This window comes from Acanthaster planci, linkage group LG01 (genome assembly GCF_054643075.1).
Source record: "Acanthaster planci isolate LZ-2023a linkage group LG01, COTS_SCS, whole genome shotgun sequence".
NCBI classification, from domain to species: Eukaryota; Metazoa; Echinodermata; class Asteroidea; order Valvatida; family Acanthasteridae; genus Acanthaster; species Acanthaster planci.
The window spans coordinates 39,164,057-39,452,414 of NC_141777.1; the positions used below are offsets into that span (position 1 = coordinate 39,164,057).

Sequence of the window (288,358 nt, forward strand, 5' to 3'; positions counted from 1 at the left end):
GCACAGTTTCAATTAATCTTTCTGCTCATCAAGTCACAAATAGATGCATTAGTAAGAATATTTCGTGAAACAGTTCCAAAAAATTCAAGCCTATAAAATGATTGTTTTAAGATATCCTTTTTACAAGAGTACAAGCTACCACGGCGAAAGAAATGAATATGACCGGTTAATACGGGATCTAAGACTGAAATCCTGATTTTGATACAGTTCACTGACAGTCATAGTTCCACGTACGTAGAAGGGATTTCAAACCTTTTTGATAAGCTTCTAAATTTAATTATTTTAAATGTATTTAAAATGTTCAGTGCAACATCAAAAAGATGACTTGATTTGGAAGATTTAATAAAGTGGGAACTGATCAGTATCCTACTGGTACTTCATCCATAGTGCATGGGGTGAGTGCAGAAGACACATTGCTAGTTTTGTTATTCAGTCCCATGATGCAGTGCGAACGACGACAAGGTCTATCGCGTGAATAAGAAGACATTGCTTTGTCATTATGTGCGGGCATTTGTCAGTATGCAGAGAAGGCTGGTTTTGACGTCTAATTTGAACCCCAGAGTTACAACTGATTGAGAATCGTTATTTCACTCTTAGATGCAGAAAATAGCATTTAATTAAACCTCCGGAATATCTTTGTAGTTCCCGCACGAAATGAGGATGTAACCAGAGAATCATTAATCAGCTCTATATCGACCAACTGCATTCCACGGAGAACTTTGCCCGCAAAAGAGAGAGAGAAGAAAAAGAAAGTCAAAGATGAGGTCACTTTGGTCTGTTTGATTTCTGCAATCGTATTGACCAGGAGATTGAAGGAAGGAAGTAACGGGCTTGGACAGACCGACATTTGCATTTTGTGTCGTGTCTTTTCGGGCGTCCGAGTCCTTTGATCGTTGGAAAAGTGAACCATGAATATCTCGCCAGGTAATTTTAGACTGGCCATAAAATCAGGCCCGTGGATGATATCAAAAGCTCATTTAGCGTAATCTTTTCCATGTTTCTTCCATCATCATGACCGCTGTGCTTTGTCGCAATGTCAACATTTTCCATTTATTTAAATTTACTCATATGGCGTATGTTAACATTATCAGTATATCAAACTAGAAAGTACACTTCCCCGGTATGTTTGAAGGAAAATCCCCAGTGAAATCATCGCAATGTTATGGGATTCAGAACTCAGTAATGAGATGAAGGAGAATGATCATGATGATGTCATCTGGTTTTCCAAAACCACAGCAGCAGAAAAATGTCGAAAAAGCACAGAAGGGGTGGACTGGGTTTGCCCTGTTTGTCATATTTGCGTTTTAGTTAATCATCCTAATTACTATTTGCATAATTGAACACATTGTTACAATGTATCTGTTTACAGTTCCCAGTGTCATTAATTTACAAGGAATTTTACTGGGATTCACATTTAGAGGGGTACCTGCAATGCAAGTTTTAAAAAACAGAAACCCTCAAAATGAACTTTTGTGTCTCACTCGTCCTTATTTTTCAATTTTTGTTTCACTCTTTTAAAGAGTATTTAATGCCTTCTTGGTTTCATGCTAGGGAGAATATCCATATTCATGAGCAAGGACTGTGATGTCAATCCCGGGAAGAGAATCTCAGTGTCGCTCTAATTTGTGCCCATCAATACTGCTGATTTTTTAAAGATTTTGCTAGCTTCAATTTTCTTTTCTTCGGTGATTCATTGTTGTATTAGTCTATAGCAATAAGCAAGCATGCAACCCTTTTTCAAAATTATTTCTGTCAGTGATTTAATTTGGAGTTCACAATTTTAACAGAAAAATCTTCTCTGGATGACTTCACAGCAACAGCGCCCTTAGTTGTTTAGGAAAGCGAGGACAATGCATTTAATCGAAAAGGGATGTTAAATAATTATCATACATAGACGGTACAGAAAAATTGGGTCCAAGAAAAATTCATTTCTGATACACTTTACGAATTGTCTGTCCCTCGATCCCCAGTGTACTCTTGTAGATATTTTCTCGGTTTGCCAAAAGGGTGGTGGTGATGGGGGTGGGGTAATCCGGTGGCACATGGCCACCTTCCAATGATGAACAATGAGTGGGGGGAGACATGCATACACCCTCGGGATCTACGCCCTCGCTTGGGAAGCTCCAGGAGAACCCCTCATAAAACGGTTTTTATGATTGCCTAAAGAAATAGCTTGAATTGGAATTGCTTAGTTTTATCCATTTGCTCTTCTGACACATGTTCTCAAACCAGGAAATATTGATCTGCTGTATAGTCCAGTATAGTACATCTGCTGGATGGAAGGTGCATGACTTTATCTTTTGTTTAGAGCTCTTTATTTATGGTTTACTCAAAGAGCTTACCTATATATTGCTCATCACATCAACTGTCATATTATTTTTTTCCTCTCTTTTCATTTAGAACACTCCACTGGATGACATTTCTCGCATTCTTGCTAGCGCACAACTTCACGGGTAACGCAGCTCCTCGCCGCATTAATTGTGGGACGCCCTCAGAGGCTCGAACGAAGGTGGAATAATTATTACATTAATCGTCCGCGGCGCTGGATCCGAATTTCGTTACTGCACAAGTTGCCGTGCACGATATAGGGCCGATGGGTACCCCCCCCCCACACACACACACACGTACACACACTTTTGCAGGGCCTATAATCCGCCTCGAGCAGAAGCACCCCCTCATCTCTTGAATAGAGCTTTATTGGTCGGGATTGTTCATTTTGTTGGTAGCGTTGCGACCAGAAAGTGTGCGTGTCATAGTTGTTCGTGAACTAGCGAAGTTCAGTTCTGACAAAAAAAAGACTCAGTTGCAAAGAAATTTGCGCCCTCTCTTGGTCCAGCTCGAGGTTCATAGGGTGGCTTAATGGATCAACCTGTTAGGCCGAGTTCGGGCGGCCTGTTCTTGACACGGGTTTCGCGTTCTCACGCTCAAACGGCGGGAACATGACCCAAGAACACTGTTCTCGGAACAGGTTCACACACCACCTCCTCGTCAGGGTTTTACACGAACACACAGGAAAAATCGTGAGATTTGATTTTTGAAAAGCTGCAAAATTATCGAGATGGCTTACAAAACTGGGGACAATGGAAAGTTTTGAACAATTAACATTAATAATTTTCCATGACAGATATGGTTTTTTTAATGGAAAAGAAGTTAGCTCAAACATTAACGCTCTAAGAATGTACAAGGACGCCGCCATGTTGCATGTTGCTTGCATGCTACAAGTAAATAGTAGCGATAACCGGTTGTATGTTCCTAGCGTTCGAGCAGCCAACCCACAAACAACAATTCAAGCTGTTCCTGAACATACGAGAACAAGCCGCCCGAACTCAGCATAAATGTTTGATGCCTAATGGTCTCACAACTGCTGCCCTTCCCCCTTTGACAAACATTCCACTGACGTTGGCCAAAACGACAGAGGTTTGCCAATAGAAGAGCAGTAATGAATTTGCTGCTTTGCTGAACGAATGCAGAAATGACATTTGACCCTGAGCGTCAAGGATTGGGCGAAGTCATTGGAAATAACGGGAAGTGCGTGAGAAGAACTCCCACGTGTGAAACCATGTTACTAATCACCGAGACTTGAACACTTATTTTAAAAAAATTAATAAATAGCAGGTAATATTGATATGCTCGATGAGTGGCTTGCAGATACTGCTTTTAAGAGAGGCAGGACGATAGCTTGACGAAAATGATCTATATCACTGCCCTTTTTGAATACTGGAAAAATATTTGTGTTAATTGCGCCTGTCACGTGGTAAGACTGCAGTGGAAGAAGACTTCTGAAAGATCTTCCGGATCTCTTTCAAAATTCTAGCAGGCAATACTGTCGAAAATTGTCCTTGCCAAAATTTGCCCGTGTGGACCGAATGACGATTTACATTCTGCCATATTCTCTGTTTAAAGAGCATCTCGAAGAACACAGACTGGTTAGTTTACAAAAGGAATGATGCAAGCTACCAGCAGGACTGCTGCATTGCATGTCTGATTGTATCGGACAAAACAAGGTTTTCCACATTGCTCTACTTTTCAGAGGAAGACAGCATAAATGTTCAAAACAGTGATGGGCTTCAGGATTGTTTTCAGGGGATAATTATCCATCTCTGGAGAGAAACATCTTCAAAGTCATTGGTTATGCCACTAAAACTACAAGGAAAATGAAAGATCAGGAAATGAGCTTTTAACTGATTTGTCTTTGAATTCCTGAGATACCTTAAGTATTACGCATTTTTTATTTTTATGAAGTGGTGTATTTACCACTGTTATTTAGGGCAACAAAAGATGTTGCAGTTTTGTAGAAAAATTCTGCAACAGCTATACAAAACGTTTGTTTAGTGAAGTGTTCATTTTTTATGAGTGACCCTCGTCCAACGCCGACAGACAGTAATTCTCAATTTCATTCCACAAGAGGGCGCTATGTTTCTCTTGTAAACGTTGCATGCTTAGTAACAGACTCAGCGGACGAGTACGGTTCGGCAGTGGTACGGCAGGTGTATTCTCAGCCAAGACTGGAGGTCAGTGATCTTCTAGTTGTTCAGTAATATAAAATACGTGTAAGTAAGCGTTAAGCACCATTTCAAAGGAAATGTAGAATTAAAACATTTTCGTGGTAGGCTTACCTGGCTTGTTGGTTTGTGCATTTGATACCTCCATGGCCATGGTACTGGTATTTTGGTAGGCCTAGAACTATGCCAACTCGGATCGAACTCAATGAAGCGTAATGCACTGCATCTGCTTACGTTGCCTGTCGTGGAAGTACGTTGTTTTAACGTGAGTCGTTGATGTAAATGGCCTAAGGATAAGGAGGCCGGCACTTCATTTTTTTTTTTTTTTGACCTCCACTTGGAAAGAGAATCTCGAAAGAAATTGAAAGAAGTTTAAGTCATCTGAGGTCAAATTCAAAACAACCTCCTTTAAAAAACAAACAAACGAGGGGGCACTTTTCATGTCTGAACTTAACTGGGTAGACATCTGATCACTTGAAGTAGTACTGCTCCCCTACTTGAAGGCTGTATCATGTATGGTGATGGGAGTCTGTTATTGATAGGCCTCCTGATTTTTGTCTTCAACTTGTAATGTACCTGCAGAAGAAGATTTTTTAATCAGCACAGAGAGGGGACTAATTACTAAGGACTTCATGAGCTTCATACCAGGAAATAAGTTAACGTGAATTTCCTAGAGCTGTTTGTTAGTTCTCCCAGGTAATTAAGTCATTAGTATTGCATGGGCATTGTCAGACCATTTCAAATTGGGTAGGGGAGGGCCAGGGGTATGTCCTCACTAGCAGCGGAAGCATGGAAGGGCAGGGGCTAGTGTTCCCCACTTTTTCGAGGGGGGGGGGAGGACTTGGCCTCCCCAGTTTTAGCAGGACCTATAATGAATGGGGCTCAGTGGATCATCTGTTAATGGCAGACACCAGATGGCCATACAACTGCCCCCCCCACTGTGAAATTTGTTTCCAGTGTGGTTGTTACTGACGACAAGACATCTGTCTTTTCAGTGTGAGTATATTGTGACAGTTTAATTGCTGCCCTCATCTTTTACTGTGTAATGTCCCTCCAGAATCCAAGGCAGTGGAAATTTGACCAGGAATTGGTCTTTGGTTATTTTTCCATATGCGCAGTTAATGTTTTTTGTGGGACTGAGACATTCTGAGACAGAAAAATCCATCATACATGTTAGATTGCATCATGTCCATGCTTACTCTGCCATTGAGAAATGGTATTCACAAGATGAAATTTAGATATTTGTCAGACCTACGAGAAATGCAGTCTGGAGACCTTTATTATCCCTAAAAATTCTCCAAAGCCACAATCTGGGCTCTTTTTTACAAGGGTTGCAGGGCCTGGCTGAAATACTCAGGCGTCAATAGATTTTATGTGTCAGGGCTAGAGTGGACACCAGACCATTTGAAGCAAGATCCAGGACTTGGACAACCTCCCCCGTTGTGTTGGTCATTGTTTTGATCGGGAATCTCAGGAATTCTTTACAGACTTCTTGGGGGATGTGTTAGGTAACAATAGTGTAGAGTGTGTATAGGGATTGGACATATCTTGCCTGGTATACACCAGACAGTCCTTCATGTGTTTGTAAGTGTCCCAGTACATGTAATTGAAGATATGAATTTGTAAAGAATTTTGAACACATCAACATTGATAACTGCCCCGGCAGGAAGTGGTTAAAACTTACCTGTTCCATTAATTGGTTTTAATTGTTGTTTATTGTGAAGCGCATCGAGACTTTGGTGTGATGTGCTATACATACCTATAAAAGGGTTCTCTTCAAGCTTAACTTTCCTGATCTTGTTGGATTCATGTCTCCATAAAGTGAGCTTCCTTTCCTAAAAGCACTCAATGTTTCAAGGCTTCTTGGTACTTAAAAAGATGAAAATTTTCCCTTTTTGGGTCATCCATGCTTGGGTTTTTTTCTTCAAGGGAAGTAAAGTCTGAGAATCAATTCCCAAAGGCTTAAAGGCACACCATTGAAAACTTTCAAAACGGGGACTGTCAAATTACAGTATCTTAAATATTTTATTGAATTGAATATTTGAATTCAGTGTCATACAATCTGTGAAATCTTCCCACCCGGAATGATGGTCATTTTTGAGCAAAGAGAAAATTTACACTTTTTCCAACAATCATCCGGATAGACGACTGCGGGGAAATGCAACTGTGTTTAAATACCGCCAACCTTTGACAGGTGCAACAATTGATGTGTGTGATGCGTTTAGATGTTGGGAGGAGTCTACACAGTATATTACAGGAGTATATTAACAGATAAAAATAGAAGCGACCTCGGTTCTAATGTTCCTTCTGTACATCTAAACACATTATCAAGTGATAAAATAGAAAGCATAAAAAGGGAAGCATCACAGAGGATCCCGACTTGAGTCAAGTCTACTATATGTGCTCCTTTCCGGGCTCCATGACAACAGCCTGTTTTGTAAAAACCAAATCTGCAATTTTAGGACATTTAAGCTCCCATTTTCTAATCTCAATAACTTTCTTGCCTAAAATGCAAGTGTATAGGAAGTTACCCTCTTCATGTTTATGATGTGCATTAGTGTTTGGAAGGGGTTTTAACCGATGTACAGGTGATGAACCCTGGACTGAGCACTTGATCATGATGGGTATCTCTGGTCGCGCTGTTAATGTGATGACTGCAATTACTTGACTGCGTGATCGATGAAGTGTTGTTAATTTGACAAATTCTCAGTGTTGCATTAAAATTGTTGAAGGAAGAGACAAAAACTTGAATGTAAATTTGCTGAAGCTGTGGGAATTAAAGCACTTTTGGAGGGCCATAATGATCTATACTGCAGATAGCAATCTCTCCCGTGCAATATCCAGGCACCCCAATAGGGAATACCCTGTACCCTTGGACTTTTGCAACATTTAAGTCACATGAGCTGCACTTGGAGTGTTAAAAATAAATAGCGCTTTTCTTGCTTTTTCTCAAGGCAATGAACTCAAAAATGAAATTAGTCCATGGAATATGATACACAAAGTAACAACTCCTCATCAGCCAATTTTGAGAAAAATTGCAGTACATGCAAATCTTGTACGCTACCTTTAAATGTATAAATTGTTGTTACTACTAGTGGTTCATTTATCATTGACTATTTCATGTTTGTGCTGCTTGCACACAGTGTTTGGAAGCTACATGTATCAGGTTTTATTACCCACGTCCACAGAGAACTTGTCTCCTGCCCCCATGTTAGTTTTCTATTGATCTTTGCCCAAGATGTCCTCATCAATCGTAATTGCTCTTGGCCTACATCCATGTGGGACTGTCACACAATGCTTTTGTGTTAGCACTTGTTTGGAGCATGTTTGGAAATGATGTGACAAAGGGTGCTGGGCACCTCACATGAAAGACAACTTCCTGTCTTGGCAGTTAGAACTCCATTAATAATGGTGTGTATTTATTTTTTGGCTGATGGCAATTCCAACTTGTGTCTTTTATTTTCATTGCCAGGCGAGATGATTGAGGCGGCACTGCAGAAAATTTACTTGAGTGCCTCATCAATCAGATGAATTAGACACTCATCTAATTCAGGGCAAATTGCAAAGTTTGAAAGATAACGATAACCATTGTTCATTTTCCTCTCTTTTTTTCATTGAAATTAATATTTGGACTTGGTTTGGTTTTCTGTGTTAATGGATGTGGGTTGTTTACCCCAAGAATTGCCTTGCTGGTCGACAGGATTTGAATCATTAACAGAGACTTCTGATGGATCAATTTTGCTTTCAACTGTCCAGGAACCAAAAATGTAGGTTACAATTTTTATTGAGTTGTTCATAAACTAAATTACAACCCTCATGTTGCATTTGTATAAAGTCTGCCCTGTTAAACATGAGAGATTCTTTTTTCCAGTTTTTGGAGGGGTAGGGTCAGAATAAGAGTTTCATGTACATTGTGTCAGCATCATACACGTAATGTCTGTAAATGTTATGTTTCAAGAACAGGACTTGTTTCCAGGAGAAACGTGCCTCTGAAATACATCTAATAATCTAATAATAAAGTTATGTTATGATATTGACTACAGATAATACTTTGCCTATTTTTAATTATCCAGTTGGTTTTAATGTGTTTTTATTTGTGTTTAATGACGGTGTTTTTTTTGTGAAGCTCTTTGACCAATCTGCAATTAAGTTTGCACTGCATACATGTACATGTAAATGTGGTAATATTATTTGTTGTTCTCCAAGTTCTAAATTTCAAACCTGTTGGGGATCCTTCCTAATACAAACAATGCGCTGTCATCCTGCCATGCTAAACTAACAATGTCCGCTATCCAACCAGTACCACAGAGTTCATCATTCCCAGAGAGAGAAATTGTGATAGGACCATGGCCATTTTCTTCAGGAAGAACAAGACAGATGGCATGCTACCTATGACAGCCTCTAACCTTGACAAACAGCAAATTGAGTTTGCTGTGAGTTTGCATGGTTTCCATAGTTTCACCCATGACACATCCCAATGGTCTGGTCAAAGATAATGCACATGTGAGCCTGAGATCTGGTACATGTACATGTACCTTGCTCCAGCGTCACGTCCATCAGATGCTGAAGCTAAGGACATGAGTTTAGTTCTACTTCATTAGGCCAGTTGGTTGTACATGTACCCGGTATTATTCTCATGGGTCATTATGGTGTAAAGCCAAACCTGTGTGTACACATAACTGCCATTTGTCAATCCCCTGCTTCTGTCTGGATTCATTCATGCGGAACTGTAGAGTATATGCTTTGTGCACTCATTTGGAACTGTTCAAGATGTTTTGTCAGCCAGGAGGCCTTACTGTTTGTATTTGCAGTGAAACCGAAAACAATTTCCTGAAGATGATCATTCTATGTATACATTTATTATGGGCAGAAATGCTTTTTAGTCAATTCCAAAAATCCCAGACTCAAGATTGTTCAAGTAGATGTACATGTATGGACATAATGATTTTGAAAGTGCACGCATTTACGTTATAAAGTTCATATTTTTCTTCATCCAAATACATTTATTAGATGGTCATAAGATGAAAGGTCTGTGGTTTTTCCAGTCGACAGATTCAAATCTCAGTAGTGCTGTGAGAATGTGAAGATTTAACTATCTCACTGGTCAGTTAATATCCAACCACAGAACTGGATGAAACCAAATTAGACCCCCTCCCCCAAAACAAACATTGGCCAAACATTTCTTTCTGAATGAAACATCCCCACAGTCTTTACCCAAAACCAATTGGGGATACTAAAGTACTTGTCCCTGTTGCTGTAACATTTTCCTTTGTCATTATACAGGGGAGGAGAAATCTGGAGTAGTGAGTTAGTCAATTACAATGTATTTTCGGTACATGTAGTTGAAACTTGCATTGAAAACAAAAGAAGAAAAACCTCTGAAATATTGTTGGGAAGTGACATCTGTGATTATCTGTGTTTCCTGTAGATCCACCGACAGGAAGCTATTGAGACTGAGTCAGTTTTCAACAAGCAAACAAGTGCTGCCTGAAGTCAATTACACATACATACATGTACATGTAGCGGTACACACTCACTCGTGTACATGTACACAATGAGTGTGTAGCGGTACTGTAGTTGTGAGTGTTCTTGACCCTTGTAAGGTTTTCTGTACAAGTTTACTTCTTAACGAGCAATCTTCTGCCTTGGTCCTGTGCATTTTAAAGTACACGTTATCATCAGTGTTATAGTGGAGAATATGATGGTGAGGGTTGACGAGACTCAACGGAGTCATTATCTTACCAGGAGAAACATCATTTCATCATTAACCTAATAATTGTATTTGAAGACTGCCAGTTATTCAAGACTGACAGTAGATCAATAACAGTAAAGATGCTGGTAGCACAGCCATTAAATTTCTTTGGAGTGACCCTGTCATTAGAGTGTCTTTTCTTGATGGGTTCTGCATGTGGTACCAAGTTTTCATTATCTTGTACATACACACTGTGGTACATGTACATGTACTGACGAGCAATTTCTAGTAAGAAGTTTCCAATTTCATATGATTTCCCAAGTGTCAGTTTTGATTACTTGCTGTCAAGATACCGTACGTTGTACTACGTCCCAAACTTGTGAGAGTTGAATGAAATAGGGGTAAATTAATTTGGGAAAGGCTTTTGGTATACATGTAAAATGTGAAAGAAATCCTTGCAATCAGTGGCACAAGCACTGTTCTCCTACTCTGTCGATTCTCACTTGTTTTTGACATCACAATATAACTGAAATGTTCCTGTACATGTCAATCTGTACTATTACTGTGTGTAGATGTAAGGATGAATACCTGGAGGCATTTGATGTACTGCACTCCCCTCCCCCCCCCCCCCCCGACAGCAGATGTCCACTTTATTATCCATTCATCTACATGTACATGTAGGTGACTAAGAAATGTCATATCTAACGAGGCTTTTGTTACAGAAAGGATTGTGGGCACAGCTGCAGGCAGCGACAAATTGGTTAAAACGGAGCAAGAGAAAAAAGGATTTCTAACTGAAAACACGTGACTGTTTTTTCTAGTCACACTTACGGGAGTTCTGAGCATGCCTCAAAACAGCAGTGTCAAAGACACAGAGAGACAGGAGGGGTATTTTGCATTGAACTGTCCAGTCACTGCTCTGTCAACACAGTAATTCCATCCACTTAGCAGTGAGTGAACCTGCCAAGGGCTGACACTAGTTACATGTATCAGGAACAGATCGTTGGCACAGGCGACCACATGTGTGTCTGTATACATGCAGCTCACAGTTTCCTGAGCAGGACTACACAGGCTGTACATTCTCCAGTGACCTTTTGCTGCGTACTCAACTGAGTTAAGATGTGCAAGTTGTCAAAGTTTGTGATTTTGTCTGGAATACCGTCGGTATGTTGTGCTGTATCAACTTCAGAGTGGATTAATTCAGCAACTGTATCCATGCATAGCAAACAAATCCGTTTATGGGTGCCACTTTGTAGAACCATTTCCTTCTTCCTTGGTTAAACCTGTACTATGCAGGAGTGCTGTTGACTCTGTGTTCCAAACCAGATTACAATAACTTATGGCGAAGAACTTTGGATCTATGAATGAAAGATTAGCGGTGCATTAGTATGTGTACATTGTATTAATTAGATTTGATCTCTTTAAGAAAAACTTGAAATATTGATTCAACCCACTCTTATCTCCTAACCCAGGTTGAAGAGAAGAGAAGGCTAGCTACAGTCAGTATGCATGACATCAGTGAGAGCTTGTGAATACACCCACCAGGTGACCAGACTGTTCCTGATGTTATCTGATGCTAAAAGTATGAACACTGGGTGCAGGTTTTAAGCCTTCATTTACCTACTTAAGGATTGGCCAGATTTGCACAGCCATAATACTTGTTCATGTAAGGGGTTCCATATAAACGATACACAGGGTACATGCATGCAAGCTATTGCTGGTTTGAGTTGTGAATGACAAAGCACACTGACTAATTTTCAGAGAGTATTTTTGAATACTCAGTGACTTTGATAAAAGACACTCGTGTCATTCCCAAGATGAACTGGAAAAGTCTTTTCATCCTGGTCGCTGCCTTCATCTTGTACCTGGTGATTGGAGCGTTAGTCTTCTCAGCCTTAGAATCTACTCAAGAGGAGGAGACGAAGATTGACCTGAGGGCCTACAAGGAGGCCATCCTGTCTAATTTCTCGTGCATTTCAGAGGAAAGCTTAGAGCAATTGGTGGAACGGATCATGAATGCCGTGGAGAGTGGCGTCAATCCACTCTCGAATGTGTCCAGTAAGTCCAACTGGGACTTTAGTAGCTCCTTCTTCTTCTCTGGCACCGTGGTCACCACCATAGGTGAGTCTTCACAAAATTCTTTTTGTTTGACAAGTGTCATTGTAAAGTTCTAGGTTGTCAAATAAATTCACTGTTTGATGTGTGTCTTGTTTTGTGATCTTTCTAAGTTGTTTCTGTGTGCTCTAAATCAGGACTGTAGGTAAATTTCATTTTGTTTCATTGGATTTTTTATTTGTCTCAAATTGTGGCCCATAGCCCCATGGGCCAAATTTCGAAACTGATACCGTTAAAACAGTGGATGGGAGTATCAAAACACATTTACATCAACTAAAAATACTATGAAGTACTTTTAGACAGTAGTGATTCAAAAAATTTTCTTTTACAAAAGCCTATACATGTATAACTAAGGAAAAGGTAGCACAACAAGTGGAAAAAATGTGGATGGACAGAATACAAGATTAGAAACAGCAATATCTTGCATTAAATGAGGGATAAAACTTTGAAGAATAACTTGAAATGTTCATTTTACATGTATACATGTAAGTCTATCTACATGTTTACAGATGTTCATCAGATGGAGTGGGCATTGATTGACATCTACTGGTATACCAAATGATCAATATATGAAAAAAGGGTGAGGTCTCATTTCATGGTATCGGCAGTTTTTAAAAATATGCATTAAGTGTGCCTTGATTACAGGTACCGACACGTGTGTGTGGTACCGACACATGTGCGTAGATGTCCGTATTCTGTGGATTGTACTGTAAGCCCTATTGGTTGTGATGTTGTCATGTAAACCTTTTAAGTCAAAATACGCACGCCGATGCATGTTGCTGCTTAGCGTACACAGATCATACAAGTGTACCGGTAAGTTCGCGCAGTTTTATACAATTTACACACATGTAATGACATACTGCATGCTCACAGTTGTATTGCTGTTCTCCGGCAGGATCAATCTATGGTTAGCAAAGAAATCCAAGTGTAGTACCAGTACATGTTTAATATTGTATTGTTTATTTAAAAAATTCAAACTTCGCCTCTCAGAGTCCGAATTACATTTGAATTTACAAAATAAAAATTAAATAAAAACATACATCAATGTAATTTTATAATCACAACATTACTATAATTACCTCAAATATTTCATTACATTAATTACAATATTGTTTCATTTAATTGTACAATTACAAAAGAAAACATTTAAAAATGGGTAAAAATACATTTATTTATTTATTGGTGGACTCTGCATGATGTTTACAATGAACACAAAAAATACAAAGATATTCAAGGACAAATCACAAAGAATGATGTACCAGCCACACTGTGATTTGAAAAGGTCAATATTAGTAAGGGATTGGGCTGTTTTTGAACCGGTCTGTTGTAGTCCTAATGGTAGTGATATTTTTACTGTTTCCAAATCCCTACCATCGCTTTCAAGCCTAGAAGGGAGAAACAATGCCTTAGTTCGGGGATTGGACTGGATCTTTTTTGCAAAACTATGGCAATGGTTGTACATCTCCAATGGCCTGCACATCATCCAGATGACATTAAAAGGAAATGTGTTGTAAGGTAGAAACCACTGTAACTTGTATGGCGGACATGTACCTGTACCTACAGTATGTACATGTAGTACACATACATACCGGGTACACATACATGTACATGTATACAATGTACTCTAGTATCCCAAGGCAGATTTCTGTACAATTTCAACTTCAGAAAAACGCAGTGTACGCTTGTCAAAGTCTCCTTTAGGAATCTCAATTTACTCCTTTACATGACAGCTATCATCAGTGTTGTACATGTACATTTATGCCTCTGTAAATTGTTCCATGGTTGTACAATGTACTCGTACATGTAACATAGTCAGTGTACACATCAGTAAAATACATAATCACTTTGAAGACAAAAGTTTCCAATAGTTTCAATTTTCAGACTGAGTGCAGTCAACCAACATGCATTAGACTAATGAAGTCATTGGCTCTGTGTAAATTTGAAATGTATTAATTAACTTGAGTGGCGTACATGTACATGTGCCGGTACTGTGTGTATGCAAATCATTTGTCAAGTGTAGAAGTATAAAATTTGTGTGGAAGCGATACACATGAATACCTCTGAAGATGAATAATTACATTGACCTCCAGATACAGGTGGGTATCTGTATTGCATGCAGAAAAGTGATGTCATGGCCCAGTGAACGTACAGGGTGACTACTAATAACAGCTGCATGCAGATCAATTCATAACAAGGTGCTGATTTTACAGTGGTTCTGTATGACATACCGGTATATTTTGTGGGTTTTTCTGTTTTCCAAGTTGTTCCTTTTTCAAAGTGTGCATTATTCTCTGTTGCCAAGGTTGAGACCAAAGAAAGTGTTATGGGATATGGTGCATACATGTACCAGGCTGTGTGTGCGTACCTGGTAGGGGCCGCGTTTGTATAGGGGCCGCGTCTGTATGGGTAATTTGCTCCTTGTGCACTCAGTGCCAGCCAAGCCCAAGAGCTGCACTGCATTTGTGCTGTCCCACTGTGCGCTTGTACATAGTGCCTTGTGGGGTACCGGAACAATGGAAAGTACCCCACAAGGCCAGTTTTGATCCTTGTGGGCTACTAAAGTGGTACTCCACAAGAATTTCACGAAATAGATATTTCAAATTTACTCAAAAAGGAGGAATTTTCAAGTGTCATTCATTGTCGCAAATTGAAGTGTTTTATATAAGGGACATACGGTTGAAATTTCAACCCAGGAAACTGAATTTGGTTGAAATGGCAATGATTTGAAATTTTGTCTGTGTTGTGTGGGAGTTTTGTACACAAGAACAAAGGAAATACCCTTCCTTCACAGCATGCAGGGGACAGTTGGCTCACAAAGTCAGGATCAAGTTGTAGAGACTATGAAAGAATGTTTGGGTCCTACAGCTCATGCATGTACATACCAGTACATGCCATGGATCATTTACACATGTGCTGTCCATCAATTATTTGTGGGTAGGCCTTCATCAGGTTCAGGGAACCGTTACAGTTTCTTTTGTTAGGCCAGTTAGAACCGAGTTGTGGGGAATTTTCTCTGTTCCCATAACATTTTCAGTCCCCCAAAATACCGGTAGGTGAAATATTGTATGTTTGTCCCACAAGTACAGAACAAGTACAACATACATGTACGGGTACATGGATGTGTGCCCATCTGTGTGTCTGTAAACAGTTTTCACACTGTAACTTGAGAAATACTGCTGGTATTTAACATATCAACTTTGTATGGGTCTGTTGGTTGGTCTTCCCATACAGTACATGTATATGTCAAAGGTCAAAGTCATTTTGGTTATTTAGCAATTTGAACTGGTTTTCTTGAGAAAGACTTGGCGTATGAACTTCCAAGTTGGTACAAGTACATTGGTCTTGATGTTGTCTGGAAGCTTTTAAGTTTTGACTTTATCCACCCTGAGTTGAAGTGCACCCTTGCCGGCAAAAGAAAGAAGGATTGCACAAAGTTTTCCAACCAGGTTGTTGCAGGTGCATTCCAGAATAGATTCGTTGCCCATACTTGCCTCAAACGCGCATAAACTTGCACGCTGATGTAGTGAGTTCGTACCAAAGAATTGTCACATTTAAAAACACTTGGAGCAGATGTATTGTAGGTCATAGTAGTAATGGTTCTTGTCGGAAGACCGGAAATAGAGACTGTTTATGTGATCAATTTATTGGTGCCCACTCCCCCAGAATGTATTGAAACCGACATCTTATATGCTTGTTGAGGCAATGCAGATTTGTATATTTTGAACTAGCAAAAATGTGCCTGTCCAAAACTGATTTTGCCTGTCATCGGGACAGGTGGATAGGTGACTTCATGTACATGTACCAATAGATGAGACACTGCTTGGAAGCATGATTGTTTGGACAACTGCAACGATTTCTTTTTACTATTGTTGAATATCAGAAAAAGTGGGCTATGACCTTGAAGCTAAGGCTTTCTACATGTATAATGTATGGCAATCAATTAACCTGTCAACCCCTAAGTGGTCTCCTTAGTGCATAATGGGTTACTGGGGGGATTCCCTTTATGGCAAGGCCTTTCATCCTCTTCCTGCCTTCGGATCTGCAGCTGCTAAAGAGCTTAATAGCTAAATAGCTTGGATGCAATTGATCCTGTGAGTTAGTGTCATGCATGTGCATTCCCAGAGTTCGGAGCTCCTTTTGTAAATAAAAAGTACTCTCTTACTGTTCACCATAGAGGCTTGGGTGATGTGCGGTGATGTCAGTGTGAAGTGTCTGAAGGCCTGATGGGTACAGGCACATGTACCTTGCCTTCTGTGGATATAGGCATGCATGCAAACAAGAGTGTGTATCTTTGTAGGCCCAGTGGGATATATTATCACCTTTACAGTAGTTAACAAATGGCCCTCTACATTCATGCAAAGAATCCAACAGGGATCTGCATCTTGATTCTGCTGCTAACAGAATGTCTCCAGATATCAGGCAATGGTTATTCGGAGACTGAGAATGCTAACTGATAAATCCATCTGGTTTCAGACGTGTTTCTTTATGTTGAATGTTAATGTGTGTACTTTGATCTGCATGCTGTACTGTACCTACGATGTACGTTGCACATCCTTCTTACTGACATGTTGTTTTCTGTCTTTCCCTTTTCTCTTGTCCTTTGATCAAATCAATCGCTCCTCATCAGGCTACGGTCGACGTGCACCCACTACCCAAGGCGGGAGGGACTTCTGTATCCTCTATGCCATCTTTGGCATACCGTTTACAGGATGGTTGCTGTCTATCGTGGGCCAATTCTATCGGGAGTCATTTTGGGGCCTGACAGAGCGCCTAGATTGCATGCTCTGTGATTACTGCTCTGTGACCAAACGGAAACTGCGTCGTTTCATTGTGTGGTTGGTGGTGGCGTCTTTCACTTACGGCCTTCTAGTGCTTGCCCCTGCCGGAATCTTCACCATATTGGAAAATTGGAGTTACAGGATTGCCCATTATTACTGCTTTATCACCCTGACAACCATTGGATTTGGGGATTTTGTTGCCACGGTAGACCCCAAACAACAAGCTCCTGAAGTGCTGGAGATTGTCTATGACCTTGCTGTTGTCGTCTGGTACATTTTCGGTCTGTCTTTCATTGCGATAGTGATCAGCGCCATTGGGACAAGGGAGCGCAAAACTGCCAAGAAACTTGTGTCAACTCTCAAGAATCAACAGAATAGTTCACCAGGGGAGACATCTCCCAATAAGCGTGCTTCCTATTCCTTGCAAAATGCAATTCGGTTAACCCTACAAGATGGGATTGTCGGGCCAGTGTCTTACCATAAGGGACAATCTTCCAATGACCCACAAACTGAAGTACATGTACCTTCAGAGGCTGCATCAAATAAACAAAATAACATGCTGCCATCAACATCACAGGAAACTCAGTCAGGCGTGAATCCACATTATTCAGCCAATAACAACAACGGCAATGCATTTAATAGCCAATCAGGGCTAGAGGCTGGTTATGAGATTCAGGAATGTGACAGCGTGAACATAAAGCTAAATGTACTCAACACTGCTCTACCTCAGAATGACAACATGCAAAAAAAGAAAAAACCCCTGGGAAAGAAAGTCTCCTTTGACAGCAGTTGCAATCCCAACGATGGAACCAGTAAAATTCGACGTAAGGCTACAGGCAAACGAAAGGGCTCTACGAGGAAATCCAAATTGGAAGTAGCTGGGGAGGAAGATGAAAGTGGCGAGAATATACAAGTAGTATCATCAAGCACCATTTCCATGGCAACTGGAAATCCTTGTTGCCAATGTAATTGCCACACCAATTACAGCGATGCAAGTCAGCATGTCTTACCTTGAGTTCAGTCCATTTGATTCAAAGAAGACTCAAAGCTTTGCATGAATTATGCTGAATGTACATGTAACTTTAAAGTTGTCAGATTCTCATTTCTGACGGACGGAGAGTGCGCAATTGTTACAAACTACCAGTGGATAAAAGTTAATTGCTTGATGCCGCACCTTGTTCAAGGGACTACCATATAGGCATGTTGGGAGTTCCTTCTACATGTACGTGTATGTACATGTGTAGATGAACCCAGAGTGTATACCTGTACCAAAGCATTTACTCAGAACATTGGACACGTACATACATTTAACCCAGACCACTGAACTGAAAACACTGTAATACACTATGACTCAAAGATACCGAACATGTACGCATACATGTACATTGAAGCCCAAACTAAACTGAGTGTCCATGATGCACACATACATGTACACTGTATTTACCAACGTACCTTGGACATGTTTGTGCAGCATGCATTTTCACTGTAAATACTTGCATCGTGATACCCAACCACTGTAAAATGTCTACATATTGAAAATTTAATGACATTTGTTATGAAATTGAGATTGAGAGGTCGTTGACTTACAATAAAAACACACTGCATGAATTGATAGAGCTGTAAAGTGAGGCTAATTCCCTGTGCACTTTGGACTTGTCAAAATGGTGCAGACATTATCACCATGCAGCTTGTTGTTGTACCGGTAGATTAACCACTTGCTGCCGGGTGTAATTTAACGTTGCATGATGTAAAACTGGGGAATTTCAAGATTTTCTGTTTTCAAAATTCTTCAAAAATCATATTTGCTGGACGCTTTTGTCGTAATCCGCTTGCATTGAATGTCACAAACAGTGGTATAATCTTTCCAAACAATGACAGATCTCCTCTGCTATTGACAACTGAAAAAATGTTGGCAATTCCCAACAGCTCGGTCTTTTGTTCCAAGTATGGTCTTTTGTTATAAGGCCCACATTTCAAAGGGGTTTACATTAAAATATGACATACATGTTGCAGGCTTCAAAGTTTCTAAAATGGGGAGAACAAAATGATTATCCTTGCTCACTATAAAGCATTGCCCTCAACTGGTTGGTGCAAAAAGATTTTTTCCTCGATTTACACACATGTACACCAAAGATTACAATCACACTCAGCATTGCACAGTCTCCCAAATACACACAGTAAATTTGTATTCAACTTGCATTGTGGCTTGGAATGCTACAATGTATCTCTTCGCATGTAGAAATTTGTCCATGGTACAAAGGTATTTGCTTTTAATACTGCAGTGATATTCTGTGAGATTTAAGTATTACCTTTAAGCATTGGCAGTTTATTGTTAATTTTTACACTAAAGCCAACACTGACATTTATGAATTAAGTTCCTCTTTTTGTTTGAGGTTCTCATCGCCAACTGAGTACCTTAAATTTGGCCCTTGACTCAAAAATCCTGTTTTTATTCCACCCACACTGTCCAGAACATCTGACCAAATTAAGAATCAAAGAAATGAAAGAAGACGATACCCTCATTTTGTGGGAACAAAGCAGGTAAAATACATTTTCATGTCCCGTATTGCCAGCAGATTACTACTTGTGCATTTGCAACTTTATCTGCAAAACTTATACAAAAGTTCAATAAGAGTGATTTACTTTAAAACTCATGTAAATAAATTAATTCAAAACAAGACAATCACATATTGAACTCTTTGCATCATTTTATATAGCCTTTTTTTTTCAATTTTTTTCTTCTGAGAATTTGAATTTTTTACCAATCAACCCTCTGAGGCCAAAGAAGAAAGAGATAACCATAGAGCTTAAAAGGGACACCTTGATATAAAACAATACACTACTGTTACATGTATACATGTGACATGTTTGTAAATTTGTTTGTCCTTGTATCATTTGCCAATTGATACATAATACAAATGTGGACATTTCAGTATTTGGTTTTTTTTGTTGTGTTTTTATGCAAATTGAAGGTACAATATAAATTTTTTGTTTTCAATTTGTACATCACAGTGTGCCCTCTCAGAAAATGAGGGCCCCTGAGCGCCCTAATCAAAATGTACCCAAATGCCATTAGTGGCTCAGGATTTTAATGCATAGCTCATCATACATGCATGATGTGATTAAGAATGTAATGTGGACAGTTATTAAGAAAAAAATCGCTTTGCAAATAATGTGAAAAACATTCATTTAATTGGAATGCATGATATATGCATGCATACATACATGCACTTAAGTATTCTTGATGTGAAATAATTACACAGCATACATGTACATGTATAATTGAATTGACAGTACATGTCGGATAGTGCAATATCCTTATATTAAAAAAATAAAGTGCTGTGAATATTTGAAAAAACTTGCCTTACACAAAATAGACTTTTGTAAAGCTTGCCTTAGATTTGAAAAGCATACATGTGTACATGTGCCTATATCACAATGCCATTATATAGTGATAAAGTACACGTATGACTGTGTATGCACATATTATAGTACATGTTCAATATAAGCATGAGTAAGTCCCTTACATGTATTTCGACTGTGTTAAGAGTTTATGGATCCTACAATAGATCTAATCTAGATTTTATATACATGTAATTATAAAAAAATATTCTATATTTGTTCCCAAAAAAATCAGGTTTTACCAATCAGTGTATTTACAGTATAATGGGTTTAGAGTTGCCCAGTCAACAGAAAGCTTAAATTCCACTATGATGGAAGTTAGAACACAGAGTGTGTACCAGTAGGTTCAAATCACAAAGTGTATTTTTCTCACAAGCTCTCAGAAATCCAAAACATTTAAATTTCCATTTCCCTAAGTGTGCAGTGGTTGAAGCATTCATTATTGAGGAGCCATAAGCTACTGATTGAAATTACTCTCTGTGGGTTCATTTTGGATTGATTCTCCTAAGGGTATACTCAGCCAGCATGTACCGGTACATGTACATGTATGCTATGATGTGTATGTGATGTGCACGGACAAGCATTGGCGTACTGTGCACAGGAAGCAGGGCCATTTCTTCTAATACCGGTACATGTGTAGTTTCTATCAGCTCATCTTTTCTGCCGGGCAGTATTGACGACCACTCTCTTTCGTGTAGAAATGGCTTGTCATACAAATTGATTCTGTCAAGTGCAGTTTACATGTACTGGTACCTCTGAACGTTTGTCAAGTTGGTGTTCAGGGACAAGGAGAAGCAAATATGGTATTTCAGTGATCAAATGGTGTACTGTAACATTAGATTGAACAGAGCTCAGGTCAGGGTAAGACCAACAGGTATGTTTTCATCAATAACAAATGTAAGTGGATTGTCTTTTAGTTTGAATGGTAACTCAGTTAAGCTTTTCAGTCTGGAAAACTGGCTTCTTTAATTGTGCAATAGGGAACTGCATGTAATCTGTTGTTCACTGTCAAAAACTCAGGGTGTTTATAAAAGTGGAATGCACAAGTCTTGCCATATCTGTGACATAATCAAGCTTGAAAGAGGTCTGCTTTGGTCATTTGCTAGTAATTACCAGCATTTTGTACATGTACGGGGTAACATGTACATGTATGTGCTCAAACGAGCAGCCTGTATTCCTCAATTATACAATATGAAGATGATCTGCCTAACAAAATGTTGCAACTAGAACTACTTGTCCTCAGTTGTATAGCTGTTTTTATGTCAATTCTTTTTCACTCGCTTGTAATTAAGGTTAATCGTAATCTTGACATTTTGCCATCTTGTTGAGATGTTTATATTTTATGTGCTGGTACCAGATTTGTATACTGATGGATGACAGAGAATTTCAAATGTCACTTTTTTAATAACTGGGTGCAATTAAACAATTCAACAATGTAGATTCCAAATTTATTCTCAGCCCATAATACTGTCGTTGCATCATCGGCACTCAAAACTTTAGTCACAAAATGGCAAAAGTATGATAAAGTTGCTCTCCAACAACAAAGGGTTGGGGTGTGGATATTATGCACACAGCAATGGCATCATACGTGTGTGCTTTCTGAAACTTGAAGTACATGTACATAGTAGGCCTACTGGTACATACTTGTATGTATCCATTGACAATGTGTGCATTTTGGCAAGTCACCACACCCTATTGAGCTAAGAGGTTCAGGACAGATACATGTAATGTACATATGTACCCAGTGTTCTCCAACTTTGAAAAGTAAAGGTTGGTGCTGGGTTTGTGACCAATGCGAGCTCATTTTCCCTAGGCTTTTTTGAGCTAAAGATTTTAAGAAGACTTCAATTTATTTAGCACAGAATTACTAAAAAGAAATTCAGTTAAAAGATCAGTACCAGTGAGTACATGTATCCGCATTCCACAGTTTCATGTATTTTCAATTATTGATTTAGAAAGACATGTTCCAAGGGATCTGGGTTGTAAAAGTATTAAAATCGACTTTATCCCTCACTTGTTTGAAAAAGAAAGTGTTTCTTTTTTTGTTCATCCATTCAGACATCCATTCCTCAATTTTCTTCAATTCCAAATATTGTTGAAGACAGAACCTATTGTAAAAAGGATCCGGGTGGCTGAAATGTGTCAAAAGCAAGATGTTTCTCATGTTAGTTATTGTAAACCGACAAGTATTTAACAACTAATCCAAGTCCTAAATCAGTGAGGAGACGTGGAACGCAAACCGACGGCCCAGCCTTGCGCCACTGCTGTCCGGTGGGGGTAATTTAGAACATGAAATTACAGTAGGCCTGTATGATGAACCCTTACCTTTGTTAGATCGATGCTCTAACCACGAGTACTTTTGGCTCTATCACAAAATGAATCTCTGTGTTTGCGTCTTGTTTGGTCATCTCCTTGCTCTTTTGGCTCAGGAGGCACTGTTGGTCGTTGGGGGGTCCAGGGGGAACAAATCCAAAGGCAATTAGAGTATTTTGTTTTGCCATGATGCGTACAACATGCACACCGAAAACAGACCACGAACATGTACAGTGTATGTACTCAACAAGTCTGCAAGCACGAGCTCTGAACACTGAGAAGCAGGCGTATTAAATTTGCAAGTGTTTCTTTTTGTTTCAAGTAAGCCTGGTTATTCTGGGATATTGAATCATCAGTAATCAGGCCACCCAGACAGACACCGTTGTGGCCAGCAAAGGAAAGTTCACTAGTGTGCTGCTTACCGACGTATTTTAAAAATAACGTTTTTCATTTCAGTGGAAAACATACCATGAGCAAGTCTTGTCCAGGGTAGAAGAATGCTAAATAATGTCATCAGCAAAAATAACTTGAACAAAAGCTCTTATTAGTAAGCCTTGAGACTGGATGTTGAGGGTTTTATCAAAGGTTTAATCATACATAATGAAAAGAACCTGACTGTGAAACACAATGAAACACAATCTTCATCTTCATCTCTATCATGACTAGTATTAGTGTGACTTGGCTTTGTGGTGAACAAAGATCAGGAAGGATGACCCTGTGGACTGTAGGCCTGCTCATGCGTAGCTGACGCTCACTACTATATCATGATTCTGCCACAGCACATCAAACATAATACACACATACACATATGTACACACGTAGCCTACACACGCCAACATTGCACGGATCAAGTGTACATCTGGTTACCAGGCAATCACACTAATACAACTATATAATCAAATTACCAGGCCAGACTAAATTTGTTGCCATGTGGGGTGATGTACATGTACATGTGTGGCGATTTAAGCATGGGGTTGCCTTGTGTTGCAAACTTGAGGACAGGTAGGCCAAAAATTATTGGGGAGTCTTGAGGTTAGAATCGCAAGAAAAGTGGTCATTATTAATCATATTGTATACGTACATGTATACTGTAGAGTCAAAAAGTGTATTCTAAGCATGGCGCACACCGCAGCAAGCATAGAGGGGTGCCAAGTCTTTCTTACATGTATGTGTTGGAGAACGCTACCATTCTTTCAAAAGAGATATATTTCTCAAAGTTGTTTGCTTTTTTTAAAAAATGTATGTATAGACCACACCTGTTCTTGTCCTGTACATGTACGTGTATGCCAATAAGTACCTGTACATTTAATGTACAATTAGTTTGCAGAGCAGCATTTAAAGTGTCTCAGAAACACAAGAATTTTTGAATGAATGGTACTGTGTATGTTGAAACCAGCAATTGTCCTGAGTATATGTAGGCCTTATGTAGGCAATCTTTTTTGAAAGGCATAATTTATATTAATGAAAGTGACAAACATTTAACCTACCTAATCACACATCGGTACCTGCTTGTGCAATATGATGAAGTGGATGAACAATGAACAAGTGTCATGTAAGCCAGAATGCTCAACGGTTCTGGGAAGTCAGAAATCTAAGTAAGTATCACTGTAACATATGAAATCAGTAATGGAGTAGGAGATATTGTAATGTATTTGAAAAGAGGGTGGTAGGACATTTGACTCTTTTGATGGAAATGGCATATTTTGGGGCTCAAATTTGCTTTCTCTTTATTTTGATTTATGTGTAGATGGGGGAGATGAACCCTTCCCCCAGGAAAGGTTAATATACATGTACTCTTGACTATTTAGCATTCATGAGAGACTAAAGTACACACAGCTTCCAAACAAAATAAATGTGGACGCTAGACTGTACTAGGAGAATGAGCCTACAGAAACTCATAAAATCTTTTATTTTATGGTGGTTTGCATGTATTTGACTGGTCCTGATACATCAAAATGTCATTGAACCAAGAATATTTCATTGTACATGTATGTTTGCAATATGTTGCACTTTTTTACTCCAAATTACCAGTCTTGGCATTACTCACTGCTTGTCCAATCTGTTGGCAGGTTGTTCATATGCATATATGTAAGTGGCTGTGTTGTAGCCATTGATTGCACTGGAATTGAATAGATTGATGCTTGTCTTCACTGTGGCCTAAACAATAAAACATCCAGGAAAATAAACCAGACAAAATTATTCCAATTCTGAGTCTGAATTGCCGTTGTTGTCTGTCAATTTGTCTGTGCACATTGCTTAGCTTGGCATTGATTTGTATTCTGTTATGGATGCCTAGGGCTAACGGTAGTCGTTGAAGGCTGTCAGACATGTTACATGTATTTGGGGACATTAGACATGTACATATCGTTCTAAGAGCAAAAAAACAATAACATAGATCTACATGGTCTGACCTAAATGGTTGTGTGTGAAAGATTTTTATTTATCTATTTATTTTAGCTAAAGTAAATAAAACAACAATATTAACAAAGATTGTTCCTGCGGCAGTTCTTAAACAATGTAATTGCATTGATATGCTCTGTCTTTTGTCTGCATTGATATCTTTTGATGTTGAAACCCTCAACTCTTGTGACCCTGATTTTCAGAGCCTTGAGATAAACAATTTTCTTTTGGTAATATTAAAAACACTCCTACTTCAGTCCTAAAAATTGCCTATTTAAGGCCTCCTACGAGTACATGTATTTGCTCTGGTCAGTTGTATTTTATCATTGTACCGAATATTGTTTCAAACGGAGAGGACCTGCTCTGTTATTGGTGGCCAAACACAGTTTCCCCTCGATTGCTGCGCATATAACATTGCTCTTTTTCTTAAACATGATGGAAATTGCTTTAGAAACATGTATGCAAGAGCATGGTTGTAAATGAAGCTCAACAACACTGTCATTTAGTGTCACTCATTCAACTAACACAACCCAAAAATGTAGACCATTTGCCTTGTGTGTGCCAATCACTTTGTTGTTGTGGGAGAGCTACTAGTACCTCTGAGCACTTGAGTTGCTCTCTCTCAACTCTCAACACTCAGGGGAGTAGCTGATAATGTATTGATTAAATATAGTGACAATATAGCACCACTTTCATTCTCTTGTCTATACATGTACATGTACATGTATATTACATGTACGAGTACATGTATATATGTGTCACTGAATCACCAAGTGATGTATTGCATCTGAGGAAAATAATGTGATGGGTTTCATCAGGAATGTGTAGCATCAATCAAAATAGTGATCAAAACCATTTTAGAAGTCTGTTTTAAAAGAAAATCTCATTTATTTCCATTTTTAATGACTGTACCAAGTGAGCACTTTTTAGCTATGGCAAATGCGAAGTTTTGTTCGTCATTTTTAACCTTAATCCTTCTAGATTATTAAGTTCACCAGTTAAGCTTTGGAAGGATTCGCAGCAGATTTGCACGGTTCATGCAGTCACTCTTACAGGCAATGTGATGATGTCCCTTGAAAGTATAAGTAGAGACTAGAGAGAATATAGTGTATGTGCCATTTTGAGCATTGCTGGGGCATACGAGCAAGACCATTAACTGGTTTGGGTTACTTGGGTTACCACTGCACAATCCATCTAATCCTAGTCTACTGTCCTTATAAAGTGAGAGAGTATGCAGAGAAGATCCAACTGATAATCCTGGTCGTGTCATGTTTTCAAGTGCCTCAGGGAATGCCTTTGAGAACGCTTGATGAGCACCACCTTGGACGTACTCACTGAATACTGTGGACAACTTAGAGCAAGTGTCATTAGCTGAGGTGATTTCAGTTTACTTTGGCTTTTGTGAAAGCATGCTCATCCCCACAAAGATAGTCAAAGAGTTCACCATCAAGAAGCCATGGATCTTTTCAGAATTCAACTTTACATGAGACCAAAAGACTATTTCCAACATAAACATGCAAGAAATGTAAAGAAGCTCAGAAAAACCTGAAACATAAAATAAAGGGAAAAAAATGATATGAAAATAAAATTGACAGCCTTTTTTTGATTGAATAATTGTAGAAGCGCTTAGCAAGGTACCTCTTGGTACATGCAGACCATTACAGGTATAAACCCAAGAAAAATTTTGTTCTGGCAGATGAAATAAGTAATGTACTGTTATGTAAACTCATTTATAACAAGTTTAATAAATTTGATTTCCATGCACAGCTGAAAATAATGTGTGAGTTTCATGTACTGGTATGTAACGTCCAAGAGGTCACAACACTACTGTTAATTCATGTGCGGCAATGGGACAAGATTTAATTGCCTCTGAGGCCCTCATAGCTGACCAATTAATGGTTCCCTTTAAACACTGTTCTAAGCATCCACTGATAGCAAGTCAGTGCCGGAATTGCGGAAAATAGTTGATAGCAGGTGCACTTCCAAAAGGAACATTTGAGGAAATGAGTGATTTATGCATAGTGGCCCATACTTCTGCCCCGCCCGACATGATTTCCGATATCGCTATCACCGCAATGCATTTTTTTTCAGGTGCTGAGCCTTTAGGATTTTTTAGAGTAACTCCTGCTGCCATTTTGACGCCAGTTTTGTGAAAGTCTTACATACTGTTCTCGTGCAGCGTGCATTTTTCCAAGACAGGTCAGCCAAAAATGTATTCTTTTTCCACTGTGATTCTCAATACATGAGCTGGCATGCAAGTAGCCTTGAATTTCAAATGAATGTAACTACAAAACTATATGTCTCATTGAGTTCAATTTCACATTTATAATGACAAGGAGTGTTGTTACATGCATGCCAAGTTTCAACAAAATTGAGTGTGGCACCACCAAGTTTGGGGCAGGGTGGATTCCACCCCCTTCTGGTGGTGACATAGACCAAAATAACCTGTCTCTTTGAGGGTTAACTCATCCAACTGCACATTCTGGTTTGAAAACTAAATAACTGGAATGTAAATCCGAAACTTGTTTCATGGGTTTGACTTATCAATTTTATAATCAACAGAAGGCAGCATGTTAGAGTGAACTCTGTCGTTTCTTCTGTAAAACACACTCATGCAGGTGCCCCCAGGGATGCTTTTCGTCACCTGTCTTTTGTAAACACTTTGTACACAAAACTATCCTCTGAAGCATCATACAGAAAAATTAACTATGTATGCCAATTACTCTGCACAGTAATCTGCAATCTATAGATTGTTTTAATGAGGACAATTTTAGAAAAAAAGAAGAATTTTCATCATATTTTTCATCTGTCAAAATTTTGTAGTGTTTGAGAAAAATTGCTAGTTTTCTCCTGAAGTAGTACTTTTAGTGAGCTAATTAAGAAGTGCATCTGGAACTATTTCTAGGTGTTTTACTTATATTTTTTAAGGTATTTTACACCTACTTTGCCCACTGTAAAAACAATTTCCAACCCTAGCCTAAGAAACCACTGCCATCCCTGGTAATTTTAGGACATAAATTTTTTACTCTGAAAATGATTTGAAAGACCATTGTTGAAGACTGTTTTACATGTATTATTTTCTGTTGATATAGATATTTAGTGTTTCATGCAGTTATCTTGTAAAAAACCTGCTACACAAAATTAGGCAATTGCTATACAAACAATGCTATACAAACAAATTATTTTATAGCAGTTTTTGTAATGCAGATATTTTAAGGAAATCGAACACTGAATGTGCCCCAATGTATGTGTATCAAATCGTTGTTGCAATTAAAAACCCTGTGCATTTTGCATCGCAGAAAGAGTGATTTATTTTCGAAAGTGCATAGCATTTAGTCAATATTGGGTTGCAAAATGCACTGTAATACAGGAGAAATCAAACACTGATTCTGCATGTACATGTACGTACATAGTTGCGACCCGATATGCATGCAGTGTGTAGTGTATAATGCAATTCACTGTGGTAACGCCCTTTTTGAGGTACTTGTACTGGTATACCAGCCGCTTCCTGTGATACAGATTTGTCTGGTGATGATTTGTATCGCAAAATTAGTCATGACACCAAGACTACATGTAGTTAGCCATCTGAAGAAGCACTGAGAAGAAGCCCTCCCCTGGTTTAAAATTTTGAACCTACATGTATGTACAAACCAGAGTTCATTTCTTGTCAATGTCGCCTCAAAAAAATGCACACTCCCCTGGATTCCTCCTCATAAATTTCACCCAATATGCCATGGTGGAGAAGCTTACCCTGACATCAAAATATACATGGTCCATATATGTATTTGTCACAATTTCTCAAGCTGTTAATAACGTAGCACAGTAAGAGATGAAGGATCGTCCATTACTGCCTGCCCTACTTTTGCCTGTCTAGGGATATTCAGATGCATGATTTCTAATAGGATTTCTCTGCAGTAATCTGTAAAGCTGGGGAAGACCATGGTTTAGAATGGTACATGTATCTACAGCTGCAAGACACTTCCTCTGCACAGACTGATGGATGACTGATAGACTAGTTACATCCCTGCTAAGGGCAGATCCTGAACCAAATTTTGGGGGCTTGTGGGGTTTATGGCGGTGGGGGATTTCTTTACGTAACCCTTTCATTGCCTCTCTGAGGGTGAGGCGGGGGGGGGATTTTACACAACTTTGGAAGGTAGGGAAATAACATACATGTAGTGGACAAAAATCACCTTTTCATTATTTTTCAAAACAAAAATTGGAACCTTATTGTCCCTTGACCCCCCATCTGCAACTGGTCAAGGTCCACTTGAATAGAGTTCAAAGGAATGTGTGGGTGCATATGTGTATGTACTCGTATCTTCTTGGATGCATCTATAGAATGGATGACATTGGGGATGTCATTAACACTGAAACTTCATGTGGTGGATGGATTTTCCCCAGGTTTGTAAAATTGATGTCAGATGAGATTGGTGTTCATCAGTTTTTTAATCTGAACTTTTCACTTTAAGACAGCCAGTATTGAAAGGTTGTGTTGCCATCAAAAGTATCCCTGAAAGTTGAAGAAAAATTGCACCTTGAGATCTCAAACTTTAAATGTACATGTATGATGCCCAAGGCCTGGGGATAGGGGCACATTGTACATGCCCTGTGTGGATGTACATGCACAGTTTTGGTAGTGTGGCAAATTTTCTGCTAGTAAACACTTGACATGGATGATTTCTCATTCAGACAGATTTCCATGACAACATAGTGCCTCCAAGGATAGCTTCGATTGTCGTGGTTTCAACCACTGTGTGTTGATCCTGATTTGATTTGATGTGACTATGGGGACTTTGGTCAAGTCTTCATGGAACATACAAGCAATGTGCATGTTAAGGAGGGCGGTTAAGTGTTGTCATGCCCCTGTGCTCGGGAATGTTTCTCATTCATGAAGTTACTACATCGCATAAATACTTTGCTCTTCTACCTGGCGAGAGAAGCATCCACTACCAGTTCCTGCTCTCAGCTCATGCCATTTGCTGTTCTTTTGAGTTTGTTTAATTGTTGCCATTTGTCCTTTTCCTTTTTAAAAGCTCCTTGCTATTTGTTCCGGTGTGTTTCAGTTTTACCTCTAATTCCATGTTTACATTACTTTGTGTGCTTTGACTTTATTCTGAATGTGTGTTTGTTGTCAATTAGTTCCTCAGTTCATATATGAATCTTGTTCATTCTTCTATCATGGTTGGTGTCCTTGTGTGCATTGTGCATTCTGTTTTTTAGTCGTTCCCTTATTACATATATATTGTGTACCAGTACGACAGTCGACTCTCATCATAACAAAGTTGCAGGGATCAGACAAATTACTTTGTAATAACCAGGACGTTGTTATAAAAGGAGTGTAAAAACAAAGAAACACGTAACAATTCAAGAAATTGGGGTGCCTGAAATCTGTTCTTTATAACAGTATTTTGTTATAACAGTGTTCTTTATAACGAGAGTCGACTGTACATGTGATTTGTGTCTACATTCTGTTTGGTGTCGTATGAATTTTTCTTGTTTTAGTTCCTCCAGTGTAATTTGTACATCTAGTGCCTGCAATCAATGCAAATTACCAATACGTATGCATTATTTCCAAGTCCATTACTCTATTCGCTAAATTCTTGATCACCCAGCAGTGTCCCCTCACTTGCTCGACTCCTGCAGAAGCGGCCTCCATGATCTTCAACTTTTTCTTGGCGCCATTACTCACAGATGGGGTTTTGTCCAGTTCTGATATTTTCAAGAGTTTTTCCTTTGCTATAAGCTTTATTTTGGTGTCATTTCTTGATCATCCCTTTATTCTTTCTACCATTAATTATTTTCGTGCTTCTCAACGGTAAGACTATTCCTTTATTGCTTTTGAAGCACGTTTTTCTTTCGTTTCAGTCTTGCGCAGGTTGGTAGACTACCCTTTGACCTTGCCTAGACCCAGTCGGGTCTTCCCTATCAGTAGGTTTCCTTCCACCTGTTGGCATTGTATATGATGTCTATATTCCATTTTCAGAATAAATTTGAAGAACATCGTCTTGTTATTCTATTATTTATTTTGGTTCCTTTTGTATATATATTCTGATTACCTTAATAATTCGCTGAACTCGCAGTAGTTTGAGCGTGCCAGTGGGGGGCTCAAGGATATACCATGCCCCTCCACTGCATGCCCATGGTTGGCCGGTCTGTGCCAACATTACCATTACCATTCGGTCTTGTAGCCCCACCTTTGCAGAAATATTCGAGCAGTTAGAGCGTGCCGGTCCTCTGTGGGGTTTAGAGATATACCGTACCACTCCACTGCTCACACATGGGTGAGCCTGCAGGCCTTGATACAGCTCACACAATTCACTGTTTGAGTATTGCCGCTGTTGTTGAGTATGCACCTCGCTACTGTCACAGTATGTGCTGGGAGATCTACCCCGCCCCCTCCGTGCAGTTTGTCACGAAGCCCTGTGTTGCTGCCAGTTTTCCACCGCTACAGTGACCGTATATAATAGGCAGGCCTCGATCCGAACTGACCAGATCTTACCTGCCTGGTACCAAGGGATGTTTCGGTGCTTTCTTGGCCGGCGTGAGGTTATGACTTCTCGCCCGGGCTCAGTGACCAGAAAATCAGCGGCCCTTGCCCACTCTCGTGCTGCTCGTGACACGATTCCAATCACGGCAGCCAGATCCCAGCATGGCCTCACCTGCCACCCCCATGTGCTCTGCCGGTGATTGGCGCTGGTGACTACTCTGCGTCTCCCTCGGCTGCCAATTATGAACCCATTGGCCTTCTAAATTTCACAGGGTTCTGGTGGAAATTACTTCGGACAGATGGGTTCTCACTTCTCTTTCTAAAGGTTACCGTCTAGAATTCAAGAGCCTCCTCTATCCATCTGGAATGATGTTCCGACCGACTCTGGTTCCACATGATCTTTCCAAACAATAGGCCCTGGAGTCGGAATTTTCAGATCTTCTTCAAAAGCAGGCCATCCTCCCGGTCCCACCACATCTCACCCATTTAGGCTTCATGTCCACTTTCTTTCTCACACCGAAGAAGGAATCCAGAAAGTGGAGACCAATCCTCAATATAAAACCGCCCAAAGAAATTCTGAATGGAGACCCTAAGCACTGTTCTACGGTCGACTTTCACTCCGGCTTGGGCATCTTCGATTGAAAGGATGCATAGCTCCACATTCCTATCCACCCCGATGATTGTCAGTTTTTACGCTTTTCATACTGGGGTCGAGTTTCGGACTCTCCCCTTCAGTCTTTCCACCACTCCCAGAATGGTTACCAGGGTGGTTGAAGCAGTGGAAGCCTATCTCCATCGGTCCGACATCCTCATCTTTCAATACCTCGATGTCTGGCTGATCACTGGCTGTACCAGAGTCGAGACTGTTGGCAACTGTGGCTGCGTACGCTCTCACAACTAGCCTCAGTTTCTTAGTAATCACAACAAATCCAGGCCAACCCCATTGCAAACACCTACTTTCCTTGGGGCTGTCCTCAATCTTCCATGTGGCATAGTTAGTCAGTCTAATCTAATACAGTGTGTTGCCCTGTTTCGGGGCTACCAAGGGTTGAGTGCTCGGGTGTGGCTACACCTCCCTGAACTGATGGCCAGCCTCATCAACCTCGTTCCTTGGTGCTGACTCCACATGTGGCCCATTCAGCTTCACCTCCTATTCCACTTCAGAGAGAGCATGGACTGCCTTGATCTCCAAGTTCTGATGTTGGCTTTCATGTGCGATCATCTGGTCTGGTGGTCTTTCGAAGCCAATCTCAATGAGGGCCTTCCCTGCATTCCTCCTCGTTACGACATAGTTGTCATGATGGATGCTTCAAACTTCAGCAGGGGAGCCAGCCGTACTCCATATCAGTGTGAACTTTCCCTCTGGGATTCTCACATCAATGTTCTTGAACTCCAAGCATCTTCGAATCTCTCGTTCATTTTCAGGTGATGTTAGTGTGCAAGATGGTTCTGGTCTGGTCGAACAACGCAACGGAGGTCGCTTACATCAACCTCCAAGGGGGCACGAGTGGATATTGGTAAAGCTGCATGTTGCAGATCCCCCTCAACATTCACCTCTGTTATCTCAGTGATATTTTGCAGAAGGACCGCTCTAAGGCATCACAGTATTCCACTGCTGGCAGTCCTCTACCCCTGTGGATAGATACACCCAATCAAGCAATGTGGTGAGTCTGGGTTACACCCATCCTCTTTTCTATTGTTGTTATGTTTCTGTTTTATTACAACACCCTGAGTGTGTCTTATTTGTGTCCCACTCACTTTGATTCCTTCCTTCCTTATCTTGCATCTGGTTGGGGCTAGGATGTTGACAGTATGTCCTCGCCTGCCCACCATCCTTTGGTGCGGTGCTACTCTGCATATGTATTGGTAATCTACGTAGGTTGCAGGCAGTAGACTCTCACCCACCTAGAGTGGGTTGAATCTTCTACTGCATTCCTACCAGATTACCAATCTCCCTCTCTCCTCGCCCACACGGCCTTGTACAACATGCATGTGCACAGCCCAGAGATACATAAACAAACAGGGTGTAAACGGTAACCACTGAAGATATGACACCATCAGATGATGGAGATTCAATTTAGGTGTTATGTATTAACTTGATTATAAAGTTGACAATTTAAAAACATGGAGAGCTATTATCTTTCTGTTATTTGTACTTTCGTTAAAAATGCCTTCATAAATGCTCTGGTTACAAGAACATGCATGTACATGTATGTATGTATTTTTCTTGACTGCTTGTATCATATTGAAAAATGTTTCTGATTGTGTACAGAGTCAGCAACCACAGTGCATCAATAGACTGTCTAGATAAGCACTTGACCGTCTTGCAAATAGAAACCCGTGTATTTTGCACTGATAAAAAACATGCATTAATCTTCAAAAGCACCAAAAGAAATTGGCCTGGCTGAAACATTGGTAAAGTCTATGTACCCTTGATGAATGAGTGATGGGTCATAATGAAGATACGTGTACATTGGCAGAGGCAATTCTGCCAAGTTTTTTTTACTTTTCCGTTGTTTACAGACCCTGTTTTTTTGGGGGGGGTAGTTGTTTAAGATAAATGGATAGATGCAGTGGTGGCAGAAGAATTTTGAAAGTAGGTAAGTTGTGAGGCAGTATCCCAGAGAAGATGTTTATTTTCTTGAATTTGATACACTGTATGGGGCTTAGAGCACACTTCATGTATTTGGGACTTGCCAAGGGGTGGCATTAGATCCGCCCAGCTTGAAGGGAGAGACAGACTTCACCATCCTTCGCCCTCACTAGTTTCACCACCAGTTGCTCATGTGCATAATGATTGAGAGAACACCACCTTCAAGCTCTAACTGTCTTGTAAGGTTTGTCCTGAGGACCATTTCAGATCACTGAGGTGTCACTTTGGTTGACTTTCCCTTCTGACACACAGTTGGTTACTAACTTTGTCTTTCCTCTTCATGGCCAGCGTGTGTATGTGTACCAGATCGAGACAAATTTGTCAGTTTTTATTCCCTATTTAATTTTTTGGGTTCCACAAAATATTCATGGGTTCTCTCTTTGGAATTTTGGAAAAGGGGACCTGATATATTGAAATGTGACAGTGTTTAAAATTCTTGAAATCTTACTTTTTGGGGATATCATATGGCAAACATCATATCAATTCTTAGTGATGTTTAAAATTAATTAAATAGTACAGGATTCTCTTTCCTGTCCTGCTTTCTTTTTATTGATTTGTTCCTTTTTTTCTGTTTGCTATGTATTCATTGTGTGTTTACATGTCAGTGCATTTGTTCAGATGTCATTTTGTTCTCTCATTTTTTATTTTGTCTTTTAATATGCAGGTTATGGCCACATATCTCCATCCACTAATGGTGGGCGTGGGTTTTGCGTTATCTATGCCTTGATTGGTATCCCTCTCTTTGGTATTCTCATGGCTGCAATCTCCGAGATATTGAAGCAGCGAGCCAGTATTCTAGAGAAGAGATTTGATGACCGCTGCTTGAGACACCCAAAGGTGAGCAGTCAAGGAGGAGAATAGTAAACAGATGAAAATTAGAAATAGATTTGTTGGAATGTAGAACTCTTACTGAGGACTTTTTCAGGGTTGTAGTTGATTGAGTCTATGTGTCCAGTCGGTCCTTTCATAAGTCCAGTCACAGATGACAGAATGCATGAACAGTGACAAAGGCTCACAGTTCATATGAATGACTTGTGACTGAATGTAGCTAGCGACGGGATATGCTTGCCAGGAATTATGATAGATTGGACTGTTGCCATGTTAATTGTACATTAATGAAAAGAGGCACTCCTACAAAACAGCAGTCCATCACCGTTAAGGTTTTTCTTGTTTTGAAAGTATGTGACCACAGTACATGGGATTCAGTGAGAGGATTTTAAGGGGTCTTCCCTTCAGTGCTTCTGTCCCTGGGGAGAAATATTGTAAGTCCTTTTTGAAAATATTTTTCTTGATTGTGAAATGCCAAACAAGTAAGATGGCTCTGATAGGACATAAAAGTAATAGATATTACAGTTGACGTTTAGTTCAGTGTCTATTGCTATGCTAACTCAAATGAACAAAAAGGTGAATTCATCCCTCGTAAACAACAGAATGCTTAAAGAAATGTTTTAAAGGGGGACAGAACTTATAATGGCCTTATACATCGACAGTAGTAGTGTATCCTCCCTGCAGATGAAGAAATAGCCTTTAAAAAGGTTTGAGGAACCCTCCGTATGTATGCCTGGTGTTATAATGTCAATACATGTAATTGTAAGTCCATTGTGACCATTTATGAGGCAGGCTGGCTAGAATTGCTTGGGTAGATCAGCTGTCCAGCTGCACAAAGATTTGGAACGTTATTGGGGGCTGTTGCATCATGTCTGTATGTCTACTGTGCCACAGGCAAATTTTAATCAGAAAAAGCTGAAAGAGCCTTACCTAAGTGCTCTGGATAATGCAATGATGGGGAGCTGCAATGCTCAGGTAGAGATGTGCATATGGTCTGCTATATTACAGACAGTGTGACACAGCAGTGTGTCCGTCCCTCAAGTTGGACAGAAATACGTGTAGTTACTAACTGCTTTCGTTCCCTGTTGATAAATCAATTGAAATTAACCAAACGTACATGTGTACATGTATATCAGTATTTTGGCAGTGTGGTTGTTTGCCGGGGCCTAACCTAAGTTTGAGGATCAAGTCTGAAACCGGTTGGGGTCTCAACTCCAGCCTAAACTCGGGTTCCTCCTGGGTCTAGAGATCACTCAAAGCAACCTAGAGGCTAAGGGAGGAGATCCGTTTTGGTGGAAATACATGTATACTGCCGATTATAATGACTGTGATGCTCTCTGCCAATTAGACAATACACAACAACAAGGACTCCTGACAATTAGATTGCCACTAACCTCAACAACAATGTGATTTATTCAGACATTCAACAAATAATTAATTGATTTAGTGATTAGGGCTAATTCGTATTGGGTAAGCTTTAATACAACCTCTATTGCTTTGTGTGGTCTTGAGGAGAGGCTATAAACAATACAGCTAATATCGTAAAACAGAACACTTTTAAATGAAATGAAGGGCTATTGGGTGATTTGTATTCTTTATGATAAAGTCATCCTAAGTTATATAGCTGGTAGTTTATTCCGAGCTATCCATTTGCTTTTCTTCATTATCACAAACAATAACATACAAACCATATACAGTTTTTGGGAGGCAGAGGCAATGTGTGCTTTTCAAATAATTACAAATCCTAGCTAGCTTCCCGCATTAGAGAGTTTGTACTTAAAAGAGACAAAGGGGTCAAAAGAGTCCTCAAATACGCTTGTGAAAATAATGAAAAATATTGATGGCATAGTACATAGGAACATCTTTGCACTTCAGGGTTTTCAGTGGTTCCTTGCCATGTTAAAGAAACCATTGCTGAGTACCAGCTGCAAGGGGTCTGTTAGTGAGTCAGTGATGGTATTAAGTAGTAGGTGTTTCAAGTGTGTATACAAATCTTTCCTCGCATACAAAATACAGGGAGATCCTTTAAATGGAGATAATGTGTGCATGTATGCCAATACCAATTCGTAAAATGAAAGTCGAAGGCTCTATCTTGTATGTACATGTACAATGTATAGCTGCTATCTGTCAACCCAACTAATTGGATGAGGAGTGCTGCAGGGCTTCAGCATTTGCCAAGACACTTGTCCATAAAAATTCAAATTAAGGTTTTTTTAAGAGAGAACACAGAAGAATGAGGGATGCATTTCTCCATAAAAATGCTGTTTTGGGAAGAGTTTATTGTCCTGGAAAACACTGTGCTGTCGGGTTTGATCCAAAGAATACCTTCAGGCTTTTACAAGAATTGAAAGTAAAACTATGTTCTGTGTAAGAGGTGGAAATTGCACATTCTCTGTCAAACATCGGATAAGGATTTTGTCAAAACATGAGGGTTTTGTCAAAACATGAGGGTTTTGTCAAAACATAAGGATTTTGTCAAAACATGAGGGTTTTGTCAAAACATGAGGATTTTGTCAAAACACGGCTGGGCCTAAAATCTCTTGCAGACCAGAAATCATGTATTTACAACAAACTAAATGGAGCAATAACTACAGCTAGTGCCTGTTTTTGTAATGTATTTTTAATTTCCCTAAATGCAAATTCTATAAATGCCTAAATTCTTGATCTAATTTGGTTGTATTTTGTCCAGATCAAGTCAGTCATCTATGCCGTTACCGTCCTGGCTTTGTCTTTGATATTCTTCATGATTATTCCAGCTGCTGTTTTTTCATCCATTGAGAAGTGGACTTTCTCGGAATCCTTCTACTATGCATTTGTCACCTTATCAACTATTGGCTTTGGTGACTTTGTTATAGGTAAATGCAAATTGCTGTTTTTTCTTGTCCCAAATTTGCCATTTATGAACTCCAGAAACCAAACAAACAGGGATCATATTCTATTTGTATTTTTGTTTTAAGTTGTGATTAAAATTCATTAAAATTATACAGCAAGTTGATAGTTGCTCTGTGTGCCAACACAGATCGTTTTATAGGCAGCCTTGCAGATTAATTAAAAAATGGTGCTGCAGTCTGGGTGGTCATTTTTTTTCCCAAGTTGACCTGACAGTTCTATCAAAGACAATTATTCATTAATTTTTTTAAATTAAATTTAATGAGGGTTAGGTATTTCAATGTATGAGGTGTCCTCTAGAAACTGCAACTCAAAGTCAGTTTGAATACTGTACTTAATGTGAATGAAAAGACAACCGAGTGCATTTCAAATTTCATCTTTTCCAAAGTATGTTGCTTGGTTTATGAAAATGTCTACAGAAAATTTGAACAATTCATGCCCAGCTGATATCACAATATGCATATGGAAGACCACAAGTATATGACACATTGCTGTGCTGTGTATGATGTACTGTCATGCGAGCAATTGTGTTTTCAACTAGTCTGTCTTCTTGCCCATTAATCAATAGAGTCTGGCTGTTTCTCCTCCCTTATTTGTTTTCACCTCATTTTTCTCTTTTTTCCCCTGAGTTTTGTCTCCCATTGAAGGTCAAATCGACATGGCTTTCCAGTTCAATTAACACCGTCTCTTGTCCTTTTTCCTTCAGGAACCAACCCAGATATTGATTATCACATTCTGTACAAGTGGTGTACCTACTGCTGGATCATCATTGGACTGGCTTTCCTCGCGTTGGTCATCGGTTTCATCTCGGATGCTTTCACCAGCACAGCCGACAAAATCCAACATAAACAAGAGGAGATGATGAAGAAAAGAGGGAAAGGGGCGTCATCCAAGGATGAAGAGGATGGGAAGGATGAAGGAAATAGGAAGCAGGAAGAAGATGGTAACAGTGACGAAGTAAGGGAGTTAAAAGATATGAGTGCAGCTGAAGTGTAAAATGACAACTTCCTCAGTTCAACTGAGCCCTTAGAATGTGCCTAGAGTAAAAAGAAAACAGGATTTGAGTTTCCACGCATGACATCAATACTTTGAAAGAACAAACACGTCAAATCATTTATCCTGCACAAATATGTGCTCATAACACCTTATCTACAAATTCTGTATCTTGATGGGCCCCGAGCTTGTCAAATGGTATCGGATCATTTTGCTATCTTGCTCTGCACAGCCAAAAGTACTATACCCATAGCAACCAAAGTAATATGTACATGACAATGGACACTGTGTGCAAATGCATACAGGTGTGCATTCCTAAGCCTTAGTGCAATGGGACTGTTTGTGAAGAGGCACAGGGGGTTCAGAAAAGAGCTGGCGAATTGTCATCAAATTTGTATTTAAATAGAAGTACATCTTAATTGGATTCAGATCAGTTATTGCCTGAATTAAGCATAATCTGTGGGACAGGTTTATCCCACGGTGTAGAAAAACTAGCCTGCCTTGGTGAACCACGGAGCATTCTCTGTTCCCTCCGTGTAACCATGGGAAAAGAAAAATGCTTCATGAATCCCCTCAGGAGGCCACGGAAGTTCTGGTACACCACTCAAAGCAGTCGTTATTGTATAATCTTCACTTAGCATGTGAAGAACGTCAAGATAATATGCCATTTGGTATGCTGGATTCCTCTTGGTGTTACCAAAGGAATTAACTGAATGCACATGATGTCATGTCTTATAAATTCTTTCACACAACTGATGAGGCTCAGAACATACAAGCCATTATGTGATCAATATATCTTCTCAAATGTGATTTTGTCATTTTTCAAAAGGACTTGATTTGATGATGGATGACTCAAATAATTGTGCACCATCTTCATGAATTCACCATACATTTTGTAGCTCACAAGTACTGTGAATTTAACTTTGTAAACTTTTATATCAACTGTGAAAAATTACAGTTGTCTTGAGGGTCAGTATACAGGGTCAAACCGTCCAGAGATCACAGGGTTCAGCTGTTTTATTTTCACAAGTTTTTAAAATTAAATACCCCCAAAACACCAATAAATTTTTCTGCTTATATTTTTCCAAGGATTTTTCTACTCCATAAATAAAGTACTATTTTTGAAAAGCAAAGTTTCATAACAGCTATTTTTTACTGCAATTCTGTAAAGTTTTTAAGCAATCTGAGGCATAGTTTTTATTCTTGGGTAACAATATGGGTTCTCCCCTGACCACTACCGACAAGGCAAATCAAGAACCAATGTTATAATTATTTTTTCCATGGTGGGGGAAAATTCACATTTTTAGCAGCCTCCAAATGGGAGTTTTTATGTGACCTTTTATGGCCTTTCTAAGGGATGAGTGCATATAAAATAGTCCAATTTGTGAACAAAATGTCCAAAACAAAATAATTTTTTCGGGGGGGGGATGACCCCAATCCTCCACCCAATTTATCAGTGGCCACCAGTCCTTACCAGAGCAAAATAGGAGATCAGTAAAGAAGCTGTCAAACAGCTGTCATCGATATTGATCCTTCTGATTAAATATACTTGAATATTCCTAAAACACGTTTCACATGTCATCTGTGGCCATAATTGCTCAGAGCTCATAGATTTTGTTTCTGCATGTTTAGTCTGGGGTCTTTCATGACCGTCTTGTTATGTCCACTCCACCTAAGTACTGCATACCCTCCATTTTTACATGTGATCAGAATTCAGTGCCTCTGCACTGAAATGATGCCTGTAGGGTTTAGGACAAATTTCTCAATGCTGCAGCCTTCAACAAGTTGTGTAGTACAACCTTGCAGCTGTGGAACAGCTCCATGGGCAGCTGAATTTATGAGATATATTCAGTCACAGAATGTCCGGATTCTGAATTCCTGTTTGCTTAAATTGAAGCCAAGCTTTTTCCACATTCAATTCATCATAATCATCTAGGTGTTCTAGTTATAACAGAATTAGGGTAAAGTTTCATGGGTATAGAAATGGCAGGCTTTCTTGAGTCAAGCACCAGGGCTCACTAGACAACCTGGAGCAGTTGTGTTCTGAAGTCAAACCAGCCTAATAGTTTTATCGCTAAGCACAGTTTTAAAAAACGGAAATTTTTCTATTACATTAGAAAATTCATCAAAGTACAAGTAATTATAACACTTTAAAAAAATTTAAATAATACAAAGAATCAATGTGATATATACTTCTCTTTTTTTTTTTAATTGTACTGTTAAATTGTGTGGAGGAAGGTAGGTAAAAGGTTTAAAAGTATAGAGCATTAGAGAAAGAGCCTAGGGACTATGTATTGCAACATAATTTATACGAATGATTTGGCATGTATCATTTAAATAATTAAATGTTTGATGATTTTTAGAAGACTCTTCTCAGAAGTTGGATAAATGATTGGAGTTTCTGTTAATACTGAGATCCTATTTGGTAGGTTTGGGTTATGATGATTTACATTCTTGTTCATTCTTCGCCGGTTGTTGAAGCATGACCAGTTTGCAATTAAAGTGTAACTGCAGCGAATTTTCTTAGACACAATTTTTCTGCAACTTTGTACTCTTCTTCAATGCATAGAAACTATTTGTTAACTACATGGTGAATGCTTAAAAAATCATTTGAATTATTCACAATTTCTTGGACAACTGAGGGCGCTGTTGCTGTGATGTCATCTAGGGAAGACAGGATTAGTGCATAGGTGTTTCTGTTCAAATTGTGAACCAAGAATATACTCATCGAAAATATTTCTAAGATACTTTAACTTGGTTGTTTTATTGATTTATGTTTACACAACAAATGAATTACCAAAGCAGAAAAATTCCAGCAGAATCTATTAAAAAGTGTATGAGATTTTATGCACAAACCAAAGGAACAATAGGGGGTTCATCCTGGATATCACTGTTTTGCTCATGAATATTATTATTATATATGAATATGGAAACACTTATTAACATAATGAATAGTGAAGCAGATATTGAAATGAGGTTTACTGAGGCACAGAGGAGCAGTTTGGAGGCTTGAATTTTAAAGAATACATTGCAGCCACCCTTTTCAATAATTGGACACTGAGTTCCCTGAATAAGTGGAGAATGGAAGTAGGCCTATCAGGAAACATTACACGTGAATAGATGGATGTTGATCTTTAGAAAGCAATGAAGATGACTTTTCCTTTTCCAGTACTAACCATTTACTGCCATGACTGGAAATCAGTTGTGTTAGTGTACATGTTGGTTTCTTGTCAGGTATGCCCGCAAATGAACGAGATTAAAAGTCAAAACGAAATATTTACATATGGGCCACATAGTCTGTTGCTTTCACTCCTGCTATTATCTCCTGTTGGAAGTCATCAAGGTAATTTATAGTGTCGTTATTAATGAGCTTATCACAGTTTATCATCTTCTCATCATCTTACAGTAATGTATATTGATAGGAATTGAGTATTCTATGGTGACTAAGAAATGACATCACAGTCTTGAATTGCTTTCATAAAAATTAAAACTTCACAAATATGTTTACAGTGTTGTAAAAATAACCTTGTTGAGAAAAACATTATTAGTGTAAAATTTATTTTGATATCTTTGAGCATTTGTTATGCCACCAAGAAATTTGAATATGTAGAAGAATTGTGTCAAGTATTGAAAGAGAAGCTTTTTAAGAATTCATTTTTTACGCTTAAATGTAAATATAGAATGTACCTTAATTACTTGTATTATTTACATGGTTCTATTAACATGTAAAGGTAGAATATATTTCATCATCAGAGAACTGGATGAATTTTAACCAACGAGAAATTGTTTGAACAGACAGATTTTCTAGTGACACTTTCGCAATTTCATTGAATGCATGTAAAACAGTATCATCCATAAAGATTTAGAGGGGGACAGACCTATCCCACACACACCTTCGCATACACAAACACCCCATGAAAAAAAAATACCTCAGTGGGTAATCTTAGGCTTTTCTTTTCTGCTTAAGTAGGAAGTGATGTCAACTTGATGGAATATTTTAATTAAAGAGAACAAAAATAGATAATATGTTTGCAGTTTTATTTTTTACATTTGAACTGGCTATCCGCTGGCATAGCCGGATTGTGAAGATAACTGCACTAGTAAACCAGAGGTTATGGGTTCACGTCCCACCGGAGCAAATTTGGTTCGTCAGTCGTCACAAGCTCTCGAAAACATAAAATGCTTCTCAGATGATATTGGATGGGCCAAGTCAAAACATTAAATCAAATACTTGTGCTAGTAGAAAATTGCTGTCAATGTGATCCACTGTGATTTTAAGGAAAACAGTTTGTGATAGAATTTCAGTTGCTCCTATTTGTTTTGACATTTTCACAAGTTTGGCATTTTTAGCATTTTTCTTGTCTGGAATTGTGTGTGATATAATGTTTAGTGAAGTAGTTACGGTCTAATAGTGATCAGTTGTTATTCATATCTAAAAATGTATTACCCTCCATTTGCTTTTAATTGAAATGTGTTATTAACCACTAAATCTGGTAAGAATACAGCAGCTGTTTTTGTTTCTAGGGATTGACTTTTATGGCATATACACTTAAACGAGGTTTGATATTCCAATTTGGGATGAAGAAATGATCCTGAAAAAAAGTATATCTGCTGGAAAAATCTCAAAGTTGAGAAAATTGAAGGATGAATATACTGTCGATCTGTTGACGGTTTATACGGCGGACTGTATAAATGCATTTGTTAATTGGTTTCCGTTGCGCGGTTAATTAAGCTCTTCATATTGTCAGAAAGCCCATTCATCTTAGTAATCAGTACGTCACTGTCACGTGCAGTCACGAAGGACGGGTGATCGGTATGTTGTCACAAAGACGCCTCGCTTATCTTGATTGGAAAGATTGATTGCAATAAAAGTCACGAATTAATGTGTGTGAATGGTGTACATGTATCTGCTTATGTGTCCAATCCACAGAAACCTGATCTTCATGTATAATGGACATTTTCAAATGACTCCTGTCTCCTTTGAAACAGGGGTAAACAGTGTGAATAATATATCACATGAAAGTTGTATGATTGAAGACATTTAATAAACCAGGAAAGTCAATTGACTTTTTCTCATTAGTTTGTGTAGGGAAAAAGCGCTTTATTAGCGCTGAAATAATGCTGTTATCAGTTGGTCTGATTGCAGGAGTTAAAAATGCGTTAAAGTGAAATGAAAGTTCAAATTTTATCATTTGATACAACCCTCATTTTAAGACCCCTTCATAATTTTTCAAATTTGAATCATCTTTTAGAAACCTGTGACAGTCATTTTTTGTCGTCACCAGTTTATTCTGTTTAGTGCGGTCTTTGATGTAATATTGTACTTCTTATTTGTTTTCTTAACATTCCTTTCCAGAAATGTTACAGGAGTGCACTTTGTTTAGTTTGTCATGTTTGTTCAAAAGGAAAAGAGGTTATAATTAAAGTTTAAAATGACACCAAATCGACCGTCACATGCTCTTATTGTGTGTACCTTGGATGTGGAAGGACAGTCGCGCAATCAACTTTGAAAAGGAAACATCAGCGGAGAGCAAATCAGGTGAATATCCAAGAAAATGACTCGAACATGATAACCTGTAAAGAAGAAAGGGTAACAACCATAAGGACCAATTAAATCAAGAACAAAATCTCAAGACAAAACAAAAAATATCGTCATCCATGATTATCAACCGACTATTGTACAAAATGATCAGGCTGATGTTTCCTGTCCGGAAAAACAACACAAAATCAACACAAATATCCACGGAATAATACATCTTCAGAACTGAAAAGACTTTAATAAAATCCCTTAATCTTTGGTCCGATTTTGGGGGATGCTTGGTTACTGGAAAGAGCAGCAACTACCAATACAAACCAAGAAAACCGGGCCAAGTCAGATTTCAAAAATTAGTAAAATGGGTATTAACCATCTGTTTTAAAAACAGTAAGCTGCAAATAATTAAGAATATTACATATCTTATTTAACGTTCACATCAGACATCTTATTAGTTCCATGTGAGTAGCAAAACTGCGATAAAGGACGTTTTTTTTTTGCATTTTGGCGGAGCGTTATCAGGAGAAATTCTTGTTATCAACACAGCGCAAAATACTAACTTGTAAAGGTTAACTGATGGAAAACGCAGGTGCAGAAACGCGCTAAGTGAATTTAATAGAATTTTATCATGTCCGGTCAAACAAATCGAGGTGAGTTACGCAAAGCTTCTTTCAGGTTGCATTATGACATTCGATTTATCGAGGTATGATATTTTCATCGTTCGGTAAGCTGACGGGCGTGGCTGTTCAACACCAAGGATCATCCAGTGAAATGTAATTATTTTCATTTTTCACAACCTCGACATTCGACGACTAGACTCACAATGCGAGGAGAGAAATGTTAGTGCAGACTGCTCACTTATCTAAGAGCCTTGCATTTAGATAAACAGTCACGATAACCGTAACCCCACAGGTAATATGGCCCTCATCATGTGTGTTAAGATATAAACTCTCCGCGGGCTCTATACACGATAGCATTACGAATTTAGTCCACACAACCGCCTGACTTACTCGTAGCATGTTCATTTTGATGGGGAAAAAAGAATGAAGATGGATAATAGCACTCATCATCCTTGCTGGAAGGTAGAAGGAGACTTTTTGTTTCATATGAAAAAGCAGAATGGCAACGGAAAAAAAAGAATTATAAAATGAAAACGAAAGCAAAACAGGACGTTTAAAATAGACGATGAAACAACACGGGAATGATGGTTGGTATGGAATGGTTTTGTTGTTACGATCAGTTCTAGTTCCAGACTACATGGTGGCCGTTTTCCAATATTCGACTGCGGCTCTGCGCAGGCGTCAACTGTTCTTTTACTACCCGACTTCGAAGTTGTAAGCGCAATAGAAAGTAGATAGTGATACAAAACATCAAGTAAAATGCAAAAGGGTAAAAAATTACAGTACTTCAATTTGATTTAAACGCCTCAGGCCCACAATCGGAGATTGGTTTCGTAGACAAAGCCTGAGACGGAAACGAAGTTGAGTATTGGAAAACGGCCCTCGCTGCTGGCCAGCCCACGCGCACTGACCACCGCAGTGGAAAAAGTGTACATTTTTGGGTGACCTGTCTCGGAAAAATACGCGCTGTGCAAGAACAATATCTTCGATTTTCACAAAATTGGTGTCAAAATGACCGCAAAGAGTTACCCCAAAACTCCTAAAGGCTTAACCCCTGAAAAAAATGCACTGCGGCTATATCGAAAGAAATGTCGAGGGGGCGGATTCCATCCTTCGGCTCCGGCTCTTTTATATGGTAAATGGATCGATGGCTGTTGGCCTGATAGACTCACAACCCCCCCCCCTTCAAAATCGTTTCGCCCCCGTTGCAAGCTACACATGCTTGGCTATCCCCATCCAAAGATCATTTTATCATATCTTTTGTTATTGCTGGTCAAAGACATCCAATGTGTTTTATTTATAGTGTATTTTGCCGGCCCGATTTTCCTTTCAAAATTCCACCTGTTGTAACATTCTTGCTCCCCTTGGCAATACCTCTCGCCAAGGAAATGGGTCTTTGATGTATACTAATCAATCATGCACGATGCGTGATACTTCATTTCACTGAAGCGAGAAGATCGATTTATAGCAAGGACTAAAATTAGACCAGATGCCAGCCAGGAAATCCTTACGGGCCGTTTCGGCGCCTTTTACAACGGAATCCTTTGCAAAGCGTGGCATTGGTTCTCATTCCTACCCAACAATTTTCAATATTTGCTTTCTTGCTGCGTAGCGGCTCCGACCAATATTCACCAGCGTGGAATCCCTGATACAAGTTCGGAGTGCCAGGGAGACGCAGATTACTTTCTCATTTTCAAATTGTCACTTCCAATTGATTTTCTTAAAAGACTGAACTCACAAACAGTGCATTCTGAATCTGGAACAAGATACGTTAACAGCTTACTTCTCATGGAGGACGAAAATACATTTCCCTTCAACGTTTTTAATGCATGGAATAATGCATTTTACCCCCCACTCATCCCCATGCGAAGAAAGATTCTCAAGAATCAAGTATGTATGCCTCCTAGGATCGACTGAAATGTCGGGCTCTAAAGCATTTTCGATTTGAATAATTTAGTTCAATGAAGCCAGGAAACATTTTCCAACAGTGTTTGTATTTTGTATTTCTTGAGTTATATTTACAATTATAAAGATTAAAAGAGTCCACATGAAAAATTAGACATACCTTTTATCTAACTTTACACTCTTTTTTTTCGGTGCAGAAACTATCTATTTGATATTTCTTTGGTATTAAGTACATTGAAAAGTGCGGGAAGATTCCGCTAATTCATGTTTTTCTGTTCCAACTGTGAACACAAAATGTTCTTAGGGGCCTATTGGACATATTTCTGAGACGAAGTTTACTCGTTGGCTTACTGCTGTGAACATATATTCCGTCAAGAAACGAACATTTATGACAGATCAAATCAATCCGATTCGTAAGTATGACATCACGTCAGTTTAAACCACGCCCACTGCACACGTGCACTGCACTGCACATAGTTACATGCATCGATTGCCGTTTACGTGGAACCATGGAACCGGAAGTTAACGCACAACTTCAGTGATCGTCCAATGGGAGCCTGCAAATCGTGGCATGCCTATCTTTGTGACAAAGTCACTTATTTATAGGGTTAATTTTGAATACACAGCCCTTTAAGACAAAATCTGTTCGAACTAAAGTTGAATTAAGAAAGTCAGTCCGGGGGTAAACAATCTCAATGTTGGCATTTTTATGATTCATTGCGTCCCATTCCACTCTAAAAATAGAACACAAAACGAGAAACAAGCACTCCGCCGGTGCACAAATTGCTCAGTGCGTAACTGCCTACACAGGCATTTCCGGTCAAAGTCTTGCTCAAACAATCCTGTAGGAGCCAGGCAATGATGGAATTTCATGCATCATTTAGCTCTCTACAACTTCCTGATAAAACATCTGACCTAACGGTCAGCCAGACGCCTTCGGCTTGTGTGGTATAGGTAGGCCCCGGGGCAGGAACGGCCACTTTATTAGCTAATTATAAGTTAGCCGCTCTACTTTCGTCTGTGCTTGGACTCACCAATTTAAAGTGACGTTTTGCCAATTTTGTTGTAATGCATGCAGTCGAAACAAACTTTGGCAATGTGTTGACCATGACTTTATTCGACAATGATTGAGAAGGATGCGACAGGACTGCAAAGTGAACCGGAGTAGGCCTATGTGATAAGTACCGTTATTACGTCTCTGAAGACGGAAAAATAACTTGATCTAACCCATAGGCGTCGCTAGGAGGGATGTCGGGGTGTCGACAAAATCGAGGTCTGTCGACAACAAAACACGAAGGAAAAAAATCGAAGAACAGAGGGTTGGGCTACGGAATCAGACTAGGGCCTACAGTACACTCGTTTTGCGTGACAGTCCGTCGGCAAATTTCATGTGGCACCCCCATTCTAAAAAAACACACCTTTCTCCATGATCTACAATCCTGGCCGAATCTCGTTGGGCCCAAACCCCGCGGGACCCCTTTCACTTTCAGTGTTGGGTCTCAGAGCGCCGCCTGCAGTCCAGCTCGAGATGTCAACATTAACCGAGAGATGGGGGACCTGGGGACCGGGAGGGTAATGTCTATTGATGCGTGTACCAACAATTTTGACCAGGATTGTAGAAAATATGGACTGCTGATCACTTCTCTGAGTACACTGCGCTCGGAAACTCATGCTGTGCTAATTGGAATTACCTAACTCTCCATGCAGTGATCTTCTCTTATACGTATTTCAAGCAGTGATTTTATATCGCTAGAACGAATAGGCTGGCACTGAGAATAGCTGCCTACTGTAGAGTTATGATCACTCTGTCTTTACAAATCAACATTCTGTGCAGTATAGGTTAAAGGTTTTGTTATTTGAACGGCAAAAAGCAGCATCTTCGAGATGGCCGACTGGGTGAACTCGCGGTTACTAGATCTTTAGGCGATGGGTTCGAACCCCAGCGGTGGTTTTTAATTTCCCAACGCTTGCTGTCAGTCAGTAGCTATAAGAAACTCTAATTCACCCCGTCAAGTACCAACAGTACCTTAGCCGACCGGGTACGCTCTTCTGCTGGGATGAAGTCCAGGTGAGCGCCGTAGTACTACAGGTTCGAGACATGTGGCGGACTCGGCGGCCAGGGTTTAGGGGGCGCATGGTCGCTCGGAACCCTTTTTGAGGGGTTAAGTAATGGGTAGGGTGAGGAAGTGCGGTGGGCTGAGACCCCAGAAGAGTCCTATATGGCAGCCGTTAACTGCGATTCCTTGCACCTGAATGCTTGGTCAACATCACATAACTTTTGGATATTTCCCTCACTATATATATTTTTTAATTTCCTGGGCACAGAACTCAGAAGGCAATTTTCTTGATTGAATAGTCCTACATGGAGCTAAAGGATTGATGCTGACTTTTTTTTTTCATTTATAGTCTTAATTTCTTAAATGTTCGACGATAACATCGATCCCAAGCCTGTTCGGGTCCATTTCTTCCCAGTGATCTTAATATAAAAGCAATGGCGTATTTAGTAAATGTTTATTATTGATGGTTTAATAGTAGAAATCCATGGGTGGCACAGTCTGGCAGCACTCGCCTCATTTTATTGATGGAAAATCATTTTCATTTGTCATATTAACAAATTTTCTGCAGAATTTTGATATTTTCAAAAAGTAATTCTCCAAAAAGATATGTCCCACTTGTATGTTGAATCAATCTTCTTGCATCACCCCCACTGGCTAGACAGGTCTGCCCCCAAAAAGACAAGCACAAAAAATTATGAAACAACTCAAAACAAACGAACAAACAATCCAATACACAAACACAAAAACAAACAAACCATCCTTAGTTGTTAGAATTTCAACAACAGAAAACGAGAATCCAATGGAAGTCAAATTAGTAAAGCTTTTGTTACCCCAATCTCGCAGCAAAAGCTGTATACCACCTGTTTTTTTTATCGCGGCGCACAGTCCATTCAGTCCCCCTCTTCCACGGGCTTATACATGCACAGTGGATCAAGTTGAAATAAGAAGACATTGGCAAATAAAATCTTGTCACTGAATGTTGGTTAGATTTTCAAAATATCGATGTTGATTGAGTTATATAACGCTTACAACAGAGATCTTTTTAATTTCTACTTTCATTCCCAAATGATGGCACGACCTACTACGCATGTGTGCTTTGCAAAGTCACACGCCTAGTAGGCAGAAACAATACACATTGAAGAAAGTGTTTACAAGAAATTTAGAATGAGTAATTCATTAAGAACTACCAATCAGGGTTAGTACCAGGAATAAAAAGTTATTTAAGATAGATTTATTATTCTGGAATGGTAATTAACTACACGTATAACTAAAAATTAATATACAAGTATAAATGAATAGGTAAACTGGTCGGCTACAAAACGCTACACAGCTTTTATAAAAAGCAAATTTAAAAAGTGTGTTCCTGGCAGAGATCAGCCACCGTAGTTTTGCCCGTCCAACAATAAAATAGATATTCTTATTGTTTCGTTGAAAATAAAATCGAATTGAGGCATACGCATTTTTTCTGCAGCAAGGTCATAAAAACTGCATGACAAGCAGTTTGAGACAAATGGCTGGCTTTTAGAGCTCTTGGCCTTCTGCCAACAGGACATATGACCAATCGATGACGCAGGTTGAATTGTCGGGGTTTTTTGGCCAAGTGTAGTGATATATGTTAATTCCTGCAATAAAATCAACGGAGTACACGTGGTACAAGGCTAAGCGTCAGACCATTTCGTAAGAGGAAGACCATGCAGGGTAATGAAAACTAAAGTAACTTCTTAAGTGCAGAAACGTCCGCTTAAAAGATTTCGTTGATCATCATTCAGACACTATACACATTCATTTTTGTCGCCGTCATAGATGAATATTACAGAAATTGTCCATTTTTATTTGTATTTCTATTTTTCTTGCTCACGATCAGAAGAAACAGGAACGACTTTTCCACTGAGAGCCCTTTCAACCCCCCCATTAAGGGTCTTTCGACTGTACTGCCTTTAACTCCAAATTTTCTTCTCGCCCCTACTTTTTGAGACGACATCATCAAAACTAGCAGTCACTACTGAGACATAAATACCCCATTCTCTGGACCCACGGGTTCCCCACATCACATGTTCACCGCAAGCTTGTTTGCCCGTCCCGGGCCTCATGATGATGAAACCTCGTGGCATCGTTCTTCATTTACAGTCACGTCAGATTTTACCACACTTCCTTAATTTGATTTTTCTGTTTTATTCAATTTTCTAGAAATACTTAGCTAGCTGGCTCTCGGCTTCAAGTCTTTCGCTCCCCAAGACTTGCCTCCTCCTCATAACCAGTCTCATATCACAACGTCCACACACTCTCCTTAATTGCACCCTAATAACTTGATTCCTGCTCATCCAACGTGTACCCCCTTGACCTCGGAGCGTGCTCACTCTAGTTTAAGACTAGTTACTGCTGCAGGTGGAGCAGCGAGAATAGGTCAACTTATGCGATATGAAATTAATAATAGCCTGTGGAGCATCTATCTGTTTCTGTTCCTGTTGCAAGTACCGACATTTCACCGCTGGTGTTGTATGGAATTTGGACTAGTACCTAAACATAGATCCATTGTTACAATGCGTGACTTGGTGTACAGATCAACGCCAACCATGAACAGGTTCGGGGGCTGAGAGTCTATGCGGAAAACAGTGATCAGACGTCCATGTGTCGAAATTTCATGTGACACCGGTTGAATAACTCCACCCCGGATTTCGCAGGACAAATATTTGCAAGCTTTATTGTGCCCGGATGAAATCCCATATTTTCAACCCTGACCCGAAATCTGGACATGCAACTAGAGTACAGTTTTCCATTAAGGGGAGGAAGTGGTGTTTTTTGAGACTGAAAATTGTTAAAGGATGACGAATTGATTTTGACTCTTTCGCTAATATTTTTCTACATAGGATAAGTTGTTTCAATATGCATGGTTAGTTATCCTGGCATTTTCTTACATTAGGTTTCTGATAAGAACTAAAAAGGTGACTAAACAGATGGTACCTGTAATTTATCTTGCATTATATACTTCGGTATAGCCCAATTTTTCCCTCATCTCATATCTAACCCAAACGATTCCTATCTTTTCCAACTACTTTTTCTCCGGAATGGCATCCTTTCTTTGAAGGCACTGAGTCTTGTCACAGAGTTATAAATCGTTTGCCAATACTGCATCCTGCCTCTCCAATTCAAATACCCCGATTACGAGAAATGCGGCAGACGCTTTGATTTGGATCTTCTCTTTCCATCGGGGTTGTCTCCGGATTGAACAAATTTGAGTTCTATGAATTTAAACCTCTCCAAGGAACGCAAAGCACTTACGTGTTGAAGAGGTCTGATGTTTGTTTAGAACTGACAACAGGAGAAGTATGACCTTAATGGTTAAGTCATGATAACAAGTATCTAAGAATGCACAGCCACGGGTGTCAAGAGATACTTGGGCTGCTGCTTGGCAACAGGGCAGTTTCAATTGCTGGTTCGACATTTATCTATGCAAGATTTTTGAAATCATTTGACACCATCAAAGATTGAAGAGAACTCGCATTTTGACGACATTAAGCTGGGAAGGCCTTTATTTTCTTGCAACAAACTTGGCATTGTAACACTAAATTTCAAGAGTCAACCGACGGTTGTAAGTTGCATTTATGATGGCGCAGTAGTCTCTCTACAGACAATCAATCAGCATAACCACATTAAACACTTGAGACCACGTCTCAAAATAAAAACTGTCAATGAAAACTTCAGTGACAACTGAAGTATCAAATCTTGAAATATTGATTGTAGCAGCTTGTTTTATGCACGGCTCAGTCAATTGACACCTTCTGGACGCTGCATGGAAAAAAAACTAACGTGATTGGCTCTAAAAACCTTCAGTGAATCTGGCCTTAACACCCCCGTTTTTTACTTTTCTGCAATGTTTAAGTGATCTAAAACTCAACGTGAGCAAGTCCCTTTAGACATTTAAACAGTAATTAAAAAGTTAACACCACTTGTCTTCGCAAGGGCACGGGATTTGCCAAATTAGAAGTGACTTAATTTTGTCCAATTTACTGTAGTTTTTATTCCAAGGATTAGGTAGAGTAGATGTGCATCTCTATAGTTACCAGCAAGAAATGAGACAAAGGGGTACCCCCCATCACTAATGTCCAATCACTATACACTCTCTGGACTATTGTTACCTAACACATCGCCCCTAGATGTCTGAAAAGAATTCTCTCCGTCTCATATCTTGCACCATGTGCTCTATAGAGTTGCACCTTGCAGGATGTTGTGACAAATACAAACTTCTGTACCCTGTTACCAATCATAAATCACATGTACAATGCGTATCAAAAGCACCATGTCATTCAGTCATGAATATTCACAATGGTTTCTACAGTAAACCACATGATCAATAACATTATTGCACTAATATGGGCCCTGTTCCAAAGTGCTACTTAACAAAATGCTATTTGCCATATGAGGAGAATATTTGCCTGACATATGCATGCTTAAGGGTTGTCCTTTGAATCATTTATACGTGTATAAAAGCCCACTAGTCTTTTTATTCTCCGCTATCATTCGTCAGTATCTTCATTGCATTGGTACGGATTACACAACACCTTTACTTGATTATCAGAGTGCAGATAATGAATGCATTGTTTCTACCATCTCAAAAAGTGACATGCATGAATGCACAGCATTAGTGCATGTATAATCAATGCACATGTTAACAGTATGTGCATCGGAGCAATGGTGTTGAGCTTACCCTCAATATCAGTACTCTTGGATACTTTCACAGATGAGTGATACTAGTGAACAGGTCAATATAAGTCATGTCATACATACATCCCTGATTCAACTTCTAATCATTAACTCCGCCCTAATAGGCATCCATAACATTCCAGGCAGGAGGAAGCAGCTATGGTTGTGCCTTGCCTCGGGATACATGATCCCTGGAAGAGATTCAAATCATGGTCTTAACGATTATGTAAATGAAGACAGCCTCCTGACTCTTAGAGCAAGTTTCTCTAACCAAGATGGCTTTATCCAAACAGCATTCTGTGAAAAGATGTAGCAGCAGAAAGAAACAGGGCTCCTAAAAATCTGATCAGACTCAGAGGACAATTGTTCAAAGGTAACTATGGATTTGGAAGTACATCTTACTTTAAAAATTATCAGTTTTGATACAAGGTTCCATATTCAATGCCTGCACCAAATCAAAATTACGAGGGTTACAAAAGGAACAAATTCATATCCACATTTATTCAAGAAGTCTCTTGATGTGGAATACATAATCTAGCTGATAGAGTAAACTTTTAAATCTTTTTCTATTTCAGGGTTCAAGGCTGACAAGCAGGATAACTAAAAGGAAATTCAAAGTCCTATTGGTTTACTTAAATCTTATTTTTTAATTAACTTATTTTAGAAATAAAATGTTTAACATTAATTTAAACTGAATTACTTCATTAAGAAATGGAATAAAATTGTAAGACGCTTTGATTGGGAAGCTTTGAAAAGGGTAGGTATCACACTGTAATGACATAAATTGACATCTTTAAGTAGCAACAAATAAGTTTTTGGTTCATAAAAACACATACACCTTTACCAACTGATAAGACGAGTATGTTCTATCTCTAAGAATTTCAAGTAAAAGTTTGGAGAGATTTGGTAAAAGTGGTGGTTTTAAGGTCCTTGAATTGGTCTGGAGCTGGGTCTGGTCTGGGGTGTGACTGGTGTCCCCTGTGAACCACAATAAAATTAACAGTCATTTCAATGGCTTACTTGCTGCGAGAAAACTGGTCACAAACACATCCCGATTAAAAAGTTAACAATGCAAGTAACACATAATATTCACATCAGTGTTGTAATCAAGCTCAGCACAAGTCCCCGTTAGTCCATCACAAGTCATTTGTCGATTCAAAAGCCTGTGGATGACTGGTCTAGTGAAGGGACTTGTGACTGGTCTTGAGAAGGGAATTGTAACTGGTCTTGCGAAAGGAGTTGTGACTGGTCTAGTGAAAGGAATTGTGACTTGTCTAGTGAAGGGAATCGTGACTGGTCATGAGAAGGGACGTGTTACCGGTCTAGTGCAGGGACTTGTGACTGGTCTAGTGAAGGGACTTGTGACTGGTCTAGTGAAGGGACTTGTGACTGGTCTAGTGAAGGGACTTGTGACTGGTCTAGTGAAGGGACTTGTGACTGGTCTAGTGAAGGGACTTGTGACTGGTCTAGTGAAGGGACTTGTGACTGGACTATAGAGTTGTGAAAGCACATGTGATGGACTCGACTACAGCACTGAATAACATGCTAATCTCCAGTTTGTATTCACAGTAGTCATATGAAAATCACCTGGCAATCACATGATGTTGAACGAATGAAGGCATGTTTCTGCATGGCATGTCTTTTATAATTTCTACAACATGCCATTATGAAGTGCAGATTCATGCATGTATGGTCCAGCCAACATTGCTAATTTTATTTTTAGCATATTGTCTTTACATTTGCTAATAAGAGCATATTTGACCATGTACTGACTGAAACTCTGGCCTGTTAACTATATTTTGCCTTTAGAGGAACTGTGAACAAGTTACTAAAAAAAGTCATCTTTGCAGTGACACAACCCACAAAAGGAAGGGTTCGATGTTCAACTCCAAAATAAAACAGATTACTTTGCTAATGAAAAGGATCAGGTTTACTCACATCTAATGGGGTTGATGTTCTTTGCGATCCTGTTGGAGTGCCAAATGAAGAACCACTCAGGGGAAAAGCCCCTGGAGGTGGGGCTCCGGCAGGGGGTGGGTAAGGACCACGACTGCCTGGTCTCATGCCTGAACAAGAACAGAATCCGATTGGGTGATGTGAAAGTGGTTAACATTGCAAACCGTTAGATGGAACAAAGACAATCGGTATTACATCAAAATAAACAGCCCATCTGGTCGTATTAAGGCAACCTCCCAAATACTGACAATTATTATTTAACTAATCACGTTGTGACTGCCATACATGTGCATACACCATTATAATACCTCTGTCTTGGATACTTTCTGTTCATTGGCCCAAAATGATCACGACAGGGCGATAAACATGTACCTGCATATCACACTCACCATGAGACATCTCTTTTTTTCAAGAAGCACTTTGTGTTGGGGAGAAGTTAATTTTTATTACGAGGTTTGCCCGTACCCAACATACATATGGTATTTAGAAACACTGTATGCAGCAAACACTTTGTACTAATTCCGGTGAAGTGAACTTACCTGGATTCCTAGGGCCCATAGGTGGTGGAGGTTCTCCTCTATCCATGGGAGGTGGCCCCATGTCATTTGGATAGGGCCCTGGACCATGCATCGGTCCAGGTGGTGGAGGGCCACGAGGGCCAAAGTCCATATCAGGCGGTGGAGGTCCGTATCCACCAAGGGGACCAAAGTCACGGTCATCCATGGGTGGAGGCCCAAAATCACGATCGTCTAATGGGGGTCCTCGGCGGTCAAAATCATCAGGATGAGGTGGGAAATCTCTGGGAGGGAAGGGGTGACGAAGAGGGGGTGGAGGTCCACTGAAAGGGGGAGGACCGAAATCCATGTCTGGAGGAGGTGGACCATGAGGGCCATATCCAAAGTCCGGAGGGGGGCTCAGGTCTCTCATATCACGAGGGTCATAGTCCATCTCTGACAAGGGAGGGCCTCGGGAGTGACGTCCATGTGGGGGCGCTCTACCCATTGATGGGTGGGGAGGGGGCGGACCATCATCCGGGAATAGTGGGGGTGGACCAGAGTCCCTGCCTGATCTAGATGAGCGTCGGTAGGGGCCCACATCACCATCCAATGGAGGCGACGGGGGAAGGTCACCTTGGTAGTTGGGTCTACGTGGTGACAAGGGTCTACCAGGATCTAGGTGAGGTGGTGATGGAGTGTCAGCTAGGAGACTGTTCCTACTGGGCACACCTGGAAAGAAATAAACATAGAAATGTGCAATCATGTCATTAAACCGCATACATATAATGGTTAAGGCAGTAAATAAGTCAATTACAAGCCATTACATGTCATCTGGTCTTAAGTCAGTCACAAGCCATTCAAATGATCTGTGACAGAAGTAATCCTCTGTCACTATGCATCAACAGTTAAAAGCAGCCAACTTTTTTTTATAATTATGTTCTTACTCACAGGCCAAATACTTTTTGTACGAAAATACGTATCCAAGAATTACAGAAAAAGACTAATGGTAATAGGAAATCAGATGGACAGATATAAGTAACAATATTCAGTACTAATCTGGGAGAAATATTGTTAGAAATATTTGATTAGTTTGAAGATCAAATGTTAAGCAGCATACCTTGCTTCACAGGCTGCGGACTCCCTTCACCTGTCATACCGAGAAAATTAGTGACAAATAAAGCACTCTCAGATAAAAGAACTCAAGCAGTAACAGTAAAAACAAAACAATTCTGATTTGATTTCTGCAAACTAAAATAGGATCAGATAGAGTGAAAATGTTGACAGGCATGATGACATGTTAGCATTCCAAATACTCAGAGGGGTACTTGTTTGGAGGTAGATTTCACCAAAAAACGAAGCAACGAAGCCAAGTTTTTGCAACATAAATGAAAAGGAAGACATTCTTCAACTTATTAACTCTAATCCACCTCATGTTTCATTCAGAGTTCGTCTAGAAGTATTGGGGGATTTTGCAGGATTGCAGAAAGTACAGGCAAGCACATGTTACTTTCCATGGAATTTCATTTCCCTTGACAGTTTTAGAAATATACTATTTTGCTCTCGCACAATTAAAAATTTGGAGGATTCAAGAAGATTCAGGAAAAAATGTTGATGAGTTAGGATTAATAGCCAATACTGAAACCAGCTTGATTGAACTGAAAACGTTAGCAAGAAGCAAGTGTCTGTTGGCCAGAAAGAGAGTTGCTATGTAGACACAAGCATTTCTTTCTAGGGAGAGAGCAAAAAGCTAGACTTACGTCCAGATGGAGATGGTTTATACAAGGGAGCTGTGTCAGTCTTAGCTCGTCGACCTTCCAGCTCCGTCAATCTATACCCCAGGGAAATCAAGAGCAAGATGATGTTGAAACTAACACAAGATTAAAGCTACGTTCACTTAACATAACAAAACAAGATGGTTGATTCAATACCTTCCAATATCACTTTTTTCTGTAGAGTCACCATCAAAAACCTAAAACCCTCTCTATGTCTTGTTCAAGTCACTCAGAGAAAATGTCACATTTTAACATGCAAATTTTAAGTACATGTATGTACTAGATGTTACTGCAAAAAGTTAGTTACTGAAGACTGCAGTGAACGAGTATCAATTTATGTCTTAGTTTACACTATCTGAACATTTTGGGATTACCACTGCATAACTTAGTGCTAAATACCGAATGATAAAACTGTTGAGTCAAGAGAACAAGAAACATCAAGAGACAAACCTGTGTCTCAGACTTGCGGCTTCTCTCTTAGCTTCCTGGAGTTCCCTCTCAGCTGCGCGAGCAGAGATCTGTCAACAGAAAGAATAAATAAAGATATCACTTCATTCAGCAGTTATTTGGTAGTGTTTCCTAAGCCACAAGGAAGCTCAAGAAACTAGAAACGATATGGTTTGGTTCTGTGTGGCAAACACCTCCTCACTGGTAACCAAGAAAGAGGCTGGGACAATACTGGACCACTGGTACCTTGCACCTAGCATCCTACATATTAGCAACATACATGAACGGGCACAAACAAACGTTGCCACCCAAGGGACATTGCTGCTTGATAAAAAAAGAATCCATGTAAAGGAAAAAAGAAACGCTCAATCAGAAATTCAAACTCGGGGATGTGTTTAGAGGAAATGAAATATTCTCAGTACAATCACCCAAGGTTTTAAGAACCCCCAAGGCAGTGAAAGATCTATGGTATACATTTGTGTTTGGTAGGCTCCCTTACACTGCCCACTTCTTGTGTTCTATGTCAACTTTTAGAAATAAAAACACCTTAATGGTAAACTTGGGTTTTAAAACAGATTTTTAAAAAATCCTATGATCAGGAAAATCCTGTTGAAAAAATTCGTAAAAATAGGAAGAAACCTGTCAGATCTGACCCTGCAATCTAGGTTTATAATTGGCAAGAGTTTATTTTTCAGTCTTACCCAGCTGTCATGTGCTTTCTTTTCATGAGCTGCAACCTAATAGGAAAAACAAATACACAATAAAATGTGTCCAGGTGAAACCAGATAAAGTCTCTAAAACATAAAAATAAGGGCTTTGAATGTTCAACTGTTTCAGTGGCAACAATTACATGTTAATGATAAGATTTAAATGTGACCTTCCTCACAGGCATGGTCCCTGCCTTTTCAATTTCGATGCATGTATGCATTTCATTGACAGAGAAAATAAACAACAATTACGACATTACAAAGGATCTTATATCACCTGAGATCTCTTCTCTTACTTGATTTCTGAAATTTCTTTCAGCTTTTTCCAACTCCTCTTTGAGATCTTTGATCTGAGTCCTGCATGTGAAAACAGAAAAACGAATAAAAGCTTAAACCTGAGGGCAAAATAAGTCAAAAGTGCAACTGATTTATGAACATTCTTTGAATTGAAACTTCCAAACATCATGATAGCCCATGAAGTTGAATACAGGAGTGTTTTATTCTCACAAAGTCCAGAATACAACATTCACTGGTACCCACCGGTAGTTGGTGATCTCAACTTCAGCTGATGCTGCTTTGCCATCAGCATTCTCTAGCTTAGAGTCACTCTGAAGTCTCAGAGCCTCTTCACGACCAAGTTTCCTGACCATACATAAGTAGAAGTAATCAGTCAAACTCTAACATTTGAATGAGTAAATACACACCTTCGTAAAACACAACACAGGTCTTTCACATTCGACCTTTGTCTAGCAGTGACATGCCAAGGGTACTCATCTAGACAGACATCTGGACAAACAGACGGACTCACCTCTGTAACTCCACCTCTTTGTTCTTGAAGTATTCTGTCATGACCTCCAGTTTGGTCTGTGCTTCAGCCAGGCTGTTCTTGGCCTGCTTGTAGTTGGATTGTGCCAGGTCAACCTCTTGTTGAAGGGACCCAATCTTGGCTGGAAATACAAGACCAAATTCCACATGTATTCAAGATATCGTAAGCTAGAAAACCTGTACAAGTGCTCCTAATGAAGAATCTGTAATCCACATGATGGTTTGTAAGACTTCACATCTAGTAGCCCTGATGTGCATCCCTTAGTCATTTTGCCTTGAACAGTGAGACTTCAGTCAATTTTTTAGATTCACAGCATCCAGGTATGCATCTCCATAACCGAGATCCATGGATTTCATTCAAGAAAATCTGGACTCTTAATCCCATAATCAGCACAGCGGCCATCTTACTGTGCCAAATACAAAGGTAATATAAAGGCTTGCTCACCATTGCTAACCAAATTCGTTTATGGCATCATTAGTTACAATGACAATTGAACTGACCATCGCCTTTGTACTTGGCACAGTAAAATGTCTGCCCGGTGGCTTCAGTCAGTGTGAAGGCATTGTGAGTCCAGATTTCTTTATAGACATCCGTGCCTCCATCCTCACAAGCTCCCCGTCCTCTCACTCACCTTCAAGTTCTCGTCTTCCTTTGACTTCTGTTTCATATTTGGCATCCAGTTCATTCTTTTCTCCTTCCACAAGAGACAACTTGGCACTCACCTAAAAGGAAAAACCCAAACTTTGTCGTAAATGAGAAAGTAGCAAAACTTTGAAAAGAATATTAAACATCCTTAGCATGTCACATGTGAAATTTAGAAATACACCAATAATTCTGATAAAAGACGGTTTAATTCTTGAACTTGTCCTGCAAATCAACCCAATTGATTGAATCCTGACCATGAAGTCATTTGATGTTGGTGTAGATTTCTTTTCTTCTGTTTACATCACTCCAATATGGAAGACTTCAAGGACTACTACTTACTCTTGTCACATCCATAAGCTGCTGGACTCGGGCTTCATTATCAACTTCTGTTGACAAAATGAAAATTGTTATGGACCATAAGGGATCCTAAGAGCTATACCCTATTCCTTGGAACATTTTCATTTTGATTTGAGACAGTCAGTTGTATCATTACAGCCAGACGTTCATTGACCTTTAACCTTTGTCCCCTCACCTGTGTCATCCTCCTCAGTGCTCTGTAGTCCTTTGAGCTGCACTAAACAGTCTTTTAATACCTAAAAACAATATCAAACGTGAGGATCACTTTAAACCAAATTCTTGACGATCATTTAAAAACAGTCTGCATCATTCACCAATCAACCAACAAGCTTTATAAGTTTTCATGTCCAAGAAATATACAATTTCTTCTTTATGAAAGTTTGTTTGTGAAGAGTTTAAAATCCACTGACTTGCCTCGAGAAAGGTAATTTAAGTCAAACTTATTCCTTCATCAAATGGGTGCAAATACTTTGTAATAATTCATTATGACAAAGTTTCAATGCAGTAGAGGGATATGAATATTCTAGATTGATTTACGCCATTCCATCTCCAGAGGGTGGTGATAAACACTGTTTTGGTTAGCCATACCAGCTGGGGATTCGTACTTCAATCTCATTGTCTTTGAAGGTCACTGATTCTTCTAGGTCTTTCTGGGAATTCGTACCTCAATCTCATTGTCTTTGAAGGTCACTGATTCTTCTAGGTCTTTCTGGGAATTCGTACCTCAATCTCATTGTCTTTGAAGGTCACTGATTCTTCTAGGTCTTTCTGGGGATTCATACCTCAATCTCATTGTCTTTGAAGGTCACTGATTCTTCTAGGTCTTTCTGGGGATTTGTACCTCAATCTCATTGTCTTTGAAGGTCACTGATTCTTCTAGGTCTTTCTGGGGATTCATACCTCAATCTCATTGTCTTTGAAGGTCACTGATTCTTCTAGGTCTTTCTGGGAATTCGTACCTCAATCTCATTGTCTTTGAAGGTCACTGATTCTTCTAGGTCTTTCTTCTCATTGTGAAGTAATTCCACTTGCTCGTTCATCTCAGAAACTCTGGGAAAGCCAAACAACAGACATAGTAAATATCATCGGAAGTTACATTCAAACTTTGCAGCTGCCCTATTTCTGCAGATGAGATAGCTGTATGGGTCTTCAAATTTTAGAAGCCTGGTTCCATTTCATTTGCAATGCTACTAATTTTTCTGAATCTTGGTCCCTCCTTGATTACTAATTACCCAGGTAAAGAAAGTGCCAGTCCTTGAAATGTCTGAAATTGCTTTGAGCAGAATTAAATCTTGGTGATTCTACCTTCCCTGTAATCTTGCTAAGTAAGTTCTCACGTGAGTGTGGGGACTACATGCAGGGTCAATTTGGGCATTTTAATGATATAAACCCTTTGTCAAAGGTCATGAGGTCAGTTGCATTCTGAATCAGTCTCTTACACTGCATATGAGTGAGGTAATTAGTAACAAGTGTTTGGACAAGTACTATTTTCCTGTATGTTGTACACACACTTAAAGGTAAGTTCCACACTGCGCAAAGTTGTCGCTTCAACACTAGAGATAGCAGCATGGAGGATATGGGTTAAATAAACGCTTGATGCTAGAAACATGAAAAAGCAACTTCACAAAATAAAATCACAGTTTGTAACAGTTGATAAGTAATGACAAAGTACCTCTCATTCCAGCCGGCAATTTCTTCAGTCAGCTGTTCCTTGGTAGATGTCAATAGGTGGTTCCGTTCAGTCAGTGACTGGACCTCATGTTGTAAGGCAGATACATTATTGTTGCTGAGCTGTAAGTTATTCTCAAGCTGCGGGAATGAATACAATTTTTGGTTCTATCAGAAGAACATATGAGTTGGGTTTTCAGTCCCTACCTGAGTATATGAGTTGGGTTTTCATTCCCTACCCGAGTATATGAGTTTTCAGTCCCTACCTGAGTGTATGAGTTTTCAGTCCCTACCTGAGTGTATGAGTTTTCAGTCCCTACCTGAGTGTGAGCTTTCAGTCCCTACCTGAGTAAATGAGTTTTCAAGAAATCTTATCAGGAATGTTTTCCCTCCTCTAACAAAACATTCCTTCATTGTCTTCTCTTTATGAGGTTTCTTAAGGCTTGCAAATTTAAAGAAGTAAATTTGGTTTCATTGCCAGAAATAAATACAAACCAAAAGCTACTACTTACATCTTTCACCTGTTGCTGTAAAGCAGCTATCGTCTGATTGGCTGTGCTTACTTGCTCTTCATAAAGATCAACCTGTCAGAAATAAAGCCATTTATTAAAGGGTGAGTTGAATAACAGTTTAATACAGAATGTGGTCAGAATTTTTCAAAAAATCTTGGTGATGTATAAATCCAATGCACCATTCTATCTTTTTAAAGATGCAAACAAATGTCTTCCATTTTGAAAAAAACAGACAGACGCACCTGAACAATAAACCTCCTACAAAAAAATAGAAAACAAAAAAGACATGGCCATCGCAGGATCCAAATGTACTCATTGGTAAAGTCTCAGGCCAGAACAGAATCCCAACTTTTGCAAGATTTCAGAAGATAAAGTCTGGCCTGGATTCCATTACATCAGGTTTGATGCCCCATGAAACTGGAAGTACAATGTGCCATTGGCTTCCTCCAAAGGAGGAAGATATTGGAGGAGTCACAAATGTTTCTGTCAAGAACGTCTAAGGAGTCAGAGTAAGGAGAAGTATACAGACCTGTTCTTGAGTGGATTTCAGCTGTGATTCTTGCTGTGCTAACAGTGACTTTGCTGTGCTCAATTCTTGTTGGACTGTATTCATGTTTGCTTTCAGGTCATCACAGGATTGCTGAAATTCAACAAGAGTCCTAAATGACTAAAGATGTCTCCTGACACTGACAAGAAATTTGAAAAGGAGAAATTTTGCAAACGACTCTACCTGGCCACTGTACATTTTCTTGTTGACACCTTATTACTTGTACAAATATCAGGACACACAAAGACCTTATGAATGGCATATTACATGGAAAGAAAGTAGAACTCACGATGCAAAATACAGAACTATTTCCTCCTCTATCTACTTTGAATAAATTTGAAACAAATGAGACCACCTTTGAATGGCACATTCCTACAACTGACTTACACTAGTGTGCTTTTGACCTTCATGTAGTACATGTCCCATGCTTTCATTCCTTGGTAAGCCTGTGGCCAAATTTCTTGGCTACAGCTTGAAATAATAGAAGATTCTATGGAAACTGGCTATGGCTACTATCATAGACTCATACAGAACTTGAAGCCACATCCAAGTCAGTTGGACATGGCCTACTGTAAGAACATGTATTTGACTCCAGCAACAAATCCCTCAATGAAACTAGACTTCCACCAGTCCAATGAAATGACTTAAAACATTGTATTTTACTGTGGTTGTCTGGTTTTACATTCAAAACTGAACTTCATTTACTCTGTCAAACTGTTAGATTTTAAAATTCAATTTAAAATGTTTCCAAATGAACCAATGCACCAATCATGTTACAAAACTAAGCATCACGTTGTACCAAGGTCATCTGTGCTGTAATATGAAAACAATACACAAACAAATCCCATCCATTCATCAATTGCATGGACAGGTCCCTTTGATGTTAGCACACAGATACAATAGCAATGAATGAATCAATAATCAGTAACAGGTGTAGCGACTGCTATAAACTCCAATGTCCATTCCACTTGTGGGATTCCAATTCCACACTTACCGACAAGTTGTCCCTTTCCTGCAGGGTCTTGTCAACATTCTGCTTCAGCTCATAGAACTGTTGATTTTGAGACTTAAACTACACAAAAAGTATATAGAACAAATCAATTCAAAATTTGACAATAATTAGTTGGTTGAAAAATAAACCTGATAATAAATGGACAGGGATGTTGAACTCTGACCTCTAGTACATGAGAGAGGTGACTGTAACGACTGAACCAAGAGGAATACCTGTAATTCACAACTGATTTCCCCACAAGGGGGTTGCCATGGTTACTGTAACGACTGAACCAAGAGGAATACCTGTAATTCACAACTGATTTCCCCACAAGGGGGTTGCCATGGTTACTGTAACGACCGAACCAAGAGGAATACCTGTAATTCACAACTGATTTCCCCACAAGGGGGTTGCCATGGTGAGGCCAATTTTGCAGTGCATTATATGAAAATGGTCAATAAACAGCATGCATTTGTAGGAGTTGGACTGCTCATTCATTTTTTTTTAAATCTGTGATTTACTGGTAGGTTGAAATTTTTGTGTGTGAATTATGACCAGAACAGTGACGAGGCTCCAACTTTATAAATTTGTGTGATATGACACACCAAAAATGAAGAGGAGATAAGTAACTGCAGGGTGATTTCGGAAGACTGCCAACCCGGACATTAACAAGAGGCCTTTGGGACTAACGTTTTGTGGCTCAGCATGCTACCAATTGCTCATTGTTTTCAACTTCCTAATGAACATGTTGGCAAAGACAATAAATAACTAAGATACGGCCAACACAGGACTCCATAGTTTACTTGACAAAGCACCAATGCTTCTAGACCACACTGTAAGACTTGACAAAGCACCAATGCTTCTAGACCACACTGTAAGACTTGACAAAGCACCAATGCTTCTAGACCACACTGTAAGACTTGACAAAGCACCAATGCTTCTAGACCACACTGTAAGCAATTGCTGCTCCCATGCTATTCTTACCACAAAATGATTTCTTTCTATCACACATGCATTTCATTTTAATTAGCTACATCGTATCTGGAGGACCATTTGTGATTCAATACATGGCAGACAAGTCAGTAGACATTAACAAAAACAAATGATGTCATTAGAAAACAAAGCAATGGATATGAAAGCAATGGATAGGAAAGTAAAGGACAGATGAATTCCACACCTGGCTTGTAGTCATATCTAAGGTGTCCAAGATGTCTTGTTTCTGTCCATGTAGAGCCTCAATCTCATCCAGCATCGATGCATTAAATGCTGCATTGACACAGGGTAGAAATAATGAACAGATGACATTGGACTCAAAGAGACTGGAGTTATTTAGAAAAAAATCATGTAACTTCCCAGATCTAGATGTACAAACTCACTCCCTGTGGTTCAAAACCTACCCAGTCAGACTGAAGTAGATTCAGTAACAGTATTTGGACTGTTACGAGAAACTCAGGGTTTCCTCAAAACCATGACTGGAAAGTTTCACGCTCTAATTTCTGCAGGTGGAGAAGTTTACACACCAAATAAAACAGTGCAAAAAGCATGTACTGCAATTTGAAAAAAAAGGTTGTTTCATTACCAACATGCACGTACAATAAAAAATGTCAAACACATGTTAGCTTAAATACAACGCAAGCTATTTGCACCTAAAAAAAAAGTATGCCTTCAATTTTTGAACAAACATTCCTACCAACTAACCTTTTGGATTTCGGCAGCTGCATATCTGTAAATTCAATCAGACCAACAGTGCATCAGACTAAAGACTTCAGCTCATTACGTGACAAAAAAATCACATGCTTTTTAAGATTAAATTGTTATGGTGTATTGTGTCTCCGATTATTTCTGAGATAACAAAGAGTCTGAAACACACAGTTCAAAAGACAGTTCCTGTCAAACAGTACTGTAAAACGATTGTACATGTATAATCTACAATTATAGCAGGGGCTGGTATGACCTCTGACCTCAAGTAACTACCCCCCTCCCCATAGGTGGTAAAGTCAAAGGTTGGACTGAAACCAGAATGTTACTCCCAGTGTGGGCCAAGTGTTCCCAATAAAGCCCATGTTTCCCTTTTCATTTTCACATAAAAATTGTTTGTGTGCATCCTTTGCCCCTGCGAGAGTAAAACATGAAGATTTTTTTATCAGTCCACTTGAAGTTTACATGATCAGTACAGGAGCACTACCACTATCCATTCTCTTGGACAATTTGATTTTCTTTTTGTGGTGAGTCTCTTTGAAAATGATGTATCCTACTCACACAAACACAGAGGAGGAATGAGAAGACAGCACAGCTGATGAGTTCGACGATGATGACAATAGGCCAAGGAATCCCCAAGAAATCTGTTCCATGGAGAGCCACTTGAACACTCTCAGGTAACTGAAACAAACAAAGAGATGCGCTTGTACTGCCTGGTTGAAGCAATGCATCACAGATGTACATACATCTATCACAACATGTGAATTATAGATGGCTCACTTTTACTTAAGCGACTCAAAAGAAAAAAAAACAGGAAGAAGTAATTGTCATGGCACCGCTGTTTTGATCGGTAACTACGGGTAGTTGGGGCTAAGCAATTATTCTGCGACCTATGATCTGCATTGTTACTTTTGAATAGTACTAGAACACCAAAGTTGGTTTGAAAGTTCCCCATTAACCACACCAGTGAAAAGTCTTGACTTCAGACCTTATTTATCTATGGATGAACAATTTTGATTAATCCAAATCCTGTCTGAATGAGAATAATAGGACATAACTGGGCACTGTAGGGTTTAAAGTTTGCAGCCAAAAGTTTGACACATCCAATGATGAGCATATACTTTGTTCAATGAATATATATTTTTGTCTTTATAGTGGGCATTGATTCAATTAAATATTAAAATATAAAAAACTGACAGAATGACTCGGGGCATTGTTGTGCCAATTTCAGAAACTCACTTGATTGTTACTGATTATGAATGGAACGTACCATTTCCATTAATGGTTGCAGGGAGGTATTGACAGCCAACAGTAACAGTTTCATCATGTTGAAGCCAGCGGTTGACCAGTCCTCCAACGTGCTATTCATGGTCGGTACTCCAGAGTCAGCCAGTGACTCCTCGTCTTCTAAACTCAATGGCACCTGCTAAGATCACAATATGAAACACACTGAAATGACTGCTACATTGAAGCATGTTCCCTATCTCCACCGCAATTTAATGTGGAATACAATTTGGTGCAATGCACATGTACAGGTATGTCAAAAAATGGAACACTAAGCTGATTATAAATGCTTGGCTCAAAATGTTCCATTCAACAGATATACTATGAAACAATCAGGAAATCAATAAGCTAAAAATAAATGTTAACCACAGGGCCCACTGATAGGGTCAAGCAACATGTAGAGTAATTGGGAGCAGTAAAGTATGAGACATCACACTAAAATCCTCCAAATATTAACAAAATAGAAGGTCTGCTTTCATTGCATACATGTAAATGTATCTGGAATATTCTCTAGGGTCTTTCAACTTAACCCAAATAGCAAGTGGAATAAGTTCTTGATTTATGCTACAGACTATTCATCTGACCTTTGAGTGTATTGTGTTAGTGTGTGATGTCTTGTAACCACAAAAACAAACAGACAAACAAAAATAGCTTGAACTTTGCCTAGTTAGAAGTATCAAAGTCTAGTACAACCAGGAATCAATCACATGGTTGTGGGAGAGGATAAGATTCAGTATTTGCTTATTTTGACGTTCCTTCTCTACACCATCTATCACACTAATGAGCAACAAACCAAATAAATTTCAAATAACACACAAATGCATGTACAGCTGCCAATATAATGCACCTGTTCAATGTCAGTACATATATGCGACATGCAAGCATTAGTACATAGATGTACATGTTCATGTATGTACGTGTACTAAATACCGGTATCAACTTACATGTACAGAAGTTTCCTCATTGAGAGTCAAAGTTATCACAATTGACCATGAATAGAAGCCTTTAAATAATTATTACAATAATAGAATAAAAAGAAATAATGGCTGCTCGAGATTATCACGATTAGAAGCCATCTGTACAAACTCCTACTTTAATTCCAAAAAACCCCACAGATCTCATGGCTCAATCTTCCAATTATTTCTTCATAATTTACAAATACCTGGACATGTACCTGGTCCATATCTTTGCATAGAGCTGATCTGTGTTGGATACAAACCACACTGGGTACGCAAAGATGATATGAATAAGACAGTTTGACTTGATGAATGAGGCCGGCAAACAGGAAGGCTGTTCCACATGTGATATCTTTAGTACTGGGCATTAGTATGCATACTACATGTGCATACTAGTGCTATCCATGCATCTGATCCTGTACATCACATCATGCCTTGAACGGGTGAATCCATTTCTATCAGGGGGGTGGTTTTTTACCCAACTGATTCTCCTCTCTTAGTTCCAGTTTGGTTTCTTACAGTTTTTATACAGTTTCTTTTGTGACTAAAACAAAGTGTTTAAAAAATTCATACAATTTTTGCTGCATATGGTTCGCTGATTATGGCAATGGTGTTTAAGAAATCTTAAATATATACTGGTACATATATTTCTGGGGGGAAGGGTGAGTGAAAACCTGGCACGTTTAATGTAACCTTAAATTTTTTGAATGACAGGATTTTGACAGGATATGGAATGAAAGTCATATTTCTACTGCTCCTAAATTACTGTACCAATCATAGCAGTGAACTCTACAGTAGCTGGCATGGGTCCGACTGATATTTCTACCACTCTACAAACCATATCTTGCACGGAGGATTTTCTGTAACCTTGAATTAATCACAGCGATTGGGCACAGATAAAAACCCAATATGCATACACGTACATGTAGTACTGTATGCAGCCCAGTACATATAGTAGCACTGCAGAGGCCAACCATGGTCCAAACCAGAGATCACAAGTCACCCAACAACAATGTAGACTTCTAGTCATGAGGTAACTGGCACAGGTGGTGGAACAGTTTTCAAATTGGAGGGGGGAGACAGTTGTTAGACCATCAGGCATCGTCCATTAATAGCTTGATCCATTGAGCTCCACCCACTTATAGGACCTGCATAAAGTGGAGGGTGGGAGCCCACTGGTCCCCCCTGCCTCAGCCACCAGTAACAGGCATCCATTGCACTATACACATTTCATGTATCAGTGCTGTGTAATTAGGACGCTCCAGTACTTTTAGATTCATGTTATTCTTTCCAAAAGGACTCTGTACACATAAGGGTACATGTATTTCTATTTGTTTGAGTGTTATCATTTACATGTACGTGCATGAAATTAGATTTGATATTTTGATCCAGAAGCTCTAGGGTAACAGTTCCCAGATACATGGATACAAACATATCCTGGATTTCACTAAAACATAAATAGTTTCCCGATTCTCCCATTGGGAATGGAGAAATTCAATCCAATTGGAGTTGGAGAAATGAAAATATGAAAAACAACTTTGCCACAACAAAAAACCTGGGCCACAACTTGCAGGGTTACATTTAATCTTAACATCCCCGGAGCCTTAGAAATTTGAATGAATTTGACTGATTGAGCTACTGGGCTCAGACAACTTTAAAATGTTTGATGTCCAATGAAGCACCGCTTTAATGCACACTGTTGAAATAATGAAGATTCAGGGAAATTCTCAGGGTTAACAGGAAGTAGATCACTTGATTTGGCACCTCGGTTCAAAACTAAGCTTCCATGAATTTATATAACTCTTGACATGATGACATGGTACATTATTTAAGACAATTAAATATGGGCAGAAGAAGTTTAGGAGGAACAAAGCAAATACAAAGTATATCTTACCCTTCGGTTGAACCTGTTGGGGACTTCTCTGACATCCTCACTCCCAGAAGACCCAACCTCAATCCCAGGATGCACATTAGAAGTACCACCTTGAAACGTCATCCCTTCATCAGTTGGTATATGACCCTGTTGATGATCATTACCAGAAGCACTAGGGTCTGCTAGATTGGATGCTGCAGGGGGTGATGGTAGGCTTTCCATGTTGTCCATCTCTTTGAGGTTTGGGATCATGGTGGCTGGTGGCTCTAGGATGTCATGGGATACATTTGGCACAGTGCTTGTCTCTTGAAGAATACTGTTAGGATCTAGATTACTGTTATGATCATTCCCACTACCATCAGGTATTGGATCAAAACCATTCAGCATTTCTTTGATCTCTGGGTCCAAATCTACTATCTCGGCTGGCTCTTGTAAGAAAAACTCACTGTTAAGGACAATTTGCCCAGTTTCTTGATTAAGTCCCTCCTGGTTATTTCCAGCATTCCTTGGTTCTACTTCATCCTTTTGCCCATCTTTTGTCTCCATTACAGGCGGACCTTCATGTCTGGTAACTACTCCTTGCATCTTGTCAAATTCATCTTGCATTTGACCAGCTTCACTTGTTTGTTTGCCAGGTCCAGGGATGTGCTCTTCTATTTGTGGTTCTTCCAATACCTCAAGTCCATCCTCATGTACTTGTGCTGGGAGATTTGACTCCTTGTTCTGATTTGTGCCAGGTGGTAATTCTTTTTCAGGCTGTGTTCTTTCATTACCAAGAGGTGTTTCTTCCCATCCATTTAAAGTTTGCTGGTTTGAAGGAACTGGTTCTGTATTTTGCTGTGTGTGGTCAACTCCTTGGTTTGGAGAAACTGGTTCTATATTTTGCTGTGTGTGGTCAACTCCTTGGTTTGGAGAAACCGGTTCTATATTTTGCTGTGTGTGATCAATTTCTTGGTTTGGAGGAGCCGGTTCTACATTTTGCTGTGCGTGATCAAGTTCTTGGTTTGGAGTAACTGGTTCTATATTTTGCTGTGTGTGATCAATTTCTTGGTTTGGAGGAGCCGGTTCTATATTTTGCTGAGCATGATCAACTTCTTGGTTTGGAGGAACTGGTTCTACATTTTGTTGTCCGTGATTAACTTCTTGCTTTGGAGGAACTAGTTCCTTAGTCTGTTGGTCCTGGTTCTTGGTTTCTGATGTAGCCTCTTCTTGGCTTGTATTCTGGGTTTTATCAATATCTTGTGCTCTTTTCTCTTGCTCTTGTCTTGCTTCCTCTCCTTGAATCTGTTGCCCTGGTGAATCTTGTACATTTTCATCACTTGGATTTCCACTTTGTTGAATGAGCTTGGCGGGATCATTTTCTCCAAGGTTTGCTACTGCTTCCTTGACCTCAGCTTCTTTCCTTCCATCCCGTTCTGAGTCTCCATCTACCGGGGGTGCACCTTGTGGCAGGAGCTTGGCAGGATCGTATTCATCATGACCAGGTGCATCTATTTTCAATGCAGGTTCTTCCTTAAAATTACCATCCAAGCCTAAGTCTGCTGGACCTTCCTCCATTAGAAGGAGCTTTGCCGGATCGCTTTCATCTTTCTTTGGTGTTTCTTTCATTACATGTTCCCAACTTGAACTATCTTTCAAGACTTCATCTGATGATGCTTCCTCTTTCACTGAGCGCTCTCCAGGTTTTGCATCTTGGGTGAGGGCTTCTGTATTTCTGTCTGCTTCGCCACCTTCTTGTTTTGTTCCTTCTGGTTGATCATCTGAGAGTGGTTGATTCTCAGCTTGCAGCAGCTGTTCCCGATACTTGAACTGGTACTCGTCTTTCATCAGACCTAGTCTCGTCTGTTGGGATTCCAGGTACTTCATAAGTTCAACCAAGGCTGCATCATGGTCACTAATGAATTGAGGAAGCTCCAACAGCCTATCCCAGTAATCCTGGACTTTTCTTGGGTCCAGATCCTGATCAGAAGGTAGTACAATCTCTTTCTTTGCTGGATTGTCATTTGTTGGTTGATTACCTGTTTGTGATTGCAATTCATCATCTTTATTAGCTACATGTGCACTTTGTGTTGCTGTTTTTGTCGCTTTGTTAATATTCATTGTTCCTTTTCTCATCAGTTTTTTGACGACACTATCCATTGATACACCGCCCTGGCCATTTTTTCTCAATTTCATGAAATCTGCCGCCTCGTCAATCAATTTTTGGTGTTGCTGTGCTATGTCATTATGATCCAAATTACTGCCTGGCCCACCAGGCACCAGTCGCCATTTCTCTGTAGCCTCTTCCGGATTTTGGTTGGGTTCAACTTGACCAGTAGACTTTGTTGGGTTTAAGCTCACACTGGGCATGTTACTTGTGGGATTCAGGGACTCTTCCTGTGGAGGAACAGGAGGGGGAGAGGTTGAAGTGGGTGTGATGGGCACAGCTGCATCTTGAGAGACTGGTGTAGGCTCAAGATCTGAAAGGTGAAGGGTTGTGCCATCAATGACGTGGACATTTGGCTTTAAATCAGCTCTATCATTTTGCTGGTTGGTCACTGATTGCTCTACATTATCAGTCTTTTTGTTGTTTCCATCTATCGATTCTGGGTTTTTGCTGTCGTCATGGTGATGCCTGTTGTCAGTTTGTTGATCACCATCTGGGAATTCAAAAATTTGGTCGCAAACTTTCATTCAGTAAAATGACAATTTGGCCAATTATAACACATCACATCTAATCATAAAAATCATTTCTTAATTTTTAAAAATGCTTTTGACACCAGTTTAACACAAATAAATATTTCTTTGCCTCAAAAGACATTGCATAAAAACACTCATAAATTTAAATGTCACTGGTAAAATGAGGAAGGTGCAGCGTCTGGATCAAAACCAACATTATTTTAGAGAAAAATTTTCCAACATTAATTTTTATGTAAATGTACCATACGGTGTGTTATGAATATGATATTGTAGCATGAATGAATCCAGACCTTGAAGCTGACATTTGACTTTACCTGACTTGGTGTCTACAGTGTCTACAGTACGTGGTGGCTGTTGCTTTGCAGGATCTATTGAAAACAAGAATTATAGAGAGACAAGTTTACTGAGACATCTTAGGAAATGATCAAGCAATGCACTTTACCTACGTCATGTAAACAGAGAGTGGCTCATAACTGTTCATGATTCTCAAATCTGTAATTCAAACTTCTGTCAGAGTTTGTTGCTAAAAAACTTCCAACTGAAAAATAAAACAGAACTCATGAGTAGTGGTATTGTAAAGTGCATGGTCATATGCACACCTTGTTTCATACTCTCTAGCACTTTTGTACAAGAAAATGTTATCAATCTTTGATTACAAATCATGCAAACATTATTTCATGCAAGGTATCAAGCTGTTGGAAGCACAGGAGATATCCTCAAAGTGTTTCATTCTCAGATTGCCACTGTAAAGCCGATGCCTATCTTGGGAAAGCTCATGCAGAAAAAATTCTCCTTGCAAAATCAGGCTACCAATCAAGAGATCACGAGATGTAAGTACGTTAACTGTGTGAGCCTGAACCCTGGCTAGTTCCTGCTCAGTGTTTGAATATGCTTTGACAGTTCCATGATATCAGAAACACTGCCTGAATACTCAAACCTATCCATGTGCACTTCAATGTAGCAAGTTGGAAAACACAAGGACCAGCCTCTGATGGGAACATGTACAATATACATGGAATTCACACATGGATCATGCGGGTATGTAACAGCTTGCATGTTGGTTCAGTGGCAAACTTGCAGACATACATTTGATTTGTGTTCATCTCATGAAACACTGAAGTACCCCAGGGTAAAGGGTTTTAAACCATCCAGATTAATGCAGCATGCAGGGTGAGTGTCCAAGCAAATATAGTATATTGTAACTGTATCATGCAACGTCTGGGAATTCCAATGCATATTCGTTATAAAGAATGAGATGGTTCGTGTATATTACAGACATGCTTTATTCATGCAATTAAAATGCAGCCTGAGTTGTATGATGGGCATATTGAAGTCAGTGAATTTCTGTCAGTTTTCATGCAGCTGCATTCAGACTTTCTACTTGAAGAAATTATATGTAAATTATGATGTGCTTAAAAGGAAATAAACTCATGGACCTTTTGGATATTTTGCAAACTGAACTCTGAATGAAAAACAACAGAAAACAGAAAAAAGAAAAATTGATCTTGTCGGGAAAAGCAAAGCTTGTCTCTGAAGACACATACACATGTACATGCATTGAAGAAAACAGAAAGTCTGCTGAAACTAGAATCCCCAATTCCCAAACATACACGACAACACTGTTGTGATTCTTTTTCCATCAAAACCAAACAAAAAATAACTGGTAAAAACAGGAAGGCATTTATCTAATTCAAGATTTATCTTTGATTCCTGATGATACACTGACAATGTGTTCAATGTGTACTCAAAGTGAAATTCCAGTTAAAGAAATACTGGTATGTATGTAGCCAAGAAAGAAATAGAAAGATAGCAACTGAAAACAGTTGTTGGTCTCTAAGCCGACTATTCAAACACCTGATGTATTTGCTGATTGTTAACGACAGAGTATTACTGAAGCTTACAGAATATCACCAACTGTGCCAAAAAAGTTCCAACCTCCACCATCTTTCTACTACACAGCTTACATGCCTTTAACTACACTGCTTACGGGATACAACATACAGCAATAAATCAAGCACAACCTTTATTGAAGTCAGTTCCAGATGTTCCAACATCCTTTGCAAGGCTCTGTGACACTGGGGTAAATACCTCACCCAGGGATTTGTGGGAAAGACCCAGGTCAATGGGAGGGTCACTATGAGGGCAAAGGTCATTAGGAAGATAGTCCAAGAGAGGGGCAGGTTTTGGATGAGGGCAGGTGACTGATTTAAGGGATACACGAGGGGAAGTTGGAGTTGTCTTAGATGGAACAGTGGGTATGGAGGTAGTTGATGTCTTTTGAGTAAATGCCTCAAAAGAAGAGCGTGACTTTGGTTGTTGTCTGTTCTGTTTAGGTCTACACATCTGCTCATGTGTAGTTGCACTCCTGTAAGGTCCAGTAAAATGAGCTGTTTCATGTTTCTGTTGATTCTTTTGGAATGCTGAAGCCATGGGGAGTTTAGAATCATTCTCTGCTGTGATGCTCATTGGGGTTAACAGGCTGAGACGAATGCTGTTGTCCAGTTTGTGACTAGTACAGATCTGTGTTTTGAAGGCAGTGCCATCAAGTATCATGGCAACAGGATGTCTCGTTATCTTCTCACCGATGTGAACATCTCCTGAACATACGGCAGAAAAAGAGACTGGAGTTTTCTCAGTCAAAGAGTCACGTGGCACTCCAGTTCGGTTTGATAATGCACTGCACGTTGGCAGCTTCTTGGGCAAAAACTGAAGGAATGGTGGAGTATTTCTTGAACTCCTTATTATGCAGACAGATGGATGCGAGTATTTGCTACTGGCCTCTTGTTGATAAGGAGTGCTCCCAAAGATACTGCTTGCATTTTCTGGAATCCACAGCTTGGTTCTACAAAACCTGTCGGTGGACTTGGTAGAATGCTGTTTGATCATCTGAATGAATGGGAGCCTTGAAAATCTATTTGGGTGTCCCGAATCACTGGTCTTGGTTGAAGTTGTCTCTGAGGCAAACATTTTTTTCTGGGTTTTTGCTGGACATATTTTTGGTTTGGGTACCTTCTCCACAAGCAGTAAAGGATACAGCCTTCCAATCCAGCAACTTCCTCCATCATCAATGAAAAGGGCTTTTCTGGATACTTTTGAGCTAAGCTTCTTCCTGATGTTGCAGGTCTTTAAATGTTTCACCTGAAACAAGAACCTTTCAGCTGCAAAACATTGTTTCTTCTGGCCAATTTTCTGGCCACCAGTTTGGGATTTTGAAGACAGAGAACACATTGATGACAAGGGCTTGGATGCAGGATGTGTATGCTTCAGGAAGGGATGAACTTGACGAAGCCAGGATTTAGAATGAGAATGATGTCTCGGTCTGGATAGAGTAGTCAGTTCTCTAAAGGTCTTGACTTGACATTTCCCACTCTTTGACTTGAGGAAGGTATATCTTTCATGCAGATCACATCTCAAATTTCCCCCCAAAATCGTTATTTGCTTCGGTGCATCATCTGAAACTAATGGTTTCTCAATGGAGGATGACAAATCAAGCTTGTCTTGTCTGCAGATGCTGTTTTGAACTTTCAAGAAGGAGTATCTGTCACTCAGTCTGCACTTGGAAGTCTTACTGTCCCTTCTCATTTCACTGGATTTCCTTCTGATGGGTAAGCCTTTGGCTTCAGAAATGTTTGCTGAATTTTTTTCTTTCATTCTACTTGAACAAGTCTTCACATTTAGGAAAGAGAATCCTCTATACAGTGGGCATTTTAAGACATTTGGCACGGTTATTTTAGTCTTGTTCCCTGATTTGTTAGAGACGTGCTTTCTAATTTTACAAGTCCACGCTCGTTGTATAAAAAAAGGATATCCCCTGGAAATCCAACATCTTGATGCTCCTGTCAATCTTTTGGATCTAAGCGACATCTGAGTGGCTTCAGTGAGCTGCCTTGCCTTACAACAGAGATCTTTGCTAAGGAAGGGACATGATTTCTGGCATTTGTTGCTTCTGTATCTGGACAGGTCCATTTCAGGGTTCAGGTTATCTGTACAGTGGTGTTTCCTCCTGGAACTTTCTATGACCCATTTCAGGAATGGGTAACGTCTATCCAGTCTGCATCTTGAAGCTCTGGCAATACCCTTGATTGCTGGAGACAATATCAGATCCAACATCCCCCATGCCCTGACTGGGCATGTGGGATGTTGTTGACTTTGCATGAATGGACCGACTTCAGCTGGACATCTAGAAGTTGACGGAATTGAGACTTTGGATTGATCAACTCTAGAAGACCTACCTTCAACTCTAGCTGTGCATGTAACTTCTCTCATAGTCATAAACAGAAAAGCACGATATGACCTGCATTTGTGTTTTACCTTCCTTATCTGTTGAGTTGTTGATGCCCTTCGATTCTTGCAAAATGAGTTTTCTTCTTTCCAAAGTTGGCTCCCAGGTGCTCGGCATTTAGCATTTGATTTCTGTAGACTATTGTTTTTTGCAGATGCAGAACCCTGGGTTGACACTTTGTAGGATGTCACTTTAGATACTTCTTTCTGGTAACCAATGAAGGAGAAATACTGAGAAAGTTTACACTGCTTAGGCCCTCTTAAGTCTTTCTTACTGTCTGTTGAATTTCCAGGAAGACCACCTTTTGCCACAATACACTCTGTTGAAATAAAGGACCCTCTGTAGCTTGAGAGCCAATTGTGGTAATCTCCTAATACACATTTCTTGCCTTGTTTCATTTTCAGTTTGGGAGTTGAAATTCTCTCCGGCAGGCACTGAGGTATCACGTTTCTGTTCATGTGCAATAGCCAAGGATGGTAATCATATTGCTTGCACTCCCCAATGTTGCCAGTTTTAGATGGTAAGTGGGAATTCTCTTTCACAGAACAGAACGGCTGAGATCTGCGTGGGCTTTTAAGCCATGCATGGTAGTCTTGAAGCAGACACATACTTCCTTTCTTCTTAGTTGACAGCATTATAGACTTCCTGAGTGAGCACATTAGAATGGACCTTCTGTTTGTGTGTGACAACCATAGATAATGGTCATGTAATTGGCACTTTCTATTAACTGTCCTTGCAGTTGGTGTATGAGAATATTTGTTGGCACTGAGACACTGCTGAACATTTCTCAGACTTTTCAGCCAAGTGTAGTGGTCTTGCAGTTCACATTTTCTACCCATCCTCATAGTTTGCTGTGCATGGAATTCTACCAGAAAACACTTCTGTAAGGGCTGTCTTTTTGTATAAGAGAGCCATCCATGGTAGTCATGTAGTTGGCACTTTCTTGTTCTCCTTGCGGTTGCTGTATGGGTATATTCTTTGGCATAACACTGCCGAACATTTCTCAAGTTCCTAAGCCAAGTGTAGTAGTCCTGCAATTTACATAGTCTGCCCTCCCTAACAGTTTGCTGCATGTAGAATTTTTCCAGCAAACACTTTGGTATAAGATGTCTTTTTGCATGATACAGCCATCTGTAATACTGATGTAGTTGGCACTTCCTCACTCTGCTTGTAGTTGGTGACTGAGGGCTGTCAATTGCACGATAACACCGCTGAGACTTGCTGAGGTTCTTCAGCCATGTGTAGTGATTTTGTAGCTGACATTTTCTCCTTCGTGGTTTAGGTGGTTTTCTGGTAGATTTCTTAGGCATATAGCTTGGCAAAGACTGCTTATGTGGGAGAAATAACCAATGGTGATATTCTGAAAGTCTACACTTTCTAACTCTTCCAACTTCAGAAGGACGGTGGGTGTATTCTTGGATAAAACACTGCTGGTAACCATCTGATCTATGTAGCCATGTGTGGTAATCTTTCAACAGACATCTCCTGCCTGTCTGCATGCCTGGTAGTCCATGGGTTTTGTTCAATGAACACTTGGGAAATTGACTCTCTGAGGGTGAGAGCCAATGATGGTACATGTAGCTGTATAGAGAGCATTGTCTTCTGCTTTTAGCTGCTGGTGGCTTCAGATACGTCACTGAAGAACTTTCCTGAAAATGTCTGGGGCAGGCTTTCCTGTCAATACTTGCAAAGAGCCAAGGATAATGGTTTCTGAGGTAACACTTTTGCCCTTCTGCATGGACAACCCTTCCTGGTTTACTGTGAGAACTTTCTGCCAACCCAGGCTTGTCCTTTTGATCTGATGCCACACACAAGTTTGGAGTCCCTTGCCTGACATAGAACCTCATCCAATTAAAGTAAGCCTGTGGCCGACACTTCTTGGTGGCCATCTTCAATCTGGTGTGTGCTGCATCGCAAATTGGCTTGGAATGTTTAAGCCATCTAGTTAGCCATGGGTAACGTTTACCGAGGTAGCATGTCCTATTTTTAGATTTGGTTAATCTTGACTCCTTTTTGTCTTCTGCATGTGACACTATGAATGCATCAATAGAATTTTGATACAGACTGAGAAACGGAAAGTAATCCCTCATTTTACAAACTCCCTTCATGTCAACATCCACCTGATACCTACCAGAGCTCCTACGTAATGCAGGGCATTCATACTGCTCCTTAATTAAGGAAAGAAAGGAGTAGTGATCCTTGAGAACACAGACTGACTTTAGACTCTGGTTTGTTAGTTTGGTGTTAACCACAGACACACGACTCACGCTGAACAACTTGAGAAATGAGTAGTAATCACTCACATGACACAGGCTACTTGAAATAACACATTTAACATGCAGAACAGGTTTCAACACGCATATGTTTAGACTGTGCACAAATCTTAGGAAACTGTAGTGGTCCACCAGTTTACATTGGCCTACGCTTGGGATAATGGGTACCGGTGTATGTTGGACTGGAGAATATTGCAGAGCCTTAGGAAAGCATTGTTTTGACACACCCACTGACAGATAGCGGTACGTAAATGGATTGACCGAGTAATGTGCTCTGCCTGTACGCCTTGATGCATGTTTTGCTCCATCTACATGGCTGTCATCTAGGCAACCTTTATCATTATCAAAGTCACCACAAATGTTTTTCACAACCTCATCTTCCTCCAAACACTGATGCAGCAAAGTTCTACATGCAAACAGCCCCTTTATTGATGGGTTTGCTGATTGTAAGGGTCCAACTGAAACTAATGCCTCATCAACTGGTGTGACCTCTTCATCTTTGACATTCTCCTCTTCACAACCTTTGACCCTGGCCTCAATATTCTCATTCCCAGCAATCTCTACATGGACATTCGTGTCATTGCCAACAGCATCGTTTAATTTGCAATGGCTGAAGTTTGTGCTAATAAGAAGCATGAAATCCATGCCAGGACTCTGAAACACTTGAGATCTTGTTGATGATGTCCCAGCCATCAGCTCATCTGAGTTGTCCTCATTGCTCCTAGAATGCTTTCCAATGTCATCCACATTATAATAATCATCCAAGTTGTTGAAAGTACACGTATCACTGGAGATATTCTTATCTTTGGAACACTGGTCAAGATGCGGCGATGCGTGTAACACTGACATACATGTATGTGCCATTTGTAGCCAACCTTCACTGAGGTGACTATCTTTGATAATTTCCTTCCCAACATCCACTTTGGACTCTTCTACTACTAGACATTGGGCAAAACCAGAATTTCTTCCCCAAGGCAACAAGAAAGGGCACCAGTCATTCTGCCAACCTTCAAACTGTGCTACGGTGATAGCTGGATCAACTTCATTCAGCAGTCCGGTGCCTTGCTGATCTTGCCATTCGGTTAGTACTGAGTGTGTTTGTGGTTCCACTCCACCATGCTCAAGTGATATTGCACCTGTTATGGTTTGTAGTTAATAAACATAAAACAAAATAAACATCTTGATCAGAATATCTGAAGGAAACAATCATCATGGACACAAATAGGTTCTGAAACTTTCACCTGGAATTTCTGGTATATGGGAACACGAACACTACAAGCCTGAAATCAGGCTATAGACTAATCCTGCTAGTAGGAACTATAACCGCAGGGGCACCACACGCACAACTGCATTTTAAGCTGGAAGCAAGTGTCCAATTGGCAACTGATGACACTTGATTGGTTGAAAATGTATTCAACCTGCACATTCCACCCCTTCACGAGCATTGTGTCACCACCCCTCAACGAGCATTGTGTCACCACCCCTCAACGAGCATTGTGTCACCACCCCTCAACGAGCATTGTGTCACCACCCCTCAACGAGCATTGTGTCACCACCCCTCAACGAGCATTGTGTCACCACCCCTCAACGAGCATTGTGTCACCACCCCTCAACGAGCATTGTGTCACCACCCCTCAACGAGCATTGTGTCACCACCCCTCAACGAGCATTGTGTCACCACCCCTCAACCAGCATTGTGTCACCACCCCTCAACGAGCATTGTGTCACCACCCCTCAACGAGCATTGTGTCACCACCCCTCAACGAGCACTGTGCAACCACCCCTTCACGAGCACTGTGCCACCACCCCTCAACGAGCATTGTGTCACCACCCCTCAACGAGCATTGTGTCACCACCCCTCAACGAGCATTGTGTCACCATAGTAATGGCTTCTAATTCTGGTAGGAGAATTACACTTCATGTACCATGGAAGGACTAACACAATCCTGCATCATCTTAAAATACCAAAACTTTTCTCATCTAACTACGGTATTTTGTAAAAAGTTTTCTTTCAAGTGAAACTCAGTGGCATCATGATGAGTCATTCCCGCCAAACAAGACACAAATGTGAAAAAGACCCCAGAATTGAAATTGTACATAAGGATCAAGTAGAAAGGATGAGGGTGGAAAACCCATTCATAGTAATAATGATCTGATGGTCCTGATGGATCATACCGCTGAGTGCTTCGAACCCCAAGATGACAAGAACTTTTTAACAACCTGTGACTCAACAGTTTGTGAACAGATGCTGAAATCATAAAAACCTCCTCTTCTGTACAAAATCAAATTATGAGTACTGAACAATTCCCTGTATCTTTTAAAATTGATATAGAACAGATTGACGAGTTAATGCCAGATATTTTAAAAGGGGAAAAGTTCATGTATTGTTTGGCTGGAATACTGCTGCCATTAATTATTAAACACCACAATTAAAAAGATGATTAAGCATTGAAGTCAAATGTCAGTTTTTAAATTGATTGTGTGATAGATGTATGACAAGAAAGTTCCACTATTTCATGTTGAAATGAAGGAACAGGACTTTGACTATTGCCGATGGTAGATTCAAGGGCTAAGAAAGTTGGGTTAATGATGCATTATTGCAAGATGACGATGCCATTCCTAAAGACATGCAAGGCCCCATCAAGATGTCTACAATACCTTGATCACTGGCACCACTGGAACTTTGCACCTTTTCTGAAACAATCTCTTTCAGCTGGGACTTTGTGGAAGTCCTACCAGCCACTCCAAACAGTTCTTCCTGGGAAAAGTCCTCTAAATCAAACCCTTGGCTCCAGTGATCCGTATTTGACCTTGGTAGACTGGCAGGATGAGAAGGCAGCTTTTTATTTGATTGGCTTTCATCTTCAGAATCAGTTCCAGGAACATCATCTTCCATCTCCTCGATGACATCATTGTCATCTTCACTTTTACCAGGACTCTTATAAATGGAAAGCACTGATGTCCCGTACTCTTGTCTGCTGGACTCTGTTCTCTCTCTCTCCTTGGTCTCACCTTCCAGACCTTCCCCTTCATCTTCGTCAATTTCTCCATGATCACCTCTCATCTGGTCATCATGTTCCCTGTCTTCTAACTCAATGGCAATACGCCTTTCTCGTCTCTTCCTTTGAAGGACCCTTTCCTTTTCTTCTTCTGGGATGGAATCTGTGATGCGCTTCCGCTCCATCACCATGGAATCAAGCTCTATCTTCCGTGGGCTGTAGTTCAATTCTCCGAGAGGTTGAACCTTCTCCGCTCTATCTAAGTCACTGCCTTCCTGATCTGTCTTGTCTCCCTTACGATGCATGACTTCTGCGTGCTTTTTGGATTTGTCGTCACATTTTTTTTCTTCTGTGGTGTCTTCTAAGTGTTCAATTTGATGTTCTCTGGCCCTTAAAACTCCCCCTAGGAAATCCTCCTCTTCATCCACGATGTGGTGGATCACACGTGGCCGTTTAGTCTTGGGAACAATCTTGTGTGCGAGGAGTGCTTTCATCTCATCTGAGAGATCAGCATCATCATCTTCCTGAGATTTTCTTTTCGGGAGAATATCCAATGGAATGTTAGTATCAGTTTTGCTATCGCTGCTAACAGCATTTAATTGAAGTTGCTTGGGGAACTCCTCAGGTTTACCAGATTCAGACAATTTGTCATCAGGTAAACTCTCTACTGTTTGCAGTTTAGGCTTGGTTGGGTCAGCATTAGGGTCCTCACTTGTTACTGAGGATTCTTCAATACCATCAGACTGCAAGACCTGTTTGTCCTTGGGTAAATCATGGATAAAAGGTGCTGTCTTGGGCTTGTCTTGGTGAATTTGTTCAAAAATTCCACCTGCTTTACCAGGGTTCAATTCATCACCTGGAACATCATTCTCACTTGGAGTTTCAGGAGTTGTACGATATTCTGTATCCAGCTTTGAATCTGCTGAAGGGAATTCTGGTGTAGGTTTTATTTTCGAGGTTTGCTGGTTTGGGGTCAAATTCTTGTCAGTGGCAGCTTTGTCAGGCCAAGCATCAGGGACCAATTCACCTGATTTTGGGGCTGTTGAATCTTGCACTTTACTTGTCTCTGCTTGTATTCCAGGTTTGATAGCATCTTTTGAGAGTTGCTTTGCCTCTAGAGCTTTGGCTGGGGGCTCTCCTGTAGAAACTGGCTCGTCCACTATCCCACTCCCTTCTCGTTCAGAACTACTAGACGGCTTTATTTCTAAATGCTGGACCCTTTTGTCCAACTCTGATGCTCTGTCATCTAGAATTCCGCTAACAGTTGTTGTTTCTGGTTTAATTTCAACTTCGACAGTGCTTTTTTCCTCGGTATCCTCTACTTTTACATCTAGGTCCTGTGGAGAGGCTTGTTTGGAATGTTCACCAACTTTATCAGTTCCTTCCGATTTGCTGTCCTGTATTATCCTCACAGTTGGAGTTTCACGAATTGTAAAGTCCTCTAAATGATCTTTTGGCTTAGGAACAGATGCACCTACAGATGCTACCATATTTGGAGATGGTGCTTTATCTAATATGTTACTGGCTGTTACTGTACCAGGGGGTTCAGAGGAGTCCAGATTGCTGGTGCTTGCATTCACAGCTACATGTACCCCTTGGCGGCTTGAGTGTCTGGTCGTTTCTAGTTGGGCAAACCTATCACTAGCATCAGTTTTATAAGAAGGGTCTGAATGAGTCTGTGAGTTCATTTCAGCGTAAATATTTGGCTCTGACAAGTCACTAATGTCATGGGTGTCTTCTGGATCCAGACTTGATTGCATTCGGGTGCCATCCTTCCCTGAATGGCTGCGGTCACTTTGTAAAGTGGCTTCTGTGCTGGGTGGTTTTATTTCACCAACCATATCTGACTTTTGTTTTACCTGAGACTCTGTGTGTGGTTTTGCACCACCATCAACCTCAGTGTATGTGTCTGTGTGTCTGTTTGTGTCTGTGATAGGCTCTGCAACTTGGTCAACACGTGGTTTTGCACCACTGTCTTTTATGGCATATGTGTCTGAGTGGCTGGCAGTGTTCGTCACTGTTTCTGCATGGAGACTTGCATGTTTGACGTTTGGCATGTTGTGTGTATCTGGGTCTTGATCAGTGACTGGCATTGATTTTGCTTGGAAGTCCATGTGTGTTGTTTTCCCGGTGTCTATCTTGTGATGTGTGTCTGGCCTGTTCATGTCTTTTATCACCTGGTCTGTCTGCTGTTTTATTTCATCATCTTCTCTGTGATGTGTGTCACGTTGTCCCTCAGCATCTCTTAGTGCTTGTATGTTTGCATTGATTTGTGGCTTTGCCCCGTGCTCTATGCCATGGTAGGTATCTGCACGTTTGCTGGCCTGTGTTGTAGTTCCATGTTCTAAGTGGGATTTCACCCCAGTTTCTCTGGAGTGTGTCTCTGGTTGTTGGCTGGCATCTGCTAGTACTTGCACATGAAGATCTGCATGGGGTTGTGTGTCAGGTTGTACGTCAGCACCTGTTATGACGTGTCCACGTGGATCAACACCTAGGTTTGCATGTTTGCTATGTTGGTGATGAGTTGCTCCGTGCTTGATATCTGTTACTGTTTTGATATGAGGGTGTGTATTTGACTGAGCTCCATCGTCTTCCTCTGTATGTATGTCACTGTGTTTGTTTTGGTTTGTTACTGTTTTGTGATCACCATCTTTCTGTGCCTCTGGTTCACCATCTAGTATATGATGTGTATCGGTATGTGTGCCTGCGTTGGTCTTGAGTTGGTTCTGTGTTTGTGTGTTAGTGTGCTTTCTGGATTGTGTGTTTTGCTTCTGGTCCATATTGGTATCATTGTTAGTTTCTGAATCACTGAGTGGCCTGTGGTGTGCCTCTGCAGATCCGATTGTGTCTGTTACTGGTTTCACGTGAGGGCTGGTAAGTGGTTCTGTGTCATCTCTGTGTTTGAATGAGTGATGCTTTGTTACTGGGTCTAAAACAGTATCTTTGACAGGTTCTGTTTGCGGGCCTTCAGCCACATATAAGGGTAATGTCTGTGACATACCTAAATTCTGTGGTTTGGGTTCAGGATTATGGAGTGACTCTTGACTGCCGACCTTGGATGTACCATCTTGTGACTCCTATGGAAGAAAATGAAACCACAAAAACACTGACTCTCATAGCTGGTAACTTGATGAAAACAGTAATTCTCATAGCTGGTAACTTGATGAAAACACTGACTCTCATAGCTGGTAACTTGATGAAAACAGTAATTCTCATAGCTGGTAACTTGATGAAAACACTGACTCTCATAGCTGGTAACTTGATGAAAACAGTAATTCTCATAGCTGGTAACTTGATGAAATCTTGTGTTTCTTTTGAAATTTTGCATACATTTTCTTTGACAGTCTAAAACCCTGATATCTCAAAGTTTCATACAAACCAAAACTCAGAGGTACCCGGTACACGTACCGTATTAGAGAAAATAACAGGAGTTTTAGAATAGGAATATGACAAGAGGAATGTCAATTATAACAAATACCTCAGAGTTCTTAACTAATGCGGTGATCAAATTCTTTCACAATTTCACATTGAATACATCCACTTTGTATTAAAAGGACTCCAACACAGGGAAAGGGTGCACATGGCATGTGAATGCACACCCACTAAAACTGAAATGAATATGGAGTTTATCTCTCATTCTCAAGCAGTGGTTGTTATGCATCGAACGGACTCTTTGTAGTGACCTACCCCCCCAGTACATGCATGTACATACATGTAACATACTAGTACATAAAAAGTCACAAATTTGGCCCAAACGGTTCAGTTGTACACACTAAGCGTTTACTGGGGTACCAGTACATTGTAACAGCTGTAATTTGTTATGAACACATTACCTCAATGTGGATCTGAACTTTGAACGTTGGATTGTTGTTGAAAACCACATGTTCTTTAACGACATCCTGGCTGAAGAAACCTCGCTTTTCTGGCTCATTGGGCTCCTGTTAAAATGAAATGGTACTTTACTATTGACACTGTAATTGATACACATGTACATGTAGATGGTGTGATTAAGCACAATTAGTTGAAAGTCAAAAACTTAGATTTCAAGATACCAGTCAAAATGTGCTTAATGGGGGGGAATCAAAGTTGACTCTTTCACAAAAACCACAAGCAGAATTACGTGTATTCTTAAATACTGCAAATCCTTTTATTTTTATCTCAGAGTGAAGATTGTGTTCAAACAAAATTTTGATCTTCGTCTAACTTTGACCATCACTAAAATTGCAAATTTCTTCCAACAAAAGTCTTCATCTATCAGTATTTTATGATTGGTTTCTATTAATCTGTTTCCACAGTCTAGTTTTTCTGATGAATTAACTCTACCGTAACTGCCTAGTATCCATCAAACTTCAACAGGAGGTTTGAGTACGTTTTGGTAGGTTTGGTACCGTACCCGTTTAACATCTTGTTGAAGTTTGTTGGACTTGATATCAAAGGCCCACGGTGATGGTGTTGGACTTTGTGTAAGTTGAGACACACAGGGGTCATTGTGTGCAGTGTCTGGCTTGCTCTACCAAGTGTTGAACTATGCTTGATTTTGTCAGGTTTGGTACTATTCAGTGCAAGTCATCCTATACTGCATAGACCCATGCATACCATATTACTCAAACTTCAACAGGCTCTTTCTGTTGGATTTGATCAGGTTTGGTACAGTGACCTGCATGTACAAGTACATAGACAAGTACCGGTACATGAACCTGTTGGAGTTTGTTGGTTCAGTATGTTTTCCAGTGTAGGAGCCTAAGGGGGTTAGGGTTAAAGACAAAAGTGACCGAACTTTCCAATTACGGCTATCTCACCATCATACTTGAAGTACAACCATTTTAAACCAGATATTTTCAGTGTTTTCAGCGTGGAAGCATTTAAAATGCTTTATGGAAGTCACAGTAGTCAGCTACATGGGGTTTCATCAACTTGAAGCTAAAAATACCCTTGACGTGAAAATATAATAAACTAAACAGTCATCAAGGTTGACTTCTGCAGACCAGCCAACCTCTTGGATAACAAATCTGTATTCTGAAAATTCAAAAGTTGTATTTTTCATTAACAAATCGTATTTTGCAAAAAATCAGCATATTCCTCCAGGTCATTGTTTTGCCACTTGTCTGGTTTGGGTCTAGTCCGATCGAGTAACTTGAACTGGATTGCATTAACACTTCATACATAAAAGAATCACACAAGAAATCTATTATTGAGGTTGAAGAGTGAAATGGCCCTATCCACACCTGATTTATCCATGTTTTCAAAATTTGAAATCTTGAAATGCACATCGCATGTCTGGGCTTTTCGAATTTCCCGGTGTGGGTTTTGTCGCTTAATAGCTGGCCGGCTGTAAAATGTCTCCATCCTTGTTTATTTCCACAGATTTTTAACTTGAGGATCGGTCTTGTCAAAGATTCCATCCAAATCAAACAATTCATACACTGGTGTTGTACTGACACGTTGATGAATCTATGTCCAACAACTGTTTGAAATCTCGTATTAGCGAAAGTGGAAAATATACTAACTTTATTTCAAGCCGCATATTTACGATGACCATGAAATGCGTGCTACATGTACATAAAATACAGGAGATTGTTTGCCACTACTTCCACTGACGCACAAGCGGCTTTAAAGAGTCCCAATAATGCGCACATGAAGGTATTTCACGGGCAGCCAATCACAACATAATGATTGGGTGGTTGCCGGATGCTGTTTACACATGAAGTTTGTACACATGTGTACACCCTGTACATACTGTACATTGTATTTGTACATGTGCAAACGCATACATGTACATGTAGATTCACAGCTTTTTTCTAGCAAAATGTACATGTACCCTCACAACGGTTGAACTACAATTTTTTTCAGGTGTGTCAAAATTCTAAAAACCAACATTAGTACCAACAAAAGTACGATCGTATTTTCAAGAATTTCCTGTGGGAAATATGGCTAAATCGTACTAGCTGGCAGGTCTGCTTCTGTGTCATTTATGCTGGATTATACCACATAACCAGGCGACGAATTTTTTTTAGTTTGCCCGATCGGGCAGGCCATGCCATAAATTTGCTAGCCCAAACTGGATCAACATTTACCAAAGATTTCTTGGATTCTACATGCACATTATGGTTATTTAACTTAGGCATCCCATAGGCCTACTGCATGCACGCAGTCTTTTATTAGGCAAAAAAATAACTGCACTTCCAATTACATGCCTTTCAAAAATAGGGTCAGTAGGTCTCAAATTTTTTGTGTTTTTCGGTCAAATTTTGTGCTGATTGAATGGTATGAAAAGGGACGACAGCTTCTAAAATTTTCTCAAAAACACCTGTCTTGATCTATGTAAAAATTGCTACAGTCAACAATTCACAATGGCAAACTAGCCAATAATGTCCATGTATCGCGTGGTAAGTGTGCATGATCATCCAGACAGACCTTTTGGAAATTTGAAAAAAGGAAATTTGTTGAAACCCGCTCACTTCAAGTATGAGCATAACAACCTCAAATTAAACTCACGAACACAGAAAATACATACATAAATAAGAGACCAAGTCATGTGAATTAACTTGCAAAAAAATCTCTTGAAACATTGATTTTTTTTCTACCTGCAGCTTTAGGGTTGCATGCGGGTAAGGCCGATGTAGAGCAATTGACCGGAATGTACAATACATGTATAGACTGATTCTGGTTGCTATATTTCCATTATGCATTCTTTTGCATGGGTGTGGTGTGGCAGGAACCAGTGCAGCTTCGTTTAATGCACTGAGCTTTGCGTACGTGCTTTCAACACTGCGACAGCGAAACGTGAATGGGAATTCGTGAAAACAATGGAAGTTTCTTTTCAAACATTGCAAATGTAGGTAGGAAAATATATATAAAATACATGTGCATGTAAGCATTTTAACGTCAGAAAAGGTTATTGAAAGATGCTTTGTGAAGACAGGAAAGACATCAACTTTTCTGGACTTGCCCAAACGGGCACAGCTAGTCAGAATTTTAATTACCCGAACGAAAATCTGATTGCCCCGAGCTATCAGACAGGCAACTTGTCCCAATGAGATACAAACAACATTCACCTCTTGGGGATTCAGTTAAATATGACGAAAATAAGCTTCTACCCTTATCCCATTCAAAATCTCCAACTTATAATGTTCCTTAGAGAGGATCATTGCCTCAATCCTTTGATATCCTGGAGGAGTATGGATGATTGTCCAGTTCAATCTACCAATAAATTCCAGCATGGAAAAGCACAAGCAACAGAAACGTCCAGCCCAAGACCTTGATAAAGTGCAACCTTTGGAATGATACACCCAAGTATATTTTTGGTATATAGCCTAAATCCCAAAAAAGTCATTCAGACAATTTTGGAGAATTGAGAATGCTTTAAGGATTGAGCAATGAACTATACATGTACATGTAGATCTTGATTTCTTGTAGCTCTCCTTTCTGTGGAATGTTGCTTTGTTGACTAAAAAATCTATATTTCAAATCTTCCATAACACTTACTTGAACCCCTCCATACCAAAGTCCTCCTGCTTCTTGTGTGTCTTCTTTGCCATAAATGGTAATCTGACTGCCTTTCTTGAAGGATATGAATGCCGGATTCTGGTGGTCAAAATCATTTACTGCTTGGACTTTTGATATTGGAGCTGCAAAGACACACATTAGTATAAGAAAGTTTTTCAACTTCAATGTTATTTTCTTTGAGAAACAATCATCAGCCAGCAATCTTCCTGCAGGATTTTAGTAGCAAAGAACCTGCACCCATCTCTCATCAGATCGCTCTCTCAGAGCTCCAGAATTCATGTATTGAGAGTCCTTCATGAAAGATGGAAAAAGTAAACTTGCATATGTAAAAAAGAAATTTGGTTCAGAAATTATTTTCCTGGATACTATAAGAAAGGTTCATATACAGTATAAAAATAAAAGAACTACTTTTCCTTGCAGGAAGAGAGGTATACAGGATTCAACCCAGAATTTGACATGTGAAGCACGCTGGGCATCAAGGGACGAAAATTGGAAAACAGATCCTGCACGTTTTCCAAAATAAACACAATGTACACACAAGCATGTTAACGTTTTTTATATTTGTAGCTGAGGCCCAAACGTAAAGACTGCAAATCTACTAGACATAGCTCCTTTTAAATTTACAAACAAAATCAAAGAAAATGTTGAATTTACCTATTGTCTCACAGTCCAAGTAACTACACAAAGGACTCTACACATTGCCTTTAACCATGTTAACATGTGGACATGATCAGGCCGGAGTAGAGTCTGAGGGAATGTGCATTATTGCTTATACCAATAATAAAATGCACATACTGTTCCACAGAAATCACCAGATTTCACCTTCCAAACCACCTCCAAACTACAGTACCAATGCTCAAAATACAAGTGGGATCCAAGATTAAATCAATGCACCTTACAAGGTCCAAGGAAAGGTGAATCCACCACTTTTTACCAATTATCCTGTCGTGTATCTGGAGCTGCTATTGTTATACTGTCAGCCTACATGTACTTGTATGCCACCTGGCAGTGTTGTAGTCAAGCCACCAATGTCGAGTCGCAGTCCTGAGTCTCAAGCCTCAAGTCTGAGTCACGAGTCACAAATCATGAATCAAGTTGTTCAGCAAATTATTCTAAGTGTATCAAACCATGGAGGAACATCCATAATCAAAGTTGTAAGTTCATTGTGTGTTATCTGTTTTGTTTAACACTTTTGTTCGTTGAAAGCGTTCATATTCGCGACTGGTTCTCAAGACTGTGAGGCTGAATATGTACATCAGAAGTCAAGGCACCCGAAAGGTGCCGTAGATGCATAATTCATATTGTAATAGTATTGCTTAGTAATATGTTGCCTGTGCACTTTGCTAGTGTACAGAAAGCCCACAGCACGTGTGTGGAGCATTGTACAGTGACATGCATATTAACCACTTGCCGCCGGGGACTCAAGGTTCGGGCACCGTGTGTTTATACCCGTGGCCGGGGTCTCCGAAATCGGACAATGGGAACTGGGCCTTGTAACAAAAGACCATACTTGGAACAAAAAACCAGGCTGCTGGGCATTATCGACATTTTTTCACTCTCAATAGTAGAGATATTCCTGCCTTGTTTTGAAACAGTATACCATGGTTTGGGGCATTTAGTGTGAGCAGATTACCACCGGGGACAAAAGCATTCCACCACCGCAGCAATGAGCCACACTGCACCGCTGCACGCTAATCTGGCCCCTATTGAAAAGACAGCAGTGCACTGTGCCAGGTTCATGAACAAAAGAAAGTTACATAACACCGCACAATCTTTTTGAAGAATTTTGAAAACTGAAAATCTTGAAAAAGTCCCGATGATGTGCACTGCATTTTTCAAACCACCCAGCAGCAAGTGGTTAATGTTATTCAAATTTAATTTCACAGGTTCCTTGTTCAACTCTCACGCAAGGTGATGGGGAACCAGTTTTGTATGGTACAACCTGCATGTATACCAGAGCGGCTGCCGGGTGCCTTGAAATCTGACGCACGAAGCACTGCTTTAGTTTTTTCAAAATGGTGCCGCCCATGGTCAGCCTATCACAGGCCGGGTTTTTCAAGGTGCCATTCATCGGAAAATACTGGTGGGGCCCTATACAGTTTTGGAAAGCTTTAGGATGCTCATATGTGAAAGTCCAAACTCTGAGGAAATGCCGGTGTAAGTAAACTTGTCAAGTCATTTCGGAAGTATTAGGATTCAAAGTTTGTGACAATCCTGGTATTCCTGCATAGGCCTAACTGCAGTTTGGATTTCAGGCATTTAAATTAAAGTTAGGCCCCCTTATGCCTTGAATTTTGATGGCGACAGAAAAGAGACAGATTGTAAAAGAGAGCCATCCACAGCCCTACATAGTACGTAGTACTTGTGGGGCTAGCTCGAAGTCACACTAGGTATGATGGAGTAGTGAGTTTGAGTTCTTACAGTAGGCCTAGGGGGCCTATAACATTATTCCTCCATGCACGGAGTTCACGTCCAGACGTAAGAACTTTCTATCCCAGTAAGCAGTATGTCATTAGCCTGCACAATGTTAACAACATACTCCATTAGAGTTCTGTAAGTAAGATTACCCAATAAGGAAAAAACCCGCAAGAAAGGAATAACTTACTGCTGCATCGATCATCTGCACATAATTTATACCGCGGAGTCATTTCTGAATTTGTTAAAAACACACTACAACATACTAAAAACAGGACGATGAAAATCTCCATGGCGGTCGCCATTTTGAACACGTCGGCATTGCCCTTCAAGATCTCGCGAGATATCCAATGTTTACCGTGGACATAAATATTCAACACAAGGTCAACTGTCTCTAGAGATTTTGAAAGATCTTTTCTGAAAAAACTCATCTGATGATACTCTAATTTCTCAGATACATTCTAAAATATTATTGAATATATTTTCAAGTTCATTTGTTCGAATGCCAAACAAAATACATGTTACGGGAAAAGAATAAATATAAATATTCATTCATCATGATAGGTCAAGTCTAGTCACTGCCTCATTGTACGTGCCTAGCTTGCCTTCACTACATGCGATAGAGCGACAGACGATTCACAAAACGATGAATGAATTCAACGAAAAACATTAACGTCAATAATTTTGCAGTTCTGTTTGCTGTTTCGAAGAAGTGGTTAATGAAATCGCCGTGTGAAGAAGGGTTGCGATACAGTAGCTCTCCATGAGTGAATCGTGCACAGACTTGGCGAAATCGGATTTTGTTTTCTCCAGAGGTGGTCCTTTTACAACGCAACAAATCGGATTAGATTTTCTGTTGCCTAACTCGGAACACACTACTTTCGTCACCGCACAACGGAGTGGCTAGCCACGGACCCTCTACTTAAGCTGACCACAACCAAGTACATGTACATGTACCAACAGCATGAACTAGGCCTACAAAATGTCAGTTACCCTACTCTTTGATGTGGTCACCAGTATCCGACTTGAATAGATCTTTATTTTCATGACTGATTAATCAAAATGATTGTTGCTGTCGCGGTTGAAAAAGGGAACAAAAGGCCTTTCCTGCTCATGTACTAGAGAACAAGATTACATCTTCGGAGGATATACATGTAGTCTCAACTTAACAACAAATTGGTTTAAACATGCCTTTGATGTAAGTATTTCCTCATCTTTAAGTTCTTCCTGGACATGCTGAAAGACAAACCTTAAACTGCAGTCATAGTGGTTGCATGTTTTATTAGGGGAAAGAGTTCCTCATATAAATGCCACTAATTTTGCCCTTGCAGTGAGTGGACTATCTGACTAGGCCTATCATCCGGGAGTCAGGTTGGCTTAGTGGTTCTTTCCTCGCCTTCCACCTCTGCGGCCCGGGTTGAAATCCCGGCCCGGTCCACATGTGGATTGGGTTTTCAGTCCCTACCTGATTCCATGGGTTTTACCCAGAATATTCCTTTGGGGCTTTTGATGAATCCTTGGTGTCATTACCAGAAATATATGTATAACAATATAAAGTCTATAAAATTTCCTAAGTAAAAGTCAAGTTTAGCAGTGAAAATAGTGAGGAATTCTGTCCAAGTAGTGATACATATACATGTTCTAATAGTCTACATATGTACAATTTGGCGTGAGATTTCCTTGATTTCCTGGATCTGTTTACTTTTTTTTACCATGACTGAGCATAATGTACCCACGTCTCACAGTTGCAGAAGTTGTGAATATATAATGTGAAGTAAATGTACATGTACTGTAAATATCCCTGTCTAATGGTTGCATTCAGTAAATAATGTTAAATATACATCCATGAACATATACCATCAAGAATCAAGAAAGCCAAGGATTTTAATATGTGTGTACTGTACTACAACGCATTCAAGATCTGATGTATAAGTACATGTAGTGCAAACCAGTAACAATGCACTACTGCAGTAAACTTGTGCAAACTTGTCTTCCAAGTTGCATGCAGTTGGACTGGATAGTGGATGGATCATGTAGTGTTGATGGACTGAGCAGGCTGGGCAGGCCTCAAAGACATTATTTTTTTCCTTTTGTTTTAATAAAAAAACATTCAGTCCATGCAGGCAGCAAACGTGACAGAGGTACATGTAGGGATGAGAAATTAATATTTTGAAGGTTCTCTGCAGCGTTTGTGCCACATTTCTGTGCTAGTGCTACATGCTCATCATTCTTTGATAGAGCCACTAAAGTGGGTCAGACAGGGTTACCGATAGGTCACATCTCAGTGAAAAAACTTCCATTTGCACTTTTCACTTGTTTTGTCCAGCATTCTGGTCTAAATCATTCCTTAAGGTGTGTGCAAAATCATATTAAAATTGGAGGATTCAGGAATGGTAGGGTTAAATGAAAATTAAATTCATTTAATTAAATGCATTTTAGACGTACGTGTACCGGTACCTGGATGCCATGTTGGTCTCTTTTCCCTTAACGACATGTACTAGTATACTTGTGCCCCCGAATGAGTCACAATTTCTGCATTTTTATACAAAAAAAATTATAACCGCCATACACGTAGACATGTACCGGCGACACTTTCCTGATCGCATACCCTACATGCAGTTTAGCAATTAGCATTTTGAATAGAAAGCTATGACCAAGTTCACACCAATATACTCACGTCATACATGTACATGTACACTGTACATATATGTGTGTAAAATGAAGTCAAACTGTGCCATACGTGTACATGTACAGTGCCTGTACCTCCATTCTGTTTTTCTTGCATATTGCTTGTACCACTACTACCAGTTTCACAGGGAAAGAAAGTTCCACTGATATGTGGTACTTGTGACATCCTTTTCATTCCAAAACTTTAGCCTTTATTTTGCAGAAAAAACAAAAAATTGTACCCCTCCCCCGGCCTTCATTTTTTTCCCCCAGAGTCTACAGAATTTAGTTAAGAAAAATGAAGTCAGTTACATGTACAATGTATAATGGTAATATGGCATGTTGGGCATGGTAATCAGCGGCCATTTGATGTGTGACAGATATTGTGTGCAAGGTGTGACTTTGAAGAGTGACTAATCAGACTGGCCATATTCAATCATAGGCCTATGCATGTATCGGTACAATGGAGGTGGATAATCACAAAGGGCTTCATGTTCTCTTAAGATCAACCAAGCAGGCTTTAATTAACGTAGCCATTGGTGGAACGCTGCCAGATCACATCATTAGCACGTGCCCCAAGATAATGAGCGTGACCAGACTTGAGCTCTTATTAATAAACGTGACTCTGGGTCTGATTGACAGCACCTGCCTTCGTCTTAGATGACCCTTAGGCCTTGACCCTGTAGATATCATCAGTAGTCCTTTGTCCAAGACTAATGGAGGCAAGATATTGCCTTTGGTTTGCTTGTTGCCTCATGTTACTGTTGGCTGTCTCTTGAGGGTAAATAAAAAAGATGAATCATTCCAGTCTCACTAACCTTTGTTAGAGTGTTTGGTTTAGCTGGCTTCCCAGTTTAACTATACTGGTAGAGAAAGGATGGTGTAACAGTAGCTGGAGACCATGCTATACGCTTATCACTCTTGGTGATGTACAAATACTGGTACACATGTATGCACTAGTAAGAGTATGCACAAAGAATTTGTCCTGGTAAAATTATGTGAGAGATTGGTACATGTAGGTGGTCACACATTCAAAAAAGAAGTGAAAATCCATGCATACTTTCTTATATGAAATTAATTGTACATGTAGTCATAGAATCACATAGTGCTGGCCAGAATTTGGGGAGACAGTTTGTTCCCAGTTGTATCCAAAAAGTCTGTTTCAAGTCAACACACAAGTGAACTGTGTACTGTGTACGTGTACTTGTGCAGTGTGTGAATTGCCTGTAGCAACATAAAGATACTCCTATTGACTTATTTACATTATCAGTGACAGAAGGTGGGAATAATTGGTTAATCGCACACCTATTACTAATCTTTTCAGCATTTTTTATTTAGATAGACCCAAACATGTCTTAACTTGAATTCTGTCAGTGAACCTTGCACTTCGTGTTACCAGAGTTGGCATGGTTGGTGCTAACAGGTGGACGTTAGTTGCTTGCGTTGTGGATGTACCTGTACATTATTACATTGCACTGAGTTACATACATACTTTTTACTCTAGGATACCCTTTTTGGGTTGCCGATTATTTTTCCTTTCAGTTGGATGTAGCAGAAATTAACAGCAAACCTGTGTCATGCTGAAATGTACGACATAATGAGATAATAAAATTATCTTAAAGAATACCACATGCACTGGCAGAGTGTCAGAAAAGATGTGAAAACGATACAGGTCTGTAAAAATGTTCTACATGTACATGTACGGTATGTACCCAGTACATACATGTACATGTAGTACATGTACATGTATGTAGGTCTACATGTACAGTATGTACATGTATTTACAAAGCATGTTCCTTTATTATTGTCATTCTATTATTCATGTTTTCCAGTGACTAAGCATGGAACAACGGGAAGACAAATGTTGAAGTTCAGAAAAATGAGAGAGTTTCATCAATTTGTACACATTTTCTAGGGTTTTTTTGGCCATTTCTTTGACAATCGGAAAACTGTCACTTTTGTGTCAGACTTTGTTTACAGTGCAGCAGATCTGGGCGTTTACATTGTGGACTACAAAATGCTGACATGTTTGGCTCCAGTGATTCCCTGCAAATTTCCCTTTCAGACAAAAGACAGGCTTTCCAGGTGTTGTGGCTGTGACCTTATTGATGAAATGAACTCCATGTAAGTTTAAATGTAAGGGACTGAAAGACTACTGGCAGCCACTACAAGCCATAAAAGAGGCCAGTCGGTGTACATACATACATGTACATGTACATGAATGCACTAACTTCTCTGGAGCACGTTGTTCTACTGCATATGTATGTTACACATAGGGCAAAGGAAGAGAGACGAAGACATTGCATTTCTGTCCCTTCTTACCACTGGAAACTACATTGTCATTTTCCAACATCAATTGAATGGGTCTTGAATACACACAGTGATGTACATTGGGATCCTGTCAATTTAAACATATGCTTATGGTATTAATTTTTGTGTACACATAATTTTGGTTAAAATCTTCCTTAGTTTTTGTAAAGTAATTGCTGGCTGTCTTAAAATGTTGCTTCTATATACATGTAAATGTACATGTACATGTACACCTGTACGTATACATGCACATGTGTACAATGTACACATGTACATGTACGTACACGTGTACATGTACATGCATACCGGTACATGTACGTTTGGATCCGAGCAGTAAAAACTCCATACATTGTACTTTACTTTAACAAAGTTTAATGTTCACGCACCGGGTTCACGTGCCAGAATCTTCTAAATCCTAATCGAATTTACATGCATTTATGAACATACTGTACATGTAGTTACTGTACAGTGTACATGTACTTTGATACTGTAATATTTTTCTCATGAAATAATTGAATCTACTTGTGTGTGATGTAGAATTTGTATTTCCATGCTCCATTGTACAGTGCATTGCATGTACAAGGGATTTACACGATACATTTGGCTGAGCTGTTCGCAGTACCTGTCACCTGTGGTAATTATAGATTGAATAGAACCAAAAGGAAGGATAAAAACTGTTTGTTATTCCGGATCGAGGTAAATAAAAAACAGGAGCAAATTTATGTAACCACCAACATGTTGTAACTTGCACAGAAATGAAGATCAACCATTTCCAAGTGTCATCTTCTACTTTGTTCTGTTGATACTGTAGTGGGCATATCTTATGTATGTATACAGGACAGTAGGTGTATTGTGCAGATAAAAAACTGAAAAGATTTTGTGCTGATACTTTGGTGCTGAACCTTGGTCAAGTGGACACCATGACGTTAATGGTCCTTGTCATTCACAACACCCTTCCCTTCCCTTCCCCTCGGCTCCCTACAACATCCAGTGTTACAGGTTGATTTGTAATGCTAGGAGTTACTTGACTGAAGTGTGCCATTGATCCTGGCCTGAATGAATGAGAGGTCAGTGAATTAACTACCGTACATATACTCGTGATTTTGCATATTTTTGTCCTGCTGTTGCTCTGTTAAGTTAGGCAAGTTTTTGGAAACATAATGGGCCTGTTTGTTTCCTATGGATCTGGATCTCAATTAATAATCTGTGGTTGGTTCACTAACACCAGAACCCATAATGGATGACTGGTAACTGATTGAGATCCGTGTGAGACAGTTTGTATGCACATGCATTTGGACGCCTGGCTCTCTATGCTGGAAACCTCATCAAATTCAAACCTGTTCTAATTTGTTGCATGCTGGGACTTTGTCAAGTTTACATTAGTGCTATAATTGATTGAGTAAATAGAGCTGCCCTGAGACATCCAAGCAAGGTTCTCAATTTGCAAGCAAAACTCAGTTCTTTCTCTAACTAACTTGTGCATAATTAATGTCAAGAACCCACACTAGTGTGAAGAAAAGATGGCAGTGCACAACATACATGTACATACATACACGTACATGTATATACATGTACATATACATAATGAAGTGTGTAGGCCAGGTTCACCAATGGTCCATGTACTTGTGTACAAACTAATGTACAGTACATGTGTGCTGGTCATGTACATGTACCGGTACATGTATGAGGAACAGAAACCAATGCTTTGGTTGTTCACTGTACCAGTACCTGGTATTGTATAGGTCATGTACAGTAAAGTACAGCAGAGTTCTCTGTGAATGAGAAGCTGTAACTTATAAGAGAGTCCCAGCACCTCTTGATGAATGTCCTTGTGTTCTTGATTACCCAGCAGGGAGGGTAAGATAGTGCATTCCTTGAGAGTGACCTTATTGTGGGGTCATAGACCAGGCTTGGCACATACCAAACTACAAAGTACTACCAGTCGCTGACTTGATCCTCTAGATTTTTATCAGTTCCCAGAGGAAGGATGTCAGGAGTTGATAAAAAAAACCACTGCTGGTTGTTTGGCTCCAGGTTGGGAATATATGGCGTGGTTTTTTCCCCAAGTGGATACATGTATGTTTTGGGTTACAGTACTGGGTACTGCAGATGTGTATCGGTACTGCACACGTACATATATATGTACACTGTACACGTACACTTTAATGTACATGTACATGTACAGTACATGGAAAGCAGGAAACCTGGACAGCATTATACATGTACATGTACATCTACTTGTTACATGTACATCTACTTGTTACATGTACATCTACTTGTTACATGTACATCTACTTGTTACATGTACATGTACTTGTTACATGTACATCTACTTGTTACATGTATGCACTTTATTGCAGTAACAGATTGTTGTTGCCTTTGTAAAGTCTTTGGTTCTTGTTTACAAAATGTACCCAAGTCACTTTGATCCATACACGTACCGGTAGAGTATAATTTAAATGAAGGTATACATACAGTGTACACGTACATGTACATGTATACATGTACAAATGTAGGTTGTAGAAGATGACCCAACACTAGGCAATTCAGTGACGTCACCAAACCCGTTGACCGGATGCCCGCACGTGCGCACGGGCACACACACACACAGAAAGTGACATGAAACCCATGCAAAAACAAAAACATGACAAAGTTTTAACACCCATATCTAACGTTCCCTACATCCATTTACCTTCAAATTTTAGGATGGCAGAAATAAATATCTCAACTATTGATCCCCGAAAAATAAGCGCAAAAAACCAAATACTTCGTGAGAAAAGTGAATAAATTCCTCGCGGAAGCACGCCCGGGGTGACCATTGGCCGCACAGTGGTCACAGCGTCGATCGTGCAAGCTCGCACGGCACGCGTGGTTGCACGTGGTTCGGTTTTGATCGGATCGACATTCGGGTTTTCGTTGCTAATCCGGAGCGTGTTTTGAAAGCTACCCGAACCCCTCCGGTCTTTTCCGAAAGAGGAAGGATTCATGTTCATTGTGTGTTTGTCACATCGAAATCGGCCCAGTGGTTGAGAAGCTACGTCACAACCAACATTTCAACGCCGTGTTTCTCCTTGAAGTTTACGATCTTATGTTTTGTGACATCGTGAGTATAAAATATATTTATATTAGTTGATGATTACGAGTTTTTAAGAATATTGGCCAAGTAACAGCGTCCGGAAATGTATTTGTTCCGGACCACGTTTGAGCAGTTTGCGCGGAGAAATCGTTCACGTTAAATCTAGACTGCGTACCACTCGACGGCGCCCCCACATATAATAATGGGAGTCTGGGTGCCCGACTAGTTCAAGAAATTCGTAAACGTGAATCATCACCGTCGTATATTTCGAGTCCTTTTATCATAAGCTCATCAAAATTAATCATTAATACCATTCTTAAAGAGTGAAAAGTGTCCCAATCTTTTGGTAATGGGTTTTTTAAGTTAAAAAATGACATCATTGTACGAATATGTGCTCCGTAAAATCATCTCATGTGGTGGTTTCTATTTCGTGATAAACTGTTCAGGTGTTCACGTCATGAAGTGAACTCCGCGTTAACGTGTCTTTGACATTGTTCAATGGGGTTTATTTATCAAAGTATGAGGAAAAAATATAATCAAAGAAAGCAAAGCCAATTTGTAAACTTAAAGATTTTGTTTGGACTTTCCGGTCGATACTTGTCACTCCAAAATAATGTTTGCTAGGCCTATCTCGAAAAATCTTCTCTTTAAAGTTACCCAATCATTTTGCAATTCTGAACAGAATTTTAGCAGAATGCAACTTTCTAAGTAACTTACTTCATGTTATTTATGGACACTTTCCTACTTTTAGGACTACTTTTGAAACATGCCTAGAACAATAGTGATCAGTATCATTGTAATACAGAATAACCTTTAAATTGTTGCCTGTTCTTTTCCTTTAATGATAAATCATACAAATAATCTATACTTTTGTTTAATGGCAGACGCTATATATTTGATCTTATTATTTTGTGTGTACTTTTTAGATATTGGGCCATATGCCAAGGAAACTGGTATCTACCGGAGGCACTTCGCTCAGGATGGACCAAGCTTCCCAGTGCAAACCCACGTCAAGAATGGATTCGTCCTTGAACTGCACAGCTACATCCAAACAGAACAATCATTGAATTTGTTAGTATACTAAAACTAAAATCACAGGTGTGATAGGAGTCAAAGCTCTGCGGTATGAAAGTGACAGTTGGCATTGCACCCAAAGGGCTGTAAAAATCCGCAACTCTCTTTACTTACTGCAAATATTTGCGAAATTCCTTAAGGTTGTCTTGCCAATTTTTTCTCAAATTAAAGGTAATTAATGCAATTGGTGCAAATCATTTTCACTTAATTGAACTTTCATCTGTAGTTACTGAGGAGTACAGGGTATGTCAAATACATTAGGAGTATACCGTACATGTACATGTGGCATTTATCCTCAAAAATCCCAATAATTGGTGCTGTACTTTTAAAAAACAAGAATAATTATTTATGCAAATTGATCAATTTTACGCATTGCATATATTGATTAATTAATTAGAAAATGGCTTTATTTAAGATAACACAAACAGTAATGTTTACCAGCATACGTGCAACCACCACATCAGAAATTTAGTCGAAGTCTACCGCTGCCAGGAGTCAGAACATCTCGTTTTATTGACATTTATATCAATTAAATATGCAAATCAGGTACACATTTGTATTTTAAATGTGGAAATTTGTAGTAGTGATGTGCAAATTTGTAAGAGTGCCAAGTTTGACAGAAATAAAATGTGTCCTTCCAATGTAACAGAAGAAAAACCTTGTTTAAGTGAGCTTTTCCTGGTGCCATTCACTTTATAAAAAAAACAAAGGATGACCTTTGACCTGGGAGTCAAAATTTGACAGTTTTTTGCGATATTCAAATGGATGTATCTTGAGAACCGCTTGGCCGTTTTGAATTATTTTTTCACTGTTAAACTCCTGAAGATATGCTCTTTCATATCTGCTATAAATTGACTGTGTAATGAAATAATTTGGAAATCATCTGAAATGCCTACCAACACTGGGAATTCTCGTACAAAAAACAGAATCAACTCAACTGCAAGGGAACTTGTACATATGCATGTACCGTACATGTATGTAGTGAGAGCATAGTGCAGAAACATGTAAAGTACATGTACATGTACATATGTGGTCCAGTGTAAGCAGTAGTGTACATGTACACATGTGGTCCAGTGTAAGCAGTAGTGTACATGTACACATGTGGTACAGTGTAAGCAGTAGTGTACATGTACAAAACCAATTTTCTGCCGAATTTCACTCAACAATCAAACAATTCAGTACTTCCTTTTGTCAAGTTTTGAGCTTGCCCTTGGGGGAAATTCTGGAAAGAAATGATATTGGATGGTGGGTCATTACCAGCTGTTCAAAACTGAATCTCGCTGGGGAGTCTGTGGTGGGTATTGAGCTGATTTAGTAAACAGAATCCTTGTGTATTTTAGCTTGGGGATTTGAATGGACCCCTTGCTATGCAAGCTTCAGCAGCCTTAGACCAAGAACATTGTGGAAACCATGAATTACTCTGCCACAGCAACATACATGTACATTTACACAAAAGAATGAAATTTAAGGAAACTCTCCCACCAAGCATTGACATGTATCAGATTGTAACCATTATCATTTTACCAGTAGATTTTTTTCCAGTTCATGCGGTGTACTGTATTCCATGGCATTGCTCCACTCCACCCAAATTTGTCAACAGTGTTCATTCTGAATCCTTTAATATCTTTTCTTTTCTTATGACCAGTATAAAAGGTAAGTCTTGAAGGTTTGCATGGTGAAGAGGTATAATAGAAAGTAGTTTTGCGGTAGCACCATGGACGTGTCTCTTTTGCGAGTAACATGTAATAAATCTTAAGTCCAAGTAAGTGCATTCCATACCACTGTACAGTGTACCAGTAAGTCATGTACCTGTAAAGGTTTCGTCATTGTTTCCACTTGTCTGCAAAAATTACATGTACATGTAGACATTATTTATAAAAAAAATTCTGTGGCCTGAACCCCCCCCCCATTTGCCCCAATACACTGTACAAGTACTGGTACTGTGTATTCATGTTCATGTTCTCCATCATCATCCCTATCTGCCACAGTTTACTAGAGGCTAGGAACCGTTGATATCGTATTTTGGCCGATACATACATGTACATGTATATATCGTTGTTTTTTTTTAATGGATCAATATTATTTATATATCAAATTTCATTCATTTGAATTTTTAAGGTACTGGTATTCTAGTATAACAGGCATGAATTGCATCCGTATTGCGTACATGTACGTTGCCTACATACCGGTACATGGGATGGGATACACGCTGCCGTGCATACCTGGTAGCAGTATCGTCAGCATGGGGTGCTGGTCTCCATACGTTTGATTAGCTAATAATTCTCTGTTTTGGAGGAGGCAAAGTGTACGCGAATTATTGAGTGCGAGACTGAGATAGGTGACTGAAATTATTCTTCAGATGTCATCATGTCACCGTATAAGCCGCCTGGAGTATAAGCTATAGGGACATTTTTAACTCAGCATTAGAACCAACATAAGCCGTAGCTTATCGAAAATTACGGTAATGTGACGATGCAGTTTGTATTTTTAATAAAGTTTGTTCCTCAGTAGCAATGTTTTTGATATATTTTTCAATGTTGATGTTTTTGAAGTTTCAATATTTTCAGTGTTCCTCCAAAATCCAATACATGTATTTTCAATGTATCAATATTACCAAATACTTAACATCGATGATATCGATATCGTACCTATATCAATAATATTGATATCGGTATATCGACGGTGCTTACTGTAGCACAAAAATTGAATGTTTATAAACAGACTGTTCTCATGTTATAGACAGTCATAAACTGTTCTGATGTTATCGACAGATAAATCTGCACTTTCATTGGCTTTGTGATGAAATCCTAGCCATTTCTTTGAAAAGCGTTCCTACAAGTATTAAATGCTGTACTTGTACTTCCATTTTTAGTCCTTTGTTGGCATTTTTTAGTAGTGTTTCCTTTAACTTGGTATCAGCCAATCCAAAAAGGCCCTCAGGGCATGTATCAGCCTGCCGAGTAAGACATGATGTGTATTTCAGCATAACTGCCAATTCAAAGGGAAATCCGTGTTTGGGATTTTTTTAAAAATGTATACTAATTCCCCAAAAGCTAAAACTCTTTATTTTAATGTCTAAAAAGTTCCGGATAAGGATGTCATTCTAACCACAAACCAATGAAAGGGAAAAGATTGCAAACAAGCATGGAGGATGAATGAAAGCCTACATACTGTATGTACATGTACATGTGGCAGGTTCCTCGACATACAATAGGGACCATTAGAAAGTGTTCAACTTTTGGGGTTCATTTTTCCTGAAGTGAACAGCAGTGAATTAATTTCCAATGTCTGATGAAATGGGGGACATCATGGCTGATAATGTACATGTAATGACTGTGCCCATCTCTCAACTTAATTGGAGTTGATTAATTAAAGTCTCAAACGTCAGCATTTTGACGGATGTGAACAACCTATTAAAATCCTAGCCAACTGAAGTTATTGGGAAGTAATAATTCCCATGGTTAGTTTACACAGACTTGTACATGTACGTGTATGTGGTGAAAGGTGATAATACAGTATTTACACATATTAACGCCATAATCATGATATAAAAAAGTATCTCTCACGAATAATTGGGTCCCAAAGTCGGCAGTTGCGAATGTCATTTGAGTCTGTCAAAAAATCAACTGCAAAAAAACAGCGAGTAAAATAAAAATTGTTGTACAATACAAACTGTCAAAAAAATGCAAACAAAGGGCCCAAACTATGGGTATCATCCTTTTATGACTGGAATGATTACATTTTCTTCGCGTGTGTTTCCAAAAACCACGGTCCAAAATACCGATCATGACAATTTTGCGACATCCGTCAATATCGCACAGTGGAATTGCAAAAACGTTTAGCTGCACCATGGGCTGTTTGACCATTGACATCTGCCCAGATAGTACGCGTCTTTTGATTCGATATGAGCCATTCCATGGAATGGTGACATTCTGGGATTTTTCTCTTTATACCAAGGTTTCTCTAAAGAAAATCTGTCAAACCAAATGACATTCGCAAAAATATGGTGTATGAGACATAAAATACGAGTCATGATGAAAGTCTAATATGCTCAGAGGTCATAATTTTGATTTAATTTTGAGTGGGGATATCTCCAAAATTAGGGACAAAATGAAAATTGAGCTCCGAATTTTCGAGCACTACATTGTACATGTGACAGCATTTTCGGCATTGTCAAACATCATTCATTTTCCATCAAAAGTCTTGAACGTCATCAAAATTCCATCAAAAACATGTTGTACTTGTTATACAGTACATTTTTTTTGCAGCCAAACTTAAAGATAATTTCAGTGGTTGAAAGGTATGAGACCTGGCAGATATGTTGGTATAGTGAGAGTGATTATAAACGGTAAAAGAATGAAGACAGCCAAACCTTTCTCATCACTTTCCGTCAATTTTGTGCTATTTTTTCCATGGCTCATATTTTTGTAAAGTTATTTCTTAGGGGCTTTAAAATACATGTACATCAGTTGAAAAATATACTGAATTCTCCTTGTTGAGAGTTTTGAAATCGAGTCACCTGGTGCAAACACTTTGACGTAAAACTTTAAGTGATTTTAACTCCATTCAATTTACACTGGTAGCAAATCAAATGTCTACCAAATGTACACAGTATGCCTAATTATCCCCAAATTATCATTTTTCTAATCTGAAGATGCTGATTTGTGTTCTAAGTGACCAAAGTCAGCCTTTTAGAAGTTTTGAAAAATGACATGTGGAGTTGCATGTTGGTCCATTTAATGAAGAACATGCTACTTTATGTACCGGCACTTGTAGGCCTCCTCAGCATTAACTTAGGGGCAATTTCTTTTATTAGGAAAATCCGGACCTTGTTGCGGGTATAAAATGAAACCCAATAAGATATTTGGTACCCATAACGTCAATATTTGAACATGTATTTTGTCTCTGTATCACAGAAACAAGCCAGCTGGTACTAGTACAAGTACCTGTCCTGGTATATGTGTGCTGGCCTGTGTGTGTGCAGCTTAAATGGTTCTCTTAATTTGGTAATTGTCCTACAGAGAAAAATAAACCAGTTTCAAAATGGTTCCATTTCCCCATACATCTACTTTGAGGTTTATATTCTCTAGCTTTTTAGCCAAAAGCTGAACTGTTAACATACTTGTAATTTAAAATATCTACATGTACTGTTCATTTTCCATAACACATTGACTGTACATGTATTGAAATGAAATAAGATTTACTAGCCATTACCCTCTAGTTGACCTGAGGATTCAACTGTAGATAGTCATACAAAATGCTAATAGAAGGCCAGGCTCTATGCACAGTGTTCTGGTTTGCAATACATTAATTACATGTATCGTCCACATTTTTTATGTTATTCTATCAGGAAATCCGAACCAGAAGACACCCTGGAGGTGTCGCCCAACCCCAAATCCTTGGTTCAGAGGGTGGAGATCCCAGCAAACTTCCAGGAAATTGACACAGATGCCAAAAATTCATCACTGGGATGCTCAACAGTTAAATACGGAGAACTAGTCATTCTTGGGTAAGTCTCTCTCGCTGACTTTTTCCAATAACCATGTGACCACAGAAAGTAACATGTCATCAGAAACCCAAGTGAATCTGAAAACAGATCCGATATGTCACACCGAACACAATCGGCAAAAAGATGAGATTTGCTACATGAAGATACACTTACAATTTAAGCAGTTGATTTTGATTTTATCTGTCAGTAGAAAGAAACCTTTCAGTAACAAAATACTACATGTAGTACATGTATCTCAATGTTGATTATTTTGTGTGCCAAACTACACCACGAGAATGAATAAAAGTGGGCAAATAACCCATGTTGCCACAGCAGAGCAAGTTAAGTTTGTTGTAATACACACATTTCATGTGCCCTGAGACTTCATGATTTGGGGACTCCCATTTAATTACTCAAAATTCAGACAACTTTTTAACATTTATTCTCTGACATTGACGAGTGTTTATTTATGGTAATCCAAGAATACAACTGTGCCATGCAGGCGCGGTTGCCGTGGGGAGCATGTGCTCACGATCGCGTGGCTCAGCTGAGGAAATCCCTACTAGACTACAACAGCACAGTCCACGTAGTGAGTTTACGTGTTGGCCCCGACCAGCCCCAAGCGCAGCATAGCCTGCGTAATGGACTTGCACTGCATAATAGTCGTGCGTGTGGGGCCAGTGTGGAACATTTCCCCTGCACCATGCTTCTTGTTTTTGCAAGTTTCCAGAACCTTGCGCACCGCTTTCCCAAAATTTTCACATTGTTTGCGCACACTGTTTTCTTCTCAATGTTTTTGCAAATGTTTCATGCCATGTTCACAAAAATTCGCACCATTTTCACACGATTTTTGCACTGTTTTCACACATCGTTTGCCCCTCTCGCATCCAATTCGCTGCGAATTCACTGCAAATTTGCGGGGGGGAGTTCACAACAGATTTTTTAATTTCCAAGAGTGATGAATTAGGGCAAAGTGTCTGCCAAACAAATAGTAATAGTTTGAAATCAATTCCGGTGATATTGCTGTGTCAAATAACAAAGGTCAGACGTACTGGTAACGGGGACACAAAAATGTCACACTTTTGGCCCCCTAATTTCTGGGAATTACACACATGTACTAGTACATTTAACATTGCCAAGTTCTGATTTTGACCTCAAGCATTCCAGTATATGTGACAGTACAGATACCCAGTAGACTGTACATGTACTGGTATGCACTGACAGACTGGGCCCAGGGACAGATGATGAACGAGCTCTGCAGTACCTCCTGAATATTACATGCCAGCATAGCTCAGGCCATTTGGTCAGGTGTGAGGACTAGCCACCCATCCAATGTGTCAGAATCAATTCTAGCAAGATACTGTAATTTGCATCCATAATGCACTCCCTAAGACCTGAGCTACTGCTCAGTGCTATGATAAATGAATGGAGAAGTGATCACCTGTAGTGAGGGCATCATGCTATCATTATGTAATCATTGTACTGTACATGTAATTGGCAATTAAATGTAAGATTAGCCATTTTAAAGTGAAATTGAAAGTGTTCACACTGAACTTAAGTCTTCAAGTTTCAGTTAGCCTACCATACCTCTATTTGAGGTACTGGTATGACGGACACAATGGGAGGGCGCTATTTGGTTTAGGTAAAAATTTGTATTTACAGTACTCCAAATTTACCCACTTCAAATAGCGTCCTCCTGCTGTGTCTGCCATGCTTCAAAAAGGTTAATTAGACATTGCCTTTACATGTATCACAATACATACATGTAGGCCTACATGTAGGCAATAATGTACCAGTGTTGTACATTTTCAAAACACTGCATCAAGGTACATGTAAGTTTTTGTAATGAATTATGTGCAGAATCTGAAGGAATGAATGAGTTCAATAACTCATCATCAGAACAACTAAATTGAATTTAGAATTGGACCATACATTTAACACGTTTGCTCTTACTGGTATTTTAAATTAATATGCAGTTGTACACATGTTCACAGACTGGTACACAATATGTCAAGGCCTAAAAGTGGATGAACCCACATATTGTATGATACATGTACCGTAATGAGGACTGCACGTTTGCTCTTTGGTTATTAAATTGCACATGATTCTAACGGTATATGATACCCGTTAAATCCAAATTTACATGGATTGTATCATAGCATTCCTGAATGTAAAAATAATGTATTTGGAAGATCAAAGTATTAAAATCCATTAACACTATACCAGTACATGTAGGTATTTTGGCACAAAAAATGTGTCATTATTTCAGGTGCATTTCATCAGAGGAAAGCAGTTAACATGTGCACATGTACATTGACTCCTGCCTACTTCACTTGCTTGCTTTGACCTCATTTAACAAGCTGGTACCTCGCCTCTCATTTGTGCTTAAAAATATCTTGCACCAAAAGCTCGCTACAAAAGGACCATGTTAATACCGGTACTTGTACTGAAACCTTGGTTTGAGCATTGTATTTTGAGCAAGGTGTACTGTAATAGTTTATTATATGGACAAATTTCCCAATTCCCAGGTACCGGTGTCAGAGCTACAGAGTGTGCAGAATGCTTGTGTTAGACTTGTGCGTAAATCTGCTAAATACTGCTACATTTTTCCCTTGCTGGTCAAATTACACTAGTTGCCTGTTCAACAAAGAATTGTATTTAAAATACTTTTGATTACATTTAAGGCTTTGCATGGCTTAGCACCAGGTTAAATCTCTGAATTACCGGCCACTAAATTCCAGCCACATACAGTCTTCCCAGTTCACATAACAGGTTGATCCTTAGCTATCCCAATAGAACTAAGACTACTCTTGGAGACCGTGAATTTGCTTTTGTAGCTCCTAAGCTCTGGAACAACCTGCCCTTTCATGTAAGAAATGCCAAATCTGTTGACGCACTCAAGTTTGCTCTAAAACTCATCTGTTTGAGGAGGCTTTTTCCAAGACCTAATTTACACCTGAGCTAGTGATGAGTATTGTCAGCGCAGTTGAGTATATTTGTATAGTAAGGTGTACGTGTATGTGTACCAGTAAATGTTTCCTTATTATTATTTTGTTATCTTTTTTTGTGGAAACTCACTGATGGGTGAGCCACTTTAACCTGTCAACTTCATTAACTGAAGTGGTCACATCATAACAAACCAAGGCTGATGGTAAAGTGCAGAGTGTCGTCAGTAATCCCCATCCCAATCCTGTGTTTGGTTTGAGAAGCGTCAGGAGATGGATGGTACATGTACATGTACCTCATCTTCATCTTGGATGTCTTGAGCCCCTTCTGTGCTGATGAAATGCCCCATGTCCATCAGCGCATCATTACCAAGTCCTCTCTCTCTCTCTCTCTCTCTCTCTCTCTCTCTCTCTCTCTCTCTCTCTCTCTCTCTCTTTCTCTCTCTCTCTCTCTCTCTCTCTCTCCTCTCTCTCTCTCTCTCTCTCTCTCTCTCTCTCTCTCTCTCTCTTTTTCTCTCTTTTTCCCTTGGAGAAGTCCTTGTCAAATTCTGCAAACAACATCAGCACCTGGGACTGGATGGGTGCCAGTCAATGTTTACATGTCCTTGTACCATGTAAATGTACTTTACATGTAAAAGCTAGAGGAGAGCTTTCTCTTTTCCTGGGTGTTCTTGAGGGCTGTATTTCTGTGGTCATCTTTAGGCTTTATTTCAAGCCCATTTTGTGCTTAATGTCCATGATCAATGACTCATTTTGTTCCTCAACAAGGGCATTATACATGTACATGCTTTATAAACCTTCACAAAACTGTGCACAAGAAGAATCATTTGAAATGTTTCTCTTATTTTCTGTCACATGTACATGTATGTTTGTGAAGTGTTTGTATTAATTCTTCATCTGCAAAATAATGTTGCAGAATAAGTGATACGCTGTACAGTAATACATGTACATGTTCCATACCGTAAAGTTCAAATGGTATTTTCTGAGCTGCATCGTGTATCCAGTTCATGTACCGGTACATATACATGCACACCCAAGTTACATGTATAACACATACGGTACATGTACATGTACATATAATATTCTGTACATACTGTACGATTGTACGTGTACAAGTACCATACATGTACTGTACCGTGCGTGTACATTTGTACACTACACATGTTTACTTGATCTGTTCCAGTATGTACTGATGTCATGTACATGTATACTGGTACATGTACATGTACATACAACTTGCACAGTGTGCAATGTACATGTGCATACAGTATACATGTACATGTATATGTACGTATAAGCACAGACACTCTACTTGAGTATTAGGTCCACCATCTACTTGAGTAGAAGGTCCACCGTCTACTTGAGTAGAAGGTCCACCTTCTACTTGAGTATTAGGTCCACCGTGTACTTGAGTAGAAGGTCCACCGTCTACTTGAGTATTAGGTCCACCGTCTACTTGAGTAGAAGGTCCACCGTCTACTTGAGTATTAGGTCCACCGTCTACTTGAGTAGAAGGTCCACCGTCTACTTGAGTATTAGGTCCACCGTCTACTTGAGTAGAAGGTCCACCGTCTACTTGAGTAGAAGGTCCACCGTCTACTTGAGTAGAAGGTCCACCGTCTACTTGAGTAGAAGGTCCACCGTCTACTTGAGTAGAAGGTCCACCGTCTACTTGAGTAGAAGGTCCACCGTCTACTTGAGTAGAAGGTCCACCGTCTACTTGAGTAGAAGGTCCACCGTCTACTTGAGTACATGTACATGTAGAGGGTCCGTGGTATAAGGTACTAGTGCATGTACAGGTGCAGTATAGTGCATGCTAACATACCGTACAGTACAGACTCACTCTAGAAGAGTTCTAAACCCTCCTGTGTAAAGACACATTCTTGACACAGTTGTCGGGTTGTCATATCAGTCAAAATCAGTCAAATTGTCCATACATGTACATGTATGTCTGTGTACTGGGGGAAATCAAGTGGAAGGAATTTTTGACTGTTTTGGGCACAACAGCAAGGAGGGTTAATTTAAATAATGGTGAAGTTACCGGTAGACCATTAGTGCAGAACCTTGGAAGGGGCATTTACACATGTAGCTGGTGATGACAAAACAAACTAATATTTGTCTCCTGGTAGTTCTGGGTTCAACTTCATGTAGTCAAGCATTGATGCGTTGCTTACCCAATGGGGTAAAACTGCATTAGGGGTACTGACCTAAACCCATTTGAATCTTTTATTGTGTAGTAAACAAATAGCATTTTCTTTCTGACCTACATGTAGTGTAATATAATGGAGACTGTTACATGTATTTACACATGTATGTACAATGTACTTACAGTACTGGTACATGTACCTCCCTCAGTCCTTTAAATTCTACTATTCAGTGTAGCATGCAGTGTTGAAGAACAGTGTTCATGCGCGTGGGAAGGCTTATTTTAAGATATAATCTGATGTACACATGTGGGTGACATCTGCAAACTTGGTTACCTGGTACCAGTTGCATTATCGACACGTACATGTATCACTTCTACATGTACCCGTATGTTGCCTTCATCTGTTCATTAAATTTTCTTTGAAATTTTGATGTCCCTACTCATTTCACCTAGCAAGGCCAAGCTGCACATTTCCATCTTTCGTCAACTTGTGTTCGCTGTTTTGCTCAAAAGACAAATATGAGTGATCAAAGTTATGGAACTTTTCAAATAATTACCACAGTCTACTGGTACTGGTACATGTGTACTGGTATATATGTACATGTGCACATGTACATACATGTACATGTGTGTCTACATGTACATGTATCATAGTAGGTTGATAAATCTATCTTATTGAATGAAATTGTTGACATACCGTACTGGTGAAGTACAGTAGTTATAGTCATTTACATGCTGTACAATTCTCAGGCTACCAGTTGCATACACAATGCTTGTTTTGTACCTTGTTTGTCCTTGTACAATGTACATGTATGTGTACCAATATACATGTATGTACCGGTACATGTACAGTGTACTTTGTGTGTAATATGGTATGTGTTGATTATTGTATGTACATGGTGTAATGTTATTTGTTTTGCCCTTAGTGTTAATAATTAATGAGTACAGTGGTACAAGTACATGTACCATGTTCAACTTCAAACTTCATCCTGGTCAGATAGCATACTCAATTGAGGTACTTACCTGTATTTATTTGCCAACACATGTACATGTATGAACTGTCCTGAACTGCATACAAGTAGGCTTACCATTAGAGATGAGTTTCTTTTCTTTACTGGTTATGTAGGGATGATTAGGGGGTAATTTTCAGAACTCGGCCATCGTCATCTTTGAATTAATTTGCCTTACAATCAGTTTTTCAGTACATTTTGTACTTGTGTATTTAAAGTAAGCTGTGTCAGCAGGCTATGGAACTGTTTGAAGTAAAATGTTCATCTACCGGGTTCAGTACATGTAAGAAATAAAGTTTGCGTTGAAGCAAGTTTCTTTAAACATACATGTACATGTACATGTAGTTACCGGTAGGTTGCATCATTAAAGCACTGATTTTTACATGACATGTACAACATGTACTGCATAAACATTTTATTTTGTTTTGCCTTAAACCACACGTACCGTATGACAATGCACATGTACCCATACCTGCACATGTATTAGTGTGCATGCCTCCAATGAAATGAAAAAAAAAAAGTTTCTTAAATTTAATCTTGAGTTATTAACATTTGTCCCTTTTAAAGTTCACGACAGATGTACATGTACGTGGATCAAGCCAAAGTTTGTGTACACTGGGACAGCCTTGTGACAGGACAAGGCACTGGGTAGGGCCCTTGTAGTCAAAACATTCCAGCACAGTGTGTGAAATGCCAAGGTGACATTTACACCAGTATGTTTTTTACACCTATCCGCAAGCCAAGGTACCAACTTGAGATTCCTTTTAGCAGATGCCATGCCTGTGAAATATTTCCCTCAGTGTGAAATTAAATTTATCACAGACCTTTAAGTACAGGTACAAGACCATGGATTATTTTCCTCTGTATTCTTGCATTTTTTGTTCTTTTATTATACCAGTGGATTTTTTCATCAAGGACAGTGAATACATACAGTCAAGTGCAATTTTACCTTTCAGAGAAAATATTTTTTTTTTGCACTTTTTGACTGAAAATAATTAATTACTAAATTGAACAAATAATATTTCCAGGTATGTACATGTACTACCGGTACAAGATTTTTTTACCATGGCTATGATGACTTACTGATCGGGAGGCATCAAGTAGTAATTAAGCATGTGGAAGAAATTAAAAACCAGATGGGCCTTTGACCTTTATATTTGAATAGTGCACTGAACTCATTACTTGATGACATTGTCTTAATGATCATCATTAACATGTACATTTGAATTACATGCATGTACATGTACAGTACATGTACAATACATAATGCTTACAAAATATTGAAATGTAATGAAAGCTTAATATGACAGCAGTGTACCGGTACACATACGTACATGTGTGTACACTGTACTTGTTCTAACAGTAGTGATTCGTTTTGGTCAAATTATGTACAGTGATTACAACTCTCGTTGAAAAAGTCATATGTTCTGCTATTACAGTTCGGTTTTTGTACATGTACATGTATGTACTAGTACATGCAGTGTTATGTACATGTACAATGTATGTGAGTACATTAAAGTGTACATTACAGTCCCTTAACATGGTACATGTACATGTACACCTTGACTTTCACTTGGACTTTTGTCATACAGTGTTGCTGAACCTCTTTTGATTTACTTCAAATTCATTTGGAATACTGGCAGTCTGGCACTTTTATCTCTATAATATACGGTATGCCGTCAAACCTTTGTAAACAATTTCAGTGTCATGAAATTTCATCAGAAAACAGTGTCAAGCAGAAATTGGGCAAGAATTCTGCCAAGTTTGCCTGACACATGAACATTTTAGGAGATCTTTAAAGTTGATAAAGTCTAGTACATTATTACATGTATCTCTACTTACATGTACAATAATCATGCAGCTGCTTAACCATTAGTTTGTTAGAAAATTATTCTTGTACATGTGTATTTGAGGGAGCATTAAAAAAATAATCAGAAAATTGGGCCAAAATAAAAATTCATTGAAACTTTGTAGTGGGTTAGTAAAATCAAGAGTTTTGAATCAGAATAAATTTCACTTAAAATCATGAAATTTGAGGTCAAAATGTTACCCCGGCAAGGCACTAGAGGCAAAAATTCAAAGTGCGCCATGTTGGTGTGCCACTTCGGGGTACATCAACAATACCAGTAGTACAGAATGTTGCCCAGTGCATTTTGCACTGTACTTGTACAGCTATTCAAGTTCTCTTGAAAAAAATGAAAAACTTCATAAAACATTTCTACTGGTAAATTACATTTTTTTTCATGTCCAACTTGTCTTCTGGGGTGCTGTAGTTACAGTACAGAAGGATAGATTCAGAACCCAGTATGTTTAATTGTAAAGAAAACCTGAAGAAATTCAGGGCTTTAGTGAAAAATTAGATGTGCCAAATTTTGATGTACCAGTAACAAAAAAGATACCTGTAATAGTTGGAGCTGCTGTGCTCATGTACTGTACATTGCTTACATTGTCACCGTTCTCACAAAGTGACGCTAATGTGGCTTTTGAGGAAACACAGGTTTTTGAACCTGTCAAAATAAGTAATTTGTGACAAATATTATGTAACAAAAATCCCTTAAATGATTTTTTGATGTATAAATGTTTATTTAACCCAAGTATTTAGTATGAAAACAGGTTAATTAGCCAAAATTAATTATCAAAGGTTAACGTCACTTTGTGAAAATGAAAATTACGTTTTTGTACATGAATGTCCCTCTGTTCAGTGTATAATAATCACAGGGAAGGTGGTCATGTCTTTACACGCGCACAACTGTGAATGTAACAAAGCTTGCGTCACTTTGTGAAAATGAAACTTGACCTACTTTCAGCCTTTCCATGCAATACGTTTTGTACATGTTCAAAGGACGTTAAGCATTGAGTCCCGTCGTGAAAATGCAAAATGCTGTGTTCAAGATTTTTGCCCTTGGCAACATTAATGTAACTACATGTATGATATTTTGTTTGTGGGAGCATGTAAAAATGATCAAGCACGATATTGTAAAACAGAATATTGAACAAAATGAAAATTGGCAAAATTCATTTTTGGACATTTGCAACATTCATTTTTGGACATTTGCAACACTTTGTGAAAACGGTGATGATACATGTACAGTGTGTATGTCGCAATGGATGAACCACTTTTTCTCAATTCTATTACCACTAGTACATTCATGCATCATGTCAACCAGTCCTAATTCAATAACTGATGTGCATTTTAATGATTAATTTTTACCTACTGTACCCTGCGCCACATTTTGTATACACCGCATAATGTAATTTGAAGCAAGTCACTCATACCATAGTGTGGTTTCCCCATCCGTATTGTGATGTATAACATCCTTTTCCGTCCTCCCTACTCCTATGATTAAGAAGTAAAATGCTACATGTTAATGAAATTACAATATGGGTACCGGTATCACTTGGAATGGTTCACATGGTCAACTACAGTTGTAGATACAGTGAAATACCAGCGGAATTGATTTCAAACTATGACTACTGATTTTTATTTGACAGGTAATTTGCATTAATTAATTCATCACTCTTGGAAATTAAAAAATGTGTTCCGAACTTACAAAACCATATGTCAGATGTGACAGGGACACCCCAAAAAACAAAAATGGACTCCTAATTTCGAAGTACCCATGCAGACCTACTGGTAGATGTACATGTAGGTACGTTAGATACATGTATGTTAGGTACGTGTACATGTACCACATGTGCATGTACTCAGTGAGTATTCATTGTACTGGTACCAATTATTGTAGCAGCAGGTTTTGGACTGGAATCTTGTCTTTTTTCTAATTTTACTGATTTACATGTATACTTCTGCAGATAACATGTATATACATGTACATTGTATACCAGGACAGTGGACAGTGTACATGTAACAGCTGTGATGATGCATGTACATGTAGCACTGTTACTGTACACGTGTACATGTACATGTATGTACATGTGCAGGTACATGTACGTCAGAAACTACATGTACTGTACATGTACACTGTACACGTACCCTTGAAAAGGCTTGCTGAGGGTTGAGCAAGCCAGCAATATTAACACCAAACTTTTGGGCAAAATCTTGCCTCTATTTAATCGATCAAATTCCTTCAAAGATGCATTCAGATAAGTTTGAATTAATCCTGAGAGGTATTGGTACAATATTGTGTACAGGTAATGGTACATTTATGGTACACTCTGATGAGAGCAATCTCTGTTTTGTTTGGAAGAAGTGTTGGCTCTGAGAGGAGCATGTGATGAGAAAAAGTCATGTCCACAATTACATGACATAATTGTAGGATATCTAGCACTGTACGGTGCGACCAAAACAGTCGCATTTGTGCCTAAAAAATGATGATATACGACCAAATGTTTAATACTTATTGCCAACCATGATTTATGCCTGTTAGTTGCCCACCTTGTCAGCCATATTTCATGAACGATCGCTGCCCGGTTTTCTTCTACGTGCACCAAGCAATGTGTCTCTATGATCACAGGGTTTTTTTTCTAGCTGTCTTACTACATGTAGTGTGCATGTACATGTACTACCAGTACATACCGCTACATGCATGTACAGGTATGGCACTGGGTACCCAAGTCGGCTGGTTTGTGGTCCCACACTGTATACATTGTAGAGTGTATGGGGAGCTGAGCTGTTTCATTATTTGTAATGCACTAGCAATCTACTGGGATATGTATGCCACGATTCCAGTGAAATAAACTTGTTTCAGTCCCAAATGTACTTGAAGTTTGAAACCAAAGCTTCTTTTAGCTCGGTTTTGTCCCAGGTGTACACGAAATACTCAAACGTAAGAGAACAAACATGCCTTGTCTTTTCATTCAGCTTTTTTTTTGTATAATTGTTTGCCATTTTTTATTTATTCCACAAGCACAAAATCCAAAGCCTGTCCTGTGGATAATTGACATGATAATGTTTCTGTGGTTTTTTTTTGTCGGATTTTGTACATGTACATGTAACTCGTGTATTTTGCAAAAATCGACCCTACATGTATGGTACGTGCACATGGATTTTCTTTTGTTGAGGGGCTGCGGGTACTTTGTGCAACTGTTTCACCTGCTGACTTTTTCTCCACATTCTTGTGGAAGTACCGGTACATGTACATTGTACATGTACCAGTATGATACATGCGAAGTGGTTAATTTCTTTGTTATTCAGAGCCAGATTTCACACGACTGACTTTTATGTCACAGTGCCATTCCCTAGCACTGGTAATACATTACCAGGGCTATACATGTAGACATTGGTTTGTATACATGTACACTGTACATTGATGTATGGTACATGTACATGTACACGTACACAGTGTACTGACCACTGCTCCTACTATGTACATGTACACAGTGTACTGACCACTGCTCCTACTATGTACATGTACTCAGTGTACTGACCACTGCTCCTACTATGTACATGTACACAGTGTACTGACCATTGCTCCTATGTACACAGTGTACTGACCACTGCTCCTACTATGTACATGTACACAGTGTACTGACCACTGCTCCTACTATGTACATGTACTCAGTGTACTGACCATTGCTCCTATGTACACAGTGTACTGACCACTGCTCCTACTATGTACATGTACACAGTGTACTGACCACTGCTCCTACTATGTACATGTACACAGTGTACTGACCATTGCTCCTACTATGTACATGTACACAGTGTACTGACCATTGCTCCTACTATGTACATGTACACAGTGTACTGACCACTGCTCCTACTATGTACATGTACTCAGTGTACTGACCATTGCTCCTATGTACACAGTGTACTGACCACTGCTCCTACTATGTACATGTACTCAGTGTACTGACCATTGCTCCTATGTACACAGTGTACTGACCACTGCTCCTACTATGTACATGTACACAGTGTACTGACCACTGCTCCTACTATGTACATGTACACAGTGTACTGACCACTGCTCCTACTATGTACATGTACTCAGTGTACTGACCATTGCTCCTACTATGTACATGTACACAGTGTACTGACCACTGCTCCTACTATGTACATGTACATGTACTCAGTGTACTGACCATTGCTCCTACTATGTACATGTACACAGCGTACTGACCACTGCTCCTACTATGTACATGTATGTACATGTATGTGTACTTGTGCACAATGTGAAGGTATTTATTGTCTATAGAAATAAACTCATGTGTATCTTGCCTCAGTATACAGACCTGTGTGTTTTTGAAAGTTTTTAAATTGGCACATTCTGTATTTGGTCATGCAGGTACAATGGTTGTTTGCCTTCCGGCAACCGGGGTAGACGGCGGAGTCGATTTGGTCTGTTCAAGAGAGAGACAGCGAATGGCGTCAAGCCAGACAGGCAGTATGAAGTTGGCCCTCAGAAAGGAGGACAGGTACATGTATGTGTGTATAATGTACTCGAGAGTGCTTACCAATTAAGATAAATGGAACATCACCTGTCAGTGCATTGTACCCATGTAGTTAATGCATGTTTGTAAGGTACATGTAGAAGGAGCACCTGGGACATGTGAACCAGCCTAGATATGGTACTGGCAAGAGTTAAGCACTAACCTGGCTTCCTGTACCTCCTGTTGAAGTCTGGGCCATATGACATGTACACATATCTTTGAGTCAGCTGGCTGCAGCTTCATACTCAGGTTTCAGTGTCATTTCAAATGCTTTCTTTTGGGAAACAAATTAAAGAAAAACCATAAAATCCTTCCAATACAGTCAATCTTTTGCAAATGCCATCTTTGGTTTGTACTCTAAAGCTTGTTTTCCCAGCTTAGTCTCCAGGGATTTTTAGGTCCTCAAAAGTAGGGATTTCATCTCAGTATATTGGTGCAGTGCATACATGTACATGAACAGACAAGCGTTCTGCTTCAGCAACATCCTGTCTTATAACATGAAGCCAACATTAAAAACACTCTCAGTTGGAATACATGCAGTCATGACAGATTTCTGAACAATTCCCCTGTCAGAGATTAAGATTGGGCCAAAGCCATACAAGAATCCTAGGTTTTGGAAATGGCCTATGGTACCGGTACATTTCCACGTGTAAGCTGTGGCCTAACTACCGCGACTTGACCACAACTGAGGCATAAACTCATTCGTCTGTGAAAACTACATGTACACAAAGTCACTCACTTCCAGCTTCCATAAATGCTTCGGACTGCCGGTACATGTACATGTATTTCCAACCATTGCTTAGTATTACTGAGGCTGCTCAGTGCTTTACACCCTCATCTGCATGACAGTGGTAACTTGCAGATTTGAACTCACATCTCATTATTATAGGGTTTTCCTTCCACCTCTAGAACTGAAGATTTCTTCTTTGTTTTCTCTCTGTGTCTGCAGTGCCTGTGCTCTTTTAAGGAATTCTTATTTTTTTCTGCCAGAAACTTGGCTTTGAATTGGAGCAAATACTGTAAATTCAGACATGTGTAAATTTCTTTTCCCCTAGCAAAGTCCCAAGAAAGGCAAGCACACAATAGCCTACACATTATCAAGGCATCAGACGGTGGTTGTTGAATATTCATCAGACAGCAATACAGACATGTTCCAGGTCAGTCTTGCAGATGGTCCATTTCTTACCACAAGATTATGTGATTATCTGGTTGTTGAATAATCATCAAATAATTAGAATTGCAAATAATTAGCCCCCCCATGTTCATTGACCCATATGGTTCATCAGATTTTTGTTAAATGCTGGTCCTTCAGTTATTTTGTAATTGTTTAACTCACACTTTAATATTAATTAATCATGATCTCAAAGTGCATGTACTTCTAAATAACACACCCTCAGGCAGAGCTTAGGGGCACGGGAATTTGAAATTTTTATGTTGCTAATAGTTGGCTCTCTTGTATTATTGTTACCATCTGTAAGGAAAAATTGATTATAGGGATATTTCAATAACTGCAAATGCATGCAGTGGCTGAAATGAAGTGGGGTTTTATAAACTTACAGTTTCTTGGAGAAATATGGTTTTGATTTTTTTTTCATTGGAAGATACTCAAAGTTTCTGTAAGTGGAGCTTACCTAAGAATTGTTAAATGCAGTTTAAGAATTGGTCAGGAAATTATTTTTCCTTCCCATGTTGGGTCAAAGTCATACTTTTAGAAGAGAAATGCACTTTTGTATTTCGTTTTATTTCTAGCTGCCAAACTTAGAATTTACAGAATAAATTGTATGAAAAAATGTGTTTTCTTTTGTTGAAAACAGAAATACTAGCAGCACTTGTGATTGGGCCACAGTTTGTAATTCAAAACAGGAAATTTTAAATTAAATGACCATTTTTAAGAATTGCTTAAGACTGCTAGAAACATCAAAGAAGGCAATCCAACATTGAGAAACCCATTCCAAGGCTCTCATTCTCTTGTCTATGGAAATAGAATTCAAAGTTTTCTCAACAGAAACTTGGCTGGCAATAGTTTTCCTCCTGTCTGTATCTTGAACTATTTAGATTGGCCGCTCCACAGAGCCTGTCATTGATTTTGTTGTCATGGATACGGTACCTGGCGCCAAGTCGCAGGAAGAGTGCACAATAGCAGAGAGTACGATATCAAGGTTTGCCTGTCGTATCATCTGTGATAGAGACCGCCTCATGCTGCCAGAATCTATGCAGCTGGCTTCAATTCCTCCATAATATCTTCCTTGGGGTAAGTTTACTACGCATAGGATGGTCCCTGTCATGTTGAAGAACTGAAAAAGATGGAAAGCTGACTCTAGGCTCATGACTAATGGCACACCTAACATACTGGTGCTACATGTACACTATACATGTATGTACACATGTACATGTGTACTTGTTGTAACATGTTTATGAAACTGTCAATTGATTTTAGACATTTTCCTTGTTGTACATGTATAATATATGAATTTTTGAATTTTATTTTATGGAGCTCAACCCTCATGCATAACAATCACTGACCTATTTACAGGTATTTATCATGTACATGTATGCGGACAGACAAAATGTAGCCAATGAGCCTTTTCAGAGTCCAAATTTCACTCCACCCTGGCACCTTTGCATTCTGCACCCCATGTATCCATAAATTGTTGCTAGACACTTCATTCTCAGGTCTAGGGTACATGTAGTTTGCCTTTTTAATGCTTATTTGATTTCTGTGCAAAGCGTTTTATCAATTTGGTGGGGGGTAGTCCCGTCAGTTATAAAAGATCTGCTCTCCCTCGAGGCTCTGGGTAGTTTTGGTGATGGTGCAAGATGAACTAAACGAATCTACATGAAAGTTAATCAGTCTTTAGTGTGCAAATTTAGAATAAAATTGTAATGAAAAATTTGGTGCAGAAGTGATCATGTGAATTTTGTAATTCCAAGAAGAATCTATGTGTACCGAGTTAATTTGGCTACCCAAAGCAGTGTGAGTGTACAGTGTGTGCATAATACAGGCGGCAAAGCATTAAGCAAGCTCCACCTCTTATGATAAATCATTTCCTGTGTTTACTGCAGCTGTTCAGAGTACATGAATTTTATATGAGAAATTTATAATGAACAGTTTTCAGCAAGAAAAATGCATGTACCTGACTGCCTCTTGGAAGTTGTTTGAATACCTTTCCCAACGTTTTGTAATTCCTCCCCACTTCCCGCTCACAAAAGTGAATTTTGGATCACGTTTGGCTTTTTTGGAAGGTCAGAAGCATCGCTTTCAGGAACTGAACTGAAAGTTTCCCCTGTGTTCCATGTTTGTATCCAATCCAGTGGTGCAGTGTTGCTCCTCTTCACTATTCATGGCCGTGGAAAGATTACTGGTAGATGACATACTGTGTTAGCCCATGACATTCCAAACATAACATGTCTACTCTATCTTCTGTAAACTCATGTCTTCCTCAAAACAAAACGGCCCTGGAGTTTTATCTGGTTTCCCACATCCAATTTAGATATAGAGTTGTTTGGGATGTCTTTTGGATTTTCTCCCTTCAGGGTTTGGTGTGTATTGTATTACTGGGCTGTTCTGATTTCTTCAATAATCAGTTATCCCGGTAACATGACACTAGCAGGCCTAAAATTGTATGCGTGTACACTTCCTGTGTACGTGTTCAGTATGTACCACAACGTACAGGATGTGAGTGTTGCCTAAGACTTTACCAAATAAGATCATAGTGTCAGTGTGGTTTGGGATGCTCTTGTTATTGTTGCCCCTAGATACAGACTTCTTGAGACTACACCCAGGAGGTGGAACCACCTCTCATGGACCATCCTTGAAAGATTTTTCTTGGAGAGGCTCAAATGTTGCGGAGACTTTAATGTTTGGTCAGAGACATGCATAAATATGGAATAGCAGTACAAGTACCAAACATGTACCTGGTACTTGCTAACTGTCCTTGTAGGGGTACATTCAGGATTTTCGATGTGTCCTCACCAACATCTGCCTGTAAGGCTTGTCCTATTGCCGTTAGTTTGGGTGTGTATACTTAGGTCCAGGTTGTACAATGTACATGAATACATGTATGTTAGCAGGTTGGGAGTTTGATTTGCCTCGGAAAAAGGATATCCTTTCTGTAGAAATTCACAGGTAGCGGTACTGTATAGACATGAACATGTACACTGCAGTGTATGTACAATATGTACATGTGCACTGGTAGACACATGTACGTACATGTGCATGTAACATACATCGATGTAAGTTGGACCTTCTCCTTGTATAAACACTTTAACGCAAATCACACTTACCCATACCTATCTTTGCTAGAGATATTGTATACCTTTATTTGTTTTACGCGTTAACTCATAAAATATCCATTGATTTTGGCAAATTTAAGCCGTAGAATATAATTGTATTTGGCATGCATATCCAGCCTTACCAGTAGGACCCTGGAAGGACTCTATACCAACAAAATTGAGCTGCAACATGTACGATAAACAGTAACGAAGGTTGAGCATATTTTGACCAACTTCCCTACTTCTGGTTACAAAGCGTGCAACTGTTGGTAAACTTTTAGGAAAATGAGCGCTAAAAATGACCTCCATATGGATAATTGAGCTTGGCCCAACTCTTTTTGACCACTATTTTTACAGTGTACATTTGTCATGCTTGCTACCAACAGTTGGCAGACATCTCAGAAATCACAGGCAATGTTTGATAAAGCTGGCATTTCTGACTGTTCAGATCATAGGGGAGGTTGGATGTCAGTAACCATGCCAACGGGGAAACTTGAAAAGACTGCCGCGGTGTGGAGAAGCACTTAATGGTGATTGGTTACTCATGGGTTTAACTTTATTGATGCGAACCATGGAGGTACATGTACCAGTACTGTACATGCATTAAGGTGTCAATAGCAGCAGCTTACCGGTAGCATGTATGTACACAACATACAGTATAAGGACACTCATTATCAGTACAAATGTTGAGCTTCAATTAAATATGACAGGAAAACTATGGATTTTTGGCTGACCTGTTTTGGAAAATGTCCATTGTGCAAGAACACTACCGGTATGTCTGATTTTTACATAATTGATGTCAAAAGGACTGCAATATCACGTGTTGCCTAGAAAATGCTGTACATTGTATGGTTCAGAGTGTGAAAAAAATGCACAGTGATAATATTAAAGAAAATGTCAAGGGAGCAGGTTTACATGTACCTCTAGTAGCCCTTCAAGGATTTATTGAAGAGCCCAGCCACTCACAAACGGTGGAGCTGTCATATTCTGCTTATTGTGTGACTTTGAGTAGATCTTTTGCTCGCTAGAAGGAAAAGAGTTTCCTACAGAGTATAGGGAGTCTCCACAGGTACCGGCATAAATTTGTAAAATACTGTACTACTAAAAATTTAAATGTATGTTTTTGTTTAGGTACTGGTACATAGTTGTAACATGGTTGTCAAACATACATGTGTATATCTGTACATTTGTGCATGGATGTACAAGAGTGTATGTAGGCCTACTGGTAGGGAACTGAGGGTACTGTACATGTACATGGATCAGGTCTTCCTGGCACACTTTATACAGGTACACATTTACACTACATATACTAGTAGGTAGAGGTATTGGCAGGTACAGTACAGTGCAAATGAAACTTAAGCTCAGAAGTGGGAAAATTTTTCACATTTTTTCCCATCCCAGAAAATGAATATTCATTTCACAAACTATGAAAAATTTCCCCCTTAGTGGGAAAATTTTTCACACTTTTGTTTCACTGGTAGGAAAAATTGTCACACCTTTGTTTCACTGGGGGCAAAAATTTTCACACCTTTGTTTCACTGGTGGGAAAAATTTTCACACCTGTTTTTCACAAGTGTGAAAACTTTTCACAGGTGTGAAAACTTTTCTCAAGCGGGAAAACTTTTCACAAACTCGAAACGTCAACACTTTTGACCCAATTGAGAAGGAAATTAACCCAAGCCCCAATAAAATCAATTTTAAAGTATGAAGTTCACAAGTACATGTACATGTTGCTAAACAGTTGCGAAAACATCCCCCAGCCACATTTTATTAATGCCCGTTTTTAGCAGATCGAACATCCTGAAAACTTAACCTTCTTTTGCAGAATTTTCCATGAGGAGTTCAGGCAACTCAAATCCTATCCATTCCTGAAAAAAATCGATGAAAAAGTAGTTAAAGGAATTAATGTACAGTACTGCATTGTGTCCACAGGGAGTTAGGCGACCACGTGGTTGTACACAAAAACGATCCATGCGCACAACACGTGCGCAGTGGCCCATTTCAGTCCCTACACACGTAGGCCCAGTACACAACCACAACTCACATCCATTGAGAGTGTGTTTGCTCTGTGCCTCTGATCTGACGTTGTGCAGAATCTATCCGGCCTTGACGAGCAGGTTTTTTGTACCAACATTTTCACACCCTTTTCACATCATTTTCGCTTTATCTTCACACGGTTTTCGCATTATTTTCTCACAGTTTGTGTATTATTTTCACACACCGATTTTTGCACAGCGTTCACAAATTGTTTGCACCACACCGTTTTTGCTTATTTTTACACCATTTCCGCATTTTTTTGGCACCGTATTTTTGCATATTTTCACACTGGATTTACTGCAAATTCACAGAGGGGAAAAGTAGATGTCAAAATGTGAAGATCGCCTTTGAATGCAAATGCAAATTCTTTTCCCTTTTTTTGCTGTTGTTTTCCCAGGTTTAATTTTCAATTGTAGAGATGACGTACATGTACATGTAGGCCCTATCATTCCCTTTTCAAGGACTGTGCACATGTACGCTCGACCAGTACATTGTACTGTACATGGTCTAGTACACATGTATACTGTACTTGTATACACCTTTATTCACAGGTAGACTGTACATGCCCAAGCTTTGTCCTACTCGTATCCCACCCTGCCCATCCCATTCTGCCACATCCTCCACTTCCCTGTCCCATAATGCCTTGCTCTACTCCTGCTAGTTCAGTGATACTCTCTCCCCCTGTTTTGGTGTCAGTGTACATGTAAATGTACAGGAATCAGGAAACATTTTTATGCCTAGGGAGTACACGCACCTGTACATGTACATGTACAAGGCAATCAAGGAGTACATGCAAAGGTCATCTTTGACCTGAAGCAGTAGGCAAGGATTTATCTTGCATTGGAAATCCTATTATCAAGAAGCGTCTGGCGGCTTTTACAAATAGTGTGAATGCGTGAATGCCCTGGGCTACCATACCATGATCCCCCATTAATCTTGCGGAATATTTTGAATGGTTTTCATGTGTGTAAACCACCAGTGGGTAGGTTAAAAACTTAGAGGCATAGTGAGTGCCGGGGATGTACCAGTACTGTACATGTACATGTAGCATCAAAGTATTCAGAAACACAAATAAATACAAGTATATATACGAGTACATTGATAGGTATATTGTTGTTTCTTCACATGGTTGCATAACGGAAGATCACATAGAAATTGGTAGTACAAACGTACCTTTAAACTTTGTCCTTACCACTTGAATCTACATGTACATGTATCCACATACTGCACCTTTGAGCATACATAAATAAATTAACGTTATTCGGCGGAAAATGTAATTTGTGTAAATGAAAACTTATTGAAAAAGCAGTAGAAAATCTTGGCAGTATTTCATTCAATTCAGCAGCTTTATTGAGTTTAAATACTCATTAGTAAATTTGACTGTGTCATACAGTACCACTCCTAGTGCTTTTTTAACAAGTTTTTTCTTATACAGTACATACACATATACATGTCCACATACATGCACATGTCTCCATACATGCACATGTCCACATACATGTACATGCACATGTCCACATACATGCACATGTCCACATACATGCACATGTACATGTACACATACATGTACATGTGCATGTACCGGTAATTCAAATGTGCCAGAAGCAATTACATGCATGTAGCAGTGCATGTACATGTACGCTGTAGCCATAAGACTGAGGACAAGATGAACTGCACAAAACACAATATAACTACAAGACTTACAGTACCAGCAACTTGCTTGAAATGATTGAAATAACAGGATAATTGCTATCAATATGGATGTCATCTCACAGAGCTACCTGATCCAGTCTGTGCATGCATACATCATGTACTTGTACTGGTATCTGTACATGACATGTACAAGTTTATGATCAGTGTGAACAGAAATGCTGGAACTACTGTGGTACACTTTACGGTACACATTCATTACCTGATGCATCAAGTTCTGAAGTTTGAACAATGATGTTGTCAATGAATGGAAATGAAAATAGAAACTACAAACTGGTTATAGGAACATTTTGGTGGAGCAATTCCAGCTGAATAAGTTGTTTGAAAATATTTCAAGTTTGTGGTGCATGTACTGGTACACTCCCCCCCCCAAAAAAAAAACCTTCCACAAAGAAACTTCTACTCCAGTACATGTGTGAGACAACTCCATCAGTATTGATGTGCCAATATACTGGTTTAGACATACATGTACACAAAATATACATTTGATTCAGCATTGGTAATGTGCATAAAAGTAAATGTTCCAAGTCATTTTATTTCAAAAAGAAATTAATCCAAGTAATTTTCTTTGAAACATTTAATACCGGTACCTCAGAAAACAATCTTGCAAGAACCTGAGTAATGAATGCCATGAATAGATGTCAACATTTAGAGGGCCTTAGTACATGTACATGTAGTTCTTGATCAAAGGACTTATGTCTGAGGCCTGTATGTCAACATTTAGAGGGCCTTAGTACATGTACATGTAGTTCTTGATCAAAGGACTTATGTCTGAGGCCTGTATGTCAACATTTAGAGGGCCTTAGTACATGTACATGTAGTTCTTGATCAAAGGACTTATGTCTGAGGCCTGTATGTCAACATTTAGAGGGCCTTAGTACATGTACATGTAGTTCTTGATCAAAGGACTTATGTCTGAGGCCTGTATTGTCAACATTTAGAGGGCCTTAGTACATGTACATGTAGTTCTTGATCAAAGGACTTATGTCTGAGGCCTGTATGTCAACATTTAGAGGGCCTTAGTACATGTACATGTAGTTCTTGATCAAAGGACTTATGTCTGAGGCCTGTATGTCAACATTTAGAGGGCCTTAGTACATGTACATGTAGTTCTTGATCAAAGGACTTATGTCTGAGGCCTGTATGTCAACATTTAGAGGGCCTTAGTACATGTACATGTAGTTCTTGATCAAAGGACTTATGTCTGAGGCCTGTATGTCAACATTTAGAGGGCCTTAGTACATGTACATGTAGTTCTTGATCAAAGGACTTATGTCTGAGGCATGTACATGTATGTCAACGTTTAGAGGGCCTTAGTACATGTACATGTAGTTCTTGATCAAAGGACTTATGTCTGAGGCCTGTATTGTCCTCTTGGCAAAGATATTGCCATCAGAAATGTCTTAGTTCCCACAGTGATAAAAATTATGACATTTACCTTTTACTCTTGCACAAAGCTCTTGTTGTCTTTTTGTTGCCATGCAAATCGAGAATTATTACATTTATAACGTTGAATTGACAGCTGCTGTTTAACAAATATTCACAAGTCTGGTATTGACTGCCTTGACCATTAAAAGCTCTTAACGATGAAACCAGTACTGTAACCAAACTATAAGGCCTATGTGTCTATTATGAGAAAAGATGTTAGCACCTTGATCAGAGGTAACACCTAGCCCTCAAGGGAGGATTTCAAATTACATGCCAAGAAGAATAGGCTTTCAGACCATTTCATGAGATTCCTTTCATCCGAAAGATGAGGCCTGGAAATGAGTAGGGGAAAAGGCTAACTATGTCAGATAGAATTTCCATCCAGCCCTGCAGGCAGCAAGGGACGGATGTAATTCAACTCGAAGCATCGATCTTTTACCAATTTAGAACGGAGGTGCGTTAAGATTTGGTTCTCTTCTAAAGCTGCTGTGATCTCTTTATTTCCTGTCTGAATTATCGGACACTGTTCTAGCTATCTGGTTAAATTGAACCCACCTAGTAATTAAAGTTTTTATGTCACAAGCATGGCCAGTTAATGGTGATGGTGTACATGTAGATGCCATGAGCAGAGGGTGATTATGGGAATATTTGAGGTAGGTTTAACACCTTAGGTCTTGAGGTTTTTTTCCAGACTTGTTTGCTTGTAACAGGGAACATGCTTGATAATAATGAACTCGACTGTTGATGTTCTAAGAAATACCAGTACTTCTGAAATGATCTTTCTATAATCAGATGTACTGATAACTGGTATCTGTGAGCCCACAGATCAATTGTAAACATGTTACGACCAGCCTCTCAGTATTCCAAAGCCTAGCAAGATGCTTTCTTTGTAAGACAGCTGCCTAATGACTCAATGAATTCAATCTTAATCAGTATTCTGAGGTGCCCAGGGACATTCAACCTCATCAGCAGCTATCTAAACCTTCATGTTTACAACCAGGCAGGCCACCCTGTCGTTTTACAGCTAAAAGACCATCACTCTATTATGCAGTCATCAACTCATGATGAAGATATAGCTATGATGATCCACCTCGCTAGACTGCTGGTAATTGGAAAGGACACTATTAAATTCCTTTATTTCCCCCAGTTCCTGCGTTGGCCATAAAGCTGTGCACCACAGATTACCCCTGTCACATCCTGTGCTACACTACCACTCTTCACTTATGAGGAATAAGTGTCTTTAGATGGACAGAATTAGTAATGGAAAGCCACAAATAAGCATCCCTCCTTTGCTGGCAGGCGGGTAGACCTATCAATACACTGTAGGTCAAGATTTCAAGGGTTCAAAATTGTGATTGCAATAAGCATAGAATGTGTTACTGTTCAGAAATGTCTATAGGCTGTATGCAGGAACTTTGTAAGCAGAATTTCTCAAATCTCCTGGCTTTGTGGCAATGATCATGCAAAGTTTTCTGCACCAGAGTCACCAGTATTGCATAGATATGCAAACACATACATGTACTCAGCAGCCGGTCTACTTACATGGCCGCCAGTGGACACATGGAAATTACATACAATGTCGTACACTACCCACTAATGATACAGACTGTGCCATGTGTTGGCCATTTACCCTCATGAATAATTATGATTTTCCTCAACTTTGAGTTATTATTATTTAACACAAATTTGTAATGTTTGGTTAAAGTGCACAGAAAATTGGGGAGCCAAGGGGATGTTCAGTATTTCCAAATGTTTGATATACACATGATGTAGCAGTGTTCGTTACTGTGGCATTCCACTGCACTACTAGGTATCATAAGATCCATCATCTTTGAAAAAGGTTTTAACTTCACTCTTGCATAAAAAAATTGTAAGCAAATATTTATATTTGGCCTTAATGAGTTCCTATTCAGTCAGCTGGCAGGCAGTCCAGCTCATTTTGTATTTTCAAGTGAAAAACTATGACTCTTAAATTTGCTTACCTGTTGCAACACATCTTTGTGAGTAAATCAAGATTGGATGTAATTATTTAAGGGCACTTGCAACTTGGTTAAAGTCTCATGCAGGTGAAGTACAGTATGTAAGTACATTGGACTGTTTAAAAATCTTGCTGTATGACACAGGTACAATGTACATGTATACATCTACCTTAAAATATTAACTTGATTTTAAAAAATTAACACCCCGGTATCCATGATTACCACATGTTCACCTTGGCATAGCTACATGTACATGTATATAGCATGATGACCATTCTACAGTAAAATGGGACTTCTTATTAACATAGACCCCAGCGGCCACAGGTGCAGATACCGGACATGTACAGGTGTGTGCATGAGTCAGTCTGGTGTCTTGGGAGGCAACAGATGATGGGGTTCGGAAAGGATTAGATCCCCATGACTTGCAGTTTTCCTAGGGTTGCATCACAGGTGTCACATTTCTCCGGCCTTCCAATATCTCAGGGATGAATTGCTTGATTGCTTTTTGTCAGGCAACCTGTTTGGAAGGATAATTAGTGAGGGTAAGAGGAAATAGTGGGTGGGAGGGACTTATTATTATTATAATAATATAAATATTAATATAATAATACTTATTAGGTACATTGACCTGCATTGGGAGGAAAGAAGGTTGACAAACTAGTTGACATACACGGTACTAGTACGGGTAGTATGGTACCAGGTCTAAGTTCATGTATTCTGGTACAAATCTTTATTGACAATCTGTAACAATATCACATGAAGAGAAGCAGGAGCCTGTTCAAAGACATTGGCCTTTGTCATTGTCACTGTCATTGTCATGGTCATTACCATCTGTTTAGTCTGCTAGAAGTACAGAGACAATGTAAGTTTTGCTTCCAAAAAGGTGTATTCATTGTGTTATGAGCATACGTATGAAGTCTGTGTTCACTGGGCAAAGGAGATTGCTGATGACATTGGAATACATGTACCTCTGCAGTACTTTGTCAATTGCAGAGTGTGTGGTGGTTTATGTGATCATTTACCGCTACTTAATCTAGCTCTGTCACCTGGTACCAGTGTTACCTGGTACCGGTGTTACCTGGTACCAGTAGAGATCTGTGGAGGGGAATGGAAAGGGGTACCCTGTACTTGCACAAGACTCTTCCTACATGTACCGGTACATGTAGAAATATAAAACAGAATGTCCAAGTAGCATACAATGTACATGGATATGAACTTCCATGTTTGTGGCTTGTAAGTATCCAACCAAACAGTGTTAAGGACTGTGGACATAAATACAGTACATGCTTACAGTCCGCCCCTAGCTGCAGTGCACCCCCAATGGGCAAAAGAAAGACGTGGTTACAAGTGAGTTCTTGCATGCGTTGTGCGTGCACGGTACGCAAAGACCATACATGCCGGAGTAAATTGGTTACGCGTGCTCAGCGTGCTCTGTGTCCAATGCACATATATACCGGTACTTGCGTGCCTCATGGTGCTCCTTTGTGGTGAGTGCCAAAAAACATGCCCTCTTTTGTTCCGCGCGGAGTGGATATTGCTGCTGGTAATGTTAGTCCAGGTTCATTTTTAAACAACCTTCTTGTACACGTACATGTACACTGTAAGTCAAATGGTGGAAGAGTGCATAATTATGATGTGTACATGTACGTAATGTAATATGTATCCATTATTAGATGCATGCATTTATACCCTCCTTTTGCTGTAACAGTCACAGATGGTAAAAAATTCCTTCCACTTGATTTGCCCCTGTACACAGATACACAGGGGTCATTTGACTGATTTTGACTGATAGGACAACTTTGTAAAGAATGCATCTTTGCACAGGAGGGTTTTAATAAGGAATACTTCTTTATCAAACATACATGTATTTGACAGAATAGTAGAGATTACAATAAACTTAATTTTGTGCAATATGCCAACATACATGTGTACCATGTACATGTACATCATACGCTGTACATGTAACCGGTATTTACACCTATTGGTAACATCACAAGTACAGCATTCAGTGTTACAAGAGCATGGTTTGTATGGGTTCTGAGATGGTTATAGTGTTACATGTATGTGGAAGATCTAACAAAAGTGTTTATTTTGTGACTGTCCGGTACATGTGTGGTACATGTACCTACTTGCATGGTATGTACATGTACATTGACTCATATTTGACTCACTGTTCTCTTGACTCATTGCGTCTTGGCAGAGCCGCAGTTTTTAAGGGTTAGTCTGTGTAGGCCTTTCTCCTGATGTGTCGTATTAATTGTTTCTTTTTCGTAAATCTTTCAGGAAAAAGCATGTAAATGGAAAACAGAGTTTGGCATGGATGGGTTAACAACAAACGGTGTGCTCATCATGAGGCCAAGGGGTGGGTTCCAGTCAGATGCTAGGCCCGGTGTCTGGAGAGAAGTATCCGTCTGTGGGAATATCTACTCATTACGAGAGACAAGATCTTCACAACAAAAGGGCAAACTGGTAAGCCCCCCACAGTCCACCACAACTATTTACTGTCATTTTTTGGCAGGGCCAAATTTAGTAATGTTCTATGTGCTTGCAACACTTGAAAATCCAGACAGATTTTGTAGTAGCTGACAGATGTCAAGAACACCATCCGTCTCCAGATGTGGACACTTTCAGTGAATATGCTTTTTTTCTCAATCTTTTTTTTTCACCCTTCCAAAAAAATGGACATGATTCATTGCAACAGTTATGGGCAGTCATTAGCTCACATTTCCAGTTTTATCCTAAGGAGGTGATATATTACTCTATCAAATTGCATGTATAATGAATCGGGGGGGTATAAAAGTTGGAGCTGCGTGCAAGTTACGGTGCTGAAAATTACCTACTGTCTGCCACAATTGTCCACTGACAGTAACAGTCCATGTCCTCTATACAGTACACCAATCAGTGTTGATGAAATGGAGCTTACACAAGAGCAATGCCATCTCCTCTCTCCACCTGGCGATACATCAATAACAGGGCCTTCTGAAATCATGATTTATGACTCAGCGCTGCAGGAAAGACCATAACACTGGGAGTATTAATCACAACTATCTGGAATCATAGACTAAAACAAATGCTGTTTTCCCAGAACAGGAGGCTTGTCATATTGGAAGAGTTGTGTATAAAACATACTTCTACATGTTTATATACAGGGATTAGCGGTTTCTGGATAGAAGCAGTCATGCTGTATTTGAAAGAATTTCCAGTGAAATCATGACAGCATGAAATTCCAGAAATATTCTAGGACGGTCTGGTACTATACATGTGCCAATTTTGGAAGTGAAAAATGAGGTTGTAGTCTAACATAACCGGCAATAATTTCAAAATTACTTGAGATTATGTGAATGTTGAGCCATGTGTAGAGCTTTGATTGATTGTGCAAAGAGCCTGAGATGACATGGAAAAATTTGCCATTGGATATTTCACAAGGATGTTTGAAATGATGCCATTTATTCACAACTTAGTGTGTAATGATCTAGTTTCCAAAGGTGTACATGTATATTCTCTCATTATATGTGTTTCTGCAGTCTAACTACTAAAAACATTTTTTGCTGAAATCAATACCATACATGTAGCTGGTCATTTTGCCTTGGGCTTTTGTTGAAGAGAAATTATAAGTGCCCTAACAACAAATGTATGTCCTAGTAGAATAAATCAAACTGTGCATGAGAAATTTCTTTACTGAGTAAATGGGAGTTATAGGCTGCATGCAACATCACAGAGGACTGCATGTACATTTACATTGTAGATGCGTGCAGTACCGGTAGGTTTCACTGCTTGTTCGGGACTGTCCATTGATATCTTTGTGATACAAGAATACATGTACCTGCATGTATACCTACCAAACCATTAATTTTAATGACCTGCTGACACTCAACTGCTTGGTGTTTACATTATACATGTGCATTGTACACAGCAGGAGAAATGAAGGCATACTACATTGTAGCATTAAGTAATAGTACATGTAAATGTACTTGCTTTTATAATCCTGAAACAGCAGTCAGCCAGGAGTTTTCTTCAACATGTATTTATTTTAATGGCTCTACAGAGTTTAGAAAGTCTTGCATTGTCTGGGTTGCCTGAGTTGCTGGCCTTGGCATATTGAAAAGATATTTTTGAAGACCTTTTGAGGCAGTAAATTTGATAAGACACCAATAACTAGTATCGGTTTACTGTTGAGACAGACAACCTGAACTCGATAAACATCGTGACTCTTACACAGAGAAATATGCACAGACTTAAGTGATTTGCGCAAGGCTGCCTTACCATTATCTTTTTTTTCGTCTGTTCTAAAGAAAATTATAATATGTGATACATGATGTATTGATGTAATAAACTGGTCAGAATATCAAAGTTTCTATTCATGAAACAATAAGCTTGTTACATGTGTGTACTTACATTACAATTTAACAATCTCAGTAGAATAAACACTTGTTTCATGTAGAAAATATTTCATTATGAGTCGTTTGGGCATACCTGGTCATGCATGTACATGTACCAATTTCCAAATAAGGAACAGTCTTGATAAACATCAAAATAGGAGGCCCATACAAAAGATGATGTTTCTCAAAAGCTGCATATCATCCAAATTCAAATATAAACTGGAAAACATGCAAGAATGAGTGAAGAAAAGAATCCACAAATAAGGTACCTCAGACAAACTTGGTACGGAGCCAATAGAAAATGGAGGTAAAAAGAGCTTGAGGGTCTTACCATATGCATAATGAATAAATTAAAGTTGCTGAGTTTAATCTTAGCCTGGTGTCAAGTTGGAACCAACAGTGTGAACTTTCATAAAGTGAAATATTCATTTCTTCTAAACACCTTATCTTTCTACCATGTTTTTCCCCAGATTGATGATGAGAACAACATTCTTGAAGATGGCACACTCATTGATCTCTGTGGTGCTACGTTACTGTGGAGATCAGCCACTGGTCTGCTGAAAACGCCTGTAAGTCTTTCCATGTACTAACCAGGTTCTCCTCTGTGAGGTCCATATTGACAAAGTTAATCCATTCTGATTTGCAGTCAACGAAAGCTGTACCATTCATTACTTTTTTTTTCCTTTTCTTTTTTTTTTGGGGGGGGTTGCATGTAGCATTTTGAAATGCTCTGTATTCCTAAGACCAAACAGAACCTACATGTACATGTAGCAAGGGTTACAGACACCATGCATGCAGGTACTGTACAGGTAATGTACAGTTTCTATGAATTCATGCATACAAGGATGCTCCTTGTGCATACATTGACATGTGGCTCTGCCCAGTCAAGATGTGATACGTAACCATGAAGGATGGCTGAACTGAAGTGACGTTTCTGATGTTTTGTTCACTTGCATGTTGACAGGTGCATAGCTTGAGGCAAAACTTACAGGTCATGACTTGGATTTATGTTATCATGCACACATGTAGCTGTGTCATAAACATATGCATGATGATCAAAGTGCACTTGCTACTGGTATATTGGAATGATTTATGCCTTCACATACCGGTACCCTGCAGGGTCAGTCAGTGAACATACAAGAATTTGTGAAACTGTCATGTGATGTGTTGTTGATTTGACTTCAGACCCAGAAGCATCTTGAGTTACTACGGCAAGGCATCAATGACACCAGACCTCAGTGCCCAATTGGTTTCAACACACTGGTCCTTCCTAAACACAGACATTCTTCCAAGGTTAGTATTGGATCTGAATAAAGTCACAGCCAGCAGAAACATTGAGCACTGTCATACCTCTGTCTTGGATACTCTCCGTTTATTGGCTAAAAACGATCACATGACAGGGCAACATATCTGCATATCGCACTCACCATGAGACATTTCATTCTACCAATGGTGTGTGCACGCACACGCATACGCGTGCAAAACAGAAGAGCTTCGGGAAGTTCAAGAAATAACATGTGGTCCTGTATTGTGTGGTACCCATTAGACGTTTTGTGCATAGGCTACCAGGGCATTAAATCAATGATTGTGCTCGTATAACAAACTCATTCCTGTCCCTGCAGCATATAACATAATGCAGGGACCGTTATCCAGACTAAATAAATGTACTCACTGGTACCCACACCAGTTTCACGTTAGAGTTTACACAATTAACAAAAGTGAGGGGACAGTGCATTTGCAAACAATATCGTTTACGTCTGTTACGTTAATTTTATAAATTTACAGTAGGCCCATTGTCTTCTGAAATACAGAGCTTGTTTCTTGTGATAGATTCCTGAAGACAGAGGTATGACAAAACAATTGTTGACCGCTGTGGTATGGGATATGACATTTTGAACACCCAAGGGATGCATTGCACCCAGAGGCGAAGTTGGGGGCGCTATGCATGCCCGAGCGGTCAACAATGTTAAGTGATTGCTGGGATGTGGCATGTGACCTTTTTACTTTTCCCCTCCCCCATATCCCCCAAGGGGTGGAAAACACCTCCCTCATGGCAGTCGTCAGTAATCCTTTGGGAATAAATATAAAGAAACCTACTAGTAGCATGATAGCCACAGAATCCTGTGCATTTCCTGTGAGAGACATGAGATGGAGGTTGCAAAGATGCTATCACAGGGCACACCATGCACATCAGGTGTATCACGCCACATGCTGCAATGTATCAGTATGCTGTTCCTTATTACGCAAATGATGTATAAAAGGGCACGTACATGTATGTTTTCATTAAAGAAAATGATGTGACCAGTACATTCGTAAGTACTGAACATGGCTTGACTCGATGTGGCTTGACAAGTTACGTTACTCCGGAAAAAACACCGCCTTCAATTCCAGCAATGTGCACTGTAATTTATGGACCAGATCCTAAACTCTTTTATTGCTATCTAAAAATGCAATGAAAGGACAAAACAAGAAAATGTTTACTTTGCTTTCGATGAAATTTTTCAGGCAAAACTGTACTTTCCCTCTGTTGTGGTCTTAGAGTGAAACAGATTTAGCAACTTATTCAGGAGTGCAACTTTCTCCCCTAACTCACCTAGATTTTAGATGAGAACTCCAAGCAGCCTTATGCGTACCTCAAGTGTGGTCATGTCCATGGTTACCATCAATGGGACAGTAAGAGCACACAACAGAAGACAGAGAGGACTTGTCCCATGTGTCGAGAGGTAGGATAGCTTCTAATCAGTTCATGCTCACATACATGTTGGTTGCTTTTAGTCCTCCAACAGCTGAAGGATTGAGGATTGTTAGGGTTAATCTGTAATTTGATTTGCATTTATTTTTAAGGGTTCATTTTGTTCTCCAAAAGTTATAGAGATTTGAGTACAGTTTTTGAATGAAGCAAATTTTGGTACATTTTAACCATTTTCTGATAGTATTATTTTACAGTTAATAAGTGCAAGGTGTGGTATTAGTTTTGGCTAAAAATTTCAACTGTTTGAATAAGTAAAAACATGTTAACATCTTGGTGTACAGTAAGTAAGACACCAGAAAATGCTTTGTTGTTGGCCTCTGATTGTACAATGTACCATGAAGCAATATTTGCTTAGATGACCAGCTTTGGAACACGGCAAAGTCAGGCTACAACACACTATCAACCCCTAAAGACTAGTCAGACCTACAAAACCAGTGGGAACCCACTGAAGCATGAGACAACGTATATATGCACCACCTGCTTCTCTGTATGGAAATTGCCAGATCATGTTTACAAGTTACAAGTGTTAAAGAGATTATGTATTGGAAAAGAGTGGTTACATGCTACGGGTATGCTGCCCCCATCTAATACAGTAGTTGTCCATAAATTATCTAAAGAGGGCAGCAGACACGCTATTCCTTGAATTGCAGGAAGAATTTTAACCAGTGTTGTTGTTCTGACACATTATTTCTGCTTACAGGCAGGATCATATGAACCTCTCATCATGGGAAATGAACCCAGTTTCTACGTCGACTCTGGAAATCCAACCCATGCTTATGTTCCCTGTGGTCACGTGTGTTCCGAAAAAACTGTCAAGTAAGTGGCATGTTTATTTCTCCGTAATGCTTGTCTCAAAATAATGAAAATTTTGATTAAAAAACTTTCCCTCTACAGCATGAATGCCTTTTGGTTTGTCGGTAAAAGAGTATTGAAGACAAATTACAAGAAGTGTTCCTAGCTTGGTCTGTACTGACATATTAAGTTTCAAATCTCCTCTAGATTGTATGATCTTAATTTGATTTCATGTCCTATTCAAACTGTTTTCAGTTTTTATCTGAAATAGACAGAAATCTGATTAATTTGTTATTTTGAAATCATTTGTCATGGCCCACCAGACAGTCCTTATATCAATCTAGTCTTAATCTTTGTGGAATTAAAATTACTTCCAGGGTCTTCAGCCATCTAAGTATGTGCTTACATTCTCCTACTGTACTTTAAGAGACATGACTCTCTCACTGAAGCCTTTCGAAGTTATCGGCGTGGAGAGTGCTTGGTTTGGCTTATCCTTCACAGTCTTTGGTGCAGTAAGCTCGGGGCAAGCAATCTAACACCCAGCCTTTTCCAGAGCACTTTTCTTGTGCCCAATTTATCCCTTCAGATCCTGACAACATATTTCCTTCATGTTGCCCTTCAAACCCTCTCAGCTAAAGGGCTTTGAAGATTGAAAATGGTGCCATTTAGAAGTGAATTCTGTGTAAGGTGGTTACTTCCTGTCAGATTGTAATCCCTCCTACTGTACATGCTAGTAGACCTGCGTATACCACCCTCATAATCTAAACTCAGTCAGTGAGTAACCCTTATTTAATCCAATCTCAGCCTTCATTCCAAGTCTTGATTTCTGTCCATCTCTATACAGATACTGGTCCCAGGTTCCACTGCCACATGGAACCCATGCATTCCAAGCTGCCTGTCCATTCTGTGCAATGCCACTGTCCGGGGATACCGGTTACATCAAACTCATCTTCCAAGAAGCCATTGACTGAATGCTGATGGACGACCGATGCCAGATCTGACGTGCCAGGGTGATAGACAGGAAACAGAAACAATCCCTGCCCCTCCCCCAAATCAGCTCACTGTCACAGCATTGTATTGCATATGGTTTGACTCCTATCCCATCATGCATCTTTAAGAGCTGTTGACACATTGACATGCTTCTCTCATTGGTCAATGTGACCCATTCTACATGTCTATAGCCTTCCTGTAAACATTACTGCTACTGTAGCAATCTGTGGCTATTGCTTAGTGGTGTGGAACGTGTGTGTGAGTAGATACCGGTATCTACTGCAACCTGCGTTTTGGGCTTGCCTGCTTTCTGTTGCTGTTCAGAATTTGGTGTACATTTTGTGTGAAGATTTTAGTTTGAGGAGACCCGTCAGGGTGTGAACGAGAACTAAATGGCAGTGGAGAGTCTTCACAAGTTTTCTGCAAAATTCCTGCTTCTCTGTTTGTGTTGGTCCCCTTTTTCTTGTACACTGTCGGAAGATGTCACATTTGGAGGATGAAAATTGGCTTTTAATTTTTATTCTTGAAATCCTTTTCTGATAAACCGGTACTGAGACCAAATATGAGGCAGTACATTACAAAAAGGGACTTTCAGTCCATGCCAAGTTGTAGGTTGTTGGCATTGTTGAATGCAAGGATCCATCAAATAACTGTTTTCTACATCATGCTGTTGGATTGCTTTGAAAATACATTCATGTACATTGCAAGGGTAAGAATGAAAGCCACGGCTATGACAATGAAAAGTGTCTTGGAAAACCCACTGTCAAGTGAAATGTCTCATAACATGATAACGTGCTGATTATTGTGTTCTATAGGGGAACTCTACTTGAGTTTGTCCTAACAGTCTCCTGCGATGAAGCTGTGAAGTGCAATAAACTGTGGGTTGAAATTTCTAAGTTATTTTTGGACCAGTACTCTGGTCTTCTTGACAAATGTTATTGGGTTAAAGTCGAACATGAATTTGAAAGTGCAGCCATAGGTCTTTTGGTAACATCATAGTGGTACAGGTGATCAAACAGAATCAGGTCACGTTTTCAGTAGATAAAGCTTTTGTGACGATTTTGTCTGCCCCAGACATAGCTAAAGTTAAAGACAGCATTAACCTGTATAATTTTTGGTGCAAACTGTAGAAGCAGTCCCTATTGCTGTGCCAACAAACCCTTCACCTTGAATTAGCTACTGCTCAACATCCTACCATCTGTTATCTGTCCAAACAAATTCTTGGAAAGTGACTTACTGCAGTGAATAAAAGCTACATGTAACAAGGAGATACATATACATGTACAGAGTACACAACTTGTATTGTATTTGTGATAATTTAGATGAGTCATGATATATAAGGAAATCTGTTTGGCTGTTATTTCAAAGGTTTACATCAGTCAAAATTCTGCCCCAGAAAAATGTTATATTCATATCGAATTCTGGTCACAAAATAATTGGATGTCTTTAATTTTTGATTTGGTTTGGAGTCTGTATCTCAGCTCACTTTTCTGGGGAAGAGGATGAACTTGTGCATAAGTGTGATAGAAATTTGGTGCCAAGGAGAGAATGAAGTCAGTTTGGACCAGCTTTTACCTCACAATGTTTGATGTGGAAAACGGTGTTTATTTTTGTTATCTAGCATGCCTGAAAAAAGGAAATGTGAAATTTCAATTCAAAGGTGTAAAGTTATTTCCAGTAACCTAACATGGATACAACATGACTTTGTGATAGTTGCAGTCTGTGTGGCCTCCTGCCTTTTGCATCAATTTTCCCATTCATATGGATGCGTCACAGGAATACCGGAAGAACGATCAACAATAAACAACTGGTAAATCCACTTTGGACAAAAGTTGATGGATCTGCCAAGTGTAAAGCACAAATCTTTAGGAAGATTGAGGAAGATTCTGCTAGGATTAAAATGTCAAGCCTTCTAATTTGCTATTTAAACTTGCCACATGTATCTCATTATCAAACCAGTGTAAGACAGTGTGGGATTGTGTGCTTTACAACTTACATGTTTTCACAAAACTTTGAGCTTTTGTTTCAATTTGCATTGATAGAAGTGGCAGTTGACAAGTTGTGACAAGTTTACCGCTTCTGTAGGTTATAATTTATTGCATTGTTTGACTGTAATAAACCCACACTGCCATGTTGTACAGCACGTATTCGCACCTTGTCTTGTGTATAATGCACATGCAAAGAAAGCCCCAATTTCCAGTGCGTACTCTGATGATAAAAGCATCAATAAACCAAGATATAAGATTTCTGTAATAAAAGGCAACAAAACAGTATTAATGTTCCATTGTAGGAATTCACCCTGTATGCATATCGTTGCAGGCATTTCTTCAGTTGATAATACAAAATTGTGCAATTGGATTAGAAAAGCTGGAGAAAATTCCACAAAAATCCATTAAATAACAAACTCTGGTCCATAAGTCAGATGGTAGTTGATGTTTGATTTAGTTATTTACCTTTCAAAAAAAGGCTTCGTCAAAAGGACACATTTACAGTTTGATGCATATACGATACCCTTGTTTGATCTAATTTGTAGCAATTGTACAGAGTGGACCAGGTATGAAACTCACATGCTGTAGTTGTATTTTTTGGCATGTGCATTGATATGTATATAATTTTTCATTGTAAAATTGTTTTAAAAAGTGGATAAGTTGTTGATGAATTGGTAATGAAAATTCCCTCAGCTAAAGTGATTTGAGAATTCAGTTTGAATCGAGAGAATGGTTGGATTTTGTCCAAAGAGAATATTGAAGGGGGTCAGGCATGATTTGTCGTATACCGAGTTTTGTACCAAGTATTTTTTGGAAATATTTATAGAGATTTTCACCTCGGGTGGCATAACTTAGGGGCCTGGGGCAAAATAGCAAAAGAAGTATTTGTTTTGGGGTTTGTTTCTTATCAAGTTTTTACATGTATAATCTATTTATTCATGATTGGAATGAAATTTATTCCTGTGTTGTACATGATTTGCATATCTTCCCATGCATTTTTTCACAAGGAATTTTTCCGGCTTTTCTGTAAAGAAAAATAAAGGCAAACATTTGGTGAAACCTTTGCCTTATTTTTTATTCATGGTTAGGCATAGCATCTTTTTGTAAGTATAATATTAACTTATTTTTGTTTTTTGCTGAAATGTAGATTTTTTAAATATCCACAGAAGCATGCAGTTGTTTTCTAATTGTTAAAAGGTGTCTGCAGCACCAAGCTCACAAATGTTCATGTTTGTTATTCCCAATGTAGAATTACTTTGCAATGGAAGAACAAGGTATTTATTTTAAATTGTCTGTGATAGAAGCTGGGTACCTTTTTTTCTAGCATTAATCTATACCATGCTCTACAGACTTTCATCCGCGGGGTCCGGTTGGTAAAGGAGTTCTTGGAGTTTTTTTATTTGTAAGTATTGTAAAGAGTTATGGTTATACATGAACCGTAGCACAGACTATTATTTACCAGTTTCCTTGAACAATAAATTTTCAGGCAGTAATGATAGATATTATGCTTTTCATTATTTTTGTCCATCCATGCAGCCTTTCTCATACTTGAAACATCTTAGTTTTCCCCAAATGGAAATAACTTTCTCAATTACTGGTACTTCCAAAGAGTTAGAAATTTCTCATCCAACCTCATGTAGTTTGCCAGGCAAGATATGGGACGGAGGGGTACCCCCCCTGACCTGTCCAATCCCTATACACACTCTAGACTCTTGTTACCTCACGCATCCCCCAGAAGTCTGTAAAGAATTCCTGAGATTCCGATCAAACAATGACCAACACAAAGGCAGGGGAGGGGTCTCTCCGTCCCACATCTTGCTTCAAATGTCATGTAATGCTTACAGATTTACAGACCTATGCTTATTATAAGTAGTGAGGCATGTTTTGATGTGCTTGGGTGAAAATTCATCTGATGGGTGCTCTCTCTAGTTTGTCCACACCAAGATAGGAGTCATGTCACAGTTTGACGAGTGATGTTTCAAGTTATATTTTGTGATAGAGGCTACCCAATCTACCACAGGTTTCCAGTGGACATTTCAGCTGATTAATTTCAACAGGGGTGAAACGGGATTTTTCCTTATTCTAGCATTTTTCTTATGGATTTGCCAGATTCTTGGATTTTTAAACAATCTCTTATTCTGGGGTTTATCATTAAGGTGTTTTTATGTATGACAGTTGATATTGAGCACAAGAACTGAATATTTTAAGGAGTGATGAAGCATGAAGGCAAACACACTATAGATCCTATGCTACTGTGGGCCCTCAAAACCTCTGGTGATTATTTTATGGATATTTCATTTTCTTTCAGTCTCACCCCTGTTTAAATTCAGAGGTTTCCTGACCGCCCATGTACCTATGTGCAGGAATGTAATGAGCCTATAGTATATCTAAATCAGTTAAGTACACATGGTTGTATTGTTAAAATAAGGCTCGTTTTATCTTTGAAGTTGTCAAATTTTGAGCAGATGAATTTTAATCACTTTTACAATTAATGTGCAGGGTTTCACTAATGTGTAAATTTGCATATTTTATCACTGAGATTTGCCAAGTGTTCTGTAAAATCGATTAAAGTCATCTGAAACAAATTCTATCCCCAAAGTTGGTTTGTGTCAGTGTATCACTGATGAGGGAGCAAAGCTGGACTTGGGCCATTACTTGTTTTGGAATGCAAGTTTATTAAACAGTGGTCCCAAGATTTTCCCACTGGATAGTAGTGCGCTCATTTCACAAAGTGTACAATTGGGCACTGTTTATTTGGAAATGCCGAGCTTTATTAAATTCAAGTTGTTGCCCACGCCCTCCACTGTCACTTAAAGTTGTCTTGTAAGTTATTTAATTTCAAGCATTATGTTAGCTTGCTCATTTGCTGTTCACTCATTTGGTTGTACGTTATGTTTCATACAAACTTTAACCAGATGTTTTATGCCTTGTAACACTAATGAAATTCTACACAAGGAAATAAAGATGGGACTTGCATTGTAAAGCTGAAAACAATACGTGTGATATCAGGTTATTGGCCCCTGTGCTTCAAGATCTGTTGAATAGTCGTGCATCTGTTAAATCCCTAGGCACGGGGACCGGTAATGCTTCATCTCTGAAAAAATTCTTCTTGGCTGTGCACCAACATCAGTCCTAAATCCTGCAATTTTTCACATAAATTTTTCATATGCCTTCAAGGTTTCTGACATCATGACTCGTCTCCATATCAACTTCAGGCTGAAGTGTATGTTCTTTGAAATTAGTCCCTAGATTTGAAACCCTTCAACTCAATGCAGGCCCAAAGACATGAAATGTCTAATAGTTGAATGCGAGGCCAAAATTTTGACCACCTTCAAGCTGTTGACACAAGGACAAAGCTGAGATTTGTAACTCTCAACTAAGCTACTGATATTGTAGTGGTTGCTACACGTTTTGATGGTCTTACCTTCTTCCAAGGTGGAGGCTGTGCCTACTCATGCAGTCAGTGATATTTTATGCACTGTGAATTGACCGGAGTTACCAGAGCCACTGTTGTGTAACAGCATCATGGAAATCAATGTGCACTCTCAGCATTTCGTACCCACACAAGAGTCCATCTTACCAAGACGTCAAAACAAGTGATACATAAACACAAACAGCTCAGTTTACTCTTCTAATGCAAATTAAATTACTGAGAAAATGAACTAACAGCTAATTCTCAGAGAGCAGGCCACATTTGAAGAGAGATATGACATGCTGGACATTTTCTGACTATATGGTTATTTTTGAATTGACTGGTTTTGGCTGCGATAACAGCTGTGGGAAACAGTGGCAGCCGTTAAGAGTGGCTTCCATTCATGGTTATTTCTAGCCTCATAACTGACATTCTGGGACCACACTAAGCTGATTCCTCCCTCCTACCATTGGAGACCTACATGGGATAAACACAGAGAGCTGGGAACCTGTCTTGTCATACTTCACTGCAGCATCTTAAATTCCATGCACACACTTCATTGGAGGACATGAGTTTCAAGGGGAACACAGGCTGAAAGTGCACACTTTTGAAGGTTGGAAACTTTCTTAAATCCAGTACAAATGTCACTTTGGGGAGTTTCAGAAACAGAAACAAATCAGCAACTTCAAACGTCCTTCTATCATATATCATCCAGACTGCCCGGTGTATACATTTAATTGCAAGAACATTTACAGTCAGTTTTCAGTTCGTGATACAAGAATTTTTCAGTATTTTGTCTGAAATTCATGTTAAAGAGCACACAATTTCAAATCAGCATGGGTGCACAAAGATAATACATTCTTAGAAATCTTCTGACATTTATAATCTTATGTATAACATTTCATATTTTGAAAGATATAAAAATTAAAACTCCTGTACATTTACACTACTTCTGAATTCTAACAAGGCAAAAGATTTTTTAAGAAAGACTTTATGAAGTCTGAATCGTTAGATCACTTCTGAAGATAGTAACAAAAATGCAAACACTGTGAACAGTAATGAAAATACTCTTGTATGTGAAGTTACTTTCAAGCTGTAGTTTACAGTTGGTCATTTAGAATTTCTATGATAAAATTCAAACCTGAAAAATCTAACACACCTGTTCTGTGAGATTTAGCTGACAGACATTTCCCTTCACATGCCCAAAAGACTGCTTTGGATTTGAGAAATTTGGAAGTTAAATTCGGAACCTGTCATGCTTCTCTTTTGAGTAACGTTCCACTCCATTTACACTCTAAACTTCATTTTAAAGTCAGAAATGACTTAGAGTCACAGCACATCAAGATTCTGGGAGAGTTCCTTGATCTCAAACCCCAGCACCACTAAAAATTGATCACAGGCAGGAGACACTATCCCTAGGTACCAACCTGAATGTAAGGAAACTAAGAGGTAACATTTGTATTTGGATCTGGGAGTCAAACAGTGTAAGGGGACAAAGGAATCCATGCTGTTTGGACGTAGACAGGGGAAAACCAGAATTGCAGCGCATACCGGTACATGTTTGAGCAGGTGTGCTTCAGCTTTGATTTTTATTTCTACTACAATGAAGGCTTTGTTCAATGAATCTACCTGCATGCAGAACCAAGTTCAGAGTCCCAATGGTACTGCTTTATTGATTTTGGTGTGAATCTTGCAAATTGGGATTCTGGAAAAATTAAGTGAAGAATATTGAACTATGAAATACAATTCAGATATTTGTAAGAAATCTTTTCTCCAATCATGTCTACATCAGAAAAAAAAAACATACACACAAATGAATTAAGAACCGAGGGCACATTTTCAAAGGAACTTAAATATTATCCAGCACTTGTGAGATTTTGTTGGCTACCCCCCCCCCTGAATTGGGATACACTGGTTACTTGAACGGACTGCAGCATACCCATATCATAGCTTTGTATGATTTGTAAGATTGTGAGATTTGTCTGTCAAAAGCAACCAACATCCCTTTGAAACAAAGGGACAAAATCATGTGTTCCCTGATCCGTTATTCCAACAGAACAAATGTTTCTATTATGATCATCTAATATGACTCCCAACATCAAAGAAATCTCATCAGATTGATTACAGTTTTTCTATCATGCATGTATGCATAGCTAAGGGAGGCTGTAAGTGGCCTTCAATCCACTCCAACACGAACTTCTCACCTCAGCTGAACTTATTGTACATGTATAAATAATGTACATCCACTCAAATTAGCCTGAAGCAGTGCCACAGAAACTCTAACCAACTTTTTGACGTCCTTCAATTTGTCCTGCTTGGAAAGTGTGTTGCACTCATTTCCTTTGTACTTTTTATGGTCTGTCACTCCCAGCCTGTCCTTATTCCTATTTAACAAAATTCATCCTTAACAGCTGCTCTTTTTAAATCTGAAGGAAAAATAAATTCAGAGCTTCATAGTGCCATTATCAGTAACAATTTCAATTAACAATTTCATGTATTTCCATCAAGTTTTACACATTTCTTTGGAGGGGAAAACACTTTGTAGAAACAAATTGTTAAATCAAAATCTTTAGATACCAGTACAAATCCAACATCTAAAGCCCATCATTCACTTTCCAATTCAGTAAGATCAATAGCCTTGATCAAGCCACCTGATGACGGTGTACCATGATTGATGGTTGGCTATTTTGTTAGTAATCAGTAAGTGACCATTCACCAAGCTAATGAGCTTGTTATATATACCCAAAAAAAACACAAAACCCTAAGCCCATGTTACGTTACACGCAGAACTTTTGATTTCAAAGTATGCTTAGTCTCAGAGAATACTGTGTTTGATTCCTGTGGCATACAAATTATCCAGAGGTTAGGATAAAAAAGTCTGGCTGATAAGAACTGAATCACAGCAGAATAATCCTACCTTGATCTCTGTGTGTACTTGAGAATAACTGAAAAAAAGCTACAAACATAACTGTGTAAGAATTAAATCACGGTCAATACATTGGTTATGACACAAATAAAAATTACTGCATTATAGTGCATACATTATATGTTCCCAAAGGTTGGTCTGGGCGTGCCAGATTCACTGACCTCACTGAGGGCTTATTAGACGGTCGTGAAGCTTGTTGAGGTTAACCTTGATGTCCCTTAACCCTGAAAGAGCCAGGAGGGGCGGCACTGGCTCCCTAACAGTTTCTCCAATATCATTAGCGGTTTTCACAAGCTGACCCTTTTTCCAGACAGCTCAATAATGAAGATACATACATGTAGGTCTCTGCCCTACATATAAACCTCTGAAATGTCACCTACTTCCTGTCCCAAATTGTTCATTCGAAGCCACAACCAGCAGCTTTGCTTAACTCTGATTTGAATGACATTCAGCTGGTTTTTCAGAAAGCTCAATCAACATGGATCTGTACGTGCATGTCAGTATGGCTGCTGACGTGCAGGCTACTTTCTGAGTTATGTCCAAAACAACAGCATTCTACTCCTAGTCCTTTTCTCTTACTGTCATGATGCTGAGCTGGTTTACAACTTACATGTACTAATTATACTAATCTGGGTTTGAAGCCTCTCTTAGTTACCGGTATGTTTGCATGTGTCTGTACACCTTGGTGAGGTTCTGAGGCATATGTGTTTATCATAACAGAATTTTTATCCATCCATTTTACTTTTGTCCTACCATCGTGAGGTTGAGCTGGTATCCAAATCACCAATTTCAATAATCTGGACTTGGAATCTCTCTTTGTGTTTGACAACCCCTGGAAGGTTCTGAGGTTTAGTTGAAGTGTGTATCATGACCTTCCCTACTGCAATCTATTCCATTCCCTTTGCTTCTCCCCATCGTCATGAGGCTGAGCTAGTGTCTAATCCAAACAGTTCAATGATGAGGGGGCTAAGGTCCCTCTCCTGTACCTGCACCTCCATCAAGTCGCTGAGGTGTACCACTGCAATGTCCCTCATCTTAGTTAGCTTCATGATGAGTTTAGCAAACAGAGTTCGGTCTTCTTGATGGAAGACTTTGGTAGCTGCGTGAAGTGTCTCTACAATGGATAACTGGATCTCCTCAACCAGCTCACGGTTCTGAAGCTCCGTCCGATCTGTGTAGGAGAAATTGAGATTTTGATCGGAGAAACTATGAAATACAGTTGCCTTAGAGGATGCAGTGCTGGTTGCTTTCTGTTCCAAGAGTGCCATTGAACAAAGATGACAATCCTCTCTGGAGGCAAAAATCACTGAGCAAGTAAGAACAGAAAATATGCAGTTAGAAAAAACTGGCTATCAGCCAAAGTACCGGTACGGTACCACACAAAGTGTATGACCAAACATTGATCTCCTGCTTATCTTTACATAGCACAGACATCTTCTTAGCAACGTTTTCAGCTTAGTACATGTACATGTAGCTCCACACACCTGGGCACAATGTACTCAGAGTACCTTTTGAATTGAAACAGAAATGCATGTATGGTAGGGGGCACATACCATGTACAGTGAGTGCAATGCAAAATCTTCCTACGAACTGACCAATATCAGATAGGATTTAAGGTTTGCTTGAAGATTACAGAATTCATCAGCTGATCACTCATGCAGCATTCAACTGTAACAAAAACCCAGACACTGTGCATCTGTTGTTGTTACTTATCCTTTGTAACAGCTTCTCTATCAATCATTTCTTGGCTAGAATACAGAAGATCAACCAGCTACCAGACAAAATCTCAACTTTTAAATTTATCCGTTTTTCCAAACTATATCAGGCCCTACGTTAGCTGTAGAGAGATGTACATGTACCAGTTTCGTAGTTTTATCTTGGCAAGCAGAATAACACTGATGGAAACATGCAAGTTCACTAAACTTTAGGAGGTATATGTGTCTACATACCTGGTGAGAGTATAGCCACTGCATTGAGTAATGCATATTCAGCGGTTGTCAGTCCACATTCTTTTGTCTCCTTCATAAATTGGAAAGCTTGCTCTGGTAATGAGGTATATCCCATCTGATACATCATATTGATGTGGAAGAGATCATTAGTCATCTCATTGATGACGCATCCCATGTCGGGGACATAGCTCTCGGCGCATCGTAGCAACAAGGCATCCATAATGCTTGCCTTGATGAGAACAGCCTGGTCGTCACACATCAGATCCATGAATCCCGGAATGGTCTTAGCAAAGTGAATTGTCTGTTTGACAAGGATGGCAAACATGTCCATGGCTGTGTGAAGCAGCTCCTTGTGGATAGGTAGCTTGGGTTTCTCGGGAGGTGGTCCGCTTTCCTTCATGGAGCCGTTGGTGATGAACGACGTGACACGCTGTATGGATTGATATGGCCCCGCCTCCTTTTTCTCTGGGTCGGAAGTCCCATCTCCCAATGAGTCCTTGTCTGCAGCAGCTCCTGGCATAGGAATGCTGTCGCTACAGAGCAAACTGGAAGCTATACTGGACAGTCCTGAAGGGAGGAGATCCCCAAGACTGAACCTTTCAGGAATGTTCAGCTCTCCTGTTGCTAAGGCAGTCAGGGCCTTGGCAGGGGTCATCCCCTCTGGGAGAAGGGAGGTCAGGGCATTCAGAGGATTCTTGGGAGAGGAGGTGGTGGGTGCAGGGGCTTCAACATTGGATGATGTTGCGTCTACTGTCAGTGCTGCTGCTGTTGTTGGTGGCGCAAATATTGATGACCCATGGTTACCATTGGTCCCTTCTGGAATAGGTATAGACCCTGGGGCTTTTGGCTGTGAAAGAAAACCGTGTTTGCTGGTAACAGTCTAAGGAATTAACTTTAAGATCTAGACACTATGGTACAAAGAAGTAACCTAATCAATTCAAGATCACAAAAATGCCAGTCATTTGTGCCAACCACACCACAATGTCAAATGACAGTGCCATACTTGGAACAAAATATACCCAGAGAACATCATGCCTTCCCATAACGAATGCGTGGTCTTTATCTGATCTGTGCACAAGGAAAACACTTCTTCCAAAGGGAGTTCACTGTTTTGCAACCCTCTCAAAGCTTGCCAGACTAAAAGAAACACTAGAAGTATGAAACTGATATCAGCAGTAAAAATACAGCAAGTTGAGGGAACGCTACAAGCTAGGCCAGGAGAATCTCTTGCATTAACATTTTATCATAATGCCAAGCCCTTCAAGTTTTTCCAGCAACACCTTATGACTATTTTCACACCAGCTTTATGAACATTTTAGATTTCTTGAGAATTGCCTATTTTTCTAAGAGAAGTCCGGCAAAATGTTAACCTCTTTCCCAGACATGGATTAAATGCATGCAGACCCGAACACATGACCACGTGACCTTTTATGGGTTAAATGCATGCAGACCCGAAAACATGACCATGTGACCTTTTAATGACAACAAAAATGAGTAAGACCTAAAGAAATGTCTTTACATGCAACCTTTCAAAAAGATCAGGCATAAGACCTGCATAAAATCTTAAGGATCCCCCCCATCACTTTGAGATTATCTGAATTATTCTTGATTATGGCTGAGTATTCCAGCAACCCTCTGCCATGCACCTGTTTCGATTTCTTGTATTTTTCAATACTTACAAATATGTTCTTGAAGACCTCCTTCGATGCTAAATATCCTTTCTCCAATCGTTCAACCAGGTTCTGTTGCTCTTCAGTCAGCTCCCATTGTGGTTCAGGAACAGTTGGAGTCAAGGATTGCATGGTGTTCAGGTCAAACCCAGGCATCATGACGCTACTCATCAAAGCGGCAATGTCCGGGGTCATGACCTGATTGGCACCCGGGCTCAATGCCGACTCTGCCCCTGGGGTCACTCCTGGGGTTGTCACAGGGGTCAAGTTTGGCGTCAGCGTCGGGGTGACTGGGGCTGGGGCAGGGGAGTTAGCAGCGGAAGTTTTAGTACTTGTTGAAGGTGATGTCATGCTCCGCTGAGCAGAGCTGGTGTGGTTGGGGTCTGATATTGGTTGTTTTTTCTTCCGTTTAACTCTGATCAGCCTCTTCCTTGTTTTCAAACGGTCTTCATCCCACACTCCTGGAAAACAACAAAGACAGGTTTTATACATGTATAAAACAACAGCTACCGATGAAAGAGGATAAATGACCAATAGATTAACCCTAACCCTCCTCAATCCTTCACCTGTTGGAGGACTGAGGAGTGTTAGGGTTAAAATACCACATACCAAGAACAAAGATAATCACTGGCATTATGCAGCTAAATCCACAAAGCTCTGAAGACCATACATGTATCTGTGATATCAGTATATATTTTACCCTGTTCTAGGTTTACTTTCAAGCATTCAATGATGTAGTCTGTACAGGTAGTTTATAAGATGTAAAATGTGGAGCTTTGAACATTTCAATATGATCATTACAAGTGTAATCATATTGGTTGGGTTGGGTTTAGGTTGTGTTACATGTAGATTGGGTTGTGATGAGTTGGGTTAAGCCGGGTTGGATTGGGTTGTGTTGGGTTGGACTGGGTTGTGCTAGGTTGGGTTTGGGTTGTGCAGGGTTATGTAGATTGGGTTGTGCTAGGTTGAATTGGGTTGTGCTGGGTCAGGTTGTGCTGGGTTGGATTGGGTTGTGCTAGATTGGACTGGGTTGTGCTGGGTTAGGTTTGGGTTGTGCAGGGTTATGTAGATTGGGTTGTGCTGGGTTGGATTGGATTGTGCTGGGTCAGGTTGTGCTTGTTTGGAGTGGGTTGTGCTGGGTTGTGCTAGGTTGGGTTTGGGTTGTGCAGGGTTATGTAGATTGTGTTGTGCAAGGTTGGGTTTGGGTTGTGCAGGGTTATGTAGATTGGGTTGTGCTGGATTGGATTAGGTTGTGTTGGGTTGGATTAGGTTGTGCTGGGTTGGATTGGGTTGTGCTGGGTTGGATTGGGTTGTGTTGTGCTATGCTGTGCCTAGTTGGGTCGGGTTGGGGTTATGCTGGGTTAGGCTTGGCTGGGCTATGCTGGGTTGAGTTTGGGTTAGGTTGGGTTCTGCTGGGCTGGGTTGTGTTCTGCTGGGTTGGATTGGGTTCTGCTGGGCTGGGTTGGGTTCTGCTGGGCTGGGTTGGGTTCTGCGGGTTGGATTGGGTTTTGCTGGGCTGGGTTGGGTTCTGCTGGGTTGGATTGGGTTCTGCTGGGCTGGGTTGGGTTCTGCTGGGCTGGGTTGGGTTCTGCTGGGTTGGATTGGGTTCTGCTGGGCTGGGTTGGGTTCTGCTGGGCTGGGTTGGGTTCTGCGGGTTGGATTGGGTTTTGCCGGGTTGGATTGGGTTCTGCTGGGCTGGGTTGGGTTCTGCTGGGCTGGGTTGGGATATTTGCTGGATTGGGTTGGGCCGAGTTGTGTGATCATTCAGGATTTCATTTCTCAGGGCGTGAATGCAGGTAGCAACTTTTCACTGATGACCACCACAACCCTTCCTTTGTGTGCAATGGTTCGCAATGCATCTAAAAATATAACTGGTTCCCAAATCGATGGCAGTAGTTGAATGCAACACACATCCACAACTGTACCCAAATCAATGGCTGCAGTTGAATGCAACACACATCCACTGAAAACGCACATAGCTTGTTATAATGTTATACTGTACTGTACATTTTTTTTATTTTGAGAAACATTGTGAAACTTTCAGCTACACTCTCAGGGCTAAGGTGTTGAATCCGGCATTCATCGGTGTTTGGTGGGTGGTCGCTTTTTTTTACGGGTGTTGGGTCCAGCGTCTTATTTTAGCTTTTTATTGTATAATCTGTACACGTAGGTATTCTAGTTTTAGTCTTAAGGTCATAATATATGCATGTTTTATTTTTGTACAGCCTGTTGAGATCTGTTTTATGATGTAATGGGCTTTAAACCATAAATATTACGTTATTATTTATTATTATTAGACAATGACTTCAGTGGTCTGTAGTCACCGCACACGAGCCTAGAGTTTTGCAGTTTGGCATCTATGACATCATGTATTATGTAATGACTCTGAACACTGCAAGGGTTACACAAAGGCAAATGGCACTCACTGTCTACACTCATTCCCAGTTCTACGCATCGTTTCATTCGGCAGGCAGGGCAATGCCGTCGCGTGTACAAATCCATGGAACACTTGCCACCCTGAGAACAAGTGAAGGTTGCCTTGGATTTGGTACTGCGTAGGAAGAAACTCTTACATCCCTCGCAGGATAAGACATTGTAGTGTACCCCATTGGCTCTGTCACCACAGATGAGGCACAGACGTTCCTCTTTGGAGGCGGAGCTCTCTGTGGCTTTCTTCTTGGCTGAAGAGATATCAGCTTCGGTCTGAACATCTGCCATCTGAGGAGGGAAGGAATGATTTCATCTTATATTATAGTACCATATGAGATGGAATTCATGTTACTGAAAACTTACCCAAAACAAAACCTTCCCACAAATCCCTGAACTTCATGTGACTTGATACCAAGGATACATCTGAAGGATTTCACCTACACGTGCATGTACAACACCAAATACATGTATCTCAATAAGGTTTGGATTGCCCATTTTGTGGCAATGGTTTCCATTTCTTGGCACTGAAATGCAACATGGAATGATTTGCTACCAGTAGCTGTACGTAAAAAGCTTATTCTAAACACAACTACATACATGTACTATTATTCCTTGCCATGCACACGTGTACATGTACATTGAAGCAGCTATCTGAAAGGGTTTAATCATGTTTTTTTTTTGCAGCTGCGGCTATGGTTTTGAACACTGACATAACACAGTGACTATCCACAGTCCATGCACTTGAAGTCAGTTACCAGTGATAAAACATGAAGGACTGATGTGGTTGGTTGAACACACTCGTACATGTACATTGAAGCAGCTATCTGAAAGGGTTTAATCATATTTTGCAGCTGTGGCTATGGTTTTGAACACTGACATAACACAGTGACTATCCACAGTCCATGCACTTGAAGTCAGTTACCAGTGATAAAACATGAAGGACTGATGTGGTTGGTTGAACACACTCGTACATGTACATTGAAGCAGCTATCTGAAAGGGTTTAATCATATTTTGCAGCTGTGGCTATGGTTTTGAACACTGACATAACACAGTGACTATCCACAGTCCATGCACTTGAAGTCAGTTACCAGTGATAAAACATGAAGGACTGATGTGGTTGGTTGAACACACTCGTACATGTACATTGGAAATGCATCACATTCTAAGCTGATGATTTTTGTGAAATTCTGATAGTTCAAAAAAGCCATGAGAATATGAACTGGAAAAACATCCATTATAATCCAGCAGGCAATGCAAGTGATTTACATGTACTTCAACTGAAATTTGACCCTTCAATTTCTCCCTTAAGTTGATTTTCCCTGACGCGAGAACAACATGTTGAAACTGATATTTGTGAGACAAAGTCTATTTAGACCACACAATAATCATGCCGAGTCAATAACCTCAACTGCATAACTCAGTGCTTGTTACCAAAACATTCATTTCTTGTGGACTTACTCACAGCAGATTACATTGAACAAATCACACAAGAGCAATGTAATACTCGGTAAATCTCTTGGCAAATCTTTGCCCTTTCAAGTTTGGCAACAATACCTTTATCGTCTCCCTTCTTGGTCAGTAGGACTCACATCTGTCTCTTGCTCCTTCAAGATGATTTTGGAATTTTCTAGATAAGTGATTTGCTGTTTCAGCAACACCCGCACTGATTGGTTTTCTACTATGGTGTATAGTATCCGGTATGTACCTGAAATATAAAGCACTATCAGGAATTTAACAAAGACCAAAGAGAAAAAAGACAGAAACTGAAAGATAGGAAACCGGAAAGATAGGAAGCTTTAGGATGGATAATGGCAAGTTGAAACTATTTCAATGTTTCATTTCACATTTCCTTCTCTGTATAACTTGAAGCCACAGTGTGAGGATTTGTCATGCAAATAGTCAAGAGCATAACTGGACATACATGTAAAAGCAGGGCCGTGATCAAAACACAATTTGTACACCTGTAGATTTATAGAGCAAAGATGCTTAAATGTTGGACTGCTTCTGTCGCAATTGTCTGTAGGAATAACATCATACACACAGTGATATATTACGCAAACATACGTGTACATAACAAATACATGTGTACATAACAAGTACATGTATGGTATGGGTAAAGTGGCTTGCCCAAGGACAAACCATACACCTAGCCACCACCTAGATTCAAACACCTCAAAACCCAAGCCACAATGTTGACACTATACAAGTACACTCACATGTATAATGTACATGTACTTCACTTGAAGACCTGATCATAAACATTACCTTTGCATGCACAACTACATGTACATGTACAGTAACAATACATGTACATGATTGCCATGTTATATACATGTATATGGGTTGAAAAATGTGCATCTGTAGATTGTGCATACAGTACCATGTACATGTAGATTAGGGAGAACATGTACATGTATGTGGACCACTGCTGCATATTTCTTCACTGCATATTTTCTTACACGGTACCTGAGACTACACACATCGTAAACAATGGTTATGGGGCCAAATCGTAAACAAGGGTTATGGGACCAAATCGTAAACAAGGGTTATGGGACCAAATCGTAAACAAGGGTTACGGGACCAAATCGTAAACAATGGTCATGGGGCCAAATCTTTGTCTATACAAATTCCCAAATATTGTAACAAAATACGTGTAATTTGTAGCCTCGACATTTGGCCCGTCAGAGCACGCATACACTGTATACAATCATGCAGCCTACATGTACATATATTTGACATAATTCCCTTAATTACATGTCTACATACATGTACAAAGGGCATGTAAAGAACGGTCCATTTCCACCTCAAATGTGTATACATGTGTATTGCAATGAGAGTGCGGTATGTACATGTACATGCTTGTAAATGTTATACCACATACAAAGTGAACTTGTATCACGCCACATACAGGTACATTGTACGTGTACACACATTCTCCCACCGTAGTTGAGGGGCCAAGACTCGACATTTCACCAATTTTGTGGGGACCCTGAATATGATGGAAACAAAGAATATATCCCCACAACTTGGTCTGAATTTGCAATAGAACTTGTGTGAATGCCTACCCAAACATATATTGCCGACTGTATTAATGCATGTATACATGTACATGAGCAGGCATTCATTCTGTATAAGGAATGGATTTAGTCTCTTGTTTGGCAAACTAGGACAATGGAGGAAGGTGTGTTCCTTCCTCCATGTTTGGACTAAGTTATGGGGCCATTTCTCTATTTCCACATTTTGGTACCCAGAAATTGGTGTGATGACAAGTGCTTATCCCCACGACTAAAGAAACGGTGCATGCTGGTACATGGACAGTGTACCACTACACTGTACTTGTATGTAAACTTACCAAACAAATGGAAATGGTGAAATGGACAGAGCAACCTGAATTCCCCCCCCCCAAGAAAATTACAAAATCTTTGTCATTTATTAACCATAGAATTCAACTTCAACCCTAACCCCCTAGGATGTGTGTAAATCACCGTGAACTTGGAGGATTGAGGATTTTTAATGATGACCTGCATTACACGTACCTTAATGCCAAGCTTAAGTTTCAGTAAATAGAAGGCTACCAGTACTGTAAAGATTTTCTTAATGTACTTAAAGCACTTGACTTTTGAAAAGCTGGGAAACTGATAATACCTGTATGCTACCAGTAGCACCTGAGCAAAAGAAACATACATGTAGCCATGATGCTACCACAAATCTACCGGTATCTAGTTGAATTGTATCGTAGGTAAAGCAATTAACAGGTGCCAGCATTAATGGTGCCTTGATTAAAGTCAAGAATGCAAGGTACATGTACATGTATTGAGATCCTATGGAGAAACACAACCGATTAGAGATGGCAAATTAAACAAGGTTTGCAAAGAAAACAACAAAAATAATTAAGGTCTTGGAACTGAGGCTATACATGTATGTAGTTTTGCAAATACAACATGGGATACGGCGTACCAGTACATACACTATCCTTGCACATCACTGTTCGTGCTTGTACCAATGTAAGTGGAAACAGTCCCATAATGTATTTCAAGGACATGGTACATGAACAGTTCCGGTATATGATGTGATAGGCCTACATGTCCATGTACATATTCAATATTTGCTGAAGCATAGAAAATGTGCAATAGGCAAAGCTGAAGCGTTCTTACCGGTATGTGGACATGTATGGACCCTCTCTGTCAGGGGGGATGCACACTTTGAAAAATTTTGGGTAATTTAATCTACACGTGTACACTGTACTAGTATCCCAGATAAGAATAGGCATATATGTACATGTATCGTACCCCTACATGTATAGGTTCTTGAAGCCTTGCTTTCTCCATGTACACATGTACATGTATATGTGCAGCTAAAGCAGTGGGAATAATGCATTTCAATCCTTCTACGGGTAGGTCTTGTCAAAGTTAACAGGACTTTGTCCTTTCAGAAAAGCTGTAACCATTCCAGACTCAAATTCCAGGCAAGATATACTGTCAATTGCCACATCAGCTGTTTGCTGTAGAGTCGAAGGCCTGTGACAGGCATTCATCTGTGACTATCAATGGTTCACAAAGCATGCATTCTGTTTGACTTACTAAAGTCAGTAATCAAAACAGAGAGTGTATTTTGCCAGGAAACAGTAGCAAATAAATACAGCTGGCATTGAACGGATACCCCGGTACAGGTACATGTATGTATAACTGAATGATTGAGCACAAAGCCAAAATTGTTCATGTTGACAGTGTGTGATTCCCCATGCCAGATGCACAGGTTCAAGTCTATGATCAACTTTCTTTCCAACCCCAGAAAGTTATATTCTGTGGTGTTTCAAATAATCAAATCAAATCTTATGAGTCCATTAAATTTCAGAATATTTTTACTTTATTTTCAGGATTCATGGCTCAGTATGGAGGGGGGGATGTCTCTAATTTGGTTTCCAACGAGACCAATTGACATTTTGATGGGGCATAGTCATTTGAGATTTAGAAGTACCCGGTACTTGTACAACTGACAGGCTTGACTGACAAACTTTCCAGAACATCCTGCATGTTTCTCACAGCTTCTGTAGTGCTGTTCCACTGTCTCTTTGCATTATGAGAATTTTGTTCCATGCAATAATAAATTCAGAGAGGACTTGAATTGTCTCCTCCTCTTTCAGCATATTCTTCCATCTTCCCAATGATTTATCATCTCCTACCAAGGGCAGATGGGAGAGCCAACTGCTTTTGGTTTGATAACTTTGGGGGGTCTGTTTCATTTCCCTTCCTTCAACAGGTGTGCAAAAGCCCCAACAACCCTACGAGAGGCAACAAATAGTCAAATGCCCCCCAAATTATGCCCCCCTCCCCAAGAAAATTTACAAGTATGTACCCCTAGTAATTCTAGATCTGCCCTTGACCCCAACTTTTGGTTCAAATCATGTACAGTCGACTCTCATTCATACGAAGGCCTTGGGACTTACTAAATTAGCTCGTATTATCCGGACCTCTTCTTACATATACCAGTATGTGAAAACTGCCGTCCTGCTCGATGTATGTACATGTATCACTAATTGACCGTACATAAAACGTACATGTCTACAAGTATGCATAACTTTTTGTTTAAAGGCACATACATGTAATACCATTTTGTTACATGAATTTGATTTTTAAAAGTTTGTTTATGAAAGTGAGATACAGTTTAATGAATAAAGAATAATTATAAATGTAAGAATGGAGGAAGCAGAATTTCCACCAGCCATGTCGATTCAGAGCGACATGTCCCAGGCCCCGCACACCGTGATGAGATCCGCATACACACACGTAACATAAGTACATTAACATTTTAGTTAGTAATCAACACCAGAGCTGTGCTTGTTGCACAAGAAAATGTGAGGAAACCAGCTATTGGTGGTGTGGACAGCAGAGGGCGAATATTGGATTTTACTTGGGAAAGGTGTGTGGGTTTGGTGAAAAATTATTAGCAAGGGATACATTTTTTTCTTCCAAACTTGTGGTTATTTTCTTTAACATTTTTGGACTGAAAAAAAAAATTTTGTAATGTTTTTCTTAAATTGAAAATTTATAGAAATGTCAAAATATGAAGGGGTGATATTTTCATGTTACGGTGGGAACTGGGGAGAGGGTAATGACGTTTAGACGGCTGGCGGGCAGTTTTTTGGGTTGGGTGTTTGGTTACGGAACATAATTTTTATTAGTTTCCTGGGGGGACTTTGGTCTTGGGGAATTTTTGAGGGGCGGGGGAATCAAACAAAACATTTCTTTTGTTCACCACTGTCCTAAATACCATCACACAGAATTTCTACATTGGGTACGGGAACCGTAAACGGCAATTGTTTGTCTCTCTTGCAGCACTGGACACAAATGGCTCGATTCGGTGAGGGAAAACCACAGTGCTGTTCTCTTGTAAACACATAAATTACGGAAGCGCCTTTCAAATTAAATGAACTGGCTGATTGACAAGTTGCCTTCAAAAAAGCTTGTACTAAATAGACAGATAACAATAGATTTGCACTCAGCCGGTGCCCAAACAATTCTTGTCTTAACCGAAATCTCGTAACATCCAAGCTCGTATAAGACATTTTTTCGCTTCTAGGAATGTGCACAATTCAGTCAGGACTGGCAAATATCCTCTGTCTAAACCAGAGTCTCATCTTACCCGAGCTCGTATTACCGAGAGTCGACTGTACATGTAAAGTTACTTTTAAAATAGCCATTCAGATCTTTCACTTAACACGGTCTGGTTCCTGGACCAAAAAGATGCCGACTGTGCTGAGTGCTTGTTGAATGATGGGGACTGAATCGGTGTAATGAATGAATGTTAGCGTTGAGATGACAACACAGAGACCAAAATTTATCTATAAGTAATTGCAGTTCAGGCAAAGTAATCATAACTTTGAACCACTAACAATGCCATTAGGACTCCTTTTTCGAATTTTGGACTTCGCGATAGATCAAGTTGAAAATTTGATAAATGGAGTTCTAACACTTCACTTAGTGGGTATCATGAACTGCTCGTGTTAAGGAAGCTGCCTGATAAATATGGGGGTCAATGAACATGTTAATAGCCATTAGCTTGTTTGCAAAGTATGAGCCTTTGGCTGAGTTTTCTCTTCAGACACAATGAGTGCAGAGCCAAAGATACAAAGGTGTGGCATATGTACATGTAGTCCAGTAGACTGGCCTTAGTTGCAATAACGCACACAATTGTACACTGTAATCACTATCATAGCTTCTCACTTCTAGGTCTAAGGTATCTCCAGCCACGATTTAGCAAGATTTAACAGATGAACAATACTTCTTGCCCTGTTGACAATTTATTCCCTTTAAATTTTTTAATGAATAATTTACTTTTGAATCGTTGCACAAGTAAGATATTATTCTCTCACTTTTCATTTAAACAAGCCTCCATAATGAGATATGTTTCATTTAAATCAGAAGAAAGTTCTCCCTTCCTTTTCATGAATTCTGCATTCAAATATTCAAATTCAAAAACCACTATTCAAATATTATGTATGATAAAACTGGGGAGGATATTTTCAAGTTGTTGACACTTTGTTGACGTTACTTGTGCATGTGGAGGCTTGTTGACATTAAATAGCATGACTAGGATTATAGACTCGTATGATAAAACTTGCAGAGTTTGGGGGGGTGTTAATTCGGGACCCCTCTGTTTTTAGTTACTTTTACTAATACATGTGAAGGTGGGCCCCGAAAAAGAGTGTTACTTGGGTAATGTCTCAAGGTTGTCATGACCCTATTTGAGATACATTTGGAAGAGTGAATCAGGAAAAAAATGTGACTTTCTTACCTATGTCTGCCAACGTTAATGTAGGGTCAACTTGACACACATTCACATTGCAGATTGTGTGACCTTTGGCTGTTCTCTTCAAGACTCTTACTCCCTAATATGCCTTTCTAAACAGATCTACTTTCTGAAGAGACATTCCAGGAACCAACTAGTCATACACCACCAAGCAGATTTTACAATATCACTTATGCGGATGCATGCGTGTACGGTTGGCTGTTACACATATCTTCAGTACTCTTACTCCCTAAATTGGCTCATCTCGACCAATCAGAGATCGGCTTTCTAATGAAACTTTTCAGTTACCAATCAGAGACAATCTTGAAATACCAAGCAACTTGGTCTGCGTCGATTTCCTTTTTACCCCATCATTTCCCACAAAAATTAACCCCTGCCTTTTTTCTAAAAAGCTACCCTGTATTTTGATGAAATAATGTCTCTGTCATCTGGTTAGGTGATTCTGAAAGCTTAAATCTAATTCTTCTTTCTATAAGAAAGTGGTCCCAAAATTTACAATCCACATTTGGGGAACAAAAATTGCGCATATTTTGAATGCAATGATTGCATTCAATGGTACTGGGTATCTGTGCAAATTTTAAATATGTGCAAAAAAATGCTAAATTAGGGCACTTTTACATGTATTTCAAGGATTGTGCTGAACAGGTAAGGCTTATCATTATGATCATGATGGACTGGCCAGTCATGTCTGTGATGCCAGTCAAATCTGCAGGCTCTGCAAACAGTTGTGCAAAACTTATGTTTAGACTTGGGCAGGCACGGCCTGATGGCTGGTGCCATCAGGCCACACTACATGTGTACATGACTTACCCCCAAAACTGTGGAGTCCAACGTCCACACCAATCCTACCACTTGTTTTCTGTGGGGTTTGTGGGAGCGGGGCGGATGTCAGACACCACAATACTGGGGGTACGCATGACTGGCACTGTGATTTTTTTAGTCATGTTAGTATGAATGTCTGATGTGGCCATGGTCAGTGATCATGGTGACAAATAACGGTGGCAGGCTGGGCAGCCAGGTCACTCAACCAACAACATGTCCAAGGGCCTAACAAGTACATGTACATGTTCATGTAACATCATACGTACATGTAGCTTTAGCCCAGGTTGGACGCCAGTCTTCATTTCATGATGACTGATGTCCAGATTCTAAGACTCGTGAACAAACCGACCAAAAATTTGGATCAAATTTGTTCCTGGATTACACGTACCTAGTTAAAGAAACTAATTTCACGTTTACAAGTTCTTCATGACCTTATATATCCATCTGGGGGATTAAGGAATTTCAGAATGAACCATGGACTGCAAAATTGAGGAAAATACACTGAGAGACAATGTGACTGTTTTTAACAATTTTAGACGTACATGTAATTCATCCATTCTCGAGTTGCAAAGTGCACGCACGTACAGGAATTCGAGCTGCGTGCACACATAGGTGTGCACGATTTCCAGTGAAAATCTGTTACATGCCTGTTACACGGAGGCTGTGACTGGTACCCGGCTTTAACCCGCCAGCTGATGCAAAAAATGCAGATCCGTTTTTGTCGGATCAGGGGCTTCAGACTGACCAATAACCCTTTGTTGGTTACCCCTAAAATGTTCATATTCTGTTTTACTTTATATTTTGGATTTATAAACGTAAATTTGCAAAACAACCTGTTATTTTATAAGAATAACCTCAGTCAGTGTAGCCAGCTTTATAATATGCAGTGTTCTTGTACATGGGAATAAACTTAAGTTCATCAACAATCTCTCTATTGATGTGTTTTACATGTTTAATTTGTTCGTCAATTTTTATTGATTAAAGATGTATAAATAAACAATATCATAGAGATCTGATTTTTATTAAAATGAAACAGTAACTTATCTTGAGAAATGAGGAATAAAAAGTGGATTACATTGTAGGCATGATGATAATGATGAACAGGCAAGAGCAATGCTGTACATGTAGATCAGGAACACAGTATGCAGAGGCAGTGTTGATCACGCACTTGCAGTAAGTAGTGATCACACACAAATTGTGCTGTTGATCGGCCTTTCCTTTTTTTATTCATAAACCAAACATATAATAAGCAGACTGAATTCGTAATTGTCAGTAACGAGTTAAACTTTAGAGCAACGGACAGATAGCTACCGGTAGTCTGTTTCGACTTCAAAAGCAATCTTCTAATTCATGAGGTTTTGGGGGGTTGGGGAGAAGGAAATGTTTTCTTAAAAACCCTTAGCCTCATGTAGGCCTTCATCAAACAGCTGGGAACTGTCACGCATAGTTGTTTGGAGTCCTCTGAAATCATAAGTGCCCTTGCGATATTTTTGTCAGCATTTTTTGCCAGTGAAGAAATGTAGCCGAACATTTTTTCAGTGGGCTTAAAATTCATTGGCTTGGGAGGTTGAAGTTTATGGTCATGCTGAAGCTCTGTCCGGTTATCGGGCAATGGATCCTGCAACAACGTGCCATTTCAAAATACTCAATAAATCTCAAAATATGTGATTTTTCGTTTTTAAATTAAGGCCCGAGAGATCATGATTGTTAATCGCCGTTATTGACTCTCATATCAGTCTACACATATTTTATAAAACAAATACTTATTTGTGCCTGCGGCGTGCACATTCTGAAAAAGTTCTCCATCTCTTAAAAAAAATGTATTCGGTATAACTTTCAAAATGGGACAAATTAACAAACATGAGTAAATTACTAGCGACAGAAATTTGCCCAAAGCCTTGCTTGTCAATACTCCCTCCCTCTCGACACGGAAAAGCTGGATACTGCAGTCGGGAGTCCTTTAACTTTGATTGAATTTGTGGACACCTTTTGTCAGTCTATTTTAAGTACACCAGTTGACACATAATACAAATTATATGTTACAAATTGTAATGTAACTAGCCAACCGTCACCAATGCATGCCACAGCCTCGTCCCTAGCCCGATGTTGTGTGTACTCAGCCAGGCGATCAATGGTACTCGGGGCTGAGAACCACGTTGCATGTGCTTTATGTGCATGTACGCAGCTCGGAATCTTGTACGCCGAATAGCTGCGTGCACACACTGTACGAACTGCACTGGGGAACGGCAGAAAATAGTCCACAACAATGGCAAGAATTAACGTTACTTTTGAGTTTATTTCCACGTTTTTGTCTTTTGTTGTGATTTGTTGAATTTCTTAACCCACCAGCGTTGGAGATAAGGACGCATATAGGAGTTAAGCATGTGAAATTGGCTACTTTGAAAAGGTAGAAGTGTTGAAAATTTCAGTTATCAAATTTTTGGCCCCATTTTTGACCCTTTACATGTATATCCTGGACTCTCTCTGTAATGTAGTATGGTCAGGGAGTCCCCCTGGGCTAGGCTATGCTCAACTACTACTTCGAGAACTCAAAGTCACTACTCGGCCATACTCTGTGTGACTTTGAGCCAACATGGTTTACATGGTGTCGTAACGCTACAGGGTTTTGGAATTGAATTTTTGTGGTGAAATGGTTCACAGGTGTATGAAAGCTATTAAATTAAATTTTCCCCTGTCAGCAAACCTGATAATTTACACCACTTAAAAAGCAAAGACAAAGTTTCAGAGCATGAGACGGAGGGGGATTTTTAAGTCTCACAATCTGTCACCACTGTACAGCACAGCACATGTCGCTTGTCCAACCCAATGGGTGTTTCTAGGTAATAGCAGCAGCCAGGACAGTCCCACAATGAAAACAACAAAAGATGTCATATTCCCCCACCGAACATATCCAACCATGATCAGATGATGTGGAGCAAGCGCAGTCATGGGTGGGCTCGACGCATACGCAGTCTGATAAACATGAATGGCATGAATGGAGCCGACAGTCGGCGGGTGGAAGCGAGAAATTGGTGAAAAAAAAAAAAAAATTTTTCAAAAATACTCTGTCTCATGTACTGAAACTTTGTTATCCCGCTCTTTAAGTTTACACCGTGGATATCGTTACGGCAGCCGTAATGCATCTCCCATTTTCTATCGTTACAGCACTGCAACTGTGCAACCCTAACCTCCAAGCATATTGTTTGGCAAACACTATACAGTACTACAAAATACTAAGTAATAGTCTGAGCCTGAAGGACCTAGTGCTACAGATTACTACTTCTGGCTAGATTACTTCCATTGCATTCATAGTGCCACAGCACTGTATGGTACATGTACATTGTCTTATCTGCTGTATCTTATGGCTTCACAGAACAATAAAGTCATGTCCTCTTACAAGTGACAGCGCTGTATGTACATTTTACTACAAGTAGTAATTTGTAGTATTACATGTATGTAGGGTTAGGGTTATGAGGCACATGTAGGCCTAGGCCCCTACAGATTAAACAGGTTTGCTGACGGGAAAATTTGATTTAGGGCTAATAGCTTTCTTACACCTGTGAACCATTTCACCATAAAAATTCGATTCCAAAACCCCATAGCGTTACGACGCCATGTAAACCTTGTCTTCTCAAAGTCACACGGAGTATCACGGAGTTAGTGACTTAGACTACAGTACATTTGTCGAAGGTGTCCCAGTTCTGGGGTAAGCTACTCAACATGCTTTATATTATTTCCTTTGACATGTTTCTTGAATGTATTCTCTCGCAAACATATACTCACCAACCAGTCGACTCGGGAGGTCCAATTTATATAGCAAAAGTTAACGGAAGCCTGAGTATCACATCAATATGAATTATGATAAGAAAACACAATCACAACTCACTAGCGCAGGCCCTATAATACTCATCATGCTCATTGAGAAATACAGGGTCAGGTGACTGTGGGATCGTGGATAAAATAGTACAAGCTAAAGCGTTCTTTGAAGCCTTTAACATTTGAATTCACAGTATTAAATGCAAAATTTACAAAATTAGCCAACCAACCACGAACAAATATTTATTTAAAGTGTGTTTCTTGGATATAAATTGTTAGAAAGACTAACATAAAAAAGATTATGTAATGCGATCTGTTTCAAGTGAGAGCAGCTTACTAAAAATTAGTGTTCGGGTGGAGTGGGGTGGTTCCCTGCGCAAAGCTCCGTTCATGAAGTAGTGCACAGGATTAGTCAGGTGGTAACTTGTAAACTGTGGGCGCTGTATGTAGTATTTGACATGCACGTAGGGCCAGCAGGCATCGGTAATGGTAATGCACAGAATTTAGCTTTATTTAATAATATCTGTGTACTTTTTTCGTGCTTTGTTTGGACATGGTTTCTTTCAGTTCATTATTTTTGCAGCTGATAGTGGGACCCAAATGTTCACACACTATGCTGCATTAAGCAGCTTTCACACAGACGTACAACATTATATATTATATGATGCAACTTTAAGCCTAGGCCTAAACAATCAGACAATAGCCCCACTAGTGTGGCACGGACACTCGCTACTGCTCCATCCTTAGCCACACATCCGTACTTGCAATTTTCAGTTGGCGTGGTCAAATCTTCGGTGCACCCTCTTGCGCAAATTTTTTTGCACACACAAACGTTCCTTAGTCTCTGCGCTTTCTATTGACACATTATTTGAATGATTTCACTCACATTCTGATATTTTCCAGTGTTTTTGTCTGTACCCATTCAATCTCACGGTCCCACTCTGACACACCATCTTTAAATTAAAATGTGTCTATTGAACTTTACGTCACTTGACCCTGGCCTACAGATGCCTGTTCCATTTGCTTCAATTCTACAAAAAATAAACTTAACCAGGCCTGCAAATATTGCTCAGTCTGATCGGTGCGGTGAGACTGCAGTTGTATATTAGATATGTCTTGACATAGAACAGCCATCTGCGGGCCAGGGTCAAGTGTCATTAAGTTCAACAGACATATTTTAATTTAAAGATGGTGTGTCAGACCATAGACCTACAGTACACAAATGTAGGTCTAGCTATGGTCAGAGTGAGACCGTGAGATTGAATAGGTAAAGACAAAAAGACTGAAAGTGAAACCATTCAAATAATGTGTCATTAGAAAGCGGAGAGACTATGGAACATTTGTGTATGCAAAAAAATTTACGCCTACGGTTATAAGAGGGTGTGCTAAAGATTGACCACGCCGACAGAAAATTGCATATTGATGTGTGGCTAAGGATGGAGCAGTAGCAAGTGTCAATGCCACACTAGCAGGGCTAGTAGGTCTCTAGACCCACAAACAGGGCCCTCCAAGAGAGGAGTATTCTGAGGTGGAAAGCTTGCGGTAGCAGCATGCAAGGATACGATCTCTTTGTGAGTCTGTATGGTTCTGAAAAGAAGCGTGAGGAACTCAACGTTTTGCACAGTATGCTCTGTCCGTCATCAGGAGACTGAAGAGGTGCCGACATAGAGTGGGGCTTATAAGCTGACTGGGAGTACTGGACTGTGACGGATCCTTCTGTGTAGTCAGGTGGAACGAGGATGCAGCTGGTGGATCCACCTGGGTGATGCATGTCAGTTGGTCATGGGCTGTGGCGGGGGAAGGTTGCCTGGGTATAGGAGACCCATGGTGGTGGGGGGGGGCTAGGGTATAGAGGACCCATCAGACCAGGAGGTGAGCAGGGCCTGCCAGATGTCGCTGATGGAGAATCCAATGTCTAGAGGCACGGTGGGGTGTTTGGAGATTTCTAAGGCTTCTCTAATGCGTCTTGGGTACCACTGTTCGATGCTAGCAATGAGGTGGGCTTCTTCCCAGTTGATGGTGTGGTCTTCGGTGTGGGAATGCTTGATGATGGCTGACTTCTCATATTCCCCCTTTCTGCCATGGGCTCTGTGTTCTTTGATCCTGGTGGGGAGGTCCCTACCAGTCTCTCCGATGTGCACTTTGCCACACTGGCAGGGGATCTTGTATACTCCTGGTCGGCGGTGTGGATCTTGCCGGTCCTTGTGAGAAGTCAGCATTCCTTGGATCTTGAGGGGGGTTGTGTGGAACACCTTGATGTTGTGCTTGTTCAGGATACGCTGGATGTAGTGGGAGGTATGTCCTAGGTAGGGGAGAGTGACCGAACTAGGGGCCTTATCTAGTTGGCTTTGGGTATAGGGGACCCTACGGCAATTGTTCGTCAATTGAAGAAGGCTGTCCGGGTTAAGATTCCGGTCAGGGACTTGCCAGAGACGGTAAGTTCAGAACTTCAAAGTACTTCGTAACAGACTCTTCGAAGTCGTAAAAGCTCTCAATCAGCTCAGTCTCCCACCTTTCCAATTTCTCGCAGGCCGCTCCAGGCAGCACAAACATCTCGGCATTAATGTCACTGGCATCCATAAATTCTGTCTGTAGAGTAGCCAATTCTTTGTCGGCCCAAGATTTGGTGAGTCTTCATGCAGTTGTAGATGCTGTCACACCACGTGTGATTTTTCCCCGCAAGATTTTCCTTTTTATCTTAGCTCTTCAACTCGAGCATCTTCAAGGACGGCAGTGTTTTGGCCTCCTTGGCCCTCCCCATTCCCAGCGTCGTCTCTTGAACTCATGTTGCCGTCTTCAAGTTCACCAACTATAAGGTAGTTCCACAATATCAGCAGCTTGCTAAGTCGACTCTCACTGGAACTTCTAACCTTCAGAACTTTGGTGCAGACAAGAAGCGCGACTCCACATCACCACGAGACAAGCCAGAATCTTCTAATGGCTGCTTCTGTATAATTATTTTATTTGACGTACAGGAACAACGACAACATTCTGGAAACACAGAAACAGAAAGGGGACTTAATTAGGAATCTAACTCAAATCAATTAGTCTCCAACTATTCACTTTCCCTAGTGAAGAGATTAACATTAATTGACATTCTACTAGAATATATTCAACTACGTCTGATACAAATGAACTAGTCGCTAAACCAGATATCGCCGTAATTAGAATAAAACTAGAATTACTGGGCTGGTCATGAATAAAACAAACAGAAAGCAGAATGAAAATCAAACCATTGACATTTATAAAATTGAGTCTGATTTGTCTAATGTATCGAATGTACAAACCAGGAATAAGTATTCTACGGATAGCCAGACTATAAGAGATATCTTGTCAATTGAAAGCAAATCTACATGTATGTCTACATTAGCAATCACTCATGCAATCTTATCGTATCGTACATTTAATCTGTGTAATTCCAATCTTAAATAAAATCATCCTTTAAATTGTTCTACGAATGTATCTACCTGAAGGTTTTCTTTTCATGGACCGGTACCATAATACACAGGATACGACGGAATGATCCTAAAATACAAAGAATTTCAGTGTTATTAAGTTGCGCGCTGACGCAACGCTTCTGCGTGCCATTAAGCAGCAGTCCAGCTGTTCTTCAAACCAACCTCCCTGATGCAGAGTACCTATTGACATGTTTGTGGATTCTCTGTTAGTCCTATGGACAGTCCATGTTGTCTTTACACCAGACTCTGGACTTAATGAATTGGTCTTTGTTAATTACAGGCAACTTTCACTGAATAGGATCATTGAGTATCAATTACCACACATATGTCTACTCACACGTTTACATGTAGTGATCTGTGGACATGAGTGGTTTTATGGACCATCACTTTTGTACATGTAGTGTAGAATGCATACTAATACAGGGCACTGGCTATTGTGTTAAATGAAATCCTTTCTACTATACATGTGGTCTCAACATACAGGGTATGTATAGGGTAAAAAGTTGACATGGCATCGGTTACATTTATCTTTGATAACTGAGATATACAAACATATATCCTCCCCTACAGAAACAGTTAACCCCTTCTTGGCGGGAATTTCTTTCCGAGAGCCGACTCCAAGAATTCCAGCCTCGCTTGGCCACAAAGGCCATCTGCCAAACTGCAAATTCTCGGTTTGTTCCCAGCGTGCTCTGCACGCTTTGAATTACACAGTGAAAAGGCTGATTGTTCGGTGGCATGCGGCTCTACTCAAGCTTCCACATTCCCGTTGCCTCTTTTCAAAGTGGGGACTATTGTGAAGCTGGTAATTATGATGCAAATTCGGTCTTTTCATTTTTGGGCTACACACAAAGACCAATTACCATACACAAGAGCCAGGGTCTGCCTTCTTTCACTGTGTTCGCTCGAGTGTGGGCCGAGAATAATAGCTGAAAAGCGGGCTGAGGATCTCAATTTTTACGGCATGTCTTAACACGTCCCGGCGTGAAGGGGTTAAACTTCCAACCTTAACCAGATGATGGCATTGCATACATTACTGTACCTTGTATTGCTTGCATAGCATTAATGACTCATCATACATCAGTACAAGGTTACTGAGCATTCGAATGATCAGAAGCAGTCAGGTCACCCTGGTCCGTTTTGGCAATCACTTGCAATCACCTCATTGAATAAGGAACTGCTTGTCATTCTAACCATCCATATTTTTTATTCTCACTTCTCTGTAGCCATCAGCTCTGTGTGCCTTTATGTTGCTCATTCCCCTAACTGACAATGTCCAGCAATATTCATCTTGAGGTAGCCTCAAACCAGGTAAGGATGAAAGGTAGTTAATATGCTTTGTTTGTTTCAAGTGTAGGAATGGTGAATACAGGGTCTAAGCTATGCAGCTTTGTAGTGCGAAATGCTGTGAGGTGTTGGTCTGTTTTCTTGGTGCATGCGTGTACATGTATACCGTTTTGGTGGTTGAAATCAGTAGTAATTGTTTAGATCCACTTGCAATTCTTCTAAAGTTTGGTTCATACTTTCTCAAGGTTTGATAGCATCTTGCCTAGTTAGAGCAGACCTAATTTGGCTAACTTCCTGGAGCACCTTTTACATGTAGATGTGTATGGAGCTCCCTCAAATAAGCAACTTTCTTGGCCTTGGACTTTTTCCCATGGGAATGTGGATTTGCTATATGCCCTTGCAAATTCAAGAAAATCAAGAACTGTGAACACATGTCAAATCATATTTATACATGTAAGTCTGGTGACAAGTAACTTGATGGATAGTGATAAAGGAATGCCTTCTTGAGTCCTGGATAAACAGCTGCCTAATTACATCACTCCATGTGTAGCTTTAACTGGAGGTGTGTCTGGTCATCATTTTCTCTAAATGACTCTGAGAATAGATGGCCTGACATTGCTTTGAGGTAACTCAACTTTAACACCAGAAGATGGTAGTCAAAGGTGCATTAGTTTGTTTCGTTTGCTTTTGTATTTGGGGGTAAATTCTGAACTGAGCTGATTCTTAACTGGGCTGAAAAGAGCTACCGGTATAATGCCACCATACATTATATTCCTTTGGTCAGGGTGGCATACAGAAAGCATTCAGCTGTGGCTTGTTACTGGTTGCTTTTGTTACTTGGGCTGTTAGTTTGGGTGACTTTAAAAGGGCAATGTCACTTATGATGTACGTTGTGCATTGTACCTTTCCTTGTTTGGTACATGTACATTACATATTGTACTACATGTATGAGCTCATTTTGCATGAGATTCATGTACCGGGGTACATGTGCAGTACTCATTGACCATCAAATTTCTTTTTTTTTTCCTTCGTATTTCTGAATCTGGCCTTCTTAATACTGACCCTCATGTAGTAATATTTAATCAAGTGCACTTCCATACATTCATGTACGTGTAGATACTTAAGTTTGAAATTCTGTTCCATAGAAAAAGGCCTGAATTTTTGGATGTAGATGTTTGGAACAAATGAACATTTAGCAGGTACAGATTGAATGGTAAAAGGTGGAACATGCACTTGAACATGTAATCATGAATTACATTTAGAAACCTCAAGATTGCATCATTAAACTGACTGCTCTTTTATTTCTTTCCCTCTGTTCCCTTCCTGTCTTGGTTCTGTGCTTGTCATGCTATTTGTTCGCCTTTTTGTCCATCCACGCTTCCTTCATTTGCGGGCATCACTGTCATACATGTACTTTGCACTGCTATGGGCATACATGTACCCTAAATTCTTTGTGATTTTATCCAAAAATCACCAAATTCTCATTGGCTGCGGTTTGATCAACTCAACCATTTGTTGCCGGGTGGGGGGGGGATTGGCTGTCCCACTGTTGTTCACACCTCATCAATCACAGCTACGGCAAGATCTGTCCCAGATTGTAGACAATTTCACCTTGCTGGATATCTTGAGCAAAGAGGAAAAGGAATTGGTGCTGGAGTCCAAGATTGATAGCATTAAGAGGAAGAATGAGGAAAGAATGCGCAGACATCAGGTAATTCTGCTAGTATTTTTTTTTGAAGAAAGTTGTGTTCATAATTTTGTACACAACTTCTTCCGTTCCTGTCATTCACATTTTTGAGTTGCTTTGCTTCGTTCATTTCAGCTTCTATCAAATATTTTCCCTTCAGCAACTTGCATTTCTTATCTAGTCACTTGGGTCCTTTTCGCTCAGGACTGGAACTGGCCATAGCAGCTTACTCAATGAGTCTCAGTCTTACTTCAAAGTTCCAATCTTTTGAAAATTGCAAATCATATGGAGTATGCTTTTCCTAGAATATAAAACAACTGTGGAAATCAGCTAACAAAATGATCAGCTCTCAAAATCCCCAGTATATGCAGGCATGATTCAAACAAATGCATGATTTTTAATCTTTATTCGTGCTACTAGATCTTGTTTTCTGTGGTTATTAGAGATTAGAGTTAATGTGGTTGTTTCTGGTGCATGCACGCATGTATACATTTGGCTTACGTGTATGTTTGGCCCTCGGCAGTGTTGGTCAAATTGGACGGTGTATGTTTTGAATGAAAAAAAAAAATTGGATGATTGTGGCTGCAATCATGGTACATAAAATGCAACTATTGTTCCAAATTAGTGGAGCAATTGTTATACTTTTCTCATAGATGAAAAGAGTGTGCTCGAATCGTAAGTACCGTCGATATATCGATATGGGTTTGGGTTTGATATCAATATTGCCGATGTTTTAGTTATTTGGTAATATCAATATATCGAAAATATCAGATTTTGGAGAAATATATTGAAACTTTGAAAACATCGATATTAAAAAATATATCGAAAATATCGCTACTGAGAATTCATTAAAAATACAAAAGTGCATCGTCACATTACTGTAATTTTCCATAAGCCACAGCTTAAGTTGGTTCTCGCACTGAGTGAAAAAGTTCCTGTAGCTTATACTCTGGGCAGCTTATACGGCGACATTTGAAGAATAATTTCAGTTACTATCTCAGTCTCGCACTCAATAATTCGCATACACTTTGCCTCGAAAATATCACAAAATTTATCCTCCAAAACAGAAAATTGTTTGCTAACCAAATGTACGTAGACTAGCATCACTTGTTGACAATATCACTATACACAGCAGCATGTATCCCATGCCATGAAGGCAACGTATGCAATAAGGACGCAAGAACTTGTCGCCAAAGTGAATTGGATCACAGCATTACAGTGTAGAGGTGTACCCTTAGAACAGTTTTCCAGCAATTCACACCTGTTATAATACCTTGAAAATTAAATGATAAAATTCGACATATCAGTAATATCGAATACAAAAAATACGATATATCGGTATCGGCCAATATCGACAGTGCTTATTGAATCATGTGGAGTGTTGGTTGGTACATTCTTCTGATGGGGAAGGTGTATGGTTCATTAACAGGCAGCAGAAAGAAACGGTAGATCGTGTCATATTGAGAACCAATTTTTAGGCATTGTGACTATACGTACATGTAAGTACATGTAGTTGACTTCAGTATGACCTTAAACTTGTTGCTGTAGTCATGCATATCAAAAATTGCCCAGAATGTTTGTCAATATCCGAATGTGTAGTCCAGCCACTACAGGATTTTTTGGATTTCAGGGGAAATGCTGGTCATTTTCTAAACAAACCCCTCCCCTATGTGAAGGTTAGTCACCCTTTGGTATGGATATTGGAACTGTATTCCATTAAGTGCTGTCCCACATTCCAGGTATTTCCATACTGGTATGTGTACATTTCCCACTGTCTTTGTACTTACCAAGTTCAGAGCAGGTGCATGCTGAAATGAGGGGTTCTCTAAATTAAAACAAGTACTTGTACATTGCCAAAACCCATTTAAATAGGATTGTTGGATTGCATGACTGCAATGAACGGGGCACGGTTTGCATTTCAGCATTATGAATCTGATGTCAATCTCATTGATTTCAATTTCGTCTCTTTCTGTTACCATTGTCCTAGTTTTCTTGTATAGAAATCTCTTTTTCTAACAATAAAATCTGTTCTCATTACCACCCTCATCATAGCCTTGAAGTTTTTGTGCTCACATCTGATGGAATTTGCAATTTTTGTGACAGGAAATTGAAGAAGACAAACGACAAGCATCACATGACGGAAGCACCGTCTCAAGCCCCTCATCACACATGAGCCAAACACCACCTCCAGACCAAGCCATGAACTCCCCTGTACAGCAGTCGGCCAGCCCATCATCAGACAGTGGGGCAGCATCACTGGCATCATCCACTGACAAACACGGGGAGGAGGATGGAGGTGGAGGGGACCAGGGAAGAATGGGATGGAAGGACTCTAGGGAAGGAGATGCAGGGAGGAGAGGAGCCAAAGGGAAACCAGATGTTCCTCAGAGGGTTAGTGACAGACTCTTCTTAAGTGATTGATTCTCGACTCTTGAGTTCACAAGTCAAACTTTACATCTACCAGTTAAAGAGCTTTGGAGTTTACATTCAGAGCTGTAAACTCATTATCTTGGAGTCATTATTTACTATGGCTTAATCCTTCAAGACCTGGGTTATTTTGGCCCATCCCACAGCCAGGTGGGTGAAGGGGGATTCTATCCCCCCCCCTTAACTGCCACGCTCAATTTTTTTGAAAGTTGGCACTCATTATCAATATGTGAAGTTTTAAGTCAATCCGACATGTAGTTTTGTTGTTATGGACAGTGGAAGTTCAAAGCTACAAGCGTACCAGCCCATGTGCATTGAGCACTTCAGTGGAAATGTAGGGTATGCAAGAACGGTATGTTTGATTTCACAAAATTGGTGTCAGAATGACTGAAAAGAGTTACTCTAAAAACTCCTCTGAGATCAGCTCCTGAAAAAAAATGCACTGTGGCGATATCGGAAAAAATGTTGAGGAGGGAGGTGGAATCTCCCCCCTTCCCTAGCTCATCTGGGTTAAATTTCTGTCACTCTTTTGAGCTAAAAGCAAGAATCCAGATTGAGTTCTATACAGTACCACCTCATTTGCATAAATGATAAATATCACCTGTGTTTCGCTAAATCTTTTAAAAACTTTTGCATCTTTGCACATTTGTATGTTTGTCAAACAGTAAGTATAGCCAGCATTTAGCAAAGATTATTAATATTTGATGATACACATCCAACAAATCAAGTGCTCTTCTCGCCCAATTCCCACTCCTTCCTTTCAGTTATCAGGGAGATAAATGGACCAATTGGAAACCTGCTTACTTTCCTGTTACATGTATGCTACATAACATGCTCAGCCTGTGTAAGGGGCCATTTCAATGGAGCACATCGTTCTTACGTGTACATGTATGCTACATAACATGCTCAGCCTGTGTAAGGGGCCATTTCAATGGAGCACATCGTTATTACGTGTACATGTATGCTACATAACATGCTCAGCCTGTGTAAGGGGCCATTTCATTGGAGCACATCGTTCTTACGTGTACATGTATGCTACATAACATGCTCAGCCTGTGTAAGGGGCCATTTCAATGGAGCACATCGTTCTTACGTGTACATGTATGCTACATAACATGCTCAGCCTGTGTAAGTGGCCATTTCAATGGAGCACATCGTTCTTACGTGTACATGTAAGCTACATAACATGCTCAGCCTGTGTAAGGGGCCATTTCAATGGAGCACATCGTTCTTACATGTACATGTATGCTACATAACATGCTCAGCCTGTGTAAGGGGCCATTTCAAGGGAGCACATCGTTCTTACGTGTACATGTATGTGTTAGTTCTAAACACTGCTGGATTGAGGGTGGATGCCTGAAGGTTCTCAAGACGAAACCTCGGGAAGTTTTGAATGTTAAAATATTACTAGCTCAAGAGCATTCTTGAAACTTGAGGGTTGACTGTCTTTTCATTACTGCTTTAGGCTTCAGAGCCCAGCTCAGTCAAGTCACATTCTGAGGTCATAGAGATTGACCTACACACAGAAGGCACTGGACTTGGATTTGGTGTCATGAACTTTCCTGGTGTCGGAGTGACAGTCAAAACTATCTTGCCAGATGGGGTAGCCGGGAAGGTAAGACTCTTGATAATTTGCTTTGCTGAGATTTGAAGTTTGCTTTGTGCTTGACCTAGCGAGAGCACCATGGTACACCTTTGGAAGGCGAGTTTTACCATTTTATGTCTGCCCTCCGAAATAATGTTGGAATTATGGAAAGCATCAACCTTCAATGTGCACCTGTCGGCACATAAGAATTGGGGGTTTTGAACATCATTTAGGCAAAGATATAATTATATCATCAGATCATAGGCAAAAATGAAACATTGCATTGCTTGGTATAGAATCCAAGGTTAGTGCTAAAGAAAGCATTTTTGACTGGCAGATCCTAAAGATTTCTCTGTTACAAATAGCTGGCTAGACATAATATGCTCTGGTAGATTGGATTCTTCTCATGTTTTCCAATTGTTCTTCATTGTAATGTATTGTTGATTGTTTGTTTTGTTTTTATTTAGGATGGACGTTTACATTCAGGTGACTTGCTGCTTGAAATTAATGACACCAATGTGCAAAATAAAAGTTTGAATGATGTCTATGCCATCCTGAAACAGTGTCAAGGGGACATCAAGCTTGTGGTATCCAGAGAAATTATGGAGGTGTGAACCTGAGCTTGGCTTTGAAATCATTCTGAAATAACTTGCTGAAATTAAGACTTACTAGTCATTTAGGGCAGTAGTGACAATTTTTTATTTTAATGTGGCAAAAAAACCTGTTGAGATAAAGCAACCTTTCCCAGGGTGTACATATTTTTCTCATCTCAGACTTGGTGATCTTAATAATTAAGAAGTCTGAAAGGTTTAAAGATGTAGACTGGGAGAAAAGTTGGAAGGATTTACTAACATTCTTTGACTGTTTGACTCTCAAGCAGTGGTAGTCCTAAGTTTTTTTCATTACTCTATCCAATGTTGATCAACTAGTGGAGAAGGCACCTGCATATTAAGACCTGAGTAGATGGTTGTACATGTACCTCAGTGTAAGAAATTTTAAAATCCTCAACAGCAATTGAGTTGATTTATTTTTTTTTGGAACTCAACTGCTTTGTGAACAGTTTGTGATAGGAACTATCTTCTTTAACTTTCTTTCAGGTATCAAGAGGCCCAGCTAGTCAGAGAAGAGAGGGCCAACGGCGAGGACCTCCCAAAGACACAACATCAAAACCTAAGAAAGAGGTTTGTATTGCTAGAAGCAGTGCGTAAACAGGATGAATTGGGATTGTTAGAAGTTGTCGCTCATCCCCAGCCCCATAGAATCCAGTATATTCAAGAATGAGTCATTTCTGTTTGATGTGGTTCATGTGAGCTCCAGCAAGACTTCCAGATGTTGATTTTTTTTATTTAATTGGATTTTACAGAGTTGCTTATGTTCCCCATGGCATCAATTTACAACAACAGAGTGTGTTGAAATTTGATAGGTTGAGTTCTGTGAACATATGAAACTTACTACATAAAGTGTTGGGTTATGACAGGATGAGTACCGTACAGATGCTGTAACAATGTTAGGTTTTGACTGAGTGGGGATGGTTGGTAATACCCAGTACTTGCTGCTGGGTGTTTAATGAATGGTGCTGCTGGTGCTGCCTGTGAACAAATGGGGGTCATTTGGTCATGTACCTGTACTTAAGGAGTAGAACAGCTTACTCTAGCTTGCTTTTTTAAGAAAAGTCAAAGAAAGCAAAGAAATCTGAGCCGCCCCAAAACAAATACAATTTTGTATAGCCCTGCAGTTGTTAGATCTTGAAGGGATTAGTGCACTGTGTTCCCATTCCTTATACATAGTATATGACCAAGTTTCCCCACTCAGCCAAAACCCAACAGTTTACTGCCTGTTGGAGTTTGTTAGGCAGTGCACTGATACAGCACATGGACTGTTGGAATCTGGTGGGTTGAGAACGTACACCCCATCCAGCAGTGAAAGGGTGTTGGAATTTGACGGGTTGAGTCAGCGTTCTAGACAAAATGCTGAGGGGTTGGGTTAAAGTACTCATAGTAGCAGTGGGTTCAGTGTCAAGACCAAAAGGTGTGATTTTTTCCCCAGCAAATTGCATGTACATGAAGTTCATTTGCTGTCTCCATTTCAACCATTAATGTAAGGCGTTGTATTAATTTATTGTGTAATTGTTGAACTCTATTTTCCATGTACATGCAACAGTGCCTGTCAGTTGTGTTAATCTGAAAGACAGCTCCCTCCCCAATACTTTGTTCACTCCGTCATTGTCTGGAGTCATTAACAGCTTCATTTGATATTTTCTTCTTCAAGAAATATTTACAATTTGATATATGTTCATATGGCCCATAACCTTGGTAATCCAATATTAAACCGCAATTGAGTCAAGCCTGTAAAAGGATGTTAAAGTTACTCCTTATTCCAACAACTGCAGCATCTCTGACCTCCATTTTACATGCTTATATTTACTTGCCAAGTGGCCATACCATGACCTAGTGGCTAGAAGATGAACAGTGTTTGCAAGTCAGACTCAAAAATTGGTGTGGAACTAATCCAACACCCATGTAAAGTTACAAAATGCAATAACTACCAGGATATAGACTCTACATGATACATGATGTTGATAAGGGCAAGGGAAAGACAAATTTCACCTTTCACCAAATGAAAATATTCTTTGGCTTGAATGAAGGTGTAATATTCATTAGGTCAAACAGAATAATAGCTGTGCTTCCCATTACATTGAAAAAAAAATAGGGGTGGGTGGGTGGGTAGTATCTTTTTTTCTACTAAAGTTTTTGGGTCAAAAATTATTGGGTGGGGAATTTTTTTTAATTAAAGAGTGATTTTGATGGTCTATGGTGTATTTTCCATCCACTGTTTTTTCTGCAGATTCATAACTTGAGGATTAGTCTTGTTAAAGATTGTATCCAAGTCAGAGCCTCTTCAGACAATTGCGTCAATAGACGGAGGAAATAGAGGAAAAAATCAATAGAGGAAAAATCAGCACTTGCACAAAGAAGAAAAAGGAACAAAATCTGGCTTGTCGATGGCAAAAAAGTGGAAAGTGAAATTTGGCATGCCCAACAAAAGAAATGGAGATTTCACACCCCTGAAATAAGCACAAGGGTCGGCAACGGTATTTTTTATTTTTATTTCTTTTTCAATGAAAAGATTTAGGGTGGGCACGATTTGCTAGGTTGGAGCGGGTAACTGGAAGCATAACTATTACTTTGTTTGGCCTTACTTGTTTATAAATCCTTAAAAATAGCTCTGTGTATCTGAATATATCCCCGCACCACCCTTTTGTCTCATAAGATCTGCAATGTAGCGTCACAAAAAGTGTGACCTTGCAAATGGATCAGCGGAAAAGGGTTGATTGATCTGTTGCCATGTGGAATGGAACATTCCATCACCATGGTTGCGCTGCAATGTGCATTTGAACAAATAATCAGTGATGTGATCAGCAGTCCTCCAATCAGATAACAGGGATTTATTCAGACATTGTGTAATACAGTGCAATAGTTATACACCAAATGTCTGTTTTTCGGTTCCATTTACATTTCATCGCATGACTTGTTGACAGCTTTTGTTCTCTGATTTCTGTCCCCACCATCCTTTATCCATCTTCCCTTCCCTTCTTACCATGATGTATGTGTGGCTGTTTATGGAGTTGTATGCCTCCTTCCCTGAATACCCCCTGCATGTCATACCTTTCTTTAATCTTGCCCCTGTCCCCACCCCTGGGTGTCTGTCTGTGTGTTTATGTGGGGGTCCTGTTGAGCAGAATTTGATGGTGACATTTCAGAATGACAAGGTGGAACGAGAGCCCAAGGTGAAACGCAAAGTGGTGATGTGGGGTGAACGCAAAGAGGTATACTGCTTGGACATTGGCTGTTCTTAATTCACCCATCCACTGACCATTGTTTGCTTGTTAGCTCAATTTTGTCTCTATACTTTGCTTGGCCAGTGTTCTTTTTTGAGCAGTCAGCTCAACCATGCATTTTTCACCTCAGATGACATCAAGCTGTAACTGGGATAAATATAAGAAATAAACTTCCACGAGTCAATGTGGAGAACATTATGTCATTAGGGAGAGAAAAGAAATACCTTGTACACAAAAGTTGTAGCATGAAAAACAACCGTCAACTTGAAGCACAGTGCAATGTTCTGTCTGTGAAATCTGGCATTTAATGCAAAACAAGTACTTCTTAATTTGTTGGTTTCTTCTACATTGCTTCATCTCAAAGATTTAAACTGTCAAATCTTGACGTGGGTATGTGTAGTTGCAAAACCAAAATGGCCTCATACAAGAGCCAGGGTGTGGGCCATTACCTGAATACCTAGTCTGCTCTCCAGAAATCAAAGTTTCTTTTCTTCTCCAAAGAGGACTCTGGTAAAGTACTTCTTGAATAACAAAAATGATGACATAAATAAATCCAATCCAGTGGCCAGCTTTAACGCTTGCACATTATATGACAATGCTGCTGGTGTACTAACCGCATGCACACTGATAGGGAGTATTGCATACCTTTTCCATGACTATGATTGGTCATTTTCTTTATCCCATTCATTTATGGGATGTTTGCTGACTTGCATGGTCAGGTGTGGTAACCTTGTTGGTTTACATTGAGGCATGGAGTGGCTTCTGATGTTACCAAGTGCATGGTGGTGGTCCAATTTATGTATTAACTGCATGTTTCTGTTTCAGTATACCACTTGTTTGGTCACAGGCAAACCTGTAATTATTAATTGAGAGTTATTGTGTGGTAAACATTAATAATTAATTGTAATACTAAGGAAGAGGTACAAGCAAGTACTTGATCTGCATTGAAGGTGTCATCTTCCCTCTTATAACCTAACCAGCCTCCAAAAACCAAGAGCATTTAGAGAGGTTGCTTTATGTAGTATCCCTTTGAGATACCAGATGATTACCTTGGTATTACTTCATTAATTCCACCAGTCAGACCTCTCAATTACTGTATACAATCAGGAAGTTTATACAAAGAATGAATGACCACAATTACTACAGGCTAGCCTCTCTTACTCTGAGGTCATCAATTCTCATGGGCACTTTTTCACTGTCAAGCTTTCCATTTCCATTTCATTGCAAGTTTCTAAAAAGCCATGATGGTCCAACTCTACTGTTTGCTGTAAGCCTACCTCTGAAAACGATGATTGGTTTAGAAAGCCAAAACATAGTGCTTCAAAGAAACTTTCGTGTACTTCAGAGTTTTGCCATGATGTGTGTGGAGGCAAAATTAATTTGCACCTCTATAGAGTACCGAAGTGATATGTAATGGTCACAGTTAAGTGTGTGGAAGTGCAACAACCAACACATGGTCTAACATGCGGGGTACTTTACTCATTTGCACTACACTTCCTATTTCAAATGATGTCATGCTTTGGTACTCTGTGGAAGTTATAGACAAAAAAGGTCATTAGAATGTTAAACAAATGAATCGTTTATTGTATTTTTTCCCTCAGCATGCTACCAGTATGCTCGTCATAGCATTGTGATTTATTTCAGTTAACCTGCATTTTGGGTCTTGTGTGTAAATTGAATGTACCTATTTGATTCAGTAATGGAATGATTCACTTTGCAACAGTAATGTTAATGTCTGTCTTTGAAGTTATTGCTTGAAGAAGAATGACCAAATTCACCTACATGAATATTTTTGGATAGTAAGCTGTACTTCAATAATGTTGAGCCAAGTTCGTTAACCTCAGATGCATGAAGAGCTGGTGAGGTTTAGCAGCGTTTAACCATTTGGAATAGCGCTCAGCTTGGAAGCCATTCTACTGTGTTTCAGTGACTTACATTGAACTAATACTCAATGATGTATACACTAATTGAGCATGGTTTTCTATACATTACATCTCTGTTATTAAACATCCATTTAATGGGAGTAGATTACAAGATTTTCTAATGTCAATTTAATTTCCAACATTCTGTATATAAACATGCCTTGATTTAAGCAGTGCACATGCCCAATGAAAAATACAAGTTTTGAGCTAGTTTTGAGTTCTTCACAAAGTGATTGTTGTTGTCATTAGTGTGAGATGTCCCAGCTTCATACATTGTATTTCTGCCATATGGAGAATGGTGTTAATTCAGTCAAACACCTTCATAATAAGGGCATTGGAACTTCAACAAATAATCTTGTATGATCAATGTTGCCCAACAAATAACACAGACTTGGGACCTACATTTTCCTCTGTATAAGCAGGGTGTTGTGTTATCGTTCGGCTGTAGCTGGTCTTCATTACCAGTTGAGGTTGAATTGTTTTTGTTTGTTTCAGGATCTGACAATTTCTGTGGACAATGAACCAAGCAAACCGGTTGGTACCGGTAGCAGTGGGAGAGGCCGAGGAAGGATAGTCAGGTTGACCAGAGAAGATGTCAAGAGAAAGGTCATATCCTGATGCTATGTATCTCTTAAAACAATGCATTGCAAGTACCTCGGTTTGAAAATAAATTATGAGATAAAAGATGAATTACATGTACCAATTCTAGGAAAACGCAAACTCTGGTTTGAGGTCAAATGAATGAAAACAACATTAATAACGTGAGCAGATGGGCTATGAAGTGCACAACTACATTTGGATTTTGATTAAAGGCCAACTACATCCTATCATTTGGCTGATATTATGTCAATTTGTTTTCAGGAATGTGAAGAAAAGCGGAAGGAGAATTTTGACAGAGTAGAAGCTGAAATTGCAGCATTACGAGAAGCCTTGGAGAGTGAGGTAAGCAATGCAGGCTGAGACTGGGCAACTCCAGCCTGAAATTGCAGCATTACAAGAAGCCTTGGAGAGTGAGGTAAGCAATGCAGGCTGAGACTGGGCAACTCCAGCCTGAAATTGCAGCATTACAAGAAGCCTTGGAGAGTGAGGTAAGCAATGCAGGCTGAGACTGGGCAACTCCAGCCTGAAATTGCAGCATTAGGAGAAGTCTTGGAGAGTGAGGTAAGCAATGCAGGCTGAGACTGGGCAACTCCAGCCTGAAATTGCAGCATTAGGAGAAGCCTTGGAGAGTGAGGTAGGCAATGCAGGCTGAGACTGGGCAACTCCAGCCTGAAATTGCAGCATTACGAGAAGCCTTGGAGAGTGAGGTAAGCAATGCAGGCTGAGACTGGGCAACTCCAGCCTGAAATTGCAGCATTACAAGAAGCCTTGGAGAGTGAGGTAGGCAATGCAGGCTGAGACTGGGCAACTCCAGCCTGAAATTGCAGCATTAGGAGAAGCCTTGGAGAGTGAGGTAGGCAATGTAGGCTGAGACTGGGCAACTCCAGCCTGAAATTGCAGCATTACAAGAAGCCTTGGAGAGTGAGGTAAGCAATGCAGGCTGAGACTGGGCAACTCCAGCCTGAAATTGCAGCATTACGAGAAGCCTTGGAGAGTGAGGTAAGCAATGCAGGCTGAGACTGGGCAACTCCAGCCTGAAATTGCAGCATTAGGAGAAGCCTTGGAGAGTGAGGTAGGCAATGCAGGCTGAGACTGGGCAACTCCAGCTATTTGATAAATGACTTGGAATCTTCATGGAAATGACTTCTCCTAGTATGTGTTCAAATCTTCAAACAGGTCATATCAAGTTGCTGTACTCTGTTATTATTTTCTTATCCTCACCATAGCCACGTACAGTGGTGCAGTCCAAAAGATTGAATAAACAAAAGCTAAGATGACTAGTAGAAAAAAAGATATACCCAGTGACCAGTAACTGACCCCATTGACTTGACAAGGCCTTTGTCACTCTAAGACCAGCAGCAACCAAGTTCCACTTTTCCATCTCAATAGTTTTACAACCAAGGAGTGGAACACTTTTCCAGACTTTGCAGTGAAGTTACCAATTTGATCACTCCCAGTCATCTTGCGTGACATGCATTTGACTGTGTGGCCCCCATCCATTCATGCCTGGCTTTTATGCACAATGAAAGCCCAGCCAGAAAGAACCGCGGCAAAAGAGGAGTTTGCAGCTTAAAGTCACATTTGAGTCAGTTCTCTGAACTGACAATTGGTTTTTGTTTAATTACATTGATTGGTTGAAAGTGAAACCACACAGATGTTCACTGTTGGGTCAGTGTGTCATCATAGACATCAAGAACTTATCACGTTCTTGAGCATGTGTATTTTAAATGAGCAGTTAGCTTAGAGATCACAATTCTTCAGTCACCAAATTTTTCCTTGCTCTGAACTTTTAGAGATGCTGCTATTTGAATCAATATTAAATTTGTAGAAATGTTCACATCTTGATTCCTAGATTCAGTTGATGCTGAATGCAGTCATGTCACAATGTTTTCCCCTGCAGAAAGCTGCTGGAACAGTCAATCCGCCCTCCAAGTCAGTCTATAGCTTTCTGGATGATCCTGCTCGCTACGGTGCTGACCCACAACACGAGAGACCTCCTAGGGGAAATCGGCAGGATAGGGGTAGACGAAACCAACGTAATCGAGGAGCAGTGGATGTTGACAATGCAGGAGGGAGGAAGAAAGAACAACGTAAGCGAGGGGTAAGGTATCTCTTACATATCCCTTCGTGGTAAAATAGTGTTTCTATGTGGATGCCAAATGCAATGAGTTCAAACATTGTCAACCAAACTACATGTATGATCAGGATCCTCTTTGCATCACTGTGTAGTGTCGGGCTCCATCATTTACTTACATTTAATTAGATCACAGGTGGCAAACCATTTTCTCAGTATTCCCATTTAATTGTTATCAAAATCTCCTCACATTCTCAAGCAAAGTGGCCTTTCTTTTGACACTTATCAGAATTTGTATTTAGCATGGAGCCTCCCCGTTACCCAAATGCAATCTGTGGTTGTTAAAAGCCTCACCCGTGAGGATGAAAAACTGACCAGTCTCTGCTGACCATTTCATGTGGCTGCACCTGTGCCTCCTGGCCAGCTCTCTCCATTTGTATTTAGCTTGGAGCCTCCCCGTTACCCAAATGCAATCTGTGGCTGTTAAAAGCCTCACCCGTGAGGATGAAAAACTGACCAGTCTCTGCTGACCATTTCATGTGGCTGCACCTGTGCCTCCCGGCCAGCTCTCTCTTACCCCCTGATATTTCCTGACAAAGTGAAGCAATTTATACAAATCCTCCCCCATTAATAATAGACTTGTAAACATAGATGGCCACCCATTTCATTTTGGTGTCTTCCTGTTTTGAAGCCATACTCAAATTAACATAGAACTGCTTTTCTTTAGCATCCTCTGCTAACAGGGATTGAATGTCTCGATGTATCTGTGTAAGAAGGACGTGACGTAAGCCATGTCCTGGTCATATCTGAGATATCTGATCATATCATATCTGAGATTGCGACTTGTGTTATAGATTGGCACAACAATTGCGCATATCTACTTGTTAAAAGCAATCTGTTCATGAAATGATATGTTGATTACAATGAGCAAGGGGAGTTTTAGTTAGATAATGCACAGAAAATCCTGTCTGGCCATCTGGAGGTGTTTAGTTGTATCTAGGTCATTGTCATGAATCAACACTAGGATATGAGGCAACAGTTGGAGGGTGCGTGCATGCAGGCAAGGCACTCAGATCAAGGGTATTCAGCAGTGTTGTAGTCGAGATCACTTAACACCCTCACAAGACCACACAAGACCCTAGTCTGATTTCAAGCCACAAGCTATTCAACTGAACAGCAACAAAAGCATTCCTTTATCATTGTTCACCCTGTTACTTGCGACTGGTCTTGTGTCTGGTCTTGCGACTGGTCTTGTGTCTGGTCTTGTGTCTGGTCTTGCGACTGGTCTTGCGACTGGTCTTGTGACTGGTCTTGTGTCTGGTCTTGTGTCTGGTCTTGTGTCTGGTCTTGTGTCTGGTCTTGCGACTGGTCTTGCGTCTGGTCTTGTGTCTGGTCTTGCGACTGGTCTTGTCTCTGGTCTTGTGTCTGTTCTTGCGACTGGTCTTGTGTCTGGTCTTGTGTCTGGTCTTGCGACTGGTCTTGCGTCTGGTCTTGTGTCTGGTCTTGCGACTGGTCTTGTCTCTGGTCTTGTGTCTGTTCTTGCGACTGGTCTTGTGTCTGGTCTTGTGTCTGGTCTTGCGACTGGTCTTGTCTCTGGTCTTGTGTCTGGTCTTGCGACTGGTCTTGTGCATGGTCTTGTGTCTGGTCTTGCGACTGGTCTTGTGTCTGGTCTTGTGTCTGGTCTTGTGTCTGTTCTTGCAACTGGTCTTGTGTCTGGTCTTGTGTCTTGTCTTGTGTCTGGTCTTGTGTCTGGTCTTGCGTCTGGTCTAGTGTCTGGTCTTGTGATGGTCTCGACTACAACACTGGTATTCAGATCGGCAGACTGTGAGATGAACAACTGTTCTTTGTCTTGGCAATGTTCAGGTAATCATCGGATGATATGCCTGGAACCTGTATTTGACTGTGGTTGTTTTTGCTACCTGTAAACATACGAATCTCCCAGTATCATTCTGATAGGTTGCTGCATTGTAAGGTGTTGGGCTCATAGGGAATACATGTACATGTACACATGTAGTGTGCTTTATCTTTAGGAAAGAATATATTAAAATTTATTCCTCGTTGTCACAGTAGAGCTAACTTTTTACCACAACTTTGTCACATGTGAGTTGCTTTCATGAGGTTATAAAACATGTATATGAATAGCATTGTATGGTGTTGGGCTCATAGGGAATACATGTACATATACACATGTAGTGTGCTTTAGCTTTAGGAAAGAATATATTAACATGTATTCCTCGTTGTCACAGTAGAGCTAACTTTTTACCACAACTTTGTCACATGTGAGTTGCTTTCATTAGGTTATAAAACGTATATGAATAGCTTTGCCGAATATGCTACATGTACATGCATATACCATACATTTTGATACATACAATTTTAGTCCACTTGAGAATGAGGAGTGACATTCATGACAGTGGAAACTAATCTCTATGACCTTGTAACTGTGCCATATGACCAGCAGGCTCATGGTCTTTGAAACATATCACAAATTGAATCCTGTTCAAGATGTGGAAGAACGTCTACAGTGCACAATAGCACAAACAAAATGGGCTGTTAATTATGATACACCTGCATTTCCATTAAAATACAGAGTATGAAATGGTGTTGTCCTCCAAGAATAATTGGCCACTCCACCCAAAAGAACAAATCTTGACTTTAATTACCCTAAGAACTACAGGATTTGTCATTATGACGGGCTGTAGTTCTTGGTGTAGACTTTAATCTGGCTAGGAACCATACCTTTGAGTTTAACCATCAAAGCCAAACCAAACGTACAAAGGATATTCCCCAAATTACCCACTCAAATGCATGGGCAACAGCATATTGCATTCCCCTTAGATGCAATTAATGAGGAGAGACCAGGTATCTCCCATCACCCAAGTCCTGTTTGGTAGAATCATAACTGATGATGTGACATCAGTAACCTACGGCCACAGCATTACAAATACTCAAAAACTTAAGATTGCTGTAAACATTACATGGACCAGAAAGTAGTGTTTTTTTGCTAGCTGATTAGTGTCTGCATTCACTTGCCAAGACACCCTGATTCTTCCCATTTCCAGCTACTTGATTCAGACATGGCTTCCTACACCCACCACCATAACTATTCTTATGACTAGACGGACTGTCCTCTTGTGTTTTGAAGCATGTCTAATGACCTCAGACAAACTCCTGCATTCCTGCTGGTACATCTCTGGGTGTGGAAAGAAAAACAACAAAATGATGTTCATCATTCATACAATGAAGTACCTGTGAGAATCAAGAAAGCAAGGTTTTCATATTGCTGCTGGTACGTGTCATGAATATTCATGAATTGTGCCATAAAAAGAACCTACCTGTCAGGGGCCCTGATGTCTTGAATGCCACATACATGTAGCAGGGGGCCCTAGCTTGTAAATATAACCCATTGGTATGCATGTACATGTACTATATACTAAACAGACTCTGGTTTGGACATTTGTTATTTGCTTGGAATATTTTCTTGAATGAGTTATTTTTTTGGTGTGATTGCTCTGTTTTGGGATTAAGCTACTAAATTATGTAGACTGAATAGAAAATAAAATTTATTTTCCTCCTTTTGTTTAGCAGCACTTGTGAAGAGCTTGGCATCAAACCTTTGTCTAATAGTCAAAGAAAGGTTAACACTCAGCTCCATACCACAAATTTATATGTACATGTAGTTTTCACTAACCAGTATTTAGAGAACTAATGTGTTGGAGGTCTCGAGACCAGCCTCGGCCTCGAGGCCAGTTTTTCAAAGTATTGGCCTCGGCCTCGCTATCCAATAACTCCCTCTTGGCCTTCGCCTCGGAACCCTCTGGACTCGAAGAATCAATTGAGGCCGGTTCAAAGCCGCCCGTTTTTAGTCAGTTTTCTCAGCTTTTACTTTCCCCAAAAAATTTATTGTGACAAAGTACTTGTGACATGCATGTGCATGGATCATTTTGAGTACAAACACATGGTATGGTACCTAGAGTCTACTCCCTAATGGCGCTATGCAGCTAAATAGTTTTATTCCTAGGGAACATTGTTATTTTCATTGATTGCTTCATGAAAAGGATAGCTTTTGTGTTGCATGAATTAGGTTACGTGTAGTCTTTGAAAGTGCACTGTTATTTCCCAAACGGTTGGCACTGGGCGTGCACGTACGATGGCCGGTCAACATACCAATTTGCATGCGATAGCTTCGCATGTGCCACTGTGTACAGGGTGGGGTGGTCACAGACTGTCTTTTTATATGCTATATATTCATGGTTTGAATAAAGTGCCATTTTTAGTCCTTTTTAAAGAGAGATTACATGTAAAATCATTTTCCTAGTTCCAGATTTTTCCTAGTTCTGGATCCTTTGAAATAAAAACCTTCATGTACCTCTTGTCGTGTTGTTCTTCAGTTCTACAGTCTAAGACAAGGTCTGCTTAAAAGATGAAATGTAAGCTTCTTGGTGTACAAAAATTGATCTCAGAAAATTTCTAGAAATTAAATTTTGGCCAACATTCCAATTCGCCCTTTTACATTTTCTCAACGTTTTAAAAAATCATGGGAGCCCAAAAATCGACAAAAATGTACAGGGTGATAGGTTACTCACCACTTATGATTCCAAATACTTTTTTCATATCCAACAGTCATATGAACTTTTGCATCTACATTGTATGTCTGTTTAATCAAAATGACTTGTAAAGTTTCTGTTTGTTTAAAATTGGCCAAAAACTGAATGCATATTTTGTCCTAGTTTCGGATCGTGCATTAATACATGTACGTTGCAAACTCAACTACACAGATGTAGCAGACATGTATACGTAATGGATTCGTCAACTGTGCGGCATGGGAAATAGTATTGTTGATAGCTTGCTGCACAGCTGAAAAAGTCCAGTCAAAATTTATGCGAGCTCTACAGTTTAGTTCATTGGTATTCTTATTTGTGAAATAGTTTTCTCTAAATTTAGAACTTCTTCATTAGAAAATCAGCTTATTACAATGGTTCTGGCTGCAAACTGGATTTTGCGCTAGGATACTTTTTATTTGTGAAAAAGATTTTGTCGCAATCTGGAATTGGTTAAACCAATCCAGAACTAGAAAAAGTGTCCTCATCACTTTTGTCAATCCTGTAAGTCCAGCTAAGATACTGAAAATATTTGGTAGTATTCCAACAAACAAGGCGGACTACTGACTACATCTCACCAGAATTTGAGGATATCTTTTAGCTGTAATCTGACTAAATAATTTTTTTGCGATCTGGAACTAGGAAAACGACTGATTATCATTTTTGGGAGTACTCCTGACTTTTTCTTTCATTTTTGTTGAAATATCACTCCATTCACTCACAAATGTATTTGGTGGCAGGACTTTTTAAGCAATTGTGCGACTATCTGTAAACTGTCTTGATTTTTTTTTGGGGGGGGAATTTATAGCTTGCATTTAAGCCTTACCTTCTTGCAATCTTGTTTTCATAATCGGAATTACTGAGAAATTATTTTGTGGGGAATTGTATGTATTGAGAGCAATTGAAATGTTTATATTTTTCTCTTTTTGTGATGGTGGGGGACCGTACTCTTACTTTGTTGAAAGTCCAAGCTCATTCAGGTTTGTTTACCAGGTTGTTTACATTGTTAAAACTGAAAGTAATTTAATCGGTGAAACACAGCCCTTGGTTGCTTTTATTAGACAACAATAATTGGGGCTATTTGGCTGGGTCCAGATGAATCTTGCGTGCCAGTCAACAGAGCCAAAAGTAGTTATGTTAAACGTGTATAAGTAATAACAGGCCTTGGCCTCGGCTATGGAGACTGTGGCTTCGGTCTTGGCCTCGAATGGCAAAGACTCGGCCTTGGCCTTGAAGGTTGTGGACTTGACTCCAACACTGCGGCCAACTTGACAGTGATTGGTCCAAAGAATAATACTGAAATTGTTAAAAACAGTTATGCATAACTGTACTTCAGCTGCAATAAAACAAAATGGAAATAACCAATAAAACTTTGATTATTCACCTCCAATTCCCAAAGAAAGTCATGCTTTTCATTGGTACCATAGATCTGATTTGTTTTACTACATTGTCATTGAAATTGTGAACATACGCACATGTGCCTAGAATCAGTCATGTTTTCAATTACAAAGTAGTTGGTTATTGTTTACATGTAACTGTTTTTAGATATTTAATTGACACATATCCGAACAAAATGAAGCAAATTTGTATTTTGGGTAAATCACAGGTAACATAAGCAGATCTCCTTATAACAATTTTGTGCACAGCACACACACACATACCTGTTTTACATACAAAGTGTGGACATTCCTTTGTTCTCCTGTGGTTAAAGAACTTGAGGAAAATGCTCCTTTTTCTCCAACTAGGATAACTCCTTCAAGCAGGTTTTTTGACGATGATTTTTGATGATGATTCTCTGGAGTGTTCCGCTTCATTTTGCCACGGATGACCTTGACCCCAAAATACCTCTGAAACTGTTTTTCAGAGAGGGGAAAACATTGAATGGACATATGCGAGTCCACACGCCGCCATTGCACCCTACATTATGTTGACTTCTTTTGTGTAGAGGTCCACACTATGTATGCCACGCCTGCACATCCTCACACACACCCACAAACTTGGATGTTCTTTTAACCTTTTGAGTGAAAACTATGATTCATTTTGGAGTGTCTTGAATGTTTATATACATTTTGAAAAGGAAAGCTTTGGCTCTAAAATGTCAGTCCAACTTTCTGACTGAATTCTAAATTCCAGGGTTCCAACCAAGGCCAGAGGGAGCCTGACCCAGATGCAGAGACCACCATCACGATGACGGGCAAAGAGAGACAAGAATATGAAGAATGGAAACGAGAACGGGAGAAGATTGATCAAGAGAGAATACGGCGCCATCAACAGGCAGCAGCTCGCCAGGAAATGAGATGGAATCCTTCAGATGATTGGGATATAGATATCAAAGCAACTGAGTAAGCTTGTCTTCCAATAGTCTAAGTTATTGTGGACTAGGTACCAATATTCATGGAGCTATGAAAAATATAGAGCATTTATTGATGTGGATAGAAGCATGGGGTCTACACCATGTACAGTACAGTTGGGGAAAGTACTAAACATTAAAAGGGAAGTGGTTATGAGACTTTGGAAATATTGAAAATTACACCAACAATTTCAATTTGTTACTGACGTTATTGTCTACACAAAGGTTAAATCTTGCACTCAGTATTTCACTCCGTCATTAATGGCATTGCAATGATGCAACAAGTCAGTGACCAAATGCCCCATTATCTGACAAGTTCCACTGTTTATTTGATTACATCTAGTTGTTTGAATTGTCAGCAAGAAAAGTACCCTGCAACTTTGGTCTGAGTCACTACTTCACAAACCTCTAGAGAGTAGTTGTAATGTAACATTCTCTCCCTTTCTCAACAGTTTCTATTTTAATCCATTTTAGTGACCAGGATTGCAAGGGACTTTTATTTTTGTGTCTGTTATTTGCCTTTCTTTTCAAGCTTATTAACCAGTGCTTTTACATTGTATTTAACTCTGACAATATGAGTGTAATGACTTTTGGTCAAGTAAAACGCCGTGCAATTGGAAAAGTGCCATCGCCTTCTGCCGACAAAACAACAGATGGTTTTGACTGACAAAACTCATATCTCATAATAGCATGTGAAGCCATGGTTAAAATTAATCCTGCATTTCCTTCCGTCTTGGTCACTGATCAAAGGCGATGTGTCGAAAGCACTGATGCAATATTTTGGTAAGCCACTGTCTTTGACGATGTTGACATATGTTATTTTAACTGAATTTTTTTGGCTGTGAAAAATATTGACTGTCAAGGCCAAATGCGTTGTATGTGTTTTCTGCTCATTTGAACAAACATACGATGCATCCCATCTTTGCTGAGAATTGGCAGTTGTCAGTGTCGTTCCTGTTAATCCTCTTAGATAAAATAGCCTCGGTATTACCTGTACTGGTAATTGACGTAGTGGACCATTTATTTGGTCACCATGTTCTTTGTTGTGTCGTTTATTTGTAGGGATCATCAGGCTAGCCAGGGAGAGATGAGCATTGGACACTGGGATGCAACAGATGCAGGCACAGAGCAGAGAGGTGGGCCCCAAAACAAGTCCACATCATTTAAACTATCATAAGAGAAGCCAAAAGAAATTTATGGTTCTTGTTTTGGATATTCAGATTGAATTAATGGGCTTGTTGATTTAGCATGGTCCATGCCACTTTTGACCTCGGATACCTTATGTAACACAGCGCATACCCGTAACTAAATGAAATTTGTGGAACTGTTACGTAATTTTACAAAACCCAAACCATAACTATTCTTCTGCTATAACTAATTCTATATAAAAAAGAGCAAACATTAAATGTCATTGAGAGACACTTAAAGACTCTTTCAGATGATGCAGTGGTTTTGTGTACATTCCGAAGCAAATTGCTCACATGCGCTGGTACCAATTTCAGAAATGTGACCCACCATCCCCAAACCAGGCTGACGTATATGTACATGTTGGTAACTGGGATGCTTGACAATTTCTCTCCTTCATCTTTTTTTCACACTTCAACGTGATCTATGTCAAGTCTAAATTCTGTCTGCAGTAAGGTTTATATGGATAGCAATAGCTGTGAAAGTTCCATGAAGACATGAAAAGTAGAATTTCAGGGAAATGAAGTTACCTACTTCAGTCTGGTTTGGGGATGGTGGGTCACAAATATGCAAAGCACATAAAACATTTACTTAGCAATGAAGTTTACCAGCCAAAAATCCATGCAACATATGTATTGCTTGTAAGTGGTTCCCAGCTGATTTTTGCTCAACACATCAATTTGCTAAGCAGTATTTTGCTGCTGACCAGCTCCATGAAGTTTGGCCTTGCTTACATGTACAAAGTATGCAGGGCCTTATCTAGTCAGCCTTATCTGTAAATAGGTCTCTAGATAGCTCATTGTGGGGACTGTGTCCCAACCTCCCTTGGCCCTTCTCCTTCCCAATTTACAGCTCCAGAAAGAGGTCGGCACCTGTCCCTACTGAATTATGCATCACCCTTCACCGTTTTCTAGACTTGTCATTTTCCTGTCTAACATATCCAGGCTCCAGCTTGTCGACACATCCCAGTAGGTGTTGGAATTGATCAAAAGTTGGTGCTCAGGTGTCCGGCACAAGTAACCTCTGGGAGTTGATTGAATTATTTATAAAGTGCAACACCATCTCCGGGAAATAATGAAGTTGGGTTGACCGGCAGCACCACAGACACTGAGCTTTGACTTATGAAATGCTTGTGAACTTCATGGTTTTTGATATTACATCATGTTAAATCTTCTCCATTCTCCTTGAACCTTTCTGAATGTGCCAAAATCCAACACTGCACAGTAATACATGTATATTGTACAATTCCCTGAAACCTCTTGAGACACCAAGCCCTATCAGACTGATAATGGCTTAGCTGCCAAAATATATGTTTTGTTTACGTGGACCGGTATGCAGAATTGAAGAGAATCTAGGAGTAATGAAAGTTAGATGACCTTGATCAAAATTGAATAAATAATGAATAAATCTGTCTCTCCCTATAGAGAAAAGAGCAGGTGGTAGTCACTTTGAGCATGATGATCGTGCGGGAGAGACGCGCCCCCAGCATAACAATCGCATTGGCAGTGGTCGATTCACGCATGATAATAACCAGCGTGGAAGTGGACGAGGAGGTGGGCGTGGTTTCAGCAGAGGTGGGCGAGGCCAGGATCAAGGCAGGCGAGGCCGTGGAAGTTACGACCGCGGAGGAAGTCGACCCGGCAGGAGATCAGGACCAAGTGATCGAGAAATGTCACAAATGGATATACGGACCTTACCAGATGCGAACACTTACCAAGCCCAGCAAGCCTCTGAAAAGAGCTTTCAAGAATCGCCAATTGGCCAGTGGCAGCCAGCAACGGCTGAGAGCTGGGATATCAAAGACACGCCCCTTCCAACCAAGGCAGAGGGAGGGACTTCAGTGAAGGAGATAGCCAAAGAGACGGAGAATCTACGTATCGGGCCACTCCCTAGCCCATCTGGTGCAGGAGATAATTGCAAATCTCCCCTCAGTCCTCTGTCTCCCTTCACACCAACAGGACACACCTTCCTAGCAGACTGGGCTGCAGAGAGTGAGGCCACGGCAGCTGAAAGCTTTAATCTGCAGGGAGACCTTGTTTATAGTAATTCCAACACAGAGCAAGGATCCTGATTGTTGAATATATGCATGAAGGCAATCGACCGCACAATGTGCCTGTCTTAGAAATCTTTGAGCGTGAACACTGGCATGTCACTTTTACAAGCCATTAATTGCTGCATGTTTTAGACAAACAGATGGACTTGCGGTGTGGAAATATTTACATTGCATCTTGATCTTTCTATATCATGGCTAGCAGGAAAACTTACACTGATAAAGCATTGCTACATGTTGATTACATTCAGTCTCTTTTTAACTCGATGTGTAGTCTTAAAAATTTGACGCTTTAACACTGTGACACTTTCAAATCAAATGTATGCAAATACATTGAATAATTACACATAATCCAACGATAATATAGTGATGAATTTGTTTTATTCACTATGGAATACTTTGTGAAATCGTCCACTGCTTTGGAAGCTACCATGCATAGCTGATGTACATGTACATAAAACTGTTGAAAGATATTGTAAAACACGACTGTCATAGTCATCATGCCACGGTAAAATTGATAATGATGCTGTAATACGCTACTGTAATTTGATCAATTCTTCTTTTCTCCAGGTCTTGCTGTACTGAAGGTAATTTGTATAATGCCGGTAATTTGTATAATGCCCCTTGAATATTGAGTTTTTATCTTGGGCCAATTCCATCAAGCTGACAAGCTGAATGCATTTGAAATAAGAACTTGGCAAGCACTGTGTAATGTGCATGTAGGGAGTACTTGAGTTGACTATACCTCTGCCAAGAAAGATCAATATGGAATTATAAAGACATGGTTCATTGGGTCTTTTGTTCCGTTGGTAACAATTTAAGAAATGCTATGAGCACATATATATAAATACTTCTGAAGGTATTGATGGCTTACAAAGATTCAACTTGACAGTTAGATACATAATCATGGTGTGTTGAGTATTATCAACAATAGCATGGTTGCCATACTATCATGGGAAACAATCTACTTCTTAACCACATGGGTATACTCCTAATGGTATGGGAAGGCATGGTATCTATGGCATCACTTGGGTTCTGTGATCACTTTGTCAAGTTGCTTCTGGCCTTTCATGCCATTAGTGTATCCCAGAAGACGCTGATTCTTTGATGGTCAGGTTTCCAAGCTACCACATGCATCCCAAGAAGTGCTGGCGTGCAATCCTAAATGGTAGCATAGCTTGAATACCATACCCTAAATAAACAGACACAAAAGATTAAATTTTCAGTGTCCATTAATGACACCTTGGTGTTACCGATGTGCATAATTGAGTCACAGAGAGCAGACAGGTGGCCTTGAAATGTGAGCTGCAAACGAATAACAAGTGTAACTTGACACATTGAATTTGATGTCCTCAATGTTGATTCTCCTGTCTTATTTACACCTAGGATAAAACCATCCAGTTGCTTTCAATGTTTTAATGACTGTCTAAGTTTGCCAAGCTACCTGTAAGAGGAGGAATGACAAAACTTGTTGGTCATCACCAGGCCATTAAGCCATTTTTGGCAATCTCCAAGATTGTATGGGTTGTATTGTGTAGTTACATTTACATGGAAAATTGGTTTTGGAGATGGATCTATGAGGGGAAAACTGTAAAAAAGGATGTGAATTTTGTTGGTTTGGTTGCGCATCCAAAATTACTGGTATTCCTGCTAATGAAGTTCTGTAATGCCTTCAAAACACTTCCTAGGAAACCAGCAAAATGTACATGTATACCAAATTTATTCAATGCAAAACATTTTTTTCAACTCATTTCTTTTTCAGAAGTTTTTTGCGTTGTGTAAGCAATGAAATTTAAAAGATTTTGTTTCAAAACTATTATTTTCTGTATATTTTTGCTGAAATATGAGGGTTTGCTACATTGGCAACTGTTTATATATCATTGTAAGTTTCATGTGTTTTGTTAATCTAGAATTTTAGATTTCAGTTCAATTAAAATTTCACCATTTCACAGCTTTTAAATTTATATTTTATAACTTACTGTTAAAAGTATTTTTATTTTTGACGCCTGTTTTCGGTTGCTGACTCGAGATCCATTGACTACAGAGATATTCTGAAAGATGAAACCTTGTAATACTTAAACATTCATGAAGAGAATGAAATAAGTTTGTAACATCACAGAAACAGACACCATCCTGAAGAAAACGGGGAGTGAATTCCTCAGAATTTTCTCTACCATTTACTCTGAGAACTTTCTTTATGTTGATTTCTTTGGTAGTCCTCACTGGTGACAAACATGTAAAATTTTATTGAAGGAGTTTCTCCTAGGGTGTCGGCCACAGTGACCTCTCTGATTGGGCAACAGAATTAGATGTCCTGACACTAATTACAGCAGGCTACCTGTGATAATATGGCAGCTCATATGCCTGGTTGGATGCACACCATGCACGGTGTGTTAGGCATGTGATGTCAACATATTTCCTCAGGTTCATGGAGTGTTGGCAACTGTGGTCATTGGTGTGTGTGTGTGCATTAATAGGGCTTGCATGATCAGCCAATAGGAACACAGGACATCAAATAGAGAGCGTCACTTGTATGGTGAGCTCTGCTTTGTCGATATATGGGCATCTGACATAACTCTCTTCATCTCTGTCTCTTGGTTTATTAACAATTATATGTACTAAATTTTTGACGCACGTGGATATGCTTGATCGCTTATGTTAGATAGCTAAATACAAATAGCTGGTTAGATAAACAAGATGTCTAATTAAAATGTCTTTGAATTTATCAGAGAGTAGAAGCAGCTGTTGTGAAGAATTTCCCAACCAGATGAATTTGTTAATTTTTCATAAATTCTGTGAATTCTTTTACTGTGTTAAACAATTGCAGTAAATTTGGGTCAGTGACAACAAAACTTACTTAAGAGATGTTGAAATGAATTATTTCCTACAATGTTTCACAGACCTTCTAACAAACACAGCTTATGGCACTTGTTTTGATTGATTTGTTTGTAGTATTTGAAGCTGGATCATATGCCATTTTAATTGAAGCGCGAAACTTTCATAGCAAAATTGGCCAGAATGGGAGCATATTGTGCTTCCTGGAATTTACTGTGCAAATGTTTGATGTGACTCCACAAGTAAGTAAAACCCAGGACCATCCCAATTTTTAATTAAAATGATTTGTAGGAAGATCCATACTTCATCCTCGAAAACAATCTTTTGATGGCTTTGAATCGTGACCTTTTTGTGAATGGAATGAAACAAATCCACTTTCTCTCTCTCTCTCTCTCTTTAGCCGTAAAATGATCCTACTTTATTCCTGAAACAACGAGTGGATTATAGGATACATTCTTCTTTAAGTTTACTTTCTTTGCAACTACATCAATTTGTTTTGCATCAGTTTACCATTCACTCTGCTGATTGAAGTCAGCTACAAACATACTGCAAATTGCTTTTTTAACCCTGACCATATTATTTCAGAGATAATCACTGATGGTGCTAATAATCCATCTTCATCATGAATTTATTCTGCTTTGTGTTTGATTTGGGGATTGTTGGTAATGCTTAAGAATTTTAATTAGTGGTAATGACAATACTAAGTCAACTTGCAAGGATTTATGCCAATCAACTTGATTATTTTGTAATGTAATTTACTGTTGTATTTTACATCATGGTGGAAGATATCTTTAGTTAAGTTTTAACTTACCCCATCCAATCAGAAAGCAAATCATAGATTTTAATGAACTATTGTAGTGCCATCGAGATTGGACAGCTTATATAAACTTATTTTCACAACTTTTACCCATTTTTCTCAGGTTTTAAGTTGCACTATTTTACATGTATAAAGTCACTACTAAAAAGGAAAGCTTTTCGTAGAAGTCTTAATTATACCTGAGAATTATGTAGAAATAAGTCACTGATCTTAACTTGCTGTTTGATTTCTCATTCCTTTTGCTCTGCTTTCCTGTCACTTCTTGCAGCCATAAGCATGTTTGGCAGTTAATTAATGAAGGAATGTACATACGGCATTTACTTTGGGGGCAATAGTAGAAATAGACTAAAATTCATCTTCTAAATTGAATTTGTACAAAGGAATTTTGTAACTGTGGTGATTGACAACTTCAAAAAAATCATGGAAGTATTTTACTGCATTTTAACAAGTGTACTTAAAATATAAGTAGGCTATTTATTGCACTCATTGCTGTTTTCAAATGGATTGTTTACCAGCTAAGAATAAAATACCTGCCCGTTACTATGCCAACAAGAAAAGCAGTAACTTGTGCTTAATCATTCAGTTCAGAGGGCACATTAATCATATAATAATATTATTTTCAACAATTTGAAAAATGGGGGAGGGATGTTAACACACATATTCATATCCAGATTTTGATTGTTGTTTATTATTAGTTGATTACATATTTTGGAGGGTTGGGTTCTTCCTGGATACTGCCCCCCCATCATACTACTACATGTAGTACAATGTTTCTGAGAGATTACCTCGCCAGAATGAAATATGTAGGAACATTTCATCTCCTATCTGAGCTTGTAAATCTCATTGCAACCTACTTCCTTCCTAACCAGCTGAGGTCTGGTATCAAATACTCTACATATCCAGCAACCAATTGAAATGATTTATATTAAGGTAACTAAATGTGGTCCTTCACTCAAGAGATCCACACGAGCTTGACAACTGTGGCAGTCGGGCATTGCAATCATAACTCACTCGGTGGTAAGTTTGACTCCAACTGGGAGATTGCCCTCAAAGAATTGCCAGTTGAAGGACATTCAGAGTAAATGCTGCTGATTATTTTTTGTAGTTTACTCTTGTAACCTCAAAATCATTCTGATGTGCATTTGGTCATAATGAAATATAACCTTCAAGTATCCCAGTTAATTGGAAGTAAGAAAAAACCTTACCTGTGCCACAATTTCCCGAACTGTGTATATGCATGTAAATATATCTCATTGTTATAACCTGGTCATATCCCTGACTCTTTATTTCTTCACTGAAAAATTGCCTGGTTAAATTTTAACCCAAGTGAGGGTGACAGCTCGCAATTAGGTTTCGTCAGTTCATTGTTTCAAGTTCGCATTAACCCAAATGAGTATATTAACTCATACTCATAACTCGCTAGTGAAGCAGAAATTTTAGGGGGAGTTGCTGATTGGCAGTTTTATTCTCACTTGGGTAAAAACTTAATCTGGGCAATTTTCTGGATCATTGCAGATATTGCAAAATTAATGTAATATCTAAACACTACCACAGACATCAGTACTCTTAACATACCTGGGTACAGGAGTACTGATTATCAGTATAAAATGTGTGCCTCTCTAAAGAGGATGAGGGGGTGTCACAGACCTGCTATTATTCAGTTTTGTTGGCAAAATCATGGTGCTGTAGGCAAGAATGTAGAAGAAGGGGAAGGAAGGGAGTGTAAGGGGAGTCTGGGAATCAGAGTATCATCACACTCATGAAATTTGCCGCCAGTCCATCAGTAAATGTCATGATGGCACCCCCCCCATTTATAGGCCTAATGGTCGAGCAACACCCATGGGGCACAGCATAAGAGCATTGCAGATTCAATATAATCCTTTTTTATCGCATAAGACCACTAAAAGTTTGGATTCATGAAAGGAAACAATCTTTTGGTACATGCCTCATTTCCTCTCTTTCAATCAGTCTTATAGGCCTATTTCAGCTGCCCACCAGGTATAATGTATTTCACACTTGATATTTGAAGTAGCGTGCCATGTGTTATCTAAGAATGTGAGATGTGAAATCAAAGGGTGTCAGGTGCGTGCACTCCAGGGCCCTCCGCCCAGTATTACCGTCTTAGTGAAAACTTAAAAAGAGAATTTAAAAAAAAGATTGCAAAGACAGCTTTGAGGAGACCAAACTAAAAATAAAAATAGTTGGTTTTCTGAGAGAGCCAGTGGTATCAATACCTGTAGTTGCTCAGAACTATAAAATCAATCACTGTGGTCATTACAAGAACCTCTTTTCAGAACATTCCCTTGTAGAGTTTCTCACATCATGTTTAAGTTTGTCTTACCACTATGCAAAGCATCAACTCTCACAAAAACAAAAAACTTGTGACAGGCGTAACTCCCATGGCTACTTCAATGAAATTGCCCAACTTCCTTGCTCAATGGAAAGGGTGGGAGGGGAGTGCAGACTGTTTAGCTGATCCCTGAACCAAAATGAATTAAAACAAGAAATAAAATGAGTACTCCTCATAGCAAAAAGAGTACATGCTGGTACTCTGTTGCCCATGCTGGCATTTATTAAAAGGTCATCTGGCACTGGTGCCAGTAGTATGACAACAAAGATTAAAATACAAGAAAATGTTAAATGGACACCATCATTCCTAAAACTGAATTGACATGAAGCTTAAGAGACTTATAACTAATTCAACTGACTAATTACTAGTTGTAAATTTCAGCAGTAATGATCCCATGTCGAAACAATTGTCACACCTGTCACTCCTACATATTCACAAGATGATGACATGTTCTAATTTTCCTACTTTTTGTGATCAAATTAGGTTATGGTAATAAGTGAGGTTCTTCTCTACAAGCACAGCAGAAATACTCTTCCCCAGGATATAATGCACTCAAGACAATGACCTTCAAGACAATTATTAGAGTAAAAGCCTGACTAAGCCTCCGATGCAAGATAATCCTGTGGTGGAAGGTTAGTAAATAAATTATTGCGCTCTTCAACTCTTACAATTTTTGCATTACCAACTGTTCCAACACTAGTAGTGCATTTTACTTTGATCTAAGCACAAAATATTCATTCAGCAGAAGACTTAATATTGTATGTCTCTCACAATTGTTCATTACTTCCTTGTTGATTATGCATTAGAAATACTACAAGCTGATTATTAATTTCAAACAAGAAATGAATGTAATTTATTTCATCAGTGGCGTAGTTTGTGCCGGAAATTGGGGATGGGGAATCGGGGGGGATTGACCTGCCCAGCGATGGAAATTTGAAAAGCTGGGGGGAGAGGTACTGACACTGTATGACATTGTATGGGGGCGGTGTTCGTGATACAAATGTACATCTGTAAGATGTATGATATCATGCAGAATGGCTATTTCTGAGTTCGGATTGTTCTTCCTTTTGAGTGTTCTGGAGTACATTTTGGTTGTAGGGAAGTCTGAACACTTCTTAATTTTCATCATACCACAAAAAATGGGAGGGATGATTCCATGGCCTAATGTACCTGGTCAAAAAAGGGGGGGGACATGTATGCCCTATCCCTCTGGAATTCTATACCCACATATTTAATCCAGATATGAATGAAATTGGCTGAAGAATCTGAAATTTCATTAAGATAACCAACCATTCAAAATGTTCAGGTACCACTGAGTGCCAGTCCCTCTGAGAAAACACAGAAAACAGAATGGTACTATAAAATTACTTTAATTTACTTTAAAAAAATATTATGTACATTATAATTTCTCTAAATAACTAACATTTTACTTCCATTTGTTTGTTCCCAAAAAGACTGCAGACCTATAAATTTGACTCTACCAGAAAGTGAACAACACTAAAATCCTATACATTCCACCTGCTCCTTAGCTTACCTCGCCTTGAGGTTATTGGAAAAGACCCGTTGAACATTGAACAAGCCCTGTCTCTGAGTGAAACTCACTGCTATGAAATTGCTAGAAGCACAATCATAAAAAATGATGGAAGCACCAAAATGAGCATGACTACATCATTCACCGTGTGTGAACTCTGTCTTATTGAGATCATCACCTGCATCATCACGCATGATGAAGACCACGAGCATCGAAGTTGCTATGGTAACTAACAGTTAGCCTCCGTGATGAGGGGAACCTGCCTACAGAAAGTCAATGCAATAAATAGCCATGTCAGTCATCAAAGAGATGCTCCAATGCGGCTATTTAAACAAGCAAGCCACACTGTTTCTCAGTCTGCAACTTGAGATTGGCTCCTATCTGTTTTATAGTAAGTCAGTCCATGTTAATAAAATCCATGAAGTAAGCATACATGTACGTACTTGGTTATGCACTGCTGGCTTGTATCTGTTAAAGCGATTGAATGCTGCACACTTCCTTGCTTCATACCATAAAATCTCCAAATATTTTGCGGTGAGGGCCTAAATCTCCCAGGACATGCACACACCTATGAACTGGCATATTTTACATTTCTTTATTGGCCTTATCTGTTTGGTCACTGGTATATTCACTGCAGATGTAGTCTCAAGGAGATGGGACATCTAGCTATTTTCCCATCAATAAACAAAATGTGATGTCATACGCATAAATTAAAATATCAATATTACTGGTATTAAAACGAGTCTGAGTGATGAGAGCGGTAGCAAGTAACATTAAATAATGTATCTTCTGTCTGAACCTACAGTACCAAAGCCCCAAGGGAAAACAAATCAGAGAAATTACAAGACTCTTGGAAACCTGATGAACCATTATTAGCTTCTATTCTTTGATTGTAGGAAGTACGTATATAAGAGAGAGAGAAAGCGAGACATTACTGTGATCAATGTCCGTCCCGTTATTCTTGTTCTCCTCAAAGCCCAGCTGTGGTATGTTAACTGGAGTAGAAGTTGGACACTAAGGGAAATGCAGAAGTCAAAACTTGATAGTAAATTGTCTAGGGTTCTGATGCATCATTTTAAGAGAAAAAAAATGGTCCAGCTGTGACAGCTAGTGTGCCTCTGTAGTTATCATAGCTGCCAGATGGTATACATGTGCATTTTGCTGGTGCTGTTATTGTGAGCAACAAAGAAATAAATAGATGTCCTGATGTTTTATGCACATAAACCACACAGTTATGTTCTATTATAAGCAATTCTGCCTCAGCTGATCTTTTCATTGAACTACTCCTGGCCATGTCTCTAATAATGTTGTTGTACAAAATATTTCAATATTCAAAGTAACGATAAAGATGCACCACTTCCAGCATTTATAGCTTTGTAGCAAAAGAAGCAAATGAGTGCAACTATCATCACTGCATGTCGCACTTTCTCCATCAGCTTCAATGAGTTCATACTCTACAGCAAAGTACGTGTATCTCATGTAATGCATTTTCATATTACAATCATTGTTGAATTGGAGCAGGCAGACCGAGAGAAGTTTGTGTCAGCAAGTGGGCTTTCCTACACTGAATTCTTTTCGTCAAGTTTCATCTAAATCATTTCTTGGTCCAAAAAACACAATGCCTTAATTTGTATCAATAAACATAATGATATTAGTAAACAATGTTTCAATTTGTATTTCCTTCTTTTTTTTAAATTAAACATAATATTTGTGATTGGAGCAGAAAATTAAAGAAGGCAGATGCATGCAGAGGATTCTCTCTTCTTTCTTAGCATGCTTACCAGTCACATTCTTCCATTATGATAGAATCCATGTTCATTTCAACCCTCAAGACATAGTGTGTGACAACGAGAAAATGGCAGAATCGGCTGGAAGCTACTGTAATTAATTAATAAACCATGCAGAAGTGAGCCTAGCTGAAAGATACTTAATATTTCATGTCTCAGGTGCTCCTTTGCCATTAGCATCTACCTGCTATTAGCATCTACCTGCTAGAAAATAATCATTGTTAGTATGGGCTGATACCTGCTTCAAGAGACCCAGCACTTAGCTAAAATAGCCTTGGGGATCAGTCACATATACAAATGGTTTGCAAAAGTATACCCTGTGGGCGGTTGCTTTTAAAAAGTAGTAGAATTGTTGATCTAGCATTGTCATTAGGGAATCAAAACATTTATAACTCTAATTCTTAGAATGGATAATTTTTCCCCTAACTCGGGCCAATTGAAGTCATTGGGAATAAATAGAATCAAGCTGTGGATAGCTGTATCAGACACTCTTTGTGTAGTCAAGTCTGCCATTACTTCCAACCTGGTTGACCAGGCCTTGTTTGACAACCATGGCAGAGGTTGTAATCTCTGATTGCTATAACAAGTTAGCAGGAGGCAACAGACACCCTCAAGAGCTGTGCGGATGTTTGTTGATTAATTTGTATTGTAGGCCTATATATATCCTTTATCATAATTATCATTATTTTTCTTTTTTTAATGTCTAATGTTTTAATTTATATAATTATTTTTTAACTTTTAAATGTTTTTACGCATTCAAGCCAAGACCAATTTTGTTGTAAATTTTTATTTACAAAATCATTTACTGTGACAAACAAATCAAATCAAATCATTGTGCAGTCTTCATTCAAATACATGTGCATGTACAATTTGTAATGTCTTGCATACTCTGACTTTGCTTGCCATAAAATTATATTGGCTTTGAATTGCCATGAATTTAGAGAGTTTCCAATTATTTTATGAAAAAATATACACTAGAGCAAATTAAAAGTGGGGGAGGTACATGTACTTGTTAGATGGTAAATTTAAAAAGTATGCGTTTACTTATAGAAATTTCTTTGAAATTTGTTTCAAAACACTGACAGCTATTTTGTATGGATGACCAAAGTCTGCAGAAAGTTCAATTGTGACTGGAAACAACTTTTGCCTTAATACCATGGCAAAACCTGTGCTTGAGATGAGATAAAGAAAGGTCTGTGAGACCCACGGCCCCTCCCCTTTTAATACCCCCGTCCAAATTCCACCCACCCCCCCATTTTGAAAATCCTTCCACCTTCACCTTTGGTGGGGTCAATCACTCCCTTGTGTAGTATAGGGTCCAGTCCACTAATTCAAGCCCCATTGAAAACAGTGTAAAATCAGCACCGTTCAGGGCCCAATAGCATGCACGCCGACATCCCTGAGATTTCTGAAACACAAATGAAATTCTTGTCTGGTCACTTATCTTTCAATTTCTTTTCAATTTTTTGTGGGTTAACCAATTACATTTTTAATTATTCCCACAAAACAAAATCACCCCCCAAAAAGTGATTTTTCCGAAGTCTGATTGCAGCCATTTTTCAAGTGGCAACCCTCAACTTTCTCGGGCACTTAGGACCATTTTTCAACCATAGTTTTCAGCCCTTCTGCCCTCATATGAAAGCTCAAAGACCCAGGAAGTTGATCCTGGCAACGATTTACACAATCTCACCGTTTTGGGGGCCAAACAATCTGCTTTTTCAAAAGATACTGTGGGGGCACTTTTAATGCTAATGAGCTGGTCAGAAATTCTCACTTGAATTAGTGGTCTGCACCCAGAAGGGAGCACATGCCTAACCTTCCAGCTATCACACCTTGTAGTAGGAGGCGTGACAGGTGTGCAGTCAACACCTTGACCTCTCAATCCCAGGGTGATGCCTCAGACTTAAAACATTTATACCCCTACATGTAGTTCATGCTGTATAATCCTACAATGGGTGTGATTTACATGAAGCTACTTGTACTGCGAGTCCTTATTTGACTGTTGTGTCTCCATGCAGCTTACTCCCATTCTGATAAGCTGATTTGACACACACTTTTTGCATCCTGTTATACCCACTTAAATGATGGATATCATTCCAAGGAGAATCTTGGTGCTCACAAAAATGATCGAGGGGGACCTACATGTATGTTTCAGGGTTGTGCAGAGAACTTTTAAAACTGTCATTACCAGCAAATTTGTCTTTTGGGGAGATCTCATGCAGTTGAACTACGGGATCTGGTGTTGACACAGAATGGAACTGTCAAATGGAATTTTGGCTCATTATCCACAAATTGAGACAAATGAAATAAAGGAAAGGGACTTCAAACTGCTGCTTTTGAGGCAGCATGTTGCACTGTTTCATTAAATTGAATGGGTCAATATATTCAAGGCTTGTCTTAATCCACAATGGAGGATGTGGAGCACACGGACATGCATATTTATTAAAAACATCCATTATCCATTTAAGTGGCACAGGATAAGGTCAGCCATTTCTTCTGTTTGATGTAGGGAACTGAAGCATGTTGTTCTGTTTTCACATAGTGTGGGTTAGGAATGTAGTGTGGCCCCACACAATCCATATTTTATTTGTTACAGATCATCCATGATTCATACATGGCATGAATTATGACAATTTAATTTATCAATTTTTTGTGTAAAGCTATGTGGCTTACATTCATGAGATCTGTCCAGCAGTTGGAATAACTATGATATAATTACATGTACCGTGGTAAGATTATTAATCCATTTATACAGGATAAAAAAAACATAGGTTGGAATTGATGCTGGTTCCAAAGACCCCCCCCCGTTCTGCCCCTTAGCCTGTGCTCCTTTGTCCTTTCCCCACCCTATCCCATTCGTTCAAAATTGGGATGCTGGGAATCACTTTAAAATGTTCAAGCACCTTGTGGAAGTTATAAACTCAAAGACTACTCTGTATTTGTTTTCACCTCTCACTTTACACAACATCTAGACTCATGAAAAATCTTTAACCACTTTCTTTAACCATGTTATCACTCAGAAAGATAACAGCCATATACCGGCAGGAAAAAGTTACAATTCAGCTTCAAGTAAGAACACTTGGAATACACATACCTTCAGATTACAAACTATAACAGATATCCAAAACCTTCTTAAATATTAGCCAAATCCAAGACTTCAATGTTTGAACTAACCCTTAAGGGTTACTGATATCACTTTTGCCAAGGGAGTTCTTCAAAGCCAGTCTTGTCACCGTTTTCACAGTCCAAAGTCAAAAACTGTAGGATGTAGACACAGATGGTTAAGTATCATGCCAATGGCATGCAGACAGTACTTTGAAAAACTGCACACATGTACATGTATCCAAGTTTTTCATGATGTTCATAATGGGTGCTATCTCAACTGGCTACAAATGATCAGTAGTTAAATTCTTCAGGGAAATGGAGTACATCTTTTATGCTCTTTTGAGGTAAATAGCAGTACATAGAATTACAAAGTTATATCACCCTCAGTTTCCTAGTGGCATTTTTTTGGTCAGGAAACTTTCTGAAACACCAAAATTAAACACGTTTGTATCAGTTCCCAGACCACAATGGAATAATCTTCCCATTGGAATACAAAGTAAGGTTTTTATATTTCAGCAGATTTCTAGCAACAGCATTCTCACTCACTGATAAACACAGTTTTGGTGATGACAACATGGCCTCGATGGTGTTAGCAGCACTTGATAGCCAAACTGATGATGATTCTCCACAGATGGCAACAAGGCAAAAAAAATTGCTCTAAAGAACCACAGAATGTATTCTTTCGTAACACAAAATTTCTGGCTACAAACCAAACTCTGATGGAAACAAAATTACTCAGGGAAAAAACATTCCCATCAAATATAGCCATAGTGTAATTTGAAAAGCACAACCAGCTTCCAACACGTGCACATCTGTCCAACTTTAGCATAATGAAATAAAGGTAAATTTCCCAGTTTATAAGGAGTCTGTCAGGACTGTTGTTGATTGGTGCCTCTGTCAGGCAGAGGTTGAATGTAATGGCCTGCATAAGCTGCAGTACGCAATGTCATTATCACCAGGTACACCTGCTTCAGGACATATTGCATGTTGTTGTGATGTGGGCCAAGGTCGGACCCAAACCATGAGGTTGATGAGAAGGGGAAAGCTTGCTTTTAGGCAGGTACACGAATACAAGTAGGATCAATACGACAGGCCTGTATGCTGAAATGCACAATTTGATGCTGCTAAGACAAGCTTTATGTCTTACATTGTCTGCAATATCACTGTGTTTGGGGTATCAATTAACAAATACAGAAATGATAATTGTTCATGTAGATTTTGAAGGCATGGTGTAATTGTTTTATACAAATACATGTACATGGTCGTAGAATATACCGTATGTTTGAACAAGTTTCAATTGTTTTATAGCATTGTCTTACATTCTGGAACTTGGAAGCAGATCACTATCCATGCATACACAGTACACCCCCTCTAAAAGAAAAGGAAACCTGAATAAATGAATCAAACATCACGATAATCATCAAACTCATTCATTCAAAAACACCACACAACAAACAAATATAATTAGCATTTTTGCACGGTTAGTTTAATTTCAATTGTATCGGTTAATTAGTTATAAAGCGTCAGTGTTTCCAACATATTGATGAACAACATATTTAACTACTGAGTGCATCACAAATTAAACCCTAAACATGTCAAGTATGTCAGGCTTTGTCAGCATCCATTTCTTAATACATTCTTTATAAAAATAGGTATTATTAGTGCAATATTTAGTAGAGCAAAATATGAAGTTAAACAGATTTTAAATATATAGCTAATCTTGACTTCAGCGTACATGTACATCAGTTTTGAGCAGAACAATTTTCAGAGATATGCAAAATTGAAGTTCAATCACTTGAAAGTTTTGTGCCTTTGTAGAAAATGGCAAAGAGTTACAAAAAAGTGATTTTTAATGAATGGATTATCTAGCTGCTGAAAATCACAAAAACTGTACATGTATGTGTTACAGTCATCTGTAGCTTTCTCCGTTTTACTATCAATCATCAGAAAACAAATTCAACAGAATTGCTAATGCTTTCTCAATGTTTAAATCAGAAAAACACTATATCTATTCTTTGAAGAAATCAACAGTACCAGTTTCACACTGAACTAAAACTTAAGAAAAAAAATGTACGCACAGTTACATACAAGTACTAATGAAATATGCATTTTTATGTTGACATTTTCGTGTGGTCAACACAGGATTATAATCAAAGTAATAAGCCTTGCATTTTCCAGCTATATACATGTACATGTACGACTAGACCATGCAGACATGCTGTACATAAATGTACACAGATGTATGCATACCCATGTACATGTACATGTACATGTACTAGGGGGCATATAAACAGGGCTATTACATTATTAGTACAAACAAGCCCTATTTTGAGTCATCAATTTAGTCTTCTCAACATCTCAGTACAAGTGATTTTTTGGTCAGCTACAATAATTTGGTCAAATAGGCAATAAAAGGAAAAGTGCATATCTGGGCTACATGAATCCCAGGGGATAAAGTGTGCAAACCCTACATGTATGGCAACTCCCCATGCCATCATGGACACAGGTAATGTACACGTATACATGTATTTGACTATAAATAACAGAAAATTCCTAAAAATGAAAGACTACACGTAAACAATATTTCAACCCTGAAAATTAAACAATGTCCTTTACATATTGCTACAATGTAGTATTCCCACACACACACTGTATTATCTTTGTAAGTTGTGAGCAAGAGGTCATGTGACAAATGTGTACATTTATGCACACCAACCATACAATATACGTGTTTTGAATTTGAGTACAACATCTGTGATTATTTGTTCCCAGGAACAAGCACATGTACATTGTAGTACATTTGATGAGGGCAAATCATATCATCAACTACATGTACAGTACTAGAAATAGTCCAATTCTGATTCAAGCTTATCTTGCCATTTACAAGCAGTGCATACCAAGCGCTTTTGAAGTATATGCTTGTAAGAACAAAAATCACTTGGCTTATCACACAAGCTCTTGAAAGCATCAAGCAAACAGTGGCTTGTGCACGTAGGCTGGTTAGGCGTAAAACTATTAGCTTTTACATCTCATTGGTGCATCAATTCCATCAAGTAGAAAAAGATGTAATACTACAGTCACAAGTTATCAAACTTCATCCAAAATAAAGCAAAATTCTGTCTTGAAAAATGCTCAACTTGACAAAAACTTTCTCTGAAGATACATGTTACCATAGAGCACACTCGGTATTCCAACAATGCATGCATAAAATGAAACACTTCACTCGTCATTTGAGAACATCAAAATGCGCCAAATGAGGTCAACACTATCAGCTTGGCTATACACCAACTCAACTACATGTACACTAAACATGTTTGAACTGGGGCAACATGAGGAGGCGTTTTGTCTTCTTGCCATCTATAATTGGGGCAAAGAGTTTACATACACTTGGTAGAAAATGCTTTCCTCCGTTTTGGGCTGTTTGAAATAGGTTTGCCAACGTTTTCTTTATGAGGTCAGACAAATTGTATCTCAACTAAATGTTCATGGTGTGTACTTCAATTGAAAATATTCCAAGACATCTATTATGATTCAAAATAAAAATGTAGGTTTTCCCAGCCAATTTCAGAAAATGTGTAAATGAATTAGTAATAGCAACATTTGTTTTTGAGCGAAATGGAGTGAACATTCAAATCCCCGCTTCTATTTAACTAATAAAATTCTACTTCAGTGAGGGTGCATTCTGTCGTATAAAGTCAGCATTCAATTTCTCGATTTTGCACTGGTTTAGAATGCTGGTTTAGAATCTAATTATTAGGGTTGGAGTATGTAAAATTTTGATTTTTTTATAAATATAAATACAAATCATACATACGTCTCTTGGCATTTTTAACTGACGCATACATTCACCATGTACATTAAGTACACACCCATCTTGTCTGTCCTCATGAAAAGAAAAGTTGGTAGGAATGAGTGAAGTTGTGAAATGTGAGAAAAATTACTTTTGATGCATGTAAACTTTTTGCCTTAACTGTATATGTGTAATTCAAATTTAATGTACATACTTTTTCCATACGAAGAAGCCCTGATTGACTCAAAGAATTACAAGGAAACTAAGCATCTTGAGGAACTCGGACAAATATAAGAAATACAGCATTCAAGAGTCATCCTGTAAATATTAAATTGCAGAAGAGAACATCAAAGAGACTATCAATATCATTTTCTTGGGGGTGAAAAAACTCTTATCCACAAATTTGCAGTGGTCAAAACAGCTGCATTGTGTAAAGTGGAAATTGGATCTACCTGTATATCCATCCTGGAGTTGCTTCCAATAAGAATGATTACTACAGTGCAGTGACGAATTCTGCAATATGTACATGCAATCTAATTACATGACTCCAATTGGACGTAGTCAAACTTGACAATACCGGTACCTACATGTACATGTAGAAATCTTGTAAGGTGTCATGTTATTACCACTGACACTGAATGTCAAATATATTTCCTAATCAATGGTTTAGTATTTTTGAAAAAAAAAACAAAAGAAGGTACCGTACATGTATATTTAAATTTGAAGGTTTTTGCAAGAAATAAATTGTTGTGGCTTTGTAAATCAAGCTACTGTGGCATACATCATATTAAAAGATGATGCAATTTACGAGCAGACGAAAGGTACATTCGTAAATCCGAAGTTTTCAATCATACAAAAGTTGAAAGTAACCTCACCAGGAAATACATGCAGGTGAACAAATGAAGTAAACATACAGAAAACTAAAATGACCCAAAATACACACCCAACTCTACAAGCATATCCTTGTATATTATTTAAACTACCAGTTATCACCTGAAATGTGGTAATAAATTAAAGTGAAGAAGTACCGGTATGTACATTATCAAATGTTTATTGTTAATATTATACATATAGTACAGATTAATATAGTACATGTTAATAGGCACAAAAAGGCTGCTGTGTTTCATTTGTAATTCATTGCACGGTCACAGTGATTTCAGATGACAGATACTTAGTACTGTCTACCCCTTCCTCCAACTATTTCAGAGAGTATTTTTCATGTGAGCAAACTAACTGAAGTTACTGTACATACATGTACAAACTGTAAATTGTAATGTGCTTACGTGTATGTAAACGCACACGGGACTTTGTACATGTATCGCTATGTACATGTACATAGCGATACTATCCAACATTTGTACTTGAAACCAAACACAGTATGGAACACTGAGAGAGTGGTCAATTTATGCCACGCCACGACAAATGGCTTTAAGGACGATGATAATGAGATTGCAGTAGTAAAGTCTGAAATGTGAAGAAGAGAAATGTGCATGTTTCTATACACTAGCACTTAACACTAATTCCTCTGGCAGTTTGGCTGGGAAAACTTTCCCTATGTATCAAACTCAGAAGTGTAATACAATAGCTTCACTTTCTCGGTCCTAACATCAAATTTAGTATAAATATGTGTCTAAATAAACAATTATAAAAAGTATTGTAATATTAGCGAAGCTGTTGAGTAGGTCTACTGTAGAGTCCCAAATCGATCACAGTACAACTGTAGCTGCAAATAATGGATGTTGCATTGAGGCTTGGTGTCTGCAGGTTTGGTTCATGAAATTCATAATGCAGGCATGCACCGGTACATGTACATGTATGTACGCTGAATACGACAACGTGCGCTTTCCTACAGGGACTAGATGAATCGCATCCCATCCCAAAGCATACATGGAAACAAACTGTGACATCATTATAATTAAAGGTCTATTAGGATAACTGATATACTTGTTTTCCATTTCTTTATTTTTTCAACACTGAATGAGGGATTCGTGTTAACTTGTACGTCAACCTTTGTACAGCCATGATACAGACATGTACATATGTACCGTACATGTGCACATGTACATGTACACTGTATGTATGTACATGTACATGTAAAAACAGTAATTAACACTGACATATTGATTTATTTTTCTTACTGGTACTGTACATGTCCTTGTTCAATTCATGCACCGATATGCACGGGTATACATGTATATACATGTACTTTTACATACCATTAGATGTATGTGCAGGTAAATAACATTATGATCATCAAATCAGCATTTTTAGAAATTCTTGCTCCATTTGGATGCATTTCTCCAAAAGCTGGTTGCCATAGCAACATAGAGGAGCTTTCCAATATGACTCAGTGAGTAATGGTCTAGTAAGCTACTGTAGTTCCATCACTGGTAAGCAACTTATCCATTATGTGCATGTAGTTGGTGTCCTGTTGTCATAGAGCCAGCTAATTGTCTGCCTGTCTGTACAGGTGTGTTCTTGTAGATATACAGGCATGATTGTGTTCACCATTTCTAAGCCCAATATTGTATCCATGCATGTACATATTGTATGTACATGTACGCACACGAGCAATGCATTGATCACTTATGAACTGAGATTGGACCAAATACTTCTATCAAAGAAGAAAAAATTTATGTTCTTGTTTTTTGGGGTAGAATTCATCAGACATTCAATGGCCAGATTAAATTTCAGGTACATGTAGAATAAATTACATTAACGATGTAGATTTGTTGCTACGGTAGTTGATAAATGAATAACATTTGTGCCAAATACAGGAGGATGTTTGAGCAAAATTAACAATTCTAAACCTAGCTTGCAGTCACACAGCGATACTCAGATTTCCAATTACATATGCATTAAAAGATTTCTTAACCAAAGCTACAAGTGATTCAATTTTATTTGCATATCATTGCCAGAATTACCCAAATGCGAAACAACTCTACCATAACACAGTGACAATTTATGTAAAATATCAAGTTTAAACTTAAAATAGGCCTAAGCATTTTAAGGAAGTAAAGTGTCAAAGGATACTACATGTACAGCATGAATGTTGTATAACTTGTTTTCTATCCAACCAATATCAAAGAATTGAACATTACTTAGGTTGAAACTGCCTTGTAGAAGATATCATGGCTTCTCAGTGCAAGGGCAGATCCAGAACCAAATTTTGGGGGGTCGAACTTGTTGCAGGAAGGGCGAAATTTTGGATTTGTTTATGTTTATAAGGGATGATGATACTTTTGGGACTTTTTACATGCTTTGGGAAGAAAATGAAATGAAACAGAGCCCCACCCCCCACAAAAATTGCCTGTGTTTCATTTGTATATTTCTGTCACATTCTGGCTTCAGTTTGGGTGGCCATGGTCCCATTGAAGACCCCCCTCTCCCTAGGTCAGCCCTAATCTCACCGAAGAAGTCCTGTCAACTGAAATCACATGCTGTGCACATTTTTGAGCGCTCCTTCAACTCCAGACAAAGGCTGCCAGGTTGAAAGTTTCCCTCACACGTCCCACTAACACACTTCTTATTCACCAAATCCAAAGTATGCTGCTGTGATGTTTGTCTTGGGTGTCCAATTCCTGAAATCCAAATGTTACTGGTTGTCTCTCCCTGTCTGTCATCCTGTCTAGCACTCATGTCTACATGAACATATACGTACCCCTGTAGTTAGAGAGAGGCTCCATAGTACAATGTGCATGGGTATGCAGGAGTCTACCACTGTGCAAGATCATTTCATGGTGTACCACAGGAGAATGACACAAAAGTCCCAACTTACACTAAAAAAAAAAGAGAAAATGAAAATCAGAATATGTACCTGCAGGTGCAATCGTACTTTTATCAGTGTCTGAAAGTCTTGCCTACGACTGGCAATAATGGCCATGAAAGACACTGGCCAGCAAGTATTTATTGTCCATGTGTGTTATAGTACGGTACATGCCTGTTACTCATTTCTGCCTCCAGTAGTACGACAAAGCTATGCTGTCTGAAGGATGACACACATGTAAGAGTTATGTATCATACACTGCAATGTAATTCTTCCCATAAGCTTTGTGTTTTGGCATGTACACATGTATAATGCATTTAACAGATACATGTACAGCGTACCGGTACATGAACTAACAGGATTCTTGCTGGTAACTTTTAGATTGTACAGCCATGCATGTGGAACGCACAGGGTACTGTACATTATATCCCTTGCCAAGGGCTCAAGATATTCACTATTTGCTAACAATGATGAAGAACAATTGGGCCCCCCTCCCCTTCTCCCTCCTACTGTATCAATACATGTACCAGTATGTCTAGTAGTGTAACTGTCTCCTATTGTACATAAGACACATTGAGAAAGATACAAATTGTGAATGTACATGTACCAGTATGTCTAGTAGTGTAACTGTCTCCTATTGTACATAAGACACATTGAGAAAAATACAAAATGTGAATGTACATGTACCAGTATGTCTAGTAGTGTAACTGTCTCCTATTGTACATAAGACACATTGAGAAAAATACAAAATGTGAATGTACATGTACCAGTATGTCTAGTAGTGTAACTGTCTCCTATTGTACATAAGACACATTGAGAAAGATACAAAATGTGAATGTACATGTACCAGTATGTCTAGTAGTGTAACTGTCTCCTATTGTACATAAGACACATTGAGAAAGATACAAAATGTGAATGTACATGTACCAGTATGTCTAGTAGTGTAACTGTCTCCTATTGTACATAAGACACATTGAGAAAAATACAAAATGTGAATGTACATGTACCAGTATGTCTAGTAGTGTAACTGTCTCCTATTGTACATAAGACACATTGAGAAAGATACAAAATGTGAATGTACATGTACCAGTATGTCTAGTAGTGTAACTGTCTCCTATTGTACATAAGACACATTGAGAAAAATACAAAATGTGAATGTACATGTACCAGTATGTCTAGTAGTGTAACTGTCTCCTATTGTACATAAGACATTGAGAAAGATACAAAATGTGAATGTACATGTACCAGTATGTCTAGTAGTGTAACTGTTTCCTATTGTACATAAGACACATTGAGAAAGATACAAAATGTGAATGTACATGTACCAGTATGTCTAGTAGTGTAACTGTCTCCTATTGTACATAAGACACATTGAGAAAGATACAAAATGTGAATGTACATGTACCAGTATGTCTAGTAGTGTAACTGTTTCCTATTGTACATAAGACACATTGAGAAAGATACAAAATGTGAATGTACATGTACCAGTATGTCTAGTAGTGTAACTGTTTCCTATTGTACATAAGACACATTGAGAAAGATACAAAATGTGAATGTACATGTACCAGTACCTCAAATTGCAGTGCCACAGAAGACCGTACCTACAGTGCAATTATTGTACATGTATGGTTCAGAACATGTCTGCAATACTGCAATACAATCTCTTGGATGGAAAAACTAAATGTACATACACAGCACAAGTGAAAAGAACATCAAACAACACAAGGCAAGTACCAACATGTTTGTGAATGAAATATTCAAAATTTGTTGGGTGCAGTTGACAATATTTACTTTCTGCTGTGAGCATGTGCTCCAGCATATGGAATTGTAAGGATATACTCATGTGTGGGTATGCCAGTAGGAAGTTAAAACGAAAGACAAGACCAATGTCATTTCAAGGTTCAATCTCAAGATTTTAAGTTCAATTAGACTTTCCAGCTGTTATCTGTCTCTTCAAAAGAGGATAGCATCCTGTTTACTTATCCTGAACTGTATTATGTACATGTACTTAGACATATATATTGAAATGCACCTTTTCTTTCAATTCTTCAAATATCAAAAATATGTAAACTAAAAAATACTGACATCGGTTTAACTATAAACAACATGCTGCATGAGCGCATTTGGGTTTTCAATATTTGAGGCAAGCACAGTGTATTATGTGCACATATGTATGTTACACATGCACGTAGCTAACAGTAACTCCTATGTCCATGTATCGTACATATATGGACATGAATATGGACAAAACATGGGTAACTGGTACAATAGGTTGTTTTAAGAGTCTCTGCCTATCACTATTGCGCATCAAATGCAAATCAAAAAGAAATAATAGATTAAAGGGACCATTGAAATCCTGCATAACCTTGTTGGATTCAGCATGGTTAGGGTTAACCATAACCATTTAATGTGTGTTTACATGTGTAACAAGTGACAAAACTGCTGGTACCATTTTGCTTGCTTGAATGACCAGATGTTGTTCTGCAGCATGTATAACCATGTACATACATGTAGTTGCCAACTGGTATGCACTGTAGGTAATGGCATGCAGGTGTGTGTGGACATGCAATCTGCATAAATGCATTCAGCTCAATTGGGAATTTTCCATCTTATACTTCCAATTAACAAATGGCCTTGTGCTTTGTACTGATAGGTACCGGTATTACAAAGGCTGATCCAGAATCCAGTTTTGGAATGGGGGGATGAAAACATTTGGGAACTTCTTGGAGAGGCTAAATTCTGGGGATTTTATACACTCTTTGAGAGGAAAAATACTGCACATGTAAATTAGCTCCCGCCATGATAAAAAAAAATGCCTTTCATATTTCAAAAATGAAAAATAGAAACAAAAAATGTCAGGGGGGGAGGAAACATTGGTCCCATTATCTTCCTCCCAGATGTACATGTAACAATGGTAGGCAAGTTGCAAAATTTGACTGAAAAAAATGCTTCCTCAGCTGAATAATCAATACTGTAAACAGTTTACTTGCATTCAGATTTTGAGCTCTTTCTTTCCTACCGGTACATGTATCTTGAATCACAGAGAAAGATACATGTATGTCCTTAAGAATGTTAGTCCATACATGTACACACATCCACAAACTTCGTACAGGTACATGAATATGTGCCCGTACCAACATAATTAAATTGTGTTCCCAAATTGGATCATGTTTGTTCCTTGGATCCAAAAACATGTGCTGATTGAGTACTGTTGCATACTGCTTACTTGATGCCAAGAAGCCTTTTTCGATTGTGAATAAAATCTGGTACACCAAGTTCTTTCAATTCACGTGAACATCATTTGAATTCTCCATACTAAAGACAGTGTTGCTATACCTCATAATTTGGGGCAAGATTTTGCTTAGTTACATATGTAAGAGACACCTTGCATCAATACACTGTTTTCAATGGTTAAGAAGGGCACAAAGGAACCAGTCCATTCCAGAGATGGTGGTCGCTATGCTAAAGCTTGCCCCGATTCACAAAGCATAGCAACAATGTGTTTTGTCTGGGGAGTTCAAATTGTTATTTTATGTACAATCAGATAACTCAGTGTGCCAGATTTTATTTAAATTTAACTCGCAAAAGGCTTATTTCAAAACAGGAATGACAGATGTGGACTCATGATTTCCTACGTGGGGGGCCCAAAAATGGGCTTGAGTTTCCCTTCACCCTGTTACGGTCCAAATTTACCCCATCAAGTCAAGAGAATTATGGTTGAAATTTACTGAACAAAGAAAGGTTTGAAATGATTTACCTGTACCTGTGTTTTCCTCTGCATCCACTCCTATCCTTCACACATCCTATGTTTTTGCAGTTGAAAATGTCTGTTATGCATGGGGGAAAAACAGTTTCAATTTCTTCATGATAAATAAATTCATGGATTTAAGGTTTTCATCACAATTATTTGAAATCGTGACATCCTCTACATGCAAGAATTACACCTCTCTCAAAAGTTCTCATTTTGTTCCCAACTGTGCTGAAAATGAACCTTCCTTAATGATGTACTCGTGTAAGATATTTGCAAACACTGTTGGAATACGTCGGAAATGGATGATCCAAACTAAAACAGCGATTGGTATGTGAACTAACAATGGGACCACAGACATGTACATGTACCGGTACATGTCTGCCTACTGGTAATGACATGGACAATAACAATCTTCCAATCATCTGAAATTGCATTAGGAAACTCGCTGCTCAGTTGTAACATAAATAATTCAAGGTCCAAGCATGGTATGATCAAATCAAATTGCAGTAGCTACAGACGTACATCTACATACATGTACATGTGTAGAGATAATGTTTGCTCCTTCTTTGAACATGATAGTTTATTTCATCTCCAAGTACATGTACAGTGTGCATGTACAGGTATATACATGTATGTCAGTGGCAGTCTAAACTTACTGCATGTAACTAATATTACATGCAATGTATCAGACATGTATTGGTTGCCTTTGTTTAGAATTCCTCAGGTAGACTGTGCATATTCAAAAGACGACGGTAAGCCTAACATTTAGAGAGCTACATGTATATGTAAATCCCCTCGCTGAGCCATTGCTGCATCTATCCACCTGAGCTACATTGTTCTATATAAAGCTTTGGATTCTAGCGAGACTGCCGCCTTATCAACACAGAGCACAGTGTGCTAGGATCTATCACACAGTCAGGACTCCCAATAAATTTCTCAATCATTCACGCTTGAACTGAGACAACCACCAGCCATGTACATGTAATGTAGATGTATGTACACTGTACATGTAACGTAGATGTATGTACATGTACATGTAGGCTACATGTAGTGACGAGTGCAACAACCTAGAGCCATACGTAGGAGCAGTTTAGTACGACAGGAGAATATTGTGCAGAATACAAAAGTACACTTTCTACTGGTAGAAATGCGAACCTTTTAAGTATTTAGGGATGACCAACTCAAGAAGAGACACAATGCTGGGCACAAAATCCATAATTGATGGTAAATTACATCAAGTTCAAAATTAGTATGTGCACATGTATCTGCTGTACATGTATGCACACGTACATGTGCATAGTCCACGTGTATACCGGTAAGTAGAGTATGGCAAATGTACAGGCTTACACTCACCCATTACCTAGACCTACTTCATTATCATAACAGATTTCATATTTAAACGGTTCACTTCATGAACAAAACCTTAACCTTCACTTACAAAAGTACAGTTTATCTTCTACTACGACCACATTTTACAACTGTTCTTTCTGTACTAGCAACCCAGTACAGTACATGAACTGATATTCACGTACCAGAATATAATGAGTTTTGGAACAGTCACATTACAGCATATCTGTCATTATATGAATTCATTTCAACTCAGTACCTGAAAGCCAACTCACCAGTAAGTATGGAAAGACCAGTGAGAAAATGAAATATATTAAACACAATTTACTGGTATCATGCACATACCTGAACAAACAAATGCACTTATTGCTATATTTTTTAGAATACTTACACTTGATGGTGTTATTCCCTCGGTAGTCGGAGAGGGTGTGCTTGCCGGAGATGCCTTCCAAAAGAAGCTGTAATAGATAGCCAGCACAATGGCTACAAGTGACACCGATAACACATATGCAAAGACAGTTGCTAGACGTATCCACTTCTTATTGGTCTTGACAGAGTTGGCCATGTTGTCGGCTAATGTTGGCTTTGTGCCGTTGCTACGGTGATTATTATTTGTTGAAATGTGGTTGCTTATCTGAAATTAGGTAGAAAGTCTGAGCGTGAGTGGGCTGGATCTGTCATTCAAAATGCTATTATTCAAATACATTAAATTCTAATTCTTTGATCTAATGACGCCCCTTATGACAACAACAAAAATTTCACTTATTTCTCCAAAAATTCTCATGATAGCATCAACAACTCAACTTATCATGCTCCACTCTGAAACCTGAGTTAATATGAACACCGCAAGTACACGTTTAAAAAAACTGACCCCCACATGTAAAAAACAAGCAGAAGACAATAACGCAGTGCAGTGTAGCAATTCATCCAACCATCCTCTCATCTACAGATGCCCTTCACGGGTGACTTATTTCCCATATCACCGACACTGAACACGTAATCCATCTTCAAGAAAAGTATACACATAAACACACAACTACATGTATAACACAGCAGTGAGCAGCAGGACTTGATAACACAACACAGCTAACAAATGAAAACTACACAAGGTGAAACACACAACTGCAACATGATGTACATGTACTTGTCTCCTGTGGTTCTGATAACATTGTCCCAATTGTATGAATTGAGTAGAAAATTCTACATTTGAACATCGTAAAAAAAAAACACCTATAGACAGCTACAGTAGACCCAGAGCTCACTGAAAATCAGTGGGTTCTTGCAGGGATGGAGAAAAGGTCCTCTACATACATGTACATGTATGGTTTTGACCTGATCAGTCAAGAGGTGGAAAGTGTATTATTTTGATTTTGAGATAAAATGTCAAGAGCTTGAAAAAAAAAAGAACCTCTCTGTCCCACTCCCAGTCAATTTCAAAAGTCTGGGATCCATGTTTGTCATGCACAAAGTTGAGTGTTTTGTGCTGGTTTGTTTTTTTAATTATTCTTTGTGCCTGTGGGGTTACTGGCTGTACGTTAGTAAGTCCCAAAATATGGAGGAAAAACATACGTTTGGCTCAAGCAACCTAGTAATACAGTGTTAGTTGGGCAGTAGAGCTTACATGTATGCACTTGTCTACGTGTCTTGTCAATATGGTTGGGGTAATAAGACAAACTTCATGTACCAGCATGTCAGAGAACATCCACGTATGTGAACAATGACACTCAATGAAACATATTCATGGAACACTCACCTTCACGTAAGCCTGAGCATATACAGGACATGCACTCTGAATCCTTGACGATAACAAAATTACACAATGCACAGATTGTGAACACAACTGAATGTCCACCTCTCCCCTGTACATATACACAAATGGTACTGGTACAAACACTGACTATAAGCACATCAAGTACAATAGTGCGGGTTGCAATGCATGAATGATTCTATACATGTACACTGGTACATGTACAATTATCAGTATGTGTGGGGCAGAGGTCAGGGGTCAACGAACATGTCCATTGTTGAAGGTGCCCACCTGTTTTCCGTTAGAATTCTGGCCAGCTTTAGTTTTCAAGTCATTCATGCTTGGAGCACAAACTTCTTCACTCTTAGCAATGTCATTGGCACGATTTTTTAACTCCTGCTGGAAAACGCAACATGAAAACTTTGGTTTAGAGAACGCACAATCATTAACATTTATTTGGCCTTTTCAATTTTTGAGATACACGTTGTGTGTGTGGCAGGGGGTTGAACATTTTTAGGAAGGCAAAGTACAGTGTTTCATTGTATTCTGGACCAACATAAAATGACTCAATTCCATGTACAGACATGTTAAGTTGGTATGGGCTGTTTCAATGGGGCATGCATATAAGTGTACATTTGCTTTGAAGTTTCAACTTATTATACAACATTTTTCCAAAAGTCCAGGGCAACTACTGTACCTGTACATTATTCAGACTGTTCAGAAAATATGCTGGGCATGATTGGTCAATGGCAATAAATTAGTCAAATTTTTTGGCCAATTTGTTACATTGTACCTTCACCATCAGCCAATTATACTTTCTTTTTAAATGAATGCTTGTAAGACTGTTTCGAAAAAAGGGCAAACTTTTATTAAGGTGGCTTTAGAGGTTTGCAAACACTTACACAAAGAAATCTATTTCACAACATCTTCAAAACTTTATGTCAGTCATTTTCCTCTCTTTTAATGATACCAAAACATTTTTGTAACATATATTCCCAGTGGTCTACGCATGGACCCCAAGGCCGTGTTTGTTTCCCATGGATCCGGGTCACAATCCAGCGTTGATTCACTGACACCAAAACCTGCATAGTCACGATAGTGGATGGTGCAAGTGATCAAGATCCAGATTCCAGTGAAACAAACTGACCCTAACTCATGTGTAACTCTAGACATGAAATGGCATTATTATGGTCAGGATGGTTTAAAACAGGAAAATATACAACAACTTTTTCTTCACATTTAAAATGACTTGACTTTAAAAGTTGCATATAAATGTAATTCTACTATACTGGCAGTGGTACATGATGTAGGTCTCATCCTTTCTCCATGATGTAGGCCTAGTCATGTAGGCCTACACACTGCACCTTTGTGGACCTTCATGCACGTGTACGCGTGTAGGCTTACGTATTAATTAATGAAAATGTGTATTTTATAGACCCTACTTGTCAATTATGTATCACTCGATCAACCTACAGGCGTGATAGGCTGTCTTTTCCTTCCTCCATGGTTTCCCATGTTGGCCAGCCGTACATGTACATGTATCTCCATGACGAAAATACCTAAGCTATGCACTGGTAATGCAGACTAGTTGAGTAGGTGAATAAATTAGGCCCTACGTGAGACAATTTTTTTATGGCTTACCGTTTTCAAGGAAGATAATATTTCCGTAAAAACCGCTTTAAGTACACACACTGAGAGAAAGGAACACGAGCACCATGTAGGCCGACCAGTACTACTTGCCAGTTACGACAACAGCAGCCAAATTTTCCTCAAGTGATCACTCTCTGGTCCACGTCCTATTTGCTGAGGTAGTCTCGTTCGCGTTGCACGTACACACTTAACCCCTTGCGCAGTATTTTCCGCATGCGACGTTTCGGCATTACGCTGTGGCATTGGCGGTCAATGTGGAAAGCGCCATCTGCAGACAGAAGGACGAAACTGTCAAAAAACTGCTCAGTGCGATCGGTAGACGATGAGTTCCATTAACGTCGATGTGGTATTATTTTTCCTGGTGTTATACATTGTAGCGTGCTCTAAAAGTTAGTGGCTTTGACTCATCTCTTGCCTTCCAAGTATCTGTATGTGTATAATATAGTCGGCAAAGCATCCAGAGGATACATCACACCAACTGTATTAGGTTTGCTCCTCGCGTTGAGGGACTGACGCTAACTTGAATTTAAACCATCGAGTAAGGGTGCTCTATGTTTAAACCGACCCATCCATGAACAAATTGCCCGACCGCTTCTTTGAAGGCTAGCACAGATGTTGCATTAACCCCAGATCGTGGTATGTTGTTCCAATCCCTGACTATTTTGGGGAGAAGGTATCATTGTCAAAAACCTTGGTGCGAGTACAGATTTGCATTTTTATTTATTTATTTATTTTTGTGTGACCCCTAGAGATTCTAACATTTGGAGTACGGATACCATCAGACTAAATATCTTGAACATCATGGATAACCTGTTGATTTTACGCCGTGTCACAAAAGATGGCCTATGAAGTTCCTTGGGTATGTTTGTCACGGTGCCAGATGCTGTACTACATGTATAGTTGTTGAAAATACATCTAGCAGCTTGTCTTTGAATCTATTCGAGACAATGAATGTCAGACACCAAATGGGAATAGATGACGAACGTTCCAGCAACGGTCGAACCAGCGCAAAGAACGCTTTTTCTTTGACCTTTGGACTGCAGCTCCACATTATTCCTTCTGAGCTTTCTTACGTGTTTCTTCCATGACAAATTATTGGTAATATGGATCCCAAGATATTACAAAGCTGTTTACGGTACTTAAGTTTTCGCTGCAAAAGTATGCATGTAGATAGTTTTGATCGGTGCCCTGGTGCCTATGGAGATAACGTAACACTTGGACGGATTAAATGTCATTTCCCAGTTTGATTACCAATTGCTAGTTGGTGAAGGTCTTTCTGTAGTTGAATCTTATCCGTGTGTACAAAAGATCGTCAGCAAAGAGACGAACGTCTGAAGCAAGGTTCTGTGGTAGATCGTTTATGTATAACAAGAATAACAGCGGGCCAGTCACTGATCCTTGGGGGACTTCGGATGTTACTGGTACAAGATCTGTCGCTTGACAATCTACTACCCTCTGACTCGTTCAGACAGGGAACGTTGAATCCACTGATGCAGTGGTCCCACATTGTCGTAATTTAATAAACAGAGGATTGTGTGGGACTTTATCGAAAGCCTTCGTATAAAGTCAAGTACATCTACTGTTTGCTTGTTGTCAATTAATCTGCCTATGTCATGCATAAGTTGAGTTTCTGTCGATCTTCTAGACCGGAAGCCATGTTAACAATCTGTAAGATTATTGTCTCAATCGAGATGCTTCATAGTATGGCTAAAATTGTTCAAGAATTTTACAAGTAACGGAAGTGAGAGACAACGGACGATAGTTTGCTGGATGCTGAACGTGCCCCTCTCTTGAAGACCCCAGTAACATTTGCTGTCTTGGTAATATCCCAGTGTTCACCTAATTCCGAAACAGGTCTTGCAGGACAGGTGCTAGTGGTTCTGCAGCAAGCTTTTATGGCGGAATGTTCTCTGGCCCAGGCGCTTTACATGGAATAAGTTCCCTAAGTTGTTTTTCGACACCCTTAACAGAAATTTGTAACTGAGAGATTCCTGGACGCACATCTCCATGAATCATGACATAGTCTGCTGTTGCTTAAATTTCTTTTGTGAAGACACCCTGAAACTGCTGATAAGTTGGCTTTCGCTTTGCTGTCGCTTATGATGTTCTCACCATCTTTCAGATTAGATACTCCTACACTCTCCCTCTGAAACTTTTTTATGAGTGACCAGAAGGTTTGGGGATTTGCCTTGAAATGTTCTTGGAGGTACTGGGTTCTTGCCTTAAGGAGTTGATATTTGTACAGTTGGGACAATATTAGCAGATGTGAATATTGTTTTCGCAAAAAAATTTTTTGCCAAGTGGGAAAGGGCCCCCCGTTAACGTATGAGAACATGGGCGACTGATCCAAAGAATCTTGCCTAAGTTCAGGCTAAACTCACTTTGATGTGTGATTTTTGTGTGAGGATAGGAGGAGACTTGGAAAAGATTGACTTGAAAAGAATTCTTAAGTGCCGAAAAAGATCCACTGTCAAGAAGCTTTCGAAAGAAAAAATGTAAGATGTCTAAATTAATTTAGGCTCTACAAGGGCAATTCAGGTAAAGAAAATCAAAACAAAAGATTGACGACATTTATAAATCTCGCTTGGTGAAAAACAAAAACGGAAACATCGATTGCGAAAACAAAAACACCCAAACAAAACAATCAAATCAAAAGAGAAAAAACTCCTTGGAAGAAGAGGCTCCCCTGTTTTGAGCCCTCCCACCCACAATACGATTATACAACTTGACTTTTTTGACGGAAGTACCCATATCTTGTTAGTTTGGAGTCAGAAAAATCAACGTTATTATGCCGATACAGGGCACCTTCGGCAGCAGCTAGCTGCTCAGTTAATTATTGAATAAACTTCTGTTAAACCAATTTCAATGGACGATGTTGAGGACTACCTAAACTCTTTCTATTGATAGTTAATTGGCCTATAAATAAAGGTGCTATCCTTTCAGTACATAGAGCATGAAAAGGGGAACAATTTTTTTCCCACAATGTACATCGGATCAGTCCAAATGTTTTGACAGCTGTCACAGGGCAGTCTTATCTAGGTTTGTATACTTCACGCAAAACTTTCACAGAACAAACATGCGGATAGTTTGTAGCTCTCTGAGGAGTTGGGTGACATCTACAGACACTGTGGTGTTTGCCATATCTGAATACGGGCTTGGTAGTCATTTAGACCCAGTGTCGGCCAAGTCATCCTTGCTAAATACACTACTAAACTGGTCTGCCACATCCTAAGCTTTGTCTTTATCAGAAGTGATATTTCTTTCTCCGAATCCTAATACTGGAACTCCAATGTCGATTACGCATACTGTACGATTTGTGATGATAAACTTCCAGAAGTTCTTTGGCCTGACGCACTTCTTTATTCACAGCATTTTGAGTGAAATTTCTCCCAGTCTGACGATAGCCCAGATTTTGTTTGCTCTGAGGTAACCTCTTTCTGAATTCCTTTTGTCTAACCTCTTTCCAAATTCCCTCTACCTACAACGAATAAGCTTTCGAAAGCCAGGTCTTGGATGGCCCCTGGTGGCCTTCTGTGGAACTACGAGTAATTTCTTGATTATTTCTGTTAGACTGTCTTTAAAATGGTTCCAGAGCGTTCCTGAGAACAATTCCTTCTTGGAATGACCTTCCTGCATCAGTCACCTCTCAGTTCAAAACCACCCTCAGTATACACGTGCATGTGGCGACTTTGCCAAGCGTCAGCGCAGAAGTTTCGAGCAAGCGCTTGGTACGGTATGAACACCGCCCTCTCTTGACTTAAGGTCAATGACCAACACGCTAATTATACCAGCACCTGCACATTTACGAGGCCGTTTTCCAATTCTCAATTCGTCTTCGTCCCCGAAACTAACCCCCGATTGTGGGCCTGAAGCGTTTAAATAAAATTGAATTACTGTAACTTTTTGCTCTCTTGCATCTTATTTGATGTTTTGTGGCACTATTAGACTAATAAGTGCGCTTACAGCTTCAAAGTCAGGTGATAAAAAAACAGTTGAAGCCTGAACGGAGCCGAAGTTGAAATTGGAAAACGGCCTAGAGCCCATGTTGCACAACACGCATACATTGTACGACCAGCGCACGTACATATGTATCAACTGCTGAAGAGGACTCGGATATTTCCGCCACGAATTTTATTTGGACCAAAATGAGTACTCCTGCAGGAGACCCTGTATCACTCCCCCTCACACAAACCCTGACAGATATGCTGGGTATGAAGGAAGAGGAGTTTCTGGACAAGGTGGCATACTGCTTTATATTTCTGGGTGCGTTCGTGAGTGTAATTTTGCAATTCGTAGGCGCCCCGTACGGTCGATATGTTGACTCTCGTTTTGGCTGTTTCATTCCGGGGAAAGTTGCGTGGTTTGTCCAGGAGATTCCAAGCTTTCTTTTGCCCACCATTTTGCTGATCGCGAGTGGAGGAGAACAAGGCTTTGTCAACAATGTTCTCATCAGTCTGATGATTTTCCACTACTTCCAGAGGTTAGTCTAACGAAATTTGAAATGGGTGGGTGGTAAAAAACAGAGTGATTCAGTACCATACCACTAGGCCTACCAATCTTGAGTAAGTTTGACTCTGGTAGTGGTTTCATCACATCGACTGGCCTGGCGAGCCAAAAAATTTTTTTTTTTGGGGGGGGGGAGCGATGGACCCCAGAAAGAGTTAAATTTATGGATGCCACTTGACACCCCTACACACAAACCCTATGAGACTGGTCTGAAAGATTTTAAGTGTTTTCTCAGTAAATATGGTATTTTTCCTCCTAAATTTAACTATTCTGGACTTTTTTGCTTTCTGAAGGCAAATAGGTCACTTCAGGTAATTAGACATCTGTATATGGAACTCTTCCTTGAGCAAGGGCACACCATGTTTAATTTTGAATTGCCTTCATTTACGTGTATGATGTTTTAGTGCCCATAGTGCAAGTCAGGCATATACAGGAATATAAATTTTGCAATAGACTGCAAAGTACATGTACAAAGTATTGAATAGAGTTTGATATCTTGACATCGATTGTCCAGATAACCTGTGCACCAATACTGTGGAACTGGTTTACAGTATCTTTTCTGATTATCCTGTGAATGCATTTCATTCACAGGCAAATCAACTCGGGATTGAGTACACGATTCAAGATTGTGCAGAGCAGGCACATTGGCTGCGTACACTGACTTTGTCAACTGATACATGTATATATATATATCACGTTGGCCCTTTGGTGATAGTGCACAGGATGTTATACCCAACCCCACTTGGATTTAACAATTGAAAAAGGTCTTTCCATAGACACCTGCAAACTGTGTTTATACATGTATTAATTAACCACAGTGCACGGAAAGCTTGAATAACTCAAATTGATTTTTATATTTATGTCATGTCTGGCAGAACTTTTGTCTTCACCTTTCTGATTCGTGGTGGCAAGCCAACAACGCTACTTGCTTTCCTCCTAGCATTTTTCTTTTGTGTCACTAATGGTTATCTACAAGGTCAATACCTAACACACTATGCTGTCTACCCTCAGAGCTGGTCAAGGGATCCTAGATTTATCATTGGTAAGATTTGCTAATGATTGCAGGTGAGGCCTAGACTTGCCTCAGTCATCCACTTTAAAGAAGTTCAGTAGTGGCCTCCCCAGACTCTGTTGCATAATCTTTTGGGCCCATCATTTCAATCAAAAGAGTGCTTTTGTACCAGACAGATAAAAAGTAAGAAAATGAAGACTTGAATAGAGTTCTAAAAAATCATAACTTATTACTGGGTCTTTTATGGGAATCAGTAGATCCCAGTCACCTTGGATTTATGATACAAATGAGGTTCAGTGTGAGTGTGCTCATACTAGTTGATAGGACTCATATCACCTGGTGATGGGTAATTGTTAGCCAGAGATCCTTTCTGGGTTAAGCAAGGTGCCTTGTCCCAGTCATACAAGGTGACAACTGCACTCTTATGTAAGGCAACAGATCCTATCTTTTGGACTTTAGCCCATTTCATTTGATATTGGTTGCATGGTTACGGTGTATCTTTACAAGTCTATTTACATGCATGCATCACTCATGTTCTAAAATACCGGTAGTATTTGAAGTCAATTGTTCAATGATGCCTCCTTCAACAGTGGGATATTTGTGAATGGAAATCCTTCGCCTTACTCCAGAAGAACTTTTACCTTTATTTGTAAAACACATTGTTTTTTGTAAAAAGGAGCATGCTTGATTCAATTATCATGATGCATGTACATGTCCTTAGGCAGGATTAGAATAAAAAATTGTCATAGATTGAAGTAAAAGGAAAAGAACTGCTGTTTGGGAAGAACATGTATGCTGTATCAAATGTTATACACACATTTTGGCCCCCTTAAGTTTCAAAACAAAATTTGTATATTTACAAATGAAAGGTATTAATAAACAAAGGTGACAATCGATAGAAACTTCACGCTATCCTTAAAAAACTATCTTTCATTATACCTTCAAGTGGCAAGGAGATGTATTTAAAGCAAAAGTGACAAGGCTATACTATCCTTAGTCCTTCAAAATCCTACAAAGTCTTCCAATCCATCATGGATGATTGGAATAACACGGGAGGATAAGAATACATTTATCAATAGCTAGATTTTCTATGTTGATTAGAGAAAACCAAAGAACTTGTTTCCTTGGTCTTTCTATCTACCCACATGTAGGTGTGTTTCTCTTCTTTTCTGGAATGGCCATCAACATCCACTCAGACTCCATCCTCAGAAACCTCAGAAAACCAGGAGAAACAGGCTACAAGATACCACATGGTCAGATGATGTCCAAACATGAAACAAAATTTATTATAATGTTCTCCACAGCCTAAAATTAGAGCAGGACGACACCTAATGTGAGCATGGAGCGCAAAGCCATTATTGCACGGGGTCCGGGACCACTCAAACACCCCGGAAATTTTGGAGTCTAGATGCTCTGTGGTGCTATCTGACGTATCAAAACTTAAGTGGGGTGGTCTAACTTTTAACAGGGTGGCCCGCCCTGCTAAAACCCCTCGTGAAGAACATTGCTATTGAGTATACTCATAGCTATACATACATCTATCATAGAATGTATTGGTGATACACATGGCAAAGATCTTGCTCGTGCTTAATCATTGTTATTCAACAAATGCTGGAAACACAAATATTTTACTTTAAGAATTTCTGTTCCAAATGAGGGTCTGGGTGTAATCACCAAATACTCATTTTCACAAGATTTTACACTTGGTAAATTTGTTTTAATCTATTTTCTGCCTAGAAGCTCTTAAGAACTGAGGAAGTTGTCATGTTGCTTGACCTTGTACAGGTGGAATGTTTGAGTATGTCTCAGGGGCTAACTTCTTTGGTGAGGTGGTAGAATGGAGTGGATTTGCCATCGCTTGCTGGTCACTGCCAGGGTTGGCATTTGCTATCTTCACTGCATGTAACATTGGACCGAGAGCTTATCGACACCATTGGTATGTTTCACACACCCTCACTTCTTGTACTTACTCTCAGTAGACTGACATGTATTGTACTCAGAGAGGTTTGTTAAGTAAGGTGAATGATTACAAAAAACCAGTGTGTAATCATGGTTAACACAATGGAACAATCACACCAAATTTAACAGTATTCCATGTGACACTTGGTATCAATCTGAACCCCAATCACACCAAAACCAACAGTATTCCATGTGACACTTGGTATCAATCTGAACCCCAATCACACCAAATTTAACAGTATTCCTTGTGACACTTGGTATCAATCTGAACCCCAATCACACCAAATTTAACAGTATTCCATGTGACACTTGGTATCAATCTGAACCCCAATCACACCAAATTTAACAGTATTCCTTGTGACACTTGGTATCAATCTGAACCCCAATCACACCAAATTTAACAGTATTCCATGTGACACTTGGTATCAATCTGAACCCCAATCACACCAAATCCAACAGTATTCCATGTGACACTTGGTATCAATCTGAACCCCAATCACACCAAATTCAACAGTATTCAATGTGACACTTGGTATCAATCTGAACCCCAATCACACCAAATCCAACAGTATTCCATGTGACACTTGGTATCAATCTGAACCCCAATCACACCAAATTTAACAGTATTCCATGTGACACTTGGTATCAATCTGAACCCCAATCACACCAAATTTAACAGTATTCAATGTGACACTTGGTATCAATCTGAACCCCAATCACACCAAATCCAACAGTATTCCATGTGACACTTGGTATCAATCTGAACCCCAGTCACACCAAATCCAACAGTATTCCATGTGACACTTGGTATCAATCTGAACCCCAATCACACCAAATTCAACAGTATTCCTTGTGACACTTGGTATCAATCTGAACCTTGAGGATTTAGGGTAGCAGTAGTTAACATTTTGTAAGTGTAACAAATTCCATTTTTCTTTCTATCTTGACAGGTACTACAAGCAGAAGTTTGAAGACTACCCCAAGTCAAGGAAAGCATTTATCCCTTTCCTACTTTGAAGGGAAGAAAAAGTGGTTGATCACTTAGGTTCAACAGTCAAAATGAATTGCTAAATTGGACTGAATCTCAGTGACTGTCAGTTATTGTTTTTTGTAAGATTATTGAAGTATTGGATAGATAGGCTGGTTCCAGTTGAAGTGAGCTATTGTTCGTTCAATTATGTGCCAAGTTTGTATGCACATGTGTAATCAGAACGAAATGCTGTGAAGTCTAATACGTCAACGTGAATATTGAGTGCAATGGCTTCAAATCTTTTTTTTTCTGGCAGGGAGCTTTGGAACAGAAATGCATTTGAGCGTTGTAAGAATTTTCTACTTTCAATTTTCACTGTTGATTCAAAATTCCATCCAACCATGTCAGCTGTAAAGCCTCTGAAATGAAACTGTGGAATTAAGCAGTACTTTCATCAAATTTATATATATTTGAAAGGAGACCACCACAAGCTGTAAAATTGGGTATTTCTCTAATCAAGCTGGTATACAGAGTGTAGAATTTGTTTCCATACCTGATTTTTTTCACAAATCATCCAGCCCCATGTACACAAATGCAGAGCAAGAGTCTGTCTAGATATCAAGTAGATGAACTGGAAACTTTGAACAATGTAATCTTGCAAATGAGAAACAAAATTACCAATTTGTAAAAACTGACTGATTTTTGTACTTCATAGTACTTGAGAGATAAGCCGACTCCTTTCCCCAAATCATAGAAGACAGCGATTGTTGGAACACTGAATGCCAAAAATGAAATTCTAGGATGAAAAGTGCAATGAAGCAAAATGAAGAGAGTCAGCATTTCAAGGCAATTAAATTAAATCATTTTTATTAAGTTTTCCCCCTTTAAGGTTTTTTCCCGTTAAAGATAAAATGTTTTTAAATATTAACATTTATCAGTGATATGAATAAATAATTCAACTCACGAATGATTGCTGTGATCATAGATTTAATGTTTTGTTTTGAAATCACAATATAGAATCATCAGAGGCAATTGGTTCATTAATCACTTCACACTGGAGGACATGAAAACATCAGGCTTTCTGTATACAGAGGCATAACTGATGGGTCCAGTTGCTACAGGTGCCTTGAATACCTCCAGTTGGCATTTCAACAAACATTGCCCCCATTCATTTTGTACGTACACACACACACATCCACACGTTGGTGTTACCTACCTAGTGTGGGCATTCCTTTTTTTCTCGTAGTTAGGAAATTCAATGAAAATACTCATTTTTCTTGAACGGTGAACATTCTTTCGAGCTAGATTTTTGATGACGATTTCCTTGAACGTTCCTCTTAATTTTGCGATGGATAACCCTCTCCCCAACATACCTCTGAACTTGTTTTCCAGAGGGGGTAACCTTATGTGGACCTGGCTTAGTCCACACAAGGTTCAAACAACCTGCCTTATGTGGACTGCTTTTGTTTACAGGTCCACACTTGGTGTATATTAGGTTCCCGTATACTTGTGAATGGGTTAGGGCGATTACACACATTTTGAAATGTAGACGGTATGGGGATTAAAAATGTTAGGATGATAAAATTTTGACCCCACAATACGGCTCTGACTTTTGGAACAAAGAAATTGTTCCCTTACTGTCAGGAAGGCTTACCCACAGAGTCCAAGAAATCTGCGGTGGCAGAGTGTATGTCAAACTGGGATTTGGTTGCTGTGCAAGACCTGCTGTGGTAACGACAACTCCATGGGCAAGGTTTGGATGTGCCATGTTTTTTGAACAAACACACATTGTATGAATTATTGGACAATGGCACTTTGTCATGACCCCCTTTTCAGCAGTTTTCTTGAGGGAAAATTTGTGTAGTGTCAGATATATACTGCAAGTCAAACTAAACCTACATGTAATTCACAAAAAACAAAACCAAACAGATTTCAATTAACTGGTTTTTTATATATAACGGCTTTGCCCTTACCCAACGTATATTAATAAACACTGTATGCTCAGTGCTTGTCCGAGAGCTTGCGAAAAAACCTCACAAGCTTACTCGGGTGGGACTCGAACCCACGACCTCCTGCTTACTAGTGCAGATGTCTTAACCACTCGACCACCGAGCTTGCCGGGGTCGGCTGGCCGGTCCGAGTCAAATGAAGCAGCGGGTACCGCGAACTATTTTCAAGATGTATTTTTTTTTGCATTGGGGAGATGTTAATTATATATAACGGCTTTGTCCCACCCGAGTAAGCTTGTGAGGTTTTTTCGCAAGCTCTCGGACAAGCACTGAGCAGAGTGTTTATTAATATACGTTGGGTAAGGGCAAAGCCGTTATATATAATTAACATCTCCCCAACGCAAAAAAAAAAATGCATCTTGATAACTGGTTTTTGTTACCACTGTCACTCCCCCTTTGCCTTTCCTTAATCAAAATGGACCCTTGGTGCTTTGCAATGGACTTTATAGAACAGAGGTACCACCCACCTTGCTGTGAGACTCATTGCAACAGGTGATCGATGAAATTGTCACAAATGCCATTTGTAGAGTTTCACAGGTGGAGTTTATTTCGGCATCAGGTTACCATATTGTTAAAGATGGTGCTGAATCCAACACGAAATAACCCCTAAACACTTTTTGTTTAAACTTTGGAGCAAGGCATTCACAGTAGGTCATGGTATTGTTCTGTATGCAAGGATTTAAGTTCTTCAAGGATTAGCCAAGACTTGCCTCTTACCACTGAGGGGTACTTCATCCACAAATGTCCTTAAATGCCCCCCCATAACTCATTGTTATGGAGTTACTCAATTACTACAAGCACAATGAAAATCAGCATAGTTCAGGCAATCACATTCATTCTGCATTCATTTTATCTGACTTTTTCATGGTTTTCTTCTTTAAGACTGTTCTTACACCTGATAAACCTTTCTCTAAAATCTCTTGTTCATGCTTTCACCATGATTTTAGGTTGCAAATATTTTGTTCTGGCACTGCAAACAGAATGTCTGACGATTAAGATTTTGCCATTATAACCACATTTCCCAATTAAATTACATGTGTATGTTAATAGCTTAAGATTTAACAAACCTTTTTTAAAACTTTCCCAGGGGCATACATTTCAATTCCTTTAATCATTGTTCCGTAACTGCCCCGTCATCTCCTGTTTTCAGCCATCGGAAGCACAGTTGTTCATGTAACAATAAACCAGATGCACCTGCTGGCCCCTCTACCATGAGCAGCAATTATCTTTGACACAATATGGAGGGATGAGAGTTGTGAGTCAAACATTTTGGGACTACACTGTTCAAGGCGTCCTAAAAAAGTAAACTGGGATTTCAGGGTGAATTGCTCAATAACTAGTAAACATTTTCCACAAGTGTAGACTTTTAACCACTACCTGCTGGGTGGATTTCTCTTGAGTGGGATGTGATGGCGGGACCTTTTTAAGATTTTCCGTTCTCAAAATTCTTCAAAAATTCATGTGTTCATTTACTGGTTGTTTACACCCACACGAATGTCTCTCTGATCTAAGCCTGCAGCCCTGTAAAAGACAGCCCAGAATTGTGTGGTGTTGCATAATTTCCTTTGTTCAGGTGAATGCCAGTAGTGTTTTTTCAAACGCTGCTGGATTAGCGAGCAGCAGCGCTGTGTCGCTCATCAATGGGGCCCAGGAGTACTTTTATCCGCAGTGCTAATCCACTGGTGCGCTATGCCCAAAACAGTGGTGCACTGTTTCAAAACAGTGTCGGATTACCTTCGAAAAATGGAAGGCGAAAAATGATGGCAATTCCCAGCAGCAGGTCCTTTATTCCGAGTAAAGTCTTTAGTTAGAAAGACCAGCTCTTTTGTCCAAAACCGGGCACCCCGGCAGGAAGTGGTTAATATAAACTTAACTTGAAAGCTAATTTTGTCCTTTTGATACAGCAAGAATCACCAATGACTTATCAGGTACAATCTAAATTGGTGATGTCGCATCCTGTTTTATTCAAAAGAAGTGGTGGGTTGAAATACATGAAGTAGGTCCCATGGAATAAGTCTCAAGGTGAACCTCCAGGTAAAGTAACAAAAAAGTTAACACAAAAACTTCAACATCACCATGAACCACTTTCTCCTCCAAGTGCGCATGAGTAAAACACATTTTTTAAGTTATCATTACAGAAATTATAAAATTACAATAATTTATATTTATACAGCAAATTTACATGTCACAGTCGCCCATTGAGTAGGGAATAACTTGCCAAGCTGAATCAAAGTCTCTTGCATCTAGGTGGTACAGAAACATTAGATGTTGCCAATGACAGCTACATTTATTGGCTCTCTGTCCCTTTTATTATTTGCTGAACTTTCACAAGGAGGGAACAGTACTGGTGTCGCAGTGAACACTCAGTACCATGCTGGTTCACCTGGCTTATTACCACATGCTAAAATCAAAGAGCACAAGTAATACGCAAAATGTCTTGTATTGAAAGTGAAATGTAATAATTCCACCCAGAGCTGGATTAAGCATTCTGTAGGCCCTGGGTCTAAGCACAACTGCACTGTAAGCAATCTAACCCAGGTACAAAAACCAATTTCCTAGTGCTAGTAAGTGCTGGCTGGAGCTTCCAATTTGTGTTGATGCTATGCAAGAGTAACCAAGGAACTAGCAACTTTTCAGGGGCCCCCAAGATCATTTTTTTGCCAAGGATTTGTATATGCCCTCATCATAGAGGATACCAGTATAGATCTCGTTGGACCCCTAGCAGTAAGCCACCAGGTGCTCCATTATGCCATTGTTGAGAGTAGACCACAGCTGGATTGATAGGGGAAGGAGGAGTTGGACATGGGATAGTCCGCAAGAGACGACCCTCCTTCAGACTCCACAGTCGTGTATACCTGTCTTGACCAACTGCACAAACACAGATACAAACATCCGACTTCAATCTTGTGAATTCTTAACAAAAAGAATAAACTTGTCAAACATTCCAAGAGTCAGATAATCAAGGGAGTGCTTGTGACACTGGAAAACAGTGTAATGCTGACCCGGGGAATGGAAGTGCTTGTGACACTGGACATCAGTGTAATGCTGACCTGGGGAATGGAAGTGCTTGTGACACTGGACATCAGTGTAATGCTGACCTGGGGAATGGAAGTGCTTGTGACACTGGACATCAGTGTAATGCTGACACTGGGCATCAGTGTAATGCTGACCTGGGGAATGGAAGTGCTTGTGACACTGGACATCAGTGTAATGCTGACACTGGACATCAGTGTAATGCTGACCTGGGGAATGGAAGTGCTTGTGACACTGGACATCAGTGTAATGCTGACCTGGGGAATGGAAGTGCTTGTGACACTGGACATCAGTGCAATGCTGACCTGGGGAATGGAAGTGCTTGTGACACTGGACAACAGTGTAATGCTGACACTGGGGAATGGAAGTGCTTGTGACACTGGACAACAGTGTAATGCTGACACTGGACATCAGTGTAATGCTGACCTGGGGAATGGAAGTGCTTGTGACACTGGACATCAGTGCAATGCTGACCTGGGGAATGGAAGTGCTTGTGACACTGGACATCAGTGCAATGCTGACCTGGGGAATGGAAGTGCTTGTGACACTGGACATCAGTGTAATGCTGACCTGGGGAATGGAAGTGCTTGTGACACTGGACATCAGTGCAATGCTGACCTGGGGAATGGAAGTGCTTGTGACACTGGACAACAGTGTAATGCTGACCTGGGGAATGGAAGTGCTTGTGACACTGGACATCAGTGCAATGCTGACCTGGGGAATGGAAGTGCTTGTGACACTGGACATCAGTGCAATGCTGACCTGGGGAATGGAAGTGCTTGTGACACTGGACATCAGTGTAATGCTGACCTGGGGAATGGAAGTGCTTGTGACACTGGACATCAGTGTAATGCTGACCTGGGGAATGGAAGTGCTTGTGACACTGGACATCAGTGTGATGCTGACCTAGGGAATGGAAGTGCTTGTGACACTGGACAACAGTGTAATGCTGACACTGGACATCAGTGTAATGCTGACCTGGGGAATGGAAGTGCTTGTGACACTGGACATCAGTGCAATGCTGACCTGGGGAATGGAAGTGTTTGTGACACTGGACAACAGTGTAATGCTGACACTGGACATCAGTGTAATGCTGACCTGGGGAATGGAAGTGCTTGTGACACTGGACATCAGTGCAATGCTGACCTGGGGAATGGAAGTGCTTGTGACACTGGACAACAGTGTAATGCTGACACTGGACATCAGTGTAATGCTGACCTGGGGAATGGAAGTGCTTGTGACACTGGACATCAGTGCAATGCTGACCTGGGGAATGGAAGTGCTTGTGACACTGGACATCAGTGTAATGCTGACCTGGGGAATGGAAGTGCTTGTGACACTGGACATCAGTGCAATGCTGACCTGGGGAATGGAAGTGCTTGTGACACTGGACATCAGTGCAATGCTGACCTGGGGAATGGAAGTGCTTGTGACACTGGACATCAGTGTAATGCTGACCTGGGGAATGGAACTGCTTGTGACACTGGACAACAGTGTAATGCTGACACTGGACATCAGTGTAATGCTGACCTGGGGAATGGAAGTGCTTGTGACACTGGACATCAGTGCAATGCTGACACTGGACATCAGTGTAATGCTGACCTGGGGAATGGAAGTGCTTGTGACACTGGACATCAGTGTAATGCTGACACTGGACATCAGTGTAATGATGACCTGGGGAATGGAAGTGCTTGTGACACTGGACATCAGTGTAATGCTGACACTGGGGAATGGAAGTGCTTGTGACACTGGACATCAGTGCAATGCTGACCTGGGGAATGGAAGTGCTTGTGACACTGGACAACAGTGTAATGCTGACACTGGGGAATGGAAGTGCTTGTGACACTGGACAACAGTGTAATGCTGACACTGGACATCAGTGTAATGCTGACCTGGGGAATGGAAGTGCTTGTGACACTGGACATCAGTGCAATGCTGACCTGGGGAATGGAAGTGCTTGTGACACTGGACATCAGTGCAATGCTGACCTGGGGAATGGAAGTGCTTGTGACACTGGACATCAGTGTAATGCTGACCTGGGGAATGGAAGTGCTTGTGACACTGGACATCAGTGCAATGCTGACCTGGGGAATGGAAGTGCTTGTGACACTGGACAACAGTGTAATGCTGACCTGGGGAATGGAAGTGCTTGTGACACTGGACATCAGTGCAATGCTGACCTGGGGAATGGAAGTGCTTGTGACACTGGACATCAGTGCAATGCTGACCTGGGGAATGGAAGTGCTTGTGACACTGGACATCAGTGTAATGCTGACCTGGGGAATGGAAGTGCTTGTGACACTGGACATCAGTGTAATGCTGACCTGGGGAATGGAAGTGCTTGTGACACTGGACATCAGTGTGATGCTGACCTAGGGAATGGAAGTGCTTGTGACACTGGACAACAGTGTAATGCTGACACTTGACATCAGTGTAATGCTGACCTGGGGAATGGAAGTGCTTGTGACACTGGACATCAGTGCAATGCTGACCTGGGGAATGGAAGTGTTTGTGACACTGGACAACAGTGTAATGCTGACACTGGACATCAGTGTAATGCTGACCTGGGGAATGGAAGTGCTTGTGACACTGGACATCAGTGCAATGCTGACCTGGGGAATGGAAGTGCTTGTGACACTGGACAACAGTGTAATGCTGACACTGGACATCAGTGTAATGCTGACCTGGGGAATGGAAGTGCTTGTGACACTGGACATCAGTGTAATGCTGACCTGGGGAATGGAAGTGCTTGTGACACTGGACATCAGTGTAATGCTGACCTGGGGAATGGAAGTGCTTGTGACACTGGACATCAGTGCAATGCTGACCTGGGGAATGGAAGTGCTTGTGACACTGGACATCAGTGCAATGCTGACCTGGGGAATGGAAGTGCTTGTGACACTGGACATCAGTGTAATGCTTACCTGGGGAATGGAAGTGCTTGTGACACTGGACATCAGTGCAATGCTGACACTGGACATCAGTGTAATGCTGACCTGGGGAATGGAAGTGCTTGTGACACTGGACATCAGTGTAATGCTGACACTGGACATCAGTGTAATGCTGACCTGGGGAATGGAAGTGCTTCTGACACTGGACATCAGTGTAATGCTGACACTGGACATCAGTGCAATGCTGACCTGGGGAATGGAAGTGCTTGTGACACTGGACATCAGTGTAATGCTGACCTGGGGAATGGAAGTGCTTCTGACACTGGACATCAGTGTAATGCTGACCTGGGGAATGGAAGTGCTTGTGACACTGGACATCAGTGTAATGCTGACACTGGACATCAGTGTAATGCTGATCTGGGGAATGGAAGTGCTTGTGACACTGGACATCAGTGTAATGCTGACACTGGACATCAGTGTAATGCTGACCTGGGGAATGGAAGTGCTTCTGACACTGGACATCAGTGTAATGCTGACACTGGACATCAGTGTAATGCTGACCTGGGGAATGGAAGTGCTTGTGACACTGGACATCAGTGTAATGCTGACACTGGACATCAGTGTAATGCTGACCTGGGGAATGGAAGTGCTTGTGACACTGGACATCAGTGTAATGCTGACCTGGGGAATGGAAGTGCTTGTGACACTGGACAACAGTGTAATGCTGACCTAGGGAATGTCTGGAATTCTATCATTTACCTCCGAAGAAAAAAAAGTGTTTTTTAATGGCACTACCCAATGCACACATTTGAGAGGTTTTATGGTGCTTTCTTCTAGGAAGAGTAATGTTTTGGAAGATAACAGGTGGTTCAGGCATAAGTCGCATCCATTCTCCTGAGCCAGTCTTAAATGTTTTTAATCCTTTTTTATAAAGTAACTGATTCCTTGAGGGGCAAGACAAATAGGCAGATGACAATATTGTTTAAGAAAGGGTACCACAAAAGAACATCAGTTCAGAAACAGGAAATTTCTTTTGAAGACCCAAACTGTCATGTCAACCAACCTCCATACAAGATGTTTTCTGTAGAATCAAGGCATATTGGCAAGTAAGAATGACGGTTATGGTGTTCCTTATATTCTTGTACACACAAACACTGACGAAGATCCCACAGCTTGACCTGGATCAACAAGAAAATGGGGAAAATAGAAAAATGATTGGACTAAGATATTTGCAAGAATTTTGCTTCAATGATAGTGTCCTCAATTCAACCCAATTACAACTGGCAAATGTATTACTGTTCAGACTGTCCTTTGTTCTGTCTGTTTTGCTGTGAATGATGGTTTTAGGTTTTATTTATTTCATACATCTCGCGGCCTGACAGCCAAATTACACGTATATTACAATAAAAATGATAAAAGGACATCAATACGATAAAATACATCATTATAAGAACTATACACCAACAAAAATGTAAAAAATGAAAACTAACATGACAGTCAACGCTGTAGATGGATTAAAAGTGGTTTTACAAGAGCACACAAAAATAAGCGAGGCAGCCAGTAAACATCGACCTTGTATATGAATGATATTTTTTATTTAATCACTTGACTGAAATCTTGCAAAAGAACTTGATCATATGATGTGCTTTGAATGTTGTTGCAGTGCCTAGAATAACATGTCTTATGGATGCTGATAACTTGCAATTAAAACCACTTCACTTTATGGGTATTACCGTACTCCTGACCAAAGCTTTACTTTATGAGTGGATCAGGGGTCAAAGGTCATGCTTCATACCTGTCCACTCATATCACTGGCCACGAGGTAGTTTTCATCCTTGAGGAGTCTGACGGAACATACAGCCACTTTCTGTCGCAGTCTCAGATTGATGTCTGACCTTGTCTCAGTCACAGATCGAAGGTCGCAACCCAGTATCTCCCCACGGCGTGTACCATTGTAGAGTACAGGATTCTGGGAAGGTAAAAACAACTGGGCTACATATAGATATTTCAAGATCAAACAAGTGCTCGCATACTATTGTGTTCACATTTTCATGTTTTTGGCATAGTGGTCTTGATCATGATTCAAAAGCATGAAAAAAAATCTCGTGTGAGCCAAGCAAAGTTGTCATTCCTGCCCAGCAAGGTTTTTTAGTTTTAAACATCTGAAGTTGAACATTTAATCACTACACTTTTAATGTTTGAGACAAATGAAAAGTTGATCATTTCTCACTGGTCCATGCAACACACCAACTCCCTAGTTCAAGTTAACATTGCGAGCTCTGATTTGAATTTTTTTTCTATTTCGTCTTCTAAGATTAGGAGCCTGAGGTTTGATTTGCAGAGGGGCTCTTGGGGCCCAAGTTTTAGGGTCAGGTGAGAAAACTCAGTGGGATTAATCATACCTGCCAACATTACAAGATTTTCTGCTAACTACAAGCAGGGACGGCACAATGAGCAAGGGCCAAGACACAGGCCCTTCAACATCCTCCCAGTACTAGTTACAAACAAGAACTGTGAATGAACCCTACCTTTGTGGCAAAGACTTGAGCAAGTACATCACTGTGGTTGGTGAAAACTTTCCTCTTCTCTGCAGAGATTGTGTCCACTACTAAGGCCTTCTTATTGGAACCTATGCCAACAAATGTTTCTTTTATCAACCAATTCCACATTCTCTTAATCATGCCGCTAATGATAAACTTCATCTGCGGCAGGGTTGGAATTCAACAACTTAGAAGTGATAATAAAGAAAGTGTTTACATTACACAGTAACAGCAGCATCTTCACGTCATAAATATTTACCTCAGCCCTGGATATGATGACCAAAACATGATCTTAGCAATGGGCTAGGCCAGCCACTTTTCCTGAGAATGATTCAAGTAAACCATCGGCAATGGGTGCCTTCGAGACTTTTCCCAACTTCAATATACTTTGCAGTTCAACATTTGTAGCATTTTGTGTTTGTTAACAAAGCTAGCCTCCCCTACTTTGAGACCATTTGTCATCATCATAGTTATCAGGAAAAACAGTCCACTAAAAAGAGATCCTGTGATTAAGACTTTTTTTTTGCTTTGTTGCAAGTCACTGGATAGAGGAGTCCATGGTTAAGATTTATTGGTAGCATGCTTTCACATTCGCTAGATCCTACTTGAATGTGCCGTGATCATATCCCCAGATTGGCCCGCACGTACCTCTCAGACGGCATTTGAAAGTTAACACTGCCAAGAATCCCAGAATTCTCTTGAAGTCTTTACCTATGCTTAAATAGCCAGGGATCAGAGGATTTGGGCTCCAAGCACATGTCCATGCTGACTCATGGTTACTTTCATAGCTGTAGGCGATGTGAATATGGTCATCTACAAAGAAAATACAGTCCTTATTTAGCATCATCCTTTTACAACTGACTACATGATTAGCGATTTATTGGATTCAAACCTGTATACATGTATTTTGAAATGAAATCCGAGCTAAGCAATCTAGCTTCATTTTCTTAACCTTCTGTCTAATTTCTTTGTGATATTTGGGAAACAATGACTTGGTAAGAAGGGAGCATGTTGATCATGGATTTGCAGCCTATGATGACTGATGTGTAAAACGTAGAAACCAACCAGTGCTGAAACAAGTGCTTTAAATGATTCTGTTCCAATTTATTTTCACAAGAAAAGAAATCAATTTTTTCTTCCAAGAACTTTCTTAATGAACGTCTTCAATAACTACCTTTAAGCAGAGGGGTGATACCGTACTTACTGCACTACTTGGCAAGACCAATCATCACTTCAGATCAAGTCTAACATTTTTCAGTGATCTTCGAAAGTTATTTTTTTCCTTCCCATTGCTTTCTCAAGAAGACTTGAACATTTTTTTTAAATCTAAGATCCAAGCAGACAGGGCAGCCCTTCAGTGTTGCTCTACAGTCTAATCAAGTGACACCCACTACCCAGACGGTGGGTAAGGGTTGTTAACTTCACTCAAGTAATGGTCATGGACATACACGCTGGTTAAATGTCTACTCTACCAGCAGGGTATGACCAATTACAAAATTCGCTTCAACATTACGAGTGTAAGATGCACGTAGTGATTCTATGAAAGCCATGGTGTCTCCTTGATGAGACAACAGACAAGATGTCCAGCATGTGGACTTTCTTACCTTCTTCAGTTGGACACTTCATTAGCTGAATCAGATTCATTGGACCTCCACTAAGTGAGTAGCTGATTGGCTAGAGGTCAAGGAACTTAGTAAGTTAACATTCTTCAACCAACTAAGTAGTAGATCTGTTAAAATGACCAGGATTCGCTCTACAGCCACAAATATTTAACATACATTGTATGGGCCAACTGGTTTCAGCTGCAGAAGATATTAATCTCACATATTTATTCTCAGTTGCTAAGCACCTGAGATGAGATGATCACTCGATACAAGCGAAGAGCAGATAGAATCAGTATACATTCTTAATTCAACACAGGAATCTCCTCTTTCCCAACCATAATACACTGACTTGGTATCGTTTACCAATATGAACTGGATAATAGAGGATATTTCCTTGATTTTGATAGCTGTGCAATTCCAATGACATTACTGAAGGATACATAACTTGTAGGTCTTCAGAGTTCTCAGTAGAAACCCATGATGCACTTGTGATCTGAAAAACACATTCAATGTTCAATTACACTGCTCAGGAACTCTGGCCGTGCCTAAAACAGGCTTCAAGAGCTATGGCTAGTTCACTGTCTGCCCGTCTCTGTGTACATAACATCAGGCATTAGATGGAAATGCTTCCCCTAAGCTGCACAAATATACAAACAGCTAGTTTACCCTTACTACAGTCTCCTACCCACCCTAAACATTTACCCTTGCGTAAACATGAAAAGGCACTTCCAATCACTTTGGCTTTGCATGGGGGAAATGTTTGGCCCTTACATGAACATCTATGTTGGTGTATGGGCAAAGCCTTCTATAAAAAGGTGCCTTGGTAATGAACATACTTTTCTCTGAGTTACTATCATTGGCTTGTATTAGCACTTAACTGGTTGATGCATACAATTTCTCAATTAATGAACTTTTGGGTGCCAGGGAAGACTGTTCCTATACCAGATAAACTACACCTAGCCTTTTCACTGCCATTGTAACTCTAAATAACTGTGGAGGCAGAAACATATATCAGTCCTCACCTTTGTATTTCTGTTACTGATGATATTAAGGACCCTCCAGTTGGATAAGGTCATCATTCTTGGCTTCGAACGATCACATGTAATGGTGCCTTGCCACATCCTGTCAAAAAAGAGTCGATCATTTCGCAAAGCAACTAGATCCTAAATGAGTGATTTGTCTCCATGTACAAGTTCATTTGTAAAAAAAAAGATTGGGACCTGTGACCTGAGTGACCTCTTGAATAGGCCTTATCTGGCTTTATGTTGAAGATAAAGAAGACATGAAGCGACCAACAATTTAGGGCTGGAAGACTTAAAGCCTGTTTGTTTCATGCAGATCCAGATCATGATCAGTGATCCAACACTGGTTCACCGACACTGGTTCACCGACACCAGAAACCGCCAAATGGATTGTGTGGAACAGCTTTTGAATCATTGATTGAGATTAAGATCTGTGTGAAACAAACAGGCCCTTGGTTGTTACAGTTCTGGTAAAGCAGTTTGCAGTTTGCAGATTTAAATTTTTAAGTTTAATTTCTTACACAGATTTTATCACTGATAATATTGTATTGTATTGATACTTTTTTTCATTTGTTCATACTTTTTGACATTTTTTCCGCTGCAAAGTTGACTCTTTTGGAGCATAAGATGTCAAGTCAGGAACTGACAACAGAAGTAACTAACCTGCTAAGGCAATCATCTGACAGGACCATCAGGATATTTCGAAGGTTACAATCCACCTGTAAGTCAAAAGACAACAGCATACAACAGTGTAGCCAACTGTGACCATGACGTGGATCAATAAATATTTCAAATAATGGAGAAACAAATTTATGTATCTCCTTACCTGTAAGAAACTAATATCTCCCGATTCCTGATCAAAGTACCGGTCAGGGAAATTGTCAAGCTTTCTTGGTGTCAGATTGAAGTTACTGACCGCCTGTTCCTGGGCATATCTATGAGATGAAAGGATAAACCATGATGTTATCTTTATGTTCTGGTTATATCCAATCCGAGCATTAGGAATGACTGTACACTCCACGGGACGTTAGTAATGGCAGAAAGCACGGTAGTAGCTTTTCAAATTAAATGTCACAGGTCAGTCATTTTGAGCAATTTGCCAGCAAGATGTAAGGAAAATTTTGGATCAAATACAGGGTGGTTCTCAGAATTTATGTGAAGAAAACCAGCCTTTTGAGAGTTAGTCCTGGTTTTGTTGATTCTAGATGACATAATTACTACGTAGGCAAAATCAGGTAAGTTTGACGAAGGCAAGACGCAAACAATGGCTAAATGGTCTGTGGTGAATGCAGTTTTCTACACAAGGACACTTGAAGAACAACATTCACATTTGCTTATATTTAATAATAAATCATCTTGAGTATTGACTGATATTCTTAATTGTCTCACTTCCTGTATCAATTTTTGTCATTATCTTGACTGATAAAGAGGTTTTTCAAGTCAATAGACCCTGCCAACAGCAGCAATAGTATCATACATGTACCTTGTGAACTGTCTTGAGGTAAGTTGACCATTTTGGAGCCTTCTTTGAAGAGGACAGAGTGAGAAATTCTGCTTATTCTGTACACGTATACCCAGACATGAGAAAACCACACAACGTCAAAAGTTCGTGTAAATTAAAACAGATAATGCTCTCCACAGATGATTCAGAAAGTAAATCCTTCAGCCACTGCCTAAGATCACAAATTCTTTGATTATAATCATAAGCAAGATGGTCACCTACTGTTCATAAATGCTAAGCAAGATGCAGAGATGATGCATTTATACTTTTACATTTCTCCCTTTAAGAGTTGTTTACTGCCTGTAACTGCCATTATCTCATTTCATACTTCTGTCCTCAACAGATTTTAATGATTGGCATCTATTGATGCTTCCTCTTGAAAATTCACCGTTTTGATTAATCTTATAAGCTACGTGTACATAGTAAGTAGTTAAGATAACAAATCACAAATTTTCAAACACTTATAAATCTACAATGAGGAAGGGAGGGTTAGTTACTATCTATTGACTTTTGTCAGGACTGTGGCTACCTGTGGTTTACAGTTTGGAAGATTGTCCTTAAGCATTTCTAGCCTCTTCTTTTCAGCATCTTTTTTGTCTAAATTCTCTCTTGTCAGTGGGTTGAAGTTGTTATGGCCGGCCAACAGACGGAAGTATCGCTTCTTGTCTGGATCATAGTAAAAGCCTGGAATCTGTACACTGGGGTTAAGGTTTATCAGTAATGTTAGAAATCCTTGTTATGCTTGGATTCAAATCTGACGTATTGATTTAAGGAAGACTGCTTGAATTAAAACATTAAGCAATCACTCTATAGTTCAAGTTACTCTACTTGGTAAACAGTTTGCAGCAATTTTTGTATTTTACATTTTGAATTGCCAACATGAATGATTTTGATTGAATCATTCTAGACAACATTAACTTTGTTTTCAATAGCCAATTCATCTTCTTCACTCTGCAGATGTTTTAGTCCAAAAGTAGACAAGCATACAGGTGTACCATCACTTCCATGTAGCAAATCTAATTTCATGAGATGACAATTGTATTACACTAGCACAGACATGTACTAGTATGTACATGTAGTCCTTTAACCATTCCATTCTCAGTTACTGCATGTATATGTACATACATGTAAATTCTTGGGCATTACAAGGATTTGCTTCCCGGAGAAGAGAGGACCTCATCAGGGACAAACTAATAAACCACTCACAGTGGAAGGGAGTTTCATTCATTTTTTTTTTCATGAAAATTGGTGATTTTTATCTCCTTTCAAAAAATTCAATTCATGTTTCCTCTTTTTTCTTTTTTTTCTTTCTTTTTTTAAGTACATCATTTTTGGGGGGCATGATTGCCCCCTCACAATGCCCATGTGTGTCCATTACTAGCCACAAAGCATCTAAATGAAGAAACCAACCAAGTATCTCAGCTGAAAGGATATCTTTGACAGCTGCATTGTTTGTGGAAGCCGATGTTCCTGAGGTTGACGCATTCTGTCCTGTCTCCATGCCACAACTACCAGCATTCATAGCTCTTCCTGTTTTACGCTGATGAGATGTGCAAGCACATGCTGTCCTGTATGCTGCAAGGGAAGATCTCTTGTCACCACCTACATGTATCCTCTGATGGTCAGTCACTGCTGAATGTGAGTGGGTTTTGTTCCAATTACCAACCTTGCCTGTCTTGCAGGATGCATTTTCACTAGTGCAAGCAGACCCTGACTTTACAGCCCTAAGTGTCCGATGCCCATCGCAGTCTTGTTCTGTACGACAATCTTGTGTCTCAATGTTGTCATGGTGATGGCTGGCTTGGTCTGAGTTGTGATTGTCCCTGAATTGTCCACAGTCACGGTGACGCTTGTGCTTCCTGGACTTCTGTCTTTTCCATTTCCGCCACCAGTGTCCTTGGTTTTTATGTGGTGTTTTTTCAGACATTCTGGCTGAACCTCGTCAGTGTCATATGTTCACACACTGTAATAAAAGAAGCAGTACAACGCAGTGGTGTATCTAGTGGGAAAATAGGGCGGTAAGTCTCCTCCCCCTCCTCGGACATGTTTGAATTTTTTTTTTAAGGAAATGAAATCACCAGCATTGTAGACAGAGTACTGCCCCAATTCTTTGGGGGGGGGGATGCATTTTGTGTGGATGAGAAAAATAAAGTTATTTTGCCCCAAATAAATTTTGTCCCAATACCTAACACCTAGATACATGCCACTGATACAATGGTTGCTGGCTATTATTGTAAAGGAAATGATGTCAGGCTTAATTTTAACATGGTACGGTAGCTCCAATTCCAAATTGGCAAACTAGTCACAGAGCTTTTTAGGAGCTTGCTTTTCCAGTTACCTGGCTATGCAGGGAGGAATAAGAACAAATTCCTCCATGGTCTGTGCAAGCAAAAGTCATGAAAATGGACTACAGATCGGGAGTTTTGTTTATTCACCTTATATCGTCATCATAATGGTGAAATTTTTGAGCATTTTCGCAACACAGCTCCTATCTTTTCCTTGTTTTCCTGTCACCCACACGACAGCCATGCTGTGATTGGCCTAAATGCTTCCATTCCAATGATCATAGCTTGGCTTTCATTTTGATGGGGTCAGGAAACCGCAGGTGTGCTACGATTGGTCAAGCTGCCGTGCAGCTGACAGTAATTGAGAGTACGTGCTACTGAGTTTCTGCTACTGAGTGTGGATGGGCAAAATGCTCAAGAATTTCACCATTTTAATGATGACAAGGTGAATTAACCTCCCCATCAGACATCAAACGTCACCAAGATAAAAGGCAAGTATGAATTTTTGTTCCACAAATAGCTGTGTAAGTTGGCACAATCAAAACGGCAAAATAAGTTTATGCGATTTTGCACATGATGAAGCTCTCTGTAAATAGTCCTTACGCTGAAAAAGTTACCAAAAACCCCCCCCAAAAAACAACGTACAGTTCTAGACTGAAATTGCGGTGGTGTATGGTGGTGGTGGTATCCTGAGTTAGAGATGCGTTGACGACGAACTTCATATTTCTGGGGGTAAAATCGCCGGAAAATCTTTTGCACATCACTGCACACGTTTTCGCCCCTGTGGATGACTGCACTATCTCAGTCCCCCTTTGTAGGGCCCAGTATTTCTGCTTTTTTTCAAGCGAACCCCTTGTTGATTATATCACGTACGGTAGTAATCGCCTGTCATGTACAGGTACAGGTGTACATGTACACGTACATGTACACGTATGCCAATGCACACAGCATGCAGCGCATGCAGTGATCGATACACGTCATTGCCTTTAAATTATAAGGCGCCCTCTATTTCCCAAAGGACGTAAACCGTAACTGTAGTCTAGCTTCCAGACGAATATGCCACAAAGAGTATGATTCATTATGATTTTCAGACTAATTCAAATATTTTTGCAGAGCTGGAGCGGTTTGTTCAAAACTTTTTGTGGCAGTTGCATCGGCATTATCGGGATCGTCCCAAAAAGGTAAAAGAGGCGAAGATTCTGAAACATGAATATAAAAATGTGCGATTTTGTCATTAATATAACCATAAGGATTACATATTATCGTTTGCAATACGATTGATTCAGAAAGTACAGATTATACGATAAAAATGGCACATTTTTGACGTGATGTTCATCAGTCAATTCTAGTCATGCTAGTCGTGTCATGGTCACAGTGACATGCATGTGTCGGACATCAGCTAGCCTAACAACACTCCAAAAAAGTTTCAACATTATGCCGGGGAGTTCCATATACGGACAACACTTGATGCCCCTGTGCTGAAACCTAGTATGAGACTTGTCTGAAAAAAAAAATCTGAGTTTTTATGTGAATGCTTCGGAATTTTCCTTGCAAAATTTCACTGTTTGGGACATTTCTGTCCCTGTTGCACCGTTTGCACGGTCGGGTTGGTTGAGAGTCGAGTTGGTCGAGAGTCGAGTTGGCAAACGGTCGAGTTGACCTGACACCAATATCATGTATATGGAACTCCCCACGCCAGCTGCATGGGTGATTTTGCATGATGTTAGAGAGGCACTGTGAGAAGGAAAAGCAATGTTTGCCCATTTTTCCTGTTGAAACAAGTGTTTCCAAGGTCAGATAGTGCCACAGGCAATTTTCACCATCATTTCTGGAGGTGACATGGTTAATTTTTTGTGAGGTGGTCCATGAAAAATCATACTTTGTTTAACTCTTTTAAGGCCAAGTCACATTTTAGTTTATAAATTTACATGTACGTATAGGACCTAGTATTTTAGTAAGGATTCATTTGGTGTATAAAAATCACAGGGGGAGGGAATTTATAGTTTCAAACAAATTTAAGAGGCCCTTGGAGACCCCTTATTTACTCAATATTTTTTTAATAGATAATTTACATGTGATTGGAATATCTCCAAACTGCAAGAACGTACCCCGGATGAATGACACACTTTGAATGTTATTGTTAATTCTCTGTCCAATGATATTAATTTTGTTAAAAAACCTGAAACTTGTTGGACTTCCTGTCAAAAGGAACAAGGTAGATGTTGGGAGAACTTTTTTCATTCTGACGCTACTTCCTTGGTTTTGTACAGTTTCTATGGAGAGTTAACAGGCTAGTAAGAAGGCCTACAGTGTAGTGTGACACGTACATGTAGGCTATGTTCTCCAACAAAACTGGTGGGAACACATATTTTTACCGTATACTAGGCTCTTTATTTTAAACTGCTATTTTACCGACAGCCCACATGTATATGAAATTAGTTTTTTGGGACAGTGGAAATTTTACCCTGAACATAACAAGAAAGTTTATGTAGTTAACACATACTGTAGTCATTTAATGTTGTGATGTTGTATTCACAGTTATAAATTGGAAAGAACAGATTCAGACTACATCATTGTAGGTGCAGTTTTGGAACTTACATGTATTTCCCTTGAAAAAGACAGATCCAATATTGGACCATCCCAATTTTTGAGTGCCATAAACTCCCATAAATTTATTCCCGTTTTAAACCTTTTCCCCTTATTAAGGCTCTGAACCTTTTTTCCTCACTGATATCCCTCAACATTTAAACTTGTGCCTCTTGTTAAACTGGTTGGTGTTACAATACACAACATTGTGAAGGGCAAATATGGAATCAAATTTGGAAAAGAAAATGAAATAGCCCATACTAAAACTTGGAATTTAATTTAAACAATCCAGGAATGAGTGTAACTTTTTTGAGAGAAAGGAAACGATTCAAAAGGGACACAAATCGGAGTTGAACCTGGCAACCTGTCAGGCACAGCACAGTGTCATAGTCTTGATTCCAAAGTGCTTCTCCTCTTGGACTACAGTCATTCAAAAGTGATAAATGTCTCAGTCTACATGTACATGTACATATGTACTTGCATAAATACATGTACCAGGACTATCCAAGTTAACATGGAGCATAATACGTGTACGTGTATGCTGTGCTGTGTATGCTAGCTTTATCAGTTCACTGCATACAAAAGATTCAATCCAAACCAACTTGGAAACATTTGACTGCTTTAAATTCCTGTACATGTCTTTTCTACAAATTCACAGAAATGTTGAAGTGACTTTATGGAGGGGTTTGTAGGAATGCAACTTTCTTTCCAATCTTTCCATTGTTGGCCAGTCTGTGAGAAGAGGCTGAAATGGAGGGCCAATGTAGCTTGTGTGACTCCTAGACCCTGAAACGTGGAAGTTAAAAGAATGTTTGTGCTTCAACATGACCCTTTATTCTCCCCACCCATTCACCCACCAACCACAGAGTCATGGTAATTTGTGTCTCTACACAGGCAGAACTACTGTACATGTAATTTAGCTTTGTGACAGAGATCACCTCTTCTCCTCAACTGTGTAACTATGAGTGGCATCAGAATTGTCCCAGAGGGAGAGAACCTTGGGTGAGTAGTGCCATTGTCCTCATTTCTGGTACAAAGTACTTTGGACAGATTTCACAAACTGACAATATCACAAGCGAATTTTCCTGGGTTATTTCAAAATCATTTAGAATAGGACCATTAATCGATGTTACCCTTGATAGTGTTGAAATGGATAAAATGTGTTTATGATACGGATACATGTAGTTCCAGCTCTCTTTTTGCTCTGTTTTTCAAGTTAGCCAGCTTTGCTTTACAGTGATGTCCCTGGACACAACATGTACACTCTTCGTCTGTGTGTACAATTTGTACATGTATTAATCCAAACACTTCAAACCCTTCATCAACAAGAGGTTTTAGAAGCTTTTACAGATTGAGCAAGGCTGAGCTAAGTTAATACGTCTTTACATACATGTACATGTATGTATGGACCCAACCTGACATTGGATCTTTTAAATCTCACCTCAAAACTTACCTGTAGGCTGTTTGTTCATACTTACCAGTAGATTTCCCTAATAGCACAGTGAATAGCTTTCATGTGCCAGATACTTGCACTTTATAAGTTATTATTATTCTATTATAATGATAATTATTATTATTATTACTGTATGTACATGTAGAGTACTCGTACAGGAAGCTTCAAGATGTTAGAAATGGGCAAATGTTGATATCATATGAAGAAAAATGGGGAGGATATTGCTTAATTGAGTCAATAAACCTTCAGGGGGGGCATAAATGTAATTGATGTTTGGATGGCAGGTTGAATTTCCAGTTTCTTTCTTAAATAGATGAGTAAATTTGTCTCCATGGTGCTGCATCTCATGAATCTCTTCATTTCATTTTTTTTTCTGTTGCACAGAGTGGAGACAAGGCCCAGGCCAAAAAAGAGACGGTCTTCGGTAAGTTTGTATTCCCACCTGTAGTTTATATGTACCTGCCTTGTCTAGAACCTCTGCTTCATCCAATTACACCCAACAATCAGTAAGGTGGGTAGCTTATTTAAAAAACAACGTGACTGACAACAGAGCACGTGTGTGAGTCCGCGTAGGGATGTGTTGATAGGACAGACCTTGAACACGTATTCAAGTGACTTCGTATGTGCTTCATATTGGATATGCGCTGTTGGAATACCAGACTCAGTCATTGTAACATAGAGACGTCTGTATAACATGTATATCTCAGGCGAAAACAGTGTCAGATTCAAGTCCACCACTCACACAGGACACCAAGACTCATATCTCAGAGGGGACTTGATGCTTGTTGCATCTTACTGAACAGAGCAATACTCATACACTTGTCTGCAGACTGATATGATCATAATAATGCCAATTTTTATTCTTGTTACAGATTCTGAAGTCACCATCCAGGAATGCCTTGCAAGATTTGGATTCTAACGCAGATGAGCGAGACACCACCAAGTATGATTGAAAGAAGAAAATATCTAATTAAAATCATTTCAAAGTTAAAATCATGTATAAGATTTACATTCTTAGTTATAATGCAACTTTGTAAATGTGGTGTTAATAACCTTGACTTTGTCCTAAGATGAATTATTCATAAAGTGTGAATTTGTATTCATGATAACTTTGATCTCCTTTCTTTGCATAGTGTGGCAAAGAAGAAACGCCGTTCTTCCAGAAGAGTCAGCTTTGCTAACACATACCAAGTCCAGTAAGTCCAGATCAATCCTAACCCTAGCACGTATTTATAAATTTATCATTGAAATAGCAAGATAAATGTAGGTATCTGCATTTTGTTTGGAACACTACAGTATTTACAAAAAAAACCCTGCTGACTAAGGACTTGGTTATCAAAATTATGCACGCAAAACTAATTTTTATAAGGTAACAGAAAAAAAATTGAGATCCAAAAGATGTCTTCTATTAATGCACAGGGTTCTCACGGCCTGGAAAAGTCATGAAAAGTCAGGGAAATTTGTTTTCGTTTTCTAGGCCTGGAAAAGTCATGAAAAGTCAGGGAAATTTGTTTTTGTTTTCCAGGCCTGGAAAAGTCATGAAAAGTCAGGGAAATTTGTTTTCGCTTTCTAGGCCTGGAAAAGTCATGAAAAGTCAGGGAAATTTGTTTTCGTTTTCTAGGCTTGGAAAAGTCATGAAAAGTCAGGGAAATTTGTTTTCGTTTTCTAGGCCTGGAAAAGTCATGAAAAGTCAGGGAAATTTGTTTTCGTTTTCTAGGCCTGGAAAAGTCATGAAAAGTCAGGGAAATTTGTTTTCGTTTTCTAGGCCTGGAAAAGTCAGGGAAATTTGTTTTCGTTTTCTAGGCCTGGAAAAGTCATGAAAAGTCAGGGAAATTTGTTTTTGTTTTCCAGGCCTGGAAAAGTCATGAAAAGTCAGGGAAATTTGTTTTCGTTTTCTAGGCCTGGAAAAGTCAGGGAAATTTGTTTTCGTTTTCTAGGCCTGGAAAAGTCATGAAAAGTCAGGGAAATTTGTTTTCGTTTTCTAGGCCTGGAAAAGTCATGAAAAGTCAGGGAAATTTGTTTTCGTTTTCTAGGCCTGGAAAAGTCAGGGAAATTTTTTTCGTTTTCTAGGCCTGGAAAAGTTGTGGAGTTTTTTAAAACTGACTCAAGTCATGGAAAAGGCATGAAATTTTTCAAACACTGTTCTATTCTCAGAAATAAGTGCATAAAATGTATGATTGTTTTCATAACTTAAAAGGCCGAATAGTCCAAGAAATTGTGTTATTGGGTCATGGATATTCATAATTTGGTCATGGAAAAGTCATGGAATTTAATTGTCCTTTAGGTGCAGGAACCCTGAATGCAGTTCACATCTATCAAACTCTATCATGAGCTTGGCAATATTTTCATTAGGCTACTGGATAAGCCAGCTTGCAAAACTGCATAGAGAAGCTTAGAGATACAATAATGTACCTCCTCACTTACCTCACCGGTTCCCTTCAGTACCTCACCTCTTGTTGAAGAGATAGATCCCATGGTGTACCTGCAGATCATTACCATATTGTACTACTTCCACCATGCAAACTTTCAAATCACAATGTACAATGGGTACAGTAATTTAACAACTACCCTGCACAGCTGAGCTTCTTTTCATTTCCAGTCCCTGCTCTTGTAGGACGTTTTCTTTTGTCAGAATGCCTTTTTAATGTTGCTTTCCTTTGGATCTTTGTGTCCTGCAGGGAATTTTTAACTACTAACCAGCTGCATTTATTGGAAGAAACCAATGTGGAATCAACGAAGCCATTCTCACCAGAGCAGGACTTTGAACCACCGGCTCACACCAAGTATGTATCCTCATTGATTTCTGCTTTCAGTACCAAGACATTGTTCCCCCTTTCATCTTTTACTTTTCTTGACTGTTTGTTTGCAACATTACACACCTCTCTTCTTGCCTGAGAAGTTAATCAGGTCAACGACTACCGGTATATGGAAGTGAATGTGGAGGCCTGATAGTGCAGCAAATTAAGTCCTTTCCTTTCCTGATTATTTTACGTCACAACTGTTTTTGGAAACCATTTTCCAATCTTTAAATTGCATTTATAAATACCTCAGAGAGTCTCCCTGTTCAACAGCCTGCAACTTGACTGTATATTAACATTTAATAATGCTCACCGAGAAGTGATAACGTCTGCTATGTAAATCACACAGTGGCACTTGGATACAAGACAGTTTATCAATTCTGATTGGTCAAGAGTCTGTGTGCAAGTCCTGGCCTGCTACGCGCATGCCAAGTCCATGTAAGGAGATTCCTTTGGACACCTGTAAAATAATATGGATGGGGGTGTTCGTAAAGTAAAGTAAAATTCTAGAACAAAATTGTTTGAAATCCGTCATATATTGACTCTTTTAACTCTCTGACTAAAACAAGGTATTTATGAATGGGAATAAATATGTGCTCTGGCTACAGGAGACTGAATGCAGATAATGTGTACTTCATGTCATTCACCTTACTAAGGGATTGTCTCAAAAGTGGAAATGCTGTAGAATGTTCCAAGGAGAACATTCTTTGTTCCATTTGGTAACTGTACCCCATGTTTCTATGTTGGAATTACTTTAGGAACATCAAAAGGTACTCAGACAGGAACAGCGGTCAGTGCTTGTATTTGCTTTCTTTGGAGCAGTGCAGGACCATAAAGAACATGGCAAATTCCTAATGGAGTTGACATTGTCTCTGACAGGAGTTTTCTGTAATGTGTTTGAACTGAGACATTTCCTGTTCTGGTCATCCCCATTTGTGATGCACCTCTTTCTTGTTTCTCGCAGATCATCCTCAAGCAGTTCAGGGAAAGAGACAACAACCACTCAATCATTTCAGTCAGATGTCTCGGTGGGACCAGGGCACTGTATCACAGGTATGCCATCAAGCCATTCCTTTCAATATGATGTGAATATGATGCTCAAGTCACTGGTGACAAAGAGAAAGACTTGATGACATTGCATTCCCATTGCACACCTTTCACCAAATTTGATCAGTCATCATTTTTACCAACCAGTGGTTGATTTCACCTTGTACCCAGGATTTATTTAATGTGTAGGTTACCAAGCGTTAAGTGTGTTTGATTACTTCCCCCGTGCTTACTTGGGTAAGTGCGACGCAGTGACTGCATTCAAGTTGACTCACGTAACTTTTCATGCTTTCCCCAGGTCTGGGCCAAGTAACTTACTCACTGAGCTGGTTACTTGGGGAAGTATCCCACAATGCTATGTAGAAAGATAGTGGCTTAGGTGAATGATGTGGAGGAAAGTTGTTGGAATTATTTCAGAAAAGTTGTTGCATGGAGGGGAAAGGTGATTACAGTCAAGTACGTTTTGTGAAATGGGTCATTCCATGAGGTTGGGGCACAGTTTGTGACGTTGTCACTTATTACATCTGCATCTTTTGCCACCTGTCATGACCTGTAGAGTAGGTCATTTACTCTGTAAAACTAACACACCCCTCTGTATTCAGCCTTGCAAGATGTATAACAATGTCAGTTTGGAATCCACATGCAGAGAAATAGCTGTTTATTTTTTACGGAACCCATGTAACAACTGACACCGTCACAACCTCATAGAATGACCCAAATACAGGCCAGATACATGTACATGTGTGTTTGTGCAGATATCCATTGCATTTGGCAGTTCAAATTTGTTAAATTTAATTTCTGCATGACCTTTTGACACATTTAGGCATATCGAGTAACCCAAGATTATTCGATCATTAACTTATCTTCCATGATCGCCTCAACTTATGACATCACGGGTAGGGAAGAAATCAAACATGCTGAAAATTGACCTGTGGTGGATGTATGGTCACTGATATATGGCCTGCAATGTTTTGCTTGCATTCCAGTAAACACTGCAAAAAGTGCTTTAAACTGCTCTAACGTTAGTGCAAAAAAACAAATAATTGAAATAAAATGAACGTTTGGAACCCATTCAGGACTCACTTGTAAGTATTAGACCTAATCAAAATATCAGACCAAACATTTTAAAGTTTAACATGCCTGTACTTGTAGACGCAAAAGGTCATCCTGTTACTGTAGTCAAAGTTCAGTCAGTTTAAAGGTGGTAAAATGTAAAACATGATAGAATTATCTTTTAATTAATTTCCAGGTCTAGAAACCCTCCTTTCCGGCCCCATAAAGAACCAGTCTCATCAAGATGTCCAGGAATCAATGATGCCCTACTCATACCCACAACCAAGGGAGGCTGCTGTTCAGTTGCCTGTGATTGATGAGACATTTGAACTGCCTTTGGAAACACAGGTTGGGAGAAGTGCTAGAGGGAGATCAGATCCCAGCAATCCTGAAACAGATGAGGTGCCAAGTTGGCCTGGAGCCGCTAGTAATCACAGCAGCGTTGCTGTTGGTTTGGTAGGGCCAAGATATCACTGCACCCTTCCAATGGTAGACTCCTTCAGCAGTTCCTGCCACAGCAGCGATGTTTCCTCGGCAAGTCATTTGGAAGTCCACAATCCAGATGTTGATCTGTTTGACGCAGCTAATTTTGAGCTCAAGCTGTGCCAAGAGCAGTTCCCAGCTGGCTATGAAGACCAAGAGAGTCCAGCAAATGATGAGCATGTGACAGGGGAGGCCTATGTCCAGAAAATAGATGCCAGTTCATTTTTAAAGTCCTTCATGTCCTCTAAAACAGTTGAGGAGAATTTTGGTCAACCTGTGCATTCAACATCTTCCACCTACGCAGATGAGAACCAGGCAGCCAAACAGGACAACAAAGATTTCCCTCAACAATCCTTCCTTGACACTGTCAGTAGCGCTAGCCATGAATCTGGAGGTCCAGTAAAGAGGAAAGACGCAAAAAGCTTCTTACAGTCTCTGTTGGGAAACAAGAGTCAGCCCTCTGAAGTGCTGTCAGATCAAACATGTTTTTTCACTCAGGATGAAACGGCATCAGAAATGGATTTGACAGCTTGTGTAAGTGTTGAAACAAATGGAGGAACCAAGAAGAAAGATGCTGGCACTTTCCTGAAGTCTTTTGCTGAGTCTTGTCCCAGTGATGACTTTAGTCCCCTGGGTCATTCCGTGGTACTGAGCAATGTGAATAAACATCCGGATGAGGAACAGAAGACTCGGTTTTTTGATCGGGATGGTGAGACATCATCAGGAATGGATCTCACAACTTGTGTGGGCAGTGTGCTTCAAGTCAAAGATGCATTTGCCGTTTCAGTCAGGCATCCAGACGTGACTGTGAGGTTTGGGGATGATGATAAGGGAAGTATGGAGCTGACACAGTGTATAGATGGTGTACAGAAACAACCAGAACAACCTCAAGCCTCAGGTCAAAAGCGTCAATCTGGTAGGCCACTCACAGACATAACTCAAATCTTTGATGGGAAAATTGATGGAAGTGAGATGGACTTGACCACTTGCACTAATCTACAAATCCCTAACTCTTCAAATTATCGAGGACCAGATGGGCAAACAAGGATCTTCTATCAAAATGATACCACTGCTGCCATGGAGATGACAACTTGTTTAAGTGTCCAGGAGTATCCTGAAAAGTCACAAAATCACACCTACATGTACAAAGAAGATTTTGATGGTAGACAGGAAATGAACACCGTAGGAGAGAAAACAAGAATTTTTCACCAAGATGACATCACAGGATCTATGGAAATGACGGCTTGCTTGGATGGAAAGACAGGTCTCCCATTACTGAACAAAGCCAGCACTAATTTGAATTCTTCAGTCAACCTCCAAGGAAGTGTAGGGGCAGAGAAAACGCAAATCTTCCGTTCTGATGATACCACAGCTGCCATGGAAATGACGACTTGCTTGGATGGAAAGACAGGTCTCCCATTACTGAACAAAGCCAGCACTAATTTGAATTCTTCAGTCAACCTCCAAGGAAGTGTAGGGGCAGAGAAAACGCAAATCTTCCGTTCTGATGATACCACAGCTGCCATGGAAATGACGACTTGCTTGGATGGAAATGTGAACTTCTCAAAGTCAAGCGGAAAGAGGTCTATCCAGAAGTACAACAACCAACCATGTGCAGAAGAGGATAAAACTACAGTCTTCTGTCGTGATGACACCACTGTCTCCATGGAGATGACAACCTGCATAAAAGGGGAAAATAGCTACAGTCCAAATTCTTGGGGAGGCAGTCAACCACAGACAGCAGAGCAAACGAGGGTCTTCCATCGTGATGATGTGACTGCAGCTATGGAGATGACGGAATGCTTGGACGAGAGAACAAGCTTCACAAAACTAGGCACATTGACTTCACACCAAGAGGTTAATCAACAAGGAAGTATGTTGTCGTTTGCATCTGAATGTTCAAAGAGAAAAGAGTCCACTGAACCTGCTGATGGATCAAGTCATAAAGCCAAAATAAAGCAAGTAGATGAGCCCAACAAGAAATCAGTTGCTGATGAACTAACTGGTTTGGACAAAACACAGATGTTTAAGTCTGAGGATATGGCTGGTATGGAGTTTACAACGTGTGTTGATGGGTTGATCTTAGAATCAAGATCATGCCCTGTAGGGGGAAAACAAATACACACTGTTGACTCGATTGAGAAGCAACCCAGATCAGAACTAGAGATCAGTAAAGGGGTCTCACATCCTCTGTCATTGGACAATCCTGAAGACCGTACCAAAACCTTCCCTTCAGATGACGCCGGCAGAATGGAAATAACAACTTGTATTGGGGGTGTGTTGGAAGATTCCTCCAAAACGACAGACACACAACTAGTGTCAACAATGCACATTGATAAAACATGTATATTCACTGCAGATGAGACAGCACAGATGGAATTAACAACGAGTGTTGGTTCTCTTAAACCACTTCCATCAGTGGTTTCTACATCCAGCCATAGAGCTCAGTGCATTGCTGCTCCTGATGACACTACTAAAATGGAAATAACTACCTGTGTAGATGGGATATTTCCTAAGATGTCAGCTGATTCATGTCAGGGAGAGACCATGAAACAGCTTGGTGATTGCACTAGGATTTTCTCTTCCGACACAGCAAGCATGGACATGACAAAGTGCATCGGTGGGCTTCATCTACCAGCCTTTGCAGCAAGACCTCAACCTCATGGCCTTGATGACCAGACAAGAGTGTTCACTTCAGATAACACTGCTAGAATGGAGATGACAGCTTGCATTGGAGGTCTCCTCTCAAAGAAGTCTGTAGAAGAAGCAACGGTTCCTGATAGCACAGATGTTGACCATCCAGATCACTTGCATGTGATGAATACAAAGTTACCTCCTCAAATGACAGACTCAGTGATTAGTTCATCGTCTCAACAGCAACATCCCTTGGACCAGACTCGTATCTTTACATCTGATAACACTGCATCTATGGAAATGACAACTTGCACGGGTGGGATTGTTGAGAAAGACATACCACAGTCTCTTGGTAAGATCAATTATCCTCACACCACAGATCAACTTCCATCACATCAAACTGGTTTCTTTGACCGTGAGGTCACAGGAAAGATGGAACTGACAACAGGCATTGGAGGGATTAAAAGCAGGAATGCCATACAACATTCTCATGAGATCCCTCAAGTAGATTCCTCTCAGCTCTCAACTGGTGAGGAAATCAGCCAGACACAGCTAACAAAATGCATTGATGTACTTGATGGCAAAACAATGGGAGTAACTTCTCTGGTGCAGAAATCATCACAGGAATCAACTTACAACGTTGCTCAATCATCAGAGCAAACACCAGGCCATGGAGGTAGCACAAGACCAGAGATGAAGGATGCGAGGGATTCCATGGAGGACAACAGCCTTGATGGTCACGTTTCAATGTTTCAGGAATGTCTTGAGTCATCATCATCGACCATATGTAAAGAATTAACAAAACGAAGTTCTGATACATTTACAATTGAACCTGTGTCCATCAGCATAGCTGCAACAGAACCATTGACTACGTGTAGGCGCTCTGACACGTACACCCTCGATAAGCCATCAGCAGCATGCACACTTGCAGAGAATCCCACTTCTGACACCACCCAGTCAACGGATGATGTCTGTAATCCAGCAGCTGCCACCGGTGACCAAGTTAGTCCCACTGAAGAAGACATGCCAGTCATTGGAGATCTGAATCGCTGGGGTAGCCTGGACTCATCTGATGGCATCGAAAATGAACAGCCAGTGTGGTTGGAGAACACAGAAGATTTTGTCCAGTTATCAGCTGAAGCTGGAGTGACCCGATCGATGATGGTGGAAGCTATGAAAGATCAGACTGGTAAGACTAAGTTTCTCCCATTTCTCCCAAGTTAAATTTTTGAGTTAGAATAAATGAAAGCTGTGAAGTTTAAATTCATATAATGATGAACAAAGAAATTGACTGGAGTGGAATTTGAACCTGCAGCCTCTGGAACATCGTACCAGCGCTCTACCAACTGAGCTATCCAGCCCTATGTTAGTGGTTCTTCCCATTTGTCAATTTCTCTGTTCGGGTGGCGCTAGCCAGAAGCCATTAAACCTGAAACACCATGTACATGTATCACACCCCAATTACATGATATAACGTGGGAAGGGGTGAACAGAGATCACTCAAAAAGGATATGGCTTTTGAACATATATTATGAAACAAACTATGCAGGGAAACTGACTAGGTGCTTATAAATGCTTGTAAAGATGAACAAACAAATTGACTGGAGCGGGATTTGAACCTGCGACCTCTGGAACACCGTAGCAGTGCTCTACCACTCTTTGAGTGATCCCTGTTCACCACTTCCCAGCTTGTATAGTGTTATTGGGGTGGGATCCCTGGCTACATGGTGTTCCAGGTTTATTGGCTTCTGGCCAGGGCCCCCCTTGAACAGAGATAATGACAAATGGGAAAACTACCGACATAGGGCTGGATAGCTAAGTTGGGAGAGCACTGGTACAGTGTTCCAGAGGTCACAGGTTCAAATTCCGCTCCAGTCAATTTCTTGTTCATCTTTATGATCATTTATAAGCACCTAGTCAGATTCCCTATATAGTTTGTTTCATAAGTTATAATATACTCATTTCTCTAATGTTCAAATGCTTCTTTGTTGGTATTTCAGATTATTTTCCCTTTGTTGAAACACTGTTATTTCTTTTAAGAATATTCAAAAGCCACAACATACCAGTTTTACAGAAAACCAGTATTCCTTCAGTGAACAAGATTCAATCTTTTTAACCAGTGGCCTCCTATTTGTCTCCAGATTGTGAGAGTACAAGTGCCCATGAACTGTCATCCTCTGCTGACCTTGGAGCCCAAGATGTACATGTACCTCCAATGCTGAACACTGACATTGCATCAAGAGTGCAAGATATTTTGCCAGCATCCCTGTTGAATCTCCAAACTGATGTTTCATCAGTAAGTTTTCCATTTTCAACAAATATGGAAGTTGGGCATTAAACTGTAATTACATGTAAGTCTTGGTCACTTTAAAACCATGCATGGACTTAAACTCTTTTACTATGTACACATCAACCTCACAACCACATTTACAGTAAACGTGACATGAAGCCTCTATACCAACCACTGTTATTTGGTCCAGAGAGTACCTGTATGGGCGCTAAGCAGGACCGAGAGGGGTGCAATTTTCCCAGCAGCTTAGGCTACTTTTTTGGAAATTGCATTTTACTAGTTCACGAAGAACTGTGAAATGCATGTTTATTTTTTGGTATCTCTTAACATGCAATGCATTTGGTTTATTGTTTCCTCACATACTACGGAGTGACGTACAGATTTAATACATGTTGGTATCTCTTAACGTGCAACGCATTTGGTTTATTGTTTCCTCACATACTACGGAGTGACCTACAGATTTAATATATGTTGGTATCTCTTAACATGCAATGCATTTGGTTTATTGTTTCCTCACATACTACGGAGTGACCTACAGATTTAATATATGTTGGTATCTCTTAACATGCAATGCATTTGGTTTATTGTTTCCTCACATACTACGGAGTGACCTACAGATTTAATATATGTTGGTATCTCTTAACATGCAATGCATTTGGTTTATTGTTTCCTAAACGTACTACGGAGTGACCTACAGATTTAATATATGTTGGTATTTCTTAACATGCAATGCATTTGGTTTATTGTTTCCTCACATACTACGGAGTGACCTACAGATTTAATATATGTTGGTATCTCTTAACATGCAATGCATTTGGTTTATTGTTTCCTAAACGTACTACGGAGTGACCTACAGATTTAATATATGTTGGTATTTCTTAACATGCAATGCATTTGGTTTATTGTTTCCTAAACGTACTATGGAGTGACCTACAGATTTAATATATGTTGGTATTTCTTAACATGCAATGCATTTGGTTTATTGTTTCCTAAACGTACTACGGAGTGACCTACAGATTTAATATATGTTGGTATTTCTTAACATGCAACGCATTTGGTTTATTGTTTCCTAAACGTACTATGGAGTGACCTACAGATTTAATATATGTTGGTATTTCTTAACATGCAATGCATTTGGTTTATTGTTTCCTAAACGTACTACGGAGTGACCTACAGATTTAATATATGTTGGTATTTCTTAACATGCAACGCATTTGGTTTATTGTTTCCTAAACGTACTATGGAGTGACCTACAGATTTAATATATGTTGGTATTTCTTAACATGCAATGCATTTGGTTTATTGTTTCCTAAACGTACTACGGAGTGACGTACAGATTTAATATATGTTGGTATTTCTTAACATGCAACGCATTTGGTTTATTGTTTCCTAAACGTACTACGGAGTGACCTACAGATTTAATATATGTTGGTATTTCTTAACATGCAACGCATTTGGTTTATTGTTTCCTAAACGTACTATGGAGTGACCTACAGATTTAATATATGTTGGTATTTCTTAACATGCAATGCATTTGGTTTATTGTTTCCTAAACGTACTACGGAGTGACCTACAGATTTAATATATGTTGGTATTTCTTAACATGCAATGCATTTGGTTTATTGTTTCCTAAACGTACTATGGAGTGACCTACAGATTTAATATATGTTGGTATTTCTTAACATGCAATGCATTTGGTTTATTGTTTCCTAAACGTACTACGGAGTGACCTACAGATTTAATATATGTTGGTATCTCTTAACATGCAATGCATTTGGTTTATTGTTTCCTTGCACACTACCGAGTGACCTACAGATTTAATATATGTTGGTATCTCTTAACATGCAATGCATTTGGTTTATTGTTTCCTAAACGTACTACGGAGTGACGTACAGATTTAATATATGTTGGTATCTCTTAACATGCAACGCATTTGGTTTATTGTTTCCTTGCACACTACCGAGTGACCTACAGATTTAATATATGTTGGTATTTCTTAACATGCAATGCATTTGGTTTATTGTTTCCTTGCATACTACGGAGTGACCTACAGATTTAATATATGTTGGTATCTCTTAACATGCAATGCATTTGGTTTATTGTTTCCTAAACGTACTATGGAGTGACGTACAGATTTAATATATGTTGGTATCTCTTAACATGCAATGCATTTGGTTTATTGTTTCCTAAACGTACTACGGAGTGACCTACAGATTTAATATATGTTGGTATCTCTTAACATGCAACGCATTTGGTTTATTGTTTCCTCACATACTACGGAGTGACCTACAGATTTAATATATATTTTTCCCAACAGACTAAGCCAACACCTGGGCCAGTGTCTATGTGTAAATTCCTTCAGTTCTTGACCACTAGCATGTCCAAGGGTCGCCGTAGCGTTATACCCTTCTTACCGCAAGTATGAAGACATCTTTCAGCCTTTCAACCTGTATGTCTTACATGTACATCAGATAAGAAGCAGATCATATCATAGAGTGTTGTCATTAAGATATAACAAGAATATGCAATGGATGCTTCTCCAACAGTGGTATGAGACTTGGTAATGTCTTTGAATTTCTGCCAGAAAAATACTCTTTGCTTTGAAAACCTACCAGTAGTACTTCTGTTGTCATGTCCAGCCATTAGCTCAGATACATCATGTAGAAAGCCATTGTTGGTAACATTCAGCAGGTTGGATGTGCTAGAGAAGTTGCCCTCCCCTAGTTAATAGTGATATTTCTAGTAAAAGTCATATTCCTTTTCCCATGTACTCAGCCCAGTAATTCCTACCTCTTCACTTCTTGCTACAGACTGCATCTCCTAAGACCCTGAGCGATTTCATGGAAGATCACTTCATCACAAAGCCCAAGAAGGATTTGTATGAATGGGCTGTCAATCACCTGTCAATGTCCATTGAAAAGTAAGTCCAACCACAACAAGCACAATTTACAAACACTACTCTGTGTAGTGCTATGGTCTAATAATTGGACAGTGATTGATGGACAATCCTTAAGTTTGAGGCATTATTGAAGAAAATAATATGTTTTTAGCTAATTGTACCCTTGCGCCAAATACCTGTCCTTATATACTCATTGGGAGGTTGGAATTGCTAGAACCAAAGTTACAACAATATAAGGCTAAGTGTCATGTCCTGCCTATGGAGTTTTGTTGGGGAACTGTAAACCATGCTATGCGGCTTTTTCTGAAGGACTTGGCTATGACTGTAGAAAACATGTATGCCTATTGAAGTCACTGGCTAGGGATGTAGCCATTTCCAATAGAGGCATACATTGCTAGCCGCAGCTGATGATTCCGACATAGCCTTTAGCCCTCTTACAAGAATCAAGGAAACGTTGCGTGCCTTGTCAGTGCTGGAATAGATTGATTGCAATGGGCACCTCTCCATTAAACCATAGAGGAATGCCACAAGCTTGCACATGACAATAATAGTCAGGTTTCCACTTTTTACTGCCGATGGCGACATTACATACCGAGGACAGTACACAGCATATTTGTGTTTTGCCTCAAGGCAGTTGTGTTGCTTCACTTAACAGATATTGTTACATCAACTGTACAAGACAGTTCTCCTGCTTAGCAATCAATTTATAATTTATCTTCATCTTTGTGGCAATTTCTCAGGATGCAGGGAGCAGTGAATGAACAGGAACAACGTATGTCAGAAAATAACCCTGACATTGTGACTGAGGTAGAGTGTGCACCACCAGAGCAGGTACAATGTACTTGGAACAAATACACACTTGATTGGTGAAGGTTGGAGTAGTCAGTGGGTGGATGGTTGAAATTGTTGTTTTTGTTTGTTGAGGGTACATGTACAGTGTAGCTAGTTTGCTGGGTAATTTAACTCTGGGTACGTGTATGTTGTTGGTTTTCAAAAAATGCCTTACGTTTCCGATATGTGGGCTGACTTATGGAAGGGCCGTATTTAATTGTGCGAGACTGGTCATGGGGCCATCCTTGTAGATATTCTCCATTTTTCAAAAACATGTTATCCTATCAAGCTTGAATATGTTTTATACTTAACCAAGATATAAAAATGTTCCTCCGTGATACTTATTCTTATCAGCAGGGTATAAATAATAAATGTTAAAAATAGGTTTTCTGTTTGCTTGTGGCAAGCTGTTACCTTATTGGTTACAATGGAACCCAAGAAACCATCAAACAAAGGCCTTTAATACATGTAGCAAGGAGTTGACAGGTATTGTTTGACTGCATATTTCTTCTTGTCAGGCTGCACATCTTCAGGATCATATTGAGTCTTTATACAAAGCTTGTACCAAGATGTCTAAAGCAAGCTTTCAAGAATGGAGACAGAAGATGGTGAATAAGACACATCAATCATTAAAGGTCTGTCATTATTAGAACTTTGCCAAATGTTAACATTTGCTCATACATGTATGATTAACATTCTTGTTACACCAACTGTGAAATACTAAATAAATTAAAATACTAAAATAAAAGATGTCCAAGAATTAGGACGTTTGTCTGCTGTAATATTTTCACATTTTGATCATGAGTATTTTACCTTTTTTCCAAACAGATATTCAAATGTACAAGTTGGAGATTCAGATTTTGCCTCTGGATTTTCTTTTTTACTGCAGAAAATGATCAAAAATTATTGAATCAGAAACTGATTGACATGTATGTGTACCTCGTCCATTTCTTTGGGATTCAGTTTATCAGTTTCACAAAGGCAAATCTGATTATGCAGCGTCAAGTAAACTTTTAAGAAAATCACATTTGAAATTGGTCCCTTTTACAACAGAGAAGTAGTAGAGATTAACTTCACAAGTTGATTAATTTCACTATTTCAGTGTGCAAAGGCATACATCTAAACTGCCATAAAATGTGAGAAATTACCCTGTCAAGTTTATGCGCGTTTGACGTGGGGCACACTGAGTATGTGCAGCAAATTTTTCTGGAATGTATGGTCTTTGTGTGCATGCCGAACATGCAAGAACCCAGTTGGAAAACTTTGTACCAGTCTTTTTCTTTGGCCAGTGAGGGTGCACTTCAACTCAGGGCAGACAATGTCTCTTTGTGAAAACCACAAAATGGGTTTTGCGCTCCATTACTTAATGTTATCTCTGTTGAGCATGCATTTGTTCCTTTTTTGAAAATATAAAATGAGTGTTGAGTGAATTTTGCCCGTGGAGGCTGATTTAGCCTGTTTCAGTAGATTAGGTCAAAACGATTCCACTAAGTTGGCGGCATTAGATACCAAAAATCCTATAAATTTGAAAAAGTGAAGATTTTTGGTCAAATTTGTCTCCTCATGAAAACAGTGACGTTTCGTTGACTCTGTTTATTTTCACATTTTGTCCACAGAAAACTGAAGCTGAGATGAATGAAATCTTATCAAGTCTATCATCTTCACTGGACACACTGATCAAGAACATGGAAGAGCTTGAAAAATGTAACCAACTCATGTTTCAGCATCGGACAGCATTATCAAATACTTACTTCTAACTCAACATTAACTTTATTTTACCTTTCAGTTCCCCTGCATGTTACCCTAAAAGAAAAGCAGGTTTTTCTTGGAATCATCCATGATTCTCCCAAAGCATCTGAGGGTATCAAATACCAGGGAAAGTAATGGTGACTGCTCTGCCTCCCCTCACTCTTTAAAATTAAACTCTTCAAAGTTTTCCCAAACCTTGCGCTGGAGTTGGAAGAATCTTTAAGGGTTAGGAATAATGGAGTTTGTGTTTTATCACATCCACCTGGTACTTGAAGTAGTTTAGATTTAGAGCACAGACTTCAAACTTCAACCCCTTTTCCAGGATCTCTGATCTTCCTTCAATTAAACTCATCAAAGTTTTCCCAAACCTTGCGCTGGAGTTGGAAGAATCTTTAAGGGTTAGGAATAATGGAGTTTATGTTTTATCACATCCACCTGGTACTTGAAGTAGTTTAGATTTAGAGCACAGACTTCAAACTTCAACCCCTTTTCCAGGATCTCTGATCCTCCTTCACCTTTTCCAGTCCAGTAGTGACTTGTCAACTCACAGCATATGTTGCTTTGTTTTTAATCTTAATTTTTAGAAATAAATCTAGAGATTAGTCAAGGATCATTTAGGTTCTCCGATATCATGCCTCTTTTGATATTTGTTGTTAATTGTTTCAACAGTCAAGGAAGGTTTAGATGACACTGTAACACGACTTCAGAGAATTGAACCACCCAGCCAGGAGCGTGTTGAGGAGTTCATCAACCAACGACAGCAACTAGCAGAGAAGCAGGAGGAAGTTGAAGAAATGAAGACGAGTAAAGTAGCTTTGCAGAGGTACACATAGGATGATGGTAGTTTGATACAAAGCTGTACATTTGACAAGTACACAAGAATGAGAGATGGACATTCTTAATATCATAAGGCCTTTTGGCATGCAGTCAAAAGGAAATTTGTCCTAGTGGCATCTTTTTTCATTTGTAGTGCTAGTATCATCTTGCTAGCAAAGTTAAGAAAAAGGATCTTAATTAATTCAATGCCTCGTCCTCTGCCTTTTGATTTAGTGAATCCTTGAGACTAAAGGAGGAAATCAAACAATACAAAGAGGAGCTGGCTGATGCAAGAGAGATGGAGATGTTGCTTAGCAACCAGACTACATCTAATGATGCTCTGGAGGAGGCATTGATGAAATTGGAGGACATTCACTGGTAAGTTTCTGGTTGCCACAAGACAGATGCGTCACTGACTACAGCAAAGCCCTTTGTATGTACATGTATGTGTTCATTGGCAGGAGTTTTTACAAGGCTGCACGTGAAAGAAAGGCCACACTGGCAACCTCTGAAATACATGTATACATGAGTAATCTTAAACACTCTACAGAAAAAGATACAATAGAGTCCATTCTATAATTGCTGTTATGCATTATTATAATTCTTGAAAGAAAATTAATAGAATCAATCTTGTCTCACTTTCCATCCTAGTAAAATGCTGACTTTATTCATTAGTTTCTAGATTTTATCTGACTCTAGTTCGCCTGAGAATGTTCAGGATCCCTCTTCCCAATTCTATCATCTTGTAAGACATGCAGATTTGACTTACATAACTTGATTTCCTGCCTGGTTGCTTCCTACGTATGCCGTTGCAAATTTTTGAAAAATGTTTTTGAAAGTCTTTTGTACGTGCAGTTTGAATGTCCTTTTTTTCTGACTTTTAGTTGCACGCCTGTATTTGTCTGTCCAGTCAGAGGGCTGACTGGCAAATTCCACTGCAACAACCTCATTTAACTCCCTAGCCAGTTTTCGCTGTGGAGTTGTGAAAGATAGAATCTAGGCCTTTGTAATTGTAATGATGTTTAAGACATACATGTAGAATTGCTTGACCTTTTCTGGTGTTACTCAGCTTGCAACAATGGAGATGGCGTAAGGATACCGAGGAGGAATTAGTCTTTACCTTCTTAGAAGATTCCTTCATCTTCACTGTCAAACTAGGAAAGGAAATCGGTAAGCGCAAAAACACCTGAAGCAGCCCAGAGACCAGATCTCACCACTTGGCTTGTTTTGCTGTATATTTCACTGGCTTATATGAAGTTTGCCACCTTGTGGGATTGCTTTACTTTCTCATTGGAAATAACAAATGTTCGGGTTAGTGAGAGAATGTTGTCACTGTGCCACTCACTATACTCACATGACTCATTGTTTAGCATTCCAACATGGTGTGTGATCAGTTTATTGGATAGCAATGCTGATGGTTTTTGAATTAATGAACACATTGATTTATACTTCATGTAGATAAATGTTTACCTCCCTCAACGCCTGTTCAGCACTTCAAAAATTAAGATGGAAAGATTGCGGTAAACACCATGCAATATCTAGATATTGCATGGTGTTTACCGCAAGCTTTCCATCTCAGTTGTCTGTCACCATGAATAGCTTGAAATCCCATCCACTTCCAAAAATGTTTATCATTTTATGTGTTTACACCTGTTAACAGAGAAAGGAAGTGGGGTACAGGAGAAAGAGATTACTAGTCTTCATATGGAGAGCCTTCTTGCTGGTAAAGTATCACATTTTAAACCATGCAATTTACTCAATCATTTCTCTGCTGTCATTCACTGTGAAGATTGATGGGAACAATGGATCAGTCAGTGTAGGATGGCAGTTGCTCCTTTACTTTGCAAATCATAATGCCTCGCTTTTAATATCAAAGAAATTCTTTTCTTTTCATATTTGTGGATTGCTGTTTCAATTTTCAGACGATGCTGAAGTCTCGGCCCACCTGGCACATAACCTCATCCAAGCCAGCATAGATGTGGATTTTCTACATTCACGTCATCCCACTACAGCCTCCTTAAAGATGGTATCCATGAGTAGATTTTTGTCCAAGTTACATGGCATAAATTTCTAGAGTCAGTAGTGTGTAAAGGAAGGTGAATTGTAATAGAAGTTGTAGGTTTCAGCAAGAGACCTTGTATCAATTCAAACAGATAAATAATTTTTGTTGTTTTTGGGAGAGAAGGATTTTTAAGTAGGTTGATTGAATTTCAGAGCTATACCAACTACAACCTTGCTAGGAAACCAATATTTGGGTCAGATGTCACATCATGATATGGTAGTGTAAGGTTAGCATGAATGGCTTGTGCTCTTCTCTCACCACTGTGACTAGGGTTTGATTCCTGTGAGTTTTTAGTTTCCTTCTGTGTTATGGGGGTTATCTCTGGGTTGTTTTGTTTTCTTTCATTCACCAAACAAAAATCAACACAAGCAATCTTTGGCTGTGCTGGTCAAATAAGGGTCATCTGGCGGCTGTCTGAGGCACCTTAATATATATTCAGCTTGATCATGTTATAGCAGCATCCTACGTATTTAAAGCCTATGGGCTGAAAGTAAGGAGGATCCCCTCTGTAAAAATAAAATAAAAATAGTTAAGTTTAATTATCAGGAGTTGACTTTGCTATGTCCTCAGTAAATGGAAAGCATATTCTCTGCTCTGACAATTGCTTCAAACAACATTTTGATGTGATACTGCTAAAATTTTAACGGTCTGTCTTTTTATCTTTTTCATCACAGTTACTCCAAGACTTGTCTGAGGTAGTCAGCCAAGCTGACAGCATCGCTGAGGAAATAGATCACATCAGATACAGACATGTAATTACTGTGAATGGAACCAAGTAAGTCAGATTGATATTCTTCAAAATCATCTTTATCCTTCAAGTAGACATCTAGTGCCCTGATAGTGGAGCAATCCATCAAGCCCCACCACTTAGTGTTCAGCCAATTAGTGTGCACATGTAAGATGGAAGTTAAGGAAAGCAATGTGGCACAGCATACAGTGGATGGGGCTTTCTGGCTCACTCTATTGGCAGTTGGTCATTTATCTGACAGTTCTATATTAGTTTATCAGAAAATAGTCATTGTATTAGAGCGCGATAAAAATCTGCTCGGCAATAGGGAAGCTTATAACGAGAAACACTTCATGCTTTTTTGAATTGATAGAGTAGATGAACAATTTTGGTTGTTAGTTTTACAAGCACTTGGAGTGACAGTGTTTCATTAGAAGTTTTGAGTCATCACCTACTCCTGGTAACCCTTTTTTTGGTAGCTTATTAGTCAGAACATCAGGCTTATCCAGATTTAAAACCCTTGCATTTCACTTCATTTTTCTTAAATAATAAATGATAATTTATGTCTCCATAAACACAACCATCATGGGCCAAGAAAGATCACATTGATGCATTGTCCTGTCTTGACCAATTATATTGTACATTTGATTTTCAGTGCAACCATTGAGTTTTCCAACCTGGATGCAATGGTCAGGTTCTTGGTGACATTTAAATTCTTTCCTGGTGGCTACCCATTCAGTTCCATGTCAGCCAACTTCAAGCACAAGATTGGCATCCTCAAGTAAGTCCACCCTCTGAATTGACTACCTTTTGAAGGTCCTATTATTTCAATTTTTACCTTGATATTTTCCAAGGCAGAGGATGTCTACTTAAGTTCTGCTTGAGTTATCCTTATTCAAATAAAAAATTGCTGGCTTTTCCTTCTTAGAGAGCAAGATGTTCAAGCAGTCATTCATGAAGTCAAGCCTGGATGGACTTATCTCAGCAGACTTGTGAAGAGAATCAACCTCTTGATACAGCAGTGTATATCCAGTGAGGAATCTACATTCTGATCAGATGGTTCTCAAATCTCAATTGTCTTCAAATGAAAGCTTGGCTGTGGTTGCATTTACCTTGTGTTGTTAGAGTCACTATGACCACAGATATTGAACACTTCCATTATTGCACAGTTGACATTCACAAAGCACAATTAAAGATGGATGGCTCTGCGAACTTAGAGGATCTGGAAAATGTATTGATGAAAGAATGTCATGGGTATCTTTGTTACTAATTGAATTGTGAATTCAATTTCCACATCAGGCGTTTTGTCTGTTAATTGTACATGTATATAGTGTATATAATACAATTCTTGAGTGTTGATTTGGAGAGTTGAATCATTTTCCTTCTGTCTTGTCATCACTGTTCAAACATCTGAGGGAAAAAATACAGGTACACATTACATTCTTATCAACAATTTAATATTTACTTGGAAAGCTTCAAATAAAATCATTTGCAACGTGTCATAAAGTGCTCAATGTGATAACGTTCCCATAATGACAAAGCTCTTGCTATTACAATAAACATATTCACACCAATCACGATCACCAATATTGATCAATCAAATAATTTTGTCTTCAATTGAAGCATTAATTCTAAAAGTGAAAGAAGAGGTTTACAGGAAACAACTGACTAATGTAAATGGCAGTGTGGTAGCTAGTTTGTTCCAATAGCGTTTTACTTACACTTTTAAACATATTTAAGGAAAATAAGTCAGAATTATTCAAATGTTTTAGGCAGGAGTTTTGAAGTTTTTGTTTTGAAGTCAAAAATGGTTGAATTGCTAAGGTGTGGTTTAACTCTTTGAGAATCAAGCTCCCTCTTAAAAATAGAACAATGTAGATTGTGCAGCTCTTTAAAAATGAAAATGTTACCAAAAAAGGGTGGGTTCGAGTCCCACCCGAGTAAGCTTGTGAGGTTTTTTCGCAAGCTCTCGGACAAGCACTGAGCATACAGTGCTTATTGATATACGTTGGGTAAGGGCAAAACCTGTTATATATAATTAACATCTCCCCAACGCAAAAATACATCTTGAAAATATACATAAGGGAAGGTTCAGTTAGCATATTTGAAAATAGTACTTTAGTTGATCAATTTATTAATTTAATGTCCAACATTTATTTGGTAAATGTATGCAGTGCCAGTAGACTCTTATAAATGTCAATGTAAATGAAACTCGCATGAAATTACATCAATGATTTCACATAATGTAAATGTGTGTTCTCGAAAAGTATCATTTGCTTAAAAAGCTGCTTAGACTGAGATGCTAGGACGTGTACATTCATTGAAGAACATTTGTAAGAGAAATGCCAGGTTTCTGCAAAATAAAGATGACTGTTCCGCCAACTCTTAGAGTTTTCATTACTGTGTCTCTGTGAAATCATCCCTTCTAAACATTAAGCTACTTTGATATTTAGATTGTGATGTATGGAATTCAGGTCTCAGGGCATGATACCGCTCCAGTACTGGTCGTTTGGATTCGCAGCGCTTACGAGGCTCAACTTCATTCATTCTCTCCCTCTTGTCCAAGAACAGGCTTTCGTCATGTGGACCCTTAGGAATTATTCCACTTACATCACAGTTCTGAAAAAAATGAAAATGTAGTAAGTGTGAGTAGTTTTAGAGGGGAATTTCTGTCTTTCTCTTCCTGTTAGAATTCCATTTCTTTTGGAAACAAGGGTCTTATGTCCTTATTAAACTACACGCTGAATAACCTTTGCTATGGAGGGAAAGATGACATCTCCCATGATTAGCAATGTTATTGCTATTTTGCACATAGCTACAAAGGCATTGAAGTGTAAGACAGGTGAATACAAGACCATTACAAAATGACTATTGGGAAGCCTACGAAAGTGGAACATGAGATGTATAGTCAAACCTTGTTACTAAGAATACCATTAATTATGCAACATTCTGCTTATACATGTAACAAGGACGTTTTTAGGTCTCAATCTTTTGTTGTTTTCGTTCTTGAAAATACAAGGTTCCTCATATGTTATCTGCAAAGTCAGAGGAACCTCTCCTGAGGTTTGACTATTTCTAAAACTAAGATGCAGTGGAAGCAAAACACAGTCAAATCTTGCGACAAAGTTGTTGAGACCAGCTGAAATATCTTGTTATTACCACAATCTTGTAAAAGAACTGCAAAATTAAAAACAAAAGAGATACAGATCCTGAGAATTTGCTCTTTATAAAAGCATTTTGTCACAACTATGCTCTTTATATTGACGGTCAACATTTTTTCTTCATTGATAATGTTAAAACCTTTTTCAGTACATCCATTAACACTTCAATTTCACAGTCCCATCCAAATTTGCTGCTATACATTTGATGATTTTATTCAACCAACAATGGCAAACACTGTTCATTTCTAAAGTTAGTTGTTGAATTTTTACCTTCATGATTAGTTCTCTATTTCTCATGTCATTTTTCCATTCTGGGACATATCTCCGAGGGATTACAGGATGGAGCTTGGAGAATTCAGGAATGCTGAGAAAGTAATATACCAAATCATTGTCAAATAGGTCATTCTATAAATTAGGGGTCCAATTTTTCTGTGTCCCTGTCACATCCAACATACACGTAAGTCGTACATTCAGAATACATTAATTTCAAAGAGTGATGAATTTATGCAAATTGCATGCACCTGCCAGACAAATAGAAATAGTTTGAAATCAATTTCAGTGATATTTCCAGATCAAATTACACAGGTCAGGAGTAACAGACACAAAAAAGTCACATTTTTGGACCCTGAATTTATAGAATAACCCAAATCTGCAAGTTACATGTAGATGTGGGTTCTGCAAAGCAAAATAACTGAACAGATGTCTTCCCAAATACGTACAAATAGGGGCCTACAACAAAAACAAACGTCTTCATTACAGACCAAAAGTTTCAATTTCTTTTCTGTGCGGAAATTACTGTGACTGCCACATGAATCTACACAAAATGTCATTTTGTATACAAGATTTGCATGATGGTGAGGAGCCTACATATAGGCTAATATTAGGCCAAAGTTGACTGGTGGTGCTTGCTCATGGCATTATGGGGTACACCTTGGCCAAGTAAAGTTGGCCAAGTGACATGTTGCTTTAACAATGAACGTCAGGTAGAATGGAGGTATGAGTTGTCCAAGCCAAACTAAAAGATGTCCAAAACTCAAAGGTGTAAATCACTCTGCTTAATCTGTTTAATTGCATACTCAATGATGAATTGTAGGGATGCCAGACAACTTGACCATTGAGACAATTCCACTAGTGGGACTGCTCGACCATTTACCAAGTCATCTGTGAAGACTATTCAACTCTGCGCTTAATATGTGAACATGTTAGTGAGTGCGGGCACTAGGTTGAATATCAACATGCTTGAGAAATATGCATGTGGTGCATAATTTACGTTGTTACCTGACTCGGACCCGGTGACATACATGTAGTATGCACAGGACCTGTGCCAGTGAGTGACACATCAGCAGCCCTGACCAGCAAGGGGTCAAGCCACGACAAGCTGTGATGTGCCATGCACGGTGGCCTGGCATAATGTCAGCACAATGCAGGCAGTTGTCTGCCCATTCGAGGCACAAACACAAACAGTTTTCCTATCAATTGAGTTGTTGTTGAGCTCTAATTCAGCGGAGCGTTCCCTAACGTGGTGCACTTGCAAAAACTTGCAGAAAATCAAACATAAGTAGTAAACATTCATTTGAAGTTGATGAATTCTTGTAAAGCATCATTACTGCCTCTCAAATATCCATCAACAAGTTTGTCAGAATTTTGGGCACGTTCTAAAAAAGTTCATTTTGCAGGTCAGAAAAAAGTTGGAAAATCGGGCAAAAATAAAATTTCATTCAAACTTTGTAACATGTAAGCCTATGTAAAAATTGTGATTTTTATGAATCAGAATATTTGAAGTTTGATGAAGTTTCACCAATTTTGAAGTCTAAGCTTAAATATTGTCTGTTAAGACACAAAAAGTGAAAAATGAAAGTGTGCCATGTTAGGGGCTGCTAGTGTTGTTGTTGAGACCACTTGAGACCTCTGGGGGCTGCGCTACAGTAGGGTAGGCCGAATGAGTGCAATCTTTGAAAGTGCGCCAATTTTTAATTTTGCACAACCACAGACTTAGGCCCCCCATTGCCTTAAAAATTGTGCTGAGTGATAAAAATTGCATGGATACATGAAAAACAGGCAACGGTTGTACGTAAGAGACTGACATCAACTACATATTTTGCTGGGTCTGTTTCGTATGTGACGTGTGTGAGCTACATGTGCAGTGCCCTTTGTGTATGTACTTATTCAAGTTATTGGGGCCAGGGCATGGTACGTCACGCGTTACGCCGGCCAGCTGCAAGAAATGTTGCCATTTGAGCATTGTGATGAATAGGCCTACTGCCATGTGAAAGCAGAACAAATTCCCCTGCCGACATTTATTTCAGACTTTTCTTCCCTCTGAAAGAAATTTCTTGCGAGAACTATTAAAATCTCCTGTTGACACTTAGGCCAAGGGTCTATTTGGAAAATTCTTTGAGCCGTAGGCCTAGAAATAGGCTTAGGGGGCCTAGGCCCTACAAAAGTAGGATTCCATACAAAATAACAAACAATCACGGAAAATAAGGATTTTGAAATGACCCCCCAAACCAATAAGGCCTACATATAGTTTGTACTGGAATCCTAGACTTAACTCAAGGCAACAGTTTCCCAGCTTGAATTGACCTGTTGACTCGTGCCAGATACATGTAGGCCTAGCAGTAGCTGGAGTCCTCAATTTCAAACTTTGAGGGAATGAGAATCCCTGCGCTGCCGGCTGGTGGACGTAAATTAGGTGCACACATGGTGCACTTAAGACCTACCTCACATTTTCAGGTTTCAGTTCCGAGCGGCCAGCCATGGTTCCTTATCAAAAACAAAGCTTTAAATCATTCGTGAGTATGACAGAGTGCAAACTGAAGCGCAAGCAATGCATGCAGTGCATGCAACGAAGCTAGATATATGCATCCTGCTAGCTGCAGATTGAGCTTGAGCGTCTGTTGCCATGGCAAGGTCATGGGTTATGACACTGGTCTCTTTTCGGTCCGTTGGCGCAGCACGCGCCACACCGTGGCCGACCCCGGCCAGCTAGCCCGAGACAATGACTGCTACGAAAGCCCACTGGTGCCGTGAAGCATTTTTTCAAAAGGTAAATTAAATTTTTCAAGTTGGTTTTTACGAGATCTGTTTTTAAAGTTCGTTTTGAGAAAATAGATCTTAACTTTCTGGACATGTAGTTTTTCAACTTTTTAGAGACAAAAAGTAGAATCTTGTTTTAAAAGAATTGTCGATGATTGCTGGTGATAGTACACGTACACATGTATTGTGATTCGACAGCAATGAATTTTTGATAACTAGAAGGCCTAAAATGAACGAGTTCTTAGACCACAGTTATATCTCGTAGAAATAGGCTGGGAGAAATATGCGTTAAAAAAATCCAGGAAAATGTACCTTTCAAACGAACTTTAAAAATATATTTCGTTCTCATAAAAACGACCCCCCTAACCTTAACCCCAATTTCTAAATTAATCTCGTAAACATGGGCGTAAATCATGGGGGTGGGGTAAAGGGGGACATATCCCCCACTCTTTGAGGGAGGTGGGCTATTGAGTTATCCTCCCCCCCCCACTTTTTGAAGAATTTTTTCAGACTTCCAACGACTAAAAATGCATTCAGTATCACTCAAAAAGGCAAGATAATTTAGCAGTCACAAATATGCCATCCTAACAGCGACCTCTATGTAGAGTTATATCCCCCCCCCGCTTTTCAAATTTCCATGGTCAGGCAAGTCATTGCCCCACCGCCTTTCCCCATCCACCATGCCCTCCTCCATTTCCAGCACAAATTTACGCCACTGCTCGTAAAAGCAAACTTGGAAAAATATATCTTTGGAATTAAAACTTGAAAAAACATCCCAAAAACGACCTTGCAGGAAATGTACTTCACTTTTCGAAAATTATTAGCAATTATACAAGTGGGCTTTCAGTTCTTAAGTTGTCACTAAATATTTTTTCCCATTTACCCTCGGATAACCACGGCCTTTCCAGAGCTGTGCGTTTTGGCTTTTTGTCTTCAGCCTGATTCCTTTTTTTCTAAGTCAGGCAGTGGAGGATTTGTTTAAAAGAAAAGGTAATTCATAAGTCAGAATTTTGACAGGAAAGCTGGGGACTGGTTTCCCGTCCCATACTTATAGTCTCCAGACGAATAGGGAGAGGGACCCGTACCAGGAAAGTTGCCCCGAGGCTATGCGTGAAGATTGTCTCCTCGCAGGACTGAGTTTTGAAAACCGTTTCCGAGAGTTTCCAAAAATGGCAGACATTTTCCACACCCATTTCGTTGTTATTCAGGAATCGCCGACGATAGTCGTCAGCAGACACATTGTACATGTACATGATGCATAAATAGCTTTTTTTTCTGATATAGACCCTTGCCGGTGGTATACTATAAGAACCAGTGAAGAAATCGTGTGAAGTGCAACCCCAAAACAGTTCAACAGTTTTTTCATGGTGGTTTCTGCATGGTGGAGATAGACTAAACAGAGGGCCTGTGGTAAAACCATGCAGATACATCATGATGTAGATCTCTTTTTGGAAGAGGTATGGTTCTGACAAGAACCGTAGGGTGGGCACTTGACGTTTCAACCAGTGTGCTCTGGTCGTTCCCAGGAGTGGAGCGCCCGTTTTAGGTGGGTATGTAGGATTGTTTGAGGATTAGCGTAGATCCCTGGAGCATTGAAGCGTGAGACGGATGCTTGGCAGTGAGGCTGGTCATGCGTGATAGAGGATGCTCACGGTGCAGACTACAGGTAATTGGCTGGATCATTGATGCACTGGATGGAGGCGAGGAGGATGCCAGGGCTGAACTATGGTGGTAGGCTGCTGGTGGGGCGAGGGGTAGGTTTTGGGTTGAGAAAACCCTAACACCAGGGAAGGTCAGCGGCGTAAGTAGCTAGGATTTTACGTGTGGGGGGAGGCACAACGGAGGCACCCGCATTTTAGGAGGCACCAGCTTACAGTGGTGTTTTGGGGAGCAAGATTTTGTTAGCCTTAATCAATCTCCACTCATCCTTTGGGGGGGGGGGGACGTGCCCCAGGCTCCCCCTTGCTACACCACTGAGGGAGGGGGGGTTCGGGACCAGGCGGGTATAGGAGACCCATATGCCCGGGAGGGGGTGACCTTAGTAGCGGATGCCAGATGTCGCTGAGCTGGAATCCTACGTCTCGTGGATCATGGTGGAGTATCGCTTCATTGATTCTTCTGGGTAAGCTTGACGGGGCGATGAGTTGGGTATTTTTGGCACACTCGTCTCGAACTTTCTTACACTTTGATAACACTGACCGTGTTATGCCATGTCCCTGAAAATCCCGTCATAAAGTAATCTCTAATTCATCGATTCACTACAATATGAATTCATAACTTTGGCATGACAGCCCGAGTGGCCAGACCGGGCGGGCTGGCCACAGGGTCTTCGGTCTGAGCCTTGCAGTAACTGAACCAAACCTGACTTGTGGCTTGTCGAGTTCTTCCTGTAAAGACTCAGGCTCCTTGGCGTCCTATAACGCCAAGCACTGTGAAGTTATTTCACTGTGGCGTAACAACATAAGGGCCACAATGGGGGAACGTGCTTCCCAATGGAGTCATATCCTATGCTCTCCACTGGTTTCGAGAAATGACTTTATGACCGAAACAACCGAATTCCCTTCGGCGCAAAAAGAGTTGCGTGCCCCAGCTTCAACAAAGCCGGGTGCCCCAGGTTGCAAGTAAATAAGTTACATCACTCTTCCGTACCTCTTTCGCCCGTAGTGAATGAAACAAGCCTATATAACCTGTGGATTCGTGTGTGAGGCGTTGCTATCCGTCATTATTGTTTTATAGATCTTTAGCAGTGAAGATTGCTCTAATTGCGGCCTTCACCGGCCACCCTAGAAATTCCTCCCTCGCAATACAGATACCAAGACTTCACATTGCAAGAAATTTGATTAAGGCGCAACAGTACCTGACTATTCACGCTGCGTACACGGTGCAGGTGGAACTGGAAGATTTTTTTCGCTGAAGAGTGGAGCTCTTAATGTCTCATTATTAAATGTATTCGAACTTGTGAGTAATGGTAATATTGAATCCATAGCAAGGTACGTTTGAGTATACTCTATTCAATAGTTTCGCTTTTGATAAAATTTAGCGTTTCTGTTCGGATTATCCTCCATGGGATTTTGACTGTCCAGATTCCGGACACGAAAATGCCATGTGCGTACCCCCAGAACTGTCAGTGACTGGAAGTGACTAGCTACTAACCCGTGAAACCTGGTCTGCTATTTTTCTCAAGACTCTTAGAGGGTTCATGCTTGGACTCTGTTTCTGCATCAATTGAAAAAGGAAATCCCAAACACAATGATAAAATTGGAAAATGAATAGCACAAATGGGTCGGATTCGAACCAGGGTCTGTGGATCTGTAGTTCAAATCTCTACAAACTAAGCTACCGAAGCAACGTAATGGATTCCCGTTTTTGAAATGTCTTAAATGGTGTATTGCATTGTCCCCTCTTCATGAATCATTTGTCACCCCAGCTACTGAAAAAAAGTAGCGCACCAGGTTTCACAGGCTAGTATTAAGTCGCTTCCTCAGTTGACTGTGGGGTCCGACGTCCACCCCGCTCAAACGGACGTCGGACCCCACAGTTCTGGGGGTACCGTGTGCAGGTGTCCACTGTCCAGGCCAAAGATCGTGTGGGGCGGTGTGGACATCCGGGAGTTTCGCAAAATGGCGGGTAGCAACCACACTAGCCCCACTAGTGTGGCACTTGCCCCACTAATGTGGCATAGATTCTCACTCCCGATCCATCCTTAGCCACACGTCCGTATGCGCAATTCGTGTTGGCGTACTGAACATTTTCGGTGCACCCACTTATCATCGTGGGCACAATTTCTTTTGCACTCGAACATGATTCTTGACCTGTCCGTTTTCTAAAAACCATTTATTGAATGATTTCACTCACGTTATTCAGGTATTTTCCAGTCTTTTTGCCTATATCCATTCAATCTAACGGGCTCGCTCGCTCTTTCGGTCGCCATCTTTAAAATAAGATTGTTGAACAATACGTCACTTGACCCCTCATCGTCTCGACGGCTGTTCCATGTCAAGACATATGTAATAAACGGACTGAGCGATAAGATACTACATGTACCAATGGACTCTTCCAAACTTTGGCAGCAGTTTAGATTTCTCTTGACATAGAACAGCAGTCGAGACGATGGGGGGTCAAGTGACGTAATGTTCAACGACCTTATTTTAAAGATGACTGTGAGCCAGCCCGTGAGATTGAATGGTTGAAGGCAAAAAGACTGGAAAATACCAGAACAACGTGAGTGAAATCATTCAATAAATGGCGCTAAGAAAGCGGAGAGGCTAAGGATCATCTCTGTGTGCTAAAGAAATCGTGCCCTCGATGATAAGTGGGTGCACCGAAAATGTTCAGTACGCCGACACGAAATTGCTTATACAGATGTGTGGCCAAGGAATGAGCGGGAGTGAGAGTCCGTGCCACACTAGCGGGGCTAAGCGCCGTGTAGTAGTGCAAGATGGAGAACTTCGCCGTGAAATCATATAAAACGTGGTAATTGCATGGGTGCATTTAAGTTGGCAATATACCTGCACAATGTATGTTAATGCAACAGGCGCAGGTGCTGCTACAGGCACACACACCTGATGCACCTGTGCCTAAGCATCAATGTGGACTGCGCAGGTGTATTACTTACTCAAATGATGATTATACTTTTTGGCAGAGTTCTCCATCTTGTGCCTCTATTCAGTGCTATGCGATCTTTGTTCCGGACAACGCGATCATTTGCCAACTCGACTTCGGACAATTTAACTGTTGAGACAACTCTCAACCATTAAGACCATTATCAAAAATCCCTGAAGCAAAAGAAATCGACAAATACATGTACATGTATTTACAGGGCAATATGTCACTCACTACGTGTGATCCCAAATACTTTTTTCATACTCAACATTCATATAAACTTTCGCATCTAATGACTGTTTAATCGAAATGACTTTTGAAGTTTCCATTTTATAAAAACTGGCCGAAAACTGAATGCATATTTTTTCCCAGTTTCAGATTGAGAAATACACTTTCCAAGCCTAACTTACTACATGTCTTCGGAATAGCAGAAATGAATGTGATGTAATGGGTTCATCGACTGTGCGGCACGGGGGACAACCTGACTGAATAATTTTCGCGATCCCGAACTGGCAAAATGACTGGATAATAATGAGACATCTCACTGGTTGAGATGTCTCTCTGTCAAAGTCAAGTTGTCCTAATTGACAACTTGGCAATTGGTCAAGTTGTCCAACGTCCCCGTTCGACAACTCAACCGTTTGCCAACATTAGTTAAGGAGTGCAAAAGAAAAACCAATCTGTCCCACCAGTTGACCAGACACATCCATACATGTATCATACACATAACTCTCGCCAACCATGCTCCAACACAGGCGTGACAGGCAATTACTTTATGAACTGTCAACTGGCACACTTACCTCAAACTGAGGCTGTTTGTTTTCCCATTGGGTAACATATCCCACTAGTAATATGGAAATACAGTTTTACTCTTTCATTTTTATACAAGTGAATAAATTTTTTATATCATTTTTAATTAAGAACAGTATATTTTAAATAATGAGATTATTTGCCAACTACGAAATTTCCAGTAGTTGGCATCGGGAGTGCAAGCATGGCACACAAATCTGAAACTTGAAGGTCCAATGGCCTTAATTATTTACATGTATGCCTATTCAGAGGAGCAAACATGGTGAGTTGAAAGAGACTGCATTCAATTAGAATTTAGATCAACTGATTAATGCATAACTAATGAGAGTCTTGCAAGTACTGAATTTTGAAGTACATGTAGTTAGTTTGCCCTATTAACCTTTCTGTTGTACATTTTGTTGATCATCAGATCATGTGGAAAATTCTGCATCAATGCCATCAACGTCTGAATTTTGCTTTCAAACATGTTAATGTTTCTATACAGTGTCAAACAGGTCAGTATATCAACAGGTCAGTCTGTTCATGAGGAATATTGAGGAGTCCATGTTTGATTGCCAGTGATATTAAACTCAAGCCTTGACCTTAGCATTCTTTGAACCTGTGCATTTCATGAAATTTATGTTTTCCCTGCAAATCAAATTGTGAAGAGGAATTCATCATTTTACATCAAGTTCAGTGGGCAGCATGGCACAGAATCACAATAAGTGCACATGAGGAACTCTTACTCTGGTTCCTGCTACAAAATTGAAAATTGCGCGAACTATAATGGATAGGCACTTGGCAGAGAACCAATCTCTTACACCCATGATGCATACACAGTACAAATCCAAACTAAGCATTGTGCAAACATTGAAACAGATCAAATCTAGAAAAGTGTTTAGTGATAATTTGTTCCAGTCAAGCTTTAAAAGCTAATCTTTCATTCTTTTTTGTATTTGTATTTTCTGAATTTAGTCAAAAAGTTAAGGCCTTTAAACTTCGTTGAAAGACAGTTCCACTGGCACAGAATGAAATTGTTTGAATTTTGATTTATCCAAATTTGAAACAGTTGTTCTTGCATGGCTGTAGTTGTATTGATAACTACAGAGAGCAATGTTCCATTTTTTACCTTATTTATCCCAGACAAATGTACATGTATACATTCGTTACTCTGTTTTCCCTTATCTTAATATTAAACTGAATGCTCTATACAATTTTGGTCTGAAGTATGCTGAATCAGCTAAAATCTGAAGTCACTCAGTGCTTTTTTTTATAAACATTGGGAAATGAAGCTCCTTTAAAGACTGGGTGTTGATGCAAGAACGTGGGAAGAAATTTGACGTGTTCACAGAATTGATTAATCACCACTCACATGTATTTGTATTGATTTTGCTTTGGTTTTCCTCAGCTTGGTCTAATACCAACACCAGTCTGTGGCAAAGAATGTGGCCTCTGATGTCAGTCATGACCTCTTCTAGAGGGATATCAGTGGACCAGCTTCACAGGCGAGGCCCCTTCCACAAGAAACCCAATCCCAATAAGACCCACCCGACTGACCACCGGCCCCAGCTGAAGGGTGTGGTCTTGAAGACTCTGATTAGGAAACCCAAGAAACCCAACTCGGCCAACAGGAAGTGCGCCAAGGTGCGGCTGAGTAATGGCAGGGAAGTGGTGGCATTCATCCCAGGGGAGGGTCACAATCTTCAGGAACACAACATTGTCTTGGTGGAAGGGGGCAGGACTCAAGATCTACCCGGGGTCAAACACACAGTCATCAGGGGAAAATTTGACTGTGGACACGTTGTCAAGAAAAAGAAATAACACCAGTGCTTCTATTTTTGAAAATACAATATTGAGATGGTATTAATTTGTTTTGCACATTTGTTTCGAATGCTAAACCACATTTCCGCCAACAGTCCCAAAGTCACCAATATTGATAGAAGTTTGCCCACTGCCACTTTGAAGCAGGATGTTGAATAATATTTTTCTCAGATGTAACATTCAACCATGGTAGCCAATCGTCATAAAATGAACTTCCAACATTTCCTGAAGGTTGCTGATATTTTGAAAATATATTATTTGGAGGGTATGATTGAAATAGCATCATTGTGCAACAGTGTTTTTGAGATAATGATCTTTTTGAGAACTGTATACAATAGAATCTCATTAATAAGAAGTCTTTTGGACCACTTGTTATACATGTAACAGGATTCTTGTATTATCAGGAATGAGAACAATGGAGAACAGAAGCTTGGAACCTAAAAATGTCTTTGTTGTATTGACAGTGCTCTTATAAACAAGGTTCGGCTGTATCGATATTTCAAAAGTTGAAATTTGAAAATTCAATTGTAAAATGCAACTGACAACAATGAGTAATGAAAGGAAATGTAGAAATTTAAATGGACGTAAAACCGAATTTCGGCAAAGCCAAATTAGCCAATTTTTTCACAAGATTTGTACAAATTATATACTAGCCCATTTGCTACAATAAAATGTCAATATATGTATGTATGCCTTCGTTGCACATGATAGTGGCCTTTGGTTTTCCGCAGAGATTACAATGATGAGAAAGAATTCTGGATGAACCTTGTTCAAAAACTCGAGAAAGTAAGATAGCTGTGATGAGATGCAGATGTATCTAATTTATAATTTTAGTCCGTGTGATGTAACCAGGAATTCTGAACACTGACTGGAATATCTAGTAAACCTCTGTACCACATGTACCTGACTACCATTGTTAATTACATCCTCCCATTGTTAATTACATCCTCCCATTTATTGGTCACCTACATATTTGTCCAGTACAGGTGCGGTTCCTATCTCCTCCCATTTATTGGTCACCTACATACATGTCTAGTACAGGTGCGGTTCGTACCTCCTCCCATTTATTGGTCACCTACATACATGTCCAGTACAGGTGCGGTTCCTACCTCCTCCCATTTATTGGTCACCTACATACATGTCCAGTACAGGTGCGGTTCCTACCTCCTCCCATTTATTGGTCACCTACATACATGTCCAGTACAGGCGTGGTTCAGGGGGGGGTTAACTCCCCTCCTCAAAACTTACCTGCTCCCTTGAAAAAATGCAAAAAAGCAGTACCGAAAGTTAAAAGGTGACATCACATGCGAAGAGTCCAGCCCCCCTCTAAAACTGCGCCTGGTCCTGTATATGAGGGTTTTTTCTGTTCCACTCCTCTGTTGTGGCTTTTCAGACCTTGTCAAAGGAGTAGCTCAAATAAATGGCATTTCCCCTTGAAGTTTTGAATGTTCTTGTAAGATTTTATTAAAATTACACATACGTGTGTATTAAACAGATACTTTTTAAAAAAATATATGGTTAACCGAAACAGATTTACTTAGCCTAGCGCTGATAGAATGATTGCGGTTAACTTGGTGTTCTAGTCAGGACAAATGAACAGAGTGAGTGCTAAAGAAATGAGAA

At 39.6% G+C, this 288,358-nt stretch overlaps 11 protein-coding genes across 34 annotated transcripts in view; 6 read left to right on the plus strand and 5 right to left on the minus strand.

Annotated features, from left to right (window-relative positions):
• The first annotated feature begins 4,436 nt into the window (after positions 1-4,436).
• LOC110980553 (potassium channel, subfamily K, member 16-like) lies at positions 4,437-43,938 on the plus strand. 5 transcript variants are annotated; one of them, XM_087136891.1, is made up of 5 exons: positions 10,886-11,358; positions 11,667-12,315; positions 35,010-35,182; positions 37,863-38,028; positions 38,769-43,938. In XM_087136891.1, exons 2-5 carry the CDS (start codon positions 12,012-12,014, stop codon positions 39,056-39,058), a joined length of 933 nt encoding a protein of 310 aa, XP_086993017.1. In that variant the 5' UTR covers positions 10,886-11,358; positions 11,667-12,011; the 3' UTR covers positions 39,059-43,938. The 5 variants fall into 5 exon arrangements, with proteins under 5 accessions (XP_022093051.1, XP_022093050.1, XP_022093052.1 ...); XM_022237359.2 differs by lacking the exons at positions 10,886-11,358; positions 35,010-35,182; positions 37,863-38,028; positions 38,769-43,938 and adding exons at positions 4,437-4,511; positions 16,937-21,927; XM_022237358.2 differs by lacking the exons at positions 10,886-11,358; positions 35,010-35,182; positions 37,863-38,028; positions 38,769-43,938 and adding exons at positions 4,444-4,550; positions 16,937-21,927.
• Positions 43,939-52,671: 8,733 nt separating this feature from the next.
• LOC110980595 (uncharacterized) lies at positions 52,672-112,678 on the minus strand. Of its 8 annotated transcripts, none has more exons than XM_087144611.1 (29): positions 112,651-112,678; positions 90,326-90,468; positions 86,674-86,778; positions 85,842-85,917; positions 80,849-80,977; positions 73,601-73,654; positions 70,629-73,246; positions 67,765-67,920; positions 67,056-67,175; positions 66,495-66,519; positions 65,974-66,062; positions 64,800-64,877; positions 63,788-63,898; positions 63,259-63,330; positions 62,751-62,887; positions 62,038-62,128; positions 61,254-61,314; positions 61,061-61,107; positions 60,708-60,798; positions 60,059-60,197; positions 59,791-59,892; positions 59,547-59,607; positions 59,245-59,280; positions 58,547-58,614; positions 58,082-58,152; positions 57,442-57,471; positions 56,367-57,053; positions 55,810-55,937; positions 52,672-54,849 (listed from the first exon to the last, which is right to left on the minus strand). In XM_087144611.1, exons 1-29 carry the CDS (start codon positions 112,661-112,663, stop codon positions 54,793-54,795), a joined length of 5,595 nt encoding a protein of 1,864 aa, XP_087000737.1. In that variant the 5' UTR covers positions 112,664-112,678; the 3' UTR covers positions 52,672-54,792. The 8 variants fall into 8 exon arrangements, with proteins under 8 accessions (XP_087000737.1, XP_087000735.1, XP_087000745.1 ...); XM_087144609.1 differs by lacking the exon at positions 112,651-112,678 and adding an exon at positions 92,952-93,107; XM_087144619.1 differs by lacking the exons at positions 90,326-90,468; positions 112,651-112,678 and adding an exon at positions 92,952-93,107.
• Positions 93,388-143,689, plus strand: LOC110980525 (E3 ubiquitin-protein ligase pellino homolog 1-like). Its single transcript, XM_022237290.2, is given in 13 exon segments — positions 93,388-93,959; positions 107,239-107,397; positions 119,720-119,849; positions 120,920-121,021; positions 121,920-122,049; positions 122,052-122,096; positions 122,099-122,115; positions 133,574-133,759; positions 136,140-136,238; positions 136,855-136,962; positions 138,267-138,392; positions 139,122-139,237; positions 140,058-143,689. Coding segments are annotated over 13 exon segments (1,356 nt in total). The 5' UTR covers positions 93,388-93,948; the 3' UTR covers positions 140,185-143,689.
• Positions 143,690-146,298: 2,609 nt separating this feature from the next.
• On the minus strand, positions 146,299-167,144 carry LOC110980567 (vitamin D3 receptor-like). Of its 2 annotated transcripts, none has more exons than XM_022237382.2 (6): positions 166,994-167,144; positions 156,134-156,284; positions 154,575-154,866; positions 152,158-152,609; positions 150,479-151,325; positions 146,299-149,700 (listed from the first exon to the last, which is right to left on the minus strand). In XM_022237382.2, exons 3-6 carry the CDS (start codon positions 154,864-154,866, stop codon positions 149,447-149,449), a joined length of 1,845 nt encoding a protein of 614 aa, XP_022093074.2. In that variant the 5' UTR covers positions 156,134-156,284; positions 166,994-167,144; the 3' UTR covers positions 146,299-149,446. The 2 variants fall into 2 exon arrangements, with proteins under 2 accessions (XP_022093074.2, XP_022093075.2); XM_022237383.2 differs by having other exon boundaries at positions 156,134-156,299; positions 166,994-167,130.
• Positions 167,145-167,393: 249 nt separating this feature from the next.
• Positions 167,394-200,302, plus strand: LOC110980560 (uncharacterized). 8 transcript variants are annotated; one of them, XM_087144628.1, is made up of 14 exons: positions 167,394-167,515; positions 171,711-171,795; positions 173,345-173,482; positions 175,562-175,849; positions 177,351-177,500; positions 177,938-178,078; positions 178,568-178,651; positions 181,231-181,296; positions 183,726-183,836; positions 184,092-184,172; positions 185,731-185,931; positions 192,639-192,847; positions 193,918-193,991; positions 195,465-200,302. In XM_087144628.1, exons 2-14 carry the CDS (start codon positions 171,757-171,759, stop codon positions 196,109-196,111), a joined length of 2,229 nt encoding a protein of 742 aa, XP_087000754.1. In that variant the 5' UTR covers positions 167,394-167,515; positions 171,711-171,756; the 3' UTR covers positions 196,112-200,302. The 8 variants fall into 8 exon arrangements, with proteins under 8 accessions (XP_087000754.1, XP_087000768.1, XP_087000772.1 ...); XM_087144634.1 differs by having other exon boundaries at positions 167,445-167,509; XM_087144639.1 differs by lacking the exon at positions 167,394-167,515 and adding an exon at positions 171,086-171,289.
• A 9,677-nt stretch (positions 200,303-209,979) lies between these two features.
• Positions 209,980-224,759, minus strand: LOC147800740 (putative transmembrane protein INAFM2). Of its 3 annotated transcripts, none has more exons than XM_087139347.1 (5): positions 224,558-224,758; positions 223,208-223,312; positions 221,561-221,803; positions 219,829-219,898; positions 209,980-216,084 (listed from the first exon to the last, which is right to left on the minus strand). In XM_087139347.1, the coding sequence occupies exons 2-4, from the start codon at positions 223,253-223,255 to the stop codon at positions 219,875-219,877; spliced, it is 315 nt and encodes a 104-aa protein (XP_086995473.1). In that variant the 5' UTR covers positions 223,256-223,312; positions 224,558-224,758; the 3' UTR covers positions 209,980-216,084; positions 219,829-219,874. The 3 variants fall into 3 exon arrangements, with proteins under 3 accessions (XP_086995473.1, XP_086995471.1, XP_086995478.1); XM_087139345.1 differs by having other exon boundaries at positions 223,208-223,315; XM_087139352.1 differs by lacking the exon at positions 223,208-223,312 and having other exon boundaries at positions 224,558-224,759.
• A 3,596-nt stretch (positions 224,760-228,355) lies between these two features.
• On the plus strand, positions 228,356-233,980 carry srd5a1 (steroid 5 alpha-reductase 1). Its single transcript, XM_022237438.2, has 5 exons — positions 228,356-229,046; positions 229,948-230,114; positions 231,236-231,337; positions 231,870-232,020; positions 232,994-233,980. Exons 1-5 carry the CDS (start codon positions 228,712-228,714, stop codon positions 233,058-233,060), a joined length of 822 nt encoding a protein of 273 aa, XP_022093130.2. The 5' UTR covers positions 228,356-228,711; the 3' UTR covers positions 233,061-233,980.
• Positions 233,981-235,854: 1,874 nt separating this feature from the next.
• dcaf4 (DDB1 and CUL4 associated factor 4) lies at positions 235,855-250,820 on the minus strand. Its single transcript, XM_087140094.1, has 14 exons — positions 250,544-250,820; positions 249,047-249,576; positions 248,143-248,305; positions 247,596-247,672; positions 246,939-247,047; positions 246,776-246,831; positions 246,113-246,212; positions 245,531-245,583; positions 245,091-245,152; positions 244,198-244,299; positions 243,475-243,575; positions 242,742-242,915; positions 242,010-242,124; positions 235,855-237,890 (listed from the first exon to the last, which is right to left on the minus strand). Exons 2-14 carry the CDS (start codon positions 249,538-249,540, stop codon positions 237,706-237,708), a joined length of 1,791 nt encoding a protein of 596 aa, XP_086996220.1. The 5' UTR covers positions 249,541-249,576; positions 250,544-250,820; the 3' UTR covers positions 235,855-237,705.
• Positions 250,821-250,947: 127 nt separating this feature from the next.
• On the plus strand, positions 250,948-275,708 carry LOC110980557 (uncharacterized). Of its 2 annotated transcripts, XR_015426371.1 has the most exons (23): positions 250,948-251,079; positions 253,379-253,486; positions 254,322-254,361; positions 254,810-254,880; positions 255,071-255,133; positions 256,616-256,720; positions 257,700-257,788; positions 259,032-263,141; positions 264,094-264,248; positions 266,560-266,661; positions 267,053-267,162; positions 267,882-267,972; positions 268,491-268,607; positions 269,589-269,676; positions 270,391-270,544; positions 270,772-270,915; positions 271,607-271,707; positions 272,198-272,260; positions 272,460-272,563; positions 273,274-273,374; positions 273,982-274,107; positions 274,255-275,249; positions 275,416-275,708. XR_015426371.1 is itself a non-coding variant. In XM_022237365.2 (22 exons), exons 2-22 carry the CDS (start codon positions 253,446-253,448, stop codon positions 274,376-274,378), a joined length of 6,099 nt encoding a protein of 2,032 aa, XP_022093057.2. In that variant the 5' UTR covers positions 250,948-251,079; positions 253,379-253,445; the 3' UTR covers positions 274,379-275,708. The 2 variants fall into 2 exon arrangements, 1 of the variants encoding a protein (XP_022093057.2); XM_022237365.2 differs by having other exon boundaries at positions 274,255-275,708.
• On the minus strand, positions 274,767-279,367 carry LOC110980493 (sperm-associated microtubule inner protein 10-like). The gene is made up of 3 exons (XM_022237207.2): positions 279,208-279,367; positions 276,758-276,851; positions 274,767-275,945 (listed from the first exon to the last, which is right to left on the minus strand). The coding sequence occupies exons 1-3, from the start codon at positions 279,243-279,245 to the stop codon at positions 275,724-275,726; spliced, it is 354 nt and encodes a 117-aa protein (XP_022092899.1). The 5' UTR covers positions 279,246-279,367; the 3' UTR covers positions 274,767-275,723.
• A 2,173-nt stretch (positions 279,368-281,540) lies between these two features.
• The window catches only part of mrps12 (mitochondrial ribosomal protein S12), a 7,835-nt gene continuing 1,017 nt past the window's right edge, over positions 281,541-288,358 (plus strand). Inside the window, exons 1-3 of one of the 2 annotated variants that reach the window (XM_022237400.2) lie at positions 281,541-281,645; positions 285,345-285,429; positions 286,323-288,358. The exon at positions 286,323-288,358 is cut by the window's right edge and continues 1,017 nt beyond it. In XM_022237400.2, the coding sequence (XP_022093092.1) occupies positions 285,348-285,429; positions 286,323-286,735 (495 nt within the window). In that variant the 5' untranslated portion in view covers positions 281,541-281,645; positions 285,345-285,347 and the 3' untranslated portion in view covers positions 286,736-288,358. Of the gene's footprint in view, positions 281,646-282,357; positions 282,514-285,344; positions 285,430-286,322 lie in introns of those variants that run through there. The other variant, XM_022237399.2, reaches the window with a different exon arrangement.

Bases quoted from the DNA above. Each gene is read 5' to 3' on its own strand.
- LOC110980553 (XM_022237359.2), top strand. From the start codon at position 12,012: ATGAACTGGAAAAGTCTTTTCATCCTGGTCGCTGCCTTCATCTTGTAC. The intron at 12,316-16,936 runs GTGAGTCTTCAC...GCTCCTCATCAG, and splicing joins CACCGTGGTCACCACCATAG to GCTACGGTCGACGTGCACCC.
- LOC110980595 (XM_087144592.1), bottom strand. From the start codon at position 80,705: ATGGCACATACATGTATGTCAGTGTTACACGCATCGCCGCATCTTGAC. The intron at 64,878-65,973 runs GTGTGGAATTCA...CTTTTTGTGTAG, and splicing joins TAGATATGACTACAAGCCAG to TTTAAGTCTCAAAATCAACA. The intron at 62,129-62,750 runs GTACTTTGTCAT...TGGCTTTCCCAG, and splicing joins ATTGCCGGCTGGAATGAGAG to AGTTTCTGAGATGAACGAGC.
- LOC110980567 (XM_022237382.2), bottom strand. From the start codon at position 154,866: ATGGCAGATGTTCAGACCGAAGCTGATATCTCTTCAGCCAAGAAGAAA. The intron at 152,610-154,574 runs GTGAGTGCCATT...GTTGTTTTCCAG, and splicing joins ACTGGGAATGAGTGTAGACA to GAGTGTGGGATGAAGACCGT. The intron at 149,701-150,478 runs GTATGTAGACAC...TCTCCTACACAG, and splicing joins AGTGGCTATACTCTCACCAG to ATCGGACGGAGCTTCAGAAC.
- LOC110980560 (XM_087144628.1), top strand. From the start codon at position 171,757: ATGTCCAGCAATATTCATCTTGAGGTAGCCTCAAACCAG. The intron at 171,796-173,344 runs GTAAGGATGAAA...CATCAATCACAG, and splicing joins TTGAGGTAGCCTCAAACCAG to CTACGGCAAGATCTGTCCCA. The intron at 181,297-183,725 runs GTATACTGCTTG...TGTTTGTTTCAG, and splicing joins TGTGGGGTGAACGCAAAGAG to GATCTGACAATTTCTGTGGA.
- LOC147800740 (XM_087139347.1), bottom strand. From the start codon at position 223,255: ATGAATGACTTGAAAACTAAAGCTGGCCAGAATTCTAACGGAAAACAG. The intron at 221,804-223,207 runs GTGGGCACCTTC...ACCTAATTTCAG, and splicing joins AGAATTCTAACGGAAAACAG to ATAAGCAACCACATTTCAAC. The intron at 219,899-221,560 runs GTAAGTATTCTA...CATGCATAACAG, and splicing joins AGGGAATAACACCATCAAGT to ACATTTTCAACTGCAAAAAC.
- srd5a1 (XM_022237438.2), top strand. From the start codon at position 228,712: ATGAGTACTCCTGCAGGAGACCCTGTATCACTCCCCCTCACACAAACC. The intron at 231,338-231,869 runs GTCAGATGATGT...GACCTTGTACAG, and splicing joins AGGCTACAAGATACCACATG to GTGGAATGTTTGAGTATGTC. The intron at 232,021-232,993 runs GTATGTTTCACA...CTATCTTGACAG, and splicing joins AGAGCTTATCGACACCATTG to GTACTACAAGCAGAAGTTTG.
- dcaf4 (XM_087140094.1), bottom strand. From the start codon at position 249,540: ATGTCTGAAAAAACACCACATAAAAACCAAGGACACTGGTGGCGGAAA. The intron at 248,306-249,046 runs TATCCTTTCAGC...CCCCAGTGTACA, and splicing joins AACAATGCAGCTGTCAAAGA to GATTCCAGGCTTTTACTATG. The intron at 246,213-246,775 runs GTTAGTTACTTC...CTTTTTTGACAG, and splicing joins TCAGATGATTGCCTTAGCAG to GATGTGGCAAGGCACCATTA.
- LOC110980557 (XM_022237365.2), top strand. From the start codon at position 253,446: ATGAGTGGCATCAGAATTGTCCCAGAGGGAGAGAACCTTGG. The intron at 268,608-269,588 runs GTCTGTCATTAT...TTTTGTCCACAG, and splicing joins AGACACATCAATCATTAAAG to AAAACTGAAGCTGAGATGAA. The intron at 272,261-272,459 runs GTAAAGTATCAC...TTCAATTTTCAG, and splicing joins TATGGAGAGCCTTCTTGCTG to ACGATGCTGAAGTCTCGGCC.
- LOC110980493 (XM_022237207.2), bottom strand. From the start codon at position 279,245: ATGGCTGGCCGCTCGGAACTGAAACCTGAAAATGTGAG. The intron at 276,852-279,207 runs GTAGGTCTTAAG...TTACTTTCTCAG, and splicing joins CTGAAACCTGAAAATGTGAG to CATTCCTGAATTCTCCAAGC. The intron at 275,946-276,757 runs GTAAAAATTCAA...CATTTTTTTCAG, and splicing joins ATAGAGAACTAATCATGAAG to AACTGTGATGTAAGTGGAAT.